This window comes from Prunus dulcis, chromosome 3 (assembly GCF_902201215.1).
Source record: "Prunus dulcis chromosome 3, ALMONDv2, whole genome shotgun sequence".
Taxonomy (NCBI): domain Eukaryota; kingdom Viridiplantae; phylum Streptophyta; class Magnoliopsida; order Rosales; family Rosaceae; genus Prunus; species Prunus dulcis.
In genome coordinates, this window is record NC_047652.1 from 19,205,901 (window position 1) to 19,438,092 (window position 232,192).

A 232,192-nucleotide genomic window follows, 5' to 3' on the forward strand; every position below is an offset into this window, starting at 1 on the left:
ATGAAAAACCATTGCGAATTGGAGTGCCAAATAGAGCAAGTTTTGTTGAATTTGTTACAGAGTTGAATGATAGCCATACAGTCCAAGGTTACTGTATTGATGTGTTCACTGAAGCACGGAAGTTAGTCCCCTATGATATTCCTTACAGATTTGAACCTTTTGGGGATGGTCTTTCCAATCCCAGTTATGATGAGCTTGTGAAGATGGTTGCAGAAAACGTAAGTAAACATTACACTTTTTAGAATTGGTCAATCCAAAGAAAGCATAAATGTGACACATTTTTGGTAGGTGAGATAACCTACCAATACATGGATACTTTATGTGAGTATGAGTTAACACATGCAGATAGCCCAGAAGAATCTAATATCCAGTAGTCTGACCATATTATCTATCTTGTCCATTTGATCTAATATCTTCTTTTTAATTGAAAATTTGTGACAGGTATTTGATGCAGCTGTTGGGGACATTGCAATTGTGAAAAACCGGACATTGATTGTAGACTTTTCTCAGCCCTATGCTACCACCGGGCTAGTGATAGTGGCACCAATAGATAATTCAAAGTCAAATGCTTGGGTGTTTCTTAAACCCTTTACATGGGAGATGTGGTGTGTCACTGCAGCTTTCTTTGTGATGATTGCAGTGGTTATATGGACTCTTGAGCATCGAGTCAACAAAGATTTTCGAGGTCCCCCTAAGAGGCAGCTCGTTACAATGTTTCTGTAAGCCTTCTGTATTTTTAAGTGGAGTCCATTACAATTCTTCCTGAACAGTTTGATGTTGCAATTAAAGAACCACTTAAATTCTTGGGAGACTAGGTTCTCACATCATTCAACTCTTTCGTGTTGCAGGTTCAGCTTCTCAACACTTTTTAAGAAAAATCGTAAGCAAATATTTGGGATTTGCAATATAATATTTCTTAGTTTGCCTTGTTTCTCAACTTTGCACATAAATTTAAAACTGTTGTATATTGCTATATAAGAAGTTTCTTACCACAAATAACTTTGCACAAATCATCTTATTACACAACAACATGGGATGTTCAGACAAGTTAGTAACAGTCATATAATCTCTAAGGTTTCTATTGATTACTAGCTTTCCTGTTGCGTATTGTTTATGATTAGTTTGACAGTCATATAATCTCTTCCTCATAAGTTTATATTCTTATTGAAAGAATGAAGAAAAGTAGCCTGCACTGCTCTGCTCTGCCATCACTTCTATTTCAATATCAATTTATTGAAATTTTGGCAGTCAAATCACATTTTAAGTACAGTATATACCTTTTTCTTTTATCCATTACAGAAGAAGATACTGTGAGCCCACTTGGGCGAATGGTGATGGTGGTGTGGCTTTTTCTATTGATGGTGATCACTTCAAGCTATACTGCAAACTTGACTTCAATCCTTACAGTTCAGCAGCTTTCATCACCCATCACTGGAATTGATAGTTTGATTGCAAGCAATTGGCCTATAGGGTACCAAGTAGGGTCATTTGCTTATAGCTATCTGACTGAAAGCCTGTACATTCCTAGGTCAAGACTTGTTCAACTAGGCTCCCCAGAGGAGTATGAAAAAGCACTGCGGCAAGGGCCGTATGATGGAGGGGTGGGAGCTATCATAGATGAGCTTACTTATATTGAATTATTTCTTTCAAGGCAAACTGATTTCGGAATTATTGGGCAAACATTTACCAGGAGTGGATGGGGATTTGTAAGTACCTCAGTTTAACTGCAATTAGATGTGTGCAAACATGCATGCTTAATATTTATGAGTTGCCATTAGTATTATTTTATGGATTTTTTTTCTCATTTTCCTTCACTATGTGAATTAGGCTTTCCAAAGAGATTCTCCCCTTGCTATTGACATGTCCACTGCAATCTTGAAACTTTCTGAGAGTGGAGAGCTTCAGAAGATCCATGAGAAATGGTTCTGTAAGATGGGTTGTCCTAGTGAGAAGAATCTGGAGTCTGAGCCTAACCAACTCCACTTGATCAGCTTCTGGGGTCTATATCTACTATGTGGCGTCTTCACTATCTCTGCGCTTCTCATCTTTCTGCTAAGGGTGGTTCTCCAATTTGTCCGGTACAAAAAACGGCAAGCAGTTATTCCCTCTACTTTATCCTCCTCAAGCTCATGGAGTTCTCGATTTTCTGAGTCCATATACAACTTTGTTGACTTCATTGATGAGAAGGAAGAAGCTATCAAAAGAATGTTTATTCATGGTGGCAATCCTCAAGGTCAGGCTACCTGATCAATACATAGATGTGAAAGAATAAGCTTAGTTATGTTAGTTCAACTGAGAATTCGGATAGTTAACAGAGAATTTTTATTTGATTTTATCATTTAAGATATTACAAACAAATTCATAGAGCATGTATATACAATATATCACTTTCTTCCCTTAATGCTTCAATGAAAATACTCTTCTTATGGTAGCTATGGGCAGCTTTGAATTTTTTTGGTTGGAGTTTAATTTGTCAGACACACTGTTAAGAGAGATTTGGTTTCCATTCTGGCTTTGGTTGGTGCAGATATGATATCATAATATGACTTGCTTTTCATCCAAATTATCACTTTTGCACAGTTGACAAGTTTATGATTACCTTCTATTTACTGAAGTTAGATGCCTTTCAGGTGGTGCGCGCGTACTTCTAGTACAAATTGATTCTTGTCCTCGAGTTTTGTTTTCTTACTTGGGAGTAACAGTAACCTACATCAACATTGTAATGGTCATTTCATTCTCTTTCCAATTATAAGGCCTTCTCCAACCCATGAGGGGCTAAACTCAAATTTTTCCCCTTCAAAAAGTAACTATTTGGGTTTTGTTCATACTCAAATTTTAAATCCGCAATTTTATTAAATTGTTTAAGAATAGTTTACGTCTAATTATTATTATTATTTTTAATGGAAAACTTTTCTTCATTTAATCTTTTTAAATAACGTCATAGCTTAATTTTTTGAACAATTTGACCTAAAAAAATTTTGAAATTCCACAAATATAATTTATTCCAAAAGAAAACACACAACATAAAAGAAACACACCCAAAAAAAAAAAAAAACACAAGATAATTGAAACACAACTTTATTTTGACCGTTGGATTTAAATTTCAGTCGTTAGATCTTTTTTTTTCACCTTTAAAATAGCTTAGATTTAATCTAGATTGTTGATTTAAAGTTACTATTATATTATATTATATTATATTTAAAAAAATTTGAATTGCAATGGCAACTTAAGTTGGAGCCGACACGTGGCACATGTTGCATCAGGCCAGCAGACAAAGCCAATAGCGCGGGCCCCAATGCAAGCCCCCCACATGGGCTGTGCCAGCTGTAGGTGGGCTCCACTGAATTGTTTTGGGTCTAAACAATACTTAGACTGGTAATTGGGTCCAAGTTTGGATTTTTTCAAATTTTGGCCCCTTCATTTTCTTAAGTTGGGAGAAGTTTTGAACTATAATTTGGGATATTTTGGGTTTAACCTCTTTGGTTGGAGATGACCTAAGAATCCTAAAGTACCATTCTTGAGTTTCTGTAACACCAAACCAGAGTTACCATATTTTACTTTTTGGCTATGCAATGCAGCATGGTATCATAATGGACAATTTTGAATTCAAAGTCTCTTAATAAAGAGCTTTACACATGGAGAAACACTTCTATGGAGATATAACCCCTCTCCTTTTCTCACTCATTACGTGATGAGTGAGAAAAGGAATGGAATATATATATGGGATAGACAAGTTTTTCTTCTATACATGAGCAAAAGTGTTAAAATGTTGAAAAAAAAAATAGTCTGACCCACATCCTTACCTTACACTATAAATTTTGGAACCGAAACACGTTCTAAAACAAAAAGGGGTAATTGTTGAGTAAAAACTGAAATATGAAGAAAGACTGTGAAGTACGATTTGAATAATTTCTTTAAAATATATTACACATAATATATTATTTAACCTCATTAAGAGATAAAGTCTCATCCTCCTAAACATAGCAGTCTTGCACTGATCATATTGGAATGGGCTATATATATATATATATATATATATATATATATATCGAATTTTAGTGCTTTTACAATAACTTAACAGTAACTTGTTATTACCCATTAAACTTTGAACTAATGATGTTTTAGACAAAGTTGGGTTACCATTATTGGTGATTTCCAGTAAAGGGTTTTAGCCCCATTCTACTAGATATACTAACTACCAAATTTCTCGAGACTGCTTTTGTAAACGGATCCGCCAAGTTATTACTGGACTTAACGTAAATAATATTAATAACTCCGTCTGTTATTAATTGTTTGACATATTCATGTCTCAAGCTAATAGACAAAATAGCCTCGCTATCACAGTATAAAGAAATGGATGACATTGGTTGTGGCCACAACTCTATTTCTAATAACAGATTTCTAAGCCATTTCGCTTCTTTACCTGTTGCTGCCAATGCTATAAATTCAGATTCCATAGGTTAATGTGCTATACATGTTTGTTTCTTTGAAGCCCAACAAATTTCTCCTTCGGCAATTGTAAAGATCCACCCTGATGTAGACTTATTATCACCAACACTCATTAGGCTCATAAGGAGTTGTTGCTTCTTTAATTTGCAAATGCTTAAATTTAAGAAGCAATTTCTCAATATAATTTGCTTCATCAAATTTGGGTAACTTATAGACATCTTGATTGATAACCTTCATAGCCATGCTATCATATTTGATCTCCATGACGAATAACACTTTAAGATTGTTGAGTAAAAATTTAAATATGAAGAAGGACTTTGAGGTACGATTTGAATCGTTTTCTTAAAGTGTTATTTGCCCTCACTCAATTGAGTTTGCTAATGGGTTCTTGGCAAATCACTTCTAAGATACAACAAAGTCTAGAATTTGCGAATAGCAAAAACTCGAAGAATTCCCATAGAAATTTCTATAAAGAAATTGTACGATTGTAGAAGTGAAGAGAGAGAATAGGAAACTATTTAGGATTGGTTTCTGATATCTTGCTCTGTTAAGAAGTATATATAGAGTACGACAGAAGCATCCATTCAATTTATCTGAAAGTGTGCAACATCACTTTCTCAAGTGACACCACCAGATATCATGTCTGTTGGTATATATCATTTCAACCAAAAGACATATTAGGTGTTCTATACCATTTAGCCAAAAGACATTGATTTACCAAAACTCTTTGCCATAGAAATTGAATCTGACTAACTCTCTCTATATTATTGAAATCTTCAACAGTAATTACACTATTTCTCAACCTATATCGACTATAAAACATGTTAACTATTCTTTCTGGTAAGTTGACTCAGCAGATTAAGAGTCATATACTGGTTATACACAAATTATGTATGCAGAATTGGTTCATTACTTCGGTGTGTCCCATGTCTAGGCTGCCAGCCAAGCCTATGCAGAAAATCTCAGTTTTTCCTTTGAAAATATCTAGCAATGTCATGACAAATATAAATGACACAGTTGCTCGAGTCTGGATACAAATTAAACCAAGGATGAAAACCATCCTAAAAGAACAGGACCTGCATGGCTTATTTATTGGTGGGCGGTCTCCGATATTTTGTTGCACATGAGGTGACAAATGTGCACAGCGAGCCCACCCAACTACCTTTCATGACAAATGGATCCACAAAACTATGACCAAGTGTTGGGTGCACAGAATAATAGCCAACCCCATAAACAAAAAACCCAAAAAAATGGGTGTGTGTACAAGGAACACATGCTACACGTTGGCTGCTTTTTCTTGGTAAGATTTCTGTCTGAAAGGACACAATATTATTTACCCAAGAAAAAAAAAGGACCCAAATTGGTTCCCTTTTGTGAGGAACACAATTTCTGGTCTCTTCATCATATTATAATGTGAATGTGAAATCTTTGCAAAGGTTTTGCTACAATTCATTTTTGACCAGTAACCAAAGTGATGCCTTCGTCCTTGTCTATGCTTTAACTTTACAGGAAGGGTTACAGATATTCTGATTCTTGATTTAAAAAATAAAAATATCAGGTACCGTATCCCTCTTTGTTATTCAATATTCGGTTCCATTTCTGTCATGATATTAATCAAATCAAATCAATCACTGGTAAAATCCAAAAACAAAACTCTATTTAATAAGTCATATCAAAAGAAAAGTATTGTATTCAGTTAACCAAATATGTTAAACTTATCTCATCTGTATGAACTGCATGGTGTGCCCAAGAATTGAATGCACGAAATGGTTTGCCTTTCCTTTTCCCTATTTCCCAACAACTACCACTTGTCAAGGCTACTTGACAGAGAAACTTTTATGAAATTGGAGTAAAATTATTTTGCTATTCACAATCAATAACGCTATAATACGCGTGATAATATTTCTACATGATATAACGTTATTGACTAAAAATAACAAAATAATGTTAATTTTTCTCCTATTAGCATGCCAACCATGATTATTTGACATGTTCACAAGTGACAATAAGTATTACCATGCATTCATAGAAAACCCAAGAAAAAAAAGAAAGGCTGAAAATGAAATCCACATTTTGTTGTCGGCTTATATAGCCCACATGGGTCGTGACAAGCACTAATTTTTTGCTTTTATTCGATCATAGTAGCAGTGAATGGTATTGATGCATAATGTTGAGTGTTGACAAGTGACATTATCATAAGCATTTATAATTTATCAACAGTTGTGCTAGCGTCATGCGCTCAAACGCAATTCACGCTAAGTATAAACCTTTATGCCTGAGGATGATGATGAAGTGTGTGGGGCAGTCAAGGTCTTTTGACAGCTTCATTTGGCCCCATTGCCACTCATGTCATTTTACCAGAATCTGTTTTCTCTGCTTGGTTGCAGTCTTAAAGACGCCCATGATATAAATGTTTATGACATTATTATTATCACCAAACTATTAAAGGTCATTGTTGAATGAAAGCTGGTTTTATGCCATCATCTGCAAGAAAGTTCAGTAAAAAATATACAGCATTTGGATTTTGTTGTGAATTATTAGGAGTGTGGTTGTAAATGTGAATGGTAGCAATTAAAAATTGTTGGAGGAGGTTTTTAGACCATGACTTAGAATAAAAGTTCCATTATTGTCTTCGCTTTTTATCATCTCTTTGAAAAATAAAAATAAAAACCTCAATAACAAAAAGGGTTCTCCTAATTAACATCAGAAGGTTGACCAAAATGACCATGGTAGAGAAAAAGCATTGAACTTGTCTTGAAATGGATAAACACTTACATGGAACAGAGATAATATTATTTTGTTATTTTCGGCCAATCACGACATGTCACATATGATAACTTTTTCACATAATAATATGTGATTAATTGAAAATAACAAAACAATGCTGATCTATACTATCCCCAATTCATATAAGTTTCAATGCTACATCACATTTATGTTAATTTGTTCTCAGAAACGTCATACTCCATCATTAGTCCATTGTATGGTGGGGTCTTAAATCCATGATGCTATTCCAAAATTGAGAAGAAAAAAAATGAGACGAGAAAGATATTTGTTTGAGGAAGAATAATAGTTGGTATTGAAACTGAGGGGACACGTGTCTTATCTCGAGAGAAAGAAATACCACGAATCCAAATATTTAATTTCGTGGTCAAATATTTTTTTAATACCCAATTTTCACACGAACACAAGTAAATGATGCACTTGTGTCACACATGTACATTTTATGTAATAGTTTTGTTTGTTGTTTATTGAGAATCAGTTCAGTTGAGTTCAAAGTTGAGTTGGAAAGCTATTTTGCCTGGTGGTTGAGGCAAGCTTATTTGTCATTGGCTTGGCTTCCCATCTTTTGGTTTGACGTGTATTGATCACAGCCATTATATTTGTAAGTTTGTAGATTAGATGATACACAAAATATTACGTAGCCCAACAGCGACTGTTTGTTTTTTAGCTATAAAAAAAAGAAGTTAGAAGAAGAATTGATTCTTTACTTGATGCTTGGAAGACTGTTCTGAGCTTTGAAGTTCTCTTTTTTAGCTCATTGTTGTTCAGCTTTTGAACTGTTGAAAGCTTTTATCCGAGTTCAGGTAAATTAACTAGAAATGCTATCTTCCACTCGAAGTCTGAGCTTCTTGTGGAACTCTTTATCATTTAATACTTGTTTCGTTTTTTGGCTGTTTCTTTTTCACTTTTCTCAATCTCTTGCATGTGCTTGCCTCACCAACTTGTTCATATGGTTTAATATTTTATTGGTTGGAAATTGAGATTCCTGGCTTGATTTGGTAATCATAGTAGTTGGTACACTGATAGCCGTACAAATTAGGATTTTCCAAGTAAAACCCATGTTGAAACTTATTCATAAGGTTCCCAAGCGAGTATCAAATTCTGGAATCCAAGGTTGCCAAGCCACTATTAAACATTCTATGTGGATTTCAATTGGGTATTTACTGCAGAATCTCAGTGTTCGAGGTAAATCTTTGAATCCAAGTATTTTCTGAGAATTTTGGGACCCATTTTGACTATAAACTTTATTTTTTTATATTATCTTTGTATATTTATTTTTTGCAGTCTTCAATATGTGATAACTCACTTGTGGTGGTCATCTTCTATCTGCCATTCTTGACAGGTCTTTGCCATTTTGTTCAATGCAGGGGGAACTTAGTTCAAGCTGAAGAATCAACAAGTTCTTTCTATACAGGCAATTGTAGACCTCTGTAGACATGGAGGTCTTGTTGATTCATGTATGCAAGACAAGGGCACTACTTGCTTTGATCTTGCTCATGTGGGTGCCCATGGAAGTGATGGCTGGGACTGAAAATGCCACCCATTCGTCTACAAGGCCAAGTTCTCTGAATATTGGAGCTCTGTTTACATTGAATTCAGTTATTGGAAGGGCCGCCAAACCAGCAATTTATGCAGCAATTGATGATGTTAATTCTGATCCGAGCATTCTTCCCGGGACAAAATTGGAAGTTATTCTCCATGATACAAACTGCAGTGGATTTCTTGGAACTGTTGAAGGTATTTCCTGAAACTCCCTTCTAGAGTGCACATGGAATTAGAACCCGTTTCTTTCTGCGCGAACTGAGTTGCAAATTTCCTTTAATTTTGGGAGAAAAAAACCAAACTGCTATTAATTCTTGATAAGAAAACAGGTTTTAGAGAATATATTTATTCTCAATTTGGGATGTACTTCATTTTTATCAAATTAGCGGCCTTTAATGTTGAATTTGATTTTCTGTTCTGTTGCCCTTTTGAGAGTTCAGAATTCTGGCATTGTATGCCTTTTAAAAAATCAAAACTTTGACTTGCATAATTCCAATTTTGTTGCTGCAGATTATAATGTTGATAGGATATCTTGAGTCTCTGTCTACTCTACTTCATGTCTTACATTTTGTTGTTTTGTTCCATTTTGATGTTTTTCCTGCTTAAAACTGTAGCACCGTAAAATTATTGCTAAGTAAGAATGCTAAACGATTGCAGTCTTGAAAATGCAAGTCCAAAATAAGCCATTCTGATCCTTGTTTGAGGATAAGTGATATGATTTCTAAAGGTGTCCTCCATGTATATGTATTATGATCGGTAAATGACTTGTTTTGTATGATTCTTCCTGTTTGAGTGCCATAGTTTGTAAAAGTTTCTTGATGTTCTGTTCATCCACGCCATTGATTTTATTGCTCGAATTTTATGGACGTCAATATGTCCTTGCATCGACATGAAGCTAAAGATATCTAAATTTTCTTTCTTAAAGAGCTATATATCAAATAGGACTCTCTTTAAGTTGACCCCAGGCCTGAATAATGCATAATTGGCCATCTAACCTCTTGCCAATAATATTCAACATCTTTGAGTTATAATCTGCACCTTCATAATGGTGGATTAAAGTCTTGGATGTGAAAATAAAAAACCAGGATTGCAAGTATACTTGTAGTCCTTGCCTTGCTTTCTCTCTTAAAACTAAAAAGTAACACTGATGTCTTTCTCCATGCAGCGTTGCAGCTGATTGAAAATGATGTGGTTGCTGCAATCGGCCCACAATCCTCTGGAATAGCTCATGTCATATCCCATGTTGTGAATGAGCTCCATGTACCGCTTCTGTCATTTGCTGCAACAGACCCCTCCCTTGCTGCTCTGCAGTACCCGTATTTTGTTCGCACCACACAGAGTGACCATTTCCAAATGTATGCAGTTGCTGATGTAGTTGAGTATTTTGGATGGAGAGAAGTAATTGCAATCTTTGTGGATGATGATTGCGGCAGAAATGGGATTTCTATACTGGGTGATGCCTTAGCGAAGAAGCGTTCCAAGATCTCATACAAGGCTGCCTTCTCTCCTGGAGCCTCCAAAAACGCAATCACTGAGTTGTTGGTGGGAGTAAACCTCATGGAATCTCGGGTTTTTGTTGTGCATGTTAATCCTGATTCTGGTTTGACAATTTTTTCTGTTGCCAAGTCTCTTGGAATGATGACCGCTGGCTATGTTTGGATTGCAACAGATTGGCTTCCTTCTCATCTAGATTCATTAGAATCACCTGGCCTTGATACAATGAATCTTGTACAAGGGGTTGTTGCTCTTCGTCATCATACCCCAGATACGGATCTCAAAAAGAGTTTTATGTCGAGATGGAAGAAACTAAAACATGAAGGGAGTTCGGGCTTCAATTCTTATGCGCTCTATGCATATGACTCTATTTGGTTAGCAGCTCGTGCTCTTGAAGTTTTTTTCAACGAAGGTGGGAAGATATCTTTCTCTGATGACCCAAAGTTGAAAGACACAAATAGAAGCACATTGCACTTAACATCACTCCGTATATTTGATGGAGGCCAACAATATCTACAGACAATTCTTAAGATGAACTTCACAGGTGTAAGTGGTCAGATTCAGTTTGATCAGGATAAATATTTAGTTCATCCAGCATATGAAATTCTGAATATTGGCGGAACTGGGTCCCGTAGGATTGGTTATTGGTCAAATTCTACTGGTCTCTCAGTAATCGCTCCAGAGATCTTATATAAAAGGCCAGTCAGTGCTAATACCACCGCTCAACTTTATAGCGTTATATGGCCTGGTGAAACTACAGCTGTACCTCGGGGATGGGTATTTCCCAACAATGGGACGCCTCTCAGAATTGCCGTGCCTTACCGAGTAAGTTACCAAGAGTTTGTGGCTAAGGACAAGAGCCCTCCAGGGGTTAGAGGATACTGTATTGATGTCTTTGAAGCTGCTGTAAACTTGTTGCCTTATGCCGTGCCACGCAATTACGTGTTGTATGGAAATGGAAAGAGGAATCCTGAGTACGGCAATCTTGTATTTGACGTTGCGCAAAATGTGAGTATCTAGGTGTAAATTTTATCTCTTTAATTAGAGGTGAACAAACTCACCTTTATATATGGTTTGTCTGATTAGGATTAAATTTAGATGCTAAATGATTTTTAACTTGTGCATATGTATCACAGTTGTTATTCATTTCCTCTTAAGGGATTATCAAACAATATGATGGGCTTGGCTTGGGGCTTCTGTATTGCTGTTTTGGTGTTTAAATTATGGCCAATTTTTTTTACTGGCTCCTTTCCTTTTTTCGTTTGCAGAACTTTGATGCAGCTGTTGGGGATGTTACGATTACTACTAATAGGACAAGAATAGTTGATTTTACACAGCCTTACATGGAATCAGGGCTTGTTGTTGTTGTTCCTGTCAAAGAGCAAAAAACAAGCCCTTGGGCTTTCCTGAAGCCATTTACTTATCAGATGTGGTTGGTCACTGGTGCCTTCTTCCTGTTTGTGGGAGCTGTTGTTTGGATTCTTGAGCACCGGATGAATCAAGAATTCCGTGGTCCACCGAGGAAGCAACTCATGACTATTTTTTGGTTAGTATGTTTTATATCGTTAAGGCCCCTAATCTGTTGCCTAGGAATTCACTTACTGGCATTGTTTCATAAATGGAAGAGTACTTTTACTGAAACTGCTTTTGCTTTTTATTTGCAGGTTTAGTTTCTCAACAATGTTTTTCTCACACAGTATGTTTTTCATGCTTAATCTTCCTTTGGTATCATGAAGGTAATTTGCATTATTAACTCCTAACATCCTTCGCTACTTGGACTTGGCGCAGGAGAGAACACTGTGAGCACCCTGGGACGGCTGGTGCTGATTATATGGTTGTTTGTGGTCTTAATTATCATTTCGAGCTACACAGCTAGTTTGACATCAATCCTCACGATGCAGCAGTTGACATCACGAATTGAAGGGATTGACAGCTTGATAGCAAGTAACGATCCAATTGGAGTTCAAGATGGGTCATTTGCATGGAAGTATTTGGTTGATGAGCTCAACATTGCGGAATCTAGACTTGTCAAGTTAAAAACCATGGAAAACTACATTGAAGCCCTTCAGTATGGACCGAAACGTGGTGGGGTAGCTGCCATTGTTGATGAGCTTCCTTACATTGAGCTGTTTATGTCCAACACCAAATGTAAATTCAGGACGGTGGGGCAGGAGTTTACAAAAAGCGGATGGGGATTTGTAAGTACCATTGTTGATTTTGATCTTAAATCACACTGAATTCCTTATTTTCCTCGTGGATACCTCAGACAGGAAAGGTAGCATTATGCTTAAAATGTAGTCATGTGAATGAAAAGAATAATTCTCATATTCAGTTTCCTTGTCTCAGGCATTCCAAAGGGATTCTCCTCTTGCTGTTGACTTGTCGACCGCCATTCTTCAACTCTCAGAGAACGGCGATCTCCAAAAGATCCATAATAAATGGCTTGCGCATAACGAATGTTCTATTCAAATGAATGAAGTTGATTCAGACCGGCTATCTCTGACAAGCTTTTGGGGCCTGTTTCTTATCTGTGGCGTTGCATGCTTCCTTTCTCTTACGGTGTTCTTCTGCAGAATCCTTTGTCAATACCGCAGATTTATCCCGGCTGCCGTGGAAGGGGATGTGGAGGAGATTGGATCTGGCTCCACGAGATCTAGACCCTCGATCCGATCAGCTAGTTTCAAGAACCTCATGGACTTTGTAGATACGAAAGAAGAAAAGATCAAGCACATGCTTAAGCGAAAAGGAAGTGATAGCAAACATGATGAAGCTAGTCCTAGCTCTGATGGGCCGCTCCATTCACCCTCTTAAGGAAAATTTGCTCTCTGCATTCAGCTGTTAACCACACTGTTAATCAAAAAATTTATGTATCTAGTATCCTTGTGCCAAAAGTTCATTAGGTATATAGAATAACATTACATGTTTTAGAAAAACGGAAGGAAAAAAGAAATTATGAGAAGATCCTGTTGCTAGTTGTAGACCATTTTGTATTGAACAATAATGCTCCTACTCCTTATTTTAACTGATGAATGACAGAGTTCCACCAATTGTAGATGATTCCTTTTTACCATATTCAAGTGGAATTAACAGCCCTTAACCCCAACTTAACTACCTGTTCAAGTGATGTGGTGTTTTATACAAAAAGCTTGTTAATAGGAATGGAGCCATTCATTATATGAGATTTTCTATTTTGTCAAGTTTTCTGATGTGGGACTTTTTGAATTCTTCAACAGTTGAGACTAACAAAATAGACAAACACGATATTTCAAAAAAAATATTATTATAACAACCATCTAATTGAGTGGTTAGCTGATTTTGAATTCAAGTAATTTTTTCGCAAATGTAATCTTTTAAAGAATATCTAATTTGGATCATTGAAATACAATGCGTGGTGGGCTTTACAAGTAAGTTTGAGGATGTCTCACCTAAAACATTGAGAATGAGTCGAAGTCTACCTTATTCATTTGAGGTTGAAATGTGTTGTATGATTATATTAGTTGTATATAATATTAATATCTTAAATGCTACGACAACCTGGCTTATGCATGGGACAAGCCACAATTGATAGTTTTATTCCATCTCGTTACTACCAAATAGTGTGACAAATAGTATTTTTCAAATAACAAATATGGAATACTATATGGGTCACATATTTTATCAATGCAAAGCCAACCAACAATTTTATTTTTTTATTTATTTATTGGCATAAGTCATTGGAGAAGAAGTTTATACAAATATTTATTGATATTTCGGAATTTTAAATCTCTATCTATATAAATAAAAATAAAAAAACTCATTCAACTGTACTATACCCAATTCGAACTTTTTTAATTTTATAATTACATATTCACAGAACACTTTATACAGTTAGGTTGAGTTATAAATTAATTTTTTCTTTTTTTCGTTGGAAGATATATTTATTGAGAAATATCATAAGAGTTACGTTAGGTAAAGCCCAACCCAAACGAAAAATATTATTTAATCCAATTGAAGTCGACGTGTGACGACAGAACAAACATGATATCAATGTCTGAAACGATTGATGGACAACGTGTATGTGTGGCGCCCACGTTAATTTAGACTTGGAGGGAGCGGGGAGGCTCATTATCCTAATAATCCTTTTTTATTACTACTTAATTAGACACGTGGATCAAACTGATTTTCATTTGGCTTCTTTATTGATTATAACTTTAGTTCAAATTCGTTGGTCCAATCCAAGCATATCTACGTGTCCTTCATATGATTGAAGCTATGCCTCGGAAATATTCTAGAATTTTCGGTTACTAAACTACATAATTATCCAAAATCGTATTAGGTGCCTAATTTATAAGAAAGAAAAACAGAATTCGGTGAATGTACATTGAAGCAAAGCAACAACTGTTTGGTGTCAATCAAACATCACCCCACACACGCAAACCAACCAAAGTAAAACCTTAAGAAATTGAATTTCTCCTTAGATATTTCCCATTTTAGATGTATGTGTTTTTTTTTTTTTCTTTTCAGTATAACCGAAATTACAGAGAACGAGAATTTCTCACACATATAAATAAGATGTTATGGAGATTCAACTTGTTTTTAGTAACCAAGAAAGGAAATTTCCCAACTCATTTTTTAGTCTGATGCAATGTCTTAATATAAACTTTTTCAGTGAAATTAACGAAATAAACAAACTCACAAAAAAACTTATATGTATAACGATAAATTTATGTCAGCATATAACGCGGTGCTACTGTCACACAAGATCATCACACACCACTTATATAAAACCCGAAAATACGTGTAGTGTAGCAATGAAAGACGGCAATCAGGAGTAATTGGTCCATACTATTACCGGTCAACTGTCCCGTTAAAGTAGTCACATTGATAGCAAAAGGTAGTTGTAACTGAAAAAGAAGCAAAAAAGCAAAAGAAAAAAGAAAATGAAAACACAATGCAAAGCATATTCTAAAAATACCCACAAGTCATGAAAATATGAGAGCAACAGAAGCAGCTTCTCATTTTCCATGGCCTTTACAGAACAAGAGCCTTTCACTTGCTGTTGAGGCCATCCCCCCTACCTTCACCATAACCATAACCATCCGTTTAAAGAAACCAAAAAACATTCAGCTTCAAGATTGATTTGACTGTTGTTCAAGCTTTCTAGCTTTGCCGATCGATCATTTATATATTTATCTATAGTCGAGAAATTAAGAAAATGGTGCACCACCACTTCACCCTCAGGCGAAGAGTTAAACGCCGCGTTACGTTGCTCCGCCGCTGCATTAAACGTGTCATGGATCGGCTGCTCATGTCTTGCCTAGGAAAGCCGGTCCGGTACCGGGTGTTGCCAGTTTCCGCCGTTATGTCCCCGAATCAGACCCCTTCTTCCACTTTCGCGCCGTCATCGTCATCGTCATCGTCGCCGAAATCAAGGGAGCTCCTCTGTCGTCCTCACCATCAAAACAAGAGTACTAGCCGACGTCAAAACCCTGAATCCAAGGACGATTTGGTAGCCTTGAAGATTAGCCTCTTGGGGGACAGCCAAATTGGAAAGACTAGCTTTTTGGTAATTAATGATTTTCCAAACTTGGTATTCGTACATGGTACGAAATTGTATATCATACGAACACAAAATATGTGTTCGTGTGTCTCGTTATACAATTTCGTACCATGTAACATTCTCATTCTTCTTTTTAATTTTCATGTGCTAATTAAATTTGGTTGATCAGGTAAAGTATGTAGGGGACGATGAGAAGGAAGAAGGAGGAGAGACAGAGGCGACAGGATTAAATTTGATGGACAAGACATTGTTGGTCAGCGGTGCGCGTATTTCCTATAGTATTTGGGAAGTTGGAGGTATACAAATATTAATTGTAATCTCATGATTTTATTTCGTTTTATTTACGATTTAATTTTTGAGTTAGTTTACATAAATATGTTTTAATTTTTGGTGCAGGTGATTTAAAATCCCAGGATAATATTCCGGTTGCTTGCAAGGACTCTGTAGCTATTTTGTTCATGTTTGATTTAACAAGCCGGTGTACGCTAAATAGGTGTGTTTGATGTTTCATTAGACTAATGTTGTTTCGATTAGCATTCTTAATCCTTTCGATAATTACATACGAACAAAAGTCTGAGGAATTTAATTTCTGGGATTGCAGTGTCATAACATGGTATCACCAAGCAAGGAAATGGAATCAGGTAACTTTTCCACATAAAATGCATCGAATTTTCTTCGAAGTTATGTTTTTATAATGATTATATCGTCTGTTAATCTTGTTTTATGGTTGTTTTGCAGGCGGCAATCCCAATATTAATTGGAACCAAGTTTGATGATTTCATCCAACTCCCCATTGATTTGCAATGGACAATTGCAAGTCAGGTAAGGTTATATATGCTTTTAATAAACAAAATACAATACAATAGCATAATTTTAGTCATCTCCAGTTCTTGACGCTACTCATATATATATATTTCTTTAGAGAGAAACTCGACGGTACGAGGGAAAAGTCCTACTCATATTTAGGCATTCTCTATCCACTTAATCGTTTATACATAAGTGTTTAGTGAAAGAACATCAAATTATTAGGGGCCTAAGCTAACTAGTAGGATGAGCTTGAAGTAATCTTTCTAGAATAATAAACATTGACAAAAAGAGATCACGAGAATATGGAGACATCCAGGTCAATGCTCAACAGAAAATGGAAGCTAGAAGAGCCTTCTATTCAAATTCAATCTGGGGTGGGGCACGAACACTAACCAACCAATTCAAAACTTTATGGAAAATTTTCAATGCAAAACTTAAAGTGAACCACGGGTGGGCCAAGAAATCCTTAGAAAGAGTCAACTTTCCAAGCAACCACTCTGGTAAAATATAGGCTCCTCCCTTGGTCCCCCTGTTCACAATTCATCAAGATTTCACCTACTTTTGATTCAAAAACAATGGATTCAATACCCACCCATTTTAAGGAGAGTACGGAGTTTGAGTTGTGATATGGTCGGTCGTCCACCATCGCGTGGATGATTTATGACAGTTGAAATGAGACTCATAATGCATCGACTGACAGTAACATTCTTCTTTTTTGTTTAACACGAAACCGCTTGAACTTTTAGAATCTACCACTTCATCATCCAAATGTATAACATCATTTGAGCAATTTGTGCTCCAGTTTAAGGATTTCAATTGGGAAATATATTGAAGCTGAAGTTTGATATCTATGTCTAACTCTGTGTGCAGGCAAGAGCATATGCAAAGGCCCTCAACGCAACACTTTTCTTTTCGAGTGCAACTTACAACATAAACGTGAACAAAATCTTCAAATTCATAACGGCCAAGCTCTTCGACTTGCCATGGACCGTGGAGCGCAATCTCACCATTGGAGAGCCTATTATTGATTTCTAGGGTTGTATTTTGTAAATAGGAGGATCTCTCTTATCTCTCTAGCCCCAAAAGAAGATACAAACAGTCAAACAGGTCGGTTCCTGCAGGCTGGGAGTTGTCATAGTCGTCGTCAGTCTGATAACAATTTGGGTTTCGTGTTTTCCATTTCATGAGTTTTCTTTTACTGGTTCTGTTTCATGATTTGGAGAACTGGAGAGGCGGACAGCCCACATCTCCATATATCAATAAAGTTTTGTTGAAGAAAATTGTGGAGGGAGTTCGAAAATGAAAGAAAGAAAGAAATTACAAGTTTTGCTACAATTTCAGTCCATATCTAATGATCATGCAAATCAAAGTCAAAACCAGCATATCTCAGACAGTAGTCATGCATAGTTTTCTTTAACCTACAACAATGGCAAATAATGATAACAGTCAGAGAATACTGAGAAAAGAAGAAGAGAGAAGAAAAAGGAAGAAGAAAAGTCTGAGAATATAAGGCTTTGTATTGATTATTGTTGAGAATTATTACAATGGAATAGTACTTATATGGTAAACTAACAGACTCTCTTAACAAACTAATAGATTCTCTTAACACTCTAACAGACTCTCTTAACAAACAGACAGAACACGTGCCATTCAATATGAATATATGGTTATCAGATAAAGCTCCCAAAGCGTTTGAATGGGAGATCCAGTTATAGGGAAGAGAAAAACAACCATGACACTCATGTAATAGAAGACAACTTTAAGTTGGTGGTTCAAATAGAGATCAAATAAGCTGCTGAGTTCAACTGTCGGTATAGTTAGAGCATATGAAGCTATAATCTTAGCGGCACTCCAACATTATATTATTTGGACAAGAGATAACAAAAATTGGAAATTTTGTGACAAGCCAACCTAAAAACGAAATTGTTTACGAAGCCAAGGTGGTTTTACTCCAGTTTCACCTCTCTAGTCGGGGGATCCAGCTGCAAATATGTATATGGCTCTGTTGGTTCCTCCCTGCAGGGCAGCACAAACACTTTAGAAAGGCAGCATAAGTGGTAGTGAATGATGTAACTGATACAGTATCACATAACATATAACTATATCTATGTAATTATATGTATAGAATGAATTGGGACAGCATTTCGAAGGTCAATCATACCCAGGCTTGGATCGCATGCACTGCCAGAAGAGCTTAAATGGCCCTGGAACTGTCTTAAATGGGTTGCCCTCAAAACAAGCCTACACAATACACAGGCAAGATCAACTGATAAAAATGGTAGGGAACACTAGTAATGGAGAGTTCAAAACATTCAAACCACTTAATCCTCTCTGGCAGATAACCAAAATGAGAAAATATTCAAGCCTTTTAATACAACTTTGGGGCAGTAGCTAAACAAGGCATCAAGAGTGGAAAGTTTTCAAAGTCACTCCTAAAAAAAATAAAAATTAATCAATGCAAACTCTCCACGTCCTTTATCAATCTGATCATCCCTTAGTATCACCAAAGTCAAGCTTAAATCTAAAGACTTGATCATGGCACCTCCACATTGAAGATGAATCCTCTTCCCATTGAGCTTATTTTCCTCACTTCCACAAACCAACATCTGCAACGCCCTCTCCCTAATCACTATGAGCTATGCGAGTGTTGTTTTAGATTGATTCTAAAGGAGGAAAAACATTGTGAATTATTAGGGGGAAAAAGGGTGTTCCATTTTACCATATACTATAACTTACAAATATAAGTGTTATACAAAGTATATAGCGGGAGCTTGAATTAAAAAGCAGGTTTAATTTCAACTTTGACAGATGACCAAATTCTTTTAAAAGAGAAATTTAATCAAATATGTATACTGATAGACAGTCAGGGCAAAAGTTTTTCAATTGAAACTCCAACTTATATCAAGCACAAACATTGAATTGAACTCAAATCCATCAAACGCGAGCAGGTGAAAGTGTTTGAGCTGAAAAACGCTTCCACTTCACTTCCTCATACCCAAAACCATCAAACCAATTAAACCCAAAACCCCATCTAAACATTACCAAGCCCACCCACCCACATAAGCAATTAGAATGGCAATTGAGCCAAGAAAAAACTGAAAAATTCCAACCCAGTTCTTGAATCTCATTCTTACGACAGAAAGTTAAAGAATTTAATCAAGAACACTAACATTTGTGTATAAAAGATTGTTGAATATCTCATATAAGCATCAGAGATGTGAATTCAGAAAAGAAAAGCACACAGAGGGTTTTGTGTTACTTGGATGACGTCCTCGGCTCGGTCATTGCAGCGATGGGCCTTAGGTTCACGATTATCTCCCTCTGGCCTCCCCCATGGGCTCTCTCTCCTTGGCACCGGTCGAGTCTCGCTCATCGTGAAGGTAATGCAATTCAACTTCAAGCTTCTTTCGTCCCAATTCTATAACAAACATTGATAAAACGGCGTCGTGTCGCACGTAGGAGAGTGTTCTTCTTTTCTTGGGAAAGTGCTCTCCAAATAAAAGCATCAAATAGTAAATAACACCATAACGTTAGCAAATAGTTTCTCTATTTGAAAAAATAATAATAATAAAATAAAATAAAGGGTCCTATTCTATTGATATCATCACTATGAGACCTCTTCATGTGATTTTATCTGTGCAGTAACATTTTATGTGATTTTATTTTATAAATTCACTTCTTTTTCTTTTTTTTTAAATTTTATAAATTGATATGCTAACTACTATAATGTATGGGATCAATGATCGAACTTAGGTAAAAGAGGCAGACACATTACTTTAACTAACTGTACGGGATCAAGGATTAAAATTATTTCTTAAACTTAAGTTTATTGGCATGAAATTGGCGCTACTCATCTTTAATTTCCTTTTTTCCATTTGGTTAATTTTGGAATATGAGAATGTTTTTGCCAAGTACATTCCATAACCAAACATTTCGAATGTCCCAAACATGTCATCTAATAAGAGTTGATGTCTGTGCGTGTGAGTGAGTCAAAACGTCCCCATATAAATTTCACCCCATGTTGATATTCAACGTCCCAAGATCCTCATTTTGCTACCATTCTCATTTCTCCTGGCTAGCTATTTTCCATTCCTCGCAAACATAGCTAGGCCAAACCTCCAAAGTTCACCAACAAAAAAATGGGTGTTCTTGTCAAGCTCATTGATGCCTTGCTCTTCCTCTTGCTCCTGGTGATTGCTTTCGAAAAGCCATTGATCGAAGCACAAGCATGTCTCCCCGGCGACCTCTACCCCAACATTCTGGTAGACCTCAGGAACTGGTATGCCCGCGAGTCGGGCGACTATCTCATGACGGAGATGCCCGATTTCTATGTCGGGGATCATGTGGGTTGAGCTTGTTTTTCAATTGCCTCTCGTGTTCATCAACCTTTATGGAATCTTGACTGGCAAACCTTGGTTCAACATCACGTGCTTGAGCTATGGCATCTCTCTTTTCACTTCTATGGTAATTCTTAAATCCTTTTTAATAGACAAGCGACTCATATTAGAGAGATGATACACAAAATAGTAGTTAGTTAAGATAATATATGTAACGGTTTCTCGACATGTTATATATAATAGATCAAGATTCGTGTCAATTAATTAATCTTGCACTAATTGTTATTGTTTCTCTCCATTGTCTTGAATTTTCAGGTGCCTATATTTGCAGAATTGACGGGGTCAGGAAGGGCACCTGATAAGCTCTTGACTCTGTACTTTTCTTTCTTGAGTTTAGGTGTTTTGGCCATACTGCGTGGGCTGCTACCAACCTCATCAACCAAGTCTTCTGCAAGCATTGGCAAGAGACCTGCTTCCGGTAGGAAGAAGAAAGTTTAAATTTTTACTCTGCAACTCAAAAGTTCTGTGATCTTGATGATCCATCTCATTGTGATTGCCATTTGCCTAGCTTGTGTCTAGTTCAGAAGATTTATATAATTGTATGGAGGAAACATATCTGGAGAACAAAACGTTCTGATTTTTGTAGAATGGTATGTTTGCCAAGAACAATTTATGAGATGCATTATTAGAGAAGAGTTTGACTATATTATATATGTGTCAAATTGTCCCAAAAAAAATTGCTGAAACTAACGTGCATGTTAGTAATGGATTATAGAACAAAGACCAACCTGTACAAACACATATTTAAATATGGCAGTAGACTTTACCCAACTAGCCTCCCAACATCTCCAGGATCTAGTTTTGCAATCTCACACAGAGAAACAGAGCAAAACAGAGCAAAAACAGAGCCTCAAAAGGTCAAAACAAAAATGGATGCTTTAGTGAAGACAATCGACGCCATACTCTTTGTGATGTTTGCAATAACTGCAGTGAACGCGGTGCTGATAGACGTCCAGTTGTGTCTGCCAGCAAGCTTCTTCTCAAGCTCGCTGGCGGAGCTCAAAAACTGGTACGTCCGTGAGTTCGACGATTATCTTGGCAAAGAGAAGCCTCATTTCTTCCTTGGCCTCATATGGGTTGAGCTCGTATTCCAGTGGCCTCTTCTGGTCGCCAACTTGTATGGGATTTGGGCCGCTAAACCATGGTACAACACCACCTGCTTGGCCTATGGCGCCTCTTTCTACACCACCATGGCAAACTTGTGTGTGTGTGTTTTTTTTTATAGCAAAAAGTCACATTTGATTCTTATAGTTTAATTTGGACAATTTGATCCATGTAGTTTAATTTTGGAATTTTCATCCGAATTTGACAGAATTTATAACATGTCCTTGAATTAGGAGGAATTTAAAACTCTATGGATAAAATTGACAGAATTGAAATTACAAAAACCGAAGTAGTAAAACAGGAAACTACACTGATCAAAGATGACTTTTTCGCCTTTCTTCTTTTTTTATGATATGTCAAATTAGTTGAGATTTTAATAAAATTGATTTTGATTAATGTTACATATTTTCTGGCTTATGGCTTGGTACAAATTGCAGGCCGCTATATTAGCAGAGCTCATAGGGTCGGGCAAGGCATCTAATAAAATGTTAAAGTTGTACTACCCTGCTATGGGGTTTGCTCTCCTGGCCATCCTGCAGGGGCTGCTCCCTCCTCCGTCCGCCACTTCTTCAACCGGTGGCAGAGGAACAACCAAAAACGGTGGGCCCACCAAAGAAAAAGAAGATGATTTAGAACTCAAATCTTTCATCAATTTTCCTTTTTTCAATTCTTTTTCCCTTGAGGGAGACACATTCCTCCTGCTTCTTGTTCAACCTTAGTGAACTTGTAACATTGTGTGAAAGGTTTTAAACGTTGATGGATTTATATCAAACGTTTTTTTTTATTGAGAGTAGCATAAGTATTGATGAAACTCTTGTCATGAATCATTGGAAGGTTTTGGGAATTGGATTCATCATCTTGGATGACAATTGCAAAGGAACAGTTTACTTAGAAAAGACGACAATCCTTGATTGATTATAACTCAAGATAAGAATATGTATATATTTTTTTAATCAAAGTAAGAACTTTCATTCATATGGAAGCAACAGTAATACAAACAGAGCTCCTCTAGTGCTATAAAGTGGCCTCATTAAAAACCTTGCCATAAAAATCCCCAGTGGAGGAAATTCGGTCAAGAAAAAAGAGTACCACAACACGACATTACATAATAAAAAATAAAAAACTATCCCCATGTCTATCTTTTTCAACATAAGAACATTGAAGTACGGGTGAAGGAGACTATCATCGATGGCAGTAACATAACTAAAATCTTCTAAGTCGGACAAAAAAAACCTAAGATCTTCTAAGTAAACCGACAAAAAGAAAAGAAATAACCAGTAGTCTTTTTTTTCTTTTTTTTCTTTTTTTTCTTTTTTTCGTTTTTTCTTTTTTTTCTTTTTTTTCTTTTTCCTTGAAGATGCAAAACAAAAGATAAAAAAAAGACACAAAAAAAGAAAGAAAGAAAGAAAAGGCTCATCCTCTTGTATTCTGTCATGAAGACAGAAGTAGCTTAAATTTCGTTCCAGCAGTCGATCAAATCAAATCAGTCTTCCTCAGAATGTTTACGTCCATACTCAGCAACACTTGAAAGCCTTGGGCTTCCACTCTGTCTTCATGGCCGGGGCTGCTCGTCTTCCACTTAAACCACCATTAGAAGCATTATACACAACCGACCCACCATCAAACTCAACAGCATCATCATCGCTATATATGTTCTTTACTAGTAGGCTTTCCATGAATTCCTTCTCCTCCAAGGAAACTTGAGTTTGCGGATTTGTCGTTGAGCCTGCAGAAACCGGAAGCCACCTTTGCCACTCATTACGTCGTCGTATCATGTGACCATGCACTTCTACACGAGTTGAGCGCTGCATCAGAACATCAAGGATAAATGGTATGTTTGTGCACATTCTCTTGAGCTTGTTAAATTCAGCAACGTTGGATATCGGAACCCATCCTTTGTTATCCATCAGTGATCTCAAGAAATAATCCTTGCAAAGATTTTCATCACTGAAATAGTATTCCACTTGTTGAACAATTTTGTTCCTTAAAGTCTGCATGTTAAACTGCGGAAGACCTTGATCGTACACGAATGGTACCGGAGGAGGACCATAACAAAACCCAACACCATGATGCACAGGAATGTTGTTAAACCCTAATTGGTGATACTGAGGAGATTGCCAACTCCAATGGCCACCACCAGAAAAATTACTTGGCTCATAATATTGCGGTTGGTAAAATACTGGGTGATGCAGAGAAGCTTGAACAGGAACATGAGGCAGATGATGTTGCGGCGGTGGTTGATGGAGGTGAGGCGAGAGGGGTGAAAAAGGCTTCGCATCAGCAGAAAGCTTTGTGGCAGCGTAGGGCTTCATTGGCCTGCTTTTTGAGGTTTTTTTAACACTTTACAACAAGAGCAAAGAGGATGGAAAAGTTGAATGCATAGCTGGGGTTTTTTATAGGTTAAGTCTTTTGCCTGGTTCTTATGGGAAATCCTTTTCTATTTCCAATTAGGATTCGTTCTTAACTTTCTGTTTCACAGTTTTTTTGACCTTTCCACCACGCAACTTTGATTTCCTTTTTTTTTTTGACCGAGTATTTCCTGTTCAAGTCAGGAGAAGATTTGACTGCACAAACGACTCGAGTCCAAAACAAACGACAACAACAACAACAAAACGACTAGGCGTCTGCAAAGCAACCTAACATATTAAGAAACGACACGTCGTCAGATTAGGAAATTTGACTTGAGATCCCATTTTGCATACGTCTCCTCCCTCGCACACAAGGTTTCACAGAGCAAACCGAAAGCTCCATTGAAGCAGAGACAGAAACATCGTAAAGTAGGAAGCAAAAATATATATAACCTCAAGAATCCAAAATGGGTGCTTTGGTGAAGCTTGTTGACGCCACACTCTTCGTCTTCTTCTTCGTAATTGCGCTTGCAGCGCCCTTAATCGACGCGCAGACATGCCTGCCTCAGAGCCTCTTCCCAAACGTGTTGGTTGAGCTCAAGAGCTGGTACGCGCGCCAATATGGCGATTATCTCGTGACCCAGAAGCCCCATTTCTTTGTTGGGATCGTTTGGCTCGAGCTGCTCTTTCAGTGGCCTCTTTCAATTGCCAACCTGTACGGAATTTTGGCTGCCAAGTCTTGGTTCAACACCACCTGCTTGATCTATGGCGTTTCTGTGTTCACTTCCATGGTAAAGTTTGCTTCTTTCTTTTAATACATTGTTAACTTATAATCAATTTGTTGTTTTTGTTTGGTTTTATAACGTTGGTTTGTTAGATCTCTTTTCTTTTTCTCGTTTTCCATTGAGCTAATTTCTTATTTTCTTGTTATATATCTTCCCAAACCAGTAATTTTATAGGGTTTTGGATAGGTTAATTGTAGTATCAAATAAGAGGGTGGTTTAATAAGTCAAGCTGTTGGTTTTAGAGTGATTAAATTCATACATCTAAAAATAAGAAGAAGCAAATGAAGTGAATACGTGGGTGGTTGAAGGAGACACATTGGTCCTGATGCTTGTTTCAAATCCTGCAATGAGACTATATAACTTAAAAATTACAAATTGCCTGACAGAATTAGCCAGCTAAGAGAATTCTGAAAATATGTTACTTGGTTTCTCTGTTAGAATCAATGAAATTCTACCAAACTCTGATGATGGCATTTGGCCAATCTGGTTGTATAGTTGGAAACCCCCGGAACTCATCCAGTATGTTATCAGATTTTATCTGGTAAACGCTCATTTTAAGCTTGCATTGGATAAGAAACGAAACACCGCCGCAGGTGTGCAGGTGAGCAATATCTTAAGGCCACATGAATATTGTTGAACTGTTAATAATTACCCCTAAACACTGCCTAACTATGAACTAATGGTGCTGAGAATTGTAATTTGGTTATGGGAGGTGGAGTTCTTCTGCTTTCTGCACCAGATACAGAGTCTGGAATATCAAAATTCTGTTTCTTATTGGATTGTCTCCACCTTTCTTCAAACTTTTTTTTTTTATCTTAACGCTTGTTTGTTTTGTGAAAATTTCAGGTTACTATATTATCAGAACTGGTTCAGTCCGGCAAGGCTTCTGATAAGCTGTTGTATATGTACTTCCCTTTTCTGGGGTTAGGTGTTTTGGCCATACTGCGTGGGCTGCTGCCACCATCCAGCACGACTAGTTCGGGGATTGGCAAGAGACCTACATTGGGTAGGAAAAAGAAGGCTTGAGATACAACTAACTGACTGACTGAGATTTTGTAAGAGTGTGTCATATTTGTCACTTTATGACATTGAATCCACAATGTATCGATGAAACTCTTCTAATGGATGATTGGAAGGTTTTGACAATTGTGTTTCAGTTTAGCGCATGCTTGATGTTCACCTCTTTAGAGATTGTATGTGAATAATGTGGTGAGTTTCTCCCTTCATCTCTTACTTCAACAAAGAGGTCAGAGTGTTCATTAGACATTGCTGGTTTTACCTTCTGTTGGGAATATCTCTGTTCTGCGCATATTTTTGTTTAAGCTGGCTGCTTGCTGCTGCTGCTCTCTTGTTAGTAATTTATCAAATTTTTGGGGGGAAGGTAAAATAGAGATATAACATATAACTATCTCTTAACGACGTCTTAAATCTCGTATCCAGATTGATTTCATCCTTGTATACCGAGGAGGATTAACTTAGGAACTCTGTCAGTAATGTACGTGCCCTGCTGCTGTGATTACGAAGGGGCTTTATGTAAGAGTTTTCTTGGTGACCTGAAGTATCCATGTCTTTAAGGGGACCTGCTTTTAACATGCTTGTTAAAAACAGGTGAAAAGTTCATGTCCAACATGGTTAAAAGTTTTCAATTTAACTTTCTTTCACTTTTACTTGCAAGATAGCTAGTGCAGAAAGGACATCATTTGATGAGAATATTAATTGCAACCACATCTCCAAGGACTCACTACCATGAAGCGAAGCAAAGCAAAGCACAGATGGATGGCATTATGTATTGCTGTACCAGAACCCAGCAGCTTGCTTTCTTGTCTCTACATCTATGGCATATATTAATATCTTATGAAGTCTCGATATACAATCAGAACCAAAAAAATGAAGAGTGGTTGGGTGGGAACTCCATCTTTCCCATTTATTCCAACTTCTACTTTTCTACTTTTCTACTCTTTCATTTGCATGCACCAACTAGGAGAGTACAATTAGTAGAAACTCATTGAGCGTTTCAGAAAGATTCGCATTTCCAGTTGTCATGGGCTCTCAAATTGCTCACCCCAAAACAGCCTTTTTATGAGTTTGGGATAATTTTAGCTCCACAAGACATGTACCAACCAATTTGCTAGCAATCAGTGAGATCCCTTGACAGCAATTTATTTTACTTTTTTAATTATTCAAAGGTCAAAAAGTTAATTACTTTTCGGTCCATGCTAAAGGTGGGCTCCACCTTACCACATCATCAAAAGTATTGGGTAAATAATTCATGTGTATGAAATTACAAAAATACTCCTATCACGTCATCAATTTTAACGTATTTTTAGATGAAGTTGATGATATGGGATAACGTGGAATATCAAACCTTAATTAACGGAGCAAAGTTAGTCACTTTAACTTTTAAAGGGCAAAGTAAGATTTGACTGTAATTTCAGGGGCACCGCTATGAACTAACCTTAATTATCTAGATAAATTTTCAAGAATGCTGGCATAACAATCATTGGGATAAAATTTGTTGACTTTTGATTTCCTCCCCCGACAATGAAAGGACCAAGATTGATTCTATACGTATTGCAACATATGTTAGCCAGCAAAGGGGAAAAAAACGTCTTGACGTTTTTGGTTTTTAATCAACCCCTTGCATTACAAGTACAAAAATAAAAGATAATTTTTTATCTTTGAATGGGAGTTGTTATTGGCACCCAAGAAAATTGTCTGGTTCTACTCGAACATAAAAATATAAGTGAAAAATAACTTTTTTAGAATGCCAATAACAACTCCATTGAATTCGTAATGGCCTAACTAAAAGTAACTTAATAACAAAACCAGCAAATATCTAAATTCAATAAAGACACAACACTTAGAAAGAAAATTACCTAAGCAAAAGCCTTTTTTTTTTTTTTTTTTTTTAAATTTCCCAAAAAGAAATCTTAAACGATCCGACATAGAAAAGCAATATCCATTGCAAAACCATAATCCTGAATCCAAGGTTGAAGAAAAGTGAAAGGAAAGTTCAAATATCCTAAAAATAAGGTCTTAAGCGCTTAATTTGCCTTTAACATTGTTCGAGGAAGTCAAATCCCGAACCCCTAATCTCTTAATTAAGTTACAAATTAAGGATCATGTAAGGTGCGCTCTTGACTTCTCTCTCTCCTCCTGTGTATAAGCCCAAATCCCTTACCACCATCTGTGTCTGTGTTTCTCTCCCTTCACCTTCCTTTCTCCACCTCAAAACACTGCAAAAAACACACAAATAATTATTAAACAGACCAAACTAAGAATTCGTTGTAACATGTGTAACAAATGCAACATATGTGACATGTTACTTTACCTAAAAATTAACTAAAGTTATGTCATGAAATTCATGCAGTGTCGCAAGACAATGCAGCTTTGATCCTCTCTACAGTGCAAGCAATCAGATTGTTAACTGTTGCCACCGACCCGAGAGAGAGCTTGGCGGTGGGGACAGAATCAACCAGAATCTGAAAGGCAACAGTGAGAAGGGAACCACCAGAGCCAGAATCCCCCATGCCTCCTCCATCTGGAAGGATGGCAAAGCCAGAAGGAAGAAGAGCAACATAGTCAGGGTCACTCCCATTTAGTACCACATTCATGGCAACAATGTCCACTGGAGCGTAAATCACAAAGGAAGCTGTTTGGTCTGTGCAGCTCTCTTGCAGTATCAGCATGTTGCTCTGGCTTGAATTCGCACTCTACAAAATCCAGTTCATTTTTAAAAGGGCAAGGTTAATAATTTATCAATTGTGATTAAGAGCAGAATATGGATTAATTAAGAAAATTAAAATAATTATAACAATAAGATCAAGCTACATTTACTCGCAGTAGAGAGACGCAATTTCCAGTGTCGCGACCATTAGCAATGTGTGCCATTTCTTGAACAATTCCACCATTGGAAAGAATGTCCCACTGCAAACACAAGTGATCATGAAGCACAAGTAATTAGTCGAACCAATTTCTATATGTATTTCTTGAATAATTTTAGAATACTAAACTTCCATCTTGGTTTTTCTCGGATTGACCGAAAAGAAAACAAGACCACACATTTTTCTTTTTCTGAAAAAAAAACATGTTTCCATATTAGGAGTGATGTGAAAATCATACACATTTTCCATTTTAGAAACATTACTTGAAATGTGCATGTGATTTCCATATATGCTAATGCTTGTCCATTAATGGTAAAACTTTGTATGCATATGCCATGTAAAGAATGAAACCAACCGTATCCTGGCATCCATATATATAGCTAGCTTTGATTGGAAAGTTGTTTTTGTATTTAAGAAGTTATAGTTATGGTTCATGTATTAGGTTTAGTACATTATTCTGAGATCTGATACATCATCCTAAGAATCGAAGGATAATTAACTCACATACCTCATTACGAGAGTTCTCATCACGGAGGAATTCAAATACCCTTTTGGGAGGAACTGGAAGCCAGAAAGATGTGGCGGCACTGAGCACAATACCGGGAGGCCTGCCAGGGTCATCCACACTCTTTCGGGTCATCACCCGAACATCATCAGCCCCGGTCCCAGACAGCGTTGTCCATGTGTGAGTGGTTGATGCGCTTACTCCAGCACAGAAGCTTATGACCATCCTTTCAGCCAATTTTAACATGCTTTTTCTGCCTTCTTGATTTGTAATCACTAATTAATCATGCATTTAAAAAAAATAAGGCTTAATTAATGAATCCACGTGCATGCACGCATGCTATATTAGACACATGCAATCTTTTAAGAGGACGTCTCTCGTGTTAGACAATACTACAACATAGAAGAATAGCCCCACACAAAATTTTCTCACCATACATACAGAAAAAAAATTGGTTACACTGTAAATTATATTGTTCTTACCACCAACATCACCAGTAGGGATGTTTGATGCCAGGGCACTGGCAAGACGTTCACATTGACGGTCCAAGGTAGCAACCCATCGTTTTGCCCCAAATGCGTTGCCGGAGTTAACCAGCTGCTTGTACAGATTGTGAACACCACGTTCATCCACATCGACATGCTCAACCCATGTAACCTAAAGCACCAAAAGTTTTAAAATTAAATGACAAATAATGTAATGAGTTAAATTACATGATGCAAGTCAAATATGAATCAGGATTGGTATATATATTAGTGTGTTTAATTATTAATTACATTACCTTCGAGTATCCATTTGGCATTTCTTGGATGAGACATCCAGAGGGCCTTCTTTGGCATGACCTTGGTGCAGGATTAGGGCGCAGAGTGTCCAAGGAGACATCTACCACAGCCCAAGTGCCATCAATATGCTGTTTGCAGTACCTCACATAATAACTCTCACGAGTTGGAACAAGTGGTGAGGGTACTTGAAATTCTGCCGTCATCTACCAAATCACAAATAATATATTCAATCCAAACATATAATTAACCACGACAAGATAATGTTATTAAAAATATTTAATGACAAGGGAGAAGATAATAGAATTGTGAAAGTAGATATATATTATACCACTTGCAAGGCTCCATTGTAATTTCCAGCCACTCCAGTTGACAGCACTTCCAGAGTCATAGCTCTCGACACAATCCCAGAAAACACAGTCGACCACTGATTCTAAACAAGATAATAAGTAAAACAAATGATTAGGGTTTATGCTATTCCTCTATTTAAAGATATAATTAATATTTGTTCAATGTTGGTGATACAAGTAAATAAGCTTACCACATCCATGAGAATCTCAACAAGGTTGATGTGGTTCATGATAACAACAGCGCTCTCGCGCGAAGCTTCACATTTGAAATGATTGCTTGGTTTTGGAGCAACACGAGGGAATGTTCTGATATACTCATCTTCATTAAACACGGTGGTGTTGCCATCAAGGCTGGTCATCCACAAGGGTTCACCCATTTGAGCCATTCTGATTAGCTCTTCCATGGCTGCCACTGCAATCTCGATTATCAGTGGTTTGTCTGCCTCATTAGGTCCACTGATAGATCTCAGAAGGTCTCCACCTCCATACATCTCTCCTGCCATGCCCGGCTGACCCCCGAAGCTCCCAACCCCAAGATCAAGTGGACTGCGAGAAGGAACTGGTGAAGACAGAAGAGGGTAATTCCCAACTGGTTTGCCTACATACTTCGCAGCTATTGCTGATATACGGTCAATCTGCACAGTAAAGGAAATAAATTAACAGTGTGGCGACATCTAAGGTGCCAGGTATCTGATAAGAGAACATTACCCTTCTTCAAAATGACATAATAGGTAAAATATCCATGAATAATAAATGTCATCGATATTATCTAAATTCTTTAATTTCTATACCTCTTCTCGTAATCGAGCATTTTCAAGTCTCAGATGGTGTTCGTCAAATGACATCTCTCCGATAGCTGTCGGGCCACCACAATTGGGGCAAGAGGCACTGCCTAGGGCTTCTCTGTACCTCATGTTATCGGCACGAAGCTTTTCGTTTTCGTTACGAAGTTGTGTGTTCTCATGACGCTCGTGCTGAGTCTGTCAAAAAACATTAAATAAAATAATACATAAAACAAAGTTGTGTATATTCCCAAAACCCATTTTAATTAAGAACCTGTCATGAACAAAACATTTTATACCTTCATTTGGGTGCGCTTATTTTGAAACCAAAATTTCACTTGTAATGGTTCCAAACCTAATTCCCGGCTCAGTTCCTTCCTCTGCTTGTCATCTGGGTGGGGACACTCCTTGAAGAAACTAAAACCAAAAAAAAAAAAAAAAAACAGAACATTCATTCATAGTTTAATTTTGTTTTTTTTAAAGGACCATTATGAACTCATTAACAAGAGCTTGTTTGGGGAGATGTGAGCTTAAATACTACTCACGCTTCCATTTCTTGGATCTGATGCTGAGTGTGGCGGTGGTAACGCTTCTTTTTCGGGCGAGGATCTTGGTCGTCACCGGAACCGCCCTCCGGGTTGTCACTGCCGGATTTGGTAGCGCTGTCGAAGTCATCCTCTCGGATTCGGGCAATGTCGCTCTCTGATGTGTTTGGGGCCATGTCCAGCGGGTGCAGATGGCCAGCTTCCATCAAGTTTGGCTGGAACATATCCAGAGAGCTTTAAGATTTTGATTTTGATCCCAAGGCTTAGCAAGCTTATGGTTTCTCAATCTAAAAAAAAACAAGAAAGAAGAACGCATACACATACATTTATATATGGACATGGACATCTCAAAATGTATCACTCAAAAATGTACGAGAAAATGTATATGGAGCTAGCCCATGAGTTGGTCCATATTAAAATACTATTTGAAAGAAAGAAAAAAATTGTACAAGAAAAACGCGTTGAACTTAGATCTCTGTGCCTCTGTGTGTGTAGAGAAAAGCATTACGACTTTTTTCTAATATCGAGACGGATTTTGCCATAAAAAGAAAATTTTGGACTACCTGAGGTCAAACCCGAGAACCACGATTAAATTAAAATGTTAAATTAAGTACCGTTTAGAGAGATGAAGAGGGAGAAGAAATTAAAATTAGGAAAATCGGTCTGAAATCTAATTGAAATATTTTCTTGGTTCAGAAATAACTTGTTTTGGATAAAATAGCGAAATAATTGGGAAAATTTAGATCTAAATTAGCCTTGAAAAGCAGAGAATTGGATATATAAATTAATATTCCAATTAGACAACAAACTCAAATTAAGCACACTGACCTGACCAAGAGTGAGTCCTGAAGATGATCCAAAGCCGCTAATATTCCCATTGCTACCAATCATCGATGGCATGTTTCGTGCCGGAATCATAAGCCCGGCCGGCATAATTCAAACCCCGGAAAATGCCCAAATATAAACCTGAATTTGCAAATTTTTTAGAGGTTATAATTTCTCACACATCAATGTAGGAGGTGTTCTATTTGAGCTTGTTTCAGGTTCTGCGAGGCTGATCTGGACAAAGGGCTAAAGCGATCTTTTCATATGAAAAACAAAGAGACAAGGAGCTGACAAAATGGGGTTTTGTCTTTGCACACTCTCACACTTACTCTTAAGCCATATCTATCTGGTTTTTTTTGGTTTTGTACGTAGGTGAAGAAATAGAGAGAGAATATGAAGAAATTGAGATAAGGGTTGACGATTGTTATACGGCTTTTGATGGACCAAAAATCAGTCTAGACCCAAATGAAAAAACACACATAACGCCCACGAATATCTCGGAGTATGCAACAGTAACACCCAAGTTTCCTTATTTGCTTGTCGTGACCTAGCTGCACTAACACAAAATGCCAAATAAAATTTTGAAAAAATTGTTAGATACGTTACAAATATTTGAGAACACAGAAGGGTTATCGGACAAATTAAAAGACATGAGAGTACATGCAAAATCTGAGCTGGAAAAATATGTACCAGTGTATGTATATGATGTTGCGTGCGCCTGATCAAAAGCCCTAGAAAGAGAGGGGCTTTGGATCTGGATTTGGGCTGAACTTGGTGCCGGGAAACCACTGTTTGGTGACACAAAAAGTGGTTTTCCGGCGTACGGGTTTTGGTTATTAGAGGTTTGTATATGGTATGTAGTACTAATAGGTTTTGGAAGTTGAAGGTGAAGAAGAGGAAGGAGAAGAAGATGAAGATGAAGAGAAGTGATTCAGGAAAGGGAGAAGGCCAAGGAAGGGGAAAGGGGGGCAGAGGGAGAAAAGTATGGCAGCGAGGAGTAATTGCAGAGCGTATTGAGAGGGTGCAATTGCATTTAATGGTGGGAGAGAAAGGTGTAATTGCTATGAGAGAGAACGAGAGAGATATATAGAGAGAGAGATAGAGATGTAGAGAGAGATAGATATAGAGAGAGCATTTTGGGGTGTGTTTAATTTTCCTCTAGGAGAGGAGATGGTGCAATGGATGACGGCTACCAAACTCTAATTTTTTTTTTTTCCCAACCTATTTGCTGCCTAGTATTTGAATTTTTACTACCTATTAATTCCTGCAACTTTATAGTATTGGAATCTTTTTCAACCGTACTTATTTTTCCTATGGATAAAATCATATTCCCCATGGTGAAGAAGGGAATACAATTTTACTGGTATGAAATTGTAAGTTGTTGGTGCTCTTGGTTTTTGGTTTTTGCATGCTGTGAACTACTCAATAACGCTTGGTTTCCCATGTATTGATTCATAGAAAGTCATGAGGTATGAGGGTGAAAGAAAGTATTGATTATATGTTAGTATCAGTCGCTCATATATGGGTAGGTGATTGTGAGCCATAGGTTAATGCAAATTTTTATTATGCAATATCAATATATGGTTGCCAGTTACCTATGCACGTTTGGGTCATTACGTGCACATGTTAAATTCCTAATTGAGTTATTAAACTTAGATTGGATTGATGAAGTAATGAAAATGTAATCCACCACATTAAATCGTTATTATTTTGTTTGTCAACGTGTCTGGTGCGCGTTTTGATATGTAAAAAGTATTGAGATATGAGATTTACTAGTAAGAGTCGCCTATGTATAAGTAGGTAATTGTCTATTGTAAAATAATGTTGATCATACCATGAAATTTGTTAATAAACGATTGTCAATCATTCATGCATGTGTGGGTGACTCGATAAAATCCATTCAATTATTATAATTTATATGGCGATCATGAAACTGATACACAACATTAAATTATTATATATTAAGATCTTCACATCCACGCGTATGTGACTATTCTTACCAACACGTGGATGGTCTGCTCTGATCTACCATATTAGAATTTGATCATCCAATTCAAAATGAATTCGCATTGGGTGGGGATCAGGGACCAAGATCTTTTTAAGCACTCAAGGTTTTTATTTTTCAATATGGGACAAATACTCTCAACAAATTCATGTAGAAAAATCATTGAGATAGGATGGCATGTTGATACAGAGAAAGCATTAAGATATATGACCTTTGCTATATCATCCACATTAACAAACAATTGTCAATCACCTACGCAAAGCATCTCTAGCTAGAATCATATATTTGGGGGAACATAGTTTTCCAAATTTTCTAAAATACTTACTTATTATTAGCTATTAAAAGGGTGAAGGGGAGCGGTAAGGGAGCTCCATGGAGGCTGGCCCCGAGTATTGGTGATTCAAGCGCACATTAGCAAAATTCATTGTTTTATTATACTTAGATTGTATTGATGAAGTAGTCAAATATGATTCACCAAATTGATGATGGGTAATGAGACAATATATAGATTAGTCCAACATGTATGATATTTATTAATCACATGCTTCATAGACAAAAGATTATTGAATTCAAGTATGTGAGAGTAAATATGGTACAAAGAAATGGTATGTGGTAACAAAGTTTATTGAATTTATGTTATCTAATACCAATTTACGTAATAAACACAGAAATCTAATTCATATCAATTAAAAGAAACATACAATCTTAAAAATTATGGTCCACAAGGTACGAAAAATATTTTAGATAAAATTTAAAAAATATAAAGATGTAATAAAGTGATGTCGAAAACAACGAAATTACGATAGAATTGGAAACTAAAAACGACATTGAGACATTTTTTAAATGGACAAACACATGAGTACAAGTTGACAGTATGGATTTTATATACAACAAAAATACGAGTATGAATTTTAGCATGAAATATTATATAAAAATCCATATAGAGTCTATTTGAAGAGAAAAATTCAAAACTAGCCACTTGTCATTTTTTAATTGGTTATTAGTGTGTAAAAATTTTAAAAGAATCAATTAGAAAATGACAAGTGGCTAATTTTGGGGGTTTTTTTTTTTCTTTCAAATAAGCTCTATAAGAGTATTTTTTTTGTTGGGGAAAGCACAACCAGGTTAACAGGTTGTCCAACCAAAGCACAATCCCGTATTAGATGCAATTCATATTACAAGCTAGCCTTCCATAAGAAGATAATGTCCAACTAAGAAATATTTCCTCTAAAAATTATAATAAAATAATAATAATAATTCCTGAAATTTAATGAGGCAAACAATATTCATCTTTAATAATGAATTTGGTATCCAAAGTTTGGTTTGCATATAATATCAATGTCAATTATACCCATTAACACAAGTGTTCCAATATATAATACACTTGGACTGTGACGTGAAGCAATGACAACAATAATGATCTTTGTCGAAATTAAGTATATGATAATGAACCCTTGGTGTACATATTTAAATTCTGTAAAAAATAGTGTACCTTTTATTTATTGTTTAAGGTTGATGGCAATTAGTTTTGTAAAATAATCCATGTTCCATTAACTATTTCTAGCCCAACAATGACACACACGAAAGAGAAACCTTCATGGTTTGACCATGGCATATTAATTAGGTCCCTTTCACTTTTACATAGCCATTAGAAAAACAAGCAAAGGTTGATTTGCACGCACCAATAAACACAGGATGCAATATGAGATTGCTGATGTGTGTCTCACGTGAATAACATGGTTTTTTTTTTAACAAGAGAACATGAATTACGCATACTATTATTGTGTCATGAGATTTTAAACTTGAGATTACTAGACTGTAAATTAAGGCCATAGTTTTCATTAGGTTAGACTCCATTAACCCCACTTTGCGATCAAAAGATGCCTTCAATTCAATTCCTCATTTATCAAAATAATAATAATAATATCATGCATGAAATCTCAGGGTTTAAATACGTTTATACTTGTCGCACGTGAGAAGGTTGGTAGAAGTGGAACTTGTGTGACTGATTTCCATGGAATGCAAAGGAGACAGAGTAACCCCCCTCCCTCTACAAATCTTCTTCTCTGGCAATAAATGAGACTGAGCAACACAGGGTCTGCATGGCAAATGCCATTTACTACGTTCATGCCTCTCTTGCATTATTGCATACCATAACCCCTTCGATCTCACATAATTTACCAACTATACATTTTTCTACCTTATCCACAATCCTTGTAATTCTTTTTTTATTATTATTAACCAATTCCCATAACATAAATAGAAATATCTCATACAATATTATATGATCAAATTAAGTCAATAATAATATACTAGTATTTGTTCTTTTTTTATAATACATATACATAATTCTATTTCTTTTATTTTAATTTGGGAATTTTTATGAAAGAGCACAAAAATTCACGTAGTTGAAATAGTTATTTATCACATTGTAATAGTAAAAATACGAAATTCATAACTAACAATAATAACTCTATTTACAGTCGTCATGAAAGGAACTATCTGTTATTGACACTCTAAAGAAATAATTATATACTTCTGGAGATATAATTTGACCTTTAGTTAAATTATTTTTGTTCCTGTATAATCATTGATCCACAATCAAATTTCCAACTAGCTCCAAGTCCTGTGACATCATTGGTATCTATTTGAACTTTGAAAAAAAGAAGAGAAAAAAACAAAGCCACTTTTGTATATCAACATCATTTGGTTGGGCACGAAATACCGCTTTTGAAGTTTGAACAAGAGTCAAACGCTGCGTTCCATTCGATACGAAATTAGAAATCCGGCAGCCACTCGTAGCCAACCAGGACCAGCTACCATACGTTAGGGAAGGAAAGGTGGGTCCCATACAAAACTGCAAGTCAAATGGCAGTGATCGGAATTCTGGAATGAGTTGATTTAGGATTTACAATAAACTTTATTTTTCTAGTGGTATGAAAGTTCAAAATAGCGGGTTTGTTACTCATTAGATTTTTGAAATTAATTTGATTACTCGAAATTCATGATAGTTGGTTGTTGCTATAAAGAGACAACTTGATTGTAAATGAATTTCGATTTAGAAACATGCAATCATGAACTCCTTCATATCGTTGACTATAAAATACAGTGTTTCTATTTAAACTTCACACTTTTTTTTTTGTTCAGTTCAATACTTAAATTATTAAGCTTTTAAGTTTTATTATTGTGTAAAAAGTCATCCAACTTAATACTTAACTCTATTACATCTATACAAACACCCCATATCCACCACCACCACCACTCTTCATATTAAGTTTTAAAAAAATTACAAACTCCTCTATACCCTAATCCTCCGTTTGGACGAGGGAAAATAATTCAGAATTTAGCTAAAAGTCGGGAATTTAAGAGGAGAAATTGATAATTCTCTTATTTGGCAACTTAAACGCGTAACTTATTAAATGATGCGCAGAAAAAATCATGGAAATTGAGGCATCAAATTCTCGAGTTTAATATCGACCAAAATAGGAGTCATTTCACAATTTCCATAGTGCGAGAATTCATATTTTCCAGTGTGCCAAAACTTACATTAAAAAAAAAAAACCCGCCAATCTTTTCATTAAAAAAAAAAGGGGCCAAACTAAAAATAGTGTCAAAAATCTATGACACCCTGGACAACAAATTGCCTTGTCGCTTTATAAAAAAAAGCTACGAGCTAGAGAAGTAAGGAGCATCATAAAAAAGCTGCGAGCCAGAGAAGTAAGGAGAAGGAATTCTTCTTGGGTTACACGTCTCTCTGGATCAAGTTTGAAGGTTAGTCTTCAAGCCTTTCTCTCCTTCATTTATATTTTTCTATTTTAGGGTTACCATGGTTTCTGAATGGCTCTCAAAATTGGGTGTTTCTGACTAAATTTATGAATGCGTTGAATGGGTTTTGTCATCTTTGCAGCACTATGGCTGGATTTTTGGGAAGTTTTAACAAAATACTCTATGCCCATGGATATTGGTGTGTGATTTGTGTTTATAGTACAACTCTGTAGTTGTTTGCTAGCTTTATCACTTTGTGTTATCGCCTTGTTATGTAGTTGTTTGTTAGCTTTATCCCTTTTGTGTGAGCCATTAGATGTTGATTGTAAGTTGCACCAACTTGCCCGTAAGCTGCAGGCTGGCCAAGGTTCTCCTTGATTCTTTGGTACCTGAATTAAATATTATGATAGTGATTCATTGATTTCATCGTTTATTCATTTGAAGAGTTTATATGTGCTGATACTAAGAACCTTGATCCAGCAGAGGTATGTGCTAAAGTTCAAGCAGTACCAGGTCTTACTGAAAATGAACAACTCAAAGCATGTGCTTGGCTGATAGAAAATGACAAACAATTTCAGATGCTGAAGGCACTCCCAATTGAGGAGAAAAAAGAGTATGTTGCTGATGTTCATTGCACGTGGGGAGTGATTTGGTTTGCTAATATGATTTGTTTGTTTAAGTTGAGTTATTTAGTTAATCAAATGATATGTTATTTTATACTTCGAGGAATACCTTCTACGTCGGTTATTAGTTTTTTTTGTTCTTTCGAAATATTATGTCATTTATAATTTACATGAGCTATCCAAACATTTGAAATTTTCAATTTCTGTCATTTACAAAATTCGACATATATTTAAATCCAAACACTGTAATCTTCAATTACCAGAAATTGAAATGACGGAAATCTAAATTCCATCATTTTAAAATTCTATGTAATTTGCAATTCCTTCATCCAAACGGAGTGTAATGTCATATTATTCTTCTCTTTCAATCCAAGAAACCTACTACACTCTCATATTTTCTTCACAAACACATTTGACAACAGTGTTTTTATCTCTTTAAGTAATGTGAGATTGAGGTGAACTTAGATTGGTGAGGAGCAAGATAATGGGTTGTCGGGTGTGGGGTGTGAAGTTGATGAGTTTTTTTTTTAATTTAATTTTTTTATTCTGCTCGGTGTGTATTTAGAGGTAGTTCGGGAAGATAGTGGAGTTTTCTTAGAAATTGTGAAAATTTGAATTAAAAATTGGGGTGAACTTAGGATATGGGGTGAATAAAGAGAAGTGCGGAGTTTAAATAGAAAAACTCATAAAATATAATATTGATTAAATTTTTTGTTGGGCCATTTCTAATCGGATTTTCAAAATAACCAAATCGATTTCAAGTACAATGTCATTTTTAATTAAGATGTTTTTTTATAAATAAAAAATCAGTAAGAGTTTGGTCGTACAATAAAGTTTGATTTTAACCCTTTTAATTTAGGACATTATTTTAAATATACATATATATATATATATATATATATATATATACAAATTGATGTTGTATCTTGTTACGACTTCTTTGTTTGAGAACCAAACTTATTCGAATTCTAACTTATTATCTCACTTTCTTTTACCACTTGAACTTGTCTTAAAGGCCACTTGGACTTGTCTTAAAGGCTTATATTGTTGAGAAGCTTAGAGACTTTATAAATTGAATGAAATAAAGTGTAGTTTTGTAAGGGAGACTTTTTTTTGTTGAGAAATTCTAGGATTACATTCATAATTCAATTAAAAAATTCACTAGTTATAAAAGGACTAATACAAACTAGCCACAAAGGGTCATTACAATAACGAAGCAATGTAACATCAAAATTAAGACAATATAAGGCTCATCCACTAACGATCACGCAAGATTAAAGAAACTCTGGCATATACATCCCAACAGAAAGTGCAAATTCATAGCAACCAAAAAGATATAAAGTTTGAAAAAAACTAAGCCATAACAATGTCAAAAAAAACTCACATAAGAGAGGTGAAAAGCTCTCACAAAAGATAGGTGAAAAACTCTCATAAAAAGATATGTGAAAATTACATAGAAAATCTAAAGAGTCTCTCCAACTTATTTCAAACATGAAGAAACCGCAAAAAAAATCATGGTAGAGATCCAATACCTAAACACAGATAGAGATCAGACGCAAAAACGTATCAAGAGGTTCGCTATTCTAACTTCGTACCATTTCTTCTTCTACTATTAAATCCACAAGCTGTCTATTAGACAGAGATTAAGAATAAAGTCCATTTTGTTTTTGACCATTTGAACCAATCCACGTCAACACCTATCATTGGATGGTGACACATATCCTGATTTAGCGCCAAAGAATTCCCCCCTCTTTCTTCACACGGAAACGTTGGCCCCCTAATCCTATGGTCCACGTTTGTTGCTCCATCCTCATCGGACGGTCTAGGTGCTTTCCTGTCTCTTTCATCTGTCCCACTCAGATCAATCATCTTTTTTTTTTCTTTTTTTTTTTTCTCTTTTCAGGAATTCCCTTCCTTTTTAAGCTTCTCTTAAACCTCAGAAATGTTATGGTGGGTTAGTGGAAACGTAGCCAAAGAGGAAATCATAGCTCAAGCATCTCTCTCTCCTCCCTTTCAAATTTCTTATAATTTATTTTAAAGTTTCAACAACAAGATTCTAAGAATGCAATTGCATTAATGAGATTAGGGTACATGGCACAAATGATAACGAATGATCAAGTTTGTTACATGTTAAAAATACTTACATTTTAGTTACATAAAAAAAGCTACATATTTTAACATTTTTCCTCAATTTTTTTGTTACCCATTGGTGAAGAAAACAACAATTTGGTAAAACTCGATGATTAGAAAAAAGGTTGCATACCATGAAAAAGAGTAATATATAGTCGCATACACAATTACATTAATAGGAAGCATATTTTCGATAAAAGAAACCGATTATTTTTATTACTTTGGTGCATTGCGTCATATTCTAATAGAGGATGATATATGAGGCATGCTAATTAATTATATGCAATAATTTTAAGATGATTAATTAGAAACCAAGTGTACTTTTATAATTGAATATTAATAAATTTGTACATCATTGTCATACATACGTGTATACAATATTAGTATCCACATACTTACGTTTCAATATGTTGATAAGCATATCAATCATTCGATTTATTCATATAGAAAACATGTCGTTTTCAGAATTTAATTAGGACGTGGCCAGGTTCACAATTATGAACGTCTACCGCAAAAGCTTGTTTCAGCTTTCCTGAACACGATAGCACCCACACTGCCATTGAAGTATGGTATGAAGATCTGGAGATGGGATTGTGTTCAATTAAGTATTGGTCCTTTAATATTGAATTGATTAGAAAAAGAAGAAGATAAAATTATACAAGCGATAGTCTAAATTATAGGAGGTTTCACACATACATAACTAAGATGTCATGAAATTCAAATCTGATCTGTAAGTTAAGATCTTTTTCTATCGGACTAGACCCGTTGTTAATTGTTCTTTTATGAACATATTTTAATAATTTATATCTGTAAAGGTTTGTGCTGGTCCAGCTATAGTCAAAGTATGAAACCAATTCTTGGAATATTTCTTTATATTTAAAGAGTTTTGCATATATATCCACACAAAGGACCACAAACTAACAGAAGGAATTTTGTAGATGATAATTAATTAATGGATATCACATGATCATGCCACATTTACATATACCTTTTATGGCCATATAAACAAAAATAAATAAAAAATTGTGATGCAATGATGCCAAGTCCTGCCCATACAAGATGTTACGTGGTGCCATTTACACCACAGTCCTTGTCTATTTATGTAACTAATGTATTCAACTTTTCCTCTTTTTTTTTTAACTCTTCTTTTAGCAGCACATGATCTTGTGATCAGTAATTCCTTTTGGGTCTTAGGGAATTGCTTTGTAATCCATAAAACTCATTCATTCTTGTGACCCTCGATAAGAATTGATTTGCAATTAGATATCTAAAACGATAACAAATTCCAATGTAAACATTCCAAGGCAAAAAGACATTCTGTTGTATATACATAATTATCCTGGTCTTATGGATTTATGGCTAATGCATTTAAATATAACTTAGATGCATTTCGGATCGAACGCAAGATAATAATAATTATACAAATAACTAATCATTCATAATATGTCGCTGTTGTTATATTTGTTTATCAAGATAATAAGAACGGAGATTCGAACTCTGACTTTAGGTATGGAGATAACTACTCTAGTTATATATGGAGAGAGAGGAGTTATATTCCTTGAATTGGAATATTTGTTCACAATATTGTTTTTTTGTACTTAGAGATAGATACTATATACAGTATTTTGAAGCAAAACAACATGATTTCCTCATCCGTAAAACAAAATCACAAGTTGCAATTACGAAGCAAATAGGAATCTTGATCCATGAATTATGTGTTGTGCCTATCATGATCTGCCACAATATTCAACCAGTCACACGCAGCAGGTCCTGCCAAGAAGCCATGTCCATTTCTTGTAGGTCCTGCTGCTGATATCAGGGCCATACCCCAACTGTATCTTGGCCCTTCCATGGGCTCTCTCCTGCAGCTGTCATGTACCTGGGGGCAAAGGCAAGTTGGCTTTTTTTTCTTCGGTCATCATTTGACCCCAAAAGTCGAGATCGTGCGTTGGAGAGTAAACCAAAGAAGAAAACAACCTTTTTTTCTAAGTTTCTTGCTGATGAGGTCAAAGTAAGAAAGCTTCATCTCTTTAATATTTAGAGTGTTGGGGTTAGTTTGGGATTGCTTTTTCAGGGAGCACTTATATTTACAAATGCTTATAGTAAAAGTGCTTTTATTATAAAAATGTTAAAATTTTCATAAGAATCCAAGTGCTTTTTCATAAGAGCTTTCTGAAAAAGCACTTTGAAGTGCTTTCTGAAGAAGCACATAACAGGTGCTTCTCTAAAAAGCGCTTTTTTGATCTAGAAGCGCTTCTAAACTTTTCTACTAAACACTATTAAAAATATTTTTAATTATCAAAAAGCGCTTTTAACACTTCCAAAATCACTACCAAATATGTCAGCCACCACTATTCTCCATGAGCGCAATTGAAGGTTTCAATCATCTTTTCTCGCTCATAATAATGTCTTCTATTAATTGAGCGAGTCAAACCTAAATATATACTTTTTCGTTTTGCAGAAGCTTCAGATCACCATTAATAAGAAAAAGCCAAACTGAGAGTTTTTAGCGATTTTCTTCTTGGATTTCAGACTAATAAAAAAGGATTATATATATATAGATTATTGGGTCCCCTTGTACAGTAATTCAGAGTCATTGGCGTTTGTCTCAAAAGGTCTTGTTACACATTTTTATTTGTCTCAAGTGATAAATAACTTGATATATACTTGGTGCTCTCTGTCTCAATTTTTCTTATTTGTTGTAGAAATGATGCCTTGTAGGTGTATCATTTGTCACATGCATGAATTGTAGTATGAAATGTTGTTTTCACTTTGTACTGAAAATTTAAAATAAAAAGTTGCTTAAGAGATATGAGCATCAACGGATTGATATGAATGATTAGTGGGGTATAACTCAGTTGATTGAGCATTTTTACCTCTATTTATGCGGGCAGATGTTCGAAACCCCCAGACAGCAATAAATATTTGTGTAAACTCTCTCTCCCAATCACTTGTATTTAAAAAAAAGAAAAAAAAAGTACATTATTAAACCCTATCCATCTTATTAACCAATAAATATGAATGTGAAACCCTATCCATCTTATTAAACACATCCACAAAGTATATTAATAATGTTGTGTTGATTGTTTTGGTGGCACACATCTATTAAATTATTGGATATTAAGAGCATAGCAATGCACGTGCATACTATATGCATCAGTACTTCAAATTAAAGAGTTATGAACATTAAATCATATACCGTTTAATGTTTGAGATGGGATACATACTTCTTTAAATGTGTTTTTTTTTTTTTTTCATAGAAATAGAAAAGAACATTTCATTCCCTCTGAAATTAACCCTTCAACTTTATATAGAGAGATGGTTTCATGCTCTTTTTTTATTTGGATCAAATAAGAAACTTTCATTCCACCAATGGCGAAGAAAATATACAACTAAACTTACTGAGTTCAGTGGCCTCGTTAAAAGCTTACCAAAAAATAAGGAAAATGTGGTTTCATGTTCTTTTTTCATCAAATAGTTGTCCGCACAATGGTTATAGTTATTGCAGTAAAACGGATTCAATTATTTGGATGTGAAAATAATGTTATTTGTTGTTTGGGCCTTATGGCCTTAGGGCCTCCCTATAACCCAAAATAAAAAAAGAAAGGTTATGATGGGCCAAGGTTTCTTCATAACCCTAGTTGACTCTTGATCCCACTCCTAGGCCTTGGGCCCTGGGCATCTGTACACCATTTTGGTAGACAAAGCGTTTTGTCAGCAGCACAATCGAACTAAAAATTTCATGAAGGAGCAACTTGATTATATATAGAAGAAGGCTAAAGCAAATTAGATAATAAGGTGGCCAAATTATGATGAACATATTAATCTAAATGTTGCTGCATGTCTCTGCAAAGTTCCAAATCTGCTCAAATTTCAAACTTTCTCTGAACATGCTCACAAAACTAAACCACAAAAGCCGAAAATGCTAAACTAATCTGTGCTCAGCTCAAGTTGTATTATGATGGGCATATTAGATTCAATCAAATCTGTTGTTATAAGAAATGGTTATCCTTTTTGGCGTAATGGTTACATTCAAGTGAATGCATCCAAAAGGCCAAACTGGGAACCTTCCATTGAGCCAGAAAACATGCATGTTTTTGTCTGATATGATGATGCTGAGACATTGAACTGGTTAATGGTATTGGTTTGCCTGTTTGCTAAACTGCCAAGCCTAAATGATGTATATATATATATATATATATATGGCCAGTTGTTGTTGTGCAAAGGACAAGTATGGTATGGATACTTCAGTCTTAAGTCTCTAATTAAACAAAACTACTTCGACTGGTTGTTGGTAACCAAACGATCCCAGATTCTATATATAAACAGAGCACATGTTTGTTATGAGGAATTTTTCTTTGTATTTATTATCTTTATATGATGGAGGAAGATAGAAATTTTCTGGAACATATACCAGTAGAAGCAATATTAATTGTCTCACCATCCTAAACTTGTGTAATGCTTGATTAACTGTCAACAAGGTTTAGCCCAGTTGAAAATGGACTTGACTTGCAGATAAGTTGTCTCAGGTTCGAACTTCCATGGCATCTTGATAGTGTGTGTGTGTGAGAAACCCTCTCCCCCTTGTAGTTTCGACTATCACTTATATATATATATATATATGATTAACCATTATAGATATGTGAAGTGGGTTTGGCAGCATGATTGGTTTGATTGAGTTTTAATTGATATTGACGTCTAGAGACGGTTAGAAAATTCAGAGTCATATCATTTTAGTTATGTCATGAGGCGCCGCTGACCAAGAAAATTCTGGCCCATGTAATCAGATGCCTTGAGGATTTGCCAACACCTTGGCACGATCTGTATCTGTATGCGAACCTGCCTAACGTATAATCAATTGGTGAATTGAAAAGTAAACACATACACGAACTTTTGTAAGGATTGGTTGAGGATTGGTCAGGTGAGTTGAACAGATTTTGAATATTTTACAGTCAAATTGGCTCTGAATTTGATGGATTGCTATGAAATGAGTCAAATGACCAAACTATTGGTGTTTGTCTTGGCTAGGTGGTCGATAAGTCATCAAGTGCCAGTCAAATTTGGGCCAGCGTAGGATTGTCAAATTTCAAGTTGGTAATATTTATTCTGGTCATGAGTTTATCAGTTGGTTTGAAACTTTCAAGACCCAAATTTCCAGCTTGGGCTCTGCATGATTGTGAAGCTCAATGTCTAAGGCCCTAAATTGTAGCATTATATATTGTTATTATATGAACCAGTCTATGTAGCCTGCAGTCCAAGTTTTGTGTTGTTGGTTGGCTATTGACTCATTAATTGGGATTAGTTGAAATCCATGAAGCCACAAGTCATAACAAAGAAAAAATGGTTAAAATTGGTGTGAAAATCCATTTGATCACAACCACAAAGGTCAACTCCTCCCCCTCATATAACCTGTATTTTTCCTTGCACGTTCTCTCTCTCTCTCTCTCTCTCTCTCTCTCTCTCTCTCTCTCTCTCTCAGAGCCTTGGTTTTATGTTGCAACTGCTGGTTTTAACTTCCTCTCTCTCTCTCTCTCTGGCCCACACTCGGATTCTTACATGATGGGTTCCCTCTTTTTCTCCGTTCTTTAATCATCTCTTTCAGTTATAAATTTAAATCCACTCTTTTAGAATTGAAAGTCCCTCAAAAACCCACCAAACCAAGCAAAACAAATCTAGCAGCCTCTCCTTCTTGTGCAAGCATTTGATTGATGATGGAGAAATCTTGTAATTCATCTCTGATCAAAGCTGTTCCTTCTAAGCAAACCACATACTCTTGCACTGAGGAGGAGAGTGGTTGGACTGCTTACTTTGAAGACTTCTCAAACAACAACAACAACAGGGAAGGAGAAGCAGCAGCAGAGGAACAAAGTCTCTGCTCAAGTTTTGGCTGCACTTCTTCTTTGGTTTCTGATGCTGCTTCTGGTGCTGCATGGAAATTAGCTTCCCAAAACAACCAAAACCAACATGCATGCTCTAATTCCATTGGGGGCTCACCCAATAATTTTCCCAAGAAATTAACCTTCAAGAAAACAAGAACCAAAAAGATTTCTGGTGATGATTTAGAGGATACTGCTAGCTCTCCTGTTAATAGTCCCAAGGTCCGATGAGCCACACATACAAATTACTTTTTCCCTTTTCGATTTTTATGTTCTCTCTCTCTCTCTCTCTCTCTCTCTCTCTCTCTCTCTCTCTCTCTCTCTCTCTCTCCCCTTTAGTATTTTTAGTTTTTGGCAATTGACTTTTTGTTGGTCTTTTGTCATCTTTGTTAATAGATTGGTGATTTGAGACCAGTTGGTATAAATCCCAGAAAGATAGATGATCATCATATCAATATTAATTCTTTGGTACTACTTTTCTTTTTTTTTTCCCCCTTAATATATCTTCCGTTAATTCTTTCTTGGGAAAGTAATTAATTATTGGTTGATTATAACAATATATATATATACACATATATATATATTTTTGGTCCTGGTGGTTTTGTAGGGTAAAGAGGGTGAGCATTTTGCGGAACTGGAGCAGGCAGATGATCATGAAAAGACTAATGATTGTTGTGGGAAAACTGACAGCACAGACTTAAAGAAAAGAGGGTTGTGTTTGGTTCCTATGTCCTTGTTAGCCAACTATCTAGTTTAATTTCAAGTTTGTCAATTAATGAAGTATCTCCATCTCAATCTCTCTCCTGCTTGTATCCAAACTTACTGTATAAAGGATCCATCTGTACGTATGTTGTATAGCTTTTGAAATTCCAGATCATATCTTCCCGTTCGTATGTATTCACAAGAACTTGGGCTTTGTTAACAAAGGAACCTATTAGATGTAAATAATTGGAAAAATGTTCTCTTTTCAGATTCTACGCTTATGTTGCTAAACAAGTCTAAACCGTTGTTCTTTTGACTAATTGTATGGTCCAGATATATTTACACTCTGATAGCATAAGCATGTGTTTGATGTTCCGTGGTCGGTGTTCGGTAAGAAACAATCACAATCACTGCGTAATTATCTATAAAACTAATTGAAAAGTTACATGAGGTGGCTAACCTAAGACTGGTAAACAGTTTTCTTAATTTGGAAGAAATGCTTAAGACTGGAGATCAAAGGTGTCTCAACAACAAGCGAGGCAAATTGCTTAAGGCCGGCCTTTTGCGTCCCCTTGCTACATTTCTTTACATCGACTCATCCAACATGTATGTATATATATATATATATATATATTTATACAAAATACCATATAATAAAATTCAAATAGTTCTTATTATAAAGATAAATATTAAATAATAATAATAATAATTGGTTCCTAATTATTGAGACATTATATATGCAGAGGGCATGAGAATCGCAACAACTAAATTCTAAAGGATGTAAGTTCCTTGTACTCTCAGAGCAAACAATATAAAATAGATGGTACCAAGACATTAAAAAAAAAAAAGGGGAAAAAAAAAGAAAGTAGATTGATAGGTTTTAATATTAATTCATCTTCAACCTCTTGCAGGCCATTCATTCATATAAAAAATACTCAGAAACGGCTGCAACACAAAGACCCCTCCATGTGCACGAGCATTAAAGGCAGGTGAGAGACCGCATTCATACTAAGAGCTAGCTTGCTTGCTTGCGTAGAGTTTTTGTTTAGAAACATTGATCAGCTCAGCTATATTCCCACCATTTATTCTTGTGCTGCTGGCCTTTGACTCTTTCTTTCTATAATATAACATTCCCTCTTCTAAACCTTTTTCCATCTGATTCTTCTCTGCATAATTAAAGATTAAGATGCTACCAATGTGCTTGCTTTGTATACAAGGGTGGAACCAAGAACTTTCATGCGGGTGGGTTATAAATGTTTCTTTTTCGGTTTAAGGAGATGCTATGGTGGAGTAGAGACTATTTTTTTTAAGGAATGAGGTGGGCAAATATACTAAATTTCCTAAAAATAACACTAAAGTCTTATTTATCTAATTATTTAGACTGGGATGGAGCCCACCCTAATCTAAGGGTGGTTCCTGCCTTGTTTGTACATATATTTTGAGAGAAGGGACTCTGTGATGTTTGTCGATTTAGGTGTAATTCAATATATTATTGACTAATTCTCTAAAAACTTAAAATTTTAAAACTATTAGTCTAACATGACAGAGCATATATATATTTGAACGACGCAATTAGTTAAGAAAGTTATACATGTTTATACCATGAAAAAGATAGATTTTTTAATTTTATTTTATTTGCGACCAAACAAGACATGATTGATGGTGTTTTTTTATCCGCAAGGATGCCCAAAAGTGGGTATTAATTGACACTTTTAGCCACAGCCTATAGGGATGTTTGTCATTCTAGTGTAGAAGAAGGTTGATGGTGCATATACGTCAACTTGTTTATAGTGCTATAGCGTGGGATAATATAAGGTTCTTGATGCGTTTGTCAACTTGATTATAATGGATAATACCTTCTCTACTGACTACGCACCTGGATTAGTGCTGTTTAATTAAACTAGATTCTAGTCCATATAATACATAAATAAGTACTAGTTTTCATAAACAAAATTTTGACACCCATGTTTAATTGTTTAGAAGAAAAGGGACTTCAAGAAAAATGACAAGTAATCGCGTAAATATAAGTACAAATTGAACCAAGCAAGTCTACATTAATAATTGGAAGATCTATAAAAACTCGATGATGAATTTGAAATAACTAGATATAATTATATCGATGATTTGAATGACTTAAATTCTACGAATATTTTGAAAAAAATGTACATGAATTTGCTGTATTTCTTTCCTTAGAACGGTCAAGAATCACTTTTCTCTCTTGACAGTCCAACATGGTGAGGTATTGTCAAATGCTCTACAAGTTCCCACATGATGATATATTGCCTAGTTTGAATATTAGAGGAAAAAGGAAAATTGATCTCGAGCACTTCGATAGGAATTTTATTTGATCATGATGGCAATGGATTATTGAACACCATATATGACAAATTATATATTCAAGCGCCGAATTGAGGGAAAACGAAGTGGCAACGAAGACCCAAATGAAGTAAATATTAAGTCTTTGATTCGTCACCAATACGTGAAGAAATTCTTGAAAATTATGCACCAAATGAAGAGGGTTGTGGATAATGAGCAGTGCTCCTTGGAAGCATACGGCTCACCATTTGTATGAAATTATACGTAATTTATATATACAACTATCTAGAATTAGTTGTGGACTCCATTCGGCTGTGATAATTTTGCATATAATACTGTGCAAATTAATGTTGATGAAAGAGTGCTTAGGGTAGTTGGATTAGGTTAGAGACAAATCAATAATTATGAATTTTTGAAACCTCTAAATATTTTCTTCTCTTGAGTTTTGTTGTTATTGTTGTCGAAGTTAGAAATGAAAGAGGAAAACTCATACACACGGATGCTTGAATCTAAGATTATTTGGGAGTACACTAAAAATCTAGACCAATCCAATAATACCAATTAATTTATCTTGGGTTTAGTTTTCAAGATAAGCATCAAAGCTAGCGTCTAATCGAATAGACAATTATCTTAATCTTTTTGGTTATGTGTTCAATTTTGCCTTCAAATTCATTAGCATGCAAATCAAAGTTAGGTGGCCAATCACATAGTTAGCGACCACTAATAATAATGCGATTTCAACTTGTGGGGGTGGTAGATCAAAGGTCTAAGTCATTTAACTAAAACATGCAGCAACGTCACGAGGAATAAAAACAAAGCATGCATGTGTTCTAGAAGACTTTTGTTTTCTTTCGGCACTGCTTTAATTTGGAACAGCAATTTTCACTTTTTTCAAAAAAAGAATGGATTGGAGTGCTTGCCTGAATATAGACGCAGTTTCCATTAGCAAAGTGTAGTTCAACTGGGTTTCTGTGTGCCCTCATGGTAATACTCATTGCGGTCATGTCATGCTCATCAGTTTTCGTTTTAATGGTTATTGATGTTTTTGAACTTCTGGGCTTAATATGTGAATTCTCTATAACAATAATTTGACATTATACGTTACAAATTATTTTTAAAATAATTTCGATGGAGCTAGAGCTTCTATTGATGGATCCTTCAAATAAACTTATTTGAGGGACACCCTTGTAGGCAGGGGTGGAGCCAGCATGAGACTAGTGTGATCCCAAGCCCCACTCTATTTTTAGATGTTCTATTTGTATATTATTTATGATATATAATATTATAATATATTAGATTAGTTTAAGGATATTTTCTCTGAAATAAAATAATATATTAGGTTCTTTTTGTCCACAAATTAACCATAAAATTTCTTGATCTCCCTTCTACTCATTTTCTTTAAATCTTTAGGTTAGTTTATGATATTTGCACTAAAAACTCCTAAAGTTTAACTTTTCTTTCTCTTTCTCTTCCTCTTTTATTTTCCTCATTTTTTATGTATGTGTTGGGTACCTTAATATTGCGGTTTATGAACAATTTTTTTTCTATTTCTTTTTTATGTTGGAATATAAATTATTAATTTTTAAATCTTTATTAGATGATAAAATTAGTATTTAACCAAGTTAAAATATGAAATTCACAATAATTATGAAGAGAATGTTTTATTTACGAATAATGTGAAATCTTGGCTCCACCATTGCTTGTAGGCCCACTTCGCATTGTATATCACTAATCCAAATCATATATTTTTTAGATAATTATTCAAAGATCATCTCTACAAAAAACAAAAATCACTTGAATCCAATATCATTTGAGTTATTGACATTTTAGTACTTTCTTGAAGCACCATATTTATTGATTTTGTAGGATATAATTGGATGTCGAAACACTTTCTGATTTGTCTAATTTTTTGCAAGGATGATCTATGAATGTAGACTTAAAAAATAGATTGTTTGGATCATTGAAATTTTTTTCGTAAGGGACTCTAAAGGGTTTCCCTCAAATAAAATTATTTGAGAGAGACTATATATATATATGAGCATAGCTTTGAATTTGGAATATTTTCCAACAAAAATAAAAATGAATAAATAATATTTTCCGAGTAATGATTTAGTGGCTCCTCATTATATATGATTTTTTTAGATGTGTTACCAAAGTGTTATGATCTGAAAATATCTGAGTAACTATTTTTTTGCCATTTTTATTTTCTTTGAATCTGGGGGTCAGTAACTTAATCAAATTGTCCTATCCACAGTGTGTGTATGGAAGAACAATCTTATTCTATAAGTTCTGGAAGTACCTTAGAAGAAAAAAATGGAAGAAGAAGATTTTCTGATTTTGCATGATTGAGACCGGCCGACATAAATAATTGGACCTTAATATAGTACTGCCTGAGATGGTTACTCACTCCTATTATGTACTGCGCGTGATTTTCGGGAATGGCAATTGTCTGCTTGACAGGTCAATACCATAAAAAATAGAAGAAGAACAAATAAATCTGTTGCAAAAATAAATAAACAAACAAATCTTCAATTTTTTTTTTTTTCCAAAAATAAGAAGGAAGGGGGAAGATTTCTCACACAGATCTGGATTCTCTACTTGATTTTTCTTTGCTTTGATATGCTTGATTTTTATTCTAATCGTGTTACTTTATTAAAAATTTATCACTAATATTATGAGGTTTAAAACCTGAGACTACGAATCTACAAATGAAAGTCATTTTCTACAAACTAGATTCATCGACAATAAGCAAACAAATCTATTATTAAGAAAAGTTAAATTATAAAAAAAATTAACGTAAGAAAATACAGGGACCACCTCGTGACGGAGTAAATGATCATTGATTGAATTGAAGACCAATTTGAATTAGACACGTGCCACCACCATGCTTTAGAGCATCTCCAAGACAGTTTTTAAATTTTAGCCAAATTTTAACTAAAATGATTAGAAAGCTATTATAGAAAATTACTTTAAAAAATATATTTCTTCCAATAATGTTTTCTATTTTGGCTAGTCTCTAATATTTTATTATTTCTCTCTCCTCCACACTAAATTAAAAGTTCATTAAAAAAATCAACAAAATAAAAGGTGAGAGAGAAAAGGAAGAAATGGAGAACCCTCAATTTCTCTCTCCTCTCTCTAAGAGCACTTCCCCCATTTTCCATGGCAAAAGGCAAGGGGAGGCAACGATAGTTACTATTCATGTGAATATCGTCTGTCATAGCAATTTTTTTGATGCATTCCCTCCCATTGCCATGGCAACCCAAGGGCAACTATTATTCACATGAGATATGAGGAGGGGGATTTGTATGGAGTTTTGGTGTGTAAAGTGAAGAACATGGGTAGGTATTTATAGAAAAAAAAATTCTAAAATTTTTGGTTTTTTTCAAATACTTTTTTTGTATTTAAATTGGTCGTTGACGTCACACTGACATCGGTATGAGGTCAACTTGCCTAAGCAGCAACCCATGCAAGTCTTGCCCTTGGCCTTGATAGGGCCTAGCTCCTACTAAGGCTGGATTGCACCCTAGGATGGGTTTTGAGAGGCTAGGGGGCATTTTGCATGAGCAAGCCTTGCCGTTGGAAGTGCTCTAAACATAGAGAGCCACCAAACTCAAATAGGGAGTTCTCTAAAATAGAGAGTTAGATAGCAAGTCGAGCTGCATTTTACCCTCATTCTAGCCAAAATAACTAAAGATCATAATATAACAACTCTGCTAGAGATACTCTTAGCTTCCTCACATTTGGTCCATATAAATATATTCATTCACCAAAATGTTACTTGTATTTCGGTTTTGCATTGACGTTAACACGAACACGATATTCCAAATTCTATCTAATATGGTAACACATAACATACCCCGTGATGACAAAATAATGATGGCCATTTAAGTCCCGTGAACAAACAAAAAATTAAAAAAAGAAAAAGAAGAATTTGAGACTTTGGACACATTTGGTTTGCTCAACATGAGCTTGAAAATCCTGCAACCTTAAAATTGTCCCGTGAATGTTCTTGCTTTTCTAGCAAGCCAAACATTGGATAGTAAGCAAGCAAAGTTTCTCCTTTGCCGGCATTATATTCTCTGCAACCATATATAAAATAATACTCCTATTTGTGTTTGTGTATAAATAAAGGACAGAGAGAGAGAGGGAGAGAGAGAAAATCTTAGGCGGCCTGCAAGGAATATAAGTGTAAAATTTAGTCTACATTCACTTCATTTTCCACTCAGTTAAGCCCTAATTGTGCTTATGACGTGTGAATGAAGAGCAATGTAGTCACAGGTGTGGTTCTTCCACCTCAGAAACATTTCAATATTTTGATACATCTATGTCGTTAGTCAACAACTATAACATTCTCGTTATGGTCATTTTCTTGAGACAGGTGCAAAGAAAGAAAAATAAATGCATGGAATAGAGTTTGGAAAATATATTTTTATACCGGTTTTAATATAAAAATAGAAGATTCATTGCATCCGTTGTTAGAATCTAACATAGTGCGTCAGGCACAAGAAAAAATTGGATGCTACCTAACATTACGATGATATGTGCTGTTCTTGTGGATGATAGGAAGATTATATGCACGCTTTTAAAGTTTTAATGCCAAAAAAGCCCATAACGCTGGACGGTTTGACGTATCATTTGTTTCTTTTTGCGTTTTTCTCTTGATGTCTTTGTCTTTAATTGGCCACGTCCAACTAATCTCACTGAGTTTTCTTTCCTCCAAATTCCTAGGTACTAACTTTAGGGTACTCTTTGAAGTCCTAAAGTGATGTCAAAAGTTAGAGGAGGCAGTGGAGGATTGAGATGGATTTGTTGCATAGCCCTCTGAAGAAGGTGAAGTTCATGCATGTTTTATCACCAGCCTTTAATTTATCCACTTTGATTACGGAATATCAGGCTTTGCCTAACGCAAATCTTCTTTTCCCCAATCAAACTTTTCTTTGTTGAAATTAGCATATGTGTACTCAAAACTTTTGACAGCCGTAACTCTCTAAAGGCTGCAATTTGTGAATCTTGGGTTCTGTTTTTTACCACAGAAGAAAGCTTTTGAGTCTAATTGACCACATCTTTAATTCATACTGGAAAGTACTTTACAATGGTAGATGAGCAACTGGGTGCATTTGAATGACAAATGCCAGTAAACATTTATAACTTGATTTTGGACGTACATTTAGAATCAATACTCTTAGTTAGGATGAAAAACGAGATGTTACACGTGCTAAAAGCCGTCGCGGGGAACTTGAAGATCTTGAGCAAACTCACTTTCCCATGTAAACTAGCAGTTGAGGTCATGTTCAAGCTCCCACTAGTGACATCTGCAATGAAATTGGGATTTGATATTAGGGCCTCCGCATTTAGATCCACAGAGGTGGTCGTGTTGATCTTGCCTCTTGCAGGCACAAGTTCTCCTTCAATTGGAACTTCCGCTACAACGCTGTTTCGATAATGAACATAAGCAGTGGAATTCTTGTACTTGAAGCTTCCATAGTTCCTATTTTCTATTGTAATAAGCATGCCTAGTGTGACATTTAGTGTCACATTTGGGAACAGAGAAAACTGAATGTTCTCAAGGCCAACTGGCTTGGCATTGATTTTGGGATCTTTAGGCTTCAAAAGGGTGAGTGATAATGTTGTGAGGACAATGACAACAATAACTAGGAAAATTGCTGTTATACCACAGCAGATTTTAAGGCCTCTGCGCGGGGTTTTGCCGGTCGTCATGCTGGATTTCTGAGAAAATTGAGGCTCAGAAACCTTGATAACAGGCCTAATTAGCAGGAATGGTTGGTGATTAGAGTAATTAAGTTCATACTGATGAAGATCATATATAGGAGGTAAGAATATACAAGGTTGTGTTAATGTTCTTATTTAATTCTTGAATTTTGTTTCTCTCTATAAGAAATGAAAGTTGAATGCTAAATTTGGCTGTCATGCTAAATATGGATGTTCATTTTAGACAATGACAAGAGATAAGCCTTTCAGTCGAAACTTAAACGCAGGACAGTAGACCTATAAATCGAAGTCTTCCTAGAGGACGTCCAAGAGTTCAATGCTTGACATCCACTATGCATGACACAAGAAAATATTATAAAAGAACATTTGGTATGAATTGGGCACGGGAAAAGTTGATCCAAGAGGAAAGTTGCTTGTCAGTAGGTGCATGAGATATGGGCTTGGAATTGTGCTCTTTAGGCCCAGATAAATGTTCTGGTTTTTATGTTCTTTTGGGCTGCTATTGCTTTCCTTACTTATTTATTTTATAAATACAAACGATAGTTTATTAAACTACAAATGGAAGGAAGATTTCTCATACACCTTATTACAAAAAAAGTTTGAATAATTTAGTAAAGGGCAACTCTCCTCCATCTCCATGTGCGAGCAGTAGACTGCACCAATTAAGCTAATTGGAATACAATTTGTTGACTAGAAAAGACATTAAAAAAACCTTCCCTTTTTTTTTCTTAAACTTGTGGAACCAACTTCTTACATGGCGAAAGCCAATTTTTCACAAAGCAGTATTTAAATTATTTTAATATACGAAAAGGTATTTTGATAAAAATATATATTAAGAGATAATCGAACTTGAATATAAAGAGAGACACACATTATAATTATATTAACCAATTCGCCTAATCACATCTTGCATAAGCTTACAAACATCAAACATTGGCTTGCAATAAAAAATAAAAAGGGAAACATCAAACATTGGCTTTGAATAAAAATGAAAACATTAAACATTGGCAAACACGAACTGTCAGACAGGAAGCCGAAGCTCGTTGTATACATTAACAACGTAAAATATTTGGTAAAGTTACTGTTGAAATTCGTACGTAACGCCCTTTGTGTGAGCGTGTGGGTTGCCTGCCTGTCTCTCTGTCTGTCTGTCAATTTGGCTCTTCTATTATTCGATATATCGCCGGCCAACGAACAAAGCCAACGACCGCGTCACTCTTCTAGCTCCCTTTCTTCCACAATCTCCCAACTTTACTCTCTCTCTCTCGCGCGCGCTCTTTCTCTTAGGCCTTTTGATTTTGTTCAAGATGAACGACCTGCTTACGGTAATTTGGTTTTTTAATTAAATTCATGAACTGTTACTATTTTGCAGTAACAGTTAGTTTGCACTGTCTTGGATGACAATTGGATTTCGTCAGTAAGATTTAAATGTTCTGAATTCGGTATTTGAATTTGGGTTTATTGGCTTTGCTTAAGAACTGGGTGGTGCAGTTTGGTTTGGATTGGTACCCTTTTTACTGGTGATTGGCTTTTGACTGCCTGGAAAATTTTATCTGTGATTTTCATGTAAATTCCAAACTTTGGGATATTACCCACTTGTAATTTAAGGTGAATCTTGTATTAGAGGAATCACAGATCACTCAAACTTGAGCTTTCACTGATATTAACTTTGCCCTTTAGTTGATGAGATGACTGACTGAAAGGGGACATACTATTTTTTTTTAAAGAAAAGAACAGAGTTCTCAGTTTTAGTGATGCATTTTTTCCAATGGTCCCTGGAAATCAAAAGTCTTTGATGTATGAATTTGTTTTTCAGAGTTTTCTTAGCAACCAGAGACTCTGCTGATTCTGTCATAAAAGGCTTTATATTTGTTGCTTTTGTTTTGATGATACGATTGAAATCAGATATTTTCTCATTAGTAAACCTTGTTCGCCCGAAACTTTTTAAACAAATTGAATTGAATTTGCGTTCAACAGATTGGTTAATTTGTAAGTGTTTTTTGCATCATCCTTTGAAAATTTGGTTTTCGTGAAAAGAGACTTTGTGTTTTCTTTCTTTCAGCGTGTTGTAATCAGTGCTTATTTTGTGTAATTGTGCTCTGCTTTAGGATTCGTTTGTTGGTGATGCAAGAGCTCAGCCTTCCGGAACAAATGATATCGAAATGGGAAGGCCAGTTCCTAGCAGTTTTGACACAGGAATGGATGCTTTCAATAAGCAGGTCTTTCCTATCCACAAAGTTTTATTTGGTTGCAGACTACATATATGTAATCTGGAAGTCGAAACCGTTTAGTTTATTTGGGATTTATGTGAATCTTTTCTTAAGATGTAGTAGAAATTAAGTGATGCAGGAAGAAAGAAATCCCTAATGAAACGCATGTATTATGTTTTCTTCTTAAACTCTTTACTATTGGTTTATGTGGTTAAGATTTGCTTTTTATTCTTTTTCCGTCAACACTTCCTCAAGTTACTTTTTCCTCTTTTTTGTTTTTTGTTTTGTAATTTAGATACAAGAGGTTGAGAAACAGGTGGATAAGCTCTCCGGACTTCTAAAAAAACTTAAGGTACGTTAGTTTGTATTATAAGCTTCAAATCTTTTTAAATCTTGGAATTGGGGTCTGATTTATCTAAGTTTCATTGGCTTTGGTTCTGTATTGATATAGCTATTTTGTATTTGATTGTGGTGTTTATGTTGAAACATCTGACCTCTTGTACAGTTACAGTGTTCTTCAATGATAATTTTGCTTTCTTAACAAATCCATTCACTTATTCAATAAAAGAACATTCACATCTGCACCACCATATTTGACAGACGTTGTTTATCAATTGCCTAAAACTTTGTACTATGAACATACTTGGCAATATGGTCAAGACTATGTAATGTTGTTGTGCTTGTGCTAGGATTCATTTTGACAGTTGAACTTCAACTCTGTGTGTGTAAGGCAGCAACTAGAAACTTATTTTGGATTTTTTTTTTTTTTTTAATAGGATGCAAATGAGGAGTCGAAGTCTGTTACAAAAGCATCTGCCATGAAAGGTATAAGCTATTTCCAACTCACCCATAGTTTGAAAAGCTTGCACCTTAAAATGCAATTTCATCAATACTATTGTTCTACAAAAAAGTTAACTGTGAATCAGCACGTAGCAGAGCGTGGATCACTTTAGCTAGGAACTTGTTTTGGTTTTCTGTTGGGAGCAATTTTAAGCAGACTTGGCCGACTACTTGGAACGTGGGGAAAATTCTTGCTAACTGTTTACGGTGCATTATACTGATGTTGTTAATCTCTGTTCTGTCTGCAATACTCTTACACCATTATCCTTCTTTCAGCAATTAAAAAGCGGATGGAAAAAGATATTGATGAAGTGGGAAAGATTGCACGTGGTGTCAAAACAAAACTAGAAGCAATAAGCAAAGATGTAATACTTTAACAATTCTTCCTCAATCTACCAGCTTTGTTTAATATTAGTTAGCTGTTTTCTAGCTATCTAATGACTTCCCTTGTCCTTTCTCCAGAACTTAGCCAACCGACAAAAGCCTGGATGTGAGAAGGGAACAGGCGTTGACAGATCAAGAATGAACATGACAAAGTTTGTTTAGAGTGCTTGTGTATTATATTTTAGAGTACTTAACACTCTATAGGCTAATCATAATTGATTTGATTTGTAAACTACTTTTCTGTTTGGCAGTTCCTTGACAAAAAAGTTTAGGGAGATAATGATTGAGTTTCAGGTATATGTATATCTACACATTTTGTTTGTTACTCTTTTACTCATCTTCCTCCACTCTTTTCTTCTCACCAATGTATTATATTCCAGACCCTCAGACAACGAATCCAAGATGAATATCGTGAGGTTGTGGAGAGAAGAGTCATTACAGGTTTGAATGCCTCTTCAAGACAAGCAATTAGAGTATAAAAGTTACATATTAAGCGATGGTGTTATAATTTTATCATCATATTTTTTGATGAATGATCATATCTTTACACATTGCACTTGCAGTTACGGGAACCAGACCAGATGAGGAGGTGAGCCCAATTCCTGATTTTAGAATTTTAGGTCCAATTTCCTTTGAGAGTGTTTCTAATTTGCCAAATTTGTTGACTGTGTTAGACAATTGACAACCTGATAGAAACTGGAAATAGTGAGCAAATATTCCAAAAGGCAGTTCAAGAAATGGGAAGAGGACAGGTATACTCCTTTTGATTCTTCTTATTCGAATAATTCTAAGTTTCCCCTTGTTTTCCACTTGGGAAAGTTTAGCCTGAAACTATGAGAATTAAATATGGTACTCTGATTCCAGGTGCTAAATACTGTGGAGGAAATTCAGGAGAGGCATGACACTGTAAAAGAAATTGAGAAAAAGCTTCTTGACTTGCATCAGGTATGTGTGTTATACCATGAGGTTTGGCCCATCCACCTGAAACTAACCTTCTCTAATACGATTTTTTATTAAATTTTCAGATCTACCTCGATATGGCAGTCTTGGTTGAGGCTCAAGGAGAGATTTTAGACAACATTGAAACTCAGGTTTACTTCTAACTTTGCATCCTTAGACATGCATTCACAAGTGCATACATATGTCTGCGCTGCATGTGTAATTGTGTATTGCTTTGCGTTATGTGTTGATCGGAATCTTGTCCAGGTTACGAATGCAGTCGATCATGTTCAATCTGGGAACACTGCACTTCAAAAAGCAAAGAAACTCCAGAAGAACTCCCGAAAATGGATGTGCATTGCCATCATTATTCTCTTAATAATAGTAGCTATTATAGTTGTCAGTGTCCTCAAACCATGGAAAAGTGGCTAGGGTGCTTGAGTCTGCCCTTGTCTCTTCACCATGTAATATAGATGTGTTATTATTTTCAGTTTCACCTCTGTGAGGACTGAGTGTCTTACTTGTTTAGTTGTGATTTTTTCTGTTGATTTTTGTTTTTTGTTTTGTTTTTATGTTGCTTTCTTCTTGTCTTCTGGCTTTTAAATGTTTTATTTTGTGTGTATTCTTTTGAAGCTTGGTTTATTCATGGTGGTGTGCATTTCATACTACGAATTGAAAACGATTGTAAGGTTGTCCTCATCAAAGGGATTGCTTTCAAATGCATGGACAAGAGTCATGTCTAATAAAAATGTATCAATGAATAAAATTCTCCTAACATATAAAAAAGGATGAATTATATTAATATTTAATTTTATCTAAATATTATTCTTATTAGCAACCAAAAGGAATTTATAAACTTGTTTTTGTTTTTATTAAAATCAAAATTGTCATCGTATTTAAAAGACTTATTAAAATTTACACGCAATTATATTATATTAACTTTTTGTCTCATATATCAGTGTGTTATCATATGCCAATTCGCCACTTTCTATTTCATGATTTTCATTAATCAAAATCAGAAATTCTTTTTATATATGATTATTTTTCAAGGAGGCTAAAACGCCCTGCAGGTTGGATGTATCCACTTACCCTTGTGTAGTCTTTTGACAAAAATGGCATGCCTTTTCTTCTGGAGATATTGAAGAGAATGAAAATGGGCTCCAACCCTAGGTTCCACTACTTCCAAAACTGCTAACAAATCCATTCAACCCAAACCAGGTTCAACCTAGTGACATCTTTCAAGGTTTGAATTTTTGTACGAGCCGGTTATATGTAATGTTTTTTTCCTCACCATGTGGATTTAGGTTTCATTATAAACTAGTGAGACTTCTATGCATGTTGTGAGAGAGAAGTTGCATATAACGCGTGTTGTGAGAGAGAAGTTGCATATAACGTGCGAGAATTCAACCACCTTTATTCTAACCTAAGCCTTGGCTATTATACCTCTAACCCAACAGTTATTGTCCTTCATTTGCCTTCCTTCCCATTATAAGATAACCAATCCAATTCAACCCTGCAGTGGCTGTCCATATGGTGTTAAGAGGTTTTTAGGGTGGTTAGATTTCAAACTAAGGTTACAATATTTAATAATGCATTGATAGTTTAAAATGTATGCTAATATATATCTATCTTTTTTAACTCAAACCCCTCTTAACACCTAAATTACAAATTAGATCGATTTTATGTTTTCTTCTTCATTTATGATATTGGGTGGTTTTTGGAGATTAGTTATATCCTTCTTATGAGGTAAAGGTACATCTTAGGTTTTGTTCTTCACTTATGGGATGAGGTTGATTTTGGAAATTGATAATATATTGGGTTGGGTAGCTTTGGGCTTATTTACCAACAGGGCTTGTTTTGGGTTGAGGACATAATTTGGATCAACTACAAATAGACATTGGCCCAATGCATTTTTGTTTGTTTTTGGTCTGATCCAATGCAATTTTGTTAATTCATGCTTACCTTGCCTCTCATAAAATCAAACAGGTTTAATTTTTCTCTTAAATTATAAGCCCTTTCGTTGGTGCAATGTGAAAAAACTCATCGAGTAAATTGTATTATTTGTCTTTGGTCCACAGGTGACAAATGCAGTGGACCATGTACAATCAGGAACAGATGCTCTACAAACTGCAAAGAGCTTGCAAAAGAAGTCAAGGAAATGCATGATGATTTCCATAATCTTGCTCTTGATTATTGCACTCATCATTGTGCTCTCCATTCTGAAGCCATGGAAGAAGTAATTAAGCAGTGCACGGTTGGCAATCTTCCTTTCATCACAGATACTCAGCCTATCTTTACTCAATAATTACAAGGTGCATCTTTTTCTCTGTAATTTTTTATTCTTTTTGCTTTTGGTGGGGAGGGGAAGAGGAATTGGTTCTGTAAAGACACAATTATTCAGAAACAATGCCAGATGGTGTATTGGCTGGCATGACATGTTTTGATTCCCATGTTTTAGCCCATCATCATAATTTTCTTCTTGTTTGAGACTTCAAAACAGCAAAGAATTGCATAACTGATTTCAGGAAATTCAGGCAGGATTAGCAAATGCAGAGTTGGGGTTCAATAATGAGCTGCTTACTCTTTTGGTAAGTTCTGAATTTTATTCATGTCAGATAGAAAAATGAAAAAGAATTACTTAATAGCTGTGAAGAAAAGAAAAAAAAAATGCTTGATGAAGGCCAATGGCAGCTAATTGATGAGGCCAGACACAAAACTGTGAAGTTATCAGAATTGAAACCAGAATCAGAAAAAACAACCAAGTAAATTATGAGAAATAAGAAGAGAAAATTCATGATTTTTCTCCTACCCAGCATGCCTTGTAAGCCATTTACTCCTTGCAGCTGATTCTTTTGAGGGTAGGGAGGGAGAAAGACTTTCATGAAACAGGAATAGCACTATTTTGCTATCCCCGTTGCAACTAAGTTTTTCTCGTAGGGAGGAAGTAGGGGAACTGTTACTACTTTAAAAAACTTCAACAAACAGAATGAGGAAACAGAGGAATTAATAGGAATGGAAGGATACATTTCAAACTTAAAAGGAAAAAATATCCCATTACAGTACACAAGAACAAGTTTGGTCCTCACTTTAGAGACTAATAAAAGAAGTACTAGAATGCACTAGCTAGCAAAAACAAAAAAATATACCCAGAAGGTCTCAATCACCTATATCATATTATTTCAGCACATTATTCTACCCCAGTTCCCACAATATATGAGCTGGATAAAGTCCCAAAGTACGCTTGGACCAAACTCAATTCAAGTGGCTCTCTCTCTGTCTCTTACATTCTTGCCTTGGCAATCACAACATTTCCTTCACTCAGATCTGTGGATCCTGACCTGGTCCATGATTCTTTGAATTGTTCTTCAGTCACTCCTGCAAAAGAAGAAAACAAAAATGAAACAATGATGGTCAATAATGTAATTAATCACCCTTTCATTTTACCAAGAGAACAAAACATTTAGAATGACTTGCCTTTGCCCATAGCAGCAGTTGAAGAAATGCCTCCCTGGACAGTCTTAAGGTACCTATCATAGAAATTAGCACCAGACCATTTCTGATGAGCAAGTGTGTCAACTCCATTGTTCCTCTCCTCCCTCTGGATCCTCTCAACATAAGCCAGCATTCCCCTCCTAGCATAGTCCTTTGCGAAAGTGTCGACCACAAGCGCATCAGCATGGAAACCAGCCAGTGTTATAAACTGCCAGCAGTACCCCAACTTTGCTATCCTCGGAATGAAGTCTTTCATTTGATCATCAGTCATTCCAGATGCATCCCAATTGAAAGATGGTGATAGATTATAAGCCAACATGACCTCAGGCTGCAGAGACTTCACCCCCTCAGCAAATTGGGTGCACTCAACCATGTCGGGGCTGGCTGTCTCCATCCAAATAATATCAGCATGATCAGCAAAAGCCCAGCCACGCACAACAGCTGCCATCACAGAGCCTTTGAACCTATAGAACCCTTCTCTGGTCCTAGGCAAGTCCCAGTCCCAGAAGAGGTTCTTAAGCCCCAACCTCTCAGCAATCTCGCGGCCTTTCTCATTTGACAAACACTTATCAGGGCTAGAATGGTTGGTCCATTCATTCAGTCTCCTCCTTTTCTCATGTTCACCGACGTTCATGGCCTTAATTGCATCTGTGACACATTCAGAAAATGTCTTCAACCGTGCCATTGAAATCCAATTGTCCTCAAGGGCCTGCAGCTCAGCTCCTGTTTTGCCAGCAGCCATGGCTTCAGCTAGAAGGGTAGCCAAACTCTTCCCTCTGAGATTCGGGTTTGTTACCCCAAATATAAACTGATGGTCTCTGGTGTCCACATTGGTTTGGATCAAAGTAGCGCCAACTGCATCAGTTCTAGCCACCAAGACAGTCTCAGTTCCCATGACATCAAATTGCAACCTTGCAGCCACAAGTCTATTAATATGTTCACCAACAGAAACAAGCACTTTCCCTGCCATGTGACCACATTTTTTGGTCACAGAGGACTGGTCCTCAATGTGAACACCAGCAGCGCCACGCTCCACAAAAAGCTTGCAAAGCTTAACAGTTGCTGTGGTGCCACCAAAACCAGTATCACCATCAGCAATTATTGGCTTCAAGTAATCAATATAAGGGGTTCTAGCCCTCTCTTCCCGGCTCATACTCATCCGAGCCTCTTTTTGCTTGCGATCATGGTATTGTTGCGCAAAAAACAAATGCTCCACCTTGTTTGGGACGGTGTCATAGGGGTAATCAGCAAGGTCAGGACCAGGCTCATTGGTGCTGGTGTGTGTAGACGAGCATTGCCAGCCGGAGACATAAATGGTGTCCAAATGCTTGGCCATCATGGTGACTTGGACAGGGTCTAGTGCACCAAAAGTTCTTGAGGATGTGCCGTTGGCTTGATGAGTTTTGAGAGTTCTCCACAGCTTTTTGGCCATTTCATTTGAGCCATAGCTTTGTCTAAGGGTCCCTCTTAGTGCCACAACATCTTTAACTGCGTATGGACGTTTTGTTAGCTTGAACCTCTCTGAGCCCCACCATGCCTGCACATCTGCTACCTCGGCTTCAAACCTTCCTTCTTCTTCCATTATCTGTATACAAAATTCCGGCATAGTTACAAACATGTAGAAAAGCAATTTGCATTGCTTAATTTTGAACTCATTTTAATTGGAAATTCGTATAATTTATGTTCCATCTACGGTTCTTCATAACAACATCAATGCATACATATCATATAGATACATGCAAATATAGGTACATGATCTTTCAATGAAATACTTCTCACTTTTTAACAAATTTATCAACTTTTCAGGAATGGTAAGCTCCTCCTTGACCAAATTAACCCACATATCCATAACTCAATGGCAACAATTGATGCCATGCATGCTAATAGGCCATTTGTGAGAACTTAAGTATTTAAGGTCGAATTTTCTTTCCTTTTTAATCATAACATTGGGCCTGATTAGAGAGTCTAGCTCCTTCTATACACCCAGCGTAGTAGAAAAGGTATGGGACCTACAAAAAATGTAGGTCTTACACCTATCAGCAACTACTGTGAGAGCCGATTGCAATGCGCCAGATGTATAGAAGTTTGTTTGGGTGATGAGACTTGAGTACAAAAAATGAAACCGAATCCTCAGTATAAAATATGAAGAGACTGATTGAAACTAGGGAAAACCAATTATATGAAACACTGAAAAAGTGCTTGAATATTATTATAATGTAGTACAGAAATAGCTCAAAATTAGCAAATCCTAGGAGAGAACTACAAGCAAGGACACAACTAACAGAAAATTAAAAGAGAGAAAGGTTGTTCATGGCTTACCATTGAAGGCACTGAGTAAGATGCAGCCATGGCTAGAACTTGTTTTTGGTATGAAAGCTTTGTGAAACAACTAGGAGAAGTTCATGAGAAAGCTCTTCCAAGTCCCAATATTTATAACACCAGCGGGGGAGAGGTAACAAGTTCTTGTGACATTGCTAAAACTCTACCCTTGTGGATAAGAAAGAAACAAAATCCAAGAAATTTCCACAGTGCTTCGCAATATTAAATATTTATTTTGCAGAAAAAAAAGCGAAACTTGTCCCATGGGAGCTGCATTTGCAGGCACGTAGGGTGATGGCATGCACTAGTTCTCTAACAATCCTGAGTCACCATGCTTAATTGTCTTCTTCTTCCAATTTTGGATGATGTCATTATTTTTTATAACATGATAAAAGAAGAGAGTAACTGATTCTGTTTTTCTGTTTGCTTTTTTTATTATTACTTTAGTTCTTCAACTGCCTCAGATGTGCCTAGATAGGCCACTTTCATTATTCTTCAATTTGCTTTCTGGTTTCTGCATATGAACTAAATCTTAGCTGGTTATTATTTCTTTTGATGCTCATATACAAAAGTTTTCGTGTGTGTGTGTGACCAATGTTTTTGGTTTGTTTAAGATGAGACACCCAATATCGAGCCATCAATGTGGACCAAGGGATGAAAATTTCGATATCGAAATAAATGAATGTTGACTAAAGATTGAACCAGATAAAATTGTAGCATAATTAGGCTTCTCCCATCCATGATAAAGAACTTGAGAAGATTATTTACCGTGAAACTCTGATATACATCGTTGGCTCATTCTTTTCTCGAACATAATAGCTTGTACAAGATGAAGTTGAGAAGATTCATGATTTAATTACTTGTTTGTTCTTCTTAACTGCATGTGATCGATGAGATTAAAATCCAAGCTAGCTCCAAGTTAAAGTAAAAGTAGCAGAGTTGGTTTGTCGCTTTTGTCCTTTAAATCTTACTCAAAGCCTTGAAAAACACTGTTCTCGGTTTTCTTTCTTTAAGGCAATGCGTCTTTCTGTCCTAGTGGCAACAAAGAACATGTGACACAGTCACACAGCCGTGACAGATATAGATAAATGCATACGGCGTCTCTGTAACATATATACATGCAATCTGGAGGCATGTGGATTCTGTAATATTAGGTTGAAGCTTCAACTTTCCTTGTATGTATAATTCTTCAGTTCGTATGTTATAGCCCTTTTAATTGGGTAAAAAAGGTTGCAAGAGTTTGTTAGATTGGCCATGAGCATGAGTGAGATGAGTAGTATAAAGGGTTGCATGATTTGGGGATTTGGACTTTCCCAAGGAGCTAGCTAGGTGAAGCTCTCTGGATGGATAACCCTATCTCCTAACTAGATGACAATCTTATCTTCATGAAGTTTTCTCTATTGGTATGTTTACCCTTTCTTTCTTTGCACATTATCATGCAGCAAAAGTGGCTAAAATTGACCAGAAAAGAAAGAAGAGAAAAAAAAAAAAAAAACTCTCATTTGCATGTGTTGATGCACAAAAATGGTCGAATATTTTTGGGCTCAATTTAGGGATGCTGTCACTTTTGACATTGGTGTCGTACTGGATAAAGGCTCTCCGATACTTAAATTAGTATTAAGCATGGAGTGATCAGTGATCTAGACAGAGTGATGGCTGAATATACCAACGAATGTTGCAGTTACCTTGTTTTGGGGACTTGCGACCCTATTTATAGACTTTGGGAGATGTGCATCTTGAGTAAGATTTCAATGTGAGACTGTGGGCATTGCTTGAGGAAGCGCCACATGTCCTTATGAGAAATTCTTAATGAAGTGTGGTCTTTTGTCACGATCGGCAAACTATGGTGCAGAAGGCTCACATCCTGCCGATGGTACTTTGTGGGACGCAATTGATTACAAATTTTAACGGGTCCTTCTCATGGGTCCCTTATTTCACATATCGTTCTCTGATTGACCAGTCAGATATGGTATAAACAGCATGCATGGTAGATCAAACTCTGGGAACGTCATGCCATACACATGCATTACACAGATTGGTCTTAATTCCTTAACATTTTCTTATTGGTAAATTATATGGTCTGGTTGGCAAGTGGGCAGTTATAGCATATGCAGTAGAAAAATCAAGATTGGGATAACATGTATATACGTCATGGACATAGAAGGGATAGATATATTTGCACCGTCTGAAAATGACGATATATGCGCACCAGATGATGATATTGAATTGAGATAAACATAATAATAATGGAATGAATTTGAACACATCCTTCCTGATGCGAATATGAGGAAGGAGGAGGTTTTCTTTGGGAAATGGGAGATTGAGAGCGTTGAAGGCGCAATCAACTCATTTCAAGTGGTCCTCAATTGCTGCTGATAATTCTGGCAGGGCAGCATGTTTTGGATTTTGAGCATTTCGAGGTGGAACAAATAACTTTCTTATCTCACGTATCTTTGGAATCTCTCTCTCATTCCCTCTCCTTTTCTCAATAATTGCATCGCTCATTTGACATTCAACAATACTAATCTTACCATGTGTACATGCTATGCTATAAAATGAAGTAACAAGTTCAACAAAATACACCTTTCAGTTAAATCATGTCTCTTCCTAGTGTCTCCTTCTTGACGACTGGATTTCTCACCGGCGATACACTTCGACTTTGATTTTGGTATTCTTGGCAGCCTCTTTAGAGAACTATGATGCCCTGTTGGAGGCAGATTTGCTTGTGACAGGTTATATATATACTACAATGTTTTGAGTAATGTTAATTTACAAGTATAGATTGGTTAGATAGTTTTTATTTATTTATAATATTGTTAAAATAGTTACCTACCTTACAAGTTAATTGATTATTAGTACCACTAGTTCATGTGTCACATAAAGTTCTATCTAAAGACTAGAGAACTATAATGTATGGTAATTATTTATCTAGATGGGCCACCATCAAATTCAACTAGGCCCAACACTTCTATTACAGGGCCAAGCAAGAGCCATTGTTTCTAGGCCCGCAAAAATTAATATACAAATTATATTTATGATTTTATTGATTAATGAGTAAGAGAAAATGGAGAAAACTCCTCATTTCATGTTTGGAAACTGGAATTGGATTGAATTGAAGATGATATAATACGAATCCAATGATGAGTTTGGTATTACACATGATTAAGAGGTTGGATTAATTAAAATGTTATATTACATGGCCTAGCATGAATAGACATAATTCAATCCAATTTAGTGCCTATTTGACATCACTTATATGGGCATATAAGTGATTATTTTGAAAATTTTGAAACCCCAGTCTATTTGGTAAGAGATAAAAAAAAGCACTTATTGTAAATAATTGTTGTGAGAGAAAGTAATTAAGGAAAACATCTAATGAGCTGCTTTCATTTTTTGATTATGCAGTAATCAGTTTGGAGAGGTGCTGGACTTTAATGAAAATTCAAGAATTTCAAAAATAACCCCATCTATTTCACGCTCGTGTCTCTCTTCTCCTAGTTTCATTCTTCTCCTTCCCATCGCTTTCTTCCATGTTCACTTGTTCACGAGTGGATGAGAATGAGCTCTTCTCCTTCTCTTCGATCTTCTCATTCTCTTCCGCTCGTTCTTCAATTTTTCTTGTTGGATCAATTGAAGTCTTCTCTAAAAGCCATAAGACTCAGGTATGAGACATATTAGGTATACTTTTCTTTTCAATTTCATTCTTCTCAATTAGGGTTAGGGAAGCTCGCTAATTATGGTACAATTTACAAATCAAACTGATATGATAGCGATGACTGGTAAGCTTAATATTATCCTTCTTCCTGTAAACCCTAGAAATACCAATTTCATAGTCACTCATTCTTCGTAGAAACCCTAAAAACAGACTTTGTGATCTTCCTTGAGATTAATGATTCGGCAATGACAACTGGAAGACGAAATGATTGGAAAGCCGCGAGACAAAGTAGCCATGACTCGTTTTTCCCTTTGTTATACTATCTTACTGATGAAGAAGAAGCTTTAGAAATGGTAAAGGTTTTTGCATTGAACAATAAACAATTTGCTTTTCTTAAAGGTGACCCAAAAACCAATATGGACCCCTAATTCAATTATTTAAATGGACAATTTCGTGTTCCTGCTTGTTAAGAACCAAATTCTTATTTGTTATTAGAGAAGACTCGAGAGAGTGAAATCCAACCCATTTCATTTCATACTATAAAGATAACAACAGCTTGAGTAAAAAGAAAAAAAAAATGATACTTTTTAATTAGATGCTCCATTTCAAACCATAGACTAGTCCCCTAAATAATTTCATTATTTAAGTGGAGAATTTTAAACACTTGAATGGAAGAGTTAATTCACCATAATGTTCCTTTTAGTTATTATTCATAGCTCACAGCACTCTCACACAAAAATTTATCAAACAATCAAAAACTTATTATTGTACCAACATCACTTTTAACAAAAAGTTTACCAAACGCCAAATTGCTTTATTTCACAGCTAATTTCTCTTAAAGCAAATTTAACAACGATTATATTAACAACACAACAATGCCAAGTCTCGTGCTATGAACGCACAAGTAGGTAAAAAGTACATGTGTTGAGCTACCAAGGACCTTAATCCCAATCTTTTAGTTGGATCCACAATCCTTGCACCCTTTTTTTTTTGGTCGATAATCCTTGCACATTTGTGAATAGTATGATTAATTAGACATAACCCAGTCTAGGTTGTTTTCAGTCACTAAACAATTGATTAAGATTATGAATCATATCCAACCATATAATCAAACTCGTCAATCAGTGTGTCTCCAATTGAAGAAGAGAAACTATTAATTAGATTGTGAATCCGCATTATCAATTAAATGAAATCAAGGTACTAAGAAGCTTGTTTAGAGCGGCTAACTATCAATCACTGGGGTTGCTCGTTCTTTGGCCATGGAGGGTGCGCTTGCCCCTGTTTTCTCAAATATGCATCCATTGATGATCCCCATGATTTCCATGTTTTCTTGCATGTTTTCATTTCATATCGTTTTGCATGTGGTTTTTCATGATGCTACCGCTACTCTAGCTAACGGTCTTCACCCATGCCAAGACAAATCATTTGCGGCATATAGTATGATAAGATAATAAAATAAGATCCCAGGCCAGAAAAGAAAAGACTATAAAATTTACATTTGCCAAATGTCTTAAGTGCGTTCAGTCACATGTTCTCTTTTAGACCACTTTCTTCTCGTGACGATGCTTTTTATCCTTAGATTCATGATTATGTTCCAGCTTAGGTTCCAAATTTCCTATGAATCTATCAACAGAGATGGATTTTTTTACATGTTGAATCTTAACAAACTTGGCTTTCTGCAAAAGTCGGTTCCTTCTTCATTTTTTCTGACACTACCAAATGCCCCTTTCAAATTTCACCTTTTTAATTGTTATAAAGAGTTTTCTAACTCTTCTTCTCTTGTTTTAGCATGTGGGAAACTTAAAACAACTTCTAGCTGTCATCATTTGGATATTAATTAATATATAAGGTAGAATAGTCTGGAGATAACCACAGAAAAAGGAAAAAGACTGATTTTGAGTTTTTCCCATTGAAAATTCAGCTACTCTCTGATGTGATTGGCTTAATTTATTCATGTTTCATGCTTGCATCTGCGTCTTTGCTTTCCCTTGTGGGTTTAGCTGAGTGGGCTTGGACTTGTTTGTTTTGTAATGTTGCACAATGATTGTTTGACGTAGCGTGATAATTGAATGACTAAAATTATTGTCTAGAATATAACTTTGAAATTCACTACGAAGAATGAGGGAACCTTAAGTTTATTGAAAATCTGAAAATAACATCACATAACCCTAACAACAGGTTTAAAGTTGATTTAGATACCCTAGAGACCGTAGGAATTCAAAATGATTTAAAATAGGAAAATTTAACGAAGTTTCAAAAAATTGATAAAACATAAAAACTCGATTTTGGATGCCCGTATATGTAATCGATCTCGGATGCCAGAAAAAGCCCCTACGTCATGACAAAACAACGAGTTTTACTCATGACACCGTTCTCTTTCAAAACAGATTTGTCCTTGCGTGTACGTATCTCCATCTCCTTTTCAATTGCTTCTGTTATTTGCTCTACATCATTTTTTGGATAAGGTTGTGTCCATATGAAGCAATTTCCAGACCCAAAAAAATAGTAATTATAAAATTGATGGTCATTTCATTTTCTCTTTCTTGTTGCCATGACTAGGAGCCATGGCAGATAGCTCAAACTCGAAAGAATCAGGACATGACAAAGCTCATATGGTGCAGTATGGCCTTTGCACAAACCAATCTCTGGTCCAGTGTAGACCCCTTTATATCAAAAGGTCCTGTAAACCGTATTTTCCAACCTCATATTCCCTTTTAATCTTATTATTGTGTTGGGTTTCGTCAGAATGTGTGCAGGGGACCATAAGCTCTTCCACATGATAAGAATATATTATTGGGTTTTCAATTCAAGTCAACAGTCAGTACTGAAGATAACACAAGCACCAGATTGGGCTTTGTGTTCTAAATTGTTTATACCAATTGATCATTGATATCAAACAGCTAAAAAACCAACCAAATTTACTTCCACTTAGAGCTCACATAACAGAAGTTACAAACAAAAAAACTGAAAACCCAAACATCATTAATCCAATAACTATTGTACAAAGATGGGAACTTGCAGAATAATGCCCCCATTTGATTGCAAGCAAACCCTGATCATACTACAGCTTCCTTTGTTTAAGCAATGCAAACTGGAAAAAACCCATGCATATTAAGTACAACCAAACTTTGTTAATAACACCCCCAAAATTTTCTGCTCTAACAGAGAGAGAGAGAGAGAGAGAGAGAGAGAGAGAGAAAGAGACACCATTCTTGGTCTGGCACTTCATTCACTTGTTGAGTATCTTGAAGTCCAGTACTTTTCAATCTCCTCTGCTGATCTTCCAGGAATTCTACCAGCAATCAGAGACCACCTGAGAGATATATTTGTAAACACCACATTAGCTTATCCAAAATTCAGGAAACTTTAGATTAGTGGGAGAAAATTAAACATAAAAAGAAGAAGAAGAGATTAGCTCACCTCTCACCAACCAGGTTAAACATCCTAGTGATTAGAGTTTCCTCATCTTCTGAGAAGTGAAGCTTAGAGTCTTGACTACTTTCCTCTGCAACGAATTGAGATAAAAAAGTGTGTATTCGTGAGTTGATCTAAAAAACAAGTCACCAAGGAATTGAGTTCGTGCATCATGTTTGATCAAAAGGACTACATATTTAAAATAGTTGTAGAACCAAAATTTTTTGGTGAAGTAATGCTTTTGACTTTTGATCAGAGTCACATTGAAAGAAACACAGATTTCAAAGGATCACCCTATGAAAGAATCATAAGAAGTTGAAAATTGGACAGCTAGTTTTTATAATTTGGAACAACCAATAAGATCCTTGTAGAATGATTGGGAAATTAACATCAAATTTCAAAAGGGTACCTCTAGAATCCACAGAATTGTCATCAGAGGTGGAGTGATCCAAGTCAGCCATTGAAGTAGTTGAAAGTACGAGACAAACTGAAGCCGCAAATTTGAAGTGGTTAAGTTAATAGAAAAGAGCAAGTGCAGGAAACTGTGTTTGAAACTGAAGGCAAGTAATCTAAGTTGTATAAATAGGAGGAAGATTCCTAAGAAAATGTTGTCCATGGATAGAGGGAAGAATGGGTGGTGAGGTGAGGAAGCCAAAGAAGAATGGTAGTTGGAAAGAGTGGGTTCTAGTCCACCTTTGATAGGTAGTTGAATACTCAACTGTTGGTTGGCATAGAATGTTGATGATTGCAAATCTTTGAGTATTTGTACTCACACCTCCAAATCAGTATACTGTGAGATAAAAAGATAATCAAATGTTGGGCCCTACCCTCCCAACTCCAACTTTTTCTTATCATGACATGATTTTAACTTTCATGATCAAATCATTTTGAGTCATTTGATTATATGCATGGGTCTTAAGATGGTTTTGATTTGCGAAAAAAACACAACTCCTTACACTTTATTTCTCGAAAATCATCTTATTGAAAGAGATTTCAAATTAGAATTCCGTTCATCCTCGGATTAGAAAAACATCCCTTCAAACCATAATTGGTTTTTGGTGCTTTAATCTTGAAGGTAGGGTGTTGTTTGGCATGAGATATATATATTCAAGTGGTTCCTTGGTGGCAAGTGCTTGGTGGGGATGTATTAATATCAAGCGAAATACGTTGGCCGTGTCTTAGCAGTAATTAAGAAAATGCCAAATTAGAAAACAAATAATATGATACGATATGACAGCACGATCGTCGATGGCCATTAAAAAATATGCAGTTTTGTCCCCGGCTAATATTACTTTACTGATATTGTCGACTGGAAAGCTGAGCTCCAAGAAATTATCACGCGCCATTTGGAAAAAATGTTACTGACAATCGGTCAGGCGTATTTTAACTCTTACCGTTAAAGTATTTTGTGTATGCATCAACGATTCAAAGTCGGATCTAAACAAACAGTTCCAAGCATTCGCTTAAGTTGATTAAGTAGAAGTAGACAATCAAATTATCAGTGTCCTTGATGAAATTCGAAAGGTTACTGGAGTTGTATGGCCCGTGGTTGAGGGTCAACAGAAATCAAACAAAAAAGTACCTGTAAACCATTTTGTACGGCCAGAGTAGATAGTAGGCTTTTGTTTTTTTTATCTTTTGGTGAATAAAAGTTTAAGAAGAGATTGACTACCCTCACTATTAGCACAAAGTATATTCACAACTTTGAACAAAAAGACTTACACATAACACCTAACTGTCAATTACCATCTGTATGAATTTATATAAGAAATTATAAATCGCACACCTACAATAATAGGCTACACATAATATAAAGACCTTACCAAGTAATTAACCTTCGTTGGCAGATAGCGGGCTTGGTCATCCACAAGACTTCAAGTCTAAAGTCGGCAGGCAATGTACCGTCTAGTATTATTATTCTTTTGAGCTAAGAGATAAGCATTATTATTATAGGAGGTCTTGTCCTTTTCCAAGAGAATTAAAAGTAGCCTGTGTTCTTTGACTATATAACACGTAACTGGATATTATGAACTTATCAAGATGATCATTTCCAGACACAATTAAGTAATATAAAAACTAGAAAAATATGTACAAAATATATATTTAAATAAAATGAAAATTTAGACTATAAAATAATATGTAAGGAGCTATCATCCATATCCGCTTGGCATAGGATTGCATAGGATTGATCGAAGTCAAATTTATTTAGAAACCTACACAATATTCAAATCCAGTTCATGTCTTTTTCATTTTGTCAATAAAGTGCAGAAAATTTTACGTACTAATATCTAGGATTCAAACCCAAAAAAGATATATATATATATATATTATTAAAAAGTTCGAACCAATATAACTCATTAAAATATAACTCTTTAAAATGTGAGAGCGAAAAATAATTTAGATTATTACTTATACAAAATAAAATAATTTAAAAAACACGTTGGATGACTTCAAGTGCACCACAAACCGGATCTTTCCCTTGTTCAGCCCACACCGAGATCAGTTGGATTTTAGATGTTTCAAGCCGAACCAACTCGAAAAGAAAAGATAGAAGCCAAGCCAACCCATAACATTGGGTTGGGCCAAAAATTGGACCAGGTTGCATCAGCCCATTGGACAGTGGACCGTTTTCGCAGCCTAAAACCAATTAGTTGTTGCAATTTGCATAATTTTTTCATTTAATAAGAATATGCCGACAAATATGATGCATTAATGGCTTCCTCTTTTTGCCTTAAATTAAACTGATTCTCACTAACCATTTTAAAGGGTTCCTATCTACCAGCAAAAGATGAAATAATTTTCTTTTCATTTGTTGCTTGGAACACGTTTAAATAGAGGAAGTCATTAATTGAGTATAATAGTAAATCTTTCAATATTTAATGCCCGACCTCAAGAAAAAAGGAATATTATATGCATTTTGATATATCTAGTATGGGAGCTTCACCGACAATAATTTTATGCCAAGAATTGGTTAAGGATTTCTAATCTCAACGAACCTTCATGCCAGCTGATGGTAAGCAAAAGATTTACTCCTCATTAGTGGAAAATGAGTTCGACCGAAAAACAGAAGCCATTTTGCAGAAACAGGAATAGTTTTTGAAGCCACTAAAATGTTTCTGCCAATCACAAATATTTAAGTCCTGTACTCATCCTTTATATGTAAGAATCTCCCTTGTAAGAAAGGTGCTATTGATTGGAAAGCATAAATCAACAAGCAGACCTGCTGGTCATTTCCGCGGTACTTATAGAAAGCAGAACTATATTATTATGAGTAACGGTATTCGAAGTATCCTGCCACATAACACAGCAAGCAGCAGAACTTGAAGAAAAACAGTACTATTGTATCAGACCTTTATAAGGTACATGTAACAGAACAGATTGTAGCAACACTCAATTTCAGATGATATATTACTCGTTTTGAGTAACGGGGCCGCTGCTATTCAAAAACCATGAAGCTTGATGTCTTCCTTCTTAACAATGCCAGCCTGTTTAAAAGAAGATGACAAGTTGACAACTTATATTATACACATCAATCAATAGTATAATGTGGCGGCAACATAATTAAAAAAACAGACAGATCCACTACCTGCACAAGGAAGGAGGAAACATTCTTTCTCTGGTCCCCCTGAAGTTGTATGACCTGCAACCATGAAACATATAAGCCTTTGGTTGCAATGACAGTAAACCGACACGTTGAATATTTGTATAGATGTTTTGCCGATATCTAATGAACAACAACGCTCACAATACATGGAAAATGGTTAGTGCAAGCTTGCACCCTATACTCAAGGGAGAAGAAATCTAATACACATGCAATAAATTCTCCTTTCAGCCCTTTTCATCACAGCAAAATTAGCAACAACAATCTTGTGGCCCAACATAGACTATCAAATAAATAATGCACCATATCTTACATCTACTTTGCAATCATGGTACCAAAAGAATGCATCTTGATTTACTAACTGCCCATTTGGCATTGCTTATTTGGAGCAAAAATCACTTATTTTGAAAGTTTTTTTTCCAAGAGACGGGAACAAACCTGGCCTAACTCAGGATCCTCGACCACTGTACCATTACAACAGAACTCTTTCTTGAGGTCCTTTAGTATCTTATTGTAGCTGTATTCCTTCTTCAATCCTTGCACAGTAGTCAGGCTTTTCCTCCCGTTACGCTGCTGCACACGCACATGCACATACTCTTTTGTCCCAGCACCTGAGTCCTCAGCATTTGCATCAGCAAAGGGATCTGCCCAAACAATTCACAAAGACACAAACCACCAAAAATTTAATGCTTAGATTGCTTGAATGAAGTATGCTTCTAAAAAGTCATATCACCTAAAATGGATTAGCTTGAAATTAAAAGAACAGAACCTTACCAAAAGCAGATGGGACCTGGGTGTCGAATTCAGACATGAAACTTGACTGTTGGAGGAAGAAAATCAGGTAACCAACAAAGGGTTTTCTTAAAATATTAATATTAAATCTGCTACACAAAAGGGTAGAGAAAACTCAATCAGCCAAATCCAGAAAACATAGAAACAAAATCACAATTTGATAATTTCATGATATTAACAGGCCAAAAAGTCACAGTAATTACCAAAGTACACATCTTTTATTGATCCAAACTCACTTCTTCCATATTACCAGAACCCAAACCTCATACTCTTCGACTTACCCCTAATATCATAAAATTAAATCCACCATGACCCAATTCTATACATACCCAGCTTATACAAATTGCCCATAATCCCACAATCCTCAAGCTCATACAAATCAAATCGACCCAGAAAGAATTAATCTAAATTAGCGATAAATCAAACACAACCCAAAATAAATTTCATTCCTAAATCAACAATAACGATAACAACATGAAAAGCGAAATTACCTGCACGAAGAGACGGTAAATCCAAGCAGGCGATTTGGAAACAGAGATGAGGTAAAGAGCGAAAGATTGGTAGGAGCTCTATATATAGGATAAGAAAAAGTCGTGCTAACCACACAAACTCGGATTTTACTTTATTCTTTCTTATTTATCGCGTTAACGAAGAGCTTCCTGCTGCCGTACACCTTTGTTTGGCTTGTTCTTTTGTGGGGGTTCAGGATTGGACGGTTGGGAGAAGCGTGTGTGGGAACGGACGGTTGTGATTTACCTTCACGTGGCATTGCCCTTGAGGATCTGATTCTGCCTAAGCTGCATATTGCCTGCGGTCGTTTTCTCTATGACACCAAAACACACCGCCACATCTCGTTTCACCGTTTTAGACTTCCAAGTACTTACTTAGAGCCATTCCAGCAAGGACCCCAAGCCTCGGGCTGGGGGTTGGGGAATCTTGTCCGGGTTGGGAGTGGGACTCATGAAGACGGTTGACATTTTTTTGGCAATAAAATTATGAAAAAAATTCTAAAAAATTTTGATTTTTTTTTCTTCTATAAATACCTATAAATACCATTCACTTTCAACACCAATCCTCATACATTTTCTTATACTTCTACTTTTATTTACTTTTTACTCAACATTTTTCTCTCTTTCAAATTGTATTTTTATTTCTTATCTTTATGGCTTCTTCTATCGAAACCGGAGGGCGTGAAGCACCATGGAAGATGTTTTTTTGTCAGAGTCATGGGTCCAAATTAGTCATTGTTCTGTGTTAGGCAATGAGATGAAATTTTGTCATATGTGGAAAAAAAATTCATGCCGAATTTTGTGAAAAAATTCCGGGGTTGACTCGTACCGAAATGGCATTGTCGAGTAGGTGGAAAATTCTCAATAAAGAGTTGGCAAAATGAAGAGATGCCTTGGCAAAAGCGAGGGATAACCATAGAAACGGGGAAAATCTTAGTAGCGAAGTAAATATGTTCTAATTTTCGTTTTATTAAGTTTAATGTCCTAATACTTATATATTTTTTTAATGTTTCTTGCATTTTCAATATTTTGTTAATATTTCTTGCATTCTTAATATTTTGTTAATATTTTTTGCATTTCCAATTATTTCTTAATATTTCTTGCACTTCCAATATATTTGTAAGGTTATTTGCATTTTCATTTTTTCTTTTTTGGTTACTTGCATATCCAATATATTTTAAATATTTCTTGCATTTTTTTTTTAATAGATGATTCAAGCATAGATGTGGTTTGGTGCAATTGGGCAAGGCAAAAAAACTTTCAACCATCATGAATGTTGAGAGGTGGTGAAAAATTGTAAACGCTTCAGAATTATTCCCACGGGTCCAGCCGTTATGTTAAACGAGACGCCACTCTGTGATTCAATGACATCGGATTCAACTCTCGATTCCCCTATGAGTCAAGACTCACCCATCGAAAAGGAGCCGAGACCCATTGGTCAAAAGGCTGCGAAGGCAAAGAAAGGGGGTAATTCGAGCAGTAATACATCAAAAATTTTGGAGAAAATTGCAAGGCAGAGCGTCATAAGAGTTGAAATAGAGCAGAAACGCCAAGAGAACGAAATGGCAATTCGAGCAGAATATACACGAGAAAGGGAGTATTTACGCAAAAAAGAGATGTACAAGACGGATCGGAAAATCATGATGATGGATACAAGCCATATGTCCCATGAAACAAAACAATTTTGGAAGCTAGAATGAAGGGATGTTATGAGAAGAAGACTTTTCTAGGATGATAGGCTTAGCAACACGGATTGGTTAAATGATCAAAACCATTAAATTAGTTGGCATACCTTTTATGTATTTGTATTTTTCATGTTTTCTATTAAAGTTGTTGTAATTCATGTATTTTATTTTAGTAGTAGTAATTCTTAATGACTTGTATTGGCTTTCTTTATTTAATAAACAAAGCATTCAATAAAATACATTTTTATTCAACATATTCCATACATCAAACAAAACATAATTAAAAGGAAAAACCACAACCAAAGCATAATAAAAAATTAAAAAAACTACAACCAAGGCACAATAATAATAACAAACAACAACCAAACCATAATAAATAAAAAACAACACAACCAAACCATAACTAAATAAAACCTAACCAAAGCATCTATACTCCATCATTCATCTTCGTTGCCTTTCACCACCCATAGATGCTCCATTAAGTCAAGTTGACGTCTTTCATGAATATACGAAGATTGCATCTCTGTATATCGATCTATCATACGGGTCATGTAACGATCATCCCTAACCAACGGATTTGGCTCACGCGGTTCTCCACTTGGCCCCATGGCCCTTTCATAAATTTGTGTCAAGGCTGTGTGACAGGACCTGATCCAATTTCCGCTTTGGAAACCGAGTCGAATCCTGTGTGTGTCCGACATCTGGAGAATGTTGAGCACAAAAGACCTTTTTACCCTTCTCGTCTCAAATTCTTTTCAAATTTCTCTTAGACTTCTGCCGAAATTTCGGCAGAGTCTCCTCTGTATTTTGACCAATCCCAAAATTTTTCACCTGTTAAACAATCAAATGATTTCACACCAACTGCCAGAATATCTCAAGTAACCAATCTCAATGCTAGTTTCTCAGTTTCAACTAGATATCAGAGCATTTTCTAAATTTTTCAGGGTTATAAGGATTTTCTACAACACTCTACCTGACTTTGAGGCGCGGAAGCTATGAATGGCCCGGTGGTGGATCCTGCGCACTTCTACGGCCTGGGGGCGAAAACAGGTTGAAAATGTGAGTGGACAAAAATAATGTTCTTGAAAAACAATTTTATAAACATAATAACCCCCAGTTAAAAATAAGTAAAAATCTAAATCGAGGGTTTATCTACATTTCAATACAAGGTATTCATACAAGCGTGTAAAAACCTGCTAATGAATGTGCTCGTATAACTGAACAAATATGTAAAAATATAAATGCACGAATATCAAGAAACTGATATAAAATAACTGAAAGTTATGCTTGAATAAAAGAAAACTCAAATCCTTTGAAAATACCACCTATTTGTACCCCTGTCATGTCCGTCAATTCCCCTGGCAGGTCTCGGGCGCCACGCAGTCTACCCGAGCCGTAAACTGGCGAAATCAGGGGACTATGATCAGCCTGATCCGCCGGCAGATTCCTCGATGACACCAAGTCAGCTCGAGTCGCTCTGGCAGGATGCAGGGGACCGTAGTCAGCCTGATCCGCAATCCTGGCAGTCTCGGGGACACAGAGTCAGCCGAGCCGCAATCCTGGCAGGTCTCGGGACACCAAGTCTGCCGAGCCGCAAATCCTGGCACTCACGGTCCGAGCGTCCCCGAAACTCGTGAGGCAAAGTCAAGTGCACTGACATAAACTGAAATCGGACTAGATGTCCGTAGACATCGGTCCAACTGTGGGTAATCACCAAATAAAAATGGGTACGTGGTGGTTTTAAAATAAAATACTTTTAGAAAAGTCTGATCAATAACTGAAGTCTAGAATCAAGCTGCTATCTCATCTGACATAAGCTTCAAACTCTGTTTTCTATATCTGTTATATGTAACAAAGCAGCAGAAACTTATAGAAATGTTATTGTACTAATCATGCTCGGAAAGCACTCGATAAAACTTACTCAAAATCAAATAATGAAATTTGCTCATATAAACTTATTCATAAAACTTAACTATATAAAATCAAAATATAAACTCATTTATAAAAACTCATTTATATAAAATCAATATAAAATCACTTATGAAATCTTATTTATAGAAATCCTTTATATAACTCATTTATATAAAATAATTCATGAAAGAAGGTCCACTCACTGCTGGTCCGAGCTAGCTGGACCCTTCGAAGGTCCCTCCTGTGGGTTAGCTGGACTCCTGGTGCCTTACTCGATCGATTTGGTGGAGAATTGAAGGAGAAATTCGAGCTGGAAGTTCGGGTGGATTCGGACGAACATCCGTCGGAAAACATGGTTTTCCGGTCAGCTCCGGCCGGCCCAAGGGTGGAGGTCGGTCAGGTTTTGACGGCGAGAGGGAGGCGGACCTGATGGTACCCACGGCGGAGATCAGCTCGGCCTGTGGTGGCCGGGCCGTCGCCGAGAAGGTGAAGGGTCGCACCGGGGCTGGTGCCATCGTGAAGAGAGAGAGAGAGAGGAGAGAAAAAATCTGAAGGGGGAAGAGAGAGAAAGGGATGAAAATCTGATTTTTTGACCCAATTACCATTTTACCCTTCGCGGTATTTAGACCATAACTTCTTCGTTACAACTCCGATTCGGGTCTACTCCATGTCTACGAACTCGTTTCGCCGCGCTCTACGCAATGGCGTAAGCGGAATTCCCAAATTCTTTCTCGATTAAAAAGTCAAATTTTCCCCCATTAAAATATGCGAGGGCAAACTTGTCTTTTTGCTAGAAGATATTTTTCTTACTTTTTTTAGATATGTTGTTTTGGGTTATTACACTGTGTTCATGGGATCTGGTTCGTAGACCTCTGCAGCATCATAATCATACTCATCCTTTACAATCATATTATGGAGGATGATGCAAGTCATCATAATGCTTCTCAGGACCTCCTCATCAAATATACGCGCCGCACCTTGAATAATCAACCACCGAGCTTGGAGGATGCCAAAACACCTTTCGACGTCTTCCTGTATCCTTCTTGATATGAAGCAAATAATTTTTGCTTTTGGGATCGGGGATTCGGAATGGATTTGACAAATGTGATCCACCTCGAGTAGATGCCATCAGCTAGATAAAACCCCATATGGTACACTGTATTATTGATTTGGTATGTGATTTCGGGCCTTCACCTCTCAAAACATCGTTGAAGACCGGGGATTGACCCAGCACGTTGAGGTCATTTTGGGATCCTGCAACTCCGAAGAAGGCATGCTAAACCCATATATCGAAGCAAGCAACGGCTTCAAGGATGATACTTTTTTGGCCTTTTCTATTCCCGTAATCTCCTTGCCAGGCAGTTGGGCAATTCTTCCATTGCCAGTGCATGCAGTTGATGCTACTAATCATTCTTGAAAATCCTCGAGCTTCGGATTTTTGTAGAAGCCGTTGGAGGTCCCTGGGAGTAGGTCTGCACAGGAAGTCTCTAGTGTATAGAGTTTCGACTATATAACAAAATCTTACTAAGGCCTCCAACGTAGTGGACTTTCCCATCCGGGCAATCTCATCCACTTGATCAGCAGATGAACCGTACACCAATATTCGTATAACAACTGTAAGCTTTTGCTCCGGAAAAAGTCCCAAAACCTAGCAGCATCACACTTTTGAACAAAGTATGCATCATAATTGCAAATATCATGCATGACTTTATTGAACAAATAGGGTTGCATTCTATATCGCCTTCGAAAATCAACATCAGAGTAAGGGTGGGCACGGTTTGGTTTGGACCGATTTTTGCCTCAAATTAGAACCGATCCGGTACTATTCATCCATTTTGGTTCGGTTCGGTTTTAATAAAAAAAATTCAAAAACTGTCTGGTTCGGTTTGAACCTGTTTCGGTTCCTGTTCGGTTTTGAACCGAATTATAAAAATTATTTTTTAATACAATTCTCAACTGAAATATTATTATTAACAAATTATTCAATTTCATATAAAAATAAATATTAAAGTTAGAAAAGAGATATATTTTGAAATTGAACTTGGATAAATATTAGTTTTTTTTATTTTTTATAGTGAAATTAAAAATATAGCATTAAATATAAATATATATTGAAATTATATATTTTTTAAATTTGACCGGTTCGGTTCGGCCCGGTCTGGTTTTTGAAGACATGGAATCAGATCTGGAACCTGTTCAAACCGGTCTGATTCGATTTTTGACCGGTTGTTGACTTTTTGGTCAACTCGATTTTTTTCGGTACGGTTCGGTGCAGTTCAGCTCGGATTTCGGTTCGTCGGTTTGAGTGCCCACCCCTACATCAGAGTACAAAGAAGTTGGGATAAAATAATCTTCCAAAAGATTCTTACGCCGAGAATGCCTATGTCTGTCCACATTCCGGCGATGACTGACTTCTGAACCATGGCGGCGACCTTGGTTATCTTCATCAAGCAAAGCCACTGATATGAAAACTTGTTCATCTTCTTCTCTCTGTAACATATTTCTTTCATCGTGTCTATGGCTTCTTTCATTTGTTTCTCGTTCTTGCCTCTCTAAGGATTTCCTAAAATCTTCCATTGAGAATGGAGTATGAATTTTAAACTCTGAGAAATGAAAATATAAAAAGATGTGGTGTGAAAGGTATGAGCTGAGCCTATGGTTTTATAGAAAATTTTGCCAAGATAGAGATGCCATGTGACTTGATTTGATTGGATGAAAATCTTATCTGAATTTTGAATTTTGAAATTCATCTGAAATTTGAACCCAAAAATTTATCTGAATTTTGAATTTTGAACCCAAAAATCTTATCCGAAAATTTTATCCGATTATGAATAGTCTTGACACGTAGGAACACGAAAATCTTATTCGAAAATATTATCCAAACTAATTATTGAGATAAAAAAAAAATTTGTGGAAAAAACAAAAAAATGAATAGTAATTGCCTTTTGTCATGGCAACGAGTGGAAACACACAATACTATTTGCAAGGGCAACCACTATTCACGTGAATAGTGGCCGCCCTAGCCCCCCCTTGCCATGGCAATGGGCAAATGGGTGGAGTTGCTCTTAGTAAATCACCTTCCTAAAAAAGGATGATTTAAAATTTTATTTTCTGCCACAGAGCATCCACAATAATGCTCTCTATTTCTTAGCTAAAATTTAGCTAAAAATATAAGAAAGCCATTTAGGAGCTCTCTAAAAAATTTCAACTCCAACCATATTCTCTAATTTGGAGAGTCATAAATGCTATAACTCTTTTTTGATTGGTCCATCTCTATTAAAAAATAAAAAATAAAAAATATTTAGCATTAAATAAATGTTTGAAATACTCATTAAATAAAGCAGTATTAAATTATAAGGAGCCAATAGGAGTCAATTCTCTCTCCTCAGATTTAGGAGCTTCTAGAGAACTCCATATTTTAGGAGGTGCATAGGGAGCATGATTGGAGTTGCATTTTTACGATTCCTCCCTAAAATTTGTCTAAGGAGATGGTTTAGGAAGTCCATTGTAGATGCTTTATTTTACCAGCTCTCTAAAAAATTTCAACTTCAACCATACTCCCTAATTTAAAGAGTCATAAATGCTATAACTCTTTTTTTATTGGTCCATATATATTAAAAAATAAAATAAAAAATAGTTAGCATTAAATAAAGGTTTGAAATACTCATTAAATAAAGCATCATTAAATTATAGGGAGCCACTAGGAGTCCTTTCTCTCTCCTCAGATTTAGGAGCTCTTAGTGGACTCCCTATTTTAGGAGGTAGATATGGAGCATGGTTGGAGTTGCATTTCTACGATTCCATCCTAAAATTTGCCTAAGAAGGTGGCTTAGGGAGTCCATTGTGGACGCTCTTACTAATTCAATTTTTAGTGTAGACTTCTAATTAATAAGCAACTAAGTTTTTTTTTTTTTTTTTCCAACTAGCATACACGCGTTAAAATATAAATCATTGAATCTTATTTTAATGAGGTGGCAGTCTTATATTGAAAATAAGCATATTCTAGCAGTGAAAATTCAAACATAAGATCCAAAAGCCAATTACTAATTCAATTAGTGTAGCCTTCTAATTAATAACCAACAAAAAAGTTTTAATTTTAAACATCATATTGAGTTTCCACAATTTTCTGATTAAAAAAAAAGTTTCCACAATTTGAGAAGATGAGCATTGGAATTTATTTTTGTCTTATTCTATTTCCAAATTTAGCCATTTTAAATTATGAATTACCCAACTTTCGATTATTTTTTCCCTCAGATTTTTATTTTTATTTTAGAAAAAAACCCTTCTATTTAGGTTTTTTAGCACAAATGCCAAAGGCCCAAAATCTTTGGATCTTCACTCTCTCATACTCGGACCTCCGGTTCCTATACCCACAGAGACAGAGCCAAGCCGAAACCTTTGCCTTACTTCCCACCTTCTCGCCCGATCTCCCTTATTTTTTCTACTCTGTTTCTCATTGCTTGCTCGGATTCATAGTCTTTGCATCCAGGTACTTGTTCGTTTCTTCCTTGTTGCTGTTTGTTGGGATATGGTTTTTATTTTTTTGGTTATGTTGATTGATTGCATACTTAAATCTAATTCCTTTCTTATTTTCTTTGATTTATATGAGTTATGAACCTGTAAAGTTTGTTATTTGACAAACTTGAGAAAAATGGTTTCCCTTTTTCTCCCTTGGAATTTAAAGTTTATGGGGATTTTGTATAAGCTGGGTTCTATATGGAATTGGGTCATGGTGGTTTTATGGAAGCTGTGGTTTTGAATCGATTAAAGAGTTCTACTTTGGTAATTAATGTGTTTGCTTTCTGTACTGCTGTGCTCAGCTAGTAACTTGTTGCACGTTATACCATCCAAATATGACATGGGTGACTTGTTGTTATGTTTTCTGCATTTGGCTCATTGGCTTTTCGTCTATCCTTTGCGGAGCAGATGTGATTTTATATGGTTTTGGCACAAAAGGAAATTATGGCACTGAGGAAGAAATTGTTTGAGAGTTCCAATTTCAATGGCAAGATTATGTACACCTTTTCAAGGTATTTTAGCTCAAACAAGATGGACTTAAGGAAGCTAAAGCCTATGATTCAGAAGAGAATCCAAGAACGGGCTAAGGATTATCCAGTACCGGGCATGATTCCAGTGGCCCAGGAGGTCCTTAATTCCCGGAGGCTCCTTATGCAAGGTGTCTCTACCCTCCTCAAAGTGTTACCAGTTATGGCCTGCAAGTAAATCCCTCATCTGCCAAGTTTTACTTTTTATTTGTTCTTTTTTGGTTTGAATTATTTACCATTGAAATCCTTACTTTTCTATTACATAGGTTAAAGATGTTTCGTGAAACAATGTCGACTTTGATCTGCATGTTTTTTTAAAATTATAGGCTTGTGTTATGAGGAAACTTCCATGAAATCTAGGATGATTGAGTGTCTTTATAGATGTCAATAGTGGAATACATACTCAAGCCCTTTTGAAATGCAAATTTTCTTGGATCTGTCCTCTGCAAATTTCTTCATGGAAGCTTCGTAGTTTATGTTCTGTATTTCTTGTCTCAGAAAAATTAGACCACCATATCTACATGTTCCTGAGCTCCCTAAGTACTATTTTTGAGAGCTGCACTAGCTATGTTTTCCAAATTAGAGTTAATCTATTTGATCTCCATTCTCCCTCCTGCTCTGATGGACAGTTTTTGTGACTCAAAAGAAAAGCCAGAGTTTTTCATCCATATCCTACTTTTGCAGGTTCTGCCCAGAAGTATATATAGGCGAGAAAGGCCATGTAATTCAGACTTGTTGTGGTTTCAAACGTCGTGGCAAGAATCGGGTTCATGAATGGATAACTGGTGGTTTAAATGATGTGCTTGCTCCAGTAGAGGCATTTCACCTGAAGCACATGTTCCAGGATGTTATTAAGCACCATCAGAGGTTTGACTTTGAACGTGTTCCTGCAGTTGTTGAGCTATGCTGGCAAGCAGGGGCAAATGATGGAAATCAGTATTCAAATTGGAGCCCGGAAAGTGATTGTTGTAGTGTTGATGGAGCTGAGTCTTTGTCACCTGATGAACTGGTTATGATTGCCAGTGGAACTTTGAAGGCATGGGAAGTTCTCAGAAATGGCGTGGAGAAGTTATTGATGGTTTATCCAGCAAAAGTGTGTAAACATTGTTCAGAAGTTCATGTAGGGCCTTCTGGGCATAAGGCTAGGCTTTGTGGAATTTTTAAGTATGAGAGTTGGCAGGGAACGCACTTTTGGAGAAAGGCAAATGTAGATGATCTTGTGCCTCCAAAGATTGTATGGCGGCGCCGGCCTCAGGATCCTCAAGTGCTTTTGAATGAAGGGAGGGGCTTTTATGGGCATGCTCCAGCAGTAGTAGAACTGTGCACACAGGCAGGTGCCATTGCACCCTCGAAGTATCACTGTTTGATGAAACTACAGGGTGTAGCTACACTTTGAAATCGAAGTTTGTACCATCCAAAAGATCAAATGTAAATGCAGTTGATTCCAAGGTGGGAAATTGAAGCCCAGCAGGAGCTCCCTGGGATCGCAGATGTGTGTAAAATTGTTTAACTATGACGTTTGATGATATGAAGCGGAAGTTGGAGCCCCACGGAAGCTCCCTTGTCATCTGATCTTAACCATCAGATGAATGACGATGGGTCGAAGATGGAACCCTCAATGAAATGGCGTGTATTGCCCCCTTGACATGGATCATGAAAGAGCCGAGGAAATGTGTAGCTCTGCTTTTGCTATGGACACAGAAACAAGATATAGTGGAAAGAGTAAGAAAGGGGTTAAACTCATAGGAAATTAAGTTGATATTTTCTTGTTCTTAATGATCTTATAGATGGTTAATACAACATGATGAATAATTAAAATCCCTAACGGAATCGAATGCTCGGTTGTGCTTCTCCAATAGATTTTAAATATAATTAGATTAGTTTAAATTTCATTTTCAGCTATAGCACCACTCTTCTTGCATGTCAATATCCGCTGCGATGGACGGTCCCTTTAAACACATATATGGGATCTCCATCTTCAACACCATGCCACCTGAGGCTACAATTGTCACGCATGGTCCTCTGCTTGTGTATGAACAAATAATCATCAATTGGAAGAAGTTTCCTGCTTAAAAGCAGTTGCCTCATCTCATTAACTGTGCTTGAGTCCTTCATTTTCAAAGGAATTCTGGATGCATTAAGCAAGCTTGAGGAAGTTTGTACCACAAGACTCAATCTCCTTGAAGGAGGATTATCCGTCAGACGATTCACGGTCTTGAGGAACACAAGGATTTCAGAAAATTCACGTATGCCGTACTCGCTTAAGTTACGAATATCTTCTTCTAACTCAATTCCACAAAAGAAGAGTGACATTCTTTTGATGGGTGTACCATAAAGAATGTGGATTGTATCTTTAAGGCTACTCACTGTTTCTGTTCTGTTCACCTCTATGTGATGCTGTATTGCTGAAAATTTTATGATAATCGGAATCGTACTAGAACGGTGAAAAGGAGGTTCCGTGCATTTGATTGTGAGGTTAATTTTTGTACCTTCAGTGACAATTGGATAGTCGTCCATGTCTAGTCCATCTTCTAATTCCCATCCCCACAATGCAAGGGTTTGTGAAGCCATTGGGATGCCCAAGAGTTGTGCAATCTTCCCTTTGATTTCAAGGACAGGTTCTTTGAGACCCACTTCTATGGTGAATTCATGTCCCCATGTATCAATAATGACCCTCATCTTGTCACTCATAACTGGCCTATAGTTTCTCTTGCTCTGTGAGACTGAAAAAAACCAAAATACAAATAAGAACACTGAATGGCAGATGGGTTTTTAATTTTATGCTGGTGAAGAACGGTTTTTAAGTTGACAATGACTTTGATCTTAGAGTCATGTCAAAAACATGAGTTTTCCATCATTCTATTTGTATTTGTATCTGAATTCATGCAAAAAGCATTCTCTACTACTTTGATCATGAGCATATAATTCATGAAGGACGCACACACCATATTTAATTAATTAGTGGTAGAGCTAATTAAGCAAGATTATTGCACAGTTTTTAATTAAGTGCATTTTTCGACAGGATGCTACTTCTAGGTTAAAAGGGAAAAATGTTGTTTGGTCAGGAATTCTAGAAGGAATATATCCATGTTGTAGTCATTTTGTACATACATTCAACTGTGTAAAACTTGTCTGTATCTGACATTCAATAACTTGATTGTGACGATGATTTTGTATCAATATTCCAGGAAAATCATTAACTCGATGCAATTATTTTGATTAGTTTGTGGTTGTGCGAGTGAGTGGCATTTTGTTATTTTGTTGGAATTATGTTTCACTATCATGGCCAGCCTTGAGATTTTGAAGGCCCTGTACAAACCTTAAATTGGGGCCTCACATAAGCTAACACAAACTTACATCATTACGTAATGTCATACAATAAATGTTTTTTTTCTTAAAGTGACCAAAGTACCCCTACTCCCAAGGACAAAATTGAAATTTCACAAAATAATTAAATTGGATTAAATCGATTAAATTGGATCAGGGATTTTACAACTTTTGAATAATCATCGTGATTGTGACGATGAGTTTTTGTCATCATAGATCATATTCAGATATTAAATATTTTTTAACACCTAATTTATTTTATATCAATATTTCATAAACATCATTAATTATTTTGGTTGAGTTAGTTGGATGCATTATTTTCGCAAAATTGAATATCTGAGCATAATTGCTGACTAATTCCTTGTGATCTTTCAGTTTGTGGTTGTGACCACTTGATTTGGGAGCAATTGAAGCAGAACGTGGACATGCATATTGTTGACTAATTCCTTGTGATCTTGGACATGCATATTGTTGACTAATTCCTTGTGATCTTTCAGTTTGTGGTTGTGACCACTTGATTTGGGAGCAATTGAAGCAGAACGTGGACATGCATATTGCTGACTAATTTCTTTTGATCTTTCAGTTTGTGGTTGTGAAAGGAGCTGGGATATTGAATGTTGGTGTTGATATCAGACAAGCCTTTAACACAAGCGTGTTCTGAAGTCGTGCCTTGAATAGAAGTTGAGGCCCTGCAAACCAACAAAACTAGGAACGTCTTTGTGTCAATATATAACAGTTGTTAAACATATATTATACACATAAAAAAAATTGGGGCTCCTCAAAAATCAGAGGCCTTGGTGGCACCACTTGCACACCCTCAAAGCCACCCATGTTCACTATCCAATATGAAAAAGGAATCTTAGTGCCCTTTTTGACAGTATGCTACTTCTAGGTTAAAATGGAAAAATGTTGTTGGGTCAGGAATTCTAGAAGGAATATATCCATGTTGTCTTTAGTCATTTTGTACATACATTCAACTGTGTAAAACTTGTCTATATCGGACATTCAATAACTGTGTAAAATTCAATTTTGTATGAGCATGTGTTTATGAATCATAGTCTTCCCTGTTAGCCCGTTACCAAATGTGCGAGACTGAGTCATACCTCAAACTAAACATTTTCAAATTATAGCACACTCTGGCATAACCTTGAGAATATTGGGTCTTTGACTTTGTTTTCACACTTAATCTGCAACGCCATCATCTTAACAAATTGTGCATGCTAATTAAGTCAGCAATTTAATTAAATCATGACCAACCATCAGTAATGGAAATTTTAGACCCAATCTCTTTGTAGAATGGCATTTTATACTCCAGGAAGCATCGTTGCCAGTTCTCGTACGTATAGTATGCTCTACGTACGTAGTTTACGTTCTCAATTTTAATAATTTTGCCAAGTAATAGTTAATACAGATGTAATCAATGTTTAATACATAACTATGTTATCTGATTGATGATTGCCACGAAATTTCATTGACTTCTTTAGAAACAATGTAAAATGCAATTTCTGTTATAAAATTCTGTTCTTATCTGTAATAGGCCAAATTCTCTGCATGAATTAGCATGCTATTGATAAGGTCAACATCTCTCAAACTGATTATATTATAATTTTTTGTTTTTTTTTTGTTTTTTGTTAATACTCTGCAATCAAACATATTCCAGTTTTCAACATGAATTCTTAATTATTTCTTTCAATCGTTTCCTCAATCCCGCTACTGTGACATTATTTTCATACTTCCCCAATTGGTCTAAGCATTACTAGTGTTGAAGAATATAAAGTCTTACATCGGAAACTTGACTAAATAAATTACAAAGTGGTTTAGTTTTTAATAATGCCGAAGTCTTTTCTGATAAAACCTCACACCTACTCGGAGGCCTTACTGTTAGATAAATTACAATTTATTTGATATTTCTTAACTCTAATTTTCTGTTGCCTTTAATTTGCACTGGGTTCTGTCTGAAGATTTATCCTTTTTCTTTTCATTATTTATTTTTTGGAGAGGAAGTTGTCAAATCGTCAACTCTTAAGGACAGTATGTTCTGACAAATTCCAAGGCTTAAACATAACTATAAAACCCATGACACATGTCTCGTACCATATCACACTGGTAATTCGTATCGACCATACGTCTATCTAAAGACAATGGCTACTCAGAAGCTTATCTCAGTTTTGTTGCTTCAACTCCTGCTTGTTCTGTTGGCCTCAGACTTCAGCAATGGGCAGAAGTTGAAAGTTGGGTTTTACCACAAAACATGCCCAAACTTAGAGACTATTGTGGCAAAAACTACTCAGCATTACATATCTCGCGCACCAACTCTTGCTGCTCCTTTGTTAAGGCTGCATTTTCATGATTGTTTTGTGAGGGTATGTTGTTTGGTTGCATTCATTACTTGCCTAATCCATCAAATGTTGATCAGGCAATATGTACTTGTATGCATTACTAGTCCATGCATGCACATAATTTCCTCCACTAAAAAAGTTGCAGAACAATTGTTAAGGACTGAATTTTGTTCCTAGCTAACTCCATTAAATTTTGATTTGCAGGGATGTGATGGCTCTGTGCTGTTGAATTCCACCGCGAGCAATAGCGCTGAGAAAGATGCAATCCCCAACCTAAGCTTAAGAGGGTTCCATGTCATAGATGCTGCGAAATCTGCAGTAGAAAAGAAGTGTCCTGGTGTTGTTTCTTGTGCTGATATCTTGGCATTGGTAGCTCGAGACGCAGTAAGAATGGTAAAAAGAAACTAATCTTGTATCCACATAATTCTATAATTTTACTGCATATGTTGTTAAATAATCGGGTAGCCTTACTGAATCGATATTTTAATTTCAGCTTCCTGGATCATTTTGGGAGGTTCCGACAGGACGTAGAGATGGAAGAGTGTCAGTAAACTCAGAGGCCTTAAGAGGGTTACCATCTCCTTTTTCAAACATAACACAGCTCAAAGCAACATTTGCTTCAAAGGGTCTAGGTGTTAAAGACCTAGTGGTTCTATCAGGTGACGAATCTTAAGTTTGATAAAGAATTTTTTGTTTGTCTGGTTGTTTTTGTTTCATGAAACTCTAACTTATAAGCTCCTTTTTTTTTTTCTTTTTTTTTTCCCCCTGTCTCAGGAGGACACACCATCGGAACATCTCACTGCGATTCCTTTTCAAGTCGCTTGTACAATTTCACCGATAAAGGAGACACAGACCCGAAGTTGGACAAAAACTACATAGCTCGGCTGAAGAAAAAATGTAAGCCAGGGGACACCAAAACCCTGGTTGAAATGGACCCTGGAAGCTTCAAATCATTTGATGAAGATTACTACACTCTTGTCGCCAAAAGAAGAGGACTTTTCCATTCTGATTCAGCTCTTCTTGATGACCCTGAGACAAGAGCTTATGTGATACAGCAAGCCACCTCTCATGGAGCCACCTTCCTAAAAGACTTTGGTGCCTCAATGGTAAATATGGGAAACATTGGGGTCCTCACGGGCAACTCAGGTGAAATAAGGAAGCAATGTGCTCTTGTTAATTGAGGGCAAATGCAAGTAAGTAAGTTCATATATTTTCTGTATATTTTTGTTTCAGCTGGTGATCGTTTGGATTTTCAAGTGTAATATAAGTTGGCTTGTTGAAGGAAAAGTATGAACCTCCCGACATAATTTCATCATCACTAATTAAATAATGGGGTTTTATTATTTTAAGTTCGACCCATTTGAGACGCAAGTCTCTTAATTACAATCCCTTGCTTCAAAGGAACACCTTTTGATTGCATCATAAAAAAACAGAACGTGTGTAATATAAGTTCGCTGTTCCAAAAGGTTGCAGCCAATAGTTGGTAACCAGGTCATGTGATTTTGCAGTGTTATGGTGGTGGAGCCTTCACCATATATATCGTGCAGCTTCTCAATTATTTTCCGGGTAAATAAAGTATTGTGGGGCATTTTAATCTTATAAAAACGATTATTAATTGCAAATTAATAAAGCTTAAATATTCGTTTGAGACAGAAATATTTGTTTGTGTACAGCTTGCTTGAATGCTAATAAAGGGCCAGAGACAATTGTTCGCCAACTTTCTTTAACGGATCTGAATTCTGATTGTGTTGATTATTATAATCTAAGCCGACATGGTCCACCAGTTAGATATTGGCAAAATATCACAATAAAATATTTCTGTTATAAAATAATCTGAGATATGTGCGGATATTGAGCTGTACGTAAAATAGATAAGACACAGCTTTTAACGAGGTTCGGCTATGCCTACGTCCTCGGAGAGCAGCAGCGGCAACCTTTCACTATAAAAATCTGTGGCTACAACTTTAGTGTTTACAACATATGTGGCTCACTGAATTTTCTCTCTAGGAAAATTTCTCTCTGCTTTCTCTTCTCTCTTTTCTTTCTTTTTCTTCTTCTCTTTTCTTTCTTTCCGTTTCTCTTCTTATTTATAGGCTGAGAAAATCACTATTCATCACTATTCATCACTATTCACCCGGGACAGACAAACTCTATCAAAGCCGCCAAATGAACAGTAATGAATAGTTAATGAACAGTAATGAATAGTTAGTGGGCTCCACATAAAGACTTTTACAACACTCCCCCTTGGAGACCACATGTCCCTAGATTGGTTGCCTCATTAAAACCTTGCTTGAAAAAACCCAGTGGGAAAATCTATGCGAAGGAAAAGAAGTACAACGTGCATATGTCCTATGTTAGAGGACTCTTGAATGCTCCCCCTGATTTTGCATGCTCCAACTTGATTGCTTGCAGAGTTGTCGTAATCCGATGCCATGCACTAACCTTTGGAAAGTATATTTCGGCAATGATTTAGTGAAGAGATCTGCCAGGTTATCACTTGAGCGAATTTGTCTGACTTTGATTTCTTGACTCTTCTGGAGCTCATGTGTATAGAAAAACTTTGGTGATATGTGTTTGGTCCTGTCACCTTTGATATATCCTCCTGAGCAATACAAGCTGCATTGTCCTCATTCAGAATTGTTGGAGTGTCTGTTGTTGAGGGTAGGGCACATGTGCTTCGGATGTGATGGATTACCGACCCTAACCAAACGCATTCACGACTGGCTTCATGGAGGGCAAGTATTTCTGAGTGATTGGAAGATGTGGCCACTAATGTTTGTTTTGTTGACCTCCATGAGATCGCAGTTCCTCCACATGTAAATACATATCCAGTCCGTGATCGTCCTTGATGTGGATCAGAGAGATATCCTGCATCAGCATAACCAATAATACTCTGGGCGTTGGTCGATTCACTAGAATAGAATAACCCCATGTCTGTTGTCCCACGAAGGTATCGTAGAACATGTTTGATGCCGGTCCAGTGTCGCCATGTTGGAGCAGAACTGTACCTTGCTAACAGATTGACTGAGAATGATATGTCTGGTCTGGTACATTGTGGTAGGTACAATAAAGCACCTATGGCACTAAGATATGGTACTTCTGGACCAAGGACTATCTCATCATCCCCTTTTGGACGATATGGGTCTTTCTTAATGTCAAGCGATCGAACGACCATTTGAGTGCTAAGTGGATGGGCTTTATCCATGCCAAACCGTTTCAATACTTTCTCAGTGTAAGTTGATTGATGCACCAAAATTCCATTAGCATTGTGCTCAATCTGCAAGCCAAGACAATATTTTGTCTTTCCAAGGTCCTTCATCTCAAACTCACGCTTGAGATAATTAACAGTCCTTTGAAGCTCTTCAGAAGTTCCAATTAGATTCATATCATCGACATATACTGCCACAATCGCAAATCCAGACTCTGATTTCTTAATAAACACACATGGGCAAATAGGATCATTTGTGTATCCTTCCTTCAATAAATACTTACTGAGACGATTGTACCACATTCGTCCAGATTGTTTTAGCCCATATAATGATCTTCTCAATTTAACTGAGAACATGCCCCGTGGTTTATTTCTGGCTGCTTCAGGCAACCTCAATCCTTCTGGAACTTTCATGTATATATCTGTATCCAATTCTCCATACAAATATGCGGTAATGACATCCATGAGTCTCATTTCAAGTTTTTCTGAAACCGCCAAACTTATTAGGTAACGGAATGTAATTGTGTCCATTACTAGAGAGTACGTTTCCATATAATCAATTCCAGGCCTTTGTGAAAAACCTTGCGCAACGAGTCGCGCTTTATACCTTGAGATCTCATTTTTCTCATTGCGCTTTCTTGTAAATACCCACTTGTAACCTACAGGGTTCACATTGGGTGGAGTTGGAATTATATGTCCAAAAACACTCCTTTTTTTCAAAGAATTTAATTCTGCCTGGATTGCATCTTTCCACTTAGGCCAATCTTGCCTCTGTGCACATTCATTAATAGAGCAAGGTTCAATATCATCATCTTTTATGATTTCAGCAGCCACTGAGAATGCAAATATATCATCGATGATCATCTCATTTCTACTCCACAATTCATCAATGGACGTAGAATTTATGGAGATTTCTTGACTTTCAGGTACGGTTGCCACTTTAGGTGCACTTGTCTCACCAATGACGTTTTCCTTGTCAAGAAGTACCTGTCCCTCTTTAGGGGCATTTGAATTATGAATTGTGGGCTCTCTATTAATTTCATTTGGATTCATTTTGCCCATCAACTTCCTCTTTCGAGGAACTGAATCCCTTTAGCCTAGTGGTCTGCCACGTTTTAGGCGTGCAGCAGATGAACCATTTGCTGGCACATTGCTTTGTCCATCATGGACATCAATCCGTGCTGGTGCATTTGCAGTTGGGATATGAGATTTTGTCACCTTTGCTGCATCATTAAATGCATCTGGCATCTGATTTGCAATACTTTGGAGGTGAACGATCCTTCTCCCTTCGTTTTCGCATTGAGCAGTATGAGGATCGAGATGAGACAATGTGGATACATTCCATGACAATTCATGTCGTTTTTCAGGAATGAGTTTGCCTTGTTCTTTAGACACAGATTTTTCCCCCCCTAATGGTGGGAAGATTGTCTCATCAAAATCACAATCCGCAAATCGTGCGGAAAAAATATCACCCGTCAGGGGTTCCAAGTATTTGATGATAGATGGTGAATCAAAACCAACATAAATTCCCAATCTGCGTTGAGGGCCCATCTTAGTACGTTGCGGTGGTGCAATAGGCACATATACCGCACACCCAAAAAATTTTAAATGTGAAATGTTTGGTTGATTTCCCAATACGAGTTGTATTGGAGAACATTGATTGTTGGCAACAGGCCTCAATCGCACAAGTGATGCTGCATGTAAAATGGCATATCCCCAAGCAGAAATTGGCAACTTTGTTTTCATTAGCAAAGTGCGCGCTATCAATTGAAGGCGTTTAATTAAAGCTTCTGCCAAGCCATTTTGAGTATGCACATGGGGAACAGGATGTTCAATATCAATGCCTAGTGACATGCAGTAGTCATCAAAAGTTTGAGATGTAAATTCACCAGCATTATCGAGTCTGATTGACTTAATGGGATAATCTAGGAATTGGGCTCGTAATTTAATTATCTGAGCCAAAAGCCTAGCAAATGCCATATTCCGAGTAGATAAAAGACAAACATGTGACCATCGGGTAGATGCGCCCACCAAGACCATAAAGTACCGAAATGGTCCACATGGGGGATGAATAGGTCCACAAATGTCCCCTTGAATTCTCTGCAAAAATGATGGAGACTCAACATCAACCTTTAGTTGTGATGGTCTGATCACCAACTTCCCTTGTGAACAAGCTCGGCAAAAGATGTCACTTGATAACATAATGTGTTTAGTCAATAAGGGATGTCCTTTAGAGTTGGTGATGATCCTGCGCATCATGGTGGATCCAAGATGACCCAACCTGTCATGCCAAAGCTTAAAAGCATTTGAGCCAGTGGACTCTTGGTCCATGATACTATGTGCCTCAATTGTCCGTATGGTTGTGTAATACAACCCCGATGAGAGCTCACAAAGCTTCTCCAGTATACGCTTTTGGGTATCACTGGAGGTAATACAAAGATATTCCATGTTTTCCTCTTTCTTTGTTTCAACATGGTAGCCATTCAAACGTATATCTTTGAAACTCAATAGATTCCTTCTGGAGTTAGATGAATACAAAGCATCTGGAATGGACAGGATTGTTCCATTCGGTAACATAATTTGGGCTCTTCCTGAACCTTCAATCAGATTTGCAGGACCTGATATGGTTGTTACCTTTGCTTTTGTAAGCATTAATTTTGAGAAATACTTCCGATCTTGAAGGATCGAATGAGTAGTTGCGCTGTCTGCGAGACAAATATCTCTGCCATAGCCTTTGTTTTGAGGGCATCCATAATTTACATCCATACCACCAAATAAGTAAAATAAGCTGAAATCAATAAAGAAGACAACATTACCACTTTTATTGGATTGAAATTTAAACAACACTTCAGCTAATACAAATAGTACAGCTAATACAAATAGTACATTAAGGAATTTAATCTAATTCGGACTCATAACCTTCATTCCCTCTTTTAGTAACAAAATCAGAAACATCTAGATGCGTCTTGTTTAGCTGACGTGATATTTCTGATGAGCCATCTTTGGCTAGCGGAGCATGATCAATGTAATTTATCTCCACTTTCCTATTCTTAAGTGAAGCTTGATAAAGATCCGCCAAATGCCTGGGCGTACGACATGTGCGCACCAAATGTCCCTTTGCACCACATCTGTGACAAGGGCTATCAACATTTCTAGGCACATGGCTCATCTGTGCCTTTCCCTTATTACGGGATGCATTTTTGCCGTTCGTGGATGGACCACTCCTTGGACCTAAACCCTCTGAACGAGCACCACGATTTTTTTCTATTTCCTTGCCAGTGGCCACGCTTGCCCCATCGCCCACGTTTGTGGATATTACCACGAGATGAAGTGGCATTCACTTCCTGAGATGCAGCATTTATTTCAGGAAGTGGCGCTGAGCCCGTTGGGCGAGATTGGTGATTCTTTAATAATAGCTCATTATTCTGCTCAACTAACAAGAGGCAAGATACAAGTTCCGAGTACTTCTTGAAACTGCTATGTCTGTATTGCTGTTGAAGGAGGACATTTGAAGCATGAAAAGTGCTCAGAGTTTTTTTCGAGCATATCCTCCTCAGATATATTTTCTCCACATAGCCTCATTAATGAGGTAATTCTGTGCATAGCAGAGTTATACTCGGACACTGACTTGTAATCTTGAAATCTCAAGTGGGTCCATTCGTATCTAGCTCTTGGAAGAGTCATCGTCTTCTGGTGATGATATCTTTCACCTAGAGCTTTCCACAGAACCAACGGTTCATCAACCACCACATATTCGCTTTTCAGCGCCTCATGGATGTGGCGGCGAAGAAAGATCATGGCCTTCGAATTCTCTTCAGGCGAAGCATTATTCTCATCTACAATTGTTTGTCCGAGGCCATTGGCTCGTAGATGAATTTTGGCATCCAGGACCCATGATAAAAAGTTGTCCCCGGAAAGGTCCAAGGCCGCAAACTCCAGTTTTGCCAAATTTGCCATCCAAAACTTTAGGCTTGAGATCTGAGACATTTAAACCACTTATTAATATGAATTTCTTTATTCAGGTATATTAATTGAAAATAAATTGTCATGAATTTGCTGTCCAAAACTTTAGGTTCGAGATCTGGAACATTTAAACCACTTATTAATAGGAATTTCTTTATTATTAATAAAGTGTCATGAATTTGCTGTCCAAAACTTTAGGTTCGAGATCTGGAACATTTAAACCACTTATTAATAGGAATTTCTTTATTCAGGTATATTAATTGATGATAAAAATAAATTGTCATGAATTAAATTGTTTGCTGTATGGACGTTAATCCCGCACCATATTTTAAATGACAGTAAAAGCGTGGACGATTATTCCGCACCACCCTTTAAAGTAGGTTAATTTGCCGCACCATACTTTAAATAACAGTAAAGGAGACAGAGGAATAACCACATAGTGTTGAGTTGAAAAAATTTCAGAAATAAAAGGAGAGACTATCGTGCTGATAACGTGTTATAAAATAACCTGAGATATGTGCGGATATTGAGATGTACGTAAAATAGATAAGACACAGCTTTTAACGAGGTTCGGCTATGCCTACGTCCTCGGAGAGCAGCAGTGGTAACCTTTCACTATAAAATGATATGGCTACAACTTTAGTGTTTACAACATATGTGGCTCACTGAAGTTTCTTTCTAGGAAAACTTCTCTCTGCTTTCTCTTCTCTCTTTTCTTTCCTTTTTTTCTTCTTCTTCTTTTTCTTTCTGTTTCTCTTCTTAGAAACAAAGGGTTTTCCCTATTTGTTTTAATTTTGTTATGATTTTCATCTAATCATTATAGGCAGCTGCGGCTCACGTTGGCTCTTCACCTGCATTTCGGCATCGGATCTCCACCACCATCTTTTTTGCAATTTCTTTATGGTTGGAATAAGTTGCAGAGACTCTTTGGATTCTCTGCGTAGTTTTCACCTCTCCTTTTGTGAGAGCTTTTCATCTCTCCTTTGTGAGAGTTTTATTTGTATTGTTATGGCTTGATTTTTTCAAGCTTTATCCTTTTTTATTTATTATTCTAAGTTTGCAATTTTAGTTGGGATGCCTATGCTAAAGTTTCTTTGATCCTGCCTGATCGTTAGTGGAGACACACCAGATTGTCTTACTTTTGATATTAGACTGCTCAGTTATTGTAATAGCCCTTTTGTGGCTAGTTTGTATTGGTACTTTGTGACTAGTAGCCTTTTTGGTTGAATTATGAATACAATCATAGAATTTCTCAACTAAAAAAAAAAAAAAAACTTTGTTGTATTTTGGCTCTGTTAAATATGCAGCATAGTCGTGATTATTATTTTTTTACCCTATTAATAGGAGTTCTACCGTAGTCGTGATTATCTTTTATACTTGATGAAAATTTGTACTAGATATTTGTTTGGATTTGAGTATAGGTTCAAATGATTGATTGCGTATGCCACCATTGTAATCAAGTCTTTCTATTTTTATCAATGATATTTATGTCGTTTGGGGCAGTATAAAAAATAATAAAATAATAAAAAAGGTATGCAGTTAATGACTGGAAGTGCATGGCAAAAAGAGAGAGAGAGAGAGAGAGCAAAGAATCAATAAAAACAATCTTTTTCCTTCCAAAGTACTTATAGCCTCTGCATGCTTAAAAGTTTGATTAAAAATTAGATTAAGGCTAACAAAAGATATTTATCATCTGATGTATGATCACTTTAAGCATTTTCTTTAACTTTAATTTTAATTATTCACTCTAATGGAAGCTTAAAGTGGATTCTCTTAATATGTTTTTCAATGATATGAGATAAAGAGCTATATAAGTAATTGATGATGTTACACTTTGTCTCAAACTTCATAGGCTCATAGCATAGCATAATGATTTTGCAGGGATGAAGCCAAAATTATTAGGGTTTTGGCTTTATAGACCATGTTACCAAAAGATCAGTAGGAAAAATATGTCGAAAAACCCCATTGGCCTAACACAAAGGAGAAAGTCAACTTGGTCTGGTTGTTCAAAAACTTGGACGCTCCCAAATATTGAATTAAGGATAATGCTTGCCTCTTTCAAAGAGATACTCCTTCCTGCGAAACACACATATGTAAAAATAATTCTTAAAAAAATAAAAATAAAAATTTATGCACACATATCACATTGTAATTAATAGAAATATAAGAGTTTCTATTTACATGATAACGAGGGAAGTATTTTCCTTCAATTAATTATGATCTTAAATACATCATCAACAGAATCATTCACATCCTATGTAGCCCAGTGTGGTTTTTTTTAAAAGAAAAAAGTATATCAAATTTATATATTTAACTTATTTTCAATATTAGCCCAGTCAATGGCGCTATATAGATTACCTTATTTTCATTTTCAACATTTAAGTAAATTGAGTAAGATAAAAATAAAGAAGGAAGTACCCCCCATTTGGATTCAAATAAAAATACTAAAAAATTAAATTCCCACTAAATCAAAATATGAAAAATCAGTTTTAGTGCAAAATACGATTTAAGCTAAACATGATGGCTCATTAAGTCAATATATACTTCATACTAAAATCCCGTAAAATCAAGTTTTCTTATTTGATGTGTGAGGAATAAAAGCCGCCAAAAATTATTTTGAGGAAATGATTATTCCGCAAACCCATTTTTCATACTTAATCAATATTTTTACATACAACAACTTTTCATGTATGATATGAATGCATGAAGGAACTTAAGATCAATCTAGGTAAAAAGCCTTAGATGTTCAATCCACTATGGAATTAAACCCTATTTGGTTTATGTTAAAACTTATTAAAAATTAGTCTATGAAGCTATGAACTAACTTCGTTTATATGATTTATTGTTTACTTTTATTTCTAAAAAGACTATAGAAATTGTAAGTACCAATAAAAAATAATCATTAAATTTTAAGCTAATAATACTTTAGCTAGCCCACTAGTTGAAAAATTCCTAGTTTCGCCCTTGAACAGAAGATAAGACAAGTCGTCTCTATTAATATTGTTTTTTCCCATTTTGTCTTTTTCATTGCATAATATTCTGTTTTTTTTTTAATTTTATAAAAAATTAAGACCAGCCACGCAGGTGGCAGCATATAGCCATTAATTGATAAGAAAATTGGATAGGTGAGAAGAAATTATAAAAATTAAAATTTCCAGTACCGGAGCAGTTGAGTTTTCTGCTTTATTATGCAAACTTCAGATCAACATCCACCAAATCCACGTTAATATATACACACAGAGTCATATATCTATATATAAAGCCGCCACCGTTGACTGCTAAACTTAAAACTGTTACCAAGTTGTAATCAAGTCACCTTAATTAAGGAACATAAATTTATATAATCTCCAATTAATTATGAAAAAAAACATAAATTATGGTGGCAATGGGACCATAAAAGATGTGTGTTGTCAGTCAGACGCTAGCTTCAGACATAATCCATCATCAAAGTGAATTTTGAATTTACTTTGCTTGTTATCTTATGAGGGACAAGCCTAACTGCTCATATAAGTAATAATTTTTATTAAAATATGATAAAAGCTTTGCCTCCAAGCACTCCAAGCACATGTTAGTTGGCTAGCTGGATTATTTTCGTCACCCTGCAATTTTCTTATTTTTCACAGCTCAAGTTGAAGCTGGGGTCTATAAATTTCCAGTCCTAAATTTGGAACTGCAACTACATTCAAGTTTACAGCTGAAGCTTGTCTGCAAACGAAAATGGGATCGGTTCGTTTTTCCGGGATTTTATTAGCTTCATGCTTTTTGGTGATTTTAGGCCTCAGTGAAGCTCAGTTGCAGTTGGGTTTTTATGCCAAGAACTGCCCAAAAGCAGAGAAGATTGTGAAGGATTTTGTAGATGAACACATACACAATGCACCTTCAGTTGCAGCAGCCCTCATAAGAATGCACTTCCATGACTGCTTTGTCAGGGTTTGTGTTCATCATCTTCTGGGCCCAAGATTCTGCAGTCTACTTTGTTAGTGTCAGAATTAAATTTTTTAAAACTAATTAATTTTTTTTAAATGTTTTTGCTTGACAGGGTTGTGATGCATCTGTTCTTCTGAACTCAACTTCAAGTAACCAAGCTGAAAAAGTTGCCCCTCCAAATCTAACACTCAGAGGCTTTAACTTCATTGACAGAATCAAGACCCTACTTGAAGCTGAATGCCCTGGAGTAGTTTCTTGTGCAGATGCTATTGCTTTGGCAGCAAGAGACTCTATTGTAGCAACAGTAAGATCTCCAACCAATCATCCAAGTTTTAAAAGTAAATTTTATTAAAACTGAGTGAACTTATTATGTTTTTTTTTTTTTTTTCTTTAAATCCTTTTCCTTGGTTTGGTTAGGGAGGTCCATTTTGGAAGGTTCCAACAGGTAGAAGAGATGGGGTGATCTCAAGGAGAGCAGAAGCCTTAGCCAACATCCCAGCCCCAACCAGCAATTTCACCACTCTCCAAACAAGTTTTGGTAATGTTGGTCTTGATTTGATGGACTTGGTCTTGCTCTCAGGTAAATCTAAACGTTGAATAGAAAATGTTGCCTTTCCAAATAACCTACATGTTATGTTGGCAAATTGTCAATTTGAACTATCGATTAAGTGCCCTTGTATATATCGTATATATAAATATAGAGAGCCAAATACGGCCTACTACTATGTAATATTCTCTTAAGAGACTTATGTTGTTTCTATGTTAACAAACTGTTAATTTGAACTACTAATCGGGTAAACTCATATATATATATATATATATAAATATATAGAATTAATTTGATATAATATTAACGGCTACTGAGTAATATTCTCTTACGAGACTTATGTTCTTGCAAAATTGTGAATGCAGGGGCTCACACAATTGGTATCTCTCATTGCTCATCATTTTCGAACCGTCTTTACAATTTCACCGGAGTGGGTGACCAGGACCCGGCTTTGGACAAGCAATACGCAGCGAATCTCAAGGCAAACAAGTGCAAAAGTTCAACTGATAATACTACAATAGTTGAAATGGACCCTGGAAGCCACAGGACATTTGACCTCAGCTACTACACACTTTTGCTCAAAAGACGAGGCCTCTTTCAATCTGATGCTGCTTTAACCACAAGCTCAACCACCCTTAATTATATCAACCAGCTCCTCAAAGGTCCACTTCAGAATTTCTATGACGAATTTGCCAAGTCCATGGAGAAAATGGGTCGGATTAATGTTAAGACTGGATCAGCTGGTGAGATTAGGAAGCAATGTGCAGTTGTTAATAGCTAGGAATAATCTTTGGTTAAATAATTTCTCAGTCTTTTCTTATTAGTATTTTTTTTTTTTTTTCGTTTTCGGTGTGGCAATGTTTATGTATGCTTTTTTATTTATTTAAAGAGTATAGGTTGATTGGGTTTGTATGAAATTATGAATAAATGAGGTCCATCGATCGGAGTGTTGCTTTCTTTCTCAGTCAACATCATGTTTGTTTTATGTGATTCTAAATCATTATATTGTATATTAATTTTTGTCACGAGTATGACTAATCACCACTTTAACGACGTGATTTTTCAAACTTTATAATAAAATTCTAAAAAAAGCAATGTTATTTGAATACACTAAATTGATTACATTTAACAACCATGTTATGTGTCAATAGATGTGTACATGTCACTTTATTTAAAATAATCCACTGTTTTATATTGTTTTATTTAATTAATCAATATTCTTTAAAACTTTCACCTTCTCTCTCATCATCTTTCCCCATCTCTCCCCGACCTGTGCCTCCCTCTTTCTCCTCCCAACTCATCCATAGTTTTAGGTTTATTACGAAAAAAAAAAGAAAAAAAGAAAAAAAAAGGAACATCCTTAATTGACCACATAATGTAGTTAGTAATACTATTTAAACACACTTAATTGACCACATTAATTTACCACATCATATAGCCACTTATGTGGTAGTGCCCTGTCAATTAATGAAATTGGCTGATTGAGATTTATTTATTTTTTTAACTTTTTTTTTCAGATTTCTATATATTTTTTTCCAAGACCAGATCTGCTCCGCTGTGATGAGTCCATGCTTCACCGCCGTCCCTAAACTATACCCACCACCAATATTCGAAAGTTTAGAATTTTGAAATGACAAAAAGAAAACATCGTAATGACATGACATTATTTAATCATTATTTGGTTCCCTATGAGCATGATCTGCAAAGCTGTCCCTCGGATTGGAGAGCTCGGTTTGCTCTTTCAATTGACGATTTTCTCGTTGGATTAATTGCCCTCCTGATTTCATTCACAATGTTTCATTTGAAAGATTGTAACTCTTCTTGATTATAAGTATAGCATATTTGATATTTTTCAATTGTAAACACCAACACCTAACAACTCCTAAACTTCCAAATTGGAGTAAGTCTAATCCTAAAATCGGTAAGTGTAGTATCTAATAGTACAACTTCCATAATAAACACGCACAGTTCTTAATCCTTTGTTTTTTTAGAAGCTCTCTCATTGCTACTTCAAAACAGTTCTTGTAATTTTTGCTAGAAAGGTCCCCAGTATGTTAGACCGCACCAAAAACTAAACCATGTTTTACCCCAACCTTTCAAGTCCCATAGCACATAATCGAGTCAACAATTCATGAACTTTTTTGTCGAACAAGAATGGAACCTCAACGAATGCTTTACCCTCTACATTCTTCCCGTTATCTGTGTCACTTATTCCAGATAAAATTTCAAATGAGTATTTTAAGAGGCAATGGTCATACCAAATTATAGCTTCTTCTTTTTTAGGGCAGCACTTCCGAAGCTTTTGGCTTCCTAGATGGATACAATCTCTACAAAGTGAGAGGGAGATTCTACTCCAACATTGTGCTAACCCATAAACACCAAAATGTCTAGATCTGTCCATGACATTGATACTTTGATATCCACTAGACGAAATTGAGTTAGATAATCTTATCAGGACCGATTCAAGTTCACCTCAAAAGGAGCCTTGATTGGAAATTCTGATGAAACAATGCATTTATGCGCCATAATGATGGTTCCAAAAGCAGTGTGCAAAATAATCAGAAAGGGAAGAAAATCATAAAAGTAAACGATTTTGAATAAAACGTGTTCAATTGAGTTGGAATTGGGTTCAATTTAATTCTTCAATGAAAAACGCTTTTACATATATGATATAAGTGTTTTAAAAATTATAGTTTTCATTTTCTGTAAAGCCAAATACAAAACTTTTATATTATAAATTGGAAAATTTTTAAGGTACAATAAAACTGAAAGAAAAAAAAACAATTTGATAGGTAAGTAAAAGTAAAATAAATTATAAGTAAGAAGGTGAGCTTGGTACAGTGAAGTACGTCAAAGACATTATCCTAAAGCCTTTGTAACCTCCCTACGTGCAGGTATTGGCGGTCTACATCACTGGCAGACCCAATACATGCCTACTATGGGCAGCTGCCCACACTTAGGTGGTTTCTTCACCCATCTAGCCAAACACTTTGCAATAAAAATTAGATACTTGGCTAATATTTTGCACGCAAAATCCCCACTCAGCACCTTAAATAAGTAAAGCCTTCAAGGTTTTAGCCCAAAACCTCTTCTATATTGAAAATATCAAGGCCCGAGACTTAATAAACATATGGTCCAATATATAAAGCCTTAGATTTTGGCCCAAAATCATATATTAAAAATTTATTGAAATAGATTATGTGTTATAATATATATCATATTGCTATGAAAACCTAGACTTTGTAAGAGTCAGTTGTGAAATTGTTTTTTATGCCCCCATATGGGACTTTCACAGACGGATATGTTTCCAAATCACATAACCATTGCCCAAAATACTAATAGAAAGTAGAGAACATATATAAAAGTAGAAAAAGAGAGAATCAGATTGTGGTGGTGATTGTGGTATGTGATATTTTGATGGTATATCAAATGTGAAGGAGTAGTACCCTTTTATAGGCATGCAAGAACATGTAACTTTCACCTCATTAAACCAGAAAATTAAGGCATTCAATATATAATAATACCTAAAAATTAAATATGTATAACCCTCACAATAAATAAATAAAAACAGCCAAAATAAATAAATAAGATTTTTGTTTCTACATCCCATTTACATATCCGGAGGGTGTAAATGTGATTTTTGTTTCAATGGGGAAGATGTAAATTCAAAGATGTATATTTGATTTTATTGTCTTAATTCATTTTTGTGTTAAATTTTTTTGTGTGTGTTAACTTTATAAAATTAATTTTGTGTGTGTTAGTTTTATTTTATTTTTCCAAACAAATAGACCTAAATTTTTTTAAATTTAGAGAAGATATGATTTCATCCAACAAGAACCATTGGATCATAAAGTACATTTAATCTGAACCATTGGTATCTTATCACGTTTTTGCACACAATTCAACATCCATTATTGTTTCTATATGCATACAATTCAAAATCTGACATGATAGAATTTTATCTCATCTTCAACCGTTGGATGAGTTTCTCTTATCTTCATCTCAATCCCTTGATTCTCATTTCAAATATCGTTGATTTTCTATAAATATCAAAGCTATCTCTAGCATCATTTCATCAAAATCATCCATCTTATCTAAATATCTTTATTTTCCCCAAAATACATTAGCTTGTTAAGAGTTTCTAATAATTGTATCTTCACTAATAGCTAAGTAGGCATTACATAGAGCTATATCTTCTTCAATAAATAAATTTAGCAATTTGGCTCTTTTCGAACCTTCTCCGGTCCACTCATTTTGATGTTCACAAAAGAGAGCGAACAAAACTAAGAAATTGGAAATAAGCAATCTTTAAGGGAGAATTGAGAGTGATGAAGAACGTTTTTATGAGCAAAGGTTGTAGCTATATATAGAGAATCAGATTTTTTGAATCAATTTTCGGACAAAATTCCTTTAAAAAATCACAGCCATCCAATTTGTAGCCGTTGGCGGCCTTTAAAAAATCACAGCCATCCAAATGGTGGCCTTTCATTTCAAAAGCCATCCAATTTGTAGCCGTTTGCTTTTGAGTTTTGACAGCAATCTTTATTTTTTTGCTTTTTATATTTGGCAACTCCAACGGCTACGACCACAACACTCCCACATGTAATAAAGGCCCACCAAAAAGAAAAGCTGGGAGAGTGCGACTGTATTCGCGCTTCTGAATCAAATGGTTTTGGAATCCACCTGCTCTTCTCTCTCCTCACTCCTACTTTCTCTCTTGTGGGGCCCGTGGGGCCCATTTTCAAGATGTAAAAACAGATGTAAAGCTCCATCTTTTTTTACATCTCAGCCACGTCCTCTATATTTACAACCATTTACTACACCTACTTATACAACCCCCATTGATGATCCTCTATATGTAATTTTGTTTTTTCGCTTGATTGGAGGCATACACACATAGATTAGCTTTTGGTACATATTAATATGAACTCTTCAATCCATTAATAATGTAGCAATATTCTACCCTATACAAGGTGACGGGCACATTATCTTGGTCAATTGACTTGAACCACAATATTCGCCATCCATGCTACCATTACGTAGATGAAAAATGCATATCAAATTTTTATTTGGTTGGGAAAGATGAAGAATATAATACAAAAAACACTAGAACTGACAATGGGTTTTGAGGTTTCTTGTTAATTACAAATGGAATTCATTTGGCCCATTAACTCTTTCGATTTAATAAGGTGTCAGATCCAAAACATTCACCTCGAATGAGGCTCTTCTCTTGCGCCCATTTCATTGTGGCCCAAACCCAACAAAAAACCCAAAATGGCGAAACCCATTTTGGTCCCTAATTTCCATGTATGATATATCACATACTTTCCCACTCCCACCCTAACAGGTGCCTATATATGCCACCCAACTCTCACACACTTCTCATCCCATTCTCTCTACGCCTCCTAAACCCTAATCCTTTCTCGCAGAAGTTTTCTTAGATCCCAAATCTAGGGTTTTTCAATCAAATTCAACTGCGTTTGCAGCTCATTTGTGTTTTCTGTTAAATCGGAAGTGTGCGGTGATGAGGCTATTTGTGGACTAGAGTTTATGATCTGGGTTCTTCTCCCAAAAGTTTGATTACAAACCCTTGGCTGTCTGAGCACTCTTAAATCTGTTTTCTCTTATCTTCCAATCTGTAGTTTTGAAAAGTGCGTTTTTCCAAAGTCACCCATGTCAAATTTATTGGCTTTTTTATGCTGTAAAATTGTTCTTGTTTGTTAGGGTTTATATGGCAGTATGGAGCTTATGATGATAATTTTTAAATATCTTAGCGGATTTCAGTGAGGCCTTAGGGTGAATGATCTGATTGTTACACACACTGAGGCTCAAATTTTAATTATTTTTCCTTCAAATTTTCACAGTAGTTTTGGTTTGGTTTAAAGCGTGCAAATCTTGATTTGTTGGGTTGTGGTTTGCGATGATGAGATGAAGCACTGGACGTGTTTTGGGCAGTGGACGGGCCTTCTTTTGAGGGGGGTCTCGCCGTGAGCTCATTCTTACAAAACGACTTCTCCTTCCACTGAGCTCCATTCCCACATAATCAAGTTTTAAATTTAATCTAGTAAAATTGAAAACCAAATTGTGAAAATGCGTCCATTACCAATTCTAGAGGATTATTGGTTCCTCCTGATGTAATGGCTCGGACGCTACATTGACCTATGTGGCCATCCTGATCAATGGATACTCAATGCCATTGGATCCTGGAAACACCCCATACATTTACTTTTGATAAACATAAAACTTTATTTCAGGTTAATTCATAATAATAATAATAAGTCTTCAATCTAACCTGCTTGAAAACCATTATGTAAATCATGGTTCTGGTTTTCTATTTGTTTAAATTGGAATTTTGTGAACACACCTCGAAACATTCACCAAGCCCCACATTGCCCTTAGTCTTACATTAATTTTTGTTGTTGTTAACTTATTTTGTTTTAATGTATGTTTATATTATATTAATTTTTTTTTACGAGCATTTCTACCTAAAAAAATTTAAATTTGGAAAATATTAAAAAGACAAAATTTGAAAGTAAACACAATAAAATATAAAGTCCTAATGATTCAAATTTGTACTTAAAAAAAAAGAGAGGCATATTTAAATCTAGATAGAAACATAGAACAATTGAAGTACGTCCATGAAAGAAAAAAAAATGAAAGCAAAGAGGAGGAAAAAAAGAAGAAGAATGAAATGGTAAACATAAGGGGAAAAAAACAGGACCGTTGCAACATAAAAAATAATTTTTAATATTTTTCAATATGAAGGCCCGCTGGTTTTTCATGCTTTTGTAGGTGCAGTTTTTTAAAATGTGGGGCCTGCTGGGGTTCTAAGGCTCTATACAAGGAAGTCCACAAATTTTGGATTATCTTCGGTCAATTTCATGATATGGAGCCCAAAAATTCTCTCATTTTTTTTGGTCGAAAGGGAAACTTCATTGAAGGGAAAGCAGCCCAAAAGAAACAAGGAAAGAAAAAGATGGCAACCTAGGGCACAGACCCGCCCAGAAGCAAGCAAAAAAAACCACAAACATGCTAGAGAAAAAGAAAACAGAAAGTAACAGAAACTAGAGGGCCGCAAACTAGGATGTCAACAAAGGAGCACATCAGCCTCTAGCAAAAGGAGATTAACATGGGGGGCAAGGCAGACCATCCGATTGAAGAACAAACACAAGGGAAGAAGGGGGTCTGTCAAGCCAAACTTTATCGCACTTCGTCCTCCTAGCAATAGCCGCAACGGCTCTATTGGCCCGGCGAGAGATCCATCGCCAATCACAAAAGATAAAATTGTTGCAGCATCTTTTAATGGCAGAGAGGATGGGGTAGATGGACCAAATTCCTTTACGAATTTTGCCCCTTGCGCAATTCATGAGCACTTGGGAGTCCGATTCAATGACAACATTTGCCAGACCCATCTCAGCCGCAAGTGATAAACTAGCCAGAGCTGCGTGGGCTTCAGCTTCAAGAACCGAATTTGCAATTTTACATGCAGCAAATCCACCCATGAACATACCACCAGAATTCTGAATTACCCCTCAAAGACCAGCATCAGGATGAGTCGTTGTCCAACTAGCATGCACATTTAACTTGCTCCAAGTAGCAGGCGGGGGGGACCAAACATCATCCATGGTAAAGGTGGTACCAGGTTGGTGCATGGGATAGGAAACATCTTTCAGCAAATCAAAGTAAGAGATCATGCATTTTTTATGAGACAACGTTTGTTTTGGACACAAGGGACTGCCATCAAAGATCTTCGCACAACGACTACGCCAAATGCCCCAACAAGTATAGGCCATATGGGAAATAATCCAGGTTCTGTCAACACATAGAGAACTATGAGGCCCAATCACTTTGTAAAGCCATTCAGCCATAGAGGTGACACGTTGCCTATCAACACAATAGTTCATGGGGCTGCCAAACCAAACCAACTTGACCCAACCACTCTATATTTATGAGCCCCAAGGAGGTAGAGCCCAATTTAATGCTCCCATTTGGGGCAGTAACGTGGTTGGAACAATTATATTGAACTCTGATGTTAAATATTTTGTGGATTGCTCAATATTTTGTGGATTGCTCAAATATTTTGTGATATATTGAACATATCACCTTATTTCAATTTTCAACATTTAAGTAAATGTCTTTGTCCTTTTACTTTAATTTATTTTTATAGTACTTTATTTACTTAAGTTTACACTGTAACTATTTGGATTCAAATAAAAATACTAGAAAATCAAATTCCCACCAAATCAAAATATGAAAAATCGATTTTAGTGCAAAATACGATTTAGGCTAAACATGATGGCTCATTTAGTCAATATATACTTCATACTAAAATCCCATAAAATCAAGTTTTCTTAATTGATGTGTAAGGAATAAAAGCCGCCAAAAATTATCTTGAAAAAATGATTATTCCGAAAAACAATTTTTCATACTTAGTTAATTTTGCACCTCCTCTAAAAAATTTCTAGGTCCACCAGTGGGGAATAAAAGCCGTCAAAAATTATCTTGATAAAATGATTATTCCGAAAAACAAATTTTCATTCTTAGTTAATTTTGAACCTCCTCTAAAAAATTTCTAGGTCCACCAATGGGTGGAACAAATGGAAAATCCAGTGTAATGTTGTATTTGAGCACCAAAGACCATCCTAGAAGTGACAATTTATGCTACCTCAAGTGGTGTAACCAATTTCCTTGCTGTCCAAACTACCCATACCCACAACAACATTCTGAGTTTGAACAACCATCGAACTACTCCATCTATCCGGTCAACCCCATATGGAAATATCATCAAAGTCAACGTGGATGTTGCATCGAACCTTAGAAATGACAAGGTCGGACTTGGAATTATAATTAGAGACTCCCAATACAAGTTCATCACTGCAAAGATAGTTCAAATCACCACAAGTTTGGTTTTGGAAGTCGAGGCTTAGGCACTTCTTTGGGGAAGCATGTTTGCTTTAGAGAGGGGGAAAAGACATGTAATTCTAGAATCGGATTCAAGGTCTGTGACTCAATGCTTAAATGGTAATATTGCCATAGGGGCTTGGACATTGTATCCCATCCTGAGCAAGTTCAAGGAGCAACTTTCCAACTTTTTTAATTGTCATTGCTCTTGGATTCCTCGTTCAGCGAATGAAAATCTTTTGGCAACGCTAGCAAAGGAAAGGATGCGCACGGAAGTGTGGGTCATTAGACCCCCATCTTTTATGACCCATGTTCTGAACAAAGATGGTCTCCCTTGCCCTCCAAGTATTTAGCACCATATCTCCAGCTGAAGGAATGGATGCGTGTTAGGCTCTGCCTATGTCCTTGCTCATGTAACTCCTTTAGCTGTTTTATCTTTGGCACTAGCAGTGTTTTGCTTTTAGCCCCTGCTAAATTTGGTTGGTTTTTAACCTTAGGGACCATGCTATTTCCCTTTGTGGTTGGGCCTTCTTGATCTACAGCTTTGTAGCGGTTTCTTTGCTGTCTGTTGAATGCAACACTTCAGTTTTAAAAAAAAAAAAAAAAATCAACATCGGACATAAGGATTTAATTGGTCGGACTATTTGTGGAAACACATATTTCGCTGGCCAATAAAAAGACGATTGGAAAAGAAATATTCTTTAGGTAAACTAATTACCTGAATTAAATCTTATTTAATTAGGGAAATTATCTTTGATTTAATAGAGGAATATCTCCTTAAATCAACGAACCAATTTCCATGAAATCTCCTGGATTAATTCTTATCATCTTTTTGGAAAAGAATAATCCTAATAAAAAAAAATGATTATATTCCCAAAACCCTAGCATACAAGGAGAGTTATTAAATGTGGCTACACAAGCCATTCAAGATAACTCGAAAACTTTACTTAATCGCTACCAAAATTTTCCCTCTCCCTTTCTCTTTGCTGCACCCTCTTTAAATACACACACAACTTTGGCCACTCAGCTCTCCTTGTGAGAGAAAACTTCGACCACTTTAGCTATTGTTGTATATTTCTCAAGGTCCAGTTAAACTAACTTAGGCATCAGAGGGCCTTTGTCCAACATCCCCCGGGTGTGGTCTATTTACTCCAATTTATTTCGCAAGGATTGAGGAAGAAGAGAGAGAAAGAAGATCAAAGATTGAGGAATCAACCTGATATGCCCTGTTTGGAATTTTGCTCAAACATATTTGGTGCTTTCATTGAGAGTACAAGTTATACTCAACACATGTTCTTAACTTAAAGGAATCTGTTTCCTCCTATTCACCCTCAACTAAGGCATTCCAAACAACCATGGTTAAAAGTAAGCGCACGAGAAGACCGCCACTATGATATAATTTGAGACGAGTTTGATCCATAATTATAGTGCGACATTAAATTGAACTCCGCAATCCACGGTCGAAGTGACGTTCTACACGCCACAACAGTGGCTGCCATCATCTTTCCAGCCGGCGTTACACCTCATCTCGGCCTCATAGTCGAGAGCATTGCGCCGCCATCTTCCTCTACGCCTCCTTGCTACCCCGCGACCAGCACCATATTGCTACCACAACGGCTAGCGATCGACTCTTGGACCATATTGATATCGTAAGAGCTATGGATCGACTCCAACATCAACCTCCCTCACGGTTGGATTTGATGCACACCTTCATGGCGTCACAGCAATACACGACGTAGGTACCAGTCACAGCCAACTTGGTGCGGCCTCCAACTTTGGCTCCGTCGTGGAACAATTACGTCCATTCCCTCATTTGCCTCTGCCATTGATGTATGCAACCGCATATACCTCCAATAAAACCCTAGCCAGCGTATCGTTGGGGTCCATACAATTCTCTTCTTTAGATCAAAGCAGTCAAGCAGACCTTGGCCTTATGGTCGACCAGCTGGCTCAAAGAGTGGACGACCAAAATAATTTGGTTAGACATCTCCTCAGGCACATCAGCTTGGTCCAAAACCTTGGCCAGGGATCCTATGGTAAAGAGAGAAAGACAGATGTATGCACCGACATGCAACTCAAAAGGTCACATGCAGGTCGAACAGGAACCAGCAAGAGAGAAGGAGGGCAAAAATGTATCTGACATGTCACAAGCATTCGTGGGTTTCAGTTAAAGCAGATCGAGCCTCTATCGAAGATTAGGTTTAAAGACTAACTTACGTGAAAGGTTAGGCCCGCGTCTGATGTCCATGCCCACTTGGGCTTGCAAAGAATCATTCACGCGAGGCTAGGCCCTATGGGAGATCAGACTCATGATCTACCTTAAGAAGTGCTTGAAGAAATGCGCTTATTGGCCTGCCTCGAAAGGGCCAGTACAAGGCAACAAGCCATAAAAAAACCATCGCAAACTCAGTCTACCAATACGCCGCTCAGGCATGACATCCAAAGAAATCCACCCCCGAAAGTCAATGAGAAAGTCAGTCAGTGATGTTCACGTCATGGGAGACAGTGATGTTCACGTCATGGGAGACACTGACGTGAGCAGCAAGCCTGGCAAGTAGAAGACATCGAGAAGCTTGTGACCGACTTCGAGACTTGAATGTTGGAGAAGACTTGATAGACGCCATGCACGAGCAGGTAGACCAAGTAAACTACTCTCATTTCACTAATAAGATCGAGTAGCAAGCCTGGCAAGTAGAAGACATCGAGAAGCTCGTGACCGACTTCGAGACTTGAATGTTGGAGAAGACTTGAAAGATGCCATGCACGAGCGGGTAGACCAAGTAAACTACTATCATTTCACTAATAAGATCGAGTAGGCGACCTTGCCAAGGTGATTCACAACACCATATTTCAATCCATTTAAAGAGGATTCCGATCTCGATAGCCATCTGAAACATTACAAAAATGTCACAATTCTTTACAAATCTGAGGATGTGCTGATGTGCAAGATGTTTGCGATGACCTTGCAATGAGCAACACAAGACTGGTTACATACATACTCTGTCATCTAGGTCGATCAGCTGCTTCAAAGAGCTGGCTTTCGTCTTCACAAAGGAGTACACTTCCCACCGAACGATCAAGAAACAAGCTGATCGCCTATTCAACCAATGCAAAATGCCTGATGAGTTACTTTAAGATTACATCATAAGGTTCAAGGCATAGAAAGCTTACATCGTATAGTGTGATGATCCTCAGCTTTCAAGAAAGGCTTGCCAATCGAGCATGACTAATACCGTGAGCTAACTATCGCTCCTATCCAAACTTTAGCAGAAGTCTTCGTGGAATACTAAGAGCTCTGGGATGATGATCGAATCGCCTCCAAAAAAACTACCAAGCAAGTAGATCAACCCTCCAAGCTGGCAAGTCAGCGAAATGACAAGTTCAATAGCAAGAACAACTCTATGCGCAAAACAGAACCCCAAGGGGACGCCTAGGCGGATGTGAGCTACGAAAAGTTTGCCATTCTGATATATCAAATCATGGCTCAAGTAAAAGACAAGTTCTGGCTGAAGAGACTGCCACTAATGAAAGGAGATCTTGATAAGAGGAGTACCAACAAGTACTACGTCTTCCATTGGGCACACGGGCATTATACAAATGAGTGTTATGCTTGGAAAATGAACATCGCGGAGTTGGTCAAAGAAGGCTATTACATAGAATTCATGGAGAAAAAAAGCTATCCAGCAGATAGAGAACCGCGATATTGCTAAAGAGCCTCCCAAGAAAGTCATAAGGATTATTACAATTCTGGCCGACTCTGAGGAGTTCGGGCTAACCAGTAAGGAAAATGAGAGGAAGATTAAACATGCAACTCAATATGCCGCACAATGACGCCTTCATCATTAGCATTTAGATTATGCAGGCCATGATCGATTGACTAAGTGTGGACGAGGGTAGCGCAGCTAACATCTTCCAGCTATCGATTGTCTAGCAGATGGGCATGGAGATCAAGATCAACAAATCAGCTAGGTTGCTAAATGGCTTCAATGGTGCAACCTCGGTTGCTTTGGGCACGATAGACCTCGATGTCTACTCTTCCCTGTGATGAGCTCCTAAATCTTCATTATAATTAATGAAGTCTCCCCCATATAATGGCATCTTGAGCAGACCAATGATTGACAAGATCAACGCCATCATTTCCGCCACCCACCAGAAGATCCGCTACCAGGCTAGTAGTAGTGTTGTAGGACAATTAGAATCTCTTACTAGTTCTATTTGTAATATATTATTATTTTTCCATTATAGTCTATATGATTATTACATCCAAGATATACTAATGTTTGGTTTGGCTACTTTGTCTCGTAAAGAGACATGTTTGCCTTAAACTTTAATCAACATGTGTTTTCATTGCTTTTGTGGTCCAATATAAATGTAATCACGGTCTAATAAAATGTGGATCCAAAAGAATTTCAAATTAGTTGAGCTATATATATATATATATATATATATATATATATAGTGAGCTTCGGTTGAGGGATTCTTCATATTTGAGGGACACTCTTGTAGAGCCCACTATACATTGTATTTCATTAATCCAAACTGTTTACTTTGTAGATATTCATTCAAAGATCATCTATACAAAAAATCACTTGAATTCGATATCATTTGACTACTCAATTAACTATTGAAATTTTAATACTTTCTTAAAAGGGTAAACTACAGTAAACCCCCAACCTATAGGGTCATTTATGAGTCCATATTCGATTTTGGGGACATTTATGAGTACATACTCGACGTCACGGAAAACCTACAATTTGCCCCCTCCGTTAGCTAGACCGTCAGGAAATCTGTTAAATGCTAATGTGGCAAATGTGGGTTCCATTTTTTAATGAGGTGGACTTACAGGTGGACAAATAAATAATAAAAAATTATGTACATGTTAAAAACAAATTTTAAATTATATTAAAATCATTAAAAAATGAAGAAAAAAAAAATCTCCTCTCTCCTCCTACATAGCCAACCCTCTCTCCCACCTCCAAACCCAACTCTCTCTCTCTCTCTCTCTCTCCCTCCTTATCCCCTTACCCCAACTTCTCCAGAAAGCTCATCCTTCTTCTCCTCAAATTTAAACCCATTTTACAACAACATTAGGAAATACAAATCGTGAAGAAACTTGGAAAAGAAGAATATTGGTAAAGTACTGTGATAGGTTGATTTCCAAAAAACCCATTTTACAACAACATTAGGAAATACAAATCGTGAAGAAACTTGGAAAAGAAAAATATTGGTAAAGTACTGTGATAGGTTGATTTCCAAATTACCACATTTGAAACAAGATTAATTTTTGCAGATAATTCCTCTTGATTAATTATTAGTTTCTGGATAAACTGATAAACCCATAAACAAGATTAATTTTTGGAACAAAATGATAAAGTTTAAACAAACATAAACCTGAAAAAGAACATTGCCCAAAAAGGCAGATCCATCACCAATAACAAACGACTATCAGAACACAAAAAACACAGATAATTCCTCAAATTTAAACTCATTTTGCAGATCCTAATATTGTTCTAGCTCCGGCGAGATCTGAAGAACGACGACGAGCTCGCGAGTTCTTGAGAACATTCCCCATGGCATGTTGCGAAGACCCAACCACCTGGGTTTTGCAGATCATCCTTGTTCATTCTCGACAAGCAGGACCAAGAATGAAACGACACCGCATCGGCCTTGAAACCCGACTCCTTCACTCTCTCCCCGCCACCATAGTCCTCATCCATGGCCGACCCCTCGCAAAGCCCTAACCCTAAGATCTCAGCCTACTACCAAACCCGGGTGGCGCATCACGACATCGTCACGAGCGACTGGCTGGCCCAGGCTCAAGTTGTCGTCTGCCAGAACCCAGACGAACAAGGTCCAATCGTCAGCGAGGTTGAAGCCAAACCCGGTTCTACTTCCAGCAAGCCCTTCAGCGTCATCGAGGAGTTCAATAACTGGAGAAAGCAGCCCGATTTGGCCGAGGCCGTGGCGGCGATTCGGGCCTTGGCGTTTGTGATTCGGTCCAGTAAGGCCACCACGATGATGGAGCTCGAAATTGAGCCTGGGGAAGTTCCTTCGTGTTCTTGCATTCTTTCAGAGAGAGAGAGAGAGAGAGAGAATGATTTTTCTTTTTCTTTTGATTTTAAATGAAAATTAATTATTTAATATAATTTTACTTGTTTTGTATAATTGTTTATTAGTTTTTTGTCCACGTGGGTTTAGGGGTTTAGACTCGTAAATGACTTGTAAAATCGGGTATAGACTCGTAAATGACCCTATAAATTGAGGGGTTTACTGTAGTTTACCATTCTTAAAATACCGTGTTTATTGATTTTGTAGGACATAATTAGAATATAATAAGGAATCAGATCCAAATGCATGTCAAATTTTTATTTGGTTGGGAAAAATCAAGAATATGATACAAAGAACACTAGAACTGACAATGTGGTTTGAGGTTTCTTGTTAATTATAAATGGGATTCATTTGGTCCAATAACTCCTCGATTTGATAAGGAGTCAGATCCAAAACATTCACCTCCAGTGAGGCTCTTCTCTTGGGCCCATTTCTTTGTGGCCCAAACCCAACAAAAAAACCCAAAATGCCGAAACCCATTTTGCTCCCTAATTTCCATATATAACAAACTTTCCCATTCCCACCCTAACAGGTGCCTGTATACACCACCCAACTCTCACACGCTTCTCATCCCATTTTCTCTACGCCTCCCAAACCCTAATCCTTTCCCGAAGAAGTTTTCTTAGATCCCAAATCTAGGGTTTTTCAATCAAATTCAATTGTTTTTGCAGCTCATTTGTGTTTTCTGTTAAATCAGAAGTGTGCGGTGATGAGGCTATTTGTGGACTAGAGTTTATGATCTGGGTTCTTCTCCCAAAAGTTTGATTACAAACCCTTGGCTGTCTGAGCACTCTTCATCTGTTCTCTAATCTTCCAATCTGTGGTTTTGGAAAGTGCTTTTTTCCGAAGTAACCCATCTTACCTTTTTGACTTTCTGGCAGATCCCATAAATTTTTTCTCAAATTTATTGGCTTTTTTAAGCTGTAAAATTGATTTTGTTTGTAAGGGTTTGTATGGCTCTACATTGAGCTTATGATGATAATTTTTAATTATCTTAGCGGATTTCAGTGAGCCCTTAATTAGGGTGAATGATCTGATTGTTACATACACTGAGGCTCAAATTTTAATTATTTTTCCTAAAATTTTTTACAGTAGTTTTGGTTTGGTTTAAAGTTTGCAAATTTTGATTTGTTGGGTTGTGGTTTGCGATGATGAGGTGAAACACTGGACGTGTTTTGGGCAGTGGACATGACCTCTATTTGGGGTCTTGCCGTGAGCTCATTCTTACAAAACGACTTCTCCTTCCACTGAGCTCCATTCCAACATAATCAAGTTTTAAATTTAATCTAGTGAAATTGAAAACCAAATTGTGAAAATGCGTCCATTACCAATTCTAGAGGATTATTGGTTCCTCCTGATGTAATGGCTCGGACGCTACATTGACCTCTGTGGCCATCCTGATCAATGGATACTCAATGCCATTGGATCCTGGAAACACCCCATACATTTACTTTAAATAAACAGACTTTAATTTAGGTTAATTCATAATGATAATTAGTCTTCAATCTATCCTGCTTGAACACCACTATGTAAATCATGGTTCTGGTTTTTTTTATTTGTTTAAATTGGAATTTTTTTAAAGATAAGGGTCTCGGTTTTTTTTGTCTTTTTGGGTCTGAAGTGGATTTCATTAAAAACCCACAAAAGGGCATAACAATACACCAAAAGGTGAGATCCAATCAACTGGGCTCATCAACAAAGCGAAAATGCCAGAGGTCCAAATAAAATGCAAAAGAACCAATAAGAAGTTAAAAACCTAGAAGGCATTAAGCCCATACCAAGGCCAAGAAAGCTAACAAATCCTAACCAAAATTCAACAAAGCCGCCGCAGCCATTGCATGAGACGACATCACCGGGACAAGTCGAAGGGAAGAGTTGCCACACCCAAGGGGCACAAAGCGAAAAAATTGCACGACCAACAAATCCACCCAAATACCTTATAATCCCACATATTATAAAGACACATACAAGAAAAAAAAAGCCAGCCACAAGATCATCACCTTCCAAATCAAACCTGACAAAGCACCAGAACAAACACAAAAACCAAACAAACATTAACATAATAGAAGGAGCTGGTGCAAGCACCCGAGAAAGAGCAAAAGCTCGAACTCTACACATCTTCAGAGTTGTGAGTGGGAAATCGCGTTTTCGGCTAGCCGAAGTAGCCACAAGGTTAAGCCAGATCAAAAGGGAGGAGAAAATTTCGGTGGGAAGGACCAAGACCGTAGAGGAGGGATTTGAATGGAGTGTGTGAGGGAGATAAGTAGAAATGGATGGAGGAGAGGACAACTGAATACGAGGGATGAGAAATAAGGGGGGATCTGGGTAAATAAAGGAAACCGTAGGCATAAAGCCTCAAGAGTTCAAGTAGAGCTTGAGCAAAACACCCACAAAGGGGAGAACAACACCCATCGAATGGGAGAGCAGAACACCCACAAAAGGGGAGAGCAGAAACACCCACAAAGAAGGGGAGAAAACGAGCAACAGATCTCCACAAGGAAATCCACAAGCAGTAAGGAGCAGGCTAGAGAAGAGAAACCAAAGGAAAGGGGAGGAGGAGAGAACCTCCTTCCTTCCCCCCCCAGGTCGTGCTGCGCCGAGGTGTTTTTTTTTTTTTTTTTTTCACAGAGCGTAGGGTTACTATCAATCTTGTGCTTAAGTGAACTTTTTCACACAAGATAAACTGCCACATTTCTATGCGCTTGAAACATTGTTCAAGTCCCACTTGAATTGTTAAATCGGCTTTTGACATAAGAATTTAGGTGGTCGAATTGGTAGGGTGTAAATCCAAATCAACTTGTCTGGTTTAGTTTTTGAAGATGGATTTGGATTTGACTCAAATTCATTTAAAATTTCATAAACTCAAATTTGTAGATGGTTTTGTGTTGAATCAAATTCATTTGCTCAAAAAAGGCCCAATTCATATACTCCGATTTAGGTGAAGTGATATATAACTTTGACATATTAGTTGGAGCCGAAGTGTAGATTAAATTTGAGTTCCAAAATTGGTAAATAGCAAATTGAAAGTTTAAATCAACATCATATTTCTCGTCCCTCGAACTGATGTGCTTGATATCAGATTAGATTATTGCAAAACCTACTAATACAAGAAAAAAAAAAAAAAGAAGCTCAAGATGAATTTCTTCGCTGTATACTTGTTAATAAAAACCCAAATGTCAAGAAATAATAAGCAGTGTATATGAAAGATACCTTTCCTGGTATCTATAATGTGACAGTTTTTGATTTTGGAATCTGTATATGAATGAAAGATATGAAAGACACGTTTTGTGGAATCTGTATGGGCAAAGCTAAGGTGTATTATTCAATGTACAATTGGGAAGGACCTGAGGTTTAAGGTATTGTTGGAAATTTGGAAGGACATCGTTTTACAAGAGAAGGGATCTTCATGGAAAAACTAGAAGAGGAATTCAAAGTTAGAAATATTTTAAAGAAGGAATCTCTTCTGGTCTAAAAATCCTGTTGTGACTTTTCTCTTCGACTATGAACGATGGAATCGTCCGTCGCGGAATATATAAAACAATCGATTTGAAAATTATGTAAGAAATGAAATATCACAATGTTTTTTTTAGGGATGCAAGTCAAGTTTAGGATTTGTTCTGTGGAGGAAATACAACTTCCATCCGTTTATGTGTTAAAATCCTTCAAAGAAATTGACTTGTGTTTTCATCTTTAAGCCTGTTAATTAACCTTCCAACAATATTAGAAGGATTTTAATAATAAAGATGAAGGGTGCCGCAGAGAGACCATTGAAAATTTTGGTCTAAAATTTTAAGAGCTGGTCACAGAGTGTCCTTACCTGATCTTTTACTTACAAAATCACTAAACATTCATGAGATTATAAAAGGGCATAAACGACTTAAAAAGTAGAGGTAAATCAACACAAACCGAGTATACAAAAGAAAAAGAAAAAGACAAGGCAATGTTATTCTGATTAATACATGTATTCTCAAATTCTGGGATGGCAAATCAACGCATACTTTCTTAATTGTTTGGCAGTAAAATGGATTCTTATATTCCGAAAGAGGGAGGGCAAAAGCTCCAACGTCTAGTACGTTTTCCCTGGGTAATCCGGATGTGCTCGGTTCTTGCTGAACAATAAAGAGTCACATATTGTACATTGGGGGCCCTCCAATGTCTCATTTAGATCCTAAACATTCATTCATTTCTGAGCTTTACTTCTTGGATGCAAGATAGATGCCCGATATTATGGCCACCCCTGCAACTGCTACACCGAAAGATTTAAGGACTTTTGCGGTGGAAAATAGCGACTGCTGTGAAGGAATTTCCATAAGATCCTTGACCTGCGATACATAGTCAAACACAGAGAATGAAAATCTAGAGATAAGTAATAGGAAACGTACACTTGCCACCCAGCTTTGGTGAAACACAAGAAGAAACAATCAATGAGAAATCAGAAAGCAAATCTAAGGAGCCATGATAGGTAAAGGTCCTGAATTGTGTGCGCAACCACTTCCATTGCGAACTTGAGTGGTGCACATGGACTTGTTCTACAGGAAGAATTTAGGAAAAAGGAACGATCAACCAACCACAACAGGCTGCTTCCAGTGCTTCTTGATTCCTTGGAGGTGCCCCTTTCCCACCACTGCAACTACTGAACTATGCTCGGTGGCAATTCTAAGGAGTGTAGATGACATGTACCTATTAGAATCAGATCAACAAACCGATAAGAATTTATGCACAAGAACTAAAAGTCCAAAATTGCAGTTGAATAACAGGTTCCCCAAAGATGCTCTGTACAGATGTATGCGATTCTTAGTAAGGCTTCTATACAATTGTTTTTACTAAATAGGTGCCCTGATTAATCAACTCTAACGTTGCAGTTGGATTGGTGAATTTGGATAAAATCCACAAAGCAAAATGAAACCTTTGTTTATTTACACTCTCCAACCTCCACAAGCATACATGGAGCTTGTTCTTGGATAATTTCAAATACTTAACATTAGAGCTTATTTACTACCTAAACCTCTGTGATCAAGTTGTTACATGTCTTCCATGCAAGGGGAACTGACAAACACACTCACTGTTTCTTTGACTTTTCAGTACCAATTCCAGCAGAAAGAAATTGAAGATACAATGGCAGAAAAGAAGAGAATATTTTGATAGGATGATAGGTAATAGATGTGGCATCATCTTTCGATCTTAGTATTAGTTTGATAGAATGAATAACTCGGATGAATACTTACTGGTCTCGCTCATGTACGAGTGTTTCCATTAGAGTTGGGTACTCCTTGCTCATCTCTTGAATCACAAGAGTCAGCATGTCAACATCATCCATTTCCTTTAGCTGAAGATAAGCAAGACCAAATCAGTAATCACAAGGAACTAAACATTAGAAGCATAAAAAAGTGGTTTCTTTTCACCGAATCAAGAGCATACTACCTTAGATGCTTACCATTTTATTCAGATCATCAGGACTTGGTAGAAAGACTGCTTGAAAAAGGAATGAATATAGTAGTTTTATCTTATGCCAAAGTGGCATTTTTGCCCACGTCCTTCGCAATGTAATCTGTTTCAGCCGATCTCAAGTCATATTAGAGTAGTTCTTGACTAGGAAAATAATACAAGGTCTGAAGCAAAGTAGATAAGATTATGGGAAGACAGCCTACAGAACACTAAGTTAGCATAGCAGGGTCGGTAAGAAACAAAGAAGAGAGACAGAATAAAGATGTATTGATATTAGAATTTTGAAATGCCACAACCTTTGGAAAGAATTGACATAAAAGAGAATTTCGGGCATAAACATTCAGCAAGGCTGGTTAATTCATCCTCTAGAAATAATCTTGACAACAAAACAAATAAAGCTAAGAATTTCATAGGGAGGCATCTCATCATAACCAGCCTTCGAGATGCAAAATGCATACAGTTAAATTTCATTACACATGAAAATTACTTGTGTTAGGTAATACGCATTTCTTCAGTCAACGGGTGGCAGCGGCCGCATAGGGCAGGCTGCAATTGATAGATATCAGGGCATCAAAAGGATAAGGTATAATGTATGATACCTGCACTGGGCGGTCACCAAGTATAACCCTACCACCATACTTCATTGCTTCTTCATATGCTACACGAAACTCAGCACCAGGAAAAACCTCAAGCTTACTTGAAACCTAACAGAAAATTCACACAAAAATTACACCGCCTGAATATACTGACAACATATGGAAATAATGCCTAGTATAGTTGGATCAAAGATGTAAACTTTACTGAAATCATACATAAATTTTCATACCTTGGCAAGGAACCAGCTGTAAACAATTCCAAAGGCATTATGTTTTTTCTTCCACATTTCTATCATTTCGCCCATTGTCGGTACCTGATGAACTAAATGTATTGGTAATCATTTTTATTTATTGGAAAAGCAGAGCAACCACAGATTCAGACCTTCAAATTCTGAGGAGTAAGTGCAGCCACCCGACTGGAGCATAACTCCAAGAAGACAACCTACATTCATCAAACAAATTCCATAAACTTTATAATTTAACACAATTTCATGACATAATTGCCACAATTAATTCAACAGAACCTTAGTAAGCAAGTTTCGAAATGGATAAGCACCTCTGGTTTCAAATAGCTAATCACTGCTTCAACTTCTCTGCATGACTCCTACAACCACACACAAACCAAAGACCACAGCTTTTCATTTCCAAACGAAACGTATACTGCAAGATTCGAATTTTCTCACCAACCAAACACGAAATTGTCTTACCACCGAAACGTGAGCCGTTCCAACCAAGTGCACGTCGCAAACGCCACCCTCAGCCGTAGACTCGCACGTGAGCACCACCACGCTCCTCGACAGCTCCTCCGGAAGGACCTTCCTCTGGTCTGAACTCTCGGCCGCAGCGCTCGTCGAAACGACGTCGTCGTCGTACTCGTCCCTCGGCACATCGACACCGACGATGCTATCCGACAGGTCTTCAATCGTAGGGTTCTCGACGTGGACGAAATTCTCGGCGGCCGGCGGGTCGGGCACGAGGGATTGCGGGTCCATAGCGGGCCGTTTCGGGTGGGGCTGACGTGGACCGTTGGCGGTGGCAGAGGCTGTAAATCTGGCTTTCCGTAGGGTCGAGAATTGAGAGAGGGTGTTCGGAGAACGACGCAGGGAGAGGAAGAAGCGGGGTGACTCGGGCGAGTAGAGTCGGGTGACCAGGCGAGTCGACCGATTCATAAAACTTTGTGCCAATGCTGTCTCATCAAACTGGGGACTGACCGTACCTCACTGGTTAATATGAAACGGGTATTTATATATAGTCTGCTATATATAGTCTGATTGCGACACGTGTACGGTGAGAAATGAAACGGGTATTTATATATGAAGGGCTTCACTTTGCTCTGCAACTTAGCTCTTAAGCTTAATCTGTGATTCTCTCGCCGACTTCGGATAGTTTATTTTGGTTAGCGATGGTGGAGAGGAAGCTTTTCAAGACGAAGCTGTGTGTTTTGCATCAGAGAGGGCGATGTGCGCGCGAAAGTTGCTCCTTTGCTCACGGACAAGCGGAGCTCCGTCGTTTCTCGGGCTCCTTTGACGGTATTTTTGCTCCTCTTGCCTCTTTTCCTCTTTTGTTTCAATCTTCAATGATTTAGTCACAAGCTTGGCTTATCTTTTGCCAGTTGGGTTTCTTTTCATTTTTAATTTTTGGGAATTTTTTTTTTTCTGGTTTGCTCAACAATTACAAACCCTTTCTTTGATTGTAATTAACTGTCAAGTTTTGTAATTTAGAGCAAGTTTTTACTGCTTTTAAGTCATGTTGGCATGTTTTTCGTGAGTGGAAAAGGTCTACCATTTAACTTCTTGTTCATGATTTTGATTGTTACTTGAAACAATATGCTCCATTTCAAATTACTTTATTTACTTTGAATTCTGCTTACATGAATGAATTCAAGTGATTCAATGCTCTCTTTCTGTCTGTTCAAGTTGTCTTGCAATTTATGATCATCTAATGTAATCCTTCCCTTGTTTGAAACTATGATGTGTCTGCAATTTGGATATTATTTTCGTCTGATGGAGCAAATGGGACCACATATGTTTAAGGACTCGGGAGTTAAGTATTATTCCAGAAAAATTGCAGATTTAGTCATTCAGCGGTTAGAGCTGCCATCAAAATCTCCTCTTGAGAGATGCTGCATTGTCAGCTGTGTTGGTGTCGCCAAAATTCCAAGTTCATATTGATTAACAAGGTCACTGTACTGATTCTTCAGGATGAATTGTTCTAGGTGGTTTATGTTTTAACTTATAGCCAATTCCGATTGTGGTATTCCTGTGGGGAACCTCGTCATTATGATTCATCTTCGATATGTTATGATGGATTAGGTAGTTCTGGAATATATCTTCTTCTCTAGCCTTGAGACCCAAGATGGTTTTGGTGAATATCCATACTTTCTACTTGCCACTTGAATTCTGCGGTTTGTGAATTTCACGGAGATCATGGCATTTTTATTTGTCTTCTTGAATTATATTGTCAAGAGACTTCATGGATGGAGAAGAATCTTTTATGGGAGTTCTTGCGGAAGAAACTAAATTATTACGGGTGCTTCAGATAATTTATATCTTTTATCCTTACATGGAACCTTGGCGAATCTCTTGACCTTTCTGATTGCATCTCATCCTTATTGCTCAACAAGATGATGGGAATGCCAATTTTCCTCTATCCAATGCTTCTCTGATATATGAAGGTTATCTGTAAGCTCACACATGGGTTTACTATATCTATTTCTTATATGAGAGCAGTAGTTTCTATGGCCCCTTTGAAACTGGCAAGGATTCAACATAACTGTTCATTATTATGTTACTCATGTTATTCCATGTAATGGTAAGCTTAGCCTCATTATCATATAATGGGCGGTCTCCTTGTTTCTTCTGACACACTAATTCATAGTTTTTAGATCTGTTTGACAGAAAATCTACTATTTATAGGTAGGCGGGACTCTGGAGGTGATGATTTGAGGGATAAGCTTGAGAGAAGGTATTCTCCACGGGGAAGGTATTCTCCACGGGGAAGGTATTCACCAGAGAGAGATGCAAGAGGCCGACATGTACTTCGTGGTTAGGAAGCGTTCTTATATAATTATTCTGTTGTATTGTTCTCCACATTTTCCTTTCTTTAGTTATAGAACTTATTTTGGTTTATAGTCCCCTTTTTTTAACAGTTGGTAAAGTTTGACTGTTGTGGTTGACCACCATTCAAAGGCGAACAGAACTTTTGACTTTCATTTAGCAATATTTTTACTTCTGTTCCTAAATTCTGGCTGATCTTTTCCTCTCTTTTTTTTTTCCTACAATTTCTTTGGAAATTAAACAGCAGAATATAGTCCATCCAGGTCCCTTGAGAGAGAAAAGTAAGTTAATGGATCCCCTTGCAACTTTCTCCTCTATTATTGTCTCACCCTCTACCTCTGTGATTACTGCAGGGAATTTGTTTCCATATATATTTGCTTTGTGGATGCCGCATATTGAGCATTTATCCTTCTAATCTCTTATAAACAGTACCAAAGATTTTCTCTCACTTCAATTTTTTCTGACACTTTAGCACTTGTTTTTAGTTTTGAATATTCCTTCGGTAACAGCAAACGAAGGAAGAAACAACACTTGGATGGCCAAAGTGATATTTCTGGAAGTTTGAGAATTTCAAATGAGACTGAACATGAAGGTAAAGAAGCAAATTCCAGAGGTGTTCTTGAGGAGCAGGTCTGAAATTCTGGTCAAAGGTTATCATCATGAGTTCATTTAAAATGCTTTCCTAATCTTGGTTGAAATTATATTTTGATATTCTTCCTTCGAACTCGGTGCAGTTAAAGCAATTGCAGTCAGAGATCAACATGCTTGATCACCGCAGATCTCAATTAGGGGTCAGTTCCAATTATTCAATGTTTATTATTGGTTTTCATTTATGTAAATGCCTACATCCCAAAATTACAAGGTCTTTTGCGCAACTTATTTTGTACATTGTTAGTGAAAATACTTGACCAAAAAAAAAAAAAAAAAAAGTTTGTGAAAATGATACATCATACTGTAGTCAGTAAAAAGGTATTTAATCTCTCTTGCTGTTATCTTTTGCAAGTTGTTTTAGGTATATCTTCTTCGTACACGACTTTCATTAATATAGTGGGAGTAGAATGTTGTATTAAAGCATTCCAGATCAGTTATAGAGTACTCTTTTTTGGAATACTCTATCTCTGTCTTTTCTTTCGTTTTGTCTCTCATTTGTATTGTACTGTCTGCTTACTTCGGGATGATTGGTTATATTTTTGGCGTGCAATGCATTTGTTATTTCAGGTCTACCTGGAAGAGAAGTCTCAAGAAGTGGATAGTCTTACTTCTAAAATTAAGGAGCTTGAGGCTCAATTATACAAAGAGAAAGAGGACTGTAAGAGGTACTAAAGATCCTATAAGGAATTTGTATCGTCTGCTACAGAGTAGTATGTTTACTGACGTCTTACTAACTGATGACCGGTTCTTTCTTCCTCTTCTTTGGGATTTCAAAATATTCAGGATCTCCTCCAAAGTGAAGAAGTTTGTAAAAGCACATTCTCGTAATTCAAGGATACAAGATCAACTAAAGAGGCAAGGTTTTAATATAGTTTTAAATTCCTCTGGTTGCTTTTGCATTCAATCATTATTGGAGTTTGTGGAGCTCTTGCAATTTGATTAATTGTTTGAAAAATCTGTAGATCACAGGTCCGACTTAATAAGTTGGGAGATCAGCTTGCCTTAGATATTTATGGAAATGATGTCAATGAAGAGGATTCGAGCATTAATATTGTTAGTGATGGTGATGGTGAGACTACTGGTTTTCCAGTAACCCCACATAATGAGCGGCTGAATGATGCTTCTCCAAGCAAGATAAGGCTGGAAGCTACTAGGGATTATGCCAAAGAATCAAAACAAAGTGGTAGGTATTGACATTCCATGTATAGGATTTTGTAGACTTTATGAAATATATAGGGATTGAGTTTTCGCGTTCTCTCTCTCTGTCACTCTCTTTTAGATTTGAACCTCCTTTTTGTTTGTTGAGAGCTGATTTAGTATCATAAAAACCCTTTACAGTCTCATTTTTTGTGGATAGTTGTTAATTTTCTCTCTTGAATATATTTAGACTTCTTTAGCTCATTTTTTAAACAAATGTGGATTTTACTAATTTATTGATATTATCGCTTGTCATGGATGCATTACTAATTTATTCATATTTTACAAAACAAATATGAATATATTTAGACTTCTTTAGCTCTTTGATGGTTTGACTATGTTGTTGAAGTTGTTTGCATAATGGATACCACAGTTATGGTTTTTATTGTTGGCGCTTACACTCTTGTGATATATGCCAGCTCATTCAACAAGAGGACATCTGACCACATCAAGCAGACCAAAGAAGCTCTCTCGGTGGAACATACACCCTGCTCAATCAAATTTTGACAAAAAAAATGAGGCAGTGAGCAATACAACTGGCAGTCCAAAGCAATTAGCAAACGAAGGCAAGCATGATAGGAGAAAAACTGCTTCCTCTAGCATCCTCTCTGCAGATATGGTGCATCTTTTTTACTTTCTAGAGGAATTTTATTTAATTAGTATGTAATTGTAGATGACATAATCTTTGCCAAAGCCACAACCTATATATATTAGGCACTGCTCATGTTTATCCTTGCATTGAAATCTTTTGGACAACAAATGTGCAGTTGAAGATTTCGGAGTCAGCCCCTGTTGTACCCTCAACTAGCATGGCGGCTCACCCAGTTGACACAGAAGTTGAAATTGAACCAGAGGATAAAATTGAGATGGTTGGGAAAGCTTCTGGTAAAATTGAGGAAGGAGCTGCATATGAGAACGTGAGCTTTTCATTACCACTTCCTCCACCTCCAATCCCTAAAAATAACTACTCACAGGTAATTATTGCTTCTGGTTGCTTATTGAAGTTCTTACTTATGCACTTCTTCTCTTTGAATAAGAACATACTGTGCGGTATGAGAATATGCAGTCAGTGCCGTGCAGCTTGTATCTCTCTCTTTTGTCAATTTATTTTGGTTTCTGATAGAGTCCCATTTTGCATGCAGTATGAGGGGGATGATGAGATTATAGATGTGCAGGGAGCTGACTAGGAGACGGTGCAAGCTGATGTCGTTTAACCGTTTAATCATATTTAACAGTGAGAAAATAACTTTTGATAAAGTATTTGGCAGGGTCGGATGATTAATCTCTCTGTTTGCAAATAGTTGGAGTGATTAGTGAATGAGCATGCAGAATGTACACAAAATTTGGTAGACTTACAGTTTTCCTTTGTTTTCGTTAATTGATAACTCACTTAAGTATTTCTTAACCTTCATTTATTTGTATGGTGTGGGTTCATCTACTTGGTCGTTCCATAAATAGAACTTGTTTTTGTTATCACTCACTTTGCCCAAATAAGGGCAGCACTGATCAAGCTATTTGCTTGCATCAGCAGCAAACGTCTTACAATTTGTGCTCGAGTCTTTTGGCTTTGGCCTTAAACAGTTGAGCAAAGGTCAAATTCAGCGAGAGAAACTCTAGGGTATGTTTGGTACATCGTATTAGACTCTGGATAGGAGTAAATAGTTCATGTCAGCTGTTTGATGTCAACTTGTATTATTTAATTACTGGACTATATTAAACGGATTAGGTTTTTAATACTCTCCTTACCCGACTAACTAATACAACCCAAACACCCTGGTTTAGATAATACACGCTTAATTATAAGATTAGGAAAAAAAACACGCTCTACATTTCTTCTTTGCTATCTTCTCCTTAGAAATTCCTCGTCACCAGGGGATCAGTCATATTCTTCACCAGCTTTTACAAATCTCCCTTTGACGCATTTTCTAGTATTAGCTCTGGCCTTCCTAGAGGCATATCTTATTTATTTACCAAACCTGCACATCAGAAACAAAAAATCTCTACAAGTAAATATAAGCAGATGTTGAAAGATTATGAAGATATATGTTTACATACTTCGTTGGCAAAGAGAGAGATAGAGAGAGCTTATATGACATCCCGACCCAAATTTAAGTATTTGTTTAATTTAATTAATTTAATAAATTATAAAATTACAATTTTGCTCTCTGAGATAGAGTTATTTTGGTCACTTTTTAATAAAAAAGTTACGAGCTACAGAAGCCTAGTGGCATAATCGTAAATATGTTGAAGTTCAACTTTTAAAAACCCAAATTTTTTTTTTCCTTCTCTTTTTCTCTCTCCCCCGAAAACAGCCCCCTACACAGCTGATCGGTTTTGTGGCTGCCACCACCACTTCCAGCCACCAATCTTGATGGGGTTGGTACCAAAAGAACTACCGTGACCTCCTCTCTACATCCCACCCCATCCCCACCGCTGCCGCCGGAAAATACCAAAAAGCTGCCAGTTTTGACCCAAAACTTCCTACTTTCGTTCCGGCAATTTCGGCTACCAAATTTGTCGATTTAGGTATGCTTTCTCATCCTCTCAATGTTCTCTAGCTGATGGTTGGGTTGATTAGGATCGATTTTTGAGTTTTGAAACTCAATTTACAACTTTAAGTTTCAGCCGGTTTTCAACTAGTGTTTCCGATAAGTTCCGGTCACTTTTTGGTCTTCGTCCAAGAACAAAAGTTGATCCGCTTGTTGTTCGGATCACATAGGTATATGTATTGAGGGGTAGGACACTATTTGGGTGACCCATTTGATCCTAAAATGATTCACATGTTGTCCCGAGCACGACGGTATGCTCGGATTTGAATTTTGTTATCATTTGACTATCGATCGAATTACGCATATTAGGCATTATCCGGGTTCAATATGTTTGGACTGTTGGATCGACTCCAATTTCAAATATGTTGATCTAGGCACCTCCAGAATCGTGTAGGTATTCGCGGATCGTGACTCAGAGTCCCGGATACTCCGATTGAATGACTTAAAGTTTGTGTAAAATGATAACCGTCCGATCGCGAGCGATCCGACCTTTCGATTTAGACCAAACTTACAGGACATGTATAATAAAACTTGTGGAACTCATAGAAACTTTCAGATTGGGAATCTGAGGTCGTGGGCCCCATAGGCCTGGTTGACTAAGTTTGGGGAGTTTGACCTCTCGGTTGACTATGAGTCTTCTGAGATAGTTTCACCCTTGATTTATGAGTCCAGACTATTATTTGAATTATGTTGATTATATTGGAAATATGAGATTGTTTTATAGTATCGTATGAAATTCTTGAATATTAGTTTGATAATTGAAGTTATGGAATGAATTAGCATGGGATATTTGATTTATGGGTTGTGAAAGTGAGTCTCGTGTCTCGGCAATGATTATTAGTAAATAAGGGGACATTTGTTTTTAAGTGTACTTCGTTCTTCTAATATGGAATTTCTTGTATAGTGAGTTTTGATTGAAAATTGATTCAATATGGTTAATGAGGATATGAGATCTCTAAAGGTTATTATTTATCATTAATTAATATTATTATGATTATTATTAAAGTATATGGATTGGGTGATATCGGGTTATTTATGAAAGTCTATTGTTTTAATTGTGGAATACAGTATTTGCTAAAATATGAATATAGTTTGAATACTTTGGGTTAGGTTTTATTCTTCTCCATAAGGAGGTATATATAAGAGTGTACATGAGTGCTTTACAAGGAAATAGATATAGTAATCAATTAGGATAGTATCTCCTAATTATACAATGATTTGTCAACTATATAGAATAAGAAAGTAAATCCCTTAATTAATTAGGAGACTCACGTCAACATTTCTCCACAAGTTTGTGCATATATGTCACCAATGCCCAACTTGGTAAGTGAGTCATGAAATACTCTGCCACAAACAGCTTTTGTTAAGATATCTTCCAGTTGATCTTTTGATTTTACGAATGGTAAGCAGATGGTCTTCTTCTCAATTTTTTCTTTGATAAAATATTTATCCACCTCAACATGTTTGGTTCGATCATGTTGAACTGGATTATGGGCAATATCAATAGCTGACTTGTTGTCACAATGTAACTCCATTGGCTTTTCTGGCTTGAAGCCCAATTCTGTCAATAGTCTTCTGATCCATAGTAATTCAAAAATTACGTGAGCCATTCCTCGATACTCTGCTTCTGCACTAGACCAAGAAACCACATTTTATTTTTTTACTTTGCCAAGTGACTAGGTTACTTCCCACGAAAGGAAAGTAACCTAAAGTAAAGCCTCTATCAGTAATGGAGCCAGCCTAATTAGCATCTGTATATCCAACAACTTCAAGATCTCCATTTTTTTAGAACATTAATCCTTTCCCAGGGGCTGACTTTAAATATCTTAAGATTCGATCAACAACATTCCTATGAGAAACACTGGGTGAATGCATAAACTGACTAACAACACTCACAACATATGAAATATCTAGTCTTGTGTGTGCTAGGTATATCAACCTTCCAATAAGGCGTTGGTACTGTTCCTTATTGGTTGATTCTTGGTCCATGTCTTCACACAACTTGTGATTCATCTCAATGGGTGTGTCAACATGCTTATATCCAAACATTCCTGTTTCAATGAGTGGATCCATTACATACTTCCTTTGAGACAGAAATATACCTGTTTTTGACCTTGCTACTTCGATTTCGGGAAAGTACTTCAGATCACCTAAATCCTTCATCTCAAATTCCTAAGACAAATTACTTTAGTTGCTCTCCTATGTCGTTTCCAGTTACAACTATGTCATCTACATAAACAATCAATGCAATAAGTTTTCACTCACCACTCTTCAAGAATATGGTGTGATCTGAATTATTCTGTGTATATCCAAAATTCTTCATAGATTTAGTAAATCTGCCAAACCATGCCCTGGGAGATTGTTTTAATCCATATAATGACTTCCTGAGCTTGCAAACTTGATTCTTCTTGTCATGAATTGAATTACATCCTGGGGGTAAGTCCATATATACTTATTCTTCCAAGTTTCCATGTAAGAATGCATTTTTGACATCAAACTGATGTAGTGGCCAATCGAGATTTGCTGCTAGAGACAATAGGGCTCTATTAGTGTTAATCTTGGCTACTGGGGCAAAGGTCTCATGGTAGTCTATCCCATATCTCTGTGTATCCCTTCGCCACCAATCTAGCTTTATATCTTTCAATGGATCCATCTGCTTTGAGTTTCACAGTATAAATCTACCTGCATCCTATTGTCATATTTCCATGAGGTAGGGGCTCGAGTTCCCATGTAACATTCTTTTGGAGAGCTCGCATTTCTTCATTCATTGTTTTTTTCCATTTTGGGTCTTTTAGTGCTTAAGTTACTCTATCGGGAAGAGCCACGTCAGCCAACTGCTTCACATAGTGCACACATGACTCTGATAATCTGCTGAGAGATATATAATTATTAATGGGGTATTTCCCTTTGGCTTTAAGATCTGCTTCATATTGTACTCAAGGTTTGCCACGGCTTTTCCTTTCTGGAAGCTGATATGTAGGCTATATGCCTTCTGAAATCAAATTATCATGGGATATTTTATTAGTGTTATCAGTTTCAGGGAAATATGTTACCTGAATGACTTCCTTAGCAGGTGATTGGTGTGGTACTAGAGTTGAAGTAGGCAAAATCTCATCATGGGATATTTCAATTTCCTCATCCTGATTTTGACAGTGTGAAGACAATGAATCAGTTTCCTTTAGCGACCGGTCGCTGTCTGCTGGTGACGGGTTATTTTGAAGCAGGTTCTCCGGATTTGAAGAACTAAAAGGGGACAACCGGTTGTTTTCCATTGGCTACCGGTCATTTTGATGTAGAGTGACGTCATAAGGAAAAAATCGAGAATTGGAGCAATGGTGGATTCTCGATTCTCCTAATGGGCTGTTGAAAAATATAAGTCATGTTCCCAAAACACAACATCTATGAAGGTATAAACCTTCTGACTAGGAGAATGATAACACTGGTATCCTTTCTGATGAGGTGCATAGCCAATGAAAACACACTTTTCGGCTCAGGGATCCAATTTGCTTCGTTGGTGATCATGATAGTGGACAAATACAACACAATCAAAAATTCAGGGTTCTAGGTTTGGGGCGAAAGGTGTTTAGATATGGTAGTGAAGTGTTTGAAATGGTGTTTGAAAATTTAGGATACTAGAGGGAATCCGATTGATAAGGTATGCTGTAGAGACGACGGCTTTGCCCCAAAAGGATCCTGGCATATTGGCACCAAAGAGAGAGGCACGAACGACTTCCATAAGTGTCTGTTCTTTCTTTCAGCCACCCCATTCTGTTGGGGAGTGTAAGGGCTTGAGCGTTGATATATGCAGGGACGGACCCATAGTGGGGTCAATGGGGTCAAAAGACCCCATGGACTCCATGGAAGCAAGGTAGAAAGTGCCTTTGAATTGGGGTGTGACCCCATGAGAGAGAGGATTTGCAGATAGAGGAAGAAGAAGATGAACAGGGAAGCTCTGTTCTGTTTGAAAGAAGCTGGCCAAAACGGCGTCGTTTTGGCCAGCTTCTATTTTTTTTTAAAAAACAGACTGGCCAAAACGGCGTCGTTTTGGACCAGACGCGCGAATTTTTTTTTAAAACTCGCTGGCCAAAACGGCGTCGTTTTGGACCAGCGAATTTTTTTTTGATTGGTATAAATTTGTATAAATGGATGTTTCATTGGTATAAATTTGGTGTTGTTTTGATTTATTGGATGTTTCATTTATGAATTTTTTGTGGTTAATTGGTATAAATTTGGTGTTGTTTAGATTTATTGGATGTTTCATTTATGAATTTTTTGTGGTTAATTGGTATAAATTTGGTGTTGTTTTGATTTATTGGATGTTTCATTTATGAATTTTTTGTGGTTAATTGGTATAAATTTGGTGTTCTCTTGAATTGATTTTAGTTATTATTTTGATTAATTTATGTAGAATTATGGAAAGATTTTTTAAGAGAAAGTCATCATTGGGTAGTTCGGATAGTGTGGGTAGTTCAAGAACTTCAAGTTCAAGACAAAGTGAGTTAGATGAGGTTTTGGCTAATCTTCAGGCAGACCCGGGACTAGGAATTCGTATGATTGAGTATGATACTAATATTAGAGATGAGGTTCGAAGAGCATATCTACAAAAAGGACCTTGTCAACCTAGAGGTCATTCTTTCCCACAAAGTAATATCTCAGGAATTAATCGACGCTTCATTCCCCAATGGTTTGATGAATTTGATTGGTTGGAGTATAGTGTATCTAAAGATGCTGCATTTTGTCTTTATTGCTATCTCTTTAAATCCAATTTTGAACAAGTGGGTAGTGAAGCCTTCACTGGAGCAGGGTTTAAGAATTGGAAGAAAGGGAGAGAAAGAATGAAGGTGCATGTTGGACCGGTTGGTAGTGTTCATAATAAAGCTAGAGAAGCCGCTACAAATTTGATGAATCAAAATACACATATTGAAACGGCTGTGAGCAAACACTCTGAACAAGCTCGTATGGCATATCGAAGATGCTTAATTGCATCAATCAAGTGCACTAAGTTTCTATTGAGACAAGGTCTTTCTTTTCGTGGAAATGATGAAAGTGCCACTTCAAGCAATAGGGGAAATTACTTGGAGCTATTGCAATTCCTTGCAGACAATGATGAGAAAGTTAAAGAAGTTGTGTTGGAAAATGCTCCGGGGAATCTCAAGTTAGTAGCTCCAAAGATTCAAAAAGATATTGTCAATGCATGTGCCGGGGAAACACTTGATGTCATCATGAGTGATTTAAAAGATAGATTCTTTTCTATATTGGTGGATGAAGCACGTGATATTTTTGTGAAAGAGCAAATGGCTATGGTGTTGCGTTATGTGGATGACAAAGGGCATGTAATTGAAAGGTTTGTGGGGGTTCAACATGTTACCGACACCACTTCAAGTTCACTAAAGGATGCCATTGACATATTCTTTTCTTCCAATGGTTTGAGCTTTTCCAAGTTACGAGGACAAGGTTATGATGGAGCTAGCAATATGAGAGGTGAGTTGAAAGGCCTTAAAACAAAGATTTTGAGAGAACAACCTTGTGCATACTATGTTCATTGCTTTGCTCATCAACTTCAACTAGCACTTGTTGCCGTAGCAAAGAAGAATATTGATATTGCCTCTTTCTTCACAACCACTAATAGTGTGGTTAACCATGTTGGAGCATCGTGTAAGCGGCGTGATGCACTTAGAGCACAACTCCAAGAAGAACTTGTGATAGCTTTTGAAAATGATTGTCTTATAACGGGGTGAGGTTTGCATCAAGAAACAAGTCTCAAACGTGCCGGTGACACACGATGGAGCTCACATTACGGTACCATTATTAGCATCATTTCTATGTTTTCATCTGTGATTCATGTGCTTCAAATGATTATTGATGATAATCCCAATGATAGTGCCGGTGAAGCAAATAAGATTCAAAGGGAAATGCTTACTTTTCAGTTTGTGTTTCACCTATTCTTAATGAAGGCTATATTGGGACTCACAAATGATGTGTCACAAGCATTGCAAAAGAAAGATCAAGAAATTGTGAATGCAATGGCTTTGGTGAAATCATGCAAGGAAAAGCTACATTGGATGAGGAATAATGGGTTTGATGCATTGGTTGAAGAGGTGTCTTCATTTTGTGACAAACATCATATTGATGTTCCTACCATGGATGAGGCCTTCGTACTTCCAGGGAGGTCAAGGCGTAATGCTCCAATAAAGACAAATCGTCATCATTATCGTGTGGAGCTCTTTATTTATGTCATTGACGAGCAACTTACGGAGTTAGATGATCGTTTTAATGAGGTAAATACTGAGTTGCTTATTTGTTTGGCATGTTTGAGTCCAAATGATTCATTTGTAGCTTTTGATAAACAAAAGTTACTTCGTCTTGCTCAATTTTATCCTCAAGACTTTTCGGATGGGGATCTTTTGGCACTTGATGATCAACTTGAGCTTTATATTCATTATGTGAGTTCGAGTAGTGATTTCTCTGACTTTCAAGGGATTGGTGATCTTGCAAAAAAAATGGTGGAGACAAGGATGCATCAAACATTCAATTATGTGTATTTGCTTATTACATTGGCTCTAGTTTTACCGGTTGCTACTACTTCAGTCGAGAGGGCATTCTCCGTCATGAATATTATCAAAGGTCCACTTCAGAACAAAATGGGAGATCAATGGTTGAGTGATAGCTTGCTTGTTTATGTTGAGAAGGATGTTTTTGATTGTATTGAAAATGAAGCTATAATGCTACGTTTTCAAAATATGAAACCTCGTCGTGGCCAATTGTAATTTGTAATGTTGTTTTTTTACATGAATTATGAATGAATGTACTCTAGTTTTATTTTCAATGTTATTTTAAACTTTCAAAAAAAAATTGAACTTTTACACTATGACCCCACGACACAAAATTCCTAGGTCCGTCCCTGGATATATGATGCCATGATCTTGTAAGAACTGGTTAAGATCATAGTTGAGAAATTCTCCGTCATTGTCAGAACGAAGAACCTAAATTCTGGCATGAAATTGAGTCTCCACCATTTGGTAAAACTGTTGAAACCTGGAACTGACTTCCCCTTTAGTTTTGAGAAGAAAAACCCAAGTCATGCATGTGCAATCATCTATAAACGTGACAAACCATCGCGCCCCTACCGGACTGACAATTTTATCAGGTCCCCAAACATCAGAATGAACAAGAGAAAACGGAACCAAACTCTTATTTGAACTTAATGGAAACGGGACACGATGGCTCTTAGCCAATTCACACGTATCACACTGGAAGCTGGAAACATCAAGACTGAAAAATAATGATGGAAACAACTTTTTAAGATAACCGAACGAGGCATGCCAAAGACATTTTTGTCATAACCAAATTTTGTCTCTCTCCCTCTCAAGACGAGTTCCACTGGTTGTGAAAGCTTGACCAAGCTTGACCTCACTATCCGGTGCCCAGTCTAAATAGCAGAGTTTGCCCCGCCGAGTACCATAGCCAATCATCTTTCCTGTGAAGATGTCCTGAAAAAATACAATGATTTGGCCAAAATGTTACAATACACCCCAAAGTAGTAGTAAGTTGTGCAACAGATAACAAGTTATTGTCCAAAGATGGAACAAGTAATACAGAATCCAGATGTAGGGAAGTAGTGAGAGATAGATAGCACTCCCCAACCACGGGGGATGGGGTACCATTAGCATTGGACACCACCGATGAAGTGGATGATTTGCGACTAATAAGTTAGTTAGGATCAAATGTCATGTGATCCGTACCACCCGAGTCGATAATCCATGCGAATTTTTGAGAGGACGTATGAAAAGTAGAATCTTTGGTGGTGGCAATAGAAGCATGAGTCTAGGTAGCTTGGTTAGCAGGATTGACCGCATGCTTATGTGAGTCTACAATAAGAGGGAGAATCATATGGATTCCTGACATCGCAGCGGAAGTAAGATGTGATATGAGAATGTGAGGAATTGTGATTTGAGGAATTTGATTTAGGAATTGGATTTGAGAGTATGTGTATAAGATTTGAGGGTATGTGTTTAGGGATTTGGATAAGAGGATTTGACGACTTTAGATTTGAGGGATTTGGATTTGGGGAAAAATATGAGGAATTTGATTTAGGGTTTTGGATTTGAATATGAGAAATTTGAGATAAGGGTTTAGAGACAACCTAGGATCGATTGCTCTGATGTCATGCTAAAATATGAATATGGTTTGAATACTTTGGGTTATGTTTTATTCTTCTCCATAAGGAGGTATATATAGAAGTTTACATGAGTGCTTTACAAGGAAATAGATATAGTAATCAATTAGGATAGTATCTCCTAATTATATAATGATTTGTCAACTATATAGAATAGGAAAGTAAATCCCTTAATTAATCAAGGAAATAAATCTCCTTGATTAATTAGAAGACTCACGTCAACAATATTTTGTGGAAATTAAGTGTAAACAAGTTTTGAATACTATTTGAATTATTTTTTAGACACAAGGAATTGACGGTATAATGTAAGAAATAAATAGAAATTGATAGAGTTGACGGTACATTTCTGGAATTGACAGAAATTTAGTAGAATTGTCGGATCACGAATGGGCAGTAAGCCTAGGTAGAGAGTATTCAAGTTTTGAAATGTTTTAAACTAGAAATTGAGGATTTTATGATGGTATTTATGGGCGAAAGTTTTAATATATGTTTTCCTACTTAAGAGATAAGGATTAAGAGTTTTCTAAGTTTTAAGGATTTTGTATAATTCACGATTATTTTCTTAAGTGAAGTTTTATTTTACCATGTCATTACCTGATTTTATATACCCGTTTTGTTCTCCTTGTGTTTCTTTTCTAATTTAAAAGTTATTATCCTCTCAATATTTTCTTTTCATATTTGATTTTGCAAAATAAGTGGTAAATATCAAAGTTGAAAACATAACTTGTCAATAAAACAAAGAGAAAGAACTACGTGTGACTTGATCCCTTGTTAAAGGTTAGTAGGCAACTTAGAGTTACTAGGTGCAGCTATGAGACCAAGTGATTGAAAAGCTGTTCAGTTAAGTTATTTTGAAATCTGTTAATGTATTCATGTTGTTTCAAAAGTTGGAATCAGTTTCAGATGGGAGAACGGTTTATTTGATTTAAAGAGGCCTGAGGCCATAAAGATTTGAGGTTTGGTTGCATGAATACTGTTATTGTGTATGCTGAACGGTTGTGGATATTTAAATTGCCTGTTGTACAGGTGAAAAAGTTTGGGAACCAGCAATTTACAAGAGAGACTCTGCCGAATTTTCAACAAAAGTCAAACCTAAGGAATTATTTTTTAATTTTAGTTAGAATGGCAGTTTGGTCAAGTGTGATCAGCACCTGCCAGGTGTCGAGCACGTACAGGGTTCGGCTCAGATTCCAAAGAGGAATTTGGGTCAGGTCCTGTCATGCAAGCATTTAATAGATTCATTAATAGTTTATCTAATAGAGTGGGTAAATTGTAGGTTTTCCGCGAGTTAGAGTATGTCTTGTAAGGCCATCTCCAACCCATGAGGCTAAACCCAAAATATCCCAAATTATAGCCCAAAGCCTCTCCCAACCCAAGAAAATGATGAGACCAAAATTTAGGAAAACCCAAACTTGGACTAAAATAGCAGTCCAAGTATTGCTTGAACCCAAAAATATTCAGTGGAGCCCACCTACAGCTGGCACATCCCATGTGCATCAAAAAACAGATTGGGGCCCGTGCTGGGGCCCACGTAGCAGTCTTTGTCTGCTAGCATGACGCAGCAGGTGTCACATGTTCGCACCAACTTATGTTGCCATTGCAATTCAAATTTCATTTTTTTTTAAAAACAATTCTAATAGTAACTTAAATCAACGATCTAGAATAAATCAAAGCTATTTTAACTGTAAAAAAAGAAAGATCCAACTGTTGAAATTTAAATCCAATGGTTAATATAATATTTTTAATTAATTTAAATCATATCCAACCCCAAAACTCACTCCAAACTATATAAAATACTCACCAATTTCTCAATTAATCTACCAAAAATATTTTTTCTATTTCTAATTTATTTCTCCTTTGTCAATTTCATCAATCTTCTTTCATTCTTATACTTTTGATATTATTTCAAGCACATTATCTTCTTCATTCTCATACTTTCATATCATTTCAAGCTTTTAATGGATAAATGTGGCAATGCCATCTTTTTCTTTATGTTGGATGATGATTCAGATGATGACGAGCATCATCAGAGAGTGATACAAGCCATTATCCACCATAATTCACTAGAGAATGAAGCTACCAAACATGGTGGGTCGGTAGTCGGTCATGAGTACAAGAACCGTGAAAAGAAAGATCACCATTGCAATCTCATGTCCAACTACTTTGTTGAAAGGCCACATTTAATACTACGAACTTTCATAGGCAGTTCTGAATGCTGAAAAAGTTGTTTTACCGCATCTTGAATGATGTTGTCAACCACAAGCCATACTTTCGCCAGAAAAAAGACGGACTTGGCCGACAAGGGCTATCCCCTATGCAAAAGTTAACCGCTGTCTTTAGTATGTGCGCATGGGGATGCTTGGATGACGCGACCAACGAGTACTGTAGATTGAGTGAAAGCACAGCTCTTGAATCACTCCGTAAGTTTTATTGCACTGTTGAAGCCGTGTATGGACAATGGTACCTTAGGTCTCCAAATCTAGCTGACCTTTACAAGCTATTGCACAAGGCAAGCCATTGAGGCTTCCCAAGCATGTTAGGAAGTCTTGATTGCATGCATTGGGAATGAGAGAACTGCCCGTCTTCTTGGGCATGCCAATTTACCGGTCACAAAAAAAAAAAAAAAAAATCCACTGTTGTGCTAGAGGCCGTGGCCTCATACAACAAATGGATATGGCATGCCTTTTTTGGAGTCACTGGATCCAACAATGATATCAACATTTTAGCTCGTTCTCCATTATTCAATGATGTGGTACATGGAGTGCTCCTCATGTTGAAAATATTGTCAATGGAAATCAATACCATTTGGGCTACTATTTGGCAGATGGGATCTACCCCCGTTAGGCTACTTTGGTGAATACCATTTCTTCTCCTGATGACCTAAAGAAGAGGCTTTTTGCACAACTGCAAGAAGCGTATAGGAAGGATGTTGAAATAGGATTTGGAATACTACAGGCTCGATGGGCTATTGTTCGAGGCCTTGCATGTATGTGGTGCAAGGATAGCCTCCACTCAATCATGATGGTGTGTATAATTTTTGCACAACATGATTGTGCTGGATGAGTACGAATATGTAGGGATCTGATGAAGAGGATATGTGTCCACAACGATCTAGGAGAGCTAGAGCAAGACAATATGAGCTGGAGTCAAGCATTACATACGAGTACCACCAAGATAGTCAGACTCTCTCTGATGACATGATTCGTCATAATAGAGTTCGATCTCCACATGTGCATCAGAGTCTCCTACATGATTTGATCGATCATCTTTGGAGGAGCTTTGGAGACAGTGAATGAGGTCGGCAATTGTTTCAATCCTCGTTTTGTGTTTTAATTATCTTGTGTGTGTTTTTTTTTATGTTGTGTGTTTTCTTCTGGAATAAAATTATATTTGTGGAATTTTAATTTTTTTAGGTCAAATTGTTCAAAAAATTAAACTATGACGTTATTTAAAAAGATTACATGAAGAAAAGTTTTCCATTAAAAAAAAAAAAAAAGACTTAAACCATTCTTAAATAATTTAATAAAGTTGCAGACTTAAAATTTAAGTCCAGATGGTTGGGAGGAAAAACAATTTGAGTCCGGGTAAAACCCAAATAGTTACTTTTTAGGAGGGGAAAAATTTGGGTTTAGCCCCTTACGAGTTAGAGAAAAGAATGCCTCCAAAGGTGGGTATGAACTTGAAAATGACCCATAGTTTGGGGATCTTTTGTAGTTTGTAAAAAAAAAAAAGAAAAAAAAAAGGGAAGTTTGTGTGAGTTTATTATTAGTTAATAAATGATGTATGAACTTGAAAAATGCCCATAGTTTGGAGGTTTTATGTAGTTTAACCCCCTTCTTTTTTCTTAAAATTTCTGACAAATAAAAAACCCTTTTTTCTTTTTCTCTCTGTCTCTGTTGAAGCCGCCGCAGAAGCACCATATAGGTCAGTTCATTATTCTTTAGTGTTCCGCTGGTACTGATTTCACAGCGCCATCTGCTTTGCTTTCCCTTTTCTACTCATCTTTTTATTCCCTTTTATTCCAAATCTTGTTTAACATTATGACTTAAAACTGGAAATACCTCTTTTATTTTGGTGCAGATATTGTTTTCAGTACTACAAAGTTTATTGCTCTTTCTTTTTATTCAACGCAATTTCAATTGCTTTCTTTAATTTAAGAAAACTGATTAAGGTTCGATTTTCGGTGCAGAATTTTTGTTGTCTTCGAAATAGTTAATCTTATTGTGTTGTGTATTTGATTCAGAAGATACAGAACCCAGATGGGTCTATTAATTAGTAATTTTGTAATTGCAAAAGTGGAATGACTGACAGAGAATGTGTCTTAGGCTACTAGGTATTGGTTTAGTACATGTTGGTTGGTTTATGAGGGTTTAAGATGTAATTGCAAAGTATTTGATACAATTGCAAAATATATTTATATTACATGTTTCTTCGCGTGCTCTCATGTAATGATTTTATTGGTGATGAATTAACCTACTATATCTTTTTCTGCATTACATTTGACTTTCAATGTGTTATGTATGGCCTCTGCTACTTAATGACCTTCTGCTGCATAATTTTGTTGGGTGGTTTGATATTCTTTACTACCTTTTGAGTTATAGTTTACATATATTTTGGTTGTTGAGGATTGTAGTGAGCTTGAATCTGTTTATCTATTTCTTAATCTCTAGAGTAATGTACCCTTAATAGGTTTTTTCTTCTTTCTTTATGATATTCTCTACTAGTGTGGCCCTTAATTACTTGTGTTTAAGTACCTCTCTCTCATTTGTATCATTGTTGTCCAGCTTGCACATGGAGGGGGAATGTTCGATGTTGGTAAAGCAGGAGACCTCTTATAAATCTGTGTTCATAGTGGCACAACATTTTGGAAGACTATATGAAGGTGTGTTATATGAAGTAAAAATTGAACAAGGATCAGGAGCAATTATAAGGGGAAGACCAGGCAGAGCACTCGTGGGTGAAGAAGATCGACCCCCATTGCTTAATCCTGTAAACAAGATCTTTGGTGAGAGCGATATGGTTAAGCCGTACAGTTGTCGTTTGGTGGCTCTGAGGTTCAATGGATTGTCCAAGTTATATATGTTGTTAACTGCTCGCGATGTCCTTAGGCACAGCCTTAGGTCCACCACCACTGCCCCCGCGGAACCGGACTTGAAGGGACGTATTTTCGACACAGAGACCAAGTCATTCTATACATTTACGCACCCCAAATCATTTAACCGATGGTCAACTTTGATGTCTGCGTATAACAAGCTTTATCATCTTGGAATTGCAGATTCTTGGTCCCTAAATAATCCAAGGGTAGCCTTTGAGCGGTATGATCCCTGCAATGACTGTTGGGAGCCCCTGCCATCTGTTCCCTTTGCACTCTATAAGGGCAGAGGAGGGATGGCTGGTTATGCTGTTTGCGGAAATAATATTTTGCTCTCATCGAGTGCCGGCAAGAGTTTCATTGCTTTTAATCTGAAGGAAAATAAATGGTATCCTGTCTTAGCTAAGGGGTCTTTTTCTTTCCGCGGGAGGGCTGTGGTTGTAGGCAATACCATCTATTGTTTATTAACCCTCCATCATGGGAAGGTTGCAAAGTTTTCCTTTGATCCTAGTACGTATTCTATAAGCGGATCGCAGCGACTTTATGGTTTGGAATACAACAAAAAGCATACGTACAACGGATATTTTGAACAGTGCTCAGAGTATATGGTTCATCTAGGGAACTTGGATTTTTGTCTTGTCCAGAGTGGCACTGACAGCAATTGTTGTGGTCGTCAACCCATTTGGATCACCACGTTCCAAATTGTCTCTGAAGGAGGAAAAAGCTCTATCAACACCTTGCATTCAACTGTTTATGATGTGGACCTAAATGGCGCGCACAAATTCTTAATTGGTTTCAGCTTCACTCCGTTAGTTACTTTCCTTCTTGTTTGTCTTTAATTCTTCTTGCCCCTATTCATTTAATATACTTATTTGTATGACTTTTTATTTTCTTATGATTTAGAGATTGCGAGGATAACGAACCCAAAGGAATAGAAACTAAGGTGAAACTAATACATGTAAGTATATGCCATAAATCAAATTGTACAAGTGTTTTGAGTTATAATTTCTGACAACATGTGGTTGGGTTTCACAGGGACCACTGGAAAAGAGATACAAACGGAAAGGACACTGCAAGCTCGGGATCAAGCCCAGGACCAAGCGCACGTCTAGAAAATCCTTTGGCCTCTGTTTGAAGAGAGGCCTCATCACTTTGGGCAAACTCTGAAGTTCTGAAGTTGATTTGGTTGAAAACAACTTATTTAATTTTTTTTGGTTGAAAACAACTTAATTTTTGTGTTCTTAGGCCATCTCTAACCCATGAGGCCAACTTACAAAAATCCCAAATTATAGTCCAATTCATCTCCCAACTCAAGAAAAGTAAGGAGGCAAAATTTGGGAAAACCCAAACTTGGGGCCAAATACCAATCCAGTTATTGCCTGAATTGGAAAACTTTTTGGTGGAGCCCACTTAAGGCTGAGACATGCCATTTTCAAGGAAGGGTGATTGGGGCCCACGTTGCTGGTTCTGCAAATTGTGTCGCGCCACTTGTCAAAGGTTGGGGATTTAGCTGTTGGAATTAAATAATGACACAAATTTTTTTCTTTTTTTTGTTTATTCTAATGGTATCCTAAAACAACGATCTAGATTAAATCCAAGCTATTTTAACGGTAAAAAAAAAATCCAACGGCTGAAATTGAAAGCTAACGGTCGAAATAATATTTTAAATTTGTAATAACCTCAAAAAATAATACTTGGTTTTATTATTTTTGTGGAAAATCTTATTAAGTTGTGTGACTATATCGGTGTTTTACGAATTTGGTTTGATGTGAAAATATTGGAATTAAGTGACTTAATCTCAAATTTGGACTAAAATGTCCTTATGATTAAGTTTATGATTTTTAAAAGGAAGTACAAGAAATTGAGTGAGAACTTATAAATTTTTAGATTTGAAATTGAGCTTGATCTCACGAATGCGTAGGCGCAAATGGTTTGTAAATCCGAGTTGAAACGAAGAAGTTATGCTCGTTTGAAGTTCCAAGGACTTAATTGCAAACCGATTATTTGCTTATAAATTACAGAGGGACATTGTTGAAATTCAGAAATTTCAATTTGTCCCGGAGATTTGAGAGCTAATCGGAGAGGTGATTTCCGGCGGCTCCGAAGACGGCGTATGGCGGCGGTGATCGACACCACCAACCCAGATCGAAAGCTTGTTACCTCATGAGCATAACCCAAGAAGAATCGAGTCCATCATATATGAAATGAAGGAACGATGATGCCGTGACGTTGGTTCGTCATTAGTGAGTCAACTAATTCAACCGGCGGTTTGAGCCACTTACGCTTCGAATAGGACCTTGAGGTAAGAATTAAAGTTGTTTTACTCAGTGTTACGAACATTTTGGTATAGGTCTTGACCAGCGATTCTAGGGCTGGTCTGTCGATGGAATAGTGCCCCGAACCTAGGGATGGCAACGGGTCTGGTAGGGGCCGGGTATGACAATACCATCCCCGTCCCCGCTCTCCATCCCTGCCCCCATCCCCGAACCAATCCTCATTTAATAGGTTTCGGGGAATCCTCGTCCTCGTTCCCGTCGGGGGACTATCCCCCATACCCGCCCCGAATCCCCGATTTTTTTTGCACAAAAAATATTTATCATATATTTTAACATTAAGTTTCATATTAAATTATCATTCAACACATCCAAATTAACTATAAAGTTCAACTCAACTATTCAAAATCACATCAATATGAAATTCTCGAAAAGATTAGGAAGAATTAGGAGAGAGAGGTTAACTTAGAGTTAAACATAAATATTATAATTAAATATTTATTTATTTAAATATAAACATATGTATTTTCAGGTCAGATTCGGGGATGGGGACGCCAATACCATCCCCTCCCTATACCCGTCCGGGATTTTTTAAGTTCGGGGATCCCCATACCCGATAACCATTTGGCCCTGAAATCTCCCCCCATTAGGGTCGGGGACCCGACAGGGACCTGGCCCCGCCGGAATTTTTGCCATCCCTACCCTGAACCACCACCGGAGGTGGCGTCCTGTGGCTGCGCGTGTTGGGGATTCTGAGTTAGGGGTTTTGAGACAAATTGTAGTCCTAAAGGTACTGAGCATGGTGGTATGCTTAAAGTGTTGAGATTCCATCGTTTGGTCGATGATCGGAGCCTCACAAATCTAGATCATTAATCGAAGATGATCGGACCGTTGGATTGTGTCCTATTTTAATTATGTTGTAGCTAGTTAGGAGTCTGCAGGTACAGACGAATTGATTATCGGACGTCCTGATCTAGAATGATCCGACTCTTGGATCATGGCCAAATTGTTATAGGGTGATGTCGAGATTATTTAGAGTTCATTGGTGCAATCAGATTTGGAATCTGAGGTTGTGGGACCATGGCGGATTTTTGGGGTGTCTGTTCGACACGTGGGACCTATGGGACTCGTGGGTTCCATGGGTCCGACCCAAATAGTGACCTTTTGGACAACGGGTGTCATTGGTCATGTTTTGACGTCGACAACATGTACGTCACAGTTTTGGAGTTGGTTGGATGAGATTTGAATGCTTTGGACCCCTGGTTGGTCCAAAGCGCATTTTCGTCATTAGATGCGAAATCTTGAATTTTGGAGTTTTTTGCTAAGTTGAGTTATGTACTTTGCTTAGGTACTGTTGAGGTTCGAGATTGAGGATTCATTGAGTTGTTGAAGACACAACTTGGATGAGAGGTGAGTAAAACCATCATAATCGTGAGTAAAATCATGAATTATTACATTTATTATAATGTGACCTTGGATAATGTTAATGGCTATAATTAACATGTTGTTTGTGATTTTGTAAAATGTTTTAATTGATTTAAAGCACATGATGAACTTGTTCTTCAACGGTTCATGAAGTAAGTGAAACATATTTTGTTTTGAATTGATTCTTTTTATTGGAGATTTTGGTGTTGAACCATACAACATATGTTGTGGATGTATGGTGGAAATTCATTCGTGAGTAACCACATAAATATATATAATAAATATATATTGCTCTGATTGGTGTATTTGGCGATAAAACAATGTTTGATGTGAAACGACATTTTATATTGTTTTGGTGTTGGTGGATTTAGGGGAGAATACCTTGAATCCCTTCTGAGTTTGTCAGGTGGGCATTCTTGTGGCAAATAATGAGGGATAAATTACCCTAGGGAGCAAGACTCAAGAACAGTTAGAGCTCTAGTCTAGCGCTCTCTAGTACTCATGACTGAACTGTAATCATGAGTAAATACACGGTTCGGCTTAAATTGTAAAGTGGAATTTGGGTCTTGTCCTGTCAAAAATAGACTTAAACCATTCTTGAACAATTTCATAAAATTAAGGACTTAAAATTTGAGTTTGAAGGGTTGGGGGAAAAAACGGTTTGAGTCCGGGCAAAACTCAAATGGTTACTCTTTTGGGAGGACAAATTTGGGTTTAGGACCAAATAGGTTGGAGAAGACCTTGTTATGGTTCTTGATCTTTAGAGAATAAAGGTACATGAAAGAAAGTGGGAGGGGTCCAAGGGGAAAGAGAGAAGATAAAAGGAAGAAAATCTTCCTTGCCAACAAGTTCTCTTTCATAACTTATTAATCCAAGTAAAGTAGAAACTAAATATCACTAAGTTGTTAAAATATACACTTTGTTACTCCTTTCCATAAAAATGAATTCAATCTAAATATTGAGACATAGGACACCCAAAATATACACCCTAAACGAATCATGCAATTTTTACTGTGCACGTATTCTGCAATTTTTCAGTGTCTCACATTCTACCTTTCTCAGAAAAATCCCTTCCTTGAGGTCTACTCAAGACACCCACACTACTCAAATAGTGTGGATACTTTTCTCTCATGTCGGACTCGAGTTCTCAAGTTGCTTCTTCAACTCCGTGGTGTTGCCATTGAACTTTGACAAGTGGTATACATCGATTCCTAAGTTGCTTGGTTTCGAAGGCCAAAATTGCAATTGGTCCTTCCAGATAAGACGTATCATTTTGCAGAGGCAAGTCGTCCCAAGACATCACTTGTTGTTCCGTACTACTCTATAATTTTCGGCATATGATTATAGCGTAGTATGATACTACCACGTTAGCATATGATATTCCCAGTCAAATTTTGTCATGTGTTCCATTTGAAAGAAAATTAAAACTATTTTTACAGATGGACTTTGAATTCCAATTTTCCCTTTAAAATAATTTTTCTTTTTTTTAAAAAAAAAAAAAGAGGAAAGAATACTCTAGGCAGCCAATCTCGGTAGTAAACCTACCATACCCTACCGCCTCCTCCCTATCTTTTCCTTAGGGCATTTCCACCCATAGTGCCATGGCAAAGTGTAAGGGTACGTAAGGACAGACACTATTCACATAAATAGGTGGTACGGCAAGTTGTGTTTCCACCCATTACCATGACAACCCAAGGGCAACTACTATTTACGTAGGATTATTTTAATAATAATAAAATTTCAAGGTATGTATACAAAAATTTCAACTTTGGCTTGAACAGAAAGGTTGTTGTATTGTTATCCTTTAGTAAACCGCCAATTACTTCATCCAATAGAAGTAAAGGTGTAGCCGACATTCCTTTAGTATAAATAGGAATGCAATTCTTTCACTTTGAAACGCACGGCATGCATGGTTTGCATGGGAAAAACATAAGAGTTAAGAAAGGGAAATACTAGAAAGAGAGAATTTGAGTGTGGATGCAATGGAAAATTGGGAATCATCTTACATTTTTTGTAAAAGCGTTAGTTTTGAGGTAGGGATATCTTGGGACCTTTGCAGAAGATTGATTTAATTAAATTTCGTGAGCTCTATATTATGTGTGATATTATACCGGATGTTCTTGATATTATATAATATTCTTGATATAGGATATTAACGTATTGTGAACTATATGAATAATGTTGGCATAATTATATATACATTAGTGATGTTTTAAATGGTTACATTGTTGTGAGATACATGAGATATGTGAAAGGCATAATTATATCATGTCATGGAAATTGGTCGGAGTTGTTGGAAAAGAGGGTAATGGAAATAGTCTTTTATGTAGTTGAGTCTAACTCTTGGCAGGTACTAGGTCTCAGGGATCCTACAGTGCACATGATTTTTATTGGATGATTCGGAATTGGCGAAAGAGAGTTAGACAAGATGACTAACAAAAGGGAAACTATGGGATGATTGAAATGGGTGTTAGTTCATATAAATAGGCATTCGGGACCAAGTGGTATAAGCATGGTATGGGACGTGCATGTCTGCTTGTCCAGTTATATGAATTAAAGGGATTAGATGAAGAGCATTCATGCATTGTTATTAATAATGTGAAATTTGGCTGTGTGATTGCATGTCACTTAATTTAGTTATATCAATCTACTGTGGTAAGGTCTCGTGTCCCTACTGAGCTGTGGTTGCTCACCCATCACCCTGTTTAATTTTTCAGATGAATTAGTGGGCAAGAAAAGGAATAAACCAGTTGAGGCTGAATTAGATGAGAGTGATAAAGCTTTATTTATTGTAAAGTTGTAAGATTTTTAATCTATTTTTATAAGAGAAGTTTATTTTAAACTATATTTCGACTTCTTTTTATTTTATTTTACTTTCTCACGCATCGGGCTCGGGGTTTTCGCCGACCCCCAAGTCCGGGGCATGACATTATACCTTGAATTCACATAGGCATTTTGTGCAACGTAGCATGAGAATATCCTGTAGCCCCAGCTGCAGGCAACGTAACATCATTTACTTACCAATATTTTGCTCTTTTAATTAGGATTTTTAAAATTTTAGGCCCTTTTCTTTAAAAAAGCGCACAAGAAAAACACAATTGCGGAAAACCAAAAAAAAATAAATTATGAATGAAATATTCCATAATACGATGAATGTAATAATTTACACTGATGAAAAAGAAGATCAATTGAGTTAAATGTAAAATTCAATTGAATAAAAAAAGGAATACAATATGAATAAATTTGTGCATATAAAACAGCAATACAATTTCAAATTAAGATAAAAAAGAACATGCTTTTCTTGCTTAAATCGATTTTGAACATTGTATTTGTAAGATCCGATCCCACATCAACCAACGGAGAGGGGGTGATGTGTCTTATATGTGCACACCCGCATCCATCTAGCACGAGGCCTTTTGGGAGCTCACTGGCTTCGGAGTCGTAAGAACTCCGAAGTTAAGTGAGTTGGGGGCTAGAGCAATCCCAGGATGGGTGACCCACTGGGAAATTGCTCGTGAGCTCTCAGAAACAAAACCGTGCGGGCAGAGAGGGGGGGGCCCAAAGCGGACAATATCGTGCTACGGCAGAGCCGATCCCGGGATGTGACAGTATTCATACAATTTTTATTAAAATTTATTCGTATTGTATGGTTTATTCTATAAGGGTAAAGAGATAAAATTGTACTAGCATGCGTTTTCAAGCATATTAAGGGCCTTTTTATAATCAAGCACGCTACGTGCAATTTGAGAATCTTTTCATTTCTTTGTAATTGTATTTTTTTAATTTGCCATTTTTGAAGTTTTAATTTATTGTCCGTGCTTTTCTCAATGCGCGTCTCAACAGTTTTTTTTTCCCCCTTTTATCACGAGTATAGAATCTTTTGAGGGACACTCCTTAAAGCTCACTATAAATAATTTGAGAATCCCTTTGAAACTCTCTCTGTGTGTGTAGTAAGATCGGATGCAATGATTGGGCCATCCCAAAGCATAAAAATGAGTTGCGTGTTATCGAAGACTTGCTTCATAATTTTCAACTGAGCAGCAGGGCCGACGCGGCTGACAGATAAACCGGCGTTAATAGCGGGTCTAATTCCGCTATAAAAGAGCTCTATTTCCGAACAGATTTGTCCATCAGTAATGGAGATCACATTGGTTGGATAGGCCGATACGTCTCCAGCTTGTGTTTCAATGATGGGTAAGGCGGTCAAGCTACCTGCACCTGTCTGGTCCGATCGTTTAGCGGCTTTTTCTAAGAGATGGGAATGTAAATAGAAAACATCGCCTGGGAAAGCTGCGCAGCCTAGTGGTCGGCATAACAATAATGACATTTGTCGATATGCCACCGCCTGTTTACTAAGATCATCATTGAACTCTTTCAAGTCGTTGAAAATTCAATACACTCAACCTAACCCAACCTAGAAAATATTTCTCTCTATATTGATGATACTTTTACATTTGTTTTGGTCTTTTATGACCAAATAACTTGTGAACTAAATCGAGTTAACAATACATTTACACAAATTGATTCTATAAAACTAACGTTACTAGTAAAAGCGATAAAATTCAAATCTTGTATAACAACTTCCATAAATAGCATGTCCACCTATCTTTTCATAAGTATGATCTATAAGCTCTTTTTTGGCAACATCAAGACACTTCATACAATCTATGCTAGAAAGATTCAAAGTACATTCTGCTGCACCATAAAGGAAAGTAATGCTTGATATTCCTGTATACCCATGAGCATACGGAGGTTTACAAAAAACTCTAGAACATAATCCAGTTAACAACTTATGAACCCCATTTCGAATCAACAACGGATTACCATTGGATTCTGGAGCCACCAAGTAAATCGTGTTGTTTGTGTAAATTATGCCAAAGAATTTTGCATTTGAGTACTTTAAGAGACAACACGTGTTTCAAATTATAGCTCCTCGACTGAGCGGATCGTTGGCGAAGCTTTTGGCCTGCTGTACGGATACAGTTTATGCATTTTGCATAGTTCGGAATAAAATTCCAACATTGGGCTAGTCCATATACCAAAAATGTTGTCTTGCTTGCCATAGATTTAGATGTGTAATTAATGACTCCAATTCGATATTCTGACTTTGGAATTAGTTTTTTTCTATTTATAAATTGGGGAAGAATGATTCAAATTTGGAATTTTTTTATATTATCTATATATATAAAGCAAAAGACAGAGAATGGTAAAACATTCAAAATACCGAAAAATGCCCTTGGTTAATTCAAACATTAAGAATTGAAATTATTAATTAAATGAGGATAATATGGTAAATTCACATTTTTCATATTAAAAAAATTAAAAATTAAAACAAAATCAGATAATAAATCATACTTTTATGGAACATAACTACCCATATTATTTTTTCTTAATTCTAAAAATAAAATAAACAATAAAAAAGAAAACCAATTCGCACATGCAAAGTATTTAAGTTGTCCAAATAATAGCTATTTGCTGGAAATTCTAATTCATCGAAACAATTATGCCCCCCAACACACGAACTCCAAAAGTTTCATGGAAAAAAATATATATAAAAAGATAAAAGACTTACAGTGATTAATGATTTTGACACAAACATGTTTAGTAGAATTGAACTTGGATTCAACTTAATTCCAACTTCTATTTATATGATATGTATAATGCAATTTAGTAGGAGTACTATTATGCATATTATAATATAGTAGAAGTTTGGAGGAACCCTAAACTGTAAAAAAATATATTAACCCATCCACCACTTTGGCTAACCCAAAGGAGAAAAATGGTGTTAGGATTAAAGAAAGGAAAATTTTGGCTCTTTAAGCAACTCTCATCAAATACAGATATGGCTCTTCTCCTGTTGACACGTGTAAATTTCTTTCGTCTTTTTCAACTTCTTTTTTAGCTGAGGGTAAAGGTATGAAAATTATTCTTCCAGTTCCAGCCTTAGTTTTTTTTTTTTTTTTTTTTTCCAAAATACATGCAAAAATTGGAGTGTTTCGGTTTATCTGTTCCCCTTAATTCCCTGGTGGATTGAAAACTTGATAGAAGTCCATGACTCACAAAATTATTATTGTTTTTTTTCCTTTTATTGTTTTATTACAAGGGGATGGAGAAAAGTACAAAACAATCTTTGTTTTGAATTCTCGAGATCATAGTTAGTAAAACACGAAACAAGTGTAATACATATAAAATATGTATTTAAACTTCTAAAAAACATATGGTATTATATAGCCATTATATAAAACAATTAAGATTGATGTTATTTATAGTTTTATTGGATAGTATGCGCAAAATATTGGGAAAACATGTGTATTATTTGTAAATATGTGTATAATGTCATTGAAAAATAAGGTATTATCGAAAATTAATATATTCACGTCTATTATTGCACAAACCAAACATGAGTTTCCCGATTATGATAACCAACATTTTCAACTATTGTAGTGACAATCATTTGCTCACATTCTTTGGAATGAACCTAGAAATGACACACATCGTCAAAGAATCCATTCTATGATACAAAGCCTACCTAGTAAAAGCAGTAAAATTCATATCAGATATAACAACTTCCATAAAAAAAAAAATACGTCCACCTTTCTTGCTATGATGACTAGTATCTAGAAGTTCGTATTTTGCAACATCAAGACACTTTGTGCAATTTATACTAGAAAGGTCTCTAGTACATTCTACCGTATCATAAAGTGAATTATTGCTTGATATTTTCAGTCTCCCATTCGCATACAGCAGTCAATGAACAGCTTTAGAATGTAACCTGGTTAACAACTTATGAAGTTTATATTAAATCAACAAGGGATTATCATATAATTTTTTATTTGTCAAATAAATCACATTATCCGTGTCACTTACACCAAAGAAGTTTTCATATGAGTATTTCAAGAGACAACCTACATTCTAAATTATAGCTCCTCAACCTAGTGGTGGACATCGTTTATGAAGCTTTTGGGATGCTATGCTAACACAGCTTGTGCATAGTGCATAGTGCATAGTGCGTAGTTTCTTGCATACGAAATAGAATTCCAACATTGGGCTTGCCCATATAAAGTAGTCTTCTCTCCCTTGACTCCACTTCGATATCCTTCAAGACTTTCTTTGGATGATACTTGTGTTAGTAACATACTCACGTTATTCTCATAATATTCATTGACGGAACATTTTCGCTGATTGAAACAATTATGCCCCAAAACATGAACACTCAGTCCAAAAGTCCCATGGAAAAAAAGAAGAGATGCAAAAGACTCAAAAGAATTAATGGTTTTGAGTAAAACATACCAACTAGAATTGAACTTCGACTCAGTTTGATTGCCACTTCTATTTATGCGTATAATACAATTTGCATAGAAGTATTTGTAGAATACATTTTATAAAATAACTAGATCTTGTTATTTTTACCCTTTGATTATTACATGATAGTTACATATCAATTCATATTTTGGCCTACTCGCTTGAGAAAGAGCTACTTTGTTCAATTTGTTATATATAAATATGTAAAAGCACACATCCTTATTGTAAGAAAAGTGTACATATCCTTCTTAGGGATACTGAACAACGTATTTCAACGATCGGAAGTTGAAAAAGAACCTGAACACTGTAGAAAGCCTTTATGTATATATAAATACAAAACAATCTTCCTTTTGAATCCTCAGGATTGTGATTCTCAGGATTGTGAGAAGACAAAATACTGTGATGAAAAAAGGTGAGAAGTTGAAACGCATACAAATCAAGGAGTCTCTTGTGGGACTATCTAGCAATGTGAGTATTCTTTTGCAAGCATGACTTCTTCCAAGTTTATCGTGTTCAAGGCCGCCCCATTGGTTATGGCTCTTCCTCTAAGCATTTTGGGCACCTGCATTTAAAACCATAATCTGCAAGTAATGCTTGTCTCTCTTCAAAAGGAAGGTCTTCATCCACATAAGAAATGGTAATCTGGAAAGGAATTAAGAGAGTATTTGATCAAAGTTCTATGAAAGGATATTGAAACCTTGTAAAACACACAAGCCTAAAGTTGGACTTCGAATTTGGTACCTCTTCTCCCTTGGAAATAGGTTTAAGTGCAATTATCGTCGCTTGGCCATCTCTATCCTGATAATGAATAACAAGCATGAATGCAGATGCACAAAATTGATAAAGGAATGCTTTAGAAAGTTCCAAATGGGAGTTCGCTATAATAGGACTCGAAGTTAACATACCTCCTCTCTTTTGAAGGCTTTCGCATTCGGACTACAAGAATGATTCATACAACTCTGCAGAGGATAGAAAGCTGTGCCTAATACAAAATTGGAAAATATGGGAAGTTAATTTTTCTTTTCCTTGCCACAATGAGAGAGACAATTAAACATCTGTCGACTATTATATTTTTCAAAACAATTTATATAACCTTCCAACAAAGGATTTATGTTCTAGAAACACCAAATCTCTTAATAACGGTAATAATGAAAACTTAATTCCACCATGATCTCTTGATAATCTTACTATCTTCCGTTCTCATTGAAAGATACATAAAGCCACAATGCACACATACAGAATACCTACACAACCCCAAAGAGGTAGTGCAGCACCAAGAAGGACAAAGCAGAAAAGTACAATTACACATAATACAAAGAAACTTGAAAAGAACATCATACCTTGGCAACAAACTGAATAGTCGTCGCCAAGAGCATCCAAAAATGGTCGTGTAATCTCCTCAGCTTCTTTCTGCCATGAATAACAGGGGAAAATGACATTGGAACATTCAACTTGGCAAAATGTTAGGAGAAAAATATGAATTCTAACCTTTTCAGGATATGGAAGATCGTCAATGTATAAAAAATAATCTTCCATTGGAGATGCTACAACCAAATCACTGAAACAAAGTGAAATAAAAGTAAGCCCCAAGCAAATAATATGCTGTTTGAAAATGCACATGAATTGTTTTAACTGCCACTGCCAGCACCATTTTTTATCCCTGCACACTTTACATATTAAATGGATGAGAGAAAAGGGAGGAATCCTTGAAAAAGTAAGACTTACAGATTATTCAACTCAAACATGCCAATTATATGCCCATAGATATCAAGGGAGAATACTGGGAAGAGTCAAGGAGTTCAAATTTATAAACTCTGAGAAATATTAAGCATGATTCTAATAAGAAACATACATCAAGTTCTAAATTGGGAAGGATACGTGATTTACATTCCTCATCAAAGATGGCTGCCTTTAGGAGCTGAAGTGACTGAAAGATTCAAATAGTGCAGTTAGAACTTATAGTAGCAGAATGTTATAGGCCATCAAAGAATCTGGTTAGTACTACAGTGGATCACGACGATTAAGCACCCACTCTGAACAAGGGAACTTATGCCACCCATTGCATTTTCATAAATAAGAATTTGATCAGCAAAATGCATACATGCACAGTTACACTCGGAATTCAAACAAATTTCAAAATGAATTTTTGAATGTACCCACATGACAGGAGAACAAATTGCTAAGGAAACAAAAACCCAAAGAGTCACCCATAAGATATAGTTAGGATAAGTCAAACATAGTAGTTGCAACTCAATATAGATCTTACAAGATCAGTGCGTGTGCAACAAAAATTGGATCACAAAATAAGTTAATTTGTCCTGAAGCTCTCAAATAACAGAAAAAAAAAAAACAGAAAAACAAAATCAGGAGATTGTAACAGAATATAGTGCTCAAAATAGAATTTCTAATATGACTCAGTCAAGAAAGTATACCGTGAATGCCAGCTCTCTTATTTGCATCCTAAAAGCAACTTCATCAGATGATTCAACGTCAAATGGCAACGCGATGCAGTCCCACCACCTAAGAACAAATAAAATGTCAAAAGAGAAGAGGAGAAAAGAACCTTCTTGTCAAAATTTTCAAAACTACTGCATACGTTTATTATGCAACTGTTGTCACCCAAAGTAGAAAGCCTTATAAGAGTGAAATAGTGCCACTGCTGCCAATATTTATTACATACTTGTGCGCTCTGCTATTGGAAACTCATTTCCTTTTCAATTCTATTATTAGAATGCTCACAAAAGAACAACTTAAGATTTTCTCAGACATGATACAGCAAGGCCTTCAATATATAAAATATAACTACCTTCTCTTGTGTCCCACTGACATTGGTTTCCATGCTTCTAAGAGTAAAGATGGATAAGGGATGCCTGAAACATTAGGCTTATTCTCTTGTTCTTCAGAATGAGCCACTTTCAACTTCCTATACTTTAATATGGAGGAAGACACCGCCTGAAAAAGAAACCAAGGAACTTGATTGTCCAAGATTGGATTTATATTATATCACATGATAGGAGACCTATTGGGGATGACAAGAAAGACATGTAACACATAAGGTACCATGTAGTATTCAAATAGTATGACAGCAAAGTGATGCTCACTACCCATATCCTATCCATTCTTGACTGAACCATGCCAAAGTCATATCATGACAAACTGAGACCAACTAGTCTGCAAGTACTAGATCACATAGTCCTGCTAGAAGTTCAGGCCTTACAAGTAGAAGACTGAAGTTAAAACAGAAGTTTACAATAGAATGGTACCTTTGCAGCAAGGAGGAATATATCATTTGTGTCTGGTAAAAGCAAAAGAACCAAAAAAAAAAAAAAACGGGGGGGAAAGAATTAGAAGAGGATAGAGGTATAAACTATAAGATTGTAGAGAAGATATAACCTACAAACTCATCTTACCATTGGCATGCTGTATAAATTGTACAAGTGCCTCCCTAGAGACTGCTTCTGACTTCTCCCCAGTGCAAAGTAAGGAATGAGATAAATCCCAATCAGACTCTGCACATAGCTTGCTACAAGATATTGGCAACACTATGACAAGTTATTTATTTGGTCCTTCATGCCCAAAGACATTAACCAATGGAAGGAAGGTTAAGCTCACTTTTACAATGCAATTGTCATAGTCCAACATGCTTCAAACAGAAAGGGAAAAAAAAAAAAAAAAAAAGGTTGGGTTACCCACCTGCAGTAGTAAGCTTCTCCACAGCCACCATGACATGGAACAGCCGGAGGTAACGGGAATTTATCAGAGTATGGCAATTTGAGTCCACCATTCATTAAAGATTCAGCAAACCCTTTAGGAAGAGGAACTTTCTCTTTGCAACTGGAACTGCTAGGCCCAGAGTCTCCCAAGTCATCATCTTCAGACGAGTAGTCAGTTTGACAGCAACCTTGGCTGGCAGAAACTCCCAACTCTTGCAAATAAAGTCTCCTTCCAATTTGAAGCTCAACAGAGCCAATGAAACGGAAACAGAAGCTACACACTAGACAATCAATCTGCAACCCAATTGAAGTAATACAATGAAAACAGATAACTGATAACTGAAAAGACCCAAAAGCAAAAGATAATATTTTCCATCGAAGAAAGGTAGTATACGAGACCTTGTTGGAAGAATGTTGAAGACCCACAAGCATTTGGTCCTTGAGAAGAAGCTCTCCTTCTTTGAAGCCCAAGTCAGCGTAGACACCTGAAGATCAAAGAGCAGATTATAAATTGCATTAGCCAAAGCAGAAACGACTGATGGAAATTTGAAAAAAGGGGTGTTACGTGTGTGTTGGCTTTACCCTTGCCAAGCTCTCCATTTTGTTTGATTTTGATGCCATAGCAATGCCTGTTGCTGGATTTAATTTGTTCATCCAAGTACTTGTCAACTTGGGCAGGTGAAGGAGGTGTAAGAAGAGCAGAGATTTCACTGCGCAGCTCTGCATCGATTGTACAGTCGCAATCCATCGAAACACACAGAGTAGAAGAGAAACACGTAAGTTAATGAATGCAAACGGCGGCCAAGCGGTGGAATTGCGTTTCCTTTTGGTGTTATAACGAGTCAAACCCAAATTTGTTTTCTTTGTTTTTCGGTAGATAGAGTCGAACCGACCAGATTACCCAAGCTAATTTTATCGAAAAAAATAAAAACTTTGAGAAATTCAAGTAATATTTTTTTTTTTTTTTTCCTTCAAGATATGATTTTACAGTAACCTTCTTTTTCACTTTAATATAATTACAATTTTTTTTTTCTTTTAATCAAGCTATACTCTAAATTATTTTATTATACGAGATATTAAAAGTAAAATCGAGCGGGAGAATCCAAACTTGAGTGCAAGGAGGATGGACTCACTGGCAGAACCCACGTATGCAAATTACTAGTGTCTTCCAAAAGACTTTGTTTCTCCTGTAAGAGAATGTGAAAGACTTTGTTTCTCATGAGAGAGAATGTGCCCACGCTCACTGAGAAACATTACACACCGCCAGAAATTTTGTACAAATAATCTCAACAGCAGTACCATCCATCCATCTTCCATTTTCAAAGTGCAACAAGAAAATTTGACAAACCATTCACCATTAAATTTCAAAACTTTCAACTTTATAACATGTAACACCATAATTATTGTCAATGTTGGCAACAGAATCCTTTAACTGAGTAAATTACAAGCATTAACAATTTCACAAAACTTCTAGTTGGAGTTTGGATTTGATCCAATATATTACACAAATTTCAAACAATGCGATATCCCTTGAAATGGTGGGGTGATACAGAGCAAGTCTATCTGACTAGTGACTAATAACAAGTTAACAACAGCATAAGTACACCGAGACACGAAAAACATTTAGCATAAATAAGCTGGAAAAAGAAGAACCCTAGTAGAAACCTAAAGATTATATTTGTATCTTTTATTTGTTGGATCATCAAACACATCCAAAGAACTGTTCCAAGGATGGGGAGTTGAACACATTAGAAGCAGCCCGTTCAGTTCTGGTCGGAGAGATGTAAACCTCTGCAACCAATAAATAAATGAGTAATTCAGATGACAACCATGGAAATGAGTCTATACATCAGAACATGGGGCATGAGATTGAAGAATGACGTGTACAAAAAAAAAGGTAAGCAATAAGAATATACAGATAATTGAAAGATGATGTCAGGATTTGTGTCGATATGCCAATCTGGTTCCAATTGGCGAACAAAAGATGTTCGTCCATTCTCTGTGCTACAGAAGAGAACCTGCAAACAAATCACAAGGATTATGTAGATAACACATGAAATTGAAGAAGAAAAAAATAACAGCATCCCAGCAAGTTGAATCTATGAAATAACTGAAATATCATTTCATCAACTAGTCTTACTTTAAGACTTGTAATTGTAAGTTGGTTTTCAAATATAACAGAGACTTACAAAAATAAGTAAGATAATACTTAGCCAATCAGAAAAGCACATCTTAACATACTCAAAAAACATCCTTCAAATGCCTATTGGAAATGGTGATGTTCCACTTGAAGTGTGGGACAAATTTCATCAATTATCACCTATGCAAATCATATTATTTATTCTAATTTGTAATTCTTTTATAACCCAGTCAATGATATGTTTTGATAGTTTATTGTGGAAGAGGAACTGCCCATGAGCATGTACATGAACCCCAATTTCAAGAGAGGGTCGCCCGCTGCATTGGTGAATGTCAAAGAGCTTTCCGTATCTTCACGCAGTCGCAATGCCAGGGCAGGGAACATGAATCCTTCTCCTCTATAAGAACACGTGATATGAAGGTTGACAACTTGGGTCGAGAGCTTCGGGAGGAGCTTAAGGGTGTTGAGTCTAAGTTGGTGGAGATGATGACTTCTGTTGAAACCAATATTTTGGATGCAATAATGAAATAAGAGTAAAGCTTTTGCTAACAAATAGAGCTATGAGTATTGTCTCCCCATACTTTGTTGTGGTAATGGATTATCTCCGCAAACTTTGTTGTGGTAGTGTTTTGAGTTGTGGTAATGCTCGTGTGCTGTTTCTGTGCCTTCTATTTTCCCTTTATTCAAGTGGAATGTGAACTAACAATGAAGATGCATCACTATAGCAGGATCCTAACTACTTGATCAAATATATGCATAGTAATGCATCTTCATTGTTAGCTCACATTCCACTTGAATAAAGGGAAAATAGAAAGCACAAAAACAGCACACGAGCATTACCACAACTCAAAACATTACCACAACAGAGTTTGGGGAGATAATCCATTAGGCACAACAAAGTTTGGGAGACGATATTCATAGCTCTATTTGTTAGCAAAAGCTTTACTTTGATTTCATTATTGCATCCATAATATTGGTTTCAACAGAAGTCATCTTCTCCATCACCTTAGACTCAACACCCTTAAGATCCTCCCGAAGCTCTCGACCCAAGTTGTCAACCTTCATATCAAGTGTTCTTATCGATGGAGAAGGATTCATGTTCCCTACCCTGACATTGCGGCTGCGTGAAGATACGGGAAGCTCTTTGACATTCACCAGTGCAGCGGGCGACCCTCTCTTGAAACGGGGGTTCATGTACATGCTCATGGGCAGTCCCTCTTCCACAATACAGTTTCTCATTCAATTAGAAACTGAATCAAGTATTCTATGTATTGTGTTCAAGGCAGCCTCATTGGTTATGGCTTCCTCTAAGCATTTTGGCCACCTGCATTTAAAACCGTAATCTGCTAGTAATGCTTGTCTCTCTTCAAAAGGAAGGTCTTCATCTACATAAGAAATGGTAACCTGGAAGAAAGGAATTAAGTGCTAATTGATCAGAGTATTTGATCAAAGTTCTATGAAAGGATATTGAAACCTTGTAACGCGCACAAGACGAAAGTTGGACTTTGAATTTGGTACCTCTTCTCCCTCGGAAATAGGTTTAAGAGCAATTATTGTCGCTTGTTCATCTCTATCCTGATAATGAGAGAGACAATTCAACATCTGTCGACTATTATATTTTTCAAAACAATTTATATAACCTGCCAAAAAAAAAAGGGACTTTTATTCTTGAAACACCAAACATCTCTTAAAAAGAATATCAATTAGAACTAAGTTACGTCATGTTCTTTTGATAATATCTACTATCTCCCTTTCTCATTGACAGATACATAAAGCCACAGTGCATCCATACTGAACACCCCCAACCCCAAAGAGGTAGTCCAGCACCAAGAAGAACAAAGCAGCAAAAGGATAGATTGAAAGATTACTACAACATATATTGACAAACTTTCGACACATAATGACAAAGAAACTGCAAAAGAACATCATACCTTGACAACAAACTGAATAGTCACCACCAAGAGCATCCAAAAATGGTCGTGTGATCTCCTCAGCTTCTTTCTGCCATGAATAACAGGGGAAAATGACATTGGAACACATTCAACTTGGCAAAATGTTAGGAGAAGAATATGAACTCTAACCTTTTCAGGATATGGAAGATCGTCATTGTATAAAAAATCATCTTCCACTGGAGATGCTACAACCAAATCACTGAAATAAAGTGTAATAAAAGTAAGAAAGAAAATAATATGCTATTGAAAATGCACATGAATTGATTTAACTGACATTGCCAGCACCATTTTGGATCCTTGCACACTTTACATATTAAAAGGATGAGAGAAAAGGGGAGGAATCCTGGAAAAAGTATGACTTAAAGATTATTCAACTCAAACATGCCAATTATATGCCCATAGATATCAAGGGAGAATACTGGGAAGAGTCAAGTAGTAGTTCAAATTTAAAAACTCTGAGAAATATTAAGCATGATTCTAAAGTACTAAATTGGGAAGGATACGTGGTTTACATTCCTCATCAAAGATGGCTGTTTCTAGGTGGATCATGATGATTAAGCACCCACTGGCACCCAAAGTAGAAAGCCTCTTAAGAGTGATGGAGGACCCACTGGCACCAATATTTATTACATACTTGTACGTACTACTATGGAAAACTATTTTTCTTTTCAATTCTATTATTAGAATGCTCACAAAAGAACTACTTTAGAGTTTCTTAGACAAGATTCAGCAAGGCTTCAATATATATATACACACACACATATGTAGTATAACTACCTTCTCTTGTGTCCCACTGATATTGGTTTCCATGCTTCTAAGAGTAAAGATAGATAAGAGCTGCCTGAAACATTAGGAGCATTCTCTTGTTCTTCAGAATGAGCCACTTTCAACTTCCTATACTTTAATATGGTAGAAGGCACTGCCTGAAAAAAGAAACCAAGGAACTTGATGATCCAAGGATTTGATTTACATTATAGATATCACATTATAGGAGACCTATTGGGTATGACAAGAAAGACACGTAACACATAAGGTCCCATGTACTGCATTATCCTTGCACATTATTCAAATAGTACGACAGCAAAGTGATGCTCACTACCCATATCCTTTCCATTCTTGAGTGAACCATATGCCAAAGATATATCATGACAAACTGAGACCAACTAGTCTGTAAATACTAGATCACATAGTCCTGCTAGAAGTTCAGACCTTCCAAGTAAAAGACTGAAATTAAAAACTGATGTTTACAATAGAATTGTACCTTTGCAGCAAGGAGGAATATATCATTTGTGTCTGGTAAAAGCAAAAGAACAAAAAAAAAAAAAAAAGGGATGGAATTAGAAGAGGATAGAGGTATAAACTATAAGATCGTAGAGAAGATATGACCTACAAACTCATCTTACCATTGGCATGCTGCGAGTGCGTCCCTAGAGAGAGACTGCTTCTGACTTCTCCCCCGTACAAAGTAAGGAATGAGATAAATCCCAATCAGACTCGGCGCATAGCTTGCTACAAGATATTGGCAAAACTATGACAAGTTATTTATTTGGTGCTTGATGCCCAAAGACATAAACCAAAGTGCAATGGAAGGAAGGTTAAGTTCAATTTTGCAATGCATTCTCATAGTCCAACATGCTTCAAACAGAAAAATAAAATAAATGTTGGGTTACCCACCTGCAGTAGTAAGCTTCTGAGTGCTCTTAATATAATTACTTTTGAGTGCTCTTAAATGAACCATAAAATTAACTGAGGATATCCTATTACCAAACTATTTATTGAATTACTAATTTACCCCAATATAAAATGACCAAAAATGATATATTAAATTGTGAAACTAATGTAATTTTAATAGGGTATTGCTAAATAAACTCTAAAATTAACTGAGTACACCATACTATCAAACTATTTATTGAATTACTAATTTACCCCAATATAAAATGACCAGAAAAAATATATGGAATTGTAAATAAATGTAATTTTAATAAGTACACCCTACTCACTATATTCAACCCTAATCAAACTATTTTTGATAGCCAAGCTAAGCTAAGGTTGTACTTTTTTTTGCCTCTCTCCTTCTCTCTCTCTCTCTCTCTCTCTAAGAAATTAAAAAATAAATAAATAAAGGAAAAAGCCTTTTACTCTCTCTCTCGAGCTCCAAATTTTGTTTCTTTTGATTTGGGTGGAGTTGGTTTGTTTGACTTTTGTTAAAGAAATGATTTTTGCTATGTTTGACTTTCTTGGTTTATGGAGATTTGGGAAATTGGGGACGATTTGAAGATGTTTTTGGTTTCTTTTTCATGTTTATTCATCTGGGCTTTCGTTGTTTTGGTTCAATTGGGTCGGGTATGTGTTAAGAATTAGGTGATTAGCTTTTGGGTCTTTTTAAGATTCGAGTTTAATTGTTATTTTCAATGCAATGCATTTGTGGTTACTGAAATTCATTTTGGTAACATAGGATGATAATTTGCACTATAATTGAGATGCAGCTTCAGGTGGCTTGGTTTGCATTCCATTTTGGAGGCTGCAATCTGATTACGGGAATTGAATTTTAAATTGCTGGGCTTAATATGTCTTGAAGTCTTCCCTTCCACAGTTTCTCGTATTGTTTTGTAAGTTTATAATCCATTTAGTTGCTGAAAAATTGTCAAAAAGTCTAAAACCCAAGAAAAACTAAGAATTGAATAGTTTTTTAGATTTAGATTTTGTTAGTTAAATAGAGAGTACTAAGAAAAATTAGGGTATTTATGGTAGTTAAATAGAGTATACTTAGTTAATTTTATATTTTCATTAAAATATTAGAGTGTACTTTAATCATAAGGTATACTCAGTTAATGTTAGAGTTTGTTTAGCAACAATTTTTCTTCTTTTTTTTTCCCTTTAATGCGAGCTATACTTTAAATTACTCTGATCCACAAGAGGGGGAATTCGAACTTGTTACTAGTTTTAATAGCGTCTTCGAAAAATATGATGTTTTATGTTGGCAAACAGAAAATCATGAGTTTCTCTTGACAAACCATTCACCATCAAATTTCAAAACTTTCAACTTTATAACATGGAACACCAAAATTATTGTCAATAGTGGCATACAGAATCCTTTTAACTGGGAGTAAATTACAAGCATTAACAATTTCACAAAAATTCTAGTTGGAGTTTGGATTTGATCCAATATATTACACAAATTTCAAACAATGAGATATCCCTTGAAAAGGTGGGGTGATACAGAGCAAGTCTATCTGACTAGTCACTAATAACAAGTTAACAACAGCATACAAGTACACTGAGACACGAAAAACATTTAGCATTAATAAGCTGCAGCTGGAACTTAAAATTAACATAAAACCCAAATGTGGGAAAAAGAAGAACCCTAGTAGAAACCTAAAGATTATATTTGTATCTTTTATTTGTTGGAGCATCAAACACATCCAAAGAACTGTTCCAAGGATGGGGAGTTGAACACATTAGAAGCAGCCCGTTCAGTTCTGGTAGGAGAGATGTGAAGCTGATACTTGATAAACCTCTGCAACCAATAAATAAATGAATAATTCAGATGACAACCATGGAAATGAGTCTATACATCAGAACATGGGGCATGTGATTGATGAATGACGTGTAGAAAAACAAGGTAAGCAATAAGAATATACAGATAATTGAAAGATGATGTCAGGATTTGTGTCGACATGCCAATCTGGCTCTAATTGGCGAACAAAAGATGTTCGTCCATTCTCTGTGCTACAGAAGAGAACCTGCAAACAAATTACAAGGATTATGTAGATAATACAAGAAATTGAAGAAGAAAAAAATAACAGCATCCCAGCAAGTTGAATGTAATAAATAACTGAAATATCATTTCATCAACTAGTCTTACTTTAAGACTTGTAATTGTAAGTTGGTTTTTCAGATATAACAGACAGACTTCCAAAAATGAGTAAGAAAATACTAAGCTAATCAGAAAAGCACAACATACTCAAAAAACATCCTTCAAATGCCTATTGGAAATGGTGATGTTCCACTTCAACTTCTCTGGCTCTATTAAGTCGTGTGGGACAAATTTCAATCAAATTCATTACTTTTTCATTATGTGTGACCACTTTCTCACATGCTGTAGTTTTTTCCTAAGCAACAATCAAACACCAGTCATTTTTTATTTGAGGACCTATTGGACCTTCCCTCAATTATCTCACCCATCTTGCTCAGGGCCGGCCCCTAAGTTTCTGCAATTACTCTTAATTTCTTTCAGCCGAAATGGAAATATAGGGATCCAAGAATACAAGTACTGGTTAGTTTCCAAGATCATGGCTCATTCCAAAAGCTGTAGTGTAAGCCTTATGAGTTCAAAATAAAATTTGTTTGTTGATGGTTTATATTGATTAGCTCCAATTCTATGTTAGATTCATTAAAAGTGAAAGTACAAAAATGATTTCTTTCAAAAATAAAGAAAAAGAAAAAGAATCTGCATAAGGTGTAGAATGAAAAAGTAACCAGAAAGCCAAACACAACTGCCTGCACATAAAGCTAATAACAAGCAAGCAGGATTACTAAAAAAATAAAAATAAAAGCTGGGATTCTCAAAATTTATATAACACTATCAAACCATATATACGTACCTTTTCTTTCACCAAACCCCCAGATGTGAAAACCCCAGCATCTTCCAAAGCCAGTAGAACCTTTTTCTGAAAGCAAGAAGCAATATCATTTCACAAATGATAAAACTAATATTTACAACACAGCAATAGGCATAGATAGAACAGTAGAAGTTAAACATCATGAATAAGAAATGAAATCAAACAACATGCATGAAAACCTATTAATCTCATAAAAAATTACTGAACCCAAGCAAAATGATTGATATAAAGAGGCTTGCACGCACTTCAGTTTCATCGTCGAGAACTCTTTCCATGAGATACAAATCACAAAATTTTGTGATCTCCAAGAGTACTTCCAGCACTGAGTACCTCACAGTCACTTGTTTCTGCCAGGCACAAGGTAAAAAAGGTAATGTTAATCCTTTTCCAGTTATTAGTATTACAACTTCCACCACTAGATTTACAGAAAGGATGCTACTGGAAAGACAATCAAACACCTGAAGTTCTTCTGGGGTACTTTCCTCCAGGACTACTCCAAGTAAACGACAAGTTACCTGCAGATAAACTTTAAAACATGAATTTGTTGATGCAAAATTAAAAAGAAAAAACTTTCACGCTTATACAAATTGATCAAATTTGCATTACATTACATGACTTCCTAGGGTATCACATAGTAAATACCAGCTACATAACCAATATGACACATTCGAAACTTAATAGTTTTAATTACGAAGTGCCGCTAAATATAAAAGCAAAACCCAAAGGTCGTGTAGCTTCACTATATCGAGAAGACGAAACACGAGTTCTCAATGACACTTACCTTTCTTCCTTCACTCAGTTTCTGCCGAACTATTTGCCCCAGAGTTGGCTGGAATTAGAAAAGGAAAAAGAAAAAAAAGGATTAAGCATAAATAAACAATGTCAATACAAAGTGGCATGCAAACCCATCTGGCAGACATTTACCTTTACTGGCTGAAAGAACTCATCAACAACATTTTGTGCTCTTGTGTCCTCTGAAGATGAAACTCCTGAAGTTGTCAATGTTGCATTTGACTGTGAACTGATGCCAGAACTACTGGATGCAGGTGCCTGTCTCTTTGGTTGCCTTCTTTGAGGTCCACTGGGTGATCTCAGCAGCCTCCAGGTGAAAACTATTGCAACGGCAAAGCCCGCGATAGCCCCAATAGAACGTGCATTCTGGTAACATGGAAAAATCTTGAGACAACTCAACTTTGACATCTCTATTTCAGCATTACTTTGATACTTATAAGCCAAAGATGAAACGTAATAGAATGGGATAATCCCAAAAAAAAAAAAAAAAAATGATACTAATATACCTATGAAATCCACTAAACCCATCAGGCTTACAGAATTCTATTTTTCTTGTAACATACATTTTAGTCCGTGCATTTGATCTTGAAACAGAAGAAAAAAGGTAAAATATACCACTTGACAAGGTTTGCATTAGCTTCACTTACCTCTTGAGTATCTCTTGACCCTGAGTCAATTTTACTTATAGCTTTGAGTATCAGGTGAGAGCCAGTCATTGTACAAAAAGTACACTAATGCAGGAAATGCATGACACAGGGTTTCTGGGTACTAACTAAAAACATGCAGCAGATTCGCAGCACCCATCGCAATTCACAAATTGGAGATAAAGTAATGGAAATTAGGCTTCACTAAGTTATATTGAACGGAAAGGGCCAATGTTTGCAAGTATGTCTCTTTTTTTCCCACGCTACAAAGTATCAAATATGGTCATCCCAAATTTCTCTAATTGCCAGTTATGGATCATTTACGCATCAAATTTTCTCAAAAAAACCAACATCCTAAATAAATTCACGTTGAGATAAGAACCAAGTTGCACACAAATCAAATGAACAAACAAAATTGGAACATAAATTGATAAACCCATTAAGCAATTCAAGATAATTAACAGATGGCATTCAGATCCGTCAGAAAATTTGACAAGATAAGAAAAAAGCATGAGAAAGAGGTAAGAACCAGGTTGTGGAGGGAGATCGGGAAGATACTAGACATCTTCACAGTGAGATAAGCCCCGAAGCGCTTGATGAGCTGAAGCAGCTCTTCTTTCGAAGACTCAGTCATGGCTTAAACCGACGACAAGTCGTCGTTTTGAAAAGCTTAGGCGTCGGCGAAGCCAAAGCTTCTGATTAATAATCAGCGCAGGACCTCGGCTCCTTCCCCTCGCTTTTATCTCTGGAATTTACAGAGCGAAAACTTGTGCCTTTTTGTCAACGATTAGAGAGAGAGAGAAAAGAGTCTTTGATGCGAAATTGCGATTTTTTTATTTTATTTTTTCTCTCTGTGTGTTTTTTCTTTCAATAGTTTTTTTTTTTTTTCATTTTCCTTTTTGCTACTAAATTAAAAGCACATATTTTATTATATTATATAGTTTAAAGCTTTACCATATAGTCTATTTTTATCATATATGAACATTCTGATTTTGTTTTCTACATTTTTTTTCATACAAACGATTGGGGGAAGGGTGTTTGTATAAATATTCATTGAGTGTTTGGTTTCGAACCTCTACTCACATAGATAGAGATGGAATAGCTCAACCAATTCATGATTTTCCTATATTTCCCGTACAAGTAGGTTTTGTACGTATTAAAACAAATTATTTGACAAATCATGTTGTTATTGTTTACTAACTTTATATGGTGTAACAACTATTTCACAAATCAGATTCTTCTTGTTACCAAATTTATATGGTGTAACATGGTACTAGCCACTTGTTTATTTGTGTTACTACTTGAGGAATTTGTTGTGAAACCTGAAAAGAATTGGGCTTATAAGTTAAACTAATACCAGAAAGAAATTCCTGGGTTTAGCTTTCAACCTTATTTTTCCAATAGCAAGAATTAGTATTTGTGGTGTTCCTGTTTGTTCTTGATATTCTTTTGCTTTCTACTTTTGTTGCTTAATCCAGGTGAATTTAGATGAAGTTAAAGTGGGGAAAAAAACAGTAGAAGCACAATCACAGGAAGCATAGAATATCAAATAGGCCAGACAGAGAATAAGTGTTGCCTTGTACTCAAGGAAACTGAAGTTGGAACTTCATATATATTGTTATTAGCTACATGTTTCAAATTTGGAATTTTGATTAAGGGTTGGTATGGTTAGAGGATTAATTAAGAGCCTTAATTAGAAGGGGCCATGAATGGATGTAAAATGCCTTGGAATTCATCATATTTGCATAATATAAGGCATGAAAGGGTATAGCTAGCAGAATTTCAAAAGCAATCCAAGAATCTGTATGATCCTCAGAATTCAGCAGAACTTATGTTTCTATATCTAAGCCCACCAAACTGCATTCATAGTCTAGATTCTAGTTATAAACTCCAATAATTTCAAATGCAAGTCAAGAATTAATTCCTTTTGTATAATACTCAATTTTGGAAAAAGACAGTCACAAAAGCTGAAGCTTCTTCTTTTACATGAATGATAAGTGATTTTAACAGAAGAAAAAAAAATGGGAAAGAAAGGAAAAGGTTAACCATGAGCCTCTCTAACCAACATTATGAACCTTGCTAGCCAGAGAGAATTAAGCTACAGAAAAAAAAAAATTTGAAAAACAGTTCATCAGGTCAGTCCACAATCTTAGGTGGTGAGGAACTCTCTGTGTTTTCTGATATCTGAGGTGGTAAGGAACTCTGAGAATTTTCCCGTATTTCGGCCACATCACTGAGGACTAACAATGGCCTTTCAATCCTTTGGCATGCCCCATTGAGCATCATTTCTTTTTCTAAATGGAAGCAATAACTCTCAAAAACTCTAGAGCTCACCATGACACCAAAATCCAGCAGGAAAAGCAACTCCACTTCTAGTCTGTTCAATTCAGCGTTGCTTACTCCGCCAACCCGGGCATAAAATGCATTGTTATAATGCCTGCAGCATGCATGTTGTAATGTAAACAGAAGAACAAACACAATCAAAATTTACAGCAACATGAACATGGCAGACTTCTATGTGCTGGTGGTGTAAACAAGGGCTGACTAATTCCAATTCAGGAAAAATATTCTAGTGCTAAATCAAATGCAGTTTTCCATAGCAATTGATTTTATAGTATTCAGAGTTCAATTACTCTGTTGCAGCTAAAGCCATACAGAATTTGGGGCAATCTGAATCAAATGAATTACACAATGAAACAAAATTTGGAAACTTTCCAGCATATCATTGAGAGAAATCAAAATCCCAATTCATGAAAACAAGGAGAGGTAGATATATATAAATAAACTTACACATCATCTAGCATCTTGGAAGCAATCATAACGCTTGTGACCAGCAATCTATGGACATTCAAGGACAGCACAAGAGAGTCGGGGTGCTTATGAAGCAGCCTATCTATGTACACATACCCAACCACAAAACATGAAGGGCTACAATCCGTGTACTTGTAGAGCCTCTCCAAGTACTTGGGTATGCTTATGCTTGGTGCCCTCACGCCATGAAACACATTCAAGCTCTTCCCAATCCCAGCCGAGCCACAACTCTGTCCATCAAGTTGCTGGCTCAGGCCATCTGCAAGCGTGTTATTTCGAGCAACCAACTTCTCCAGCACGAAAGAGAGTATGGTTAACACTCTCGGGATAATCGGCTCCGGCCGGCCATGGTGATTGGTGAACTCGTCGGCGGCTAACATTTAGCTCATTATGGTTGTGGTTGCTGGTTTTCAGGTGGAAAGTGCGAGGAAGAGTTTTGGGTGGCTTAAGACTAGAGAGGGTTGGCCTTGCTGTGCATATTATCTGGGTTGGGTTGGGTGGCAACGACTGACGAACTGGGTGTTTGACACGTGTGCATACCATTCGGTGGCTGGAGGCTAGAGCTATCGAAAGGTGGTGGTTTGATAAGTAGCTTGGGAGTGACCTTGAGCCAATTGATTTGGCTTGAAGGGAATCCCACAAATGCATGCGATTTGGAGATAGGATTTTAATTGGCCAGCACCAAATCCATCAAATAAGTGGTGCCAATTGATTTGGTTTGAAGGGAAACTTCCTAGAATTGAATTGCGAAGGGGCAGATCCCAAAATTTTAGATGTTCTAAGCAAAGACAAAGGCATCATTATACAAATGTTGTTTCCAAAATGAAGTGACGTATACATTATCTCCTCACTGTTGAAATGATGAACCTATTCATTTTATAAACAAGAAACGTTTTTCATTTGTTCATGTAAATTGAAATTGAAAAAGGCGATGAGCATTCCCACTAGGGAAAAAAATTATACAAAGCTAGGAATGATGATTCGAGGAAGAGAATAACTGCTTAACGGCCTATACATTGTGGCCATTAGAAACAAGTAATCTTTCTTCCTCATTTGCAGTGTCGCTCATGGAAAGCTGAATGTTTGACTTAGAGTTCATCTTGTTCCACTCGTTTTCCACACGGAAGAAAACCCATTGAAAGCGACGGAAAATCTCCAAGGCCGTGATTGCGAACACGGTAAGGTAATTGTGGCGAAGATGGGAAGACAGCTTGTATGTCCAGGTACAACGCAGAATCAAGTTGCTACTTATCACCCAGAAGTAAACCTGCAACACATTTCACATAAAATAATTTAAAGGCAAGCCACAAGTTGAGTCATTTGGTTTGCATAGGAGTGTCAAGGCCACCTTGCATGGGATTAAGGAGCCAAAACCAACCAGGCAATGTGTCAAATAATTAGTTTGTTTATTACTACTACTGACACCAGAAGAATGGTATATACTTACCCATTTCCGTCCGTGTATGAGGTTTGACAAGAGATGTGCTTTGCCGAACTTGAAAATCCGAGTGAAACCACTGACAAAAGGAAATCAGATATTTAGAGGGCATGGCAAAATGATATTAATGATGCAACAAGTTGAAAGCATGAAAAATCTGTGTTCCAATATGTCCTGGAACATTTATCACTGATTTACAAAGAAGCAAACCATCATCAAACAACATAAAAAATTAAGTTCCCTCGTTGTATCATCACATGAGTTCATTCTAAATCTGGTTGCATGAAGCAGTGATTGCGTGGTAATTGTATCTGATGGATATTTCATTCCAGCAGTTTGTTAACGTGTTGATTAAGGTGACATAGGAACAAATGTGAAATATTAAAGGTCACAAGTTCAGCATTTATCTACTATTAATATTGTGTGAAATAAAAAGCATTTCACCTACCTCAAGTCCCAATCTCTAGTCACGTCCCAGTAGAAAGAGTACAAAGAGTTCAAAACACCTGATAGAAGCCAGAGGGGCCGATAAAAGTTTGTCCACTTCTCAGGAAAGACATGATATTTAAGGGCTGAAAGATAAATCACAGGTACTGCAGTTGAATACTTCAAAGCTGAAATCAGGAGCAGATAAATTTAGTACTGCAATGAAGGCAACAAATCAATCAATACTTCAATAGCATACAATGCAAACAATACAGTTGGCACGGTTGCAGTTATCACAGTTGCAAATGAAAATGTAACATGCATAAAAGTTCTATCTGTGAATGCAAAAGTGAAACGTTGAGAATTGACAGAAGTAAAACAGAAATTACAGAGACCATTAAAAGTACTTGCAAACTTAACTTTAATTAAGAGAAGGGGAACAGAATACCAATTGCAAGATCAAAAACTAAATTCGCATATACCAACTGTCTAGATAATAGGATGTGTTTAATGGATTTTGTAATATTTTATTTTACACAGCAGTGCAAAACAAAAATTCTCCAAGTGTCTCAAAAACATGGATGAGTGCCACTGAGGCTCTAGGGAGGAGAAGAAACATGTCAAAATGAATTGAGGAACAAATTTGAGGCCAGAGAAAAACATTGAAAAAGAAACATTTAAGAAAAGTGGCAGCATACCATTTAGAAGGGTTGTTTTCTCGCCAGTATCCTTATATTGTCGAAGGCATTGGAACAAACGAAAAAGGTAAGGCAAAACAAGAACCAAGGGGATTGCAACAGAGTGACTGCCACAAACTGAGTCAGCTTCAAACCATGCAATAGTGGCAACCTGTTTTCAAAGAAAACGTCTTAGAGGAAAAAAAAAAACATGTGAAGTATCACCAATATCTCTTTAACAAACAAAAGTCAAACAAGAACCGAAAAGATTGCAGCAGGACTGTCACGTGATCTCAATAATACAATAGCAAATTTTTTTTTTAAATATGAAAATCGACAAAAGATTATTATAAGTAGAAATGAAAGAATAAAGTTTTTTTTTTCATCAGCAGAAAAGAGAAAAATTAAAGCAAAAGGCATAGACGAAGAATCCCAACTCAAAAGTGAAACCCTAACCTGTCGATGGACCATTCGACATACTGATCGCTCCAAATCTGAAAGCACCTGCATAGAAATGACAATCATAATCAGAATAGAAAAGCATAGGGGAAATCAGAAATCTGATCACAAATGGCAAAGCATTTCTTGATTCTGCACTCCTATTAGGTTAACTGTATGTACTATAATTCCTTAATCAACACCTATATTCTACTTCTATAAATAATTAATTAAAAAGAAAAGAAACACATGAATGTATATAGATACACACTACACAATTATCAACATGTTTAATATATCACAAAGATTACACTCATGTGAAATGACTTGGATAATGATAAAATTAAACATAGGATGCATACCTTGGACATGGAGGTCAAAATATCGGCCAGGAAAAAGTCAGAAAATGATATTGCCTGTATTCGGCAAATAAGTAACAAACATTAATTAAACATCCTACACACAAACAACAAAAAACTCAAAGCACTAGTTGAGACCAGAATATAAACTCCATTCCTAAGCAACTGGAAGTAAGTAATTGGTTTGGCACTGCAGTGCTGCCATTCTGGGAAATTTATAAGAGGATAAGGTTCAACTTTCACTTTTCACTCTCATTGATGATTGATTAGTGAAACATACTTTCTAATACGTACAGCGGCTACGCATGCAATGGGACCCACATTAGCAATCATAGCAAAAGTTAGCATGATAAAATCCGTATTTCATACATTCAAGTTCTGAGAAAACCCTAATCAATTAGTCACATCCTGTTCACAGTGCTGAACATATATCCAGACAAAGTAGGGAACCATCTCTAGTACAGGGAATAATCATGAGAGGCAAAATGATAACTTTGGCCTTGTAGAAACTGAATCCTCTTAACAACATAAATAGACATTAGGAAAATAAAACTCTAAGCTTCTTAGAGGTTTTGCATGACAAGGGAAATCATATGACCACTTAACAAACATTTTTTTTTTCTCCTTCACAGTTTTCTAGCTCAAATTCCAAAAGATAAACAAGCATTGTGAGAAGTATTTTGCCAGTAAGTAGGAAACAAAAACAACAGACAGGAAAAGGAGCAAAGATTTGTCCTGAAAGAAACAAACTTGCCTGTAATGGGAGAACTATGCGCCAAAGAGTCCTTAACAAGTAAAAGCGAGATGACAAATAGAAAATATCAAAAGGGAATATCAAAATCATTGCAACAGCAGCATATAAGAGTACCTGCAGAAGAATGTATGTAAAACTTAGCATAATTACAAGATACTAATTGAAGGAAGGCAAAACACGGGCATTGACATTGTCAGTATGATATATAATGTTAGGCAGATAATATAAACAATCATAAAAATATAACTGCACCATTTATTCTATGCACTGGAATACATCATTTAGCTTGGAAACTTTGGTCATTCAAACAATTTCTTTTGAAAAGGCTGGTTATTCAAACAATTAAACTTTCGTTTTTTTAATCACAGATGAAAGTGGACTTATATAAGTATTTCATAAATCTTGTGAATTTTAGGTAAACACATATATAAACAGAATATTGAAAATAAAAAAGATTTAAGCATAAAACTTAATCATTACGGGAAAAACAAAGTCTTCAACATGCATAAACTTCATTGCCCACCACTAGTTTCCATTTACAATCATGCCTACAGAAGTGCTCAATAAAGAATTTCACTTGATATTAACAAAAACAATTGGAACCACTTTTTCCAGTCACAAAGTTAAGAATGCTTTGCAATAGCAGTTTTGGGGTGGCAATGTACTGCCAAGTCTCCTGTAGTACCCTTCCCTTTTATTTATAATAGTCATGTGTATATATATGTATAAAATTAGTATTAAATGCATAATATAAAAGTCATGTCTACAACAATGAGACTGGATGCATCTATTACACTGGTTGCGATGCAGCAAGTGACACTTCTCCATGCGAATAAAGATAAAGATATGCTGTCATGCTTGTTGGCACAACGATCGTCATCCATGTGGCACACTGCAAATAGCATATTGAATGGTAAGAGTGAATCAATGAAACAGGAGGTAAAAGAAGGAGAAAAAAATCAATGGCAGATATGCCAAAAGTAGTTGACCAACAGAATTCCATAAAGAAAACATGCAACCTCCTATTAACAGAAATAACTAAAATGCAGTATGCTCCTCACAATTATTTTTCTTCCAACAGCACAATTGAAGATATGTTTTTTAATACATTAAAAAAAACGCATTGAAAGCTACATGGTATGACTTCCTACCTTTAAATTAAAGAATTGTTAACAAAAATGCCACTATACACAGTCAAAACAGATGAAAAATATAATTCCATAAGAAACGTGAAAATACAAACTATGCATTACAAGCCTTATGTTTGTATAGCATAACCATTAAAGTCTGGATGACAACAGCACCAGAAAATAACTCTTAGGCTAATGACTCAAGATGACTGACTTAACGCACTGGTACCTTCCATATTTCTCTGTGGGTCAGATGATTTTGATCGAGATCAAAAATTTTTGCATAATTGACATTGGCCTGAGCAAACACCCATAGATTAATTCCCCAAAACCAAACCATCATAGTCTGCACATATCAAAAACAGAGGAAAAGATTTCAATATAAGGATATAGAATGCAAAAGTACGATAGGATAGTCAATTCTGAATAAGACACCATAACTAACCACAAGAAGTAGAGGATTATAATACAAAAAAGCCTCATATAGAAATAAATCTCGCAGATCCACACTCATCCTCATGACAGAATCCCATCCAATCTGCAAATTTAGAGGGTAGTTTGGTAACAACATCCTTGCAGCATGATCAATATTAATGTATTTTTGGTTCTTGTCACTTCTTATGGCATTAAATTCAGATCCTACAATCAGTAGAAAAAACAGGATTATATAGAACTGACCTTGCAACAAATGAAACCCCAGACAAAGAACAGTAGGACCTGCATATCAGATCAACTTAGAAACCAGAAAACGAAAACAAATAAATAGAATATGTGAAAACATATATCTGGCTTGCTATTAAAAACCCATCCTAATTATCAAAAATACTCTCAATGAAGCAGAGAAGGAATGACCACTTGTATTCAATCAAACTTTGGTGATCCATGCAATCTATTTCAGAATTTTAAATTTCCTTCTTCTACCAGGTGGAGAAGTTTACAATTATCTAGCAAAAAGCAGGAAATAACTGGAAAAATGTATATTAGAAATACACAAAAATATTATAAATAACGAAACCTTGAATCTCCATAACAAAGCTGGAGATGGCATTATTGCAGCTGTACTAATTGGCATGCTTCCACCCTTCATATCGTTTGCTTCTGTCAGATTCAAGAAACCCTCCTCAGCACCATTTTCGTTATCACTTATACCTGAAAGAATTTTTACTTTAACTATTAAGACAGTGAAGGACAAACAAAACCCCAAGGTAGATAATCTAAACAGTAACCACAGAACTCATAAGTCATAACCCAAACACTAATTGTACCCAGATCAGAGACAACAGGTCTGCTACCCGACTTTCTTAAATGTGGACTATTGGAAGGAACAGTCGCAAGACCTCCAAACATAGATAAAACTAGCAATTAGGAAATTTTTCCGCCACGTAGCCAGCCAAGAACCTGCAGAAAATGAAATCACAGGGAAATATAAAATATGCTTCCAAAGCGACCAAAAGAATTTGGAACCAATTGCCTTAAAGTTTGGGAGGTTGGGATGTCAAATAGAAGTAGAACAAAATAGTGATTTACAGATACAAAAGTTACTAGAAGGAAAACATAAATGGAGCTAAATGTTTTGAAATCCTGGACGCCATCTATAACCAAGTTCATTATTCCATAGCTCTGATGTGATACAATAACTAATGCAGCTTGAGAAAAAAAACAAAAACAAAAACAAATCAGAGCGATGCATCTGAGCCACAACAGAAGAACTAACCACAAAATTAAGAGCTTTCTTAATTTAAAAAAATTCGTCCCAGAAAAAAAAACACTTTATTAAAATTAGGATCCCTCCAACATCCAGCATTGAAGGGCTAACGAAAGACTCTTGTCTTTATGAAAAACCATCACCTAATTCAACATATGATTAGATGTATCAACAAAACCCGACCAATCCCATGGCATCAAAAAACTATAACAATGCGAATTAAGCACCTTATCAAAATTGTCTGCCAAATTCGCTAAAGCACTTCATGAACATAGCTTCTCAAAACCCAAATCCAAATTCCCACAAAAAATCCTAAAATCCCAGAAACACCAATGGATACCCAGTTCCCCAAAATTGAGCAAAAAGAAAGAAAACACCAGAACGAGCAAATGCAGAGAGGTATAATTGGAAAAGTTGAGCATGGATCAGATCCAACAGACTTTTTAAAAAGAAAAAAAAAATTCAAGGGTTTTGATTAAACAAAAGTACCTTGCAATGCGAACCTTTTTACGGGTTCGCTGGATCTCCAACCTGATCTGGTGCAAAAGGTTGATGGGGTTTGAGTGTGGACTAAGCAGAGGGAAGACGTAGAATGGCAATTAGAAATTAGAAAGAGGCCTATTTTGAAAATTAAAACTTTAGGGAGGGGGATTTTTGGGAATTGAAATTGAAATTTAAGGCATGTTTGGTTTCGCCTTCAAAAACGTGTTTTTGGACCATTTTTGTATTTACTATTTAGAGGCGATGAAAATGAGAAGCGTCAAATTGGAAAGAGACTTCGAACAAAAAAATAATAATAATAATAAATTGGAAAGAGATGCCTTTCCTCGTCCCCTTCTTAAAACACAAAAGCATCGGAAAATGTATACGGTGTCGTTTCCATTTCGGGTAAATAAACTATATGACCAGACGAAAAGGGAGTAAAAGCCAAAAGCCCAAAACAAGTACAAGAAGTTCAACAACAAGACAGGCCCAACAGAAGCCTTGACAGCTGAAAAGATCCAGTCAACACGCCAAAACAGCAAGGCATCTTATAATTTTGGTTTAGCGACACGACCAATTAATTAAGCGACTTTAAAAGAAAATTATTTTATCATTTTTAATTATATATTGATGCCAATTCTTGTCAAGACATGTTAATTTGGTGTAATGTTTCAATCTCATGCCAAAGTTTTGAAACAAAAACGACACGATATAATGTTATGTCGAAAATTTATAAACATCATGTTAATTTCGTATTGATGTTATATCCTTCACATTTTATCTTCCACCTTATTCTTATATATAAATAAATTTGTTGAGTCTAACTTTACTTACCATACATACCCACCAATTGCAGAGTATTTCACAAATAATAAAAATAGTAAATTACATCTTTTAAACCTCCACAACCTACACACTAATGTACCCAATTTATAAATAAAATATATTTTATTTTCTTCCTTTTCTCTTGGGTACAGGTCCTGAACAATATTATCTTATTAATTAGGGTTGTGTGTGTAGTGTGCAAATTAAAAGTGTACAAGAATAAAGATTAAGAAGAAATTGTTGAAGTTCCATGTATTGTGAGTGATTGGGTGCCTACGGTAGAAAGGTTTTATTTGTGATGTGTTATGATCAGTAAATTATATAAACATATGGGATCATGTAGAGTTATGAGATCAATTATGTGAAAGTGTGGTTACGAATTAACTATTGATTTAGTTTCTATGTGAACTCAGTAGTATATTCACAGGGTCCTATCCTAATTTTCAAAATTTTTTTTTTTAAATTGTTAAAGATAAATGTCACCTAAAGTTAGGCCTAAAATCTCTATTGCACCAAGACTGCAAATCTCAACGTTTATAAAAGATTTCACCGCATAGGGAAGTCAAATTTCCGAAGTCAAGGAGAATCCAGCACCTATCTCATAACTGTCGCATCAATCACAAAATTAGCTTTTTATAAGCACATGTCATAACCTTACATATTGTTGATAAGGATGAAGAATTTTGCAATCCTTTATAAACAGTCTCCATGGAACCTCCCCACAAGAGAACTTTGAGTTACCCTGAACTTGATTGAATACCTCGGAAACCTTTTATGGCTTCTCCACTGCATGCCCACGGTAGGCCTTTCCTTCAAGACCTTGGCTTCAATAATCGGAATATAAAATCCATCCCCATTGTTCTTATTTTCTAAATGTCAGTCTCCCAATTTTAGTTACCCAATACCCACCAAAAATATTGTGTTCTTCCAACTGTTAAAGTTCTTTAAATCTCTATAGTAAATTTCAAATTTGTACCCTAAATTTGCCCCTTTTAAGCCAACATTGGCCTTTGAAATTTCAAAATGTCTCAGTTTAGTGGCCACATACACTCTTTGTTGTGGGAGAAAATGAATGACAACAGTATGCTGAGAACACAATCACATTTTCTGTGGCCAACACACTTTGGCCACAGAAAACATGCGACTTATCTCAGTATTGACTACAGGTGCACACCTGTGACGAATACATAGATGTTTTCTAGTAGTGAGTTCTCAAGCAAGCTAACATACCTCGCAAATAACCATTTTTTCAAGGTGAGTCTTGTCAATATAGGTTAGAACTATCCTGTAAAAATTAGCCATGATTAAGCTCATATGATTTCTAGTTTTTCTCCGTCTTTAGGACTTGTGTTATATCGAGTTGTGCTATCCAATTTTACATAGTATTTTTTCCTTCCCATTTTCATAGTTTTTCCTGGCTTTTAGCTATCCAGTAACTACTAAAAAATATTGTGCTAGTTGGTCCAATTGCTAAAATTCTTTAAATCCATGAACACACGTATGATACTCTTATATATATTAATCTCTATAGTTGCTGTGTTCAAATACTATTTGATCCCTTAACTCTGATTAATCAGTTATTAATTAGTAGTGTAGCAAATTGCATGTATTACTTTATTAAATTAATGAATTAGTGTAGCAAATTGCAAACAACACTTCTTAAATTAATTTCATAATTCTTTGAATATATATTCGTTTGTTTCATTCATTTACAACGTATGTGGAAAGTGGAAGTAAATGGATGACTTGTTAATGTGGAAGTTGCTGACAATTTTAGTGTGCTTAGTATCTAGTAAAGGTTTTATTTGTGATACGTTTTTTTTTTTTCGAGAAATTCTATGATTGCATTCATAATTCAGCCAAAAAAGTCATTAGCCACAAAGGGCCAATACAAACTAGCCACAAAAGGGCCATTACAGTAACGGAGCGGTCTAATATCAAAATTAAGAAAATCAGGTATGTCTCCACCAACGATCAGGCAAGATCGAAGAAACTCTGGCATAGGCATCCCAACTAAGATTGCAAACTTAGAATAATAAAAAAAAGATAAAGCTTGAAAAAACCAAGCCATAACAATACAAATAAAACTCTCACCAAGGAGAGATGAAAAACTCTCACAAGGAGAGATGAAAAACTCTCACAAAAGGAGAGGTGAAAACTACACAGAGAACCCAAAGAGTCTCTGCAACTTATTCCAAACATAAAGAAATTGCAAAAAAGATGGTGGTGGAGATCTGACGCCGAAATGCAGGTGAAGATCCGACGCTGAGCCGCAGCCGCCACTAATGGTTGGATGAAAATCATAACAAAACTAAGACAAATAGGGAAAACCCGTTGTCTTTGAAATTGGGGGAAGAGGTGAAAGGAGGAAGAGAGGAAGAGAGGAAGAGAAGAGAGGAGAGGGGGGAAGAACAATGGCTTCTTCCCCCCTCAAGGTGGAAAAGGCTCTAAGAGTGTTTGATTTTACATTTTAAGTTGATCTAATAAAGTTTATTTTCGGTAAAAAAAAAAGGAAGAAGAGCATAATCCACTTTATTTGTGATACGTTATGTTTAATTTTATACAAATGTTATTCATACACATGATCGTGAATATATCATATACTCATGAAAAAAATTGATATGTATATCTAATATAACGTAGTAATTGTCAATGGGGTCTAGTCTAGAGAAAAATGGTATTGACCTGCAGACAAGAGGTCTCAGGTTCAAACCCCTATAAAATCTTAGTTGTGTATGTGTGAGAAACCCCCCTCCCGTCTAGGTTAGACTATCACTTGTACTAAAAAAATAATATGGTCATTAATAATGAAACTTTTGGTTGCGCTTTCTGTTGGTTGATTTCATTTTCCAAAAAAACTAATAATATTTTTTTGACAACATTATTTACCCTCTTTCCTCAGCTAATTAAGTTTGGTTGATGATGATCTTTTTAGAGATCTTACCTGTTTCATTCTATGGTTCGTTCTTGAAAAAAAGTAAACAACTAAATTGATAACACAAATTACCTATTAATTTGATCGTATTTCTATTTCACAATATTTAGAAGAGGTCCCAAGTTATATTTTCACCTTCCCGAAGAATGAAAATGTAAATGGTATTCGATGATACTTGAATTTTTTTTTGGCATGACACCCATATGTGTTGATCACTATAAAAGAAAAAAAAAAAGTGTCAACAGTCATCATTATTTGGTGACATTTGATGACTAATACAGGGTGACACCAAAAAGTCCTTTTTGACAGCCAAATTCTAGATTAAGATCTTGATCACGCATGCAAACTGGAAACTCGCTACAAAATCTTCACAATGTTGCAAAAGGACCTGAATCTCGCTCCTTCAGTTTTTGACAGCCATATTCTAGAAGTTCCTTCTTGTCTTTTGGTCTAGCTAGGCAGGTCAAAAAAATCACAAGTTGGAAGGCCACTTAAATAGTTCAAAAATGGTTAGGGCAAGTGGGTCAATTATTTTGTTAGAGTCTATCTATAAAACACCAAATAAAATGCTCAATACATCAACTAGTTCTGGCATTTGTTATACATTTGTTACAGCACCGCAATTTGGGCGTTCAACTATGAAGAATGATAAATTTACTTATGCTTTTTTGCCCTTTTAATAAACAGGATCGATTTGGCCCTAAAATCTCTATAAATTTCGAAATTAACATATAATTTCACCATTAAAGTTCTGAAGTCGAGGAGCGTCCAACACATGTCCCGGTCACATCCACAATCTCACTAGTCGTGAGATTAGCATTCGTAAAACACAAGTCTGAATCCTTAAAATAGAAAACTCAGTCTCCGCTCAACCTCACAACCACTCGCTCAACACACTTGATTAATTACTAGCCTTAATTAGAATTTAGAGTCACCCTACTCTTCAACCCTAAATACAAACAAAGTAAAGCCTTGCTCTCAGCAACTCAGAAAAGACCTTCCCTCAAGGTCTTGGCTTCAACTTTCACATCCGAAAACCGATCCCTAAAGGAAGAGCAGCGCTGGAGGCAACCGAAGACCAGCAAGTTATGAACTGCGAAGTCGAAAGCAGCACTGATCCAAGCCTTGCCCAAGCTGTCAACATTAAGTTCAACAGGAGAATCCCAAAGAGGTTCCCATATAACCCAACGTGGACTAAGACAGAAATCTTGGGTCCAAAGGCCAATTGATGAGACTGGCAGAAACCAAGTAAAGGGGTGGGTTCATTATCTCTAGTGTTATTTGATACAATCAAAATTGTTTCTCACTTTTGTTCTTTTTCTTTAAAGATAAACATTGTACTTTTGAGGTCTAGAGTAATAAGCATTTATTGATCTGACTGAAGAAAAGCGAAATATTTGACATCAAACAAAACTTAATTTGATATGATGCATTTGATTTTTCTATATTGAAGATACTTTCAAGCCTCTGTTTGATTATTAAAATTATTTTTAGTTTATAATTTTAGTTTTATGAATCATTTTTATCTTATTATTTGTTAGTTAATTGTTGTAAAGTGAAGAGAAACACTTGTGTACAACCGAACCAAGATAAAACTGTTTTGCTATCTTTGGTCAATCACGCTATGTCATGCTTAATAATACTTGGTATAATGTGATCGGCCAGAAATAAAAAAAACAATGTTATTCCCGTTTTATATAAGTTTTTTCTGAGTTAAAAGGGATAATCTAGCACTAAAAAATTCAAATAAGTAGATTGGATGCCAACTCAGCAAACCAGTTGACCACAAAAATCAAAAGTCTCCATGCATAGCACAACTGTGATCTTTCTTTTCGGAGCTACGCTGACTTGGCAACCAGCTTGTGACTGAATTCTCCAACAAGACCCACCTCCTTCCACTTGTTCACCTCCTTTGCCATCTCTCCAAGCCCCACCTTGCGAATGAAACGGACCTACCTCACACAAAAATATATGTTTCGAGGATCACATCTTGCCACGTGTCAAAAACCCAGAAAACCTACGTAAATAAATAACAAACCAAAGTCAGCTGCGTGCATGCCAAGGTATTGAGTTCTTAGTGCCTCCCTCTCTCTCCCTCTACACTTTTTATTTCCGATCAAAATACTTCCTTTTACAGTAATTAACCAGCCTCCATTTTCTTCCACTCTCCGATGGAATTCATGTTTGTTGATCCTGGCTGATATTGTTTCAATGTTTTCGGCGGGGTTCCGCTCCATTCCGGTTGGTGTGCTCTTGCCATTGCTCTAATTATTAGTTCCAATTTATGTTCATATGCATGATATAATTTTGTGTGGAACTGTAGTAAGGACATGCTATTCTCAGTCTCAGTTTTTTATACTTACTTAAGTTCATGTTTAAATTATTTAATAATTGTATTCGTTGATCCGTAAAGATGATATGATTTTGTTTTCTTTGTTTCAAAATTGTGTAGGATCAGATAGAACCTTTGTGGTTGGAGCCTAAAATCATAAAGCCGGAAATCCGCCATGAACTATCTTTTCATTTATAGTTTAGTTAGGAGGAATAAGCAATAATAGTAATAAAAAGTAGGTTATTGATTAGTAGGTTTTGATTAGAGGAGATAGAGGTGCTTATATTTACAGAAAAACAAAAATGGAGCCTCTATGTGAGTTTTGTGGGGTGGTAAGGGCAGTTGTCTACTGTAAATCGGACTTGGCTCGCCTTTGCTTGCACTGTGATGGTTGCGTGCACTCAGCGAACATTTTGTCACGCAGGCATCCTCGCTCACTTCTATGTGACAAGTGTAATGCTCAGCCTGCAATGGTCCGATGCATGGATGAGAAGTTGTCCTTATGTCAAAGCTGTGATCAATGGAAACATAACAATGGAGATACAACAACAGGGATGGGAGGGCATAGGACACATGCATTAACTTGTTACACGGGTTGCCCTTCTTTGTCTGAGTTTTCGAGAATTTGGTCTTCGGTTCTTGATGGATCTTCTTCAAGTGGTTTTGAGACTAATGGTGGTGGCGGCGGCGGAAATAATAATTGGGACCAGTCACTTGGATCAGCTCAAGTGCCAATAAATGATCAGACTAATTGCATTGGTAATGCTTTGGAACGTAGAGATAATAGTGAGAGATCATTTGGGGTTGTGACTAGCAAGTTGAGTGGATCACTAGATCAGTCTTCTTGTGCCAAGTTTGAGCCCTGGATGGCCAGATCTACTTTAATTTCAGCGAATCCGAATGGCATCCCTCAAGGTAATAAAGATCAAGCACCTTTCTTGCCACAGGAATCTAGCCTGTCAAAGGTAACATTTCATTGTAGTATTTTGACAAAATTTTAATGCAATTATACTTGATTTTAATGTAGTATATATCATTCTCAAGACGATTCGGATTATTGGATCAACTTGCGGTATCATCCAACCCTAAATGCGGTGCAGTAATCCAAACTTTCTATGTATTAGATCCTCTTTTATGGATCATCCTTACAAGAAATCAGTTAAATTGGAAACCATTTCATCATATATTTAAGTATGACCAAATACAAAGACGAACATATATAGTGTTTTTGATAAACACTGAAATGTTCATCATACATAATCAAATTATCAAAGGATTTTTCGATTTTTGTTGATCTTTTGCAGGGATGATTCTTATATGAGGATCTCCAATTTAGACAGTTCAGATTATTGGAGCACATTGCCGCGTGACCCTGACAATGCGATTCCTTTTGGTTTTTATAAAAAAGGATCCCAATTAAGAAGGGATTAGATATATACACCTTTCAGAAAGTAAGGCTTTGGGTGGTGAACAACATTGCAAGTAGTGTAAAATTAGGCTAATGAACTTTAAAGGAGGGCATAAAAATGACTTATAAAGTTGCAAAAAGTCAGAGATGTAGTTTTGAACTAACTTGGTTCATATGCTATTTCCTACCCTATCAACTTTTTGCTTAAGCTTGATTGATGCATTGCTATTACATCATATATACTACAGGGTTGTACAAATTTTAAAGATCTTGCAATTCAGGATAGCAATGATCTATGTGATGGCCTCAACATTGATGATGTTCCGTTGAACTTTGAAAATGCTGAAGGGATATTTAGCTGTCCACAAGGTCCTTCCAGATACCAGTTTGAGGATGGAGAAATGGATTGCCTATTGATGGAGAAAAACTTATCAGTTACAGAGTCTAATGGTCCAAATGACAATGCTGTACAGGTCCTCGCATACTTATTCTCTCTTGAAATCATATCTTTTATTATATGACACCTCTAATTTTTCTCCTGCGTTCACTCATCTAGCAAGGAATTGCATGACATCTTAGATATGAAATGATGATTCCGTTGCTACAGGATATATATAGTATTTTCATGGTCGCTGTGACATTCAAATTCCTGCTATTATCAATCCATTTTTACACATTACTTGTGCAGACTTTGATTTGGTAGGTTCAAAAATGGGACTATTAGGAACTAATATAGCTACCATATTATGGAAAAATATGATAAAAATGACTGGAAGCAAGATTTCTTTCTTCTTCTTTCTCTGCGCTTCGCTTACTTTCTGACGTTACCAGATTTGTTTACAATGCGCATGACCCTTTTTCCTTAGGCATCATCTTCAGGACCACAAGACTGCGTGGCTTTTCAATCCTCTTGTGGATCAGATAATGTGATGCCTGCCATGAACGGTAGTGCAAACTGCTTACTCATGAATCCTACTTGCAGCAGAAACATCAATCTGGGATTTCCTACCGGACAAGTTCATTCGAGCATGTCGCTTTCGCTGTCCAGCATGAGCAGGGAAAGCAATCCTGATTATCAAGATTGTGGTCTGTCGCCCATATTTCTAACCGGAGAGCCTTGGGACTCAGCTATGGAGGCTAGCAGTCCACAAGCAAGGGACAAGGCAAAGATGAGATACAAGGAAAAAAAGAAAACTCGCATGTATGTGTCTAAGCTCTCCCTCTGCCAACGAAGTATGTAAACATATATTTCTTCATAATCTTTCAATATCTGCTTATATTTACTTGTAGAGATTTTGTATTTCTGATGTGCAGGTTTGGTAAACAAATAAGATATGCCTCTAGGAAGGCCAGAGCTGATACTAGAAAACGCGTCAAGGGGAGATTTGTAAAAGCTGGTGAAGAATATGACTATGATCCCCTAGTGACGAGGAACTTCTGAGGCATATCAGAAAAAATCTCTCTTTAATTGCAAGACAAGGCCTGATTGGATAGAGGAAGTCCTCCGGCAGCCGTGCGTGCGTGCGTGCATCATGTCCCTGTACTGACTGAGATGACTGTGATTCCAAGATCATAGAGAAATAAAGTCCATTTTTTTCTTATCTATGAATTATTGTTCCCTTTGCATGATTGCATCTCCTTGATTGCATTCTGAACTCAATCATGTCTTCAATAATGATTCTTTTGGGTCACAATCTACGCAAAATCTTTCATTGCACTTCCTCAATGAGCTTTAATAAGTTCACAACAAGTAGGAACATCTAAAAAATTATGATGGATGAAATTGGTAACTAACTGTACGCTATAAACTCAGCCAAAGAATTTAACAATGGACTTCGTAGTCTCTACGTCCCTAAGTGCAACGCGCCTGGCAGCCATTACAATTTCTACATCCATAACTGCAACATAATTTCATCCTGAGCATAATCATAATGCTCAACATCAAATTTTAGAATGTGACAATTTTGGCATAAACATAATAGTCAGAGAGCAGATTGCAGATATCAGAAAAAGTAGATCTGTGATGACTAACAGGATTTTAGTGCATTTCCATTGGATCATATTCACAGGTTCATATGTTGGTAATCTTCTCTGGCTAAAATTTTGAGGAATAACCATGTTTCTTTCTTTTTATTTCTTCTTGTTTTGGTGGCATGTACCGTGCTAAAGTCTATAAAAGAGGAGGAACCGAGATCTATAACTTTTGACTCATGAAAAGGGGAAAAAAAAAAAAAGTTCTTAAAAAACCAAGTATAGCCGAGCGGCTATACTATAAACTACTAAACGGGAAAAAAAATATGTACGTGTTATATCCGGTAAAATTTTGAAAATTTACAACTTAAAAGTTTGGCCACTATATAATACTTTAATATTTTAAATTTTTTTAAATATATATTATTTTTATTCAATAATTTGTGAGAATTATATGTATAATACGTGAATTTTGTGTGTCTTATTGAAAATGTTGTAAAAAAAAAAGGTGTTTTAAACATGAAAAATAAGTATGTACATGTACAATACTCGTATTGTACATTTGCTTTTTTTAAAACTTGAATTTAACGAATATTTAAGACTTGTATAGAATACGGATGTATTATTAAAAAATACGTACGCATGTGTATAATAGATTATTGAACGTGAAAGTGGTAAATTCTTTATACGGGTAATAACTCTAGAAAAGTAAAAACTGAAAAGGGGACAATAGAGACTTGGGTATTGCCAAAATAGTAATGGATAATGCTCTAAAATACTTTTATCGATAAAAGAAAATCGGGGAAAAAATTAAAAGAAAAAAAGGATCCTCAATATATATAAAGAGTATAGCCAGTTGGCTATACGGTTTTAAAAAAATTAGAAAGAAATCAAGTATATCCGGGTGGCTATACTATTTTTTTTTTTTAAAGTTAGGAAAAACCGAGTATAGTCGGACGGCTATACTATTTTTTAAAAAAATAGGAAAAAACCGAGTATCGCCGGACGGCTATACTATTTTTTTTTTAAAAAGGAAAACCCGGCTATACTATGTATTTATAACATTTAAAAAAAAAAAAGGGGGGGGGGGGGGGGAACCAGGTATAGCTGCTCGGCAATACTATCTTTTGAAAAAAGATAAAGAACCCACCTTGCTAGTAGGCTGCCACATTTCAAAATACATATAGTCGTGCGGCGATGCTTTTTTTATAAACAAAATTAGGAACAACATACTTTTTTATTTTTAAAGGGAAAAAACCGTGTATAGCCGGTTGGTTATACTTTAAAAAATAAATAAATAAATAAATAAAGAGAACTCACCTAGTGAATAGGTTGCCACGTCGCAAAATAGCGGCTATACAATTTTTATAAACAAAAACCCGAGTATAGCCGTGCGGCAATACTATTTATTTTATATATATATAAGAGAACCCCCTTGCAATTAGTGGCCCACGTGTCAAATAAGTATAGCCAATCAGCTATACTTTTTTCTTAAGAAACATTAATAAAACCGAGTATAGCCGCGCGGTTATACGATTTTATAAAATAAATAAATAAAAACCGAGTATAGCCGCTTGGCTATACTATATATGGAAATAAAAAATAAAAAAAACCCCCCGCCTTGCAATTAGGCGCCCACGTGTCAAAATAAATATACCCACATAGCTAAACAATTTTTTTAAAATTTTAAGAAACAGTAATAAAATCAAGTATAGCAGCACGGCTATACTATTTATAAAATTCTAAATGGGAAAACATACGTACGTGTTTTATTCGGCAAAATTTTGGCAAATTACAACTTAAAAGTTTGGCCACTATATAATATTTTAATTTAATTTAATTTATTTAATATATATTATTTTTATTCAATAATATGTGAGAATTATTTGTATAATGTGTGAATTTTGTGTGCCTTATTGAAAATTTTGTAAAAAAATACGTGTATTAAACATGAAAAATATGTACGTATATGTACAATACGAGTATTGTATGTTTGTTTTTTAAAAAGCTTGAATTTTATCAAGTCTTTAAAACGTGTACAAAACACAAATGTATTATTGTAAAATACGTACGTACCTGTATAATAGATGATTGAACGTGAAAGTGGTAAATTATGTATATGGGTAATAACTCTAAAAAAGTAAAAAATGAAAAAAGGACAATAGAGACTCGGGTATTGCCAAAATAGTTTTTTTTTTTATTTTTTAAAAAGAGAACCCACCTAGCAAATAGGCTACCAAAAGCATCGCTGTGCTGCTATACCATTAAAAAAAAGGAAAAAAAAAGAAAAAAGAGTGTAGCCGCATGGCGGTACTATTTATTTATTTATTTTTAAAAAAAACCTCCCTGCAATTAGGCACACATGTGTCAAAATTAGTATGGCCGAGCAGCTATACTATTTTTTAAGAAACATTTAGAAAACCAAGTATAGCTACGCGGCTATAAGAGTTTATAAAATAAATAAATAAAAACCGAGTATAGCCGCGCGGCCATACTATTTATTAAAAAATAAAAAGAGAACCCGCCTTATAATTAGGCACCCACATGTCAAAATAAGTATAGTCAATATTTTTTAAGAAGCATTAATAAAACCGAGTATGGCCGCGCAGTTAGGATCCTAAAAAAAAAAAACCTATATATATAAAGAGGCTATTTTAGTGTAAATTTCAAATTCGTACCCTGAATTCACCCCTTCTAAGCCAACATTGGCCTCTGAAATTTCAAAATGTCTTAGTTTAGCGATCACATACGTTCTTTGTTGTGGGGAAAAATGAATGGCAACACTATGCTTAGAACACAATCACGTTGTCTATGTCCAATATGTGGCCCACACACGTTGACCACAAAAAAAACATGTGACTTATCTTAGTCTTGGCCACAGATGCGCACTGGTGACAGATACAAAGAAGTTTTCTAGTAGTTAGTTCTCAAGCAAGCTAACATACCGCACAAATGACCAATTTTTCAAGGTTAGTGATCTCATCAACAAAGCTTAAAAGTATCTTGTAATAATTTGCCCTGATTAAGCTCGTATGATTTCTAGTTCTTCTCTGTCTTTAGGACTTGTGTTATATCAAGTTGTGCTATCCAATTTTACACAGTTTTTTTTTTCTTCCCAATTTTCATAGTTTTCCTGGCTTTGGTCTTTCTCCAATTTTAGCTATCCAGTACCTACTAAAAATTATTGTGCTAGCTAGTCCAATTGTTAAAATTCTTTAAATTCATGAACACAAGTATGATACTCTTTATATATTAATCTCCATAGTTGTTGTCTTTACATTCTACTTGATCTCTTATCAATTTATTAATTAGTGTAGCAAATTGAGTGTATTATTTAATTAATTTAATTAATTAGTGTAGCAAATTGCAAACAACACTTCTTAAATTAATTTCATAACGTGAGATTTCATTGAATATTTATCATTTGTTTCATTCATTTACAACTTACTTTTGTGGAAAATGATTAATTTTGTTCAATTTCATTATAATGAAATAAATAGATGAATCGTTAATGTGGAAGTTGCTGATAATTTCGGTGTGCCTAGTAGTCAGTAAAGGTTTTATTTGTGATACATTATGTTTTTTTTTGTCAATGTGATACGTTATGTTTAATTTTATACGAATGTTATTTATACATATGATCGTGTATGTATCATTAATACACTCTTGAAAAAAATTGATATGTACATCTAATATAATGTAGCAATTGTCAACGGGGTCTAGTTCAGTGAAAAAGAGCCTTGATGACCTATAAACAAGAGGTCTCAAGTTCGAACCCTTATAACATCTTAGTTGTTGTGTGTGCGAGAAACCTCTCTCCCCTGTAGTTTAGACTATAGCTTGTAAAATTTTAAAATAAATAATTAAAAAACAATATAGCAATTAATAATGAAACTTTGTTTGGAAAAAAAAAATTAATAATGAAACTTTTGGTTGCACTTTCTATTGGTTGATTTCATTTCCCAAAAAACTAAATTTTTTTTTTTTTTTACAACATTATCTACCATCTTTCCTCATCTAATTAAGTTTGGTTTGATGATGATCTTTCTAGAGATCTTACCTCTCTCATTCTCTATCTTTTGTGAAGACAAGTACACAACTAAAACGATAAGACACGAACGATAAAAAAATATTGAACAAGTATGAAGTTGTATTCAATATCCTATATTAAAATGCATATTCTTCATGCATTAGTATGAGTGAGTAATTTTCACTCCTTTTATGTGTTTGCGTCGTTGTGATTGTTATTTATCTATTTTTTGCTTGGCTATTTGGAAGGATGGATATGAAGTTGATGTCAATTGTTTAGGGAAAATTGTATTTCAGTATTATGACATCACAATGTGTCTTGGTAAATTGTGAATATATGAAGGTATGACAATTGTTACATACTATTTCTAAATATCTCATATCCATCTTACTTTTTTGTTTATGTTACTTACATGTTTTTTTTAAATTCATTTTTAGTATCCCATCAAACGATTTGAATATGATTTAATCGAGTGTGAAAATACCTTTAATGGATTACTGTATTTTAAAGGCGGAATGAAACGATGAGTGACTTTTTTTCAAAACATTAATAAATAAAAAAAATACAAACCTATATGTAAGATGACTTTAACAATTGGCGAACTGGAAGGTATTAAGTAATAACATACTATCAAAATATAATCTCATATTGAAAGCATTTGATTACAGAGTCTATACTTGTACAGATGGAGATGAGTTGTTGACATTCCTTAGAAATATGTGTGCATTATGTTGCTGATTGGAATGATAAGGTTATTGATCACTTTGTCGGATATGACCTTGGTCCCGGTTTTCTCAACATACTTCATGACAACATGGTGTAGTGTTTTTGAGACATGATTATGATAGATTTTGTTGAAGTTGAAGTTGAAACATGCTTATAATGGTTTTGTATTGTTGAAGCTTGATACATGCTTATGATGGATTTTGTATTGTTGAAACTTGAGACATTCTTATGATTGATTTTGTACATAAAGTATTCGGGCACGATTTGATTGGGAATGAAAATACTTTTAATGGATGATTGTATTTCGAAGGGAAGTGGGGGGGAGGGAATTAGCGAACTTGAGGGTGCATAGCTATTTTGGTTTTGGACACAATGTCCCATCTCAAGGTGTTCTGTATTGTGTTACGATTTTTTGAACCCTTGATCATTTGTACCATAGAAAAGTTGTTTAGTTCATCGCAACGTGCACAAAACTAGCTACTCCTAAAAGGTTCCTTAGGGTTAGGTTTCTTTTACACTTTGGATCCTCATTTGAGCTCATGTTGGTGCTGTAATATAAAGCAAGCAATCAATAAATGTTAATTTTTAAATATGTTGTACGAAAGTTTTGATAGCTTTGTGTTGAAACTATTGATTTTGAGCAGTTTGTACTAGTCTCATAGCCTATTTTATTAAGTTCTCCCTCTAGGTTAGAATATGCATATGTTCTAAAATCCGCCAAAGAAACGAAGGATGTTGGTAGCCAAGATGGCGTCGATGAGTTCGTTTACTTTTTACTTAACAATGAAAAGTTATATGCTTTTCATAATTGGATATTAATTAAACCGTTAAGAACTGTTCTCGATATTAGTTAGGGGCTTTGAGTAATGATATACTGTCATAATATAATGTCATACTGAAATCATTTGATTATAAAGTCTATACTCACACATATGCAGAGAAGTTGTTGACAATTCTTAGATATATATACGTACACTATATCGTTAGTTGGAATGGTAAGGTTATTGATTAATTTGTCAGATATGACCTCAGTCCCGATTTTCTTAGCATGCTTCATGATTATGATGGATTTTGTATGGTTAAAGCTTGAAACATGATTATGATGGATTTTGTATTGTTGAAACTTGAAACATGCTTATGATGGTTTTGTATTGTTGAAGCTTAAGATATGCTTATGATGAATTTTGTATTATTGAAACTTGAGACATTTTTATGATGAATTTTGTACATAAACAATTTGAGTACAATTTAATTGGGTGTGAAAGTACTTTTAATGGATGGTTGTATTTCAAAGGAGGTACAAATGACAGGTGAACTTTTTTTAGGAAAAAAAAAAAACATATGCAAACTCATATGGGAGAAGACTTTGACAATTGGTGAGTGGAGGGTTCATAGCGATGTTGGTTTTGCACGCAATGTCCTATCTCGAGGTGTTATTTATTATGTTATGATTTTTTTAACCCTTGATCATTTGTACCATCAAAAAGTCGTTTAGTTCATCGCAACATGCACAAAACTAGCTACTCTTAAACGGTTCCTCGAGGTTGAGTTTCTTTTGCACTATGGATCATCGTTTGAGCTCATGGTGGTGTCATAGTATAAAATAAGCAACTAATAAATGTTGGTTTTTCAATATGTTGTACGAAGTTTTTGATAGGTTTGATGTTGAAACTATTGATTATAAGCAGTTTTTACTGGTCACACATCATTTTTTATTAAGTTCTCGCTCTAGGTTCAATATGCATATATTCTAGAATCCGCCCAAGAAAAGAAGGATGTTGGTAGCCAAGATGGTCGAGATGAGTTTGCTTACTTCTTACTTAAAAATGAAAAGTTATATGCTTTTAATAGTTGGATATTAATTAAGCAGTTGAGAACTGTTCTCGTTATTAGTTAGGGGCTTTGAGTAATGACATATTATTGCAACATAATGTCATAGTGAAAACATTTGATTACATAGTCTATACTTGCAGATATGTAGAAAAATTGTTGACATTCCTTAGAAATATGTATGTACATTATGTTGTTAGTTGGAATGATAAGGATATTGATCAATTTGTTGGATATGACCTTGGTACCGGTTTTCTCAAAATGCTTCATGGCAACATTTTGTAGTGTTCTTGAAATGTGAAACATAATTATGATGGATTTTGTATTGTTAAAGCTTGAAACATGCTTATGGTGGTTTTGTATTATTGATGCTTGCGACATAGTTATGATGAATTTTGTATTATTGAAACTTGAGACATTCTTATGCTGGATTTTGTACAAAAACAATTTGAGTACAATTTAATTGAGTGTGAAAATACTTTTAATGGATGGTTGTATTTCAAATGGGTACAAAAGACGAGTGAACTTTTTTTAAAATAGAAAAAAAAAAACATATGCAAATTCATATAGGAGAGGACTTTGACAATTGGTGAGGTGGAGGGTTCATAACGATATTGGTTTTGCACGTAATGTCTTATCTCGAGGTGTTAATTATGCGTTACAATTTTTTTTTTTAACCTTTGATCATTTGTACCATCAAAAAGTCGTTTTGTTCATCGCAACATGCACAAAACTAACTACTCTTAAACGGTTCCTCGGGGTTGAGTTTGTTTTACACTTTGGATTCTCGTTTGATCTCATGGAGGTGTCATAATATAAAGTAAGCAACCAATAAATGTTGGTTTTTCAATATGTTGTATGAAATTTTTAATAGGTTTGGTGTTGAAACTATTGATTATGAGCAGTTTTTACTGGTCACTCATCATTTTTTATTAAGTTCTCGCTCTAGGTTCAATATGCATATGTTCTAGAATCCGCCCAAGAAACGAAGGATGTTGTTAGCCAAAATGGCCGAGATGAGTTTGATTAGTTCTTACTTAACAATAAAAAGTTATATGCTTTTAATAATTGGATATTGATTAAACAGTTGAGAAATGTTCTCGTTATTAGTTAAGGGCTTTGAGTAATTACATACTATCGCAACATAATGTCATAGTGAAAACATTTGATTACATAGTCTATACTTGCAGATACGCAGAAGAATTGTTGACATTCCTCAAATGTCATATACTATTTATGAAGATCTCAGGTACATCTTATTTTCTTGTTCATGCTACTTACATATTTTTTAAAATTCTTTTCTAGTATCCCTTCAAACAATATGAGTACGATTTTATTGAGCGCGAAGATACTTTTATTGGATGGTTATATTTCAGAGGGGGCACGAAACGACGGGTGACTTTTTTCAAAACGGAAAAAACCAAATGTAAACTCATTTGGAAGAGGACTTTGGCAATTGGCGAAGTTGAAGGAGCACAATGATGTTGGTTTTGGTTTTGGACACGATGTCAAATCTCAAGGTGTTTTCTGCTATACTACGACCTTTTTGAACCCTTGAGTAGTTGTGCCATTGAAGAGCCGTTAAACGCATCGCGACAGGTACAAAACTGGCTACTCCTAAAAGGGGTCCCAGGGTTAGATTTCTTTGACACTGTGGATGCTGGTTTGAGCCAATGGTGGCGCCATAATGTTAATGTTTCTCAGTTTATACTTGAGCAATTAATATGCGAGTTTTGGTAACAACTAATAACATTCTATTATATAACTTTGTTTGCAGGAGAATTTTAACAACAGTTAAAAGCATCCATGACAAGGATTTTAGCAATGAAAATTTAAGAGATATGGGTTGCTTCGTGATTAGCAAGAATACCATAAACCTTATATGCATTGGTGGGGGAGAGAGTTTGATGGACAAAGACAATTTTGAGGCTTTGAGATTGAAGAAAGATGACCTGATTGGCGTTAAGGAGGTCCTAAAACAATGCCTAGAACAACATTTACAGCCACACATTTCACTTGACAAGTTCTACTTTTTCAACATGTTCAACAAAATTTTTGATGAATTTGTTGTTGGAATTGATTATGACCGGCTTGTGATAAACTGATCACACATCCCTTTCTTTTAAGTCCTCGCGCTAGGTTAGAATATGGGTTTACTTTAGGATCCGCTAAGGAGACGGCAGACATTTGTGGTGGCGAATATGGTGGTGACTATGGAAAAAATGAGTTCCCTGACTATTTAAATAATGATGCAAGTTTAAGTACTTTTCAGGATTGGACTCAATTGATTGAAAACTTCAGAATTCTTGCCAGTAATTATCCGGGGGAATTGACTGATGAGATACTACAATATGAATTTTTTGGAAAGCATTGGATTACAAAGGCAGAGGCTATAATACAGGTGCAGAAGAGCTATTGAGGTTCTTAGAAACATATACCCACACTACTTCAACGGTTGCAATGCAAATATCATTAATCACTATGTTGGACAAGTGCTTTGTCCTGGTTTTCTAAGCATGCTTTATGCTAACGTGGTTTTGTTAGGACATCTTTGCCATGATCATCGTTTAAGCTCATGGTGGTGTCATAGTATAAAATAAGCAACTAATAAATGTTTGTTTTTCAATATGTTGTACGAAGTTTTTGATAGGTTTGATGTTGAAACTATTGATTATGAGCAGTTTTTACTGGTCACACATCATTTTTTATTAAGTTCTCGCTCGAGGTTCAATATGCATATATTCTAGAATCCGCCCAAGAAAAGAAGGATGTTGGTAGCCAAGATGGTCGAGATGAGTTTGCTTACTTCTTACTTAAAAATGAAAAGTTATATGCTTTTAATAGTTGGATATTAATTAAGCAGTTGAGAACTGTTCTCGTTATTAGTTAGGGGCTTTGAGTAATGACATATTATTGCAACATAATGTCATAGTGAAAACATTTGATTACATAGTCTATACTTGCAGATATGTAGAAAAATTGTTGACATTCCTTAGAAATATGTATGTACATTATGTTGTTAGTTGGAATGATAAGGATATTGATCAATTTGTTGGATATGACCTTGGTACCGGTTTTCTCAAAATGCTTCATGGCAACATTTTGTAGTGTTCTTGAAATGTGAAACATAATTATGATGGATTTTGTATTGTTAAAGCTTGAAACATGCTTATGGTGGTTTTGTATTATTGATGCTTGCGACATAGTTATGATGAATTTTGTATTATTGAAACTTGAGACATTCTTATGCTGGATTTTGTACAAAAACAATTTGAGTACAATTTAATTGAGTGTGAAAATACTTTTAATGGATGGTTGTATTTCAAATGGGTACAAAAGACGAGTGAACTTTTTTTAAAATAGAAAAAAAAAAACATATGCAAATTCATATAGGAGAGGACTTTGACAATTGGTGAGGTGGAGGGTTCATAACGATATTGGTTTTGCACGTAATGTCTTATCTCGAGGTGTTAATTATGCGTTACAATTTTTTTTTTTAACCTTTGATCATTTGTACCATCAAAAAGTCGTTTTGTTCATCGCAACATGCACAAAACTAACTACTCTTAAACGGTTCCTCGGGGTTGAGTTTGTTTTACACTTTGGATTCTCGTTTGATCTCATGGAGGTGTCATAATATAAAGTAAGCAACCAATAAATGTTGGTTTTTCAATATGTTGTATGAAATTTTTAATAGGTTTGGTGTTGAAACTATTGATTATGAGCAGTTTTTACTGGTCACTCATCATTTTTTATTAAGTTCTCGCTCTAGGTTCAATATGCATATGTTCTAGAATCCGCCCAAGAAACGAAGGATGTTGTTAGCCAAAATGGCCGAGATGAGTTTGATTAGTTCTTACTTAACAATAAAAAGTTATATGCTTTTAATAATTGGATATTGATTAAACAGTTGAGAAATGTTCTCGTTATTAGTTAAGGGCTTTGAGTAATTACATACTATCGCAACATAATGTCATAGTGAAAACATTTGATTACATAGTCTATACTTGCAGATACGCAGAAGAATTGTTGACATTCCTCAAATGTCATATACTATTTATGAAGATCTCAGGTACATCTTATTTTCTTGTTCATGCTACTTACATATTTTTTAAAATTCTTTTCTAGTATCCCTTCAAACAATATGAGTACGATTTTATTGAGCGGGAAGATACTTTTATTGGATGGTTATATTTCAGAGGGGGCACGAAACGACGGGTGACTTTTTTCAAAACGGAAAAAACCAAATGTAAACTCATTTGGAAGAGGACTTTGGCAATTGGCGAAGTTGAAGGAGCACAATGATGTTGGTTTTGGTTTTGGACACGATGTCAAATCTCAAGGTGTTTTCTGCTATGCTACGACCTTTTTGAACCCTTGAGTAGTTGTGCCATTGAAGAGCCGTTAAACGCATCGCGACAGGTACAAAACTGGCTACTCCTAAAAGGGGTCCCAGGGTTAGATTTCTTTGACACTGTGGATGCTGGTTTGAGCCAATGGTGGCGCCATAATGTTAATGTTTCTCAGTTTATACTTGAGCAATTAATATGCGAGTTTTGGTAACAACTAATAACATTCTATTATATAACTTTGTTTGCAGGAGAATTTTAACAACAGTTAAAAGCATCCATGACAAGGATTTTAGCAATGAAAATTTAAGAGATATGGGTTGCTTCGTGATTAGCAAGAATACCATAAACCTTATATGCATTGGTGGGGGAGAGAGTTTGATGGACAAAGACAATTTTGAGGCTTTGAGATTGAAGAAAGATGACCTGATTGGCGTTAAGGAGGTCCTAAAACAATGCCTAGAACAACATTTACAGCCACACATTTCACTTGACAAGTTCTACTTTTTCAACATGTTCAACAAAATTTTTGATGAATTTGTTGTTGGAATTGATTATGACCAGCTTGTGATAAACTGATCACACATCCCTTTCTTTTAAGTCCTCGCGCTAGGTTAGAATATGGGTTTACTTTAGGATCCGCTAAGGAGACGGCAGACATTTGTGGTGGCGAATATGGTGGTGACTATGGAAAAAATGAGTTCCCTGACTATTTAAATAATGATGCAAGTTTAAGTACTTTTCAGGATTGGACTCAATTGATTGAAAACTTCAGAATTCTTGCCAGTAATTATCCGGGGGAATTGACTGATGAGATACTACAATATGAATTTTTTGGAAAGCATTGGATTACAAAGGCAGAGGCTATAATACAGGTGCAGAAGAGCTATTGAGGTTCTTAGAAACATATACCCACACTACGTCAACGGTTGCAATGCAAATATCATTGATCACTATGTTGGACAAGTGCTTTGTCCTGGTTTTCTAAGCATGCTTTATGCTAACGTGGTTTTGTTAGGACATCTTTGCCATGATCATCGTTTAAGCTCATGGTGGTGTCATAGTATAAAATAAGCAACTAATAAATGTTTGTTTTTCAATATGTTGTACGAAGTTTTTGATAGGTTTGATGTTGAAACTATTGATTATGAGCAGTTTTTACTGGTCACACATCATTTTTTATTAAGTTCTCGCTCGAGGTTCAATATGCATATATTCTAGAATCCGCCCAAGAAAAGAAGGATGTTGGTAGCCAAGATGGTCGAGATGAGTTTGCTTACTTCTTACTTAAAAATGAAAAGTTATATGTTTTTAATAGTTGGATATTAATTAAGCAGTTGAGAACTATTCTCGTTATTAGTTAGGGGCTTTGAGTAATGACATATTATTGCAACATAATGTCATAGTGAAAACATTTGATTACGTAGTCTATACTTGCAGGTATGTAGAAAAATTGTTGACATTCCTTAGAAATATGTATGTACATTATGTTGTTAGTTGGAATGATAAGGATATTGATCAATTTGTTGGATATGACCTTGGTACCGGTTTTCTCAAAATGCTTCATGGCAACATTTTGTAGTGTTCTTGAAATGTGAAACATAATTATGATGGATTTTGTATTGTTAAAGCTTGAAACATGCTTATGGTGGTTTTGTATTATTGATGCTTGCGACATAGTTATGATGAATTTTGTATTATTGAAACTTGAGACATTCTTATGCTGGATTTTGTACAAAAACAATTTGAGTACAATTTAATTGAGTGTGAAAATACTTTTAATGGATGGTTGTATTTCAAATGGGTACAAAAGACGAGTGAACTTTTTTTAAAATAGAAAAAAAAAAACATATGCAAATTCATATAGGAGAGGACTTTGACAATTGGTGAGGTGGAGGGTTCATAACGATATTGGTTTTGCACGTAATGTCTTATCTCGAGGTGTTAATTATGCGTTACAATTTTTTTTTTTAACCTTTGATCATTTGTACCATCAAAAAGTCGTTTTGTTCATCGCAACATGCACAAAACTAACTACTCTTAAACGGTTCCTCGGGGTTGAGTTTGTTTTACACTTTGGATTCTCGTTTGATCTCATGGAGGTGTCATAATATAAAGTAAGCAACCAATAAATGTTGGTTTTTCAATATGTTGTATGAAATTTTTAATAGGTTTGGTGTTGAAACTATTGATTATGAGCAGTTTTTACTGGTCACTCATCATTTTTTATTAAGTTCTCGCTCTAGGTTCAATATGCATATGTTCTAGAATCCGCCCAAGAAACGAAGGATGTTGTTAGCCAAAATGGCCGAGATGAGTTTGATTAGTTCTTACTTAACAATAAAAAGTTATATGCTTTTAATAATTGGATATTGATTAAACAGTTGAGAAATGTTCTCGTTATTAGTTAAGGGCTTTGAGTAATTACATACTATCGCAACATAATGTCATAGTGAAAACATTTGATTACATAGTCTATACTTGCAGATACGCAGAAGAATTGTTGACATTCCTCAAATGTCATATACTATTTATGAAGATCTCAGGTACATCTTATTTTCTTGTTCATGCTACTTACATATTTTTTAAAATTCTTTTCTAGTATCCCTTCAAACAATATGAGTACGATTTTATTGAGCGGGAAGATACTTTTATTGGATGGTTATATTTCAGAGGGGGCACGAAACGACGGGTGACTTTTTTCAAAACAGAAAAAACCAAATGTAAACTCATTTGGAAGAGGACTTTGGCAATTGGCAAAGTTGAAGGAGCACAATGATGTTGGTTTTGGTTTTGGACACGATGTCAAATCTTAAGGTGTTTTCTGCTATGCTACGACCTTTTTGAACCCTTGAGTAGTTGTGTCATTGAAGAGCCGTTAAACGCATCGCGACAGGTACAAAACTGGCTACTCCTAAAAGGGGTCCCAGGGTTAGATTTCTTTGACACTGTGGATGCTGGTTTGAGCCAATGGTGGCGCCATAATGTTAATGTTTCTCAGTTTATACTTGAGCAATTAATATGCGAGTTTTGGTAACAACTAATAACATTCTATTATATAACTTTGTTTGCAGGAGAATTTTAACAACAGTTAAAAGCATCCATGACAAGGATTTTAGCAATGAAAATTTAAGAGATATGGGTTGCTTCGTGATTAGCAAGAATACCATAAACCTTATATGCATTGGTGGGGGAGAGAGTTTGATGGACAAAGACAATTTTGAGGCTTTGAGATTGAAGAAAGATGACCTGATTGGCGTTAAGGAGGTCCTAAAACAATGCCTAGAACAACATTTACAGCCACACATTTCACTTGACAAGTTCTACTTTTTCAACATGTTCAACAAAATTTTTGATGAATTTGTTGTTGGAATTGATTATGACCAGCTTGTGATAAACTGATCACACATCCCTTTCTTTTAAGTCCTCGCGCTAGGTTAGAATATGGGTTTACTTTAGGATCCGCTAAGGAGACGGCAGACATTTGTGGTGGCGAATATGGTGGTGACTATGGAAAAAATGAGTTCCCTGACTATTTAAATAATGATGCAAGTTTAAGTACTTTTCAGGATTGGACTCAATTGATTGAAAACTTGAGAACTCTTGCCAGTAATTATCAGGGGGAATTGACTAATGAGATACTACAATATGAATTTTTTTGGAAAGCATTGGATTACAAAGGCAGAGGCTCTAATACAGGTGCAGAAGAGCGATTGAGGTTCTTAGAAACATATACCCACACTATGTCAACGGTTGCAATGCAAATATCATTGATCACTATATTGGACAAGTGCTTTGTCCTGGTTTTCTAAGCATGCTTCATGCTAACGTGGTTTTGTTGAAACATAAGACTTGATGATGGATTTTGTTATAGATTTTGTATTGTTAAAGTTTGAGGCATTTTTATGATGTATTTTATATTGTTAAAAGTTTGAGACATGATTATGGATTTTGTTGTAGTATTGTTTGAAGCTTGAGAAATGATTATGGATTTTGTTGTAGTTCTGTTTGAAAGTTTGGTTCTCTCTCTCTACCCTCTCCATCTTGTTGGTTTCATGATCACACTTCATCAAAGAACTCAATGAAGAGAACCTGGCAAACAAAACCCAAAAATCAAAAACTAGAAAATATTGATCAAAGTCGACAATTAAATTTGATTTAAAACACTAACCAATAACAGGGAATAAATCATCCAAATGACTGCAAACAACAGGCAGGGGATAGAGATGAGAGGCCTGAACTGAAAATTGAATCCACTTTAGAATCAGCTTAAGGAATGATAGCTAATATTTCTATAGGGGTCATGGGAGCTTCATGTGCAAGGGCAGCAATAGCCAAATCTGTTATTACATATCTCAAGCTCTCATCGTGTACATGAGCCTAGAAAGCAACCTCATTAAACTAAGGTGCAACATTGCAAGAAGAAATACTAGCATCAGCAACGTATACACTGAGACACACACCCAAAAAAAAAAACATAAATACTTACCTTAAAAATACTAGCATTCGCAAAAACTGGGCGAAGAAGGCTCATGTAATCATGCAGAGCAATTGTGTCCACCAAATAATCTTCATTTTGAGTAGAAATCTAATCAAAGTATCACCAAAATTAGAAATGCACACACAACATGTCACATCCCGGGATCGGCTCCGCCGTAGCACGATATTGTTCGCTTTGGGCCCTCCTCTCAGCCCTCACGGTTTTGTTTCTGGAAACTCACGAGCAACTTCCCAGTGGGTTACCCATCCTGGAATTGCTCTAGCCCCTAACTTGCTTAACTTCGAAGTTCCCATGACTCCGAAGCCAGTAAGCTCCCAAAAGGTCTCGTGCTAGATAGAGCCTGACATGTACATATAAGGCACATCACCCCCTCTCCGTTGGTCGATGTGAGATGTTACAATCCACCCCCCTTAGGGCCCCGACCACCCCCCTTAGGGCCTCGAAGTCCTCGTCGGCACACTAGCACCACACGGCAGAGTGGCTCTGATACTAAATTGTCACATCTCGGGATTAGTTCCGCCGTAGCACGATATTGTCCGCTTTGGGCCCCCCTCTCAGCCCTCAAGGTTTTGTTTCTAGGAACTCACGAGCAACTTCTCAGTGGGTCACCCATCCTGAGATTGCTCTAGCCCCCAACTCGCTTAACTTCGGAGTTTCCATGACTCTGAAGCCAGTGAGCTCCCAAAAGGCCTCGTGCTAGATGGAGGCGGGCATGTACATATAAGGCACATCACTCCCTCTCCGTTAGTCGATGTGAGATTTTACACAACATACAAACTACATTCATTTTTCAAATGATTTAGCTTACATGCACTAAAACTGTTTGAATAGAGAGTATGTATTGTCAGCTAAAACGCTCTTGCATCCGTACTGTGGCTTGGTGTGGCTCGCTCATAAATTATAGCGATTTTAAGGGCACTTCGGCTTCCGGCGTCTCCCGTTTCATGCGAGAAAGAAGACTGACTGAGAGAGTTGTCATAGAAGTATTATCTTCAATTGTTTTTCTTTCTTCTCTATCTCTGTGCTCTGTGTGTCTTTGTTGCCTTGTAGCTCCAGCCTTCTGCTTCTCTGTTTCTTCGCTCAATTGAAGCAGAGGGAAGATGACGGTTTGCCACACGGCACATTCAAAGCGCCCCATGGAAACATTCAAAGCGCCACGCGATAGACCGTTTGGTTACGTGGCACTTTTTTCTGTAAATTGAAATATGTAGAATATTTTCTCTATTGAATGAATCATACAGAACAATACAAGGAATATAAAAGCTATACGAGGAGCTATTCTAAGTAAGTAACTAATCTAGGCTAGAAATATGGTATGACCCACATAACGTGGTACTACAAGTAAATACATAATAACAGAAGTTAAGGGATTTCTTTCCTAACATTTTCAGTAACACGCAACACGTTTTTATGCTTCGAGATGGCCCAATCATTGCATCTGATCTGACTACACACACACAGAATTTCAAAGGAATTCTCAAATGATTTATAGGGAGCTTTAAAGAGTGTCCCTCAAAAGATTCTATACCTATTTTATTTTTATTTTTATTTTCTAAATTCCTGTCTCAATAGTCTACTTGTGATAAATAGAGGAAAAAAAAAACTGTTGAGATGTGCATTGAGAAAAACATGGACAATAAATGAAAATTTTTAAAACAGCAAACTAAAAAAATTCAATTACAAAGAAATGAAAAGATTATCAAGTCGCATGTAGCGTGTGTGATTAAAAAAAGCTCTTAATATGCTTGAAAACGAATGCTAGTATAATTTTATCTCTTTACCTTTATAGAATAACCATACAATACGAATAAATTTTAATAAAAATTGCATGAAAACAATGTTCAAAATCGATTTAAGCAAGTAAAGCATGTTCTTTTTTATCTTAATTTGAAATTGTATTGCTGTTTTATATACACAAATTTATTCATATTGTATTGCTTTTTTTTATTCAATTGAATTTTACATTTAACTCAATAACTCTTCTTTTTCATCAGTATAAATGATTACATTCATCGTAGTAACACTTAGAAAATGGCATGTCTCAGCCTTAAGTGGGCTCCACCAAAAAGTTTTCCAATTCAGGCAATAACTGGACTGGTATTTGGCCCCAAGTTTGGGTTTTCCCAAATTTTGCCTCCTTACTTTTCTTGAGTTGGGAGATGAATTGGACTATAATTTGGGATTTTTGTAAGTTGGCCTCATGGGTTAGAGATGGCCTAAGAACACAAAAATTAAGTTGTTTTCAACCAAAAAAATTAAATAAGTTGTTTCTTCAGCACCCATAAGAGCATGAGTGCAAACCTATAATAAGCATTTTCTGTGAACGGTACCTTGTGCGATCTTTGTCACTAATCTGAAAGAACAAAACCGACCATCTCTGGTACTCAATCCACATGCTATATGTATTTGCTACATGCCTATTAGACTTTAGACTAAGTCTATCACCATGGTCAACTTTAAAAAAAATTAAAAAACGAGTATCAGCCTGGTTAAGGAAAAAATTGAGCATTTCAAAGTTCCATTGAAAGTAATATAAAGCCTAACAAACGTCACAAATCCGATAGATTATACAACCTCCCACCATAAACGCCACAAATCCACCTATTCTTCCATAAATAAACACTACATGGTCAACTCCTAAGCCTAACAAACTATTTCAAAGCTGATACTAATAGTACATAGGTAAATTTACAGACCACATTAAGATATATCCAGATGCTAATTAATACTACAAGTAGTCCAGACAGAATGATAGGATAAAGAAAAGCAGCTGGTGATTAAACTCCTCTGCTGCTGGATACATTAGCAGCAGCAGTAAAATAGTTAAAAATAGTAAAACCCAATTCTTTTAACTCTTAGTCATTCTCATCTAATGTCACAAATCCAACTTCAGGAGCATGAAGCGTGTGATTGCCAAATTCCAAATCAACTTCAGAACTTCAGAGTTTGCCCAAAGTGATGAGGCCTCTCTTCAAACAGAGGCCAAAGGATTTTCTAGACGTGCGCTTGGTCCTGGGCTTGATCCCGAGCTTGCAGTGTCCTTTCCGTTTGTATCTCTTTTCCAGTGGTCCCTGTGAAACCCAACCACATGTTGTCAGAAATTATAACTCAAAACACTTGTACAATTTGATTTATGGCATATACTTACATGTATTAGTTTCACCAAGAATCTGCAATTCCAAGATGATAAAGCTTGTTATACGCCGACATCAAAGTTGACCTTCGGTTAAATGATTTGGGGTGCGTAAATGTATAGAATGACTTGGTCTCTGTGTCGAAAATACGTCCCTTCAAGTCCGGTTTCGTGGGGGCAGTGGTGGCGGACCTAAGGCTGTGCCTAAGGACATCGCGAGCAGTTAACAACATATATAACTTGGACAATCCATTGAACCTCAGAGCCACCAAACGACAACTGTACGGCTTAACCATATCGCTCTCACCAAAGATCTTGTTTACAGGATTAAGCAATGGGGTTCGATCTTCTTCACCCACGAGTGCTCTGCCTGGTCTTCCCCCTATAATTGCTCCTGATCCTTGTTCGATTTTTACTTCATATAACACACCTTCATATAGTCTTCCAAAATGTTGTGCCACTATGAACACAGATTTATAGGCCTTCTCACACTCCCCTTCCATGTGCAAGCTGGACAACAGAGGTAGGTACAATCTTTTATCTATCTGTTTAAGTTTTTAAAATAGAGGAGATTGAGTTTTACCACCAACCTTGGATAGTAGGATGGCTGCAATCCACTCGAATTGGTCCCTTTCGTATTCTTGTTGGTGCTGCAGTGCCGTCCGCCATTAGCATCATCCTCGTGATCACGGATAGTTTTAGAGTTGCGCGTATAAGAGAGCTCAGAAAACTTGTCCAAAATTTGTTGTTGACCAGAAACAAGAGAGCGGACTTGAATCTCAAGCTCTTTCAATCTTTGATCCATGTCCAGGTCCTGATACCAAATGATATTGGCTGGATAGAAAAACGTACCAAAACAAGAATAGTGACGATGAGTTTATGGAGGAATACATAACAATGAGAAGAACAAAAACAAAATGAAACCCTAAACAAAACGAAAATCATTGATAGAAACAAATATAATAGAACTCAAAACTTATATGGTTTTAACAATTTGAAAGACAACAAAAATACTAAAATCATAACCAGAACCGCACAACCTATATAGTTTCGAAATTCTGTAGCCAAAATCAAACCCTAAACAGTTTCTTGGCAAAAAAGAAAGCAATTGAATCTCTAAAGAACTTGCACATAAATTGGTGCAATGGGTAGAAACAAAAAAGCCAAAACGATGGTGCTATGAAATCACTACCAGCACAACTCTTCTACCTTGTATTTCGTATCTTTACTTGGCTACTTGGAATCTCTAAAGATGAAAGCAAGAGTAGATCTGACTGGAAGCGGGGTTCAAAATTCACGGCTGCTGTTTTTTCTTCCTCTTTTTTTTTTTTAATTATATTTCTTTCCTTCTTCTGTAGCATCAATTTGCTTTTGCTGTTATTTTGGGCCTCTACGTTATTGGGCCCAATAATGTACTTTTCCAAGTATAAAATTGCATAGAACCCAAAACTAATTTATGGACACCCAATTCCCATATTTTTGGTCCAAACCAAATCATTTTTATTTTATTTTTATACAAGCGAGATATTGGATGTTTTTCTCGCACACTAATTTATAGACACCCAATTCCCATCTTTCAATAGAAAATGGTTTGGGTGGATCTTGATACTAGTATTTGATTTTGAAGTGTTTTCATGACTTAAAAGTTGTCTATTACAACACCCTATATTGTATGTTTTGCTTTTCAGGTCCTACAATACAGGTAAATTGAAGATAGTTTACCAATAGACATGGCTTAAGACCTGTTGCATAGGCACCTATTGCCACCAGGAGGTCTATTTACCTATAACATCTTTTAACCTGTAACACTAATTTATTATGCCTTGTTAGTATGTTTTTTTGTTCTCATTTTGGGTTGGCTTTGGTGCCTTTTTGCCTTTTTTGAATAGAAGTTTTGTTAACAAAAAAATAAAACAAGTTGCATGTATGTCGATACTGTGTCCAACTAAAGCTGCAGATAAACATGCAATGGTGAAGGACGAAGTGCAGATTTCTTGTACAAGGTAATGATGAAAAACTAGAAATTAATTATATGATTCAATATAATTTCAAACGTAGAAACCCACAAATACAGGACGACGTTTCTAGCAGTAAAATGGTTTCTTGTGATAACAAACATCCATATACTATTGTGACATACCAGAACTTCTGTATTGAATATCATATCAGGAATATGCAACACTGAATTTCTCTGCCTAAGTGATGATCTAAGCTTAGTGCTCATAAATACAGGACATCCAGATAGATCAAAGAATAACTATACATTCTCTCAGTAACCTTGGTTAGTCATTGATCAGTTTGAGATACCTTGAAACCGTTGCTTTTGGAATTCAGATAGTTTAAGTTACCATCTTCAGTATACCTCATAGGCTACACTGGTTCTCTACCAATTAATCCCACAACAACAATCACATAAAAGAGAAACTATATATATATATATATATATCTCACATGAAAAGGAAAGGCCTTTTCAGTGTGGTTGAGCGCCTTCTTTTGTTATTTGAACTGCATCCTTTTCTCTCCGCCCAACTCAGAATGGTTGGAAGCATCACCTCGACCGAAATCCGGACGACGTATCTTTGAGTAAGATTCTGGCATGTGTTGCAGAGCAGGCACCTAACATGCCTGAGAGCTAAGAAATTAGCCTCATGAACCCATTGGTCACATTTTCTACACAAATATGCATCATCTGCTAGGCAATACAATGAAGCCCTTTTGCTGCAGAGCTCACAACACACATACCCTGTTGGGGAACTAACTGGTGGCTGGCGGAAACCACTCTCTTCTACACCTCTGCACATTTTATGGCACGGCCAAGAAGTTGGAGCCAAAAAAAGCCATTTATAAAACTTTTGGCTTGGTATGTCAACTCTTTACATGGAGTTAATGGAGATTAATTTCTGTCCTAGAGTTTTCAAAGTCTTCATTGTAATGACAACCATGCGACTACATGACAAATGTGTCATTGTACTTCCTTTTCTTAAGTTCCACCTTTCCATTTTCTTTTTCCCATTTAAACTTGTGATTCAGAAAAAACTTGGGTCATCCATCGTCCACAGCTTTGAATGGGAACCATGGGATGGATTCCTGTGGGTTATTTTGTTTATCAATTTTTCCGGGGGTGGATGTTATTATGGGCCTAATTTATTTGTCAAATAGAGGGCTATGAAGGAATCAAGCACAAAAAGGATTTGAAACACCACTACTTTTGACAAAATAGAAACCACTAATCTGAGAAATTAGGAAAGGCTAAACATGATTAAGCTCTGAGATTTACAAGATGCTTGATGGGATTTTCTGAGCCATGATTATCTTGTTGAGTGGTTACCCACTCAATTTTGGTTACTAATAAAGAAGAAAGCTTTGTTTCTATGGCCTAGAATTAAAGCCTTCCAATTGGGGCCCTACCAGTATTGTCAATAGAGTTTGTATGGATAAAATCATGCAGGTTTGAAAAAGGTTTGGTGTTGACATATCAACCCACTTGACAAATACTCCAATATGTTGAGTTGGTGAATGAATACCAATAATTTTAAAAGTAATGGATAAAAAAGACTTGGTTTGGTGCATTTGGTCAATCTCAAAAGACTATTGTTGTCAAATATCATGTCCACTTATTTGATCCGTACTTTTAAATAAGCAGATATGTAATCATATTAAAAAAGGAGGGGCAGATGGATCCCTTCCCGGGCCATCAATATTGGTGATGCTTGGGACAAAAATAAAATGGTTTGGTGAGGACAAGGGATTTCACACACACTACCAAGATGTTACGAGATCCGAATATGAGACAATTGGTCTGCAAATGAAGGCTCTTTTTCACTAACCCTTTTTACTTTAGTTGTTCCAATGTGAACAAATTTGTTCATCATAATGATGTAGACAATTTTAACAATTTTGGTTAAGTTATCTAATTCTTGAAAGGCATAGTGGCTTAGGCCAAATTCAAGCATTGTGTTTGTCCCTTGTATCTGAGTTCCATATTTTTTTGGTATATTGGACTGTAGGTCAGTTGATCTGTGAATTGTGTCCGCACTTTACACCGGAGTTTTATATCCTCTCCCGTATATTAGAGTGTTTTAGCTTTAGAATATCGTTGTATAAAAAAGACTGAAATGGAATTGGGCTGCAGCCTGCACCAAGCTTCTAGCATACTGATAGCCCATTGTGTTAAAAGCCCAAGCAAATGTAATCCGAGAAAAATTTCTGTTAAAACGACCCACATAACATTATCTCTCGCTCTCAGAAAAAAAATAAATAAATAAATAAATTCCGGCAAACATAATCACCATATCTTCTCTGTGACTGTGACTGTGACTGTGACTGAGAGTGATTTTATTGCCTTCTCTGCAAATTTGTAATGTACCAAAAAATCAAGAGAAAAACGAACTCTGCTTGCAAAGCAATCCGATTCCGCTACCTCTCTCTTTCCCTCCCATTCGTAATGCCCAAAATCCTGACGCTCTCTCGCTTCAAGACACTCCTCTTGATCATCTCCATCTTCTTCAACCTCTACTTGCTCTTCATCCACGCGCCGCCGACCGTTACTTCGCGCTACTCGTCCTCTCCCACCACGCGCCGCCACCTCGTCTTCGCCATCGCCTCCTCCTCGCTTTCCTGGGCCCGCCGTGAGCCGTACATCCGCCTCTGGTGCTCCCCGATCTCCACTCGCGCCTTCGCCTTCCTCGACCGGGCCCCGCTCGATTCCCACGGCTACGGCTCCGGGGCGCAGGTCGTCGTCTCCGGCGACACCTCCCGATTTCCTTACACTTTCCGGGGGGGGCTCCGGTCCGCGATCCGCGTGGCAAGCGCGGTCAAGGAGGTCGTCGATCGCGGCGAGCCCGACGTGAGGTGGTTCATTTTTGGCGACGACGACACGGTGTTTTTTGTCGAGAACCTGGTGAAGACTTTGTCGAAGTACGATCACGATCGGTGGTTTTACGTTGGGAGCAATTCGGAGAGCTACCAGCAAAATGTGAAGTACTCGTTCGAAATGGCTTTTGGCGGTGGAGGGTTCGCCATTAGCCATTCGCTGGCTAGGGTTCTAGCAAGGGTTTTCGACTCTTGCCTGATGAGGTACGGCCACTTGTACGGAAGCGATGCTAGAGTTTTCTCATGTGTGGCGGAGCTCGGCGTTGGGTTGACCCATGAGCCTGGGTTTCATCAGGTATAGAATGTGAATATTGAATTAGCCTTTTTCATTATAAGATTTTGATGGTTTACATGCATTCTCCTCAATAGTTGAATTTTATGTATCCTGAAATTGGTTGAAACTGGTTTTTGTTATGAAAGTAATTGCTTGACGGTGTTTAATAGATTGCACTTGTGCAAGGAAAGTGTAATTAATTACCATAAACTTTTTGATCCAGATTAAAAGGCTCACTCTTTTAGTAGGTGGCCGATTGTGTTGAGTGAAGCTTTCTCTTTTTAAGAACTAAGGAATGGTTTGGACCTTCTAGACCTTGCCCTTGAAGTTGGGGAAATGGGAATAGTAATCTGTTATGGCATGATGGTTGGTGTAGAGATAGGCTCTTTGAGACTGTGATTCCTTACCTGCACACAATAGTTTAAGGGAAGACGGCCTTGGAAAGAAGTTTTTCGGTTTGCTCAGGAGACGTTTTGTAGGTGTTCCCTAGTTTGTAGGGAGATACAGAATGGGAAGGTTGGTTTGGATCTTTGATGCAAGCTGCCAAAATCTATGGTGTGCTCTACTGAATGGAGAATGGCGGTACTGGGAATAAGGGAGGATGGTACTTCTCTACTAGTTATTCTATTGGCTGTTGATCCATCTTAGATTTGGGACATCTATCATTTTCAGATTTTATAGATCCTATTTCCTTCAGAGACCGAACTCTTCCAGCTGGGCAGCAGTTGATTTATACTAACTTTGTATTTGGGCCTTGCCCATTTCCTTTTCTTTTTTGTTTTGCTACTTTTATCTTCATATGTAAAGAAATAAGGTTTAATAAAATCAAGAAGTTGAGAAGAAAGAGTTAATATATGCTATGGGAATACTTGCTTCTTGATTAGGTGTTCTTTAGTTCTACAAGATTGTTGACAAACATGGCTTGATTATGCCCACGAACCCATTGCATTATGAGATGGACAAAACTGGATAACTGAACTGTAGTAACTTCAATTGGATGATTTCTAGGGTTTATTTTTCTTCAACTTCTACAATGGAAGCTACTTGTCGGATGGCCCAAAAGTCATGGAAGCTACTCGAAGGAACTATTGGCTGCATCAATAAAAACGTATCCTGCCCTTAGGGCTTTACCAAGAAACATACTAAATAGACATTAGTACAGTAGTTATTTGACTTGGACAAATCTATATTACATTTTGTGCCCTTCTGCTTCGTCATGTTTCAACTTTGAAGATGATGCAATTACATTTTTTTTTTGGACAGCTGATGCAATTGCATTGTTGGCCTGAATTTCTAGCTATTAGCATATTTTGCACAAGCTAAGTTGACAATTTAGTTGTTGCCACGTTGTGGATTTCATAAATGACAACCAAGTCTTCAGATCATGATATAGTTTTGATTGGTATCCTACATCTATGGAATCCAATTTGAGCTTGTTAGCTGAGATTCTTGTTGCAGACTTGTTTCAAGTTATGTGCTGAGTTTTAAGAGCGTTATCTTCATTTCTCTAACCAGGTTGATATGCGAGGGAATTTGTTTGGAATGCTATCTGCACATCCATTGTCACCATTGGTGTCCCTTCATCATTTGGATGCTGCAGAGCCAATCTTCCCAGACATGAACAAGACTCGAGCTTTGGAACATCTTTTTGAAGCTGTGAATGTTGATCCAGCCAGGATTTTGCAGCAAACTGTTTGCTATGACATTTTGCATTCATTGACTGTTTCTGTTGCGTGGGGTTATGCTATTCAGGTCTATGATGGCAATGTACTCCTCCCAGATCTCCTTTCACTGCAGAAAACTTTTACTCCATGGAGGAGGAGTGGTACCTTTGATGCAAGTCAATATATGTTTAATATGAGGGATTATCCTAAAGATAAATGTAAAAGACCAATGGTCTTTTTTCTAGAAAGCGTAATAGCCAATAGCCATGGCATCTGGAGCACCTACACTAGGCACAGTGTGAAAAACTGCTCGAAAGCAAATGCAATAAAGAATTTGGAGCAAATCAGTGTGTTCTCACATAAGCTAGAGCTTGATGTTAATGAGGTATTATTTAACTGATTTCTTATATTAAATTTTGTTTCATATTTTAGTCAATGCCATTTAACTACAGTCCACTTTTACTTTCCAGATGAAGGCTCCACGTCGTCCATGCTGCAACATTTTGCCGTCTTTTAACGACTCAATGACTATCAACATTAGACGGTGTGGAGATGATGAAGTAATATCCATGAATTTCTAGAGTTTCTCTCTTGGAATAGTTGCTCAGAGGATAATTAATTTAATGCAGAATTCAGAGGACAAGCAATTTTGTTCAACTTATCAGCTCATCAAGGTAATTCGTAATATCATTTCCTGTTCTTAAATTATGTTTGAAAAGTTCTTAGAGAACATGGACTTCTACATGGCCATTTGAATGACTTTTGTTTAGCCTATTTAGTTCCCTCCTCCCTTCTACGCGGCCATTTGCTTATTTTCCCTGCTCATTATTCTGTTATTGAGATGTCCTGACGTAGGTTGTTCACTTGTTAGTAAGTATGCTTGCGATTCGCAAGTTCTTTTTCCTTTTGGTTTGTCAAATGGACCTCCAAGCATTTGTGCTTATAAGTGATATTATCTGATTAAATGATCTTCACTCAAGAATGCGAAAGTTCCTTTTCTTCTTGACAGGAGGAGGATAATATAGTTGGAGATGGCCATCTATCTTTGGAACAAGACATGGAGCAAAAACAAGGATTCTGGAATCATTTCCTTGAAGAAAAAAAAAAAAAAACAAAAGAAAAAGATATTGGATCCTGTTGTTGAAAGGAAGCTACCGTGTGAAGCCAGTTAAGGTTTTGATGTCTGATAGGGCCGCTCTTGTTAAACTTTCCAGTGGCCAGTTATCTCGGAAATTTGAAGAACAGAGAAAAACGAAGAACACCACGCCTAATCTAGTTACGGGGTGACGACCCAAGCAAATGTGGAACTGCAAAGGATTTAACTTTAGCTAGTTAAATCATAGGCACTACAAACGGTACTATTCCCCATGGTTTTTGTTTTTTTGGGGTTTTCTGCTCAGACTTTATCATCAGTTTCAATTGAGAAAGAAAAAGGTGTGTAATTTTACCTCAATATATATAATCAAAGTTATGAGAGTTATGTTAGTGTCACGTTGTATTACATTTATAACGTTTAAAGTTATTCATCCAGAGGAAACCAAAAAAAAAAAAAAAAAAAAAGCGAGTCCAAACACTTGCTTTACGTAACAGTTTTATTTGCAAAGCCCGTTAAAGTTTTTTATTTTCTTTTAAAAACCTTGGAACTGAAGTTGCTGCCTTCTTCACGCTCTCCTCTGCATCAACGAAGCTACCCAATTCATTAATTAATCCTTTTATAAATCCCAACTTCCCGAGGGCTAAGTCCTAATCCGCCGCCAATAGTATTTTAACACCTAACCCTCTTCTGAATCACTCAAAGCTGTTGCTGTCGAGTAGCCGACGTGATTTGAATCTTAAACGTACGCACTCAACAGCTGGGTTCTATGGGTTGGCAAATAAAATGTGGACTGTATTTGTAAAGGCCACGCCTACCCCATATATTATTTTGGAAATTTAACTAACCTAATTACACTTTTCTGCACAAGTGCCGGTCAAAGTTTGCATCTTTTCTATGCCGTGGATTTCGGTGTCTAAACTTTATACACTGGTTATATGGTCCACCAACTTTGATACAAATTCTTCAAAATCTCTGCAACTCTGTTTCTTTTCTTTTTCTTCTCCATTTTCCATTCAATCTTCGAAAATGTTGCTACCTCAATCGCCCTCTAAATCCCAGTCGTCTTCTCGGTTGATAAACCTCGTCATAATCTCATCTTCTGTCTTCACGCTCTTTCTTCTTGTGTCATTCTTCCTTGTATTTACCAGCTCCAAGCTTGCACATATCAGCTACTTATCTCAAGATGTGTACTCCTCGCCACCAACCTCTCTTGAGCACATTGTGTTCGGAATTGCTTCGAATCAGCAGTCGTGGTCAGCTAAGAGGAAGGAGTATGTCAGGCTCTGGTGGAAGAACCCCATGAGGGGATGCGTGTTTCTTGAAAGCCTTCCACCTGGTCATGAACATCATGCCAATGATACTTCTCTTCCTCCAGTATGTATCTCAGAGGACACTTCCCGATTTCGTTACACTTACAAAGGTGGCATGAGGTCTGCTATCCGTGTGGCACGCGTTGTTTCGGAGACCGTGGCACTCAACCATTCGAATGTGCGGTGGTATGTTTTTGGGGACGATGACACGGTTTTCTTTCCGGAGAATTTGGTGAAGACACTTTCTAAGTATGATCATAGGCTGTGGTACTACATTGGGACAAACTCAGAGATCTATGAGCAGAACAGAATTTTTGGATTTCAAATGGCTTATGGTGGTGCTGGTTTCGCTATAAGTTCCCCTTTGGCAAAAGTATTGGCAAAGGTGTTTGATTCATGTATAGAAAGATATCCTCATCTATATGGAAGTGACTCCAGGATCTCCTCTTGCTTGGCAGAGCTTGGCATTGGCTTAACTCAGGAGCCTGGCTTCCATCAGGTACTTATTTCTCTGTACCATCAGTCTCTCTGTTTTTATTTTTAAGTTGTAATCGAAAGAACTAAACTTTTTGGTTCTGGGTTGTGAAATTGAACCAGAATGATATTCATGGAGATACATTTGGTCTGTTGGCTGCGCATCCATTAACACCCTTGGTATCTCTGCATCACTTGGATCACATAAACCCTGTCTTCCCCAACATGACAACTATCAAGGCTCTGCAACATTTGTTTAAGGCTGTGAATGCTGATTCTCAGAGGGTTCTACAAAAAACAGTTTGCTATGACAGATGGTTTTCATGGACCATAGTAGTGTCATGGGGTTATGCTGTTCAAATTCATGGAAACCATAAGTTTCTGCCGGACGTCCTCCCCGTGCAAGAGACGTTCAGCCAGTGGAAAAAGGGAAGTGTTCTGTCAAGAACTTATACTTTCAACACAAGAGAACATCCCAAGGATCCGTGTCGAAGACCGGTTGTTTTCTTTCTGGACAATGTGTCCTCTGCTGGGGATGGGATCAAGAGCATCTACAAAAAGTCCTACGAAAATTGCACCTCTGACATGGGTTCGCCGAGGAAGCTGGAGGAGGTCAGAGTGTACTCACATAAGCTAGACCTTGATATCAAACAGGTATTTCTTGCTTACAACATTTTGACATAATACTTGTTCAATCCCTTAATCATAATACTTGTTCAATCCCTTAATCATTGCCTATATGTTCATGGAGCTTAAACAATCCTAATTCCATATTTTCTTGACTTTTATCAGTTGCAGGCTCCAAGAAGGCATTGTTGTGACATATTACCTTCTACAGGTGGCCAAGTGATGGATATTGGAATCAGAGAATGCAAAGATGAAGAATTAATATACATGCACCCATAGGAGTCTTTCATACAGGCATATAGCTGTATCACAGGCAATCCATTACAGACCATTTTATTATACAGATGTAATTGGTCTTATCAATCACGAATTGTTGTAGATGTTAGGAAACTTGATATTCTTATCTCATGTACTTCGTAAATTGAGGATGCCATGTACTCTTCATTGGAATCTGGTTTCGAATTCGATCGCTTTTTGGTATGGAGATCTCAAGGATCCAGAAATCTAGGCAGGCCTAAATTCAAGAAGTCTCACTTAAACCTATATATATAAGGTTGAGTTATTGATCAGCAAGGGAAGCAATTCGGTTTTTGAGAGATTTGAGGAAGGAGGACACGTGAGATTGCTTAAGAAGCATTTCATGTGCAGTTTTGACATCAAATTTCTTTGTATTCTCATTTCTCTTTGGGACAATTGGATTAAGAAATAATGGACATCACAACGACCATGTCAATGATGATAAATTTTGATTTCAGTTCTTTTTGGTCATCGACAAACTCTTTGATATGCCAAACAGGAAAAAGAAATGAAGTCTCTAGTTTGTCTTTTGTCATTTCTTTGTAACTCGGATCAAGGACGGATTTAGGATTTGAAAACATAATGGGCTAAATTTACCTTATGTACAAATATTTTAAGAAGATACAAAACTTGACGATACAAATGAATTTTATTGACAAAACAAAATATCTTGTGAGGAGTACATATAAATAAAAACTAGTAAAATAAAATAAAAACCACCATTAAATCAACGCTTTATTTGAAAACAAGATGGATATTCGTTGACATAGTCCTAAGAGAATATATGCTCCTAATTCTACTTCTGCTTTTTCTTTTTTTTTTCTTTCTACGTACAGGAAAGGGTTGGCTATTGTTACAAAACAAAAGCAAAAACAAAAAAAAGGGAAGAAGGGGTTTATTTATGCGTAAGTTGGGTGGGACTTTGGTGCATCACCTATTTTATTTTGGCCTTAAAGAAATAAAAGTGAAGAAAATGTTTGGCTATTGCAACAGAACAAACAAAAAAAAGGAAGATGGGGATGCGTAAAGTGTGGAAAGGCTATACTTGGGTTGGGTGGACAAATGTTTTAGTTTAGGCTTAAAGCCCAGGTTGCTCCCTTCTAAGGTCCGTCCCTGATTCCGATCGATTCAAAAACAGAGAGCATAAGATAATGATGGGAAGAAAAAAAAATTCACAAAGTAGAAGTCAATTAACAGAAAAGTTTTGTTGATTGTAAAATTTGATAAGATGATAAGAAGAAAGTTGGAAAGAGAGGCCATGAAAATTCAATACACTACCAATCTTTAAAATGTTTCATTCTAGTAAAGGGACCCACTAGTGTAGTAGTTTGGAGTAATTGATCTTCCAGACAAGATTTTTGGTTCGAGTCCTAACATCTGTATTGTGTGTGTGAATTTAGTATATTATCGCCCCTCTCAATAAAAAATTTCCTAAAAAAACAGTTTTCATTCTATATGAGTAATGTTCTTCCATTTACTATATTCTTTTGTGACCAAATAACTCCCTTTATAAACTAAAAGTACATTCGTTTAGATTGTAAGTATGAATAATTGTAAACTCTAATAAGTAAATTAACATATTTCGATTTATGTTCTTGCAACAAACAAACATAAAGAAAAAATTATTTTCTGATTATCAAAACAAATGCTATCCAAAAGAATTGGTACACTTCAAATCTACATAACAACTTCCATAAATAACTCGTCCATTTGTCCTTCTATTACTACTAGCCTTTTCGCACGCGCGTATTTCATAAAAATAAGACATATTATCTGATTTTGTTTTATTTTTTAATTTTTTTAATATGAAAAAAATATGAATTTACCATATTATTCTCATTTAATTAATAATTTCAATTCTTAATATTTGAATTAACAAATGGTATTTTCTGGTATTTTGAATGTTTTAGCATTTTCTGCTTTTTGCTTTATATATATAGATAATCTAGAAGTTCATTTATTACAATATTAAGGCAATTCTTACAATCCATCTTAGAAAGGTCCATAGTACATTCAACCGCACCATAAAATTTAATCCTTTTAAATTTCCCATGAGCATGCAATGATCCATGAACAACTTTAGAGTTTAATCTAGTAAACAACTCATGAATATTATTTTGAATCAACATGGGATCATTAATGAATTTGGAATTTGTCTCATAAATCCTATTATTTGTGTCACTTGCACCAAAAAAATTTATATTGGAATATTTTAAGAGGCAGCTTACCATCCAAATTCTCCTCGATTAGAAGGGCAACGCTTGCGAAGCTCTAGGCTTGCTGTACTCACACATTTTTTGCATGGTGTGTAGCGACTGTCCTTAAGAAGATAATTCCAACATTGTGCTAACCCATAAATAAAAGTATTTTGTTCTATTATAGATTTAGATGTACCATTGGTAACTCCACTTTTATATCCTAAATCTGAAATATTTTTCGATAATACTTCTGTCAGTAACGTATTCATGTTATTCTCACAATACTCTTTGGCTGGAAATTCTTCTTGATTGAAACAATTATGCCCCAAAACTTGAGGTGCGTAACGAACTCCAAAGGTCTCTTGAAGAGAAAGAGAGAAAAATAAAAGATTCAAGCTGATGAATAATCTTGAGTAAAACATGTTTAATAATTTTTGTAATTTTGCATATACTTAATGGGGTAAAACATTACACATGTTCCTATAAAATACTAGTATATAGTTTCTTTATGGAGTATTACAATGCGTTTGAATGAGAAAATTTAAAAACATTGAGAAATTCAAAGAATGAAAATTAATGCATGTTCTAGTGTAAAGTTTCTTGTTTCCGTAACCTAAAATATAATGTGATTCAAACACGGAATATAACAATTATCTTTTCAGAGGGCATCTATCTAAACAAAGAATTAAGAGCAAACACATTGATTAACCAGAACAAAATCTTTCAACATGTAAACTTTGTCTATAAATTCAAGCAATCTCCCATTTACATTAAGGACGCAATCTAGGCCTAAATTAAAGCAATCTGTTCTGACTTGAACTTTGTCTAATGTTAAGTTATATTACTAAGGAAGGGAAAGGAAGCAATTCGGTTTTTGATAGATTTGCGGAAGCAGGACACGTGAGATTGCATAAGAAGCTTTTTTTTTTTTTTTGTCTAAGACCACTCTGACTTTTAACTTTCTAAAAATTGCCACGTACTAAATTATCAATTATGTGGGATGACAATTGTTTGGTCAAGTTGACCAAAACCAATAAAATTCTGTGTACTGACATTGAGTACCCGCAATGCAAGCAAGCCGGCATCATTTAATCATATGAAGTTAGATTTAATGAGCAACTTAGCAAATATGCATCAATTAACTTTTAATCTAGTAGAATACAAAGATCCGCATAATGATTACTTACGTTACGTGTATTATAAATAAATATAGGATGCTTTGCGTTTTAATTAAAAATTTAAACATATAGGACATTCGAAAAATTAACCGACTTGAAGCAGCTCCAAGTCAATTATCCTTCCCCATGAAACCTTCGAAGAAGTTTCTTATGGAAAACGTAGGAAGAAGTTATACAGAAAATAATCAAAGACTGACACGACGTGTTCAACCTTTCCAATAAAGCTACGAACTCAACTCCATTTACGTCCAGCCTCTTTGTCAACGCTAAATGATATATGCATGGTGTGTAAATTCTTCTGTTCTAAATCAAATCATATAATAAGTGTAATTAGTTGCAGGCCATTGTAATTACTCAATTTCACTTTTAGATAATAAGTGTAATTAATTGATGTCCAATGTAAATGTAGTGTTGAAAATAAATAATCACTATCTTACATCAACATTTCCTCAATATACAGTTTCTGAAGTGTCTCTATATTCAAGTAAAAAGTCACTGTTTAGCAAAGAAATTAGTAATTTCAATAATGAAATAATTTTTAAACGCACAATTGTATTTTTCAATTCCAAAAAATGAAAAACCAATTGGATTGGTTTGGTTAGTGGATTCAGAGTTTGAAATCCAATTCAAACCAAACTGATCCAATCTTTTAAAAATATATGCAAATATTTATTTTTCCTAGTGTTCGAACCTAAACCAACTTTCACGTTCCACTTACACCAACACAACTTTGTTGATATTTTTTCGAAAAAATATATTAATATAGCATTAAAATTCTAGATTTTTAAGTTTTTGTGTTGATTTTAGCGTTTCTTTATTTAAGGAATGGATGTAACTTGAACTCTAAATGTCGAACTTCGTGTTGTATCGTTGTTTTCTAAAATTTATTTATGTCTATTTAGTACATACTTAATGGTATTTTTTATTGGATTGAATTATATATGATTATCTTTGTGATTATCATATTCAAGGGCGGAACCACACTAAGGGCTACAGTGGCTGTAGCCCAGTGTGGTGTTTTAAGAAAAAAAAAATGTATAACCTATATATTTAATTTATTTTCAATATTACCCCCGGTCAGTGGCACTGTACAGATTACATTATTTCCAGTGACAATGTAAACAAGGAAGTAACCCCCGTTTGGATTCAAATAAAAATATTAGAAAATCAAATTCTCACTAAATCAAAATATGAAAAATCGGTTTTAGTGCAAAATACGATTTAGGCTAAAAATGATGGCTCATTAAGTCAATATATACTTCATACTAAAATCTCATAAAATCAAGTTTTCTTATTTGATGTGTGAGGAATAAAAGCCGACAAAAATTATCTTGAGAAAATAATTATTCCAAAAACCCATTTTTCATACTTAGTCTGTAATAACCCAAAACAAAAATTCTTATTTAATTAGTAATTTATTTGGAGAAAAGACAATTTTGCCCTCGGAATATTTTATTAAGAAAAAGGTGACTTTTTGATCGAGAAGGAATTTGACAATTCCACTTACGCCGTTACGTAAAGCACGGTGAAATTAGTTCATAGACACGTAGTGAGCCCGAATCGGAGTTGTAACGAGAGAGTTATGGTCAAAAGAGTCTCAGTGGCATAATCGTAAATATTTCAAATTTGGATTTATAAAAACCAGTTTTCTCTCTCTCTCCCTCACTCTCTCCCGCGACCTCTCCGCCCCTCATCCTTCTCTCCTTTGTATCTCCAGCCACCGGCCACGGCTGTGGACGGGGCCGGTACCAAAACGACCGGGACGACGTCCTCTTCCTTCCCCGACCGTTCCCCGTAGGCGAGGTGACCTGTGCTAGCCGAAAATCGCACTGGAACCGACGATGCTCACCGGATCTTCAAGTCACTCGTTCTCCCTCAATTCTGCTCCAAATTTGTCGAGTAAGGTATGGATTCCTACCTATTTTCCATGCTCTAGCTGATGGTTGGATGAGTTTGCATCAATTTTGACCGTAGATAACCCAGTTTTCGAATTGAAAATTCGGCTGATTTTCGGCCTCCGTGATCGGCCACTTCCGGTCACTTTTTGGGGTAGGTCCAAGAACAAAAGTGGCTCCAAATATGGCGTAATCGCTTTAGACACCCATCGCTGCCGGCGCGTGGGTGAGGGTAGTGCAGTGACCCTGGGTATTTTTGTGATCCTCGTATTGTCACGAGCGCGTAGGATTTCGCGGATCTCAATTTGGATACCGTTTGAGCCCCGAACGGATTTTTCATATTGTGCGATTTCTGGGTTCAATACTGTTGAACCGTTGGATCGCGCTCAATTTCGGATATGTTGTCCCAAATAATTTCAGAATCGTGTAGGATTCAACGGATTGTGAATGGGAGTCCCAGATACTCCGAAATCGCGAACCCTGGGGTTAAAATTTGGAAATTTTATGATTTCACGATCGGGGACAATTCGGTCGTCAGTTTCAAACCAAATTTGCAGGACATGGTTCCTTAAACGTGAGGAACTTAAAGGAACTCTCAGATTGGTCATTGGAGGTCGTGGACCCACGGGGTTCCGTATCGACCAATATGGAAGTTTATCGCTTAATGAAGTCTCGAGTCTTTTCAGACGATTTTAAACATCTGAAATGCCTAAGTGGGCAGAAAAATGACTTTAAAGTTAGTGCACGCACTTTTAGAAGTCGGGGGTCAGGGTTTTACTTAAAATCTTATACCGAGCAGTTTTATTAATTAAATATTAATGATGGTTTACCCAGGCACCCGGGACCAGGCAGACCCGCAGGAGAGACCTTCAGGAGGTCTAGCTAGCTCGGACCAGGAGTGAGTGGACTTTTCTTTTATAAATGATTTATATAAATAAATTTCATTATTTGATCTTGAATAAGTTTTATTCATGGTATTTTTACTAGCATGCTTGTGGAGTTAAATATCTTTTTTATATGCTGCTAATTGATTTTACTAAAGTGATATAAAAGCAGAATTTGAGACTTATATCAGAGAAATAGCAGCTTAGATTCAGTTTTGCTAAACTACAGTTAATTATCAGACTTTTCTAAAATATTTTATTTTAAACCACCATGTACCCAATTATGGTTATTACCCTCAGTTATACCGATGTCTACGAATATCCAGTTTATTCTCAGTTTTGTCAGTGCACTTGACATTTTCCTCACGAGTTTCGGGGACGCTCAGACCGTAAGTGCCAGGATTTGCGGCTCGGATTGACTTGGTGTCCCGAGACCTGCCAAGATTTGCGGCTCGAGTTGACTCCGTGTCACTGAGACCTGCTAAGATTGCTACGGTCCCCTGAATCCTGCCAGTGCGGCTCGAGTTGACTTTGTGTCATCGAGATCTGCCAGCGGATCAGGCTGACTATAGTCCCCTGTATCCTGCCAGTTTGCGGCTCTGATAGACTGTGTGTGGCCGAGACCTGCCAGGGGAATTGACAGAATTACAGGGGTACATCCGAGTGGTAGTTTTAATTGATTGCAGTGCTTTTAGGCAAGGTTTGAGTACATTGCTTTTATGCAAATTTGATTACAGTATTTTTATGCAAGTTTGGATTTCAGTGCTTCATGCAAGTTTTATTGCTCTTAAATACGATTGCATATATTTATATAAATATGTAACTGAGTTGATTTTAATATGCTTCAAAGGTAGTTTAGATGTTCAGTTTTACTCAACTATATTTTTACAATGGGGGTTAGTATATTCTTAGGATATTTTATGAACCTTTATTTTTGTCCACTCACATTTTCAAATGTTTTGCGCCCTCAGGCTGTAGCGTGCACAGGAAAACCACCACCGGGCTATCTTGCCTTCCGCGCCATATCGTTACAAAAGTGTGGGTTTGTAAAAAGTTTAACTTATCTGTATACTATTAGAACTGCTATGATATTTGCCCTAGATGGAGAATTGAACTGGGTATTGTATCTTAAGAATGCTGGCTATTGGTTGTATGGATATTTGTGCTCGTTTTGACAGGTGTAAGTTTTGGGATTGAACGAGATATAGGGGAGACTTTGCCGAAATTTCGGTAGGAGTCAAGGTTAAAATTTCAAGTAGAAGGGCAAATAGGTCATTTATGCCCGACATTTGCCAAGTGTCGAACACGCACCGGGTTCGACTCGAATTCCAAAGCAGAATTTCGTTCGAATCCTGTCAATTTGGTATCAGAGCAAGGTTTCACTTCCTGTAGACTTTGCACTTTGTGCATTCTAGTTTTCTTTTCAAATCCGTTTTCGTGATAGGATAGATGGGCCCTAAAGGTGGTGGTGTCCGTAGGGGGACTAGACAGTCTTCCCGACGTAAGAAGATGTAATCCCTAGATCGGGCAAGAACTGCACCGGTATTCGAACCGGTAGAGTAGTCTTTTGTTAGAGGCTCGTTAGTAGCCATACCTGCTGTGCCTATTATTCAGGGAGATTCTAATTTCCAGTAGACTTTGGAGTTGTTGGTTCAAGTTTTAGCCAGGACTGGGCAGCCTAGAGATCCCTTCGTGAGGTATATGGAGAAAGTAAAGAGGATCGAGGGGGCCACGAATTTTGATGATGGTGGTACCTAGCAGTAAATTAGGATTTAATTGAAAGGAATGAGCAGATCATGGAGGTCATGGTTGTTCCACAGAATAGTAGGGTTACTCTAGCCATCTCATTCTTGAGCAGAAATGCCAGACATTGGTGGAACTCGGTTAAGAAGAGATACTGGGATCCCTTGACTAGTACGTGGCAAGTATTTTAGAGCCGCATTTGACAGTGAGTACTATCCACGAGCCTACCAGATTGTGATAATGCAAGAGGTTTTACAGCCGGACAGGGGACAATGATTGTATCCGAGTACGAGAAAAAGTTCCAATTGTCTAAGTATTTTCTTCTCCTAGTGAAGAATGAAAGCAAGAAGTATCACTTTTTTACGATGAGGTTAAAGGCCTCCACCAGAGGTATTGTGATCAGTCAGCCGCGGACTAAGTTTGGTGATATGGTGATGTCTGCTTCACTACTTGAAGGCAGTCAGATGATGGTCAGACCACGGGGTGAACTCCGTAAGCAGCATTTTGACACAGGTGGTACTAGTCACGGATTATCTAAGAGAGGTAATTACAACTCCAGATCATCGAGTGGCCTCAATTATGAAGGCTACCGACCTGGATTCAGTTCCAGCGGAGGTTCCAGTCAAGGTAGTAATTTTGGAAACCGCTCTTGGTTAGTGCAGCCGGAGATATTGGAAGACAGTTGTTGTCAGGATTTGACAGGAGGAGTCGCCCCTAAGGTGCCAGGTGTGGTACATACTATTCCGGGCCCTGCCAATAGGGCATTACTGGAGGCTATTACTGTTGACAGTCTGGACCTTTTCGAAAGGATTGTCCACTGTTCCCTTAGCATAAAGAGATCACAGCTGCATCGAAACAGGTATGCAAGGTATATTACAGGAGATACCACAGTTTATGGAGGCTTTGTCCAGTGGTGGGCCCAGATCAGTGCAGCCAGTCGAGGCAGCAGTCAGCCGAAGGGGCATGGGGAACATTCCAGGTCCATAAGCAGACTGTATAACATGTCCTAGCAGGAAGTGCATATATCACCTACTGTAGTTACTGATTTAATTCCCTTCGGCATGGTTGATTGAATGTCATCTCAGGGTTAGATTGATTGGCCAGATACCGTGCCTCAGTAGATGACCAGGAAAGAGTGTTCAGGATACCTAGCACGTGTAAATAATACCAGAGATAATGAGATGAATTGGAAGATATTCCAGTAGTACAGGAATGGCACCAGCAAGTTGAAGGAGTTAAAGACTCAATTGCAGGAGTTGATAGATAAGAGATTCATCCAGCCTAGTTGCTCATTGGGGTGCTCCAGTGTTATTTAAGGAAGAAGATGTCACCATGAGGTTATGCATGGACTCAAGATAGCTGAACAAGATTACAGTGCGGAATAAATGTCTATTGCCTCGCAGTGAGGAATTGTTTAATCAGCTGAAGGGTGCCAAGGTATTCCCTAAAAAGTGACCTGAGGCTTGGATATCTCCAGTTACGAGTTAGAAAAGAGTGTGTGCCTAAAACAGTGTGTCGAATGAGGTGTGGGCACTATGAGCTCCTGGTGATACTATGAGGATTAAGGAATGTGCCAGTTGCATTTTGGACCCCCTTGAACAGAGTGTTTAGGCATTACTGAGATCATTTCATGACTGTGTGCCCAGATGAGATTTTGGTGTATTCCAAGAGACATAAGGCACATATGATATATTTAAACATTGGGTTGTGGACTCTGAGAATAAAGCAACTTTATGCCAAGCTCAGCAGGTGTCCATGTTGGGTAGACAGAGTGAGATGTTTGAGACACATGAACTTTTCATAGGGCATTTTTGTTGATCTTCAAAAGGTTGAAGCAGTAGTCAAATTGGCTACGGCCAATCAGTGTTACTGAGGTACAGAGTTTTCTGAGTAAGCAGAGCATTACTGTCGCTCCGTGGAAGGGTTATCCACCATAGCGACACCGCTCACCTATTTGACAAAGAAAGAAGTTAAATTTGCGTTGTCAGATAAGTGTGAAGAGGGTTGTGTTGAACTCAAGATCAGGCTGACCACCGCTCACCTATTTGACAAAGATACCCATCGCTGCCGCCGTGTGCTGCAGCGCGTGGGTGAGGGTAGTGCAGTGACCCTGGGTATTTTTGTGATCCTCGTGTTGTCACGAGCGCGTAGGATTTTGCAGATCTCAATTTGGATACCATTTGAGCCCCGAACGGATTTTTCATATTGTGCGATTTCCGGGTTCAATACTGCTGAACCGTTGGATCGAGCTCAATTTCGGATATGTTGTCCCAAATAATTTCAGAATCTTGTAGGATTCGACGGATTGTGAATCGGAGTCCCGGATACTCCGAAATCGCGAACCCTGAGGTTAGAATTTGGAAGTTTTATGATTTCACGATCGGGGACAATCCGATCGTCAGTTTCAGACCAAATTTGCAGGACATGGTTCCTTAAACGTGAAGAACTTAAATGAACTCTCAGATTGGTCATTGGAGGTTGTGGACGCACGGGGTTCCGTATCGACTAATATGGAAGTTTATCGCTTAATGAAATCTCGAGTCTTTTCAGACGATTTTAAACATCTAGAATGCCTAAGTGGGCAGAAAAAAAAAAAGACTTTAAAGTTAGTGCACGCATTTTTAGAAGTCGGGGGGTCAGGGTTTTACTTAAAATCTTATACCGAGCAGTTTTATTAATTAAATCTTCATGATGGTTTACCCAAGCACCCGGGACCAGGCAGGCCCGCAGAAGAGACCTTCAGGAGGTCTAGCTAGCTCGGACCAGGAGTGAGTGGACTTTTCTTTTATAAATGATTTATATAAATAAATTTCATTATTTGATCTTGAATAAGTTTTATTCATGGTATTTTTATTAGCATGCTTGTGGAGTTAAATATCTTTTTTATATGCTGCTAGTTGATTTTACTAAAGTGATATAAAAGCAAAATTTGAGACTTATATCAGAGAAATAGCAGCTTAGATTCAGTTTTGCTAAACTACAGTTAATTATCAGACTTTTCTAAAATATTTTATTTTAAACCACCATGTACCCAATTATGGTTATTACCCTCAGTTATACCGATGTCTACGGACATCCAGTTTATTCTCAGTTTTGTCAGTGCACTTGACATTTGCCTCACGAGTTTCGGGGACGCTCAGACCGTGAGTGCCAGGATTTGAGGCTCGGATTGACTTGGTGTCCCGAGACCTGCCAGGATTTGCGGCTCGAGTTGACTTCGTCTTACCGAGACCTGCCAGGATTGCAGATCAGGCTGACTACGGTCCCCTGAATCCTGCCAGTTGCGGCTCGGGTTGACTTTGTGTCACCGAGACCTGCCAGCGAATCAGGCTGACTATAGTCCCCTGTATCCTGCCAGTTTGCGGCTCGGATAGACTGTGTGTCGCCGAGACCTGCCAGGGGAATTGATGGAATTACAGGGGTACATCCGAGTGGTAGTTTTAATTGATTGCAGTGCTTTTATGCAAGGTTTGAGTACATTGCTTTTATGCAAATTTGATTACAGTGTTTTTATGCAAGTTTGGATTTCAGTGCTTCATGCAAGTTTTATTGCTCTTAAATACGATTGCATATATTTATATAAATATGTAACTGCGTTGATTTTAATATGCTTCAAAGGTAGTTTAGATGTTCAGTTTTACTCAACTATATTTTTACAATGGGGGTTAGTATATTCTTAGGATATTTTATGAACCTTTATTTTTTGTCCACTCACATTTTCAAATGTTTTGCGCCCCCAGGCTGTAGCGTGCACAGGAAAACCACCACCGGGCCATCTTGCCTTCCGCGCCATATCGTTACAAAAGTGTGGGTTTGTAAAAGTTTAACTTATCTGTATACTATTAGAACTGCTCAGATATTTGCCCTAGATGGAGAATTGAACTGGGTATTGTATCTTAAGAATGCTGGCTGTTGGTTGTATGGATATTTGTGCTCGTTTTGACAGGTGTAAGTTTTGGGATTGAACGAGATATAGGGGAGACTCTGCCGAAATTTCGGTAGGAGTCAAGGTTAAAATTTCAAGTAGAAGGGCAAATAGATCATTTATGCCCGACATTCGCCAAGTGTCGGACACGCACAGGGTTCGGCTCGAATTTCAAAGCGAAATTTGGTTCGGATCCTGTCATAGTCAATATTTTTACATCAAACAACTTTTCATGTATGATATGAATGCATGAAGGAACCTAAGGTAAATCTAGGTAAAAAGCCTTAGATGTTCATTCCATTATGGTGTTAAACCGTATTTGGTTTATGTTAAAACTTATTGAAAATTAGTTTACGGAGCTATAAACTAGCTTGGTTTATATGATTTAGTGTTTACTTTTATTTCTAGAAAGACTAGAAATTGTAAGTACCAAAAATAATAATCATTAAATTTTAAGCTAATAATTTTAGTTAGCCCACCCGTTGAAAAATTCCTGGTTCCGCCCTTGATCATATTTTCATACAAACCAATCAACACATTGGATCAAGTTGTAAAATCTCAAATTCAATAAAAGACTGAAATGGATTGGATTGGATTGATAAAAATTCATTTGTTTCGAACCCATTTTTTGGGTTCGTTGTGGGGTGGGTCTGTAATGAGGGATTGGGGGTTTTTTTTTTTTTT

The 232,192-nt window shown here is 36.4% G+C and overlaps 30 protein-coding genes, 1 long non-coding RNA gene, 8 other non-coding genes and 1 pseudogene across 53 annotated transcripts; 26 read left to right on the forward strand and 14 right to left on the reverse strand.

Annotated features, from left to right (window-relative positions):
* Window positions 1-5: 5 nt before the first annotated feature.
* Window positions 6-2,449, forward strand: LOC117621934 (glutamate receptor 3.7-like; the record flags this gene model as incomplete). The annotated part of the gene is made up of 5 exons (XM_034352461.1): window positions 6-218; window positions 442-719; window positions 849-880; window positions 1,300-1,706; window positions 1,828-2,449. Coding segments are annotated over 5 exons (1,350 nt in total), but the record flags the coding sequence as incomplete, so codon positions are not given.
* Window positions 2,450-7,910: 5,461 nt separating this feature from the next.
* On the forward strand, window positions 7,911-13,338 carry LOC117621465 (glutamate receptor 3.4-like). 4 transcript variants are annotated; one of them, XM_034351961.1, is made up of 8 exons: window positions 7,925-8,036; window positions 8,313-8,418; window positions 8,576-8,970; window positions 9,941-11,277; window positions 11,538-11,815; window positions 11,934-11,965; window positions 12,058-12,467; window positions 12,616-13,338. In XM_034351961.1, the coding sequence occupies exons 3-8, from the start codon at window positions 8,670-8,672 to the stop codon at window positions 13,078-13,080; spliced, it is 2,823 nt and encodes a 940-aa protein (XP_034207852.1). In that variant the 5' UTR covers window positions 7,925-8,036; window positions 8,313-8,418; window positions 8,576-8,669; the 3' UTR covers window positions 13,081-13,338. The 4 variants fall into 4 exon arrangements, with proteins under 4 accessions (XP_034207850.1, XP_034207852.1, XP_034207849.1 ...); XM_034351959.1 differs by lacking the exon at window positions 8,313-8,418 and having other exon boundaries at window positions 7,911-8,036; window positions 8,601-8,970; XM_034351958.1 differs by lacking the exon at window positions 7,925-8,036 and having other exon boundaries at window positions 8,043-8,418.
* A 1,824-nt stretch (window positions 13,339-15,162) lies between these two features.
* Window positions 15,163-17,950, forward strand: LOC117621454 (septum-promoting GTP-binding protein 1). The gene is made up of 6 exons (XM_034351939.1): window positions 15,163-15,814; window positions 15,978-16,104; window positions 16,205-16,301; window positions 16,410-16,449; window positions 16,547-16,630; window positions 17,486-17,950. Exons 1-6 carry the CDS (start codon window positions 15,464-15,466, stop codon window positions 17,648-17,650), a joined length of 864 nt encoding a protein of 287 aa, XP_034207830.1. The 5' UTR covers window positions 15,163-15,463; the 3' UTR covers window positions 17,651-17,950.
* Window positions 17,951-18,112: 162 nt separating this feature from the next.
* Window positions 18,113-20,026, reverse strand: LOC117621455. Its single transcript, XM_034351940.1, has 3 exons — window positions 19,875-20,026; window positions 18,777-18,856; window positions 18,113-18,631 (listed from the first exon to the last, which is right to left on the reverse strand). Exons 1-3 carry the CDS (start codon window positions 19,986-19,988, stop codon window positions 18,562-18,564), a joined length of 264 nt encoding a protein of 87 aa, XP_034207831.1. The 5' UTR covers window positions 19,989-20,026; the 3' UTR covers window positions 18,113-18,561.
* A 632-nt stretch (window positions 20,027-20,658) lies between these two features.
* On the forward strand, window positions 20,659-21,637 carry LOC117622872 (annotated as a pseudogene).
* Window positions 21,638-21,881: 244 nt separating this feature from the next.
* LOC117621935 (sigma intracellular receptor 2-like) lies at window positions 21,882-22,835 on the forward strand. The gene is made up of 2 exons (XM_034352462.1): window positions 21,882-22,205; window positions 22,554-22,835. Exons 1-2 carry the CDS (start codon window positions 21,882-21,884, stop codon window positions 22,833-22,835), a joined length of 606 nt encoding a protein of 201 aa, XP_034208353.1.
* A 1,980-nt stretch (window positions 22,836-24,815) lies between these two features.
* LOC117622098 (sigma intracellular receptor 2-like) lies at window positions 24,816-26,532 on the forward strand. Its single transcript, XM_034352637.1, has 2 exons — window positions 24,816-25,255; window positions 26,096-26,532. The coding sequence occupies exons 1-2, from the start codon at window positions 24,932-24,934 to the stop codon at window positions 26,273-26,275; spliced, it is 504 nt and encodes a 167-aa protein (XP_034208528.1). The 5' UTR covers window positions 24,816-24,931; the 3' UTR covers window positions 26,276-26,532.
* Window positions 26,533-28,194: 1,662 nt separating this feature from the next.
* On the reverse strand, window positions 28,195-33,989 carry LOC117622301 (homeobox-leucine zipper protein HDG2). Of its 3 annotated transcripts, none has more exons than XM_034352937.1 (13): window positions 33,610-33,989; window positions 32,923-33,470; window positions 32,095-32,309; window positions 31,849-31,966; window positions 31,559-31,747; window positions 30,959-31,402; window positions 30,749-30,850; window positions 30,420-30,623; window positions 30,121-30,295; window positions 29,642-29,913; window positions 29,087-29,176; window positions 28,581-28,962; window positions 28,195-28,485 (listed from the first exon to the last, which is right to left on the reverse strand). In XM_034352937.1, the coding sequence occupies exons 2-12, from the start codon at window positions 33,025-33,027 to the stop codon at window positions 28,612-28,614; spliced, it is 2,265 nt and encodes a 754-aa protein (XP_034208828.1). In that variant the 5' UTR covers window positions 33,028-33,470; window positions 33,610-33,989; the 3' UTR covers window positions 28,195-28,485; window positions 28,581-28,611. The 3 variants fall into 3 exon arrangements, with proteins under 3 accessions (XP_034208828.1, XP_034208827.1, XP_034208829.1); XM_034352936.1 differs by having other exon boundaries at window positions 29,081-29,176; XM_034352938.1 differs by lacking the exon at window positions 33,610-33,989 and having other exon boundaries at window positions 29,081-29,176; window positions 32,095-32,381; window positions 32,923-33,036.
* A 12,908-nt stretch (window positions 33,990-46,897) lies between these two features.
* Window positions 46,898-48,295, forward strand: LOC117622677 (vascular-related unknown protein 1). The gene is made up of 3 exons (XM_034353435.1): window positions 46,898-47,540; window positions 47,715-47,786; window positions 47,926-48,295. The coding sequence occupies exons 1-3, from the start codon at window positions 47,151-47,153 to the stop codon at window positions 48,073-48,075; spliced, it is 612 nt and encodes a 203-aa protein (XP_034209326.1). The 5' UTR covers window positions 46,898-47,150; the 3' UTR covers window positions 48,076-48,295.
* Window positions 48,296-54,501: 6,206 nt separating this feature from the next.
* LOC117621936 lies at window positions 54,502-56,057 on the reverse strand. The gene is made up of 2 exons (XM_034352463.1): window positions 55,599-56,057; window positions 54,502-54,510 (listed from the first exon to the last, which is right to left on the reverse strand). The coding sequence occupies exons 1-2, from the start codon at window positions 56,055-56,057 to the stop codon at window positions 54,502-54,504; spliced, it is 468 nt and encodes a 155-aa protein (XP_034208354.1).
* Window positions 56,058-57,078: 1,021 nt separating this feature from the next.
* Window positions 57,079-62,864, forward strand: LOC117623449 (syntaxin-132-like). 2 transcript variants are annotated; one of them, XM_034354438.1, is made up of 13 exons: window positions 57,079-57,394; window positions 58,178-58,288; window positions 58,575-58,631; window positions 59,056-59,104; window positions 59,396-59,484; window positions 59,582-59,655; window positions 59,755-59,797; window positions 59,884-59,944; window positions 60,067-60,092; window positions 60,178-60,255; window positions 60,368-60,448; window positions 60,529-60,594; window positions 60,710-61,165. In XM_034354438.1, exons 1-13 carry the CDS (start codon window positions 57,377-57,379, stop codon window positions 60,872-60,874), a joined length of 918 nt encoding a protein of 305 aa, XP_034210329.1. In that variant the 5' UTR covers window positions 57,079-57,376; the 3' UTR covers window positions 60,875-61,165. The 2 variants fall into 2 exon arrangements, with proteins under 2 accessions (XP_034210329.1, XP_034210330.1); XM_034354439.1 differs by lacking the exon at window positions 60,710-61,165 and adding an exon at window positions 62,521-62,864 and having other exon boundaries at window positions 57,150-57,394.
* Window positions 62,865-63,376: 512 nt separating this feature from the next.
* Window positions 63,377-66,461, reverse strand: LOC117620574 (isocitrate lyase). Its single transcript, XM_034350683.1, has 3 exons — window positions 66,254-66,461; window positions 63,917-65,519; window positions 63,377-63,817 (listed from the first exon to the last, which is right to left on the reverse strand). The coding sequence occupies exons 1-3, from the start codon at window positions 66,281-66,283 to the stop codon at window positions 63,723-63,725; spliced, it is 1,728 nt and encodes a 575-aa protein (XP_034206574.1). The 5' UTR covers window positions 66,284-66,461; the 3' UTR covers window positions 63,377-63,722.
* Window positions 66,462-72,733: 6,272 nt separating this feature from the next.
* LOC117623509 (transcription factor CPC-like) lies at window positions 72,734-74,074 on the reverse strand. Its single transcript, XM_034354520.1, has 3 exons — window positions 73,732-74,074; window positions 73,329-73,413; window positions 72,734-73,221 (listed from the first exon to the last, which is right to left on the reverse strand). The coding sequence occupies exons 1-3, from the start codon at window positions 73,781-73,783 to the stop codon at window positions 73,134-73,136; spliced, it is 225 nt and encodes a 74-aa protein (XP_034210411.1). The 5' UTR covers window positions 73,784-74,074; the 3' UTR covers window positions 72,734-73,133.
* Window positions 74,075-76,490: 2,416 nt separating this feature from the next.
* On the reverse strand, window positions 76,491-78,527 carry LOC117623039 (protein translation factor SUI1 homolog). 3 transcript variants are annotated; one of them, XM_034353882.1, is made up of 5 exons: window positions 78,207-78,527; window positions 77,698-77,804; window positions 77,362-77,567; window positions 76,909-76,962; window positions 76,491-76,807 (listed from the first exon to the last, which is right to left on the reverse strand). In XM_034353882.1, exons 2-5 carry the CDS (start codon window positions 77,732-77,734, stop codon window positions 76,763-76,765), a joined length of 342 nt encoding a protein of 113 aa, XP_034209773.1. In that variant the 5' UTR covers window positions 77,735-77,804; window positions 78,207-78,527; the 3' UTR covers window positions 76,491-76,762. The 3 variants fall into 3 exon arrangements, with proteins under 3 accessions (XP_034209773.1, XP_034209774.1, XP_034209775.1); XM_034353883.1 differs by having other exon boundaries at window positions 77,698-77,807; window positions 78,207-78,337; XM_034353884.1 differs by having other exon boundaries at window positions 77,698-77,743; window positions 78,207-78,335.
* Window positions 78,528-86,152: 7,625 nt separating this feature from the next.
* LOC117623403 (APO protein 4, mitochondrial) lies at window positions 86,153-88,757 on the forward strand. Its single transcript, XM_034354369.1, has 3 exons — window positions 86,153-86,309; window positions 86,747-87,039; window positions 87,550-88,757. Exons 2-3 carry the CDS (start codon window positions 86,759-86,761, stop codon window positions 88,259-88,261), a joined length of 993 nt encoding a protein of 330 aa, XP_034210260.1. The 5' UTR covers window positions 86,153-86,309; window positions 86,747-86,758; the 3' UTR covers window positions 88,262-88,757.
* A 31-nt stretch (window positions 88,758-88,788) lies between these two features.
* LOC117623404 (ubiquitin-like protein ISG15) lies at window positions 88,789-89,544 on the reverse strand. The gene has a single exon (XM_034354370.1). It carries the CDS (start codon window positions 89,542-89,544, stop codon window positions 88,789-88,791), a length of 756 nt encoding a protein of 251 aa, XP_034210261.1.
* A 2,789-nt stretch (window positions 89,545-92,333) lies between these two features.
* On the forward strand, window positions 92,334-93,712 carry LOC117623033 (peroxidase 27-like). The gene is made up of 4 exons (XM_034353872.1): window positions 92,334-92,555; window positions 92,736-92,924; window positions 93,025-93,190; window positions 93,306-93,712. Exons 1-4 carry the CDS (start codon window positions 92,334-92,336, stop codon window positions 93,710-93,712), a joined length of 984 nt encoding a protein of 327 aa, XP_034209763.1.
* Window positions 93,713-103,270: 9,558 nt separating this feature from the next.
* Window positions 103,271-105,133, forward strand: LOC117622369 (peroxidase 3). Its single transcript, XM_034353020.1, has 4 exons — window positions 103,271-103,632; window positions 103,742-103,933; window positions 104,047-104,209; window positions 104,542-105,133. The coding sequence occupies exons 1-4, from the start codon at window positions 103,420-103,422 to the stop codon at window positions 104,955-104,957; spliced, it is 984 nt and encodes a 327-aa protein (XP_034208911.1). The 5' UTR covers window positions 103,271-103,419; the 3' UTR covers window positions 104,958-105,133.
* A 4,555-nt stretch (window positions 105,134-109,688) lies between these two features.
* On the forward strand, window positions 109,689-109,786 carry LOC117623643. The gene has a single exon (XR_004585172.1). It is a non-coding gene; the product is annotated as a small nucleolar RNA Z157/R69/R10 (small nucleolar RNA).
* A 132-nt stretch (window positions 109,787-109,918) lies between these two features.
* LOC117623648 lies at window positions 109,919-110,006 on the forward strand. Its single transcript, XR_004585176.1, has one exon. It is a non-coding gene; the product is annotated as a small nucleolar RNA R11/Z151 (small nucleolar RNA).
* An 84-nt stretch (window positions 110,007-110,090) lies between these two features.
* LOC117623652 lies at window positions 110,091-110,207 on the forward strand. Its single transcript, XR_004585180.1, has one exon. It is a non-coding gene; the product is annotated as a small nucleolar RNA Z152/R70/R12 (small nucleolar RNA).
* A 70-nt stretch (window positions 110,208-110,277) lies between these two features.
* On the forward strand, window positions 110,278-110,400 carry LOC117623656. The gene has a single exon (XR_004585184.1). It is a non-coding gene; the product is annotated as a small nucleolar RNA snoR80 (small nucleolar RNA).
* Window positions 110,401-119,882: 9,482 nt separating this feature from the next.
* Window positions 119,883-119,980, forward strand: LOC117623644. The gene has a single exon (XR_004585173.1). It is a non-coding gene; the product is annotated as a small nucleolar RNA Z157/R69/R10 (small nucleolar RNA).
* A 171-nt stretch (window positions 119,981-120,151) lies between these two features.
* Window positions 120,152-120,243, forward strand: LOC117623649. Its single transcript, XR_004585177.1, has one exon. It is a non-coding gene; the product is annotated as a small nucleolar RNA R11/Z151 (small nucleolar RNA).
* Window positions 120,244-120,327: 84 nt separating this feature from the next.
* On the forward strand, window positions 120,328-120,441 carry LOC117623651. Its single transcript, XR_004585179.1, has one exon. It is a non-coding gene; the product is annotated as a small nucleolar RNA Z152/R70/R12 (small nucleolar RNA).
* A 70-nt stretch (window positions 120,442-120,511) lies between these two features.
* On the forward strand, window positions 120,512-120,634 carry LOC117623657. The gene has a single exon (XR_004585185.1). It is a non-coding gene; the product is annotated as a small nucleolar RNA snoR80 (small nucleolar RNA).
* Window positions 120,635-123,050: 2,416 nt separating this feature from the next.
* On the reverse strand, window positions 123,051-126,508 carry LOC117620931 (traB domain-containing protein). Its single transcript, XM_034351192.1, has 9 exons — window positions 125,934-126,508; window positions 125,783-125,830; window positions 125,609-125,668; window positions 125,457-125,540; window positions 125,230-125,334; window positions 124,620-124,733; window positions 124,411-124,511; window positions 123,754-123,865; window positions 123,051-123,507 (listed from the first exon to the last, which is right to left on the reverse strand). The coding sequence occupies exons 1-9, from the start codon at window positions 126,393-126,395 to the stop codon at window positions 123,379-123,381; spliced, it is 1,215 nt and encodes a 404-aa protein (XP_034207083.1). The 5' UTR covers window positions 126,396-126,508; the 3' UTR covers window positions 123,051-123,378.
* Window positions 126,509-126,555: 47 nt separating this feature from the next.
* On the forward strand, window positions 126,556-131,568 carry LOC117620930 (zinc finger CCCH domain-containing protein 13). Of its 3 annotated transcripts, none has more exons than XM_034351190.1 (11): window positions 126,556-126,755; window positions 128,142-128,270; window positions 128,530-128,563; window positions 128,768-128,912; window positions 129,017-129,073; window positions 129,501-129,598; window positions 129,717-129,788; window positions 129,896-130,116; window positions 130,550-130,749; window positions 130,898-131,104; window positions 131,273-131,568. In XM_034351190.1, exons 1-11 carry the CDS (start codon window positions 126,629-126,631, stop codon window positions 131,315-131,317), a joined length of 1,335 nt encoding a protein of 444 aa, XP_034207081.1. In that variant the 5' UTR covers window positions 126,556-126,628; the 3' UTR covers window positions 131,318-131,568. The 3 variants fall into 3 exon arrangements, with proteins under 3 accessions (XP_034207081.1, XP_034207080.1, XP_034207082.1); XM_034351189.1 differs by having other exon boundaries at window positions 126,557-126,755; window positions 128,527-128,563; XM_034351191.1 differs by lacking the exon at window positions 128,142-128,270 and having other exon boundaries at window positions 126,557-126,755; window positions 128,527-128,563.
* Window positions 131,569-137,091: 5,523 nt separating this feature from the next.
* LOC117621937 (zinc finger MYM-type protein 1-like) lies at window positions 137,092-138,417 on the forward strand. Its single transcript, XM_034352465.1, has one exon. The coding sequence runs from the start codon at window positions 137,092-137,094 to the stop codon at window positions 138,415-138,417; it is 1,326 nt and encodes a 441-aa protein (XP_034208356.1).
* A 114-nt stretch (window positions 138,418-138,531) lies between these two features.
* Window positions 138,532-139,446, forward strand: LOC117621938. Its single transcript, XM_034352466.1, has one exon. The coding sequence runs from the start codon at window positions 138,532-138,534 to the stop codon at window positions 139,444-139,446; it is 915 nt and encodes a 304-aa protein (XP_034208357.1).
* A 5,260-nt stretch (window positions 139,447-144,706) lies between these two features.
* Window positions 144,707-147,569, forward strand: LOC117622542. Its single transcript, XM_034353263.1, has 4 exons — window positions 144,707-144,779; window positions 145,640-146,755; window positions 146,851-146,905; window positions 146,983-147,569. Exons 2-4 carry the CDS (start codon window positions 145,647-145,649, stop codon window positions 147,112-147,114), a joined length of 1,296 nt encoding a protein of 431 aa, XP_034209154.1. The 5' UTR covers window positions 144,707-144,779; window positions 145,640-145,646; the 3' UTR covers window positions 147,115-147,569.
* A 9,574-nt stretch (window positions 147,570-157,143) lies between these two features.
* LOC117623351 (histone-lysine N-methyltransferase ATXR2) lies at window positions 157,144-161,607 on the reverse strand. Its single transcript, XM_034354294.1, has 14 exons — window positions 161,243-161,607; window positions 161,060-161,145; window positions 160,641-160,954; window positions 160,358-160,470; window positions 160,211-160,242; window positions 159,754-159,899; window positions 159,380-159,467; window positions 158,826-158,874; window positions 158,673-158,727; window positions 158,436-158,505; window positions 158,288-158,357; window positions 157,853-157,929; window positions 157,689-157,745; window positions 157,144-157,589 (listed from the first exon to the last, which is right to left on the reverse strand). Exons 1-14 carry the CDS (start codon window positions 161,406-161,408, stop codon window positions 157,479-157,481), a joined length of 1,434 nt encoding a protein of 477 aa, XP_034210185.1. The 5' UTR covers window positions 161,409-161,607; the 3' UTR covers window positions 157,144-157,478.
* Window positions 161,608-164,121: 2,514 nt separating this feature from the next.
* Window positions 164,122-166,369, reverse strand: LOC117622271. Of its 2 annotated transcripts, none has more exons than XR_004584965.1 (7): window positions 166,156-166,369; window positions 166,014-166,045; window positions 165,530-165,675; window positions 164,882-164,951; window positions 164,732-164,801; window positions 164,319-164,375; window positions 164,122-164,204 (listed from the first exon to the last, which is right to left on the reverse strand). It is a non-coding gene; the product is annotated as an uncharacterized LOC117622271 (long non-coding RNA). The 2 variants fall into 2 exon arrangements; XR_004584964.1 differs by having other exon boundaries at window positions 164,319-164,440.
* A 1,438-nt stretch (window positions 166,370-167,807) lies between these two features.
* Window positions 167,808-171,698, reverse strand: LOC117622272 (peroxisome biogenesis protein 22). Its single transcript, XM_034352879.1, has 8 exons — window positions 171,340-171,698; window positions 170,299-170,532; window positions 170,156-170,203; window positions 169,833-169,889; window positions 169,620-169,721; window positions 169,357-169,422; window positions 168,394-168,495; window positions 167,808-168,269 (listed from the first exon to the last, which is right to left on the reverse strand). Exons 1-8 carry the CDS (start codon window positions 171,442-171,444, stop codon window positions 168,165-168,167), a joined length of 819 nt encoding a protein of 272 aa, XP_034208770.1. The 5' UTR covers window positions 171,445-171,698; the 3' UTR covers window positions 167,808-168,164.
* Window positions 171,699-172,753: 1,055 nt separating this feature from the next.
* On the reverse strand, window positions 172,754-174,297 carry LOC117622297 (cyclin-U1-1). Its single transcript, XM_034352930.1, has 2 exons — window positions 173,601-174,297; window positions 172,754-173,247 (listed from the first exon to the last, which is right to left on the reverse strand). The coding sequence occupies exons 1-2, from the start codon at window positions 173,999-174,001 to the stop codon at window positions 172,947-172,949; spliced, it is 702 nt and encodes a 233-aa protein (XP_034208821.1). The 5' UTR covers window positions 174,002-174,297; the 3' UTR covers window positions 172,754-172,946.
* A 168-nt stretch (window positions 174,298-174,465) lies between these two features.
* On the reverse strand, window positions 174,466-181,303 carry LOC117622296 (SPX and EXS domain-containing protein 1-like). 3 transcript variants are annotated; one of them, XM_034352927.1, is made up of 14 exons: window positions 181,038-181,303; window positions 180,109-180,241; window positions 179,859-179,992; window positions 179,522-179,560; window positions 179,289-179,381; window positions 179,073-179,189; window positions 178,510-178,605; window positions 177,714-177,827; window positions 176,963-177,016; window positions 176,619-176,666; window positions 176,184-176,334; window positions 175,508-175,673; window positions 175,069-175,138; window positions 174,466-174,888 (listed from the first exon to the last, which is right to left on the reverse strand). In XM_034352927.1, exons 2-14 carry the CDS (start codon window positions 180,188-180,190, stop codon window positions 174,631-174,633), a joined length of 1,422 nt encoding a protein of 473 aa, XP_034208818.1. In that variant the 5' UTR covers window positions 180,191-180,241; window positions 181,038-181,303; the 3' UTR covers window positions 174,466-174,630. The 3 variants fall into 3 exon arrangements, with proteins under 3 accessions (XP_034208818.1, XP_034208819.1, XP_034208820.1); XM_034352928.1 differs by having other exon boundaries at window positions 180,136-180,241; window positions 181,038-181,140; XM_034352929.1 differs by lacking the exon at window positions 176,963-177,016.
* Window positions 181,304-185,794: 4,491 nt separating this feature from the next.
* LOC117622772 (putative zinc finger protein CONSTANS-LIKE 11) lies at window positions 185,795-190,074 on the forward strand. 2 transcript variants are annotated; one of them, XM_034353546.1, is made up of 5 exons: window positions 185,795-186,047; window positions 187,244-188,088; window positions 188,780-189,004; window positions 189,398-189,732; window positions 189,846-190,074. In XM_034353546.1, the coding sequence occupies exons 2-5, from the start codon at window positions 187,426-187,428 to the stop codon at window positions 189,970-189,972; spliced, it is 1,350 nt and encodes a 449-aa protein (XP_034209437.1). In that variant the 5' UTR covers window positions 185,795-186,047; window positions 187,244-187,425; the 3' UTR covers window positions 189,973-190,074. The 2 variants fall into 2 exon arrangements, with proteins under 2 accessions (XP_034209437.1, XP_034209438.1); XM_034353547.1 differs by having other exon boundaries at window positions 188,813-189,004.
* An 18,428-nt stretch (window positions 190,075-208,502) lies between these two features.
* On the reverse strand, window positions 208,503-210,377 carry LOC117622816. Its single transcript, XM_034353595.1, has 4 exons — window positions 210,281-210,377; window positions 209,662-209,905; window positions 209,087-209,581; window positions 208,503-209,009 (listed from the first exon to the last, which is right to left on the reverse strand). Exons 2-3 carry the CDS (start codon window positions 209,874-209,876, stop codon window positions 209,098-209,100), a joined length of 699 nt encoding a protein of 232 aa, XP_034209486.1. The 5' UTR covers window positions 209,877-209,905; window positions 210,281-210,377; the 3' UTR covers window positions 208,503-209,009; window positions 209,087-209,097.
* Window positions 210,378-213,364: 2,987 nt separating this feature from the next.
* On the forward strand, window positions 213,365-217,361 carry LOC117623009. The gene is made up of 4 exons (XM_034353844.1): window positions 213,365-214,238; window positions 215,733-216,266; window positions 216,352-216,555; window positions 216,891-217,361. The coding sequence occupies exons 1-3, from the start codon at window positions 213,432-213,434 to the stop codon at window positions 216,460-216,462; spliced, it is 1,452 nt and encodes a 483-aa protein (XP_034209735.1). The 5' UTR covers window positions 213,365-213,431; the 3' UTR covers window positions 216,463-216,555; window positions 216,891-217,361.
* A 475-nt stretch (window positions 217,362-217,836) lies between these two features.
* LOC117622427 lies at window positions 217,837-219,840 on the forward strand. The gene is made up of 3 exons (XM_034353094.1): window positions 217,837-218,786; window positions 218,885-219,415; window positions 219,554-219,840. The coding sequence occupies exons 1-3, from the start codon at window positions 217,872-217,874 to the stop codon at window positions 219,665-219,667; spliced, it is 1,560 nt and encodes a 519-aa protein (XP_034208985.1). The 5' UTR covers window positions 217,837-217,871; the 3' UTR covers window positions 219,668-219,840.
* The last annotated feature ends 12,352 nt before the right edge of the window (window positions 219,841-232,192 follow it).

What these genes read in the sequence shown, in the direction of transcription:
- LOC117621465 (XM_034351959.1), top strand. Translation starts at nt 8,670, where the DNA reads ATGGAGGTCTTGTTGATTCATGTATGCAAGACAAGGGCACTACTTGCT. An exon ending in CAACTCATGACTATTTTTTG is followed by an intron (nt 11,816 to 11,933) that starts GTTAGTATGTTT and finishes TTTTATTTGCAG; the next exon opens with GTTTAGTTTCTCAACAATGT. An exon ending in CAAAAAGCGGATGGGGATTT is followed by an intron (nt 12,468 to 12,615) that starts GTAAGTACCATT and finishes TCCTTGTCTCAG; the next exon opens with GCATTCCAAAGGGATTCTCC.
- LOC117623033 (XM_034353872.1), top strand. Translation starts at nt 92,334, where the DNA reads ATGGCTACTCAGAAGCTTATCTCAGTTTTGTTGCTTCAACTCCTGCTT. An exon ending in CTCGAGACGCAGTAAGAATG is followed by an intron (nt 92,925 to 93,024) that starts GTAAAAAGAAAC and finishes TTTTAATTTCAG; the next exon opens with CTTCCTGGATCATTTTGGGA. An exon ending in AGACCTAGTGGTTCTATCAG is followed by an intron (nt 93,191 to 93,305) that starts GTGACGAATCTT and finishes CCCCTGTCTCAG; the next exon opens with GAGGACACACCATCGGAACA.
- LOC117622542 (XM_034353263.1), top strand. Translation starts at nt 145,647, where the DNA reads ATGGAGGGGGAATGTTCGATGTTGGTAAAGCAGGAGACCTCTTATAAA. An exon ending in ATTGGTTTCAGCTTCACTCC is followed by an intron (nt 146,756 to 146,850) that starts GTTAGTTACTTT and finishes CTTATGATTTAG; the next exon opens with AGATTGCGAGGATAACGAAC. An exon ending in CTAAGGTGAAACTAATACAT is followed by an intron (nt 146,906 to 146,982) that starts GTAAGTATATGC and finishes TGGGTTTCACAG; the next exon opens with GGACCACTGGAAAAGAGATA.
- LOC117623449 (XM_034354438.1), top strand. An exon ending in AAAAGCATCTGCCATGAAAG is followed by an intron (nt 59,105 to 59,395) that starts GTATAAGCTATT and finishes TCCTTCTTTCAG; the next exon opens with CAATTAAAAAGCGGATGGAA. An exon ending in TAGAAGCAATAAGCAAAGAT is followed by an intron (nt 59,485 to 59,581) that starts GTAATACTTTAA and finishes TCCTTTCTCCAG; the next exon opens with AACTTAGCCAACCGACAAAA.
- LOC117623403 (XM_034354369.1), top strand. Translation starts at nt 86,759, where the DNA reads ATGGTTTTGGCACAAAAGGAAATTATGGCACTGAGGAAGAAATTGTTT. An exon ending in TTACCAGTTATGGCCTGCAA is followed by an intron (nt 87,040 to 87,549) that starts GTAAATCCCTCA and finishes CTACTTTTGCAG; the next exon opens with GTTCTGCCCAGAAGTATATA.
- LOC117621936 (XM_034352463.1), bottom strand. Translation starts at nt 56,057, where the DNA reads ATGACGACCGGCAAAACCCCGCGCAGAGGCCTTAAAATCTGCTGTGGT.
- LOC117621935 (XM_034352462.1), top strand. Translation starts at nt 21,882, where the DNA reads ATGGATGCTTTAGTGAAGACAATCGACGCCATACTCTTTGTGATGTTT. An exon ending in CCTCTTTCTACACCACCATG is followed by an intron (nt 22,206 to 22,553) that starts GCAAACTTGTGT and finishes TACAAATTGCAG; the next exon opens with GCCGCTATATTAGCAGAGCT.
- LOC117622369 (XM_034353020.1), top strand. Translation starts at nt 103,420, where the DNA reads ATGGGATCGGTTCGTTTTTCCGGGATTTTATTAGCTTCATGCTTTTTG. An exon ending in TCCATGACTGCTTTGTCAGG is followed by an intron (nt 103,633 to 103,741) that starts GTTTGTGTTCAT and finishes TTTGCTTGACAG; the next exon opens with GGTTGTGATGCATCTGTTCT. An exon ending in GGACTTGGTCTTGCTCTCAG is followed by an intron (nt 104,210 to 104,541) that starts GTAAATCTAAAC and finishes TTGTGAATGCAG; the next exon opens with GGGCTCACACAATTGGTATC.
- LOC117623351 (XM_034354294.1), bottom strand. Translation starts at nt 161,408, where the DNA reads ATGGATTGCGACTGTACAATCGATGCAGAGCTGCGCAGTGAAATCTCT. An exon ending in ATTTATACAGCATGCCAATG is followed by an intron (nt 160,243 to 160,357) that starts GTAAGATGAGTT and finishes TGCTTTTACCAG; the next exon opens with ACACAAATGATATATTCCTC. An exon ending in TCAGTGGGACACAAGAGAAG is followed by an intron (nt 159,468 to 159,753) that starts GTAGTTATATTT and finishes ATTTGTTCTTAG; the next exon opens with GTGGTGGGACTGCATCGCGT.
- LOC117623009 (XM_034353844.1), top strand. Translation starts at nt 213,432, where the DNA reads ATGTACCAAAAAATCAAGAGAAAAACGAACTCTGCTTGCAAAGCAATC. An exon ending in ATGAGCCTGGGTTTCATCAG is followed by an intron (nt 214,239 to 215,732) that starts GTATAGAATGTG and finishes TTCTCTAACCAG; the next exon opens with GTTGATATGCGAGGGAATTT. An exon ending in TAGAGCTTGATGTTAATGAG is followed by an intron (nt 216,267 to 216,351) that starts GTATTATTTAAC and finishes TTTACTTTCCAG; the next exon opens with ATGAAGGCTCCACGTCGTCC.
- LOC117622427 (XM_034353094.1), top strand. Translation starts at nt 217,872, where the DNA reads ATGCCGTGGATTTCGGTGTCTAAACTTTATACACTGGTTATATGGTCC. An exon ending in AGGAGCCTGGCTTCCATCAG is followed by an intron (nt 218,787 to 218,884) that starts GTACTTATTTCT and finishes AAATTGAACCAG; the next exon opens with AATGATATTCATGGAGATAC. An exon ending in TAGACCTTGATATCAAACAG is followed by an intron (nt 219,416 to 219,553) that starts GTATTTCTTGCT and finishes GACTTTTATCAG; the next exon opens with TTGCAGGCTCCAAGAAGGCA.
- LOC117622297 (XM_034352930.1), bottom strand. Translation starts at nt 174,001, where the DNA reads ATGTTAGCCGCCGACGAGTTCACCAATCACCATGGCCGGCCGGAGCCG. An exon ending in TCCAAGATGCTAGATGATGT is followed by an intron (nt 173,248 to 173,600) that starts GTAAGTTTATTT and finishes TGCATGCTGCAG; the next exon opens with GCATTATAACAATGCATTTT.
- LOC117620930 (XM_034351189.1), top strand. Translation starts at nt 126,629, where the DNA reads ATGGTGGAGAGGAAGCTTTTCAAGACGAAGCTGTGTGTTTTGCATCAG. An exon ending in AGGCCGACATGTACTTCGTG is followed by an intron (nt 128,271 to 128,526) that starts GTTAGGAAGCGT and finishes GAAATTAAACAG; the next exon opens with CAGAATATAGTCCATCCAGG. An exon ending in GCATCCTCTCTGCAGATATG is followed by an intron (nt 130,750 to 130,897) that starts GTGCATCTTTTT and finishes ACAAATGTGCAG; the next exon opens with TTGAAGATTTCGGAGTCAGC.
- LOC117620574 (XM_034350683.1), bottom strand. Translation starts at nt 66,283, where the DNA reads ATGGCTGCATCTTACTCAGTGCCTTCAATG. An exon ending in CTTACTCAGTGCCTTCAATG is followed by an intron (nt 65,520 to 66,253) that starts GTAAGCCATGAA and finishes TTTTGTATACAG; the next exon opens with ATAATGGAAGAAGAAGGAAG. An exon ending in AACTGCTGCTATGGGCAAAG is followed by an intron (nt 63,818 to 63,916) that starts GCAAGTCATTCT and finishes CTTCTTTTGCAG; the next exon opens with GAGTGACTGAAGAACAATTC.
- LOC117621454 (XM_034351939.1), top strand. Translation starts at nt 15,464, where the DNA reads ATGGTGCACCACCACTTCACCCTCAGGCGAAGAGTTAAACGCCGCGTT. An exon ending in TTGGAAAGACTAGCTTTTTG is followed by an intron (nt 15,815 to 15,977) that starts GTAATTAATGAT and finishes TTGGTTGATCAG; the next exon opens with GTAAAGTATGTAGGGGACGA. An exon ending in AATGGACAATTGCAAGTCAG is followed by an intron (nt 16,631 to 17,485) that starts GTAAGGTTATAT and finishes CTCTGTGTGCAG; the next exon opens with GCAAGAGCATATGCAAAGGC.
- LOC117622098 (XM_034352637.1), top strand. Translation starts at nt 24,932, where the DNA reads ATGGGTGCTTTGGTGAAGCTTGTTGACGCCACACTCTTCGTCTTCTTC. An exon ending in TTTCTGTGTTCACTTCCATG is followed by an intron (nt 25,256 to 26,095) that starts GTAAAGTTTGCT and finishes TGAAAATTTCAG; the next exon opens with GTTACTATATTATCAGAACT.
- LOC117622677 (XM_034353435.1), top strand. Translation starts at nt 47,151, where the DNA reads ATGATGGAGAAATCTTGTAATTCATCTCTGATCAAAGCTGTTCCTTCT. An exon ending in CTCCTGTTAATAGTCCCAAG is followed by an intron (nt 47,541 to 47,714) that starts GTCCGATGAGCC and finishes CTTTGTTAATAG; the next exon opens with ATTGGTGATTTGAGACCAGT. An exon ending in ATATCAATATTAATTCTTTG is followed by an intron (nt 47,787 to 47,925) that starts GTACTACTTTTC and finishes GTGGTTTTGTAG; the next exon opens with GGTAAAGAGGGTGAGCATTT.
- LOC117622272 (XM_034352879.1), bottom strand. Translation starts at nt 171,444, where the DNA reads ATGACTGAGTCTTCGAAAGAAGAGCTGCTTCAGCTCATCAAGCGCTTC. An exon ending in AGTTCTTTCAGCCAGTAAAG is followed by an intron (nt 170,204 to 170,298) that starts GTAAATGTCTGC and finishes TTCTAATTCCAG; the next exon opens with CCAACTCTGGGGCAAATAGT. An exon ending in GGGGTTTGGTGAAAGAAAAG is followed by an intron (nt 168,496 to 169,356) that starts GTACGTATATAT and finishes ATTTGTTTGCAG; the next exon opens with GTTCTCTTCTGTAGCACAGA.
- LOC117621938 (XM_034352466.1), top strand. Translation starts at nt 138,532, where the DNA reads ATGATTATTGATGATAATCCCAATGATAGTGCCGGTGAAGCAAATAAG.
- LOC117623509 (XM_034354520.1), bottom strand. Translation starts at nt 73,783, where the DNA reads ATGGCTGACTTGGATCACTCCACCTCTGATGACAATTCTGTGGATTCT. An exon ending in CAATTCTGTGGATTCTAGAG is followed by an intron (nt 73,414 to 73,731) that starts GTACCCTTTTGA and finishes AATTCGTTGCAG; the next exon opens with AGGAAAGTAGTCAAGACTCT. An exon ending in TTTAACCTGGTTGGTGAGAG is followed by an intron (nt 73,222 to 73,328) that starts GTGAGCTAATCT and finishes TATATCTCTCAG; the next exon opens with GTGGTCTCTGATTGCTGGTA.
- LOC117622301 (XM_034352936.1), bottom strand. Translation starts at nt 33,027, where the DNA reads ATGCCGGCCGGGCTTATGATTCCGGCACGAAACATGCCATCGATGATT. An exon ending in CAGATCCAAGAAATGGAAGC is followed by an intron (nt 31,967 to 32,094) that starts GTGAGTAGTATT and finishes TTTTGGTTTTAG; the next exon opens with TTTCTTCAAGGAGTGTCCCC. An exon ending in ATGCTCGATTACGAGAAGAG is followed by an intron (nt 31,403 to 31,558) that starts GTATAGAAATTA and finishes TTTACTGTGCAG; the next exon opens with ATTGACCGTATATCAGCAAT.
- LOC117621937 (XM_034352465.1), top strand. Translation starts at nt 137,092, where the DNA reads ATGGAAAGATTTTTTAAGAGAAAGTCATCATTGGGTAGTTCGGATAGT.
- LOC117621455 (XM_034351940.1), bottom strand. Translation starts at nt 19,988, where the DNA reads ATGAGCGAGACTCGACCGGTGCCAAGGAGAGAGAGCCCATGGGGGAGG. An exon ending in GAGCCGAGGACGTCATCCAA is followed by an intron (nt 18,857 to 19,874) that starts GTAACACAAAAC and finishes TGTATTGTGTAG; the next exon opens with GCTTGTTTTGAGGGCAACCC. An exon ending in TGCATGCGATCCAAGCCTGG is followed by an intron (nt 18,632 to 18,776) that starts GTATGATTGACC and finishes GCTGCCCTGCAG; the next exon opens with GGAGGAACCAACAGAGCCAT.
- LOC117623039 (XM_034353882.1), bottom strand. Translation starts at nt 77,734, where the DNA reads ATGTCTGAATTCGACACCCAGGTCCCATCTGCTTTTG. An exon ending in AGGATCCTGAGTTAGGCCAG is followed by an intron (nt 76,963 to 77,361) that starts GTTTGTTCCCGT and finishes TCATGGTTGCAG; the next exon opens with GTCATACAACTTCAGGGGGA. An exon ending in TTTCCTCCTTCCTTGTGCAG is followed by an intron (nt 76,808 to 76,908) that starts GTAGTGGATCTG and finishes TCTTTTAAACAG; the next exon opens with GCTGGCATTGTTAAGAAGGA.
- LOC117623404 (XM_034354370.1), bottom strand. Translation starts at nt 89,544, where the DNA reads ATGAGGGTCATTATTGATACATGGGGACATGAATTCACCATAGAAGTG.
- LOC117620931 (XM_034351192.1), bottom strand. Translation starts at nt 126,395, where the DNA reads ATGAATCGGTCGACTCGCCTGGTCACCCGACTCTACTCGCCCGAGTCA. An exon ending in ACAGCTGGTTCCTTGCCAAG is followed by an intron (nt 125,335 to 125,456) that starts GTATGAAAATTT and finishes ATTTTCTGTTAG; the next exon opens with GTTTCAAGTAAGCTTGAGGT. An exon ending in ACTGGAAGCAGCCTGTTGTG is followed by an intron (nt 123,508 to 123,753) that starts GTTGGTTGATCG and finishes TATGTATCGCAG; the next exon opens with GTCAAGGATCTTATGGAAAT.
- LOC117622296 (XM_034352927.1), bottom strand. Translation starts at nt 180,190, where the DNA reads ATGTTTGGAGGTCTTGCGACTGTTCCTTCCAATAGTCCACATTTAAGA. An exon ending in CCCACAGAGAAATATGGAAG is followed by an intron (nt 178,606 to 179,072) that starts GTACCAGTGCGT and finishes TGCTATTTGCAG; the next exon opens with TGTGCCACATGGATGACGAT. An exon ending in TCATACACGGACGGAAATGG is followed by an intron (nt 174,889 to 175,068) that starts GTAAGTATATAC and finishes AATGTGTTGCAG; the next exon opens with GTTTACTTCTGGGTGATAAG.
- LOC117622816 (XM_034353595.1), bottom strand. Translation starts at nt 209,876, where the DNA reads ATGGATCAAAGATTGAAAGAGCTTGAGATTCAAGTCCGCTCTCTTGTT. An exon ending in CAGCCATCCTACTATCCAAG is followed by an intron (nt 209,582 to 209,661) that starts GTTGGTGGTAAA and finishes TCTGTTGTCCAG; the next exon opens with CTTGCACATGGAAGGGGAGT.
- LOC117622772 (XM_034353546.1), top strand. Translation starts at nt 187,426, where the DNA reads ATGGAGCCTCTATGTGAGTTTTGTGGGGTGGTAAGGGCAGTTGTCTAC. An exon ending in CAAATGACAATGCTGTACAG is followed by an intron (nt 189,005 to 189,397) that starts GTCCTCGCATAC and finishes CTTTTTCCTTAG; the next exon opens with GCATCATCTTCAGGACCACA. An exon ending in GAAAAAAAGAAAACTCGCAT is followed by an intron (nt 189,733 to 189,845) that starts GTATGTGTCTAA and finishes TCTGATGTGCAG; the next exon opens with GTTTGGTAAACAAATAAGAT.